Raw genomic sequence first — 288358 nt, 5'->3', positions numbered from 1 at the left:
CTATGCGAAAATAAAGAATGTAAACTTTTCTCTCGAGGGAAGGGTTGAACCAAGGACCTCTCGTTCCGCAGCTACTCACGCTAACCACGGGACCACGGCGCTCCTGTGCTCACATTATCCTTGATGTTGCCTATCTTCCGGATGGACTACTCAGTTTGTATATTTTGCTTATTTTTTCATAGTTCCGCACAACTTCTTCCTGTTTTGTCGATTGATCTGTGTTCAGTTTTTCAAGGCCTATCCACCGTGCCAACTTATAACTAAATCTGAGGGGGGTGCGATGGGGAGGTTCCCTTGTAAGTACACCAACCTGCAGGTACAACACTCTACCCTTCTGGTGGTGCTCATATCTAAATCCCTCAATTGTGAGACTATGAATCGGTCAAACGTTGATACTGTAGAATTATCACGCGCGAATATAGTTTTATGTGCGGAATTTAACATTTTTGTTTGAGATTTGGCGGCTTTAATTTTGGCGGAATGACTTGCATTGCCGATATCGATCTGATCTATGTCGGCGGCTAGGATCTTTGGTCGAGGCGTGTGGTGTTGGTCTGGCGAATCCTGAGACGGGCAGTTAGCCGGAGGGCAGGTGGCTTTTGGCGGACTCCGGCTGTTGGTATGGGCCTCGAGAAGTCGCGAGTGGTTACGTCGGTAGGAAGCAAGCCTTGCCGGCTCGCTACGAGTTGGTAGCGGCGTTTTGCGGAAAGAGCAGCGGACGTCGCGCGCAACCTGGTCGGTAGGTTCACGGCCTACACTGTAAGCTTAAATTTTACAGCACCTCGAAGACCGCCTGTACGAATTGGAGGCAACAGCAACTCGGCTGGAATCCTGCAAATCACCTGGGTGGAAGTGTTGTTTCCTTATATTTGGGTACTTGATATTGCAAGGCTATGTCTATGTTATGTAGTACTGGATTGGTTGTATTAACTCTCCAAGTGATTTTGTGCATGATCATCAGTCAGTGTTACTGATCGCAGTTTTTGTTCCATGCCATATTCCATGAAAGCGTACAAGTATTCTCCGTTATAAGTTCAATGGACGGAATTAAATTTGAAACATAGTCTGTGTCGGAGGCAAAGCACCCTTTTTCGCTGAGTATGCTTGCGTCATTGCATCAGCAGGCGCTGATATTTCCGCTTCTAAATAATAAGTAATTTTAAGGAGTGTTAAGTTTGTAACTTGTGTCGGTAGTCGGTAGCGCGATTAGTCCAGATTTTCTACATCTTAGGCATACTCGCCTGTAGCCTTAATTTGTGGAGATTACAGTTCCCTTTTGATATGTGTTGGCAGGGTAGCTTTGGCAGCAGACGACGCGTTCCTTTTCCCTCGTCCCGGAGCAGAGAAGTGTTTACTTTCTGCCGTGGCGGCAGTTCCGCCGTCGCATGGCGTCTGGGTTGGCCGGCCACATGGTGCTCCTACCAGCAGCGTCGTGGTGGCTCAAAAAATGGTTCAAATGGCTCTGAGCACTATGGGACTCAACTGCTGAGGTCATTACTCCCCTAGAACTTAGAACTAGTTAAACCTAACTAACCTAAGGACATCACAAACATCCATGCCCGAGGCAGGATTCGAACCTGCGACCGTAGCGGTCTTGCGGTTCCAGACTGCAGCGCCTTTAACTGCACGGCCACTTCGGCCGGCGACGTGGCTCAAGTTGAGTTGATCGCCTGATGCGTGCAACGGCGGGGTCTCGCCGATTAATCGGGATCCAGTAGTCCGCTCTGTCTGGTAAATTTAATAATCTCATGAGATTTAAAGCCTGTTTTGCAAGACCGAAGTTACTTGTTATACCTCCTCTTTCACTACTCGTTTAAACCTTGCTCCCTTATTGCCACTTCTGAGCAGGTTAAGTTTAAGGCCTTCTACTTATCAATATAAACTGTTGAACCGATACTTTGATGCGCAGTCATTAGCTGACTCTACTCATTGTGAATCTTAGCTGCTTGTTCCTTTTCGGCTGTGATAGCCATCTGCTGCATCCTCAGCTTACCTTGAACTTTGGGCAATTGTATTTTTTTTATTAACGGTCATTGTCAACTTTTTTGCTGCTGTGTGCCAGTTGGGAGTCACATTTAAATTGCATGTCCTCCCAACTCTTTTTGTAGTTTGGGCAATTGTATTTCTTATTAATGTCGTTGTCAAAGTTTCTGGTGGTGTGTACCAGTTGGGAGTCACATTTAAATTACATGTCCTCTCAGCTTATCTTGTATTTTGGCCAATTATATATTTATTTAAGGGTCATTATCAATGTTTTGTTGGGGTGTATCAGTTGGGATTTACATTTAAATTGTACACCTTCCCAGTTTTGTCTGTTGTGGAGGAATGTGTATTTTGTTATTTAACAAATTTTTATTAAGGCTTATGGCCACAAACAGTGGCGTGACTTGTGATCCTTTCTGTAGTTTGGATGGGCATTATCTACTTGGGTGACGTGTTACCCAAGTTTGGAAATTATTGGTACTTTTAGGGTTGACACAGAACTTCATTTCGCTGATAATATATTTTGTTGAAACTGCTTGCAGCCACGCCTAGTTCATGTGGCTTCTTTCTCGTTTTAGGGAATTGTATACGTTGGTTTTCAAGCCCTGCTCTTAGCGATACAACTTGTTAAAATTTGTTTTTAATGAATTGAGCCTGTTTGATTTTTTTTAAGATTGTGAGGGTTGTGACTCTTTCAACAAACTTTTTAAGTTATAATTATATTGTTGTTAATCAGTAAAGTGTATTCTATGAAACAACAAATGACGAAATATTTGGGTCCAACTTTCCATGTCTTTTCCTTAAACTTATCCAATCCTAGCTGTGAGGTATCAGTTTTCCGTCTGCAGTCTTTATATTCATATTTTTATATCCCTTTTTGAACATTGTTTTCCAAAGAAAATTATTAAATGTAACACCACCAACTTTTCAAAGAAACCTTGGATTACTACAGGTATTAAAGTGTCTTCAGAAAGAAAAAGAAAACTGTATGAGACAGCAAGAACTAGTAAAGATCCAGAAGTAGTTTTTCACTATAGAAATTATTGTAACATACTGAGAAAAGTTGTAAGGAAATCAAGAAATATGTATGTAAGAGAAGAAATTAACAACTCCAGCAATAAAATCAAATCAATATGGAATGTTGTTGGAAGGGAGACAGGAAAAGTAACCACTGGGGTAGGTAGTATTACTATTAAAGAGAATGAGATCACCTTAATCAACAGTACACAGGTAGCCAATGTATTTAACAATCACTTCTTAAGTGTAGGAGAAAAAATTGGTGAGAATAGTTCAAAAGAAAAAGCCAGGCAGTACATGGAAGAGTCAGTTTTGAAAAATTTTACTCAGATTTTCATCTAACAACCTCTTGTGAAATACGGAAAATTATTAAATCTTTGAAAATGAAATGTTCTGTTGGAGTAGATGACATCTCTAACAAGTTATTAAAACAATGTGGAGCAATTACAGCTGATGTTTTGCGTCACATATGTAATGCATCACTGACTCAGGGTATTTTTCCAGACAGGTTAAAATATGCCATTGTCAGGCCTCTCTACAAAAGAGGGGAAACCACAGATGTAAATAATTACCGGCCAGTATCCTTACAGCATTTTCAAAAATCTTTGAGAAAGTAATGTACTCAAGAGTGGTTAGCCATCTCAGCAGTAATGGGATACTTAGCAAATCACAGTTCGGATTTCAGAAATGCTGTTCCACTGAGATAGCAATATACAATTTCACTGTCCACATAATAGTCTTTAAATAGTAAAATGTCACCAGTAGGAATATTCTCTGACTTATCCAAAGCATCTAATTGTGTGAACCATTACATTGTTAGAGAAATTACAATTGTATGGTGTAAATGGAACAGCATATGAGTGGTTTAAGTCATATCTACAGAACAGGAAGCAAAAGTCTCTTTATATGCTTCAAGTGATTCAAAGGAGTTTGCCACTTCATCTAACTGGGATGAAATTACATTAGGTGTTCCACCAAGTACGATCATGGGTCCCATCCTGTTCTTGATATATGTGAATGACCTCCCTTCTTATGTGAAACAAGATGCTGAACTGACACTGTTTGCTGATGGTACAAGCATAATTATTAATCCAGTAAAAGAAAATCCGATAGAAAGGTCTTTGGAAAAGTTATTAATTGGGTTTCTGCGAATGGGCTTGCTCTAAACTTTGAAAAAACACAGTGCATCCAATTTTCTGCTGCAAAAAGTAAAATTCCTTCAATAAACGTAACACATCGAAAGAAGTCAGTAACACATCGAAAGAAGTCAGTAGCTAGGGTAGAGGATACTAAGTTTTTGGGTACACATATAGATGAGGATCTTATTTGGAAAATTCATATTTTGGATCTCTTAAAGCGACTACGTTCATCAACTTTTGCAATCAGAATAATTGCCAATTTTGAGGATCTAGAAATTAGTAAGCTAACATACTTTGCATACTTCCACTCTCTGATGTCACATGGAATAATATTCTGGGACAACTCAACACTTAGGCAAAAGGTATTCACTGTTCAAAAGAAAGTAGATAGAATAATGTGTGGGGTTCATAGTCGCACATCTTGTAGGCATCTGTTTAAAAGGTTAGGAATTCTTACAACTTCTTCACAGTACATTTACTCAGTAATGAAATTTTTTCTCAACAACATGGACCAGTTTAAAATCAACAGCGACATTCATGATTACAATACCAGAAAAAAGAAAGACCTACACTATCCTTTACTCAACCTATCTTTGGCACAGAAAAGGGTAAAATATGCTGCTATAAACCTTTTTGATAAATTACTAGATGAAATAAAATGTCTGACAGACAGAAGTAATAGTTTCAAAAACAAATTGAAATCATACCTCCTTGACAATTCATTCTATAACATAGATGAGTTCTTGAATATGAGTTAATAAAACTGGAGATATGATATATGCATTTTGTGTCATTTAAGGGACTGGTATAGATAATAGAAATATTTAGGTATAACACTATAATGTAAAAAAATAAAAAAACTTGCTTCGTGTGCGCATTTCTTGTGCATTTGACACGTTCCACATCATAACGATTTTTCCGTGCTATTGATCAATGGAACACGTAACTAACTATCACCAGTGGTATCTGGGGCGCTTACCCTGGGGTCCGTTTCTGTGGGTGCGCAGTTTTATAATGGGTGACAAAGTGACCAAGAGCAAATGAAAAGGGGAAAGACGGAAGAAGAAGAAGAAGATAGTGAAAGAAAAAATAAATAAGAAGAGAAAGGACTGGCAGGCACTAAAATGAGAGGCGGAGATATATAACAGGACGACACGAGTAGCTTAGGACTCCAATGTTTTGAGCAACAGCTCCATAAGACCTACCTACTTTTCTTGATACAGAGACGCTTGATCCTTTTGACCGCCTACTAGCTGCAGCCACTTTCGTTATGCCAAGTGAGCCAGTTTAACAGAAATGTGAAGAGTATATTTTGCGTTTGTTGTTTTATCATGGCTTTACATTGCTTGGCAATTAATCAATTGAAAGGGAATCAAGGTTTGTTCCAAGCAATGATACTTTGGTCTGTATGTTGTTCCATGTTCTGAACTGTAAAATCAAAAAAGAGTAATTGAAATGGGTATCTTTTCCTTCATTATTTCCAATTATTTAAGTGGCAGCTGTTGCTTTTTCCTAACTACTTACAAGTTTAGACGGTTTGGTTGATTTGGAGCCCAGAATTGGAAGTTTGGTGACATCTGATTGAAACACGCAACCAGACAATTCCAGACTTAATTACTCTTGACTAAAATACCCAAGCCGGCCGGTATGGCCGTGCGGTTCTAGGCACTTGAGTCTGGAACCGCGTGACCGTTACGGTCGCAGGTTCGAATCCTGCCTCGGGCTTGGATGTGTGTGATGTCCTTAGGTTAGTTCGGTTTAAGTAGTTCTCAGTTCTAGAGGACTGATGACCACAGATGTTAAGTCCCATAGTGCTCAGAGCCATTTTTTAAAATACCCATCAACTAGTAAAAAACACGTAAATTGCGATACCGTTTTTTGATGCAGTCAGCTATAGAGAAATATCAAAGGCATGGGGAGGGATGGATGAAGTGAGACTTAACGAAGAAGCGGGATACTCCACTGTCCTTCTCAAACTCTATTATAGAGCAATAGACGTAATCTATCGGCTTGCTCTCTGAAAGTGGAGTCCCTAAATTTAATTTTATCATTTTCCTTGTTCAAAACTTTTCTGATTGTTTTGATACGGGTCACCACGTTTTCTTGTCGTGAACCAATCTCTTTGTCACACGGTAGCATTTACAACAAATGTCTTCAGTTATTTGTTGTAAACATTCCAATCTCTGTCTGCAACTACGAATTTTATCTTCTGCTGTTCTCTCTATGTCCACGGAGCCATTCCCTGGTATCTTCACACATGTTTTATCATTCAATTCGCTAATGAGTTTTATCCACATATTGTATTCCTCACTCATTCCGGGGGAAGCATCCTTATTCCTTATCAGTCCACTCAATTTTCTATATACTTTGGTAACACCACAGCTCAAATGTCTTTATCCTTCTTTCCCTCTTTTCCTACGGTCTGTCATTCACACAATTCTGTGCTCCAGACGAAAATTATTAGAAATTTCTTTCTCATGTTAAGGCATTTGGTTGATATCAGTAAATTTGTTTTGGTGATGAATTCTCTCTTCTCGTGAGCTAATATGCTTCTTATATTCACCGTGATTCACCAATCTTGCGTTATTTTGCTTCCAACGTACTAAAATAATTTCAAACCGTCGAATATAGAGTCTCCATTTTTGATGTTACGTTTGATGCTAATCTTATTTTCCACTCCTCCTCGACGTATTCGTCTACCTTTGGTTTACACTCAACAAATATTCTGTGCTCAGTAGTCTGTTGAATCAATTGAACAGGTCTGGCAATACATCTTTGCCTTCACAGAGAATAACATCAGTGAAACACTGATATCCTTTCACCAAGGAGTTTCTATTTTTTCTTTTCCAGAACGGACAGCAGAGAACCAAGATTTTTTCTTCCAGCCTTATGTCCTTTTAAAATCAGAGTACTTTTCTCGTGATCAGATTAGAAAAGATTAGATTAGATTTACTTTTCGTTCTAATATATCCATAACGAGGAAATCCTCCTGGATGTAGAACGTTTCATATTTACAAAGAAAAACAAACATGCTAACGTTCCTTCCACAGATTCCAAGCGAAATGGTCGTCATAGACGTGGAAAAAGAAAAAATCTTAAACATATTTTTATTTAAAAGATAGTAAAAATCTAGTCACAAAACATGTGAATTTTCAGTACTCTCATGGGTATATGATAATTCTTAGGCTATTGTAGCGATGCATCATCAAATAAGAAATCTTTTTATATCACTTATTTGCAATGATCGCAATGAATTTGTACTGAGATTAGATTGTACTAATACTCGGATTGTTTGGTATTACTAGTAACAAATACACGTCAGTTGGTTCTACTAGGAAACTCATAAGTGGATTAGAAAGAAGGGAGTTGGCCATCAATAAATGTTTTAAGCTCGTTTTAAATTGGATTTGGGCTTCATTCTTTTATTCCCGTTTGGTTCTTGTATGTAAGTACATGAAAGTGGTGCTATCAGACAATGAATGATATCCTGATTGGTATGCATGGTATGCATACAGCATTAACACATTTTTGACATGACTTGGTCTTGACTATGAACAAGCTCCCTTGTTTAATAGCTGTCACCCATACCACATATTAATATTTTGGCTGTGAATTTTAAGGACATAGTAACTGAACATTCCATAGTGCACATTCTCACATTTTGCGATTTTTGAACTTCCAAGTAGAATGAATATGCTGGCTATTGTACAACTAATGTGATTATAAATTTAGGACGGTTTTGAATTTTCCATCAGTTTTCAGTATGGATGAAACCATAATGCGCTTCTTCATTTTCTAAATTTCTCAGTCATTTTTAACTTAGATCACATGAGCTGTGATGTCCTAGGGTTTGTGGGAATGACTCCAGTGCTACCAGAAACAACATGCTAATGGTATAAATTTTCTACAATTTTTAACTTAGCGCAGGTGTGCTTTGCGGTGTTGTGGGCGACTGGCCATCGTCATTTGCATCACACAATGTGCTGAGCTTTCAGTGTGTGTGACGTCTTGGTGTGGTGCAGCAGTGGCAGCTGATGGCACAGGACCCAGCACTTCAGAGGCAGCACAGCAGCCTGCACAGATTTTTGCAGCACAAACAAACAAACAAACGCTGTTCAAACTGGCTGTGAAGGCCCAACGGTACCGACCAGCCGCCATGTCATCCTCAGCCTTTTGGCGTCACCGGATGCGGATATGGAGGGGCATGTCGCTAGCACACCTCCCCCCCGTCCCCCGTTTCAAATTTCGTGACCAGTGCCGCAACTTCTCAACAAGTAGCTCGTCAACTGGTCTCACAAGGGTTGAGGGCACCTTGCTTGCCAACAACTGACAGTCCCGGACGGTGACACATCGAATTGCTTTGCTAACCAAGCCTGGCAGTACTTAATTTCGGTGATCTGACGGAAACCGGTATTACCACTGCAGCAAGGCCATTGGCTTTGTACAGCATGACACTCACAGACGTTTCGAGAGTGGATAGGGCCTCCTCACTTTCTTTTAAATAAAGTTATAAATGCTAGCATCTTAGTCTTCTACACACACAGCTGTAATTTCTAACGTTCTGCGTGGTGTCTGTTTGTTCTATATCGTGTCTCCCTATCACTTTCGCGCAACGACGCTCTGAGCATGTTTTTTAGGGAATTGACTAGTTTGAACCTGGGACCTCTTGCTGGTAAGGAGACGCCATACCACACATGACATGTAGAATTCAGAAGAGTTCAGTGAGACTAGCGTTGATATAACCAAATACTTAATGATTTCAGCGTCAGTTCCACTGCACTCCCTGTAAGAGAATCTTAATACTAACTAAATTTAGTGGAAGGGGTTCAAGGCTTTCCTATTTTTAGTTAGCTGGTAAAATAACGTCGAAAAAGCAGTTAAGTTTGCCATTGGAATTTTTGTTCTACTCACAAAAAATTGTTTATAAATTGCACTATTGATAAAAGGAAATATTTTAATACAGGATGATAAAAACCAACTGCGTTCAACAAAAATGTGAACGAATATTCCCTGAATGGGTTTCCAAGTTCTACAATGGATTGAAGGATGACCTATGCCATATCACATCTATAATCTAGGTTTAAATTAAGTTTCACGAGAGAGAAAACTATCAAAATGGTCTACAGCGACCATCAATTATCTTTAATTACTTATTTAATTTGTCGTAAATTACAGTGGCTGATGTGGCTTCTCAATAACTATATAACAGAAAAATCATCGCGTTTCAGATTTTTACTTCAAGTGACAAATGTGAACACCATGAGCTTTAATTGACGAGCGACACTAGTATTACGCAAAAAGGGGGTGTAACAGATGAGACTTCTGCAGTTCTGAGTGAAGCTTTATGCGCTGTTATGCGGCATCGTGTCTGTTAATTACCTTGTCGGTGTTCGTCAGGGGGCGGCGGGCAGCACAGCTCCGCTCAACTCGCCGTCTCGGAAGCAACTCTCTCCTAACTTCTCCTTACTACAATTTACCGACGTTGGTTTAAAAAAACTATCTGGTTGTGTTTTCATCTGACCAATTAGGGTCTCAATGTTAACCTTAAGCTCCAACTACAAAAATTCTGTCTATCCAATGAGGAACGTTATACTTTTCGTGGTGGGGCAATGTTTTTAAAGTTTGCAACGTAACAGAGACGCGAAAAAGTCTCACGCTAAAACTTGCCACTGGGGTGGTCGTAGCGGTTAGCTGGCGACGTGGGTGTCCGTCCCTTATCGTAGGGCCTTCTCGCTTAACACGGTTCTGCTCTCGGCTTCTGTTCTCGTTTCTCCCCTCGGAACTGCGTCTGTCTCACGGTGGGAAGGTATGACATGCATTTAGGCATTCTTGTGTTAGTCTGTGGTATTCCATTTGCTCACTTGTTACTCTTATTACTTTGGTTAATTTAATGTCACGATTTTTCGGAGCTATGTGACATACTACTGGATTTGCTTATCATGTCAGGGTTTTCATGGAAGGTGTTGGATTTGCCTGACACCTTACAAATTGTCTGTACATTACATATGACCATGCAACATGGATTCAAATTTCGGACATGTAGGTTTTTGTATTTCCCATCATTGTAAGGATTCTAGTCTTAGAATGTAAGGTATCTGCCAACTGCACAGCCCAGGAAATCTGACAATCAGGGAGGCTGCGCCTATATCTTCAGGGTTTCCATCTCGGATCGCCACCTTAGACTCTGACATCATATTGTAAGGGGTTCACTATCCTGCTAGAGCAAATGTAATCTCGATATATTGCTCACTTGCTAGAACGACAATTCACAGGCTCTGTCTGAGACATAAAATATCTTTGTCCCTGTTAAAAGAGAGCTGCAATAGGGTCGCAGGTCAGAGCAGTCACTGCCACAGTTGCAGTCGTTCGCTGCTACAGTGTCGCTGGTACAGCGCAGTTTATAGTTAGTAGTGTGTGTGTGTGTGTGTGTGTGTGTGTGTGTGTGTGTGTGTGAAATATTATGGGACTTAACTGCTAAGGTCATCAGTCCTTAAGCTTACACACTACTTAACCTAAATTATCCTAAGGACAAACACACACACCCATGCCCGAGGGAGGACTCGAACCTCCGCCGGGATCAGCCGCACAGTTCAAGACTGCAGCGCCGAAGACCGCTCGGCTAATGCCACGCGGCTATAGTTAGTAGTTGTTAGTCACAGTGCAGAACAAATTATAAAATTTTATTATATGGAACTGAATAATAATTGTGAGCAGCCGCAGAGCTAAATGATACCATGGTTTTGAGATGATGATGAACAAATGAATAATTGTTAATATAGTGAAAAATCAACAGTGTAATTAAGTCAACCATCTATTGTAAGGTAAATTTTATTCTTTTTATTGGCATGCGCGTAGTTAAGTCACTTGTCTGAGATGTTAGTATGAATGTGTTTCACTGTTTTCTTTTGTGATTCATCAGCACCAGTTGACCCAGATTTGTAATATATTCAATTTTCCATTGTAATGGATTATAGATCTTTATCAGTAATGTAAAAAATTTTCAGAATATAATTCTTTTTACCAGTCAACTATAAATTTATAATATCTCCTTATGTCATTGCCAGTCCCAGTCCACTCATTTTTCTAAATTAAAATATTCCAGAAATTTTGTCAGATCATAGTCATGAGCTCTGTACACGACCAGCTGTGCAACTGTGTCACTAACTAAAGTCTGTTTTTCTAGTAATTCAGATCTCAGAAAAATGTTATCCAGTATTAATAGACAGGCCAGCATTGCACTGAGCTGTGCCATTTACGAGCACATATAAAGACAGCGTTATCCGTGACACCATCACGAGGTAAGAATTTTTCTGTTTATTTCTCACGGACAGATTCATGTTGATTTCACAGGACCATGGCGTAGCGCTGCTTTCGTAAAAATTTATCAGTTTTTCATAAGTTAAGATTTATCAGTTTTCATACGACAGAATTTAATTATTCAGTTTAGTTATACACTCCTGAAAATTGAAATAAGAACACCGTGAATTCATTGTCCCAGGAAGGGGAAACTTTATTGACACATTCCTGGGGTCAGATACATCACATGATCACACTGACAGAACCACAGGCACATAGACACAGGCAACAGAGCATGCACAATGTCGGCACTAGTACAGTGTATATCCACCTTTCGCAGCAATGCAGGCTGCTATTCTCCCATGGAGACGATCGTAGAGATGCTGGATGTAGTACTGTGGAACGGCTTGCCATGCCATTTCCACCTGGCGCCTCAGTTGGACCAGCGTTCGTGCTGGACGTGCAGACCGCGTGAGACGACGCTTCATCCAGTCCCAAACATGCTCAATGGGGGACAGATCCGGAGATCTTGCTGGCCAGGGTAGTTAACTTACACCTTCTAGAGCACGTTGGGTGGCACGGGATACATGCGGACGTGCATTGTCCTGTTGGAACAGCAAGTTCCCTTGAGAGTCTAAGAATGGTGGAACGATGGGTTCGATGACGGTTTGGATGTACCGTGCACTATTCAGTGTCCCCTCGACGATCACCAGTGGTGTACGGCCAGTGTAGGAGATCGCTCCCCACACCATGATGCCGGGTGTTGGCCCTGTGTGCCTCGGTCGTATGCAGTCCTGATTGTGGCGCTCACCTGCACGGCGCCAAACACGCATACGACCATCATTGGCACCAAGGCAGAAGCGACTCTCATCGCTGAAGACGACACGTCTCCATTCGTCCCTCCATTCACGCCTGTCGCGACACCACTGGAGGCGGGCTGCACGATGTTGGGGCGTGAGCGGAAGACGGCCTAACGGTGTGCGGGACCGTAGCCCAGCTTCATGGAGACGGTTGCGAATGGTCCTCGCCGATACCCCAGGAGCAACAGTGTCCCTAATTTGCTGGGAAGTGGCGGTGCGGTCCCCTACGGCACTGCGTAGGATCCTACGGTCTTGGCGTGCATCCGTGCGTCGCTGCGGTCCGGTCCCAGGTCGACGGGCACGTGCACCTTCCGCCGACCACTGGCGACAACATCGATGTACTGTGGAGACGTCACGCCCCACGTGTTGAGCAATTCGGCGGTACGTCCACCCGGCCTCCCGCATGCCCACTATACGCCCTCGCTCAAAGTCCGTCAACTGCACATACGGTTCACGTCCACGCTGTCGCGGCATGCTACCAGTGTTAAAGACTGAGATGGAGCTCCGTATGCCACGGCAAACTGGCTGACACTGACGGCGGCGGTGCACAAATGCTGCGCAGCTAGCGCCATTCGACGGCCAACACCGCGGTTCCTGGTGTGTCCACTGTGCCGTGCGTGTGATCATTGCTTGTACAGCCCTCTAGCAGTGTCCGGAGCAAGTATGGTGGGTCTGACACACCGGTGTCAATGTGTTCTTTTTTCCATTTCCAGGAGTGTATTTATATTTATTTTCTGTTCGGGAAGGTTACACATCATTATGTATTTTTTATTTATACGGGAAGGTTACACTATGGCTGTGCTTGTACTACCGCCATCTTGCATCGACATCTCGGAAACCTGACAGCATAGAGCTGTGTCTGAATTCCGAGTTATGCCATCCGTCATCACCATCTTGGAATTTGAAGTCACACAGCTACACCCATGTTGACAGGTCCGCCATGTTGGATTTTTTAAATTCCAAATGGCTCTGAGCACTACGGGACTTAACTGCTGAGGTCATCAGTCCCCTGGAACTTAGAACTACTTAAACCTAACTAACCTAAGGACATCGCACACATCCAAGCCCGAGGCAGGATTCGAATCTGCGACGGTAGCGGTCGCGCGGTTCCAGACTGTAGCGCCTAGAACCACCTCGGCCGGCTTTAAATTCCATTCCAATGGGCCAACAACCATCTTGAGTTTTTAAAATCGCAGTGAGTTTATACTTAGATCAAATGGCCCACTTCTTGTGTCCCATGGGAGGGGTGGGGAAAGCCCTTTAGCACAGTTGGAATATTCTGAATTTCCAACGAGTGTGTTCAATTTCCTGCTACTGTATACATGGGGAATACGGACTATGTTGTCGAGGGGTAGAGAAGTGAGTTATGACGATGTTTCCAGAATGAGGTTTTCACTCTGCAGCGGAGTGTGCGCTGATATGAAACTTCCTGGCAGATTAAACTGTGCGCCCGACCGAGACTCGAACTCGGGACCTTTGCCTTTCGCGGGCAAGTGCTCTACCAACTGAGCTACCGAAGCACGACTCACGCCCGGTACTCACAGCTTTACTTCTGCCAGTACCTCGTCTCCTACCTTCCAGACTTTACAGAAGCTCTCCTGCGAACCTTGCAGAACTAGCACTCCTGAAAGAAAGGATATTGCGGAGACATGGCTTAGCCACAGCCTGGGGGATGTTTCCAGAATGAAGTTTTCACTCTGCAGCGGAGTTTGCGCTGATATGAAACTTCCTGGCAGATTAAAACTGTGTGCCCGACCGAGACTCGAACTCGGGACCTTTGCCTTTCGCGGGCAAGTGCTCTACCAACCTTTTTACTTATTTATTTATTTATGTATTTATTTTCAATAGAGATCACTCTTTTAAAAGGAACATATAGACCATTTCATCGTATAGTATGTGCATCACATAGTGAGTGGTGAGAGAAGCGTGAGGTTCATCATCAGCTGTCAAATGTGCACACCGACTGGACCCGGCACATCCCAACTGCGTGGGGGGTCGAGGAAGACTGCCTGAAGATAATTGGCAAAGGTTTTCCGATAGTGTGACCATCTATGAACCTCATTGTGGGCTTGCTGCAAGAAATACCAAAAGTCAAGTCGCGACGTGGCAGTATCCCCATAGAGGTACGCGATCGTCCAACCTTTGATCCAGATGATCGACTGTGATTTAGTCGCCGGAAAGTAGTCACTCTCCGGATGTAAGAAGGAAGCAGGTGTAATATGTTGCGGGGTCACACGGAGGTAGCAAGCCACCATCTGCCTTCCTAGGAGCCAGACGTCCTCCACCGCGATACAAGTCAAGCGGTGATGGTCGTCATCCACTTGGTGGCATTTCGGGCATAGTGGAGTGTCCACTAGTCCAATTGCATGGAGCCGTTGGTTGGTGTTGAACTTGCCACAGGCGACAGAGAACCACAGTGCCCGAACGAAGGTAGGAAAGAATTTTTGGTGCACATGTCTCCAAATCTTCGGCCAATGCAACCTGGGGTGTTTCAGTTCAATGACATTACAACTTATCCGCCGTAGCAGCCAAACATAAAAATCCTTCGCGCATGGCGGTCTCGTGCGCGGAAGCTCGTCTCTAATATAACTAAGTTCCACGATAAATGTTGATACATGCGCAAAATGTGGCGTAATGTTGCCCACCGCCACCGGAGGTGTGAGGGACGCTGGAACCAGGAGATCTAGTAGGCGGGATGTAAGGGAATCACGCCCGCTACGCCATTGCTTATACATTGTGGCTAGAAGGAGCGCCGTCGCACGGCAGTGAACATTCGGAAGTCCGAGTCCCCCCTTGTCCGTAGGGAGAGTGAGCGTTTCGTATCGCAACTTGAGGGGCGATCCAAACATCACGAAATAGCCTAGTGCTGATTGAAGTCGACGTCCGAGCGTGAGTGGTAGGGGCAGGATCTGCGAAATATGCACCATTCGAGAAACCACATAAGTGTTCAGGTACTCGACTCGCTTAAAAGGATCAAGGCGCCGTAGGAGATGTTGTCGGACCATGGTACGTGTTGTCTGTAAAATACGTCGGTAGTTAACTGCTGCAGTATGTTTTACAGATGAGGTAAAGTCTATGCCGAGATAGCGGAATCGTTGCACATAAGGAAACGGACTGATTTCTTCCGGCGTAAGGCCCCTTCCCACCGGCATTGCCGCCGATTTGTTCATGTTCACTGCACTACCCGCCGTCACACTGTGGTCCAACAACAGTTCAAGGACCGTCTTCACCTCTTCCTCAGAACGAACGAGCAGCAGGAGGTCGTCCGCATAGGCACGACATTTGAAGGTGTAGCCCCGTAGTTCCATCCCAGAAAGAGAATTGGTGAGCCTCCCAATTAATGGTTCCAACGCTATCGCGAACAGCAGCATCGAAAGAGGGCAGCCCTGGCGAATGGATCGGCGAATTTGAATGGGCCCTGCTATACGCGCATTAACCTGTACCAAGGATTGTGCGCCCCCGTAAATCCTTCTAATGAGACCAGTAAAACGGTCTGGAAAACCCATTCGTTCCAGTACAGCATACAGATAGTTGTGGCGCACCTTATCAAAAGCACTGTCAAAATCAACCGCCATCATCGCCGCTTTAAGCCGGCACTCCTCCGCCAGCGCTATCACGTCACGGCATTTGCCAGTAGCTGTTTGCACATTCACCGATCCACCCGGTGTCGTCTGTTCCGGAGAGAGAACGCTACGAATTAACATACGACATCGGTACGCTAGCAACCGTGCAAAGATCTTATAGTCGGCATTAAGCAGGGTGATGGGGCGATAATGTGTGACCGTAATTCCTGGCTTCGGTTTATGTACTGGCACCAGGAGGCCTTCCATAAAAGCCGGTGGAATAGGCGCATCGGAATTTAACATCTCGTTGTACATTTCCGTCCATCGAGGTGCCATTTCGTTGCGAAATACGCGATAGAATTCAGCAGGAAGCCCATCAATGCCTGGGGAGCGATTCAACGCACCTTGTGCGATCGCATCATGTACTTCCTCACACCTAATGGCTTCCAGTAAGGTTCCCGCGGCTTCCACCGTCAGTGTACGGGAGACGGACGTGGCTATACGGTCGAGGTCATCGAAAGAGGCTGCTTCTTCCCGATAGATGTGTTGGTAATGGTCGACAAATGCAGAGACAATGTCCGCTTGACGCGTCACTCTTCGGTATTCGCGGGTGATTAACTCCCGTACCAAAACGCGTCGTCGGTGCTTTCGTTCATTCACGACGTGGTGCATGGAAGGAATCTCGTGCCTTATCGTATCGTGACATCTGGCGCGCACATGGTTCCCTGAAGATGTTTCCGAGCTAAAGCCACTAGTTTAGCTTTTATCCTTTTGCGTTCGATCCAGATGTCCTGTCCCGGCGGGCCATCATCCAGGTCGCGCAGTGCTGCAAAATAAAAGTCGGTGGTACGGCGGCGCCATTCTGCCATTTCCCTGCTATATGAGATGAACGTACGGCGAAGCGCCGGTGTAGCACAAGTCAGCCACCAATCAAGCATCGTCGCATACCTTCCAAACCTTCGCTCGCACATCGTCCATGTCTCAAGGATCCGTTGACGGCATTCAGGATCATGTAGATGTTGAATGTTCAGTTTCCACGGGGCCTTACTGTTCCACACCTCTCTACGGGGAAGAAGCACCGTACAGATGTAAGCGCTGTGATCGGAAAATGCCAATGGCCAGCGTTCCGCGTTCTGGACATCATTTGCATGAGCCCGTGAGATATAAATGCGATCTAACGTGCTCGCCGAATGACTTGTCGCATAGGTGTATCTCGGTGCAGCTCCATGTCGTAGTTCCCACGTGTCACTGAGTACAAGGTCGTTGACAACGATTCGCAACTCCTGGCTGATGTTTGCTTGCGGCCATTGGTCTTTCTGGCTGAGAACACAGTTGAAATCTCCACCAATTATTACACATTCAGAACGTCCATGGAATAGTGGAGCAATGTCTTCTGCATAAAATCGCGCCCTTTCCCGCCGCCGATTGTTTCCCGACGGTGCATAAAGATTGATGATGCGTGTCCCAAACGTCGTGAAAGCCATTCCCCTGGCCGACGGAAGAAAACACACGTTTTCCACTGGGAAGCCATCTCGCACGTAAACTGCCACCCCACTCCCATTGTGATCTCCATGCGACGAATAGGATTGGTAGCCTGCGATGTATGGGAGTGCAGCTATGTGGACTTCCTGCAGCAAAGCAATATCCACATCAGATGCCCAAACCGTTTCCTTCAATAGGTGTATTTTGGATGGTGAACGCACGTCATTGATATTTAATGTCGCAATACGGTTCGCATGGCGTTGAATCCCACTCTGTCGAGGCGCAACAACATCTCCCTGCATCGGCGCCGGGGGCTGAGTTAGAAGGCGTTCTCTCGCCCCTCTCCCTTCACCTTCAGCAATTATTAGGCCGTCTTCGTGAGTGCCGGCTGCCTCTGTATGACGTCCGGCGCTTCCTCAATATCCTCATACCACATCTTTTCAGGCTGTGATATATTCGTGTCCATAGCCACAGCATCTGCGTCTGGAGAGCCAAGTGGCTGTGATTTCTCTTCAGCATCACCACGTCCCGGTACCGTCAATGTGACAGACCGCTGTGGGTCGGATCGAACAGTTCCCAGTGCCTCATCCTGTTTCGTAGAGGCTGTTGTGTCGTCTTGGTCCACAGGCACATCGTCGTCGGGGCAAGGGGAGTCATCCCGAGGAGATGTCGTGCGACGCCGCTGTTTCCTCCTTTTCGGGGAACGCTGTTTGCGTGATCTTCCGTCCGTGTCCTCAGATTGCAGGGAATCACAGCTGCCCGACAGAAAAGCATCCGTAGGAACTGGAAGTGTTTCGAGTCCCATCGTTGAACTTGGCGGGAGTTCGGTCGAAACTAATGATGTCGTCTCAGAGTGCGTTTCAGACGGAACAGCATCCGTAGTGGCTGGAACTGCTTCTTGTACTATCGGTGTGCTTGGTGGAAGTTCGGTCTCATCTGATGTTGTCGCTGTAGATTGTATGCTCGACGGAGCAGCATGCTCTGTCATCCCGACGTCTGCTACAAGGTTTCGGAGAGTGCCATCTTGATCTTCCACCGGGGCTGTGTCCTTTCGGTCATCAGCGGACGCAGTGAGGGCTTCGGCATAGGTGATCGGTAGTACTGTCATCGCCGGCGACGGCTCCCGCACATCTGAAGGCAGTTGCGTAATCCGCCGCTGCATACAGTTCGACCTGAGGTGTCCCTCCTGGCCACATCCAGAACATGTACGTGGTTGACCATCGTAAATCACGACCGCCCGACAACCACCAATTGTCAGATAGGACGGTACATGCTTCTGAAGATCAATAGTGATCTGCCGCACTCCGTTAAGAACGGGGTATGTGGCGAATTGTGTCCAGCGGTCTGCTGTGTGACCATGTACTGTGCCGTATGGCTTAAAAGCCTCGATAACTTCGTCAGCCGGGAGCTCAAATGGCAGCTCAAAAACACGTATTGTCCGTATACCCAGACCAGCATGTTCTACAGTTACCGTGCCGACATTCCTGTCACTATGGCAAAATCGGAGACCTGCTTTTGTCGCCTGTAGAATTCTCTCACACGCCGCCTCATTTACCATCTTAACATACACCGTGGGACTAACGATGGATAGGTGAATACCGATAATATCGTTTGGCGGTATCTTGACGTCCTCTCGAATGAATGGTTCCACTGCTAAAGCCTTTGGTCGTTCGTAGTCTTTGCAGAAATTGAATCGTAATGTAGTTTTCCTGTACTTGTTCGCCATGATCGTTGTTACTAGCCCGCTGCAGACGAAGTCCACAAGTAAACAAACACTCGCACACGCCGCACAGGCGGAAGTATCGGACCTCCGCTTCGCACGGCCGCTCGTGCCGAACTGTGTCCAACTGAGCTACCGAAGCACGACTCACGCCCGGTACTCACAGCTTTACTTCTGCCAGTACCTCGTCTCCTACCTTCCAAACTTTACAGAAGCTCTCCTGCGAACCTTGCAGAACTAGCACTCCTGAAAGAAAGGATATTGCGGAGACATGGCTTAGCCACAGCCTGGGGGATGTTTCCAGAATGAAGTTTTCACTCTGCAGCGGAGTGTGCGCTGATATGAAACTTCCTGGCAGATTAAAACTGTGTGCCCGACCGAGACTCGAACTCGGGACCTTTGCCTTTCGCGGGCAAGTGCTCTACCAACTGAGCTACCGAAGCACGACTCACGCCCGGTACTCACAGCTTTACTTCTGCCAGTACCTCGTCTCCTACCTTCCAAACATTACAGAAGCTCTCCTGCGAACCTTGCAGAACCTGCACTCCTGAAAGAAAGGATATTCTGGAAACATCCCCCAGGCTATGGCTAAGCCATGTCTCCGCAATATCCTTTCTTTCAGGAGTGCTAGTTCTGCAAGGTTCGCAGGATAGCTTCTGTAAAGTTTGGAAGGTAGGAGACGAGGTATTGGCAGAAGTAAAGCTGTGAGTACCGGGCGTGAGTCGTGCTTCGGTAGCTCAGTTGGTAGAGCATTTGCCCGCGAATGGCAAAGGTCCCGAGTTCGAGTCTCGGTCGGGCACACAGTTTTAATCTGCCAGGAAGTTTCATGTCAGCGCACACATTTTCACCTGTCCCCTTTGATATATATCAACTCCCGTTAGCAGCTGAAGGTATTAATATCATTCTAATTTCGTCCAACATAAATGTCTTGTATAGACAAAAAGACTGATAAATGAGAAGTACAGTCAGGGAACGAAACTTTGAAGGAAACAGGAACAACATGGACTCAATAAAGAAGAAGAGAATTCACGAAAAAAATAGAGTGTTGCGGAGAAACACAGAAAATTAAAGCACAAAACCTTAGAAGATTCAACAGGATTAAAACGCACCTAATAAATACAAATAACGTGTGAGTAGGCATCAAAGATTTTCAACTCCAAAAAGTTTCGCTCATTTAAAATACCTGTGATCCCTTCTCACCAACTCAAATGCTGGTCAGGGGGCCAGGAAACAATTTTTTTGTTCTTTTTCGTGGGTTTTGCAGCGACAAGAAGATCTATTAAGCTTTTCTAGCATTAAGACTCTTGTGTTCTATTCTTCATGTACATCGAAACAAAAACAAAAAAAAAAAAAAAAAAAAAAAAAAAAAAAGTTGGTAGAGCACTTGCCTGCGAAAGGCAAAGGTCCCGAGTTCGAGTCCCGGTCGGGCGCAGAGTTTTAATCTGCCAGGAAGTTTCATATGAGCGCACACTCCGCTGTAGAGTGAAAACCTCATTCTGGAAACATCCCCCAGGCTGTGGCTAAGCCATGTCTCCGCAATATCCTTTCTTTCAGGAGTGCTAGTTCTGCAAGGTTCGCAGGAGAGCTTCTGTAAAGTTTGGAAGGTAGGAGACGAGGTACTGGCAGAAGTAAAGCTGTGAGTACCGGGCGTGAGTCGTGCTTCGGTAGCTCAGTTGGTAGAGCACTTGCCCGCGAAAGGCAAAGGTCCCGAGTTCGAGTCTCGGTCGGGCACACAGTTTTAATCTGCCAGGAAGTTTCATATGACGATGTTGCATGGTGTCATCAATGATTTGATAGGGAAAGGGGAAAAAGCAGGGGGGGGGGGACCTTGCAACCATGCAGACTACACGCAAACACCCACAGTCCCACTAGCTTTTCTGTTTCACATCTGATAATTCATTCATTTCTCTCATTTCACTTCGGAATAATTCTTGTATATAACGTCCATTCGTCTTTCTTCTTGAATAAATTTGGTGATTTTTGTAGACTGTTGTGGTATATGTGACCAGGTCGAATAATGCTAGCGGTCATTTTCAATATAGTAAAGAGTTTTGTGAACAATCTGACGGTGTTGCTAAAGGCTTGTCTTATCACCTAAGCCTGGTAACACATTTATCGAACATTTAGAACAAAAGCCACTAAGTAATGCAAAACTAAAACCATCTTGCCGGCTCTGCTTTGTGGAAGACATGTTTGTTGCATAGCATACGACAAGAAACAGCTATATAAATTCCACAATTGTGTGAACAACATTCATCCTAAAACCAGCTTCGCCATGGAGCTGGAAAATGAGATCGGTCTCTCGTTTTTAGATGTATTGATCTACAGAAGAACTGACAATGCTCTGCGATACAGAGCTTGCAGGAATTCTTCCTACACATACTGGCGTCTAGATGCCGTCTCACACCACTATCCAGTCCTGAAGCAAGGTGCTATGAACATATTGTCTTTGCATGCATGCAGCGTCAGTGATAGAGCTTTCGATCAGAATTAGATTTCCTTAGGGAAACGATAATGGTCAACGATTATGACATTTGCATATTTAGGGCCATCAAGCGAATTGGTAACAATCCTAATGCAAACAAGAATCGAAGAACTTCCTGTACATTCTGCGAGGCTACAGTTTGTGTCCAACGTAGTCGACCGCATAGGCGGAACCCTCGGGAAGAATGGTTTAAGCACTAAATTTTTTATTCATCACAAGGTAGAGGGATTCCTTCCTATCTACATCGGACGTACCTGACCGTCTCTGCGCAGCGAGAGTGTATGAAGTGACATGTTGTTGAGTCGAGCATTCCGTTCTATCCAGAGGTCAGGAAACTTTTTATTCAGTATTTGCGTTGCAACACGGGAAGAACCACCTGGGCGCTCCTCATGTTGGAACCACATACTCTGTTGCTTATCTAGTGATATCTCTTCTAGAGGAACTGATAGAATGTTCGTAAGAAAGTATGCGTACATATTTCCATTTAATATCCATGGGATGGAGAAAGATCCCCCAGTGGAATTTCCTGTGATGCTGCACCATAGGTTTTCGCTTCACGGTCATTGTTGTTGTATCTGACGAAGAGAGCGCGGATATTCAGCTGGCCGGTAGCGCATGCTAGGCAAATTTACATTACCATGGTTCGTAAACTTTGCTTCGTCTGAACAAACGTAGTGTCGTCTCCAGAACAACGCAGAGCAAAGCAACAGAATTCTATACGGCTTTCGAAATCACGTCCTCAGAGTACCTGATATAGTCGTAGATAAGGGCGGATTTTATGTCGATCCTAGATGCGAATTACACTCCTCTGACTGATCCCACAGGCCTAGGCTATACGTCTTGTGCCACCATTCGTCGTTTCAAGGCAGCATGTTAAACTTCACATCATTGGTGTACAGGTCTGCATACAAGGAATTTTGAAGCAGAAATTACCTGCAGTGCAGACAGGTAAAGAGTCGAAAGGCTTTTTCTTCTGCTTATTGGCTGTCGGTTCGTGCCCTCTGTCATATCAATGGAAAGACGATACGACAGAGTAATGGAGTCGTTTTTCTTGCCAGTTACGATACGAACGCAAGGACAACACAACACCCAGTGCCCGAGCGGAGAAAATCTTCGACTCCTCTGGGAATCGAACCCGCGCCCCTTTGGTCAGCAAACTGCCGTGATCCCGCAGCTATCGAGGCGGACAGTCCAGAGACTTGATACAACGATATAGGTTGGTTGAGCATGTTTACAACGCAGTAGCCGATTCTGGCCGACTGCCTTTCAATTGTAGAATATTTCTCGGATTCTTTTGCGAAGAATTTCAGTCTCAACGTTGACAAGCATTATATCACCGTACTCGACTTTTCAAATTCTCCCGGAAGCTTTTAAAAGAGGCTTGATATTCTAATTAAAAAATAATACTTGCTTAAATATCTGGATCGATGTAAGAGTTAAGACTCTTTGTCACATAACCAAATAAATGCCCCTCAGCCTACAATCGTTAGACGAGAACCTTCTTTTGATATCTGGAACAGTTCACGGAATAAAAGGGGTGTTACGTCTTATGTAACTGACCATGTATATCGATGAGACGCGTTAGAACACGAACTCCGCAAGCATGCAAAAGCGAAAGATAAGATCAGTGGTAGTGAAGCACCAAGAAGAAAGTGACCTGGTTACGGATATTAAAAACATGTACGTGTCCGCCAGAGTAATGTTTATAAAAATAAAATTCTTGAAGCAGTCGAAATAACGAATAAGGAGTACAGCCAAACAGAGATGACAGCCGCAGGGCTCCGCTTCCGTGGCTACCAGTCATTATGGAAGTAAACACCTAGCCACGGCGGATGAGAAATATAAACAGTTACCAGAGAATAACAGAGGCGACACAACAACAGTAGTAATTTGGATCCCCCTTTCAGCATTTATCCAATGGCGACAATCCGCCAATAACGCCGGACGATTTTACGCAGCCTTTTATAAGTGAAGGCGAACCGACTTCCGACAATGTTCAGACATCCAGGGACACCAGTGGTGGAATCCTGAAGGATATACCACCAGAAGGATCGAAACACTGAGCAATGAAGAAGTTTAAAGGGGAATGGGACGCGGATTGACGACTCAAAAAAAAAGTTCAAATGGCTCTGAGCACTATGGGATTTAACATCTGACGTCATCAGTCCCCTAGAACTTGTTGTTGTTGTTGTGGTCTTCAGTCCTGAGACTGGTTTGATGCAGCTCTCCATGCTACTCCATTCTGTGCAAGCTTCATCTCCCAGTACCTACTGCAATCTACATCCTTCTGAATCTGCTTAGTGTATTCATCTCTTGGTCTCCCCCTACGATTTTTACCCTCCACGCTGCCCTCCAATACTAAATTGGTGATCCCTTGATGCCTCAGAACATGTCCTACCAACCGATCCCTTCTTCTGGTCAAGTTGTGCCACAAACTTCTCTTCCCCCAAGTCCTATTCAATACTTCCTCATTAGTTATGTGATCTACCCATCTAATCTTAAGCATTCTTCGGTAGCACTACATTTCGAAAGCTTCTATTCTCTTCTTGTCCAAACTATTTATCGTCCATGTTTCACTTCCATACATGGCTACACTCCATACAAATACTTTCAGAAATGACTTCCTGACACTTAAATCTATACTCGATGTTAACAAATTTCTCTTCTTCAGAAACGCTTTCCTTGCCATTGCCAGTCTACATTTTATATCCTCTCTACTTCGACCATCATCAGTTATTTTGCTCCCCAAATAGCAAAACTCCTTTACTACTTTAAGTGTCTCATTTCCTAATCTAATACCCTCAACATCACCCTAGAACTTAGAACTACTTAAACCTAACTAACCTAAGGACACATCCATGCCCGAGACAGGATTCGCGGTTCCAGACTGAAGCGCCTAGAACCGCTCGGCCACAGCGGCCGGCATTTACGACTCAGGTTTGACCATGAATGACAACGCCCACGGAAGCCTAAAAACATACATAAAGGTGTACCTTTTTCGCCTGTCAGTCCTGCCTCTACAGCACTGTTAGCTTTACATGAATTTCTTACGTTCTCCAAAGATATCGCTGGAAACGTTATGGGTTAGTCTATCGACGAAACTGAAATATAGAAGTGCTTTCGTATACTTCCATTGTTATTTAATATTTGTCATAAAGTACTATTGTGAGATAGTCTTGCACACTAGTTATTGTTTATTAAATAATGTAGCTATCTATGAGCCAATCACAAAACGTTATTTTTCCACCCATGCACGACTTCTTAATGAGTGAAGTTTCTTTTGTTGAGAGTGATGCTCTCCCAAGAAATATAGCTTACTATCAAACCTGATAAACAATCTTGTTCGGTTGAAAGTTGTTCGTTACACTGCCAATCTCCAGATTATTCATTCTCCCGCGAGTTCTGAATGGCAAGCATGTTGCAATGACGTTCTATACCAGGTGACTGATTACTTGGGTATTAGTCTTTGATTATCTTTGACTAGGCGAGTGAAGGTATGTCTGCTAGGATGTGCTCTGAAGGTAGTAAATGGTGTTTTTGACCATTTCTTCCACCTTTTCGCTACGGACGACTGCTAAGGTAACATACTTTGAGATTACGTTTTGGTTGTCATTTTCATGCAAGAAGAATGGTGATGTAGCGGCAGGCATTTTGCAGTTAGCATAAATTTGTCCGCGATGTTTCCAGGTCCTGTTTAAATTTGTCTTTACTCGTGTTCAAACTTAAACTCAGAGAGTTAGATAACTGCCTATGCAGGTGGGACGTACTGGCGTACTGACCACATCACACTCTCGTTAATTTAAATGTGTTTTGAATTCTTCTGTTGTATCTACAATCTTTCTTTGCTCAGTTTTTTGATGTATGATGGCCCTAGCACGCCACGTGGTCCAAGACGGGAAAAGTGTAAAGTCTGATGTATTACAGCTTTTGTAACGAGTCCTAATAATCATTAATTAAAGCGCCTACGATTTTATTATCACTCCCGTGTCACTTAGGGAAATTCATGTCCAAAATGCTGTCGCGGACGTCCCTTGGTATTGGTTTTCCAATCTGCTCTTAATTTCGACCACGAACTTTACTATGAATTCTGCCTTCAGCAGGAACGTTGAATAATGCAAAGCAAAACTACAATCAGCAGAACTGTGTTCAAAACACTGATATCAACAGAAACCTATTCATATTATTTGCATACTTCACTCCTTAGAAGGCAAGTGGTACTGCGGTGATTCCGAGACTGCTTGCTGCTTATCAGATCATGTCTGACGCGGTCGTTACATACATTTGTATTTCAGGTTTTATGTGGACATGTTAGGCTATCAGACTGAGCTACGCATGCTCACGCACTTTATCTATCTACAAGGAAACTCAGTCGCACGATGACAAACAGATCCTGCAATTTCTAGAAGTAATAGTGACCTTAAATTTCACTCAAATTTTTATTTGTGCACCATTTCTTTCCTTTCAGCAACGTAAGCATTCTCTGCTCTTTATTATGTTTATGAAATCTTGTGAGATTTCATTATAAGTTATGGTGACAAACTTCGATGCCCTCACATCATTAGAAAAAGAAACCGTACACAACAGTACTACTTTTGTGACAAGAGGAATTTTCACTCAGCAAACAGAATAACTTTCTTTACAAGCGAAAGTTTAAGTTAAGATTGCAACGTAAGCTCCTCACTGATCTGTCCACTCCGCTAACACGTTAAGTACAGTTCCAGAATGGCTGAAAAGTTCAGCTGTACTTTTCTGCTCTAAAACAGGCTGCTGACATGTCAGAGAAGCTACGAGGGCAGTTCAATAAGTAATGCAACACATTTTTTTTCTGAAACAGGGGTTGTTTTATTCATCATTGAAATACACCAGGTTATTCCCCAATCTTTTATCTACACAACACTATTTTTCAACGTAATCTCCATTCAATGCTACGGCCTTACGCCACCTTGAAATGAGGGTCTGTATGCCTGCACGGTACCATTCCACTGGTCGATGTCGGAGCCAACGTCGTACTGCATCAATAACTTCTTCATCATCCGCATAGTGCCTCTCACGGATTGCGTCCTTCATTGGGCCAAACATATGGAAATCCGACGGTGCGAGATCGGGGCTGTAGGGCGCATGAGGAAGAACAGTCCACTGAAGTTTTGTGAGCTCCTCTCGGGTGCGAAGACTTGTGTGAGGTCTTGAGTTGTCATGAAGAAGGAGAAGTTCGTTCAGATTTTTGTGCCTACGAACACGCTGAAGTCGTTTCTTTAGTTTCTGAAGAGTTGCACAATACACTTCAGAGTTGATCGTTTGACCATGGGGAAGGACATCGAACAGAATAACCCCTTCAGCGTCCCAGAAGACTGTAACCATGGCTTTACCGGCTGAGGGGATGGCTTTAAACTTTTTCTTGGTAGGGGAGTGGGTGTGGCGCCACTCCATTGATTACCGTTTTGTTTCAGGTTCGAAGTGATGAACCCATGTTTCATCGCCTGTAACAATCTTTGACAATAAATTGTCACCCTCAGCCACATGACGAGCAAGCAATTCCGCACAGATGGTTCTCCTTTGCTCTTTATGGTGTTCGGTTAGACAACGAGGGACCCAGCGGGAACAAACCTTTGAATATCCCAACTGGTGAACAATTGTGACAGCACTACCAACAGAGATGTCAAGTTGAGCACTGAGTTGTTTCATGGTGATCCGTCGATCATCTCGAACGAGTGTGTTCGCACGCTCCGAAATTGCAGGAGTCACAGCTGTGCACGGCCGGCCCGCACGCGGGAGATCAGACAGTCTTTCTTGACCTTGCGGCGATGATGACACACGCTTTGCCCAACGACTCACCGTGCTTTTGTCCACTGCCAGATCACCGTAGACATTCTGCAAGCGCCTATGAATATCTGAGATGCCCTGGTTTTCCGCCAAAAGAAACTCGATCACTGCCTGTTGTTTGCAACGCACATCCGTTACAGACGCCATTTTAACAGCTCCGTACAGCGCTGCCACCTGTCGGAAGTCAATGAAACTATACGAGACGAAGCGGGAATGCTTGAAAATATTCCACAAGAAATTTCCGGTTTTTTCAACCAAAATTGGCCGAGAAAAAAAATGTGTTGCATTAGTTATTGAACTGCCCTCGTAAATCATCGACAAACGAAAAGTCAGTCACCTATGGCTAGGCGCTTCTTAACCACACATAATTTAACCCTCATCATGCTGAAACAAAATTCTCTTCGAATTCCACCATCAAACTGTTCACGTCAAACTCTACCCACAGATTGTTTTGTGATGCGTGCCAAGAAAGCTCTTCTGACTCCTATTTACTGTACAGAACTGACTAGTTAAGTAGGCCATTCACAGGCCTGTCCACTTGTGAACGATTTCTGTTCGGCAATATTTAAATGTTATCGGCTTCCTGAAGGAAACACTTAATGGCTTCCACTTTTAGGAATGTAGCAAGCCGTAATATTTTTCATGTAGACAGATATTAAAGGTATCTGTCAACAGTCGAAATTCCATGCCTTCGAAAATGAAGTCACAGAAGACTCAATTTGTAGCGATTTTGACTATTTTTCGACCGTGACTGTCTCAAGAAATATGTGGACTTTTTTTTTAAATTACCGCTACCAGTCACAAACTTTCTCAACTAGTGTGTTACTTATTTATTTAGCGACTTGTTTCGAGGGTTAAACCTCATCTTCAGGCTAAATGGCATTACAAAACAAAGACTCTGTAACATCAGTATGACCTTATTGTAAAGTTGCTTTTGTAATGCCATTTAGCCTGAAGATAAGGTTTAACCCTCGAAACAAGTCGCTAAATAAATAAGTAATACAATAGTTGACAAAGTTTGTGACTGGTAGCGGTAATTAAAACAAAAAAGGCTACACAGGAGACTCAGTTTTTTTGATCGTGACTCATACTTTTCCGGTCTGCTTCTGCTGACACGAAAAATTCCTACATCTATAGTTTCTTAATTAACGCCGCTAATGTCACATATTCCCGAGTAATGCAGTGTCTCCACTGCCCTCTTTGAAATTACCGTGGTTTCCTTGAAAATGATACATGAGCTTCGCAGAAGGTACCCTCCATCGAAGCAAACGTCTATAATCCCTGCCGATACAAAGACTCAAGAAGCCAACGTATAACTCAGGTGAAAACAGCAAGTAGGCAGTGTCAGCTATCGGGAGGTGGAAGACAGCTTACAGAGAGAAGATGAGAGGGAAGAACCGATTCACGTCGGATGTCAGCCTTTAATAGAGATCCTGGTGGAAAACATCGATAATAACTGCGGGGAGAGCACGAGGCAGCGTGAAGTAGTGCTTGTTGATATGGCCGCCAGAGGAGAACGGCTGTTTGGCTGCGAGCAACGCAGTAAGCGTACGAAGACAAGCGACTCATGAAAACAAAAGCAGTCAACATTAACAGAGGTCGGCTGAGAGCTGTCAAAGGGACGGGCACTGAAGAGCGAAAATAAATTTGAGAGCTGGAGAGTTGTTGTTTGGATGAGAGTAAACTAAAGTTGTTAATATAAATTTCAGTTGAGTTCTTGTTCTTCTAAGCTTTATCCCTTATGTTTTCGGAATTTTTCAGAATTTGTGAGTTGTTTGATTATTAACGAAGTCGGAGGCAGCCAGAATTTTCACGTCGTGATTATTTATGTATTTTCTTTCTTTTTATTTAATTGATATCATCTATATTACATAAAATATTTAAATTTGCGTGTGTAAATGTTATACTTGAACATGAATATTTTCTGTTTTATGAGTGCTATGCCCAGAGAGATTAATATCTGACAACAATCAGAGGATAGAGAAGCGCTTAGAGGGAGGGAGAGGGAGAGAGAGAGAGAGAGAGAGAGAGAGAGAGAGAGAGAGAGAGAGAGTGTAATTGCTTGAGTTTTTTTTGGACACTTACGCGAAAAAATGAGGATTTGAAGGATTTAAGTACTAACAGTTAGCGGAAGAGGTATATAAAGATGGATTAAAGAACGTGTAATTTCAAGTGATTAAAGTTGTTGAGATCTGCAAGCGATTTATAAACTGACGTGTGAGCTATAAATGACGAAAGAATGTTGTGGCCATTTACTGAATTACAGTGAAATATGATTGATTACTTAAGAACGCTTTCGTGAAGGCTTTGCACTTCTAATTGCTTCATGTGTTTTTTCTGTTTCAAATGGTTCAAATGGCTCTGATCACTATGGGACTTAACATCTATGGTCATTAGTCCCCTAGAACTTAGAACTACTTAAACCTAACTAACCTAAGGACATCACACAACACCCAGTCATCACGAGGCAGAGAAAATCCCTAACCCCGTCGGGAATCGAACCCGGGAACCCGGGCGTGGGAAGCGAGAACGCTGCCGCACGACCACGAGCTGCGGACCTTTTCTGTTTCATAAAAGTTAGCGCCTTTACGCTTATATATCGGTCTTACGATGAAACATGAGTGAAATTCGGCGACTGTGAGTAGACTGAAAATATCAGTCCCACCTGGACATTCCTTCGTACACTGCGCCGAGTTTATTCGTACTCTTAGGAAAATCCGTTTGATTCAAGCCAGTTTGTCACCCAATAGTGTCAGTAACTATTTTGGTATACATTAGTGTTAAATTAAGAAAATTGCCATGTCATCTCAATGAAATCAGCGAACGCAGAGATTGGAGCGTCGCTAGTCGTCTTCATCCGTGACGATGTAACAGAAACTTTTTGGCTTGCGTCTTCTGGCATCGAAAAACATTGACAACGGAAGTAAGCAGAGTGAAGTCACGTGTAGTCTACGCAACAGGGGCTGAAACGCAGATTAAAAACTTCCTTCTTCTCTTGTGTAGGAAAATAAAATTATTTATTTAGAAGCAAACACTCAATAGATATATTTATTGGGCTATGCTGGAGTGTTGGTATTTAAAAACTAACAAATATGTTTCGTAGCATGTGTGAAACTTAGTAGCTAGCGGTATGTAAAAACTTTTGGAGCCACTACTAAACTGCCGGCCGAAGTGGCCGTGCGGTTCTGGGCGCTGCAGTCTGGAACCGCGAGACCGCTACGGTCGCAGGTTCGAATCCTGCCTCGGGCATGGATGTGTGTGATGTCCTCAGGTTGGTTAGGTTTAACTAGTTCTAAGTTCTAGGGTACTAATGACCTCAGAAGTTGAGTCCCATAGTGCTCAGAGCCATTTCAACCATTTGAACCACTACTAAACTAATTAAAAGTAAGCACTATTACAGTTTCAGTTAGTAGAACATATCAAATTTTGGAAAGTATAAAGGCGACAAAATTGTGTGTGCGCATGAGCTTTATGTGTGCAATTGCCATTTTGACAGCGAAGTAAAGAAGAGGGGCGGGAGAACATTAGTAAAGACTTGGAAAAATAACGAAGTACTGATACAGTTATGCATCGATCATTGTATTTTAATTCATGTTTATTTAGCTGGGTCATTCTATGCTAGGTGATCGGGGGTTTCTAATCGCTCATCTGAGGTTTTGTTCAAATTTGATATTCAGATCTGCTACACGACCACAGGGAAATTTACAGATTTGTAATTCCAAGATTTTAACACAATGTGAGCTGGGACCTCGTAAGTGAAGGGCATGGAAATGTCACGACGACCTTTAAATAGTCTTAGCTCTGTTAGAAGTGGTGTAATTCAATGCATAATTGCAATAAAGTTCTAACACTCGATAAGATAGTTGAACATTTTTCACTGTGCACATTCTGTAGTTTTGTCATTTGGCTTGCTAATTTTGCTCCTAGTGCACTCAAAGCTCTCTACAAATTTTCTCGCGACAAAATTTTTCCTAAATTGAAATAGCTTGATCTTTACACGCAGCTGGATAAAAAGAAACGCTTTCATTATGTGACCTTATTACGGAGTAACTTATTGTAAATCTTGTAAGATTTTCATTTTTGGGTCCACTGTTTCTGAGGCAGACTGGAGTGAAGTTGTGCGAAAAGAAATTTGCACCAAAGGACATGATTTTTGAATGCTTGTATCTCACAAAAAAATGAAATGGTTGTATGGCATTATCGACCGGCCGCCTGGTGCAGGTCATTGTATTTGACGCCACTTCGGCGACCTTTGCGTCGATGAAGATGGAAAGAAATGATTAAGAGAACAACACAAAGAACCAGTTCATCATAAGGGACATCTGATCTACAACTGCGTTAACTGCCCTTAAAAAAAGAAACTTCCACCAACGCTTTTTGCATTGAAGGTCTATAGTAAACCAGTTAAGTTTTTCATGCAAAGGACTAATATTGAGTCATTTCAGAGAAACATAAACATAAAGATTAAAAATTATTTTTTACCAAATTCGGTCCTCTCTCACATCAAACAGCCACTCACGTTCTACATTTTGTTATTTTGTTATTTTGTTATTTTGTTATCAGTTCACACAGAAACAGAAATTTTTGTGAAAATATATTGTAAACATACTCTACAGAATTCACCAAAAATCATAGGATTATCTCCAACATGCCATGCTCTTGAGGAGGAAGCTGGTGCAATACTCATTAACTACAAAATGGTTCAAATGGCTCTGAGCACTATGGGACTTAACATCTATGGTCATCAGTCCCCTAGAACTTAGAACTACTTAAACCTAACTAACCTAAGGACATCACACACATCCATGCCCGAGACAGGATTCGAACCTGCGACCGTATCGGTCACGCGGTTCCAGACTGAAGCGCCTCATTAACTACAAGTTGTTGCATAATATCTACGCGTTACTTGTTTTCTCAGGTGTATAATTATGTTTATTTTTGGATCATTCTGTTTCCCAGAGACGATGTCCCTCGTGTAAAATAAAAATTACTAAGTTTATGAAACATTAGGCTTATTTTATAAGTTTTGAAATTCTTGGAACGATATTACAAAAATTTAGTCCAACTTTGATTTTGTTGGTTTCAGTACTGTTGATTCGAATATTTGATGGATTCAGCAAGCGAAGAAGATCTACAACAGTGGTATTTTGCTAAATTGCTTGTTTAAAGGTGTCTGCTGATGTATAATTCCAGCAAAAGGCTGATAAATATGAGGATGTTTCTCCGAAACAAAAGGAAACGTTGTTGAGTCGTTTTGTCCTGAGTTTCGATGCTGAATGCGCAATTTTTCATCATAAAACCATTTATTGGAATTTTGAATCAGTTCATGCTTAATCATTTTCAAAGAATTAACACAATAAGAAAAAAAGCTGAGATGAGTTGATGCACCTCTGGAAAATCAGCTGAACATTTTCAAGTATCGTTCTATTGGGCAAAAGTTGTGTTTAAACTGTTATACTGACCTTTTAAAGAAACTGGCTTCTGTTACAGCTTTGACTTCATTTTGTGAAGATGTGCAGATTGAAGCAAGTGAGTTCCAGCAGCCAGAAGGTCCAGGTAAACAGGAGTGCATGATCATACTCAGCTGTTGTCAGGCTGTAGAGAAAAAAATTAACATTTCTATTTATGTTAAGAAAATTCATATTCTGGCATTCGCACCAAGGACTTGGTCCATTAAATCTCTCAGCAGAATTTTGTCTCTCTGAGAGAGTAGTTATAATAGCTATAAAGCTGAAAAGTAAAGACGGTCTAATGGCAGTACCAGGGGAAAGCAGGGCAAAGTTCGTTCTGAAATAGCATGAACTCCAGTTATTGAATTTTTTAAGAGTGATGAGTTCAGTAGGCACTGCCTTGGCGTGACAGATTGTTTTCCCTTCAGAATAAATGGAACAAAAGTTCAGAAAAAATATCTATTCCCAAGAAACTTGAAAGAAATATTCACTTGTTATCTAAACAAGCATGACCAAGAAATTAGCTTTTCTAAATTCTGTGAACTCAAGCCGAAATGGTGTGTCACTGTTGGTTCCTCAGGATCATACTCAGTGAATGTGTGCACCATTCACCAGAATGTCAAACTGATGCTTGCCAGAAGCATCACTGACTAGGACTATAAACTTTTGACGGGCTTGACTGTTTGCAGTACTGCATCAGTGTGAGAGTTGACCTGGAAGAACTGCTCTAGACTAACATATTACATTTATCTTGAAAGAACTGTGCAGCTCAAACAATGGGTGCAAACAGATCGTGCATCACTTGAAACGAAACACCAGCGAGTAAATGTTTTTGTTACGGAGGGGGCATCAAAAATATATATCTTCAAACAGTGGAGCAACTTTGAAGCCTGATAAAGTGACCACTCTGCTTCGTTTCCAAGGGAATTACTTCTTTGTTGAAAAGGATTTCATTGGGAAAACTGTCAAGCTATTGTGCATAACGTTTATTTCGTTTAAAGTGGGCAAATATAATTCGAAAGATTTTCGCATAGCCTAAGTCAGGGCTTCACAACATACGTGCTTGCGGAGCAAGCTGTGAGCAGCGCGAGCACGCTACCCCCACTACCGGACCAGAGCTGAGAGTGGGGAGAGTCACGTGAGGCACACAACAGCTGCCGCCAGTCAATGTAAATCCGCAGCCACCTGCAGGGATATCACTCACGAAGTATTACTGTTTACTGCGACAATTGAAACAAATAAAGGAGAATGTAAACATGCCACATAATTTTATTAGCTTAGTGTATGCCTCTACATTCGTATTAATTTGTGAACTATTACACAATAAAAGGTGTCACTGAAGTGTGAGATTCTCGGTTATCTTGTACTTTTTGCCCTTTATAATTGCGTCTATGTTCGGAGTAATTGTTCTTGTACATCGTAGGCGCAGCGTGCAGTTTAAATTTTGATCAGACAATGCGTTTCTCAGGCGCGTCTTGTTACATTTCATTGCAGAGAACAGTTGTTTACAAACATACGTGGAACCGAACATTGATATTATTGTAGCCGCCAGTTTGTGCAAACGAGGAAATCTATCCTGAGGAAAGTGCCTGTATAATTCCAAAATGTTTTTCTTGTTCTGAAATTTGTCTCTGTATTCTCTGTCACACTGCAGGTCAATAATTTCTAGTTGCAGCTCAGGACGAATCTCTTCAATATTCGCTGAATATGGAGAGGAGAACAGATCAAAATCACTGTCTAGTGCTGTCAGATCTTGAAAGCGTTGATCAAATTCTTCCTTAAGGGCAACTAAACTATGGGAACAACGTTCACAGTCTTTGTGAACATCTTGCATGGATGATAATTTAGCTGTTTCCAGCTGACTCACCCAAAGTGTCAATTTCATTTTAAAAGCTCGTATTCGATCTATGAAATGAGTAATTAGCGGATCTTTACCTTGTTGTGGAATGTTCAAAGCGTTCAGATGGCTAGTTAAATCTGTTAAGAATGCGAGATCACATTTCCATGAAGGCTCTTTCAATTCAGGAACACACATGTTATTTATTTCCATGAACATATTTATCTTATCTAAAAGGCAAAAAAATCGATGTAATAATTCGCCACGACTAAGCGGATCTCGCTGTAATAAGGCAGGCTGCCACACTGGCTTTCTACATCCTCAAGAAAGCTTTTAAATTGCCTGTGTCGTAGCCCATGCTTCCTTATATAATTGGTTGTACAAACAACAACACTCATTACATTTTTTAGAGTGATACTCTTTGCACATACGTTTTCCTGGCGGATCACACAGTAAATCACACATTCGGCACGGTCAGTTTTTGCATTTTCTCCTTCACCAGCGCAACGAAACCTGATTATTTCCCTGTCATCGCTGGTGCACCGTCTGTAGACACCGAAACTAAAGAATTCCACTACAATCCTATTTTTTCAACACTTACTTCAATACTACTTAAAATATCACCTCCGGTTGTAGTGTTCTTCATGGCTACTACATCGAGGAGCTCCTCCCTCACCTGAAGATCTCTTTTAACACCTCTAATAAATATGGCAAGCTGCGCTGTTCCAGTGATATCAACACTTTCGTCCAGAGCTATAGAATAAGCCATAAAATCTTTACAGATATTTGCAAGCTTGCTCTGGACGTCGTCTGCCATGTTCTGTATGCGACGCACAATGGTCATGTTAGATAATGGCACAATCCGAAACTGTTCAACTTGAGATGGACACAAATGTTCCGCTGCAATTACCAAACATTCTTTTATTAAATCGCCATCAGTGAAGGGGCGCAGGGATTTTGCTAAAAGCAAAGCAATTTTGTAACTCACTCTGAGAGCTGCCTCAGTTTTTCTTCGTCGCCCAGATCTTCTTCGGATAGCTTTCTTTTAAGTTTAATAACTTCCTGTGCACGATCTGGTCCATCACATTTTCCACTTCCGTAGTCTTTCGCGTGGTACGACATATAATGTCGCTGCAAATAAAATTTCCTAAAAGAATTCAGCGTTTTGTGACATACTAAACATTTTGCAACACCATCTTTTTCTGTAAACAGATAAAATTCCTCCCAACTGCGAAAGCATGGTTGGGGCTACACAACGGCGACTTGACATGATTCTTAACCAGTGAAGTGACTGTTAGAGCTGATCGTAGTACTTTAAACGTTACACAGTCGTCGCGATTTCAATAGGCAAGCTGCGGCCCTATTCAAACGTACGCGCGCATTTCCCCTCCCTCCCCTCCCTCCCTACTCCACGACCTTGCACCTGCTCGCAAGCACGTGCCTGACTAGACGCGAGTACTCGCGCTCAAAACCGGCCAGTTGTTAAGCCCTGGCCTAAGTCAATATAGCATTGCCCTTCATGTCTTTTTGACTTTTTTAGTAAATCAAAATGTTATCAATAAATCTGCAGAAACTTATTTACTTCCGTTGAGAGTCTGCAGCCCAGCAACAAAATTTCAGGAATTTCATGAATCTGTGCAACAAACTCAACGATCTGATTGTAAACACCGAGTGCTACTACAGTCTCTGTCACGAAAAATTAAATTCACCTTTGTTGAGAAGGTCCAAATTAAATCAACCGGAGCTTCTCAGGGAGAAAGGTTCTCTGTGGCTTCAAGGGGTGCTGGAACAAAATAAAATAATATGTTTATTCCAATGCTGTCTTGCTTCTAACAAACCCATTTCCAGACACAAGGTAGGGGACGTGGATATGCAATCCTTCTCAACCAAGGGAACAACACGGCAGTCCTCTCACGTGCTATTCGTGCGGGGTGACTGAGATCCAGTTTGTTGTTGAGTATAGCCCTCTTGAACAGATCGATTCCATACTTGCATTACAGTTGTGGAAACCCCCTACCAGTCCAAACAGCTATATCGCTGAATGATAAACTTGCTGCTGTCAAACTCGGACACGTGCTGCAGTTCGTTTCTCCATCTTACGTGAGACATAATACAATCTTTCCTCAAACGATCAATATTCAAATGCGTTTTCTGAATGGGAAACCCACGGCTTATCTTTCCTTATACACAGAATGTAGATGGCGTTACTGCTGCCTACTTTGTAGGGGTGTGCTGAAAGCCAATCATTTGCATATCCAAGCATGTGGCAGACTCGAGACCAATTAGACGTTTTTACATGCTGTCTGCATGGCCCTCGAATTTTAGTGGCCGGCAGTACTGTAGACGCTGTTTGTTACTTTTGAGGGGAAACTGAAAGAAGTGGGGAAGACGCGCCATGAGATCAGGTTGCTACCCGGTCAGTGCGCGGTGTCTGAGTGTGCAGACCGGTGCAGCTGGGGCGGTCGGAGGGCAGCTGCAGATGGCGGCCGATATGCGGCGATCAATCAGCCGGGACGCCTAATAGGGCGGCCGGCCGCGATAACGCTAATTCCTCCCTAGGGTGGCCCGCCTCCGCTCTGGCCTAGACCGCAGCGCGACAGGCCGCCCGGGGATTCCCAGAGAGAGGGCTGCACTAGCCCAGGGCTCCACGTGCGTATACTGCTGGCTATTGATACTGCAGGACTGCGAATACGACATGCAAGAAACGTCTAACCCCCGTGAAGTGTCCTGCGTGCTTTTACAGGTAAATAATTAGCATAGCAGCGCAACTACACACTGAGAGTGGGAACATCGCCATCTTCGATCTGTATGTAAAAACACGTTAAGCAACAGGTTTCTCGTTCAGATATTGCATTTTATGGTTCGTCGACTCTGAGAATACTATGCTATGCTTCGTGTAAGAGGCAGAAACGTCTACTCATAAGCGTTGAAATTGGTCAAAGGCAGAAATGTGGTTTATCGAGATTGTGGGTTATTGTTCCGTGATATTATTGATCGTGTTGCTCGGGATCGTACGACAATCATGCACATATGAAAGCGACGTATTTAGGAATGTCATACTCAACGCTGTGCAGGATTTCAATGACACTATGTGGCCGAGAGGACAGTCATATCGTTAGCTTGGTCACGCAGCACCTTGCTGCCACGTCATGTACCATACTTTGAATCAAGAAACAGGTTTTTTATTGCAAGAGAAGTAGCCACTTTGCCAGTTAATTGTTCAGTGGTACGCAGACAACGAAGCTGCGACATTGACCTCACAACTTCGTTTACACACAGAGACCTTTCGTAGATCATTTTTCATAGATCATTCCTTCCTTGTGGAAGGTAATGCAGTGGAGGGTCACGTAAGAATCCTTGCCTGTTATTCAGGATTTTCAGCGGCAGCCCCCTATTACGGGCGTCTAATGGGCAGCCAGTTGAATATATTAGACAGCCATCCCTGTTACGGACGGGCTGCGCAACCTGGGAATCCACTCGGTGAGCCTCCCCGGGCCCCAACTCATAGGTTGCTTCGGAGTCTAGGGTTCTAGTCACAAAGCAAGCCACGTAGGGCAAGACCTACACAGAAGGTGCGAAGACGCAGGATATATTGAATAGGTAGTTCTAAACTGGTTCTTTGCCAAGGACTCCTAATAGGACAGCTGCATGGATAAACTAAATAAGCAAATTGGTGAGGACCATCTTCAGAAGAGCGGCTCATATTTTTTAACACAGGAATCACTACTGCTGAGTGCCTACTGCCTACTGCCTGAGGACTGACCATATTTGTGCTACCAAAGACACCCGTTACCCTATGTTACTAGGGACTGGGTAGTAGATGACAATCATGTAGTTACTGGCGGAGCAGTCTGCCAAGGTTACATCATGGCTGCTACTCAGCTGTGAACTTACAAATCTTTAGTGGTTATCATCTTGGTTTGACTCATTAGAGCACTGCGAGGGGCAATCTTCAACTATCCAGCTCCACCATCGGTTATAGGTCAGGGCTCCGGTAAACTCCCCCTACAGAGGGCTGGGAGGGATGGGGGAGGAGACCTTCGAAGGAAAAGCACACACTGTCACTGATTGAAGTTGTGCCCAGTGTCCATGGGGTCCCTCGTAGCGGTTGTGCTCCTCATCCGAATCATTTAGCTCCATCGTCTGTGCAGTGGGCAACGATACTGCGATCCCATAGACAGCTGCAATGTATTAGGTAGCCACCGCTATTACGGAAGGGCCTCCCCTATCTGTGCAAGGTGGAGTCCGCACAGTGGCACACTGCGCCTCTGCTGTCGAACCCAGGTACTTTCAGGCGCACCAGAGTTTGCCCATCTACACCTGAGTTAACCACGTGGTTCTTAGCCACTTACTAAGTCCTAGATGGTCTATACTTCAAATGCGTACTACTTGTCAGTGTGTTTGGAGTCACCATGTTTGAAGACTGACCATCTAGGATGCTTAGCCGCAACCTCTGACACTCATCTCACACTATCTGAGAACACGTGTTACCCTAAACACTAGTGATGGGGAAGTTTCAGGCTCTTTTATGGGTAATCACCATGTAGTCTACCAAGCTGCTGCATCTCATCCCTCAAAGAGAACTCAAATAATAGTTACTTCCAAGCTTGGTGCAACACCTCGGACGACTTTGGCAGCAGCTGTACCATATTTACCTTCCAAGGAGGAGGGTTTCGCGTTGGCAAGATTCGTTTCTTCACCTTTACTGGTCACTGTCAGGGATACTTCCACATGCCTTTACCACACCTCTTGCTATGTATCGGGGAATGCCTTTCCTCCAAACCTCTGAGATTGGGTAGTTTTCGACAGTTTTATGGGTAAACAACATGAAACCTACCGAGGGATTCGTCATGACGACCAAAACGGTCATAGATATTAATGATTCTAAGCCATCGTAAGATCTAGAGCCTCAGAAGACTGTCCCAATATCACCTCCTTTTCGTATTGTGTCGCGTCATAATACAACTCGTGTTTGCTAGATTTTTAGCAGTGCTTTACGGTTAACCACCAATGATTCTTTCGCAACCATCCTCAGACCCTCATACGATGATGGTAGGCGGTGGATGTGAATGGAGCGAGTGTTGCGCCTCGACGAACGTCACCTGCTTAAGTGGAGTCACAGCAGCATCTCCATTTTGCGCCACCGCCTGTCACCATGGTACGAGGGTCTAAAGATGGTAAAATATCGACCGAAACCGGTTACCGTCGAAATTTAGAGAAGTGTTCTTGCGATCGAGACTGTTTGTTATTCACTTTTAAAGCACTTTTAACCATGCCGCTGTTTCTCCACTAGAAATGTTCTCCAAAATTACTAAACTGATCATCATCGAGCAGACCCCCCGTTTTCTTTTCCATTCTTCTATATAGAGTCTTGTCCACAGGTTGAATGCATGATCTGTTCTGCTGATTGTACGATAATTTTGGCACTTATCTGCCTTGCTATCTTCGTAAATGTTTGGACGATATTTTTGCAAAAGTCTGATGGCACATCACAAGTCTCTTAGTTTTGACACATCAACTTGAAAACTCGCTTGGTTGCAACTTCCCCCAAAGATTTTAGAAATTCCAATGGAATGGTGTCTATCCCTTCTGCCCTGTTTGATCTCAAATCTTCAAGACCTTCTCCAAATTCTGACTCTAATGCTGGATCCCCTATATCATTCCTACTGACTCTAATTTCTTCCTCAATCAGATCCCAAACAAGTCGCCTCCCTCATAGAGGCCTTCGATGTACTGTTTCCAACTACCCGCTCTCTCTTCTGCGTTGAACAGTGGCATTCCCAGCGCACTCTTAATGGTACCAACCTTGCTCTAGCAACGCATTTTCTGTCCTTGCCGATTCATCTGTGACCAACCTGCAGTTCATCAGAGTGCGCATGATACACTAAGACGTCGGAGAGAAACTTCTCTCGTTGTGAATGGACATCATATTGTGCATCTTCTTTAGCAGTAGCTCACAAGTGCAGGTCGCATGTAATAACAAGCGGATTATATTAGACGCTCTGCTGTTCATAATAACAGAACAATATCTTCTTATTTGTTCAGTCATTTATTTACTGCAATCTGTAAGTAGTTCGTTACAGCAAAGAGCTTGCAGTAAAAGAGATATATTTCACAGTAGCTTTCAAAATATGGAATACTTTTTTAACACCAAATATACATAGCGGGTGTCTCTCTTAAGAGTCGTCATGTGTATTACTTTATCTGTGGTTGTCATCAGTTTCGTTTTGGTAATGTTTGGCTGGAGTCAGCCAAAAGCTTATCAGGTCTTTCATACGAACCCCAGTACCAACGGAAAGCGTCGGTTTGTGTCCCGTTAGATTTCCTAAGCGAAATCTGTGTCCACTCTATAGAGTGGTTCCGGGATAGTCTAGTGCAATTTGCTGTCCGTGGTAGTACAATCTGTGAAAGGAATACCGCACTAGACTAAACTGGGACCGCTCTGTCGAATGCGAACGTAAAATTCCGCTTCGTTTGCAATGGAAAACAAACCGAAGCTTTCCGTTGACAATGTGTGTCGCATGAAACATGTGAGGAGCAATATTTGTTTCTGATGACTCCATCTAAACACTGCGAAAACGAAATTGTAAATATCTGCCAGATACGCAAGTGGAAATGTGGCTGAGTGGTCTTCGGAGGGACACAAAGATGCTTATTACCGTGCGCATTTTATTTGTTGTTGGATTAGTATAGGGAGCACAAGCCCGTCATCAGCGACAAATATAATTATTTCTTAGCACATGCCAAAGACGTTTGCTGAAAAGATTCACATAATAATCTAATCACACGACAGTGATGTTTTGTGGATCAGTTCTATTAGGTATCCTTCTTGTAAATGGATGTGTAATGTGCTCCCATTATCACTTGTAACAGTCTTTGTCTCAGTGATTTTATGTATATTGTGGTTCCAAAGGGGGGGGGGGGGGGGGGGAGCGAAATCAGATGCAAAATCTGTGAAACATCTGACTTGACTGAATCTCGAAATTTTTTTGAGGGAGTTGTTAACAGCCCAAAATGCATAACAGAAAGGTATATTTCTTTTATTGTACTACCGTGTTCGGTTGCAAACCATCATCTGTTACGAAACTCGGACAAAAAACCCTACGTATTACGAAAATGGCCGGCAGCGGTGGCCGAGCAGATCTAGGCTCTACAGTCTGGAACCGCGCGACGGCTACGGTCGCAGGTTCGAATCCTGCCTCGGGCATGGATGTGTGTGATGTCCTTAGGTTAGTTAGGTTTAAGTAGTTCTAAGTTCTAGGGGACTGATGGCCTCAGAAGTTAAGTCCCAAAGTGCTCAGAGCCATTTGAACCATTTTACGAAAATGAAAACATAGGAATGCAGCTATTGACACATTCATTGACAAAAATACGTCAGTCAAGTGTAAGTAGGAAGATAGCATCACGGGGTATTACAAACTGTCAAGAAGAGCTGCATACTTAAAGGTGAAAATAAACAGGTCAACTGCACAGCAGTGTGATTGTGTTTGTCAATACAACATGTGACGTTACTAGCAAACCATTATGAAAATGAAACAAAACCTATACCAGACGCGTAAGTGTGACGTGTAAAGAAAGTACAGAACTGAGTTTATTTCTGTCGATAAAAACCATAGCTAATGACAGATAATTACAAACCCTACAACTAGTTAATAAGAAATTTTTGTGTTAAAAGTGTTAATAAAATATGTATTTTAGTATCAAAAAATAACTATACAATGTAAAAACATTCCTTGTAACCATGGAAATCCAATCTCATTAACGTTAAAAACACTTGTTTCAAAGATCTAATACTAATTTTGTCTCTGCATTTTAATAATTATGTCGCTTACCTGTTCTTAAGCACTAAGTATTTGATGTATGTATTTTATTTTACAACATATGGTAAAAAGTGAATTTCTCCTCCTCTTATTCAAAATCTCTGCTTCCCTGTGAAAATATTTAGGTGAAAATAAATATTTAAAGTGAGTTTTATAGAGGACTGCCCACCTGGGTTTCTTTTGTCGTTATGGCGCACAGGTGGCAATTACGTGGAGGTTAATTATAATGTTAAATACTGTGCTTCACCGTCAAGTTAACGTAATAAATATATATTGAATGTTGATAATAATTTTCAAGCATTGATATTTGCAAAATTAATTTTATCAGGATTTTTGCGGAATTGAAGTAGGCAGTAGGCAATGAGGCTTAGGTTTGCTTTGCAATATCTTTGAGTTTGCAATTAAATTTATTTCTGTCAAGTAAATCTTAATCAAACTGAAGCCAGTGATATAAATGAAATTATTTATCGTGAATACAAAACCTTTAGTTAGTTATATCGCCTCGCTCTTCGCAACGTAACAATTAATTTACCGCCGGCCGGGGTGGCCGAGCGGTTCTAGGCGCTCCAGTCTGGAACCGCGCGACCGCTACGGTCGCAGGTTCGAATCCTGCCTCGGGCATGGGTGTGTGTGATATCCTTAGGTTGGTTACGTTTAAGTAGTTCAAAGTTCTAGGGGACTGATGACCTCAGAAGTTAAGTCCCATAGTACTCAGAGCCATTTTGTCAATTAATTTACCAGGCAATAACAATAATAGTTTCGTGCTAGTTCTGATTATCTTTGAGCTAGCCGCGAATTCTGATAACGTCATTAACACATTGCAAGCAAACCTGTACCCATTTTTACTAATATTTTTGCATGCGTAGCAACTTTAGTTATTGCCAGCTTAAATGTAAGCCGCATTTACGAGCATGCAGGATATACGCGACGCCAACAGTATACTAAAAAACCTTAACTTTTTTCCAAACAATCACGACTACATTTTACACTAAAATCAAAACACTGTAATATCAAAGAATAGATAGAGATAATGAGAGAGAGGGAGAGAGAGAGAGAGAGAGAGAGAGAGAGAGAGAGAGAGAGAGAGAGAGACAGATGATGTAAGTGGCGCCCAGTGTGGGCTCGACTCTAAGCAAAATACGAAGTTTAATAGAAACCTTTATTTTATTGAATTGTATTGTATTTTTCTTGTATGTGTAATTACCTGATGAATGTTTCTTTCCGCATGTTCACCACTTGTGCTTCATTGAATAATTAAAACCACAAAACCTTCCTTGCACTGAGAGGAAATTATAACGACAAGGAAATATACACCTGAACTAGGATACATAACATACAACCTGGATCTATCGCTGAATGTAACTAATGTAAGGACTCTAATGTATGTATTCTTTTTTTTTCCTGTGCTGATAGGTCAGGAAAGCGCTTTGATACCCCATGGTACATTTGGTACATTTTCTTAATGTGTGTGCAAACGGTTCAAATGGCTCTGAGCACTATGGGACATAACATCTGCGGTCATCAGTCCTCTAGAACTTAGAACTACTTAAACCTAACTAACCTAAGGACATCACACACATCCATGCCCTAGACAGGATTCGAACCTGAGACCGTAGCAATCGCGCGGTTCTGGACTGAAGCGCCTACAACCGGTCGGCCACCACTGCCGGCTACGAAAAGGACTGCAGTTATTTATACTATGCATCGTGCCACAACTAAGTAGACATCAATCGAGAAAGGAATCACATTCCAATTCTCTTGATTAATATAAAGAACCACATGGTGCAAGTAATCAGTTAACTGAACCCCTGTCACAAGAAACTATGACAGGATCAGAATAGGACCAACTGATACCCACTGAATCCGATATGAATATTTTGGCTGACGATAATAAATGAGCAGTATCGACCTCTGCAGAGGCAAGGTCAAACTTAACAGTAATGAATCATTCACCGACAGGAAATCCCGGTAATCATTTCTTTTTAATGTTCTTTCAGCAGTTATAAGAAAAAGAGAGAGAATGAGATAAAGCTATGTTCGAACAGTTTAATGAACTACTTGAGACCTAAGAAAAAGAGCACGAAAAACAGTTAGCCCGTAAAGAAAAGGAACGCGAACAGTTAGGTCTCAAAGAGAAGACAATGGGTGGAGTGACTACCTCCAAAGAAAAAGAACATGAAGAGAATTAAGAGGCCTGAGAGAAAGAACGGGATGAGAACATCACACATCAATTAAATGAAATTCTAACAAAGCGCGACGAAGTTCTGTTAACAAACCTAGACGAGCATCTATAAACTATCTACATCTACATCTATGTGATTACTCTGCTATTCGCAATAAAGCGTCTGGCAGAGGGTTCAATGAACCACCTTCAAGCTGTCTCTCTACCGTTCCACTCTCGAACGGCGCTCGGGAAAAACGAGTACTTAATTTTTTCTGTGCGAGCTCTGATTTGTCTTATTTTATCGTGATGATCATTTCTCCTATGTACACTCCTGGAAATTGAGATAAGAACACCGTGAATTCATTGTCCCAGGAAGGGGAAACTTTATTGACACATTCCTGGGGTCAGATACATCACATGATCATACTGACAGAACCACAGGCACATAGACACAGGCAACAGAGCATGCACAATGTCGGCACTAGTACAGTGTATATCCACCTTTCGCAGCAATGCAAGCTGCTATTCTCCCATGGAGACGATCGTAGAGATGCTGGATGTAGTACTGTGGAACGGCTTGCCATGCCATTTCCACCTGGCGCCTCAGTTGGACCAGCGTTCGTGCTGGACGTGCAGACCGCGTGAGACGACGCTTCATCCAGTCCCAAACATGCTCAATGGGGGACAGATCCGGAGATCTTGCTGGCCAGGGTAGTTGACTTACACCTTCTAGAGCACGTTGGGTGGCACGGGATACATGCGGACGTGCATTGTCCTGTTGGAACAGCAAGTTCCCTTGCCGGTCTAGGAATGGTAGAACGATGGGTTCGATGACGGTTTGGATGTACCGTGCACTATTCAGTGTCCCCTCGACGATCACCAGTGGTGTACGGCCAGTGTAGGAGATCGCTCCCCACACCATGATGCCGGGTGTTGGCCCTGTGTGCCTCGGTCGTATGCAGTCCTGATTGTGGCGCTCACCTGCACGGCGCCAAACACGCATACGACCATCATTGGCACCAAGGCAGAAGCGACTTTCATCGCTGAAGACGACACGTCTCCATTCGTCCCTCCATTCACGCCTGTCGCGACACCACTGGAGGCGGGCTGCACGATGTTGGGGCGTGAGCGGAAGACGACCTAACGGTGTGCGGGACCGTAGCCCAGCTTCATGGAGACGGTTGCGAATGGTCCTCGCCGATACCCCAGGAGCAACAGTGTCCCTAATTTGCTGGGAAGTGGCAGTGCGGTCCCCTACGGCACTGCGTAGGATCCTACGGTCTTGGCGTGCATCCGTGCGTCGCTGCGGTCCGGTCCCAGGTCGACGGGCACGTGCATCTTCCGCCGACCACTGGCGACAACATCGATGTACTGTGGAGACCTCACGCCCCACGTGTTGAGCAATTCTGCGGTACGTCCACCCGGCCTCCCGCATGCCCACTATACGCCCTCGCTCAAAGTCCGTCAACTGCACATACGGTTCACGTCCACGCTGTCGCGGCATGCTACCAGTGTTAAAGACTGCGATGGAGCTCCGTATACCACGGCAAACTGGCTGACACTGACGGCGGCGGTGCACAAATGCTGCGCAGCTAGCGCCATTCGACGGCCAACACCGCGGTTCCTGGTGTGTCCGCTGTGCCGTGTGTTTGATCATTGCGTGTACAGCCCTCTCGCAGTGTCCGGAGCAAGTATGGTGGGTCTGACACACCGGTGTCAATGTGTTCTTTTTTCCATTTCCAGGAGTGTAGGTGGTTGCCAACAGAATGTTTTCGCGACCGGAGGAGAAAACTGGTGATTGAAATTTCATGAGGAGATCCCATGGCAACGAAAAGAAGCCTTTGTTTTAATGACTGCCACTACATTTCAAGTATCATGTCTGTGGCGCTATCTCCCCTATTTAGCGATAATACAAAACGAGCTGCCCTTCTTTGAACTTTTTCGGTGTCATCCGTCAGTCCCACCTGACGCGGATCCCACACCGCACAGCAATACTCCAGAACAGGGCGGACAAGCATGGTGTAGGCAGTCTCTTTAGTAGACATGTTGCACCTTCTAGGTGTTCTGCCAACGAACCATAATCTTTGATTTGCTGTACCCCCAACATTGTCTATGTGATCGTTCCAATTTAGGTTATTTGTAATTGTAATCCCTAAGTATGTAATTGGATTTGCAACCTTCAGATTTGCGTAATCGAAATTTAGTTGATTTCGTTTTGTACTTATGTGAATAACTTCACACTTTTCGTTATTCAGGGTCAATTGCCATTTCTCGCACCATACAAATATCTTATCCAAATCGTTTTGCAATTCGTTTTGTTCATCTGATGACTTTACAAGACGGTAAATGACAGCATCATCTGCAAAAAGTCTAAGACGGCTACTCAGATTGTCTCCAACGTCGTTCAAACAGGTCAGTAACAATAGAGGACCTATAACATTTACTTGGGGAACGCCGGATATTACTTCTGTTTTACGCGACGATTTTCCGTCTATTACTACGAACTGTGACCTTTCTGACAGGAAATCACGAATCCAGTCGCACAACTGAGGCGACATTCCATAGGCACGCAGTTTGGTTAGAAGACGCTTGTGAGCAACAGTGTCGAAAGCCTTCTGGAAACCTAAATATATGGAATCAATTTGACACCCCCTACCGATGGCACTCATTACTTCATGAGTATAAAGAGCTAGTTGTGTTTCACAAGAACGATATTTTCTGAATCCATGCTGACTGTGTGTCAATAAATCGTTTTCTGCGAGGTAATTCATAATGTTCAAACACAGTATATGTTCCAAAACCCTGCGGAAAATCGACGTTAGTGATATGAGCCTATAATTCAGCGGATTACACCTACTTCCCTTTTTGGGTATTGGTGTGACTTGAGCAATTTTCCAGTCTTTAGGAACGCATCTTTCTGTGAGCGAGCGGTTACATATAATTGCAAAATATGGGGCTATTGTATCAATATACTCTGAAAAGAACCTGACTGGTATATAATCTGGACCGGAAGCCTTGCCTTTATTAAGTCATTTAAGCTGCTTAGTTACACCGAGGATATCTACTTCTATGTTTCTCATCTTGGCAGTTCTTGATTGGAATTAAGGAATATTTACCTCGTCTTCTTTGGTGAAGGAGTCTCGGAAAACCGTGTTTAATAACTCTTCTTTAGTGGCACTGTCATCAGTGACTTCGCCGTTGTTACCGCGCAGTGAAGATACTGATTGCGTCCTGCCACTGGTCTGCTTGCTGTATGACCAGAATTTCTTTGGGTTTTCTGCCAGATTCCGAGACAGAGTTTCGTTGTCGAAATTATTAAAAGCATCTCGCACTGAAGTATGCGTTATATTTCGAACTTCTGCAAAATTTTGCCAGTCTTGGGGATTTTGGGTTCTTTTAAATTTGGCATGCTTTTTTCGTTGCTTCTGCAACAACGATCTGACCCATGCTGTGTACCATGGGGGATCAGTGCGATCACATATTAATATATGTGGTATATATGTCTCAGTTGCCGTCGATACTATCTCTTTGAAATCATTCCACATCTTTTCTACGCCTACATGATCGGTTCGGAAGAAGTGAACACTGTCTCTTAAGAACGCGTTAAGAACGTTTTTATCGGCTTTTTTTAAATAGATTTACTTTGCGTTTCTTTTTGATGGTTGTAGGTGTTACGGTATTCAGCCCAGCAGCAACTGCCTTATGGTGGCTAATCCCTGTTTTGGTCACGATACTCGCTATTTGTCCTGCATCATTTGTTGCTAAGAGGTCAAGTACGCTTTCGCAACCATTTACGCTTCGAGTGGTCTCATAAACTAATTGTTCAAGATAATTTTCTGAGAAATCATTCAGTACAATTTCGGATGACGTTTTAGCCTGCCGCCGGTTTTAAACGTATAATTTTTCCAGCATATCGAGGGCAGATTGAAGTCACCACCAACTGTAATTGTATGAATGAGGTACCTATATGAAATGAGACGTAAGTTTTCTTTGAACTGTTCAGCAACTATATCTTCTGTTTGGGGGGTCGGTAAAACGATCCAGTTAATAATTTAGTCCGATTGCCAAGTATAACCTCCCCCATACTATTTCGAAGGAACTATCTACTTCGATTTCACTACAAGGTAAACTACTTATGAAAGCACTAAATACTCCACCACCAACTGTATTTGATCCATCCTTTCTGAACACTGTTAGATCGTTTGAAAACATTTCGGATGAACTTATTTCCGTCTTCTGTACCTATAACTATTTGAGGTTCAGTGCTTTCTGTTAATTCCGGAATCCCTGTTATGAAGGAAATGTGTAGTGACCTACCTGAAGCAGTATCTAAGATTATAAACGTTTTAAGAAGTGCCAGAATACATAAAACGCCCTGGACACCAAAGCAACAGAAATGACAAAAATAACAGACCTGCTTTCATTAGAATTAAATGAGGTCGAAGAGCACTTGAAGACGCAATCGGAACATACTGAAACCGAAATAAATCAGTGGGTGGAGCAAAAGGATGTAGAGATTAAGAAACATGTGACCACTGAGCTACAAAATCTGGTACAAAATGTCACAAACGAAGCCGCATTCGGCAGTGGCGATCCCGCAAATGAATTGCGAAACGAACTAAGCCAGATTAAACAAACCTTGGCGGAGGAACTTCCGCAGTGGCAAAGAGTAATGCACGATATAATTGCACTGCTAGAACTTAGTGAGTCTAGTGTGCAAGATACCGAGTGGAATATGATTCAAGATCATAAGCGTCACGGAAATGAAAGTTGTTATCGCTCAACAACTTTCCCTGAAGGAAATGTTTACAGTCTTGCTCCAGAGAGGATAGCAGCGGTGGCTGACGTACTAAAGCCGAGCTACGCTGAGATTAAACTGCAAGAAAGCCTCATGAAACACAGGCACTTCCAAAAATTTTCTGCAGAGAAGAAGACCATGCATCTCGTCATTTTCATTAAAAGTTCTGCCCAAGGTTAGGACGTAGCAACAAAAAATTTAGTTTGTGACTTCACATATTACAGGTGACACCACACTATGAGCAATAGAGCCAGCGGATAGGTGTCAAACGCTCGAAGAATTCGAGACAACTTTCTTAGCAAAATACTGGAGCACTTGTATCCAAGAACGTCAGAGACAAGAGGTGTACAATTCTACCACTTACCTCCTGAAGTTAGGCACAATGAGAAAATACATAGTCATTACTGGTACGAACCCATGACAACGAGAGAGCGGTTAACAATATTAAAACCGAAATAACTATTCCAGTCAGAGAGCAGTTAGTTAACGACTCTGAAGATAACTTGGAAATATTTCTAGCCATCGTGGATTCCCATCGTGGATTCACTACATTTGATCCACGAAGATAGAAGAAAGGTTAGCTCGAGTAACGATACCTCCTCTCCGCAGAACGGCGGAAATAACAGTACTAAAAATGGCAATGGTAACGGAAACAGAAAAAGGAGCTATAACAGAAAGCGGCGGACACGAACTTAAATTGGAGCGGGTACGTCAATAATCCGCAAGGAAATAATAGTAAGAGTGGTTATGGGACACATTAGTCCCAACAGCCTAAAACTAGTCGATCTAATTCCGACAGGTGGACTGACAAATCGGCGGCTCAACCGATGCAGAATTGAGGGCCACTTGACGGAATCATTCAGTACAGAAGTAATTCCGAACACAGTAATGTGCAGGAACAAAACAGCCGTATGATGCAGCAGCATCGAGTTATGACAGGAGAGGTTGTGGACGAAAGCCCACCAGGATCGTCCAAGCCTTGGAACTAAAGTCGAACACTCCATGCCTTCCGGCAATGGTCAAGGACAAACGTGAAGGCGCCTCTACAAACTCTGTAAACATGTTACGCTACAACGACGGTAGGATATGCCCAGTGAACTACAACATTGACCATCTGGCTTTCTTTTGTCGTAATATCGCACAGGTGGCCAATACGTGGAATTTAATTAAAATATTAATTACTGGATCTCACCCTCAAGTTAACGTAATAAATACTTTGAATACTGATAATAATTTTCAAGCATTTACATCTGCTGAGTTCATTTTATCAGAATTTTTACGGAATTGCAGTAGGCAGTAGGCAACAAGGCAATGAGGCTTGCTTCGCTATGTCTTTGAGTTTGCAATTAAATTTATTTCTGTTACGTAAACCTTAACAAAACTGAAGTCAGTAATATAAAATAAATTATTTATCGTGAGTAAAAATCCTTACCCTGCGTCGGTAATTATCTCGCCTCTCTCTTCGCAACGCAACAATCAATTTACTGGGCAATAACAATAATAGTTCCATGGCATTCTGATTATCTTTGAGCTAGCCGCCAGTTTGGATAACGCCATTAATTCACTGCAAACAAAACTGTACCCATTTTTACTAATATTTTTGCCTGCGTAGCAACTTATATGGAAGCCGTATTTATGAGCTGGCGGATATACGCGATGCAAAGAGTATACTAAATAGCCTTAACTTTTTCCAAACAATCCCGACTACATCTTAGATTAAAATCAAAACACTTAAATATCAAAGAAGAGAGAGAGACGATGTAAACACTGATATCTGCTTCACGTAGTGATGCGTGTATTGAGTTGGTTTAGAACTTCTGCATCGTCCTTTGTAGAAGCATACGTCAAAACGTAGATAAGAATTTGTGCTTTTTTCATTCGTAACATCTGATGAAAGTTTACTTGGGTTTAGTGAGGCCACTATTGGGAAGGCGACTATTGGGAAGGTGTAGGTAGAGTTGGTTCTGTGTCAGGAGGCACTCTCCACGTTTGCTCCTTGCCATTTTTCCTCGGAAGGATGGCAGTGACCTGTGCCCACCGGTACGCCCAGTGAAACACGATTCAGAATTAGTTCTTTATTTCCATAAAAAAAAAGGTAGCGTCTTGACTCGTGGATGGCATCGTCTGTCAATGCTAAGGAATCGCGTCGTAAGTGACCTTCAGCCCGCTCGAGGAAGGTGACACCGCACAGGTCGTTCCGGCCTCCCGCTGCACTGGCCGTTCGCCGCTTGCGGTGGCCCGGCCCTGGTTGTACCGCGACGCTGCGGCAGTGAGTGACGACGGTGCACGTGATGAACTTAACACACTTCGACTTGTCAGGTTCTCTGCCCCCTCTTCCCTCCCGCTCACCACCGTTCTTCGTCATCCGTCGTACTGCGATGACGGTTGCCGTGTAGCCGTGCAGTGCGACGATATTTGCCTGCCGTCCAGGTAGCCCCTATTCGGTCCGCCGGAATGCCAGAAACTTTGGTGTCCTGATCATGGTGGGAAGGAATGACCTCCATATCCTCCCATCAGCGACAGAGATAGACTGGTGTTGAACTCTGCTACTGGCAAGTATGGCGAGGTAGCCATCCCTCCCAGTAGCGGCCGTTGTTGTCCGTTGCGGGCAGGTGATCTACAACAGCGACACGTTACTTCGCTGCAATCAGAGAATAGAGTGCGAACTTCATGTACAGCATCGGTCCGTCTGACCGACTGCCTTACTAGCAAAACTGCTAGGGTTTTTATGGAGCGAAGTAGTGGTTAATGTTTACGTCATTCATCATGAATGCATAGGGCTTGCTACTATGAAGGTGTCAGTGGTTTCTCGCCCGTTTCGCTTGCTTAACGAAGCATAGAACTGGTTCGTAAGAGCTCTTGGTACAGTTTATTGCATTCGCCTTAGCCTTTTTTTCGTCACATAACGGAGGTGACGTGACCCTATTTAGCTAATCTGACCTACTACATTCTGCTGAAGTCTGCTGCCTGGTTCGCCAGAAGCGCCAAAGTTGTTTTTTGCCCTGACCCAGTCTCGGTGGCGAAATGTTTGCATTGCGGCCGCCTAGCGTCGACATTGTCGTAAGGTAGAGAGTTAGCTTCACTCTGGCACTTTGAAAATTTTACCCGTTTTACTGACCTATACAAGGTTGGCATGCAACAACAATACGCAGAGTATGCTGCAGGTTTGCCAGCGTTCACCATAAAAGTCTGATCGCAAGTCGGCAAAAGAACTACGAATCCCTCGTACAACAGCACCGGGTACTGAGAGTCTTCGTCTGTTTCTCTGAACTTGACTGTATGAATTGGTTTTAATAAACCAAGCCATACACTGTGCCTTTTCCTGGGCAGACTACATTTTACGATTCATTTATAGTACTCAGGGCAACGTGCAACAACGAAGAAAAAAAATTTTCAGTTACATTGCTTTTGTCACCTGGAAACGCAAAACATTTACTCACTATCTTACACAAAAAATTTGAGTTGATGTATCGGACAAACTTTGCATTTTTCTCTAAGTTGATTACAAGTTGTTTTTGTTACACTGAAGTTGTAGCGTCCATTTTGAGGCATCCTGTACATTGCTTGAAGTGCAGTGGAATGAAAACGTTTTATCTGGAAGAAAAGTATGGATTGTTAGGATTACAGAGGAGATATATTAAAGAGGCGGGAAGAAATTTGTTGTCCTACATGACGATATATAAATAGGTCACGGAAATGCCATTAAAATACGCAACGTCCGCATCGACACGGCAACACATTAGCTAAGTGCGACATTATTTTGTAAAATGCAGCTTCTCGATGACTTTTTTTCTTCGTGTTTCGGAACTTTAAAACTAAATTCAGCGAAAAGGACTTGGATCCGTTATTGACTACGTTACAACACACCATCACTGGTCGTCAGTTGAAACTTTTTAAAAAAAATGGCTCTGAGCACTATGCGACTTAACTTCTGTGGTCATCAGTCGCCTAGAACTTAGAACTAATTAAACCTAACTAACCTAAGGACATCACACACATTCATGCCCGAGGCAGGATTCGAACCTGCGACCGTAGCGGTCGCTCGGCTCCAGACTGCAGCGCCCAGAACCGCACGGCCACTCCGGCCCGCGAAACTTTTTATTCTCGCTTTCCACGCCCGGGTTCGATTCCCGGCGGGGTCAGGGATTTTCTCTGCCTCGTGATGACTGGGTGTTGTGTGCTGTCCTTAGGTTAGTTAGGTTTAAGTAGTTCTAAGTTATAGGGGACTGATGACCATAGATGTTAAGTCCCATAGTGCTCAGAGCCATTTGAACCATTTTTGAAACTTTTTATGAAAATGTAAAATCGCTTCAGAAACATCCACAGTATCACTTGGATTAATTTCAGTGCTGTTTAATGTAGGATTAGTAGTGTAGTTACATGATGGGTATGAGTGATTTTTTCATTGTTACTACTACTATTATTATCATTATGTCATAATATTATATGACTTAGTGCTGCAGTGTATTACATCATTAGACCTACGTCAAGCTCCCAACTATAGTCAATGTTTTCTTTCTTTCTAATTTCAAGTTGTCAGTAAGTTTGACGTAAAAGTCATATTTTATTACCGCGCCAACTTAAATTTTTGTTATAACGCAGCGTTAGATAGTCCTATGCATTCACGGTCACTTTTCTTAAGAAAGCAGAATAATTAAATAGTTAATCCTGACGGTCGCGTTATAAGAGAAGGAGATTATGCATCCTAACAAAGAAAGACTTCGTGGGTGCATTTCAAAAGCGGTAGAATGGTCAGGACAGATGTATTCGCTCCCAACTGGACTACTTTGATGGTTATGGTGCAGAACAATACCTGTGTAAGACGCAATAATTTTAATTAATACATTTCGGGAACTTCTGGGTAGCCGAAACAGGTTTTGTAGATTCGACCCTACAGGCGACCATTCGCCGATTTAGCAGACTTTAAAAAGGACGCCGCTTTTTAATAAGTAGAGGCACCTGCCGAATAGTCGGGCAGACACAATAGCTTTAATACCGCGCTCGTCTGTCTGAAAGCGGCTCCATAAGAGGCCTGCGTCCCTGAAAACAATTAATCGGGTGCACAAAGAGAGGCAATTGTCTTAGGAGCTTCCTGTCGGCCAGTTCTGCAAGCCATTCAGCGCTCGCCGCGGCGGCTGTTGACTTCTGGGAAGCACGGTACTCGGAGGAGCTCGCGCATGATGGCTCCGGCGAGTGTCTCTGCTGATATGGGTTTAGCGACCTCTGCAGAGGTCGGCCTCTCCCTGCACCCTTTGTGTTGCCCCGCTGCAATACTTGCGCGCTCTCCTCCTATCTCCTAGATACTGCGACTAGGTACGCGCACGTTCCTCAACGCTTGCGGAAGCTTTTTATTAGTCTGCCGTCAAGGTTCCGTTTACGAGACTAGATTAAGTGGAATAGCGGTGAGTGTTTCTCGATAACTTTACGAATCGGGGTCGGCCGCAGAATAATCTCTCAGAGTGTCATATCTGTGTGGGATGCTTCGAGCGCACCAGCAGCTTCATAGTTGCGCAGACGGTGTCGCAATGCACCATCTAAATTTTGTTAGCTTGGCTCACTTTTTGTCAGAGGGGTCGGTCCTGTATTGTCACTTTTGAGCCTAGAATATTACAGAAATATTTCTCAACAACTTAAATAGTAGATACAAAAATTAATGAAAACTGAATATATATATATATATATATATATATATATATATATATATATATATATATACTCCTGGAAATGGAAAAAAGAACACATTGACACCGGTGTGTCAGACCCACCATACTTGCTCCGAACACTGCGAGAGGGCTGTACAAGCAATGATCACACGCACGGCACAGCGGACACACCTGGAACCGCGGTGTTGGCCGTCGAATGGCGCTAGCTGCGCAGCATTTGTGCACCGCCGCCGTCAGTGTCAGCCAGTTTGCCGTGGCATACGAAGCTCCATCGCAGTCTTTAACACTGGTAGCATGCCGCGACAGCGTGGACGTGAACCGTATGTGCAGTTGACCGACTTTGAGCGAGGGCGTATAGTGGGCATGCGGGAGGCCGGGTGGACGTACCGCCGATTTGCTGAACACGTGGGGCGTGAGGTCTCCACAGTACATCGATGTTGTCGCCAGTGGTCGGCGGAAGGTGCACGTGCCCGTCGACCTGGAACCGGACCGCAGCGACGTACGGATGCACGCCAAGACCGTAGGATCCCACGCAGTGCCGTAGGGGACCGCACCGCCACTTACCAGCAAATTAGGGACACTGTTGCTCCTGGGGTATCGGCGAGGACCATTCGCAACCGTCTCCATGAAGCTGGGCTACAGTCCCGCACACCGTTAGGCCGCCTTCCGCTCACGCCCCAACATCGTGCAGCCCGCCTCCAGTGGTGTCGCGACAGGCGTGAATGGAGGGACGAATGGAGACGTGTCGTCCTCAGTGATGAGAGTCGCTTCTGCCTTGGTGCCAATGATGGTCGTATGCGTGTTTGGCGCCGTGCAGGTGAGCGCCACAATCAGGACTGCATACGACCGAGGCACACAGGGCCAACACCCGGCATCATGGTGTGGGGAGCGATCTCCTACACTGGCCGTACACCACTGGTGAACGTCGAGGGGACACTGAATAGTGCACGGTACATCCAAACCGTCATCGAACCCATCGTTCTACCATTCCTAGACCGGCAAGGGAACTTGCTGTTCCAACAGGACAATGCACGTCCGCATATATCCCGTGCCACCCAACGTGCTCTAGAAGGTGTAAGTCAACTACCCTGGCCAGCAAGATCTCCGGATCTGTCCCCCATTGAGCATGTTTGGGACTGGATGAAGCGTCGTCTCACGTGGTCTGCACGTCCAGCACGAACGCTGGTCCAACTGAGGCGCCAGGTGGAAATGGCATGGCAAGCCGTTCCACAGGACTACATCCAGCATCTCTACGATCGTCTCCATGGGAGAATAGCAGCCTGCATTGCTGCGAAAGGTGGATATACACTGTACTAGTGCCGACATTGTGCATGCTCTGTTGCCTGTGTCTATGTGCCTGTGGTTCTGTCAGTGTGATCATGTGACGTATCTGACCCCAGGAATGTGTCAATAAAGTTTCCCCTTCCTGGGACAATGAATTCACGGTGTTCTTATTTCAATTTCCAGGAGTGTATATATATATATGGTGCCTGACGGAGAAAAAGTCACAACACTAAAAAATAATTAGTACAGAGAAATGAAATTTCGGAAATACATTTGCTTAGGTAACATATTTAAGTGAGTAACATTGCAAGATGACAGGTTAATGTACGTGCGAGATAAGCCATTGCAAATGTGAAATGCTGTTACATTAATAATCGGTGTAAACGCCAGAATGTTAGATGCAAGTATGGAGACGTGGATGCACTGTGTTGTATAGGTGCCGGATGTCAGTTCGTGGGATGGAGTTCCGTGCCTGTTGCACTTGGTCCGTCAATACAGGGACGGTTAGTTCTGTTCGTGGATGACGCTGGAGTTGTCGTCCAATGATATCCCGTATGAGGTCGACTGAAGACTGATCTGGTGATCGAGCAGGCCAAGGCAGCATATCGACACTCTGTAGAGCATGTTGGCTTACAGTACTGGTACGTGGGCGAGCGTTATCCTGTTGGAAAACACACCCTGGAACGCTGTTCAAAAATGACAGTACAACTGGTCGAATCACTAGATTGACGTATAAATTTGCAAACAGGGTGTGTGGGAGAACCACGAGGGTGCTCCTGCTGTCATACGAAATCACACCCCAGACCATAACTCCACGTATAGGTCCAGTGCGTCTAGCACACTGGTGGGCTGGTTGCAGGCCCTCAACTGGCTTCCTTCTAACCAACACACGGCCATCAATGACGCCGACGTAGATCCAACGTTCATCAGAAAACACAACACATCTCCACCCTGCTCTCCAATGAGCTCCCGTTTGACACCACTGCAGTCGCAAATGGCGGTGGTCTGGGGTCAGTGGAATGCACGCTATAGTGCGTCTGGCTCGAGGTTGAAAGATTACCGTCAAACCTCCTTGCCTAGAGACGCCATATGAAAGTTGATATCGTCAAGCTCTGAATGAAAATTGCGCAACGGATACCTTGGGAGGGGAGCTTGAGAGCGCTACCTAGAGAGCGTGCCCTTTCTGTATGATACTAGGCAAGGGGCTGGAGGGCTCACACGCTGATGTGTGGGTCCCTGCATTCTATATCTTTCATTTTAAATGAATTCCTTTAACTTGACTTCTTTGTGATTTTTAAGGTATGTTAAAGAGTAGTGACAATTGATTACCTAATTATTTTAAACATTATCACTCGACTTTACAGAATCTGCATGCACATTTCTACGGGCAAGACGGAATTGCGTTGGCCAGATGTATACCACCAAAGTCTTCCAATATTTTACATGGGACATCCACTATGTGAGGAGGATAACGGGCAAACTGGGGACCAGATACATTAACACAGGGGGTAAAATTTCCGAAATTCAACGAGAACATTCATTTCCTTACACATTCCAAAGCTGGAAATAAGAGAATTAGTACAAATATTCAAAATATGGTGGGCACCCAGAGATCTTCCTGGGCCCCGGTGGAGGGGATGGTCGAACCACTTTGCCGTGACCAACCTCTCCACCCCAAATCTTGTGACACTGGAACGTCTTTGACTTTTACCTGCCTGTGCTGTCTCTCTGATCCTCTACCCAGGAGTGAGGTTGGCACTACTATACTACAGAACTACTTCCCAACTAAGATTTGGCCACGCTTTATGGAAAGGTGTGAGGAGGATTAGGAAAGTTCATGTGCAGATTCACATTCACGTACAAGAAACGCGTAATACACGACACATATAAATATGTATTATGAAGCCTGACACATTTCTTCCAACCTGTCCACATGGGTTCTGTTGCACCCGGTGCCGGCCGTGTCGTGCAATAAAATTGGCGGCGGAGCCGCCTCTGTTTGTATTTCCCAGTGCGAGCGAGCAGCGAAACCTGCTGCTTATAGAGCGGAAACTACTGTACCGTTTCAAAGTAATCCATTTTTAACAGTTTGTTGTGCCACTACGGTGCCAACTGCTGCTCAGATTGCTGTTCCAGATGCAGTCATACGCCAAACGCTATGGTCTTTCTTCTCGGTAATCCCAAAGTGGCTGTCCAGAGCCCGCTCTTCTCGCGAGCGTACGTTCTCGTGATCACCGCTGCCAGCAATCACGTACAGTGGCTTCAGTCCTCCCAAGTATTTCTGCGGTATCACAGAAGGAACATCCAGCTTCTCGTAGCCCTATTACACGACCTCGTTCAAACTCAGGGATGTGTTGATAATGGCGGCTTTGTCGCCTTAAAAGTATTCTTGATCAACATCATCTCACCACGTCCGATCTCAAAGGTAACCAACACTGACGCCCGTTACAGCGTGTATTCAAAGCAAACCTGATTTTCATCCTTAGAGTGGCTTGACCAGAGATCATCTTTGAGATGTAGAAACACACGTACCAATTTTCGTTTATATCGCACAGCTCCTTCTTGGTGGTACGTTTTTTTTTTTTTTTCTTTTTTTTTTGCGGGGGTAAAATCCCTTAGAGTAAACTAGACAACTGTAGCTCAAAACAAGGAATGTTTATTGAATAGAGTTTGAACAAATATGGGTTGGTGTCCTACGGTTGATTTGCTATTTCAAATGAAAATAAAACATTTAAACAATAATAAATTACGCAGTGTAAATTATGTAGTTAAGCAGTGCGACCAGAGTGTTGAACACCGTAACAGGCGCAAATAAAGTTCATATAATAGCAAATTAGATCTCGAAATAATACTGTTACCATCTTACAGTCGCTATCTAAAGTGCGTTAATATCAGTAGCTACAACAAAAATATCCAACAGGTTCTTCACACACGAATTTAAACGAAACTGCAGGGAAGTATCACGGTTTACAGCTGCCTCAAATCCCGTAAACCAACTTACAGTTCAAGTCGCCACGCAAAAAAATCTCTGAAACACACACAAAAAATTATAAGTTCCATAAGAAAGTCTGGAACCACCGCACAGTAAATTATTCCAAGTTCCGTGAAATTTTAAAATTTTCAGCTTGCACACTCGTGAAACTCCAACGAACGTTAATCTAAGCCAAGACGCAACTTGGCCGCACAGTCCACCCACCTATCAAAGTTCAGTGTTTAAACAATTTTCACCATTGGCTATTACAGTTAAGTACACATACACACAATACACTGGAACGTAAAGAAAAATTTTATGGGCAGTATGCGGCCTCTTATTAAAATGTTAACTCACAAGGGGACAACCCGGCGATCCGACTGCTGTAACTTTTTATGTTTATGGTATGAGAAGTTCATAACTCAAATACACCTCTCCCAAAGCACTTAGATGCAGCTTCCAAAAATACTCGAGAAAACTGACTTTGAAGTTTTCCGACCATTTTTAATATGCTAAACTAAGGCGTTGTTTTACGACACGTAGCGTGGCCATGTGATAGAGTGTACAGTCGGGGAGCCTGGGTTCGAATTCTGAAGGAATCAAAGTTTTAAACAAGAGGCATGTCTTACAAGCATTTACGTGAAGCGCAAAACACGAAAGATAGAAAAAAATTATTTTGTAAATTTTTAGAACTAGGCAATCTTGATTAACAATATTATGTGAAAGATCGATTGTTAACAATTTCATTACACAATGAAAAACGAACTTTTTATGTAATGCATAATTATAAGTTAGAAGACGCACATTTTTCATAAAAATGATTATTAGATGTGTTAACTCCTTATATTTGATGTAATTTATATTTAAATGACCTAAATATTCGAAATAGACGGAAAATGAAAAAATAATCGAATTAGACTCAATCCAGCGATTAGCACTTTATCTGTTCTACGCCAGACGGAAATGCTTGTGGAACATGCATCTTAGTTTAAAAATTTGATTCCTAATGCAATGGGACCAACGCGCTCCACACTGCAAGCGAGCACTGTACCACAGAGCCACACTGCTCGTCGAGAAATATGAAGTTTACTTTAGCATACTAAACATGTTGAGCTTAAAGGTCGATTTTCTCAAGAATTTTTGAGAGTTGCATCAACCTCTTTATGAGAGATGTATTTGAGTTCTGAACGTCACGTACCATAAATATAAACAATCACAAAAATTCTATTGCCATGTGGTCCCCTTGTTAGTATTAAATACATTATGAATAAAGTTCATTAATACATGACTACATCATACACTGAAACGTCTTCTGCAAAGTCAACTTAAAAATACAACTACGTCACGAATAACAAGATTATGACTGCTCAGCCGCACTGAATATTAGATGATGATCTGAGACACTCATGCTGCTTTCATGTTACGTATGTAAGTGAAGAACTTGTAGTTCCTGTATAGTTTGCATATTAATTTAGCAAAATTATTAATCAATGTCTGATTCTAAGAGTATGGCGTTGGTTTGATTACTGACGTCGTCAGCTTTCACACGATGCATCATACGCGCATGCTTCATTGTATCATTTGTTTTAAATTTTAATAACTACTATAATTCAAACAATTATAATTTTCAAAACATTTTATCTCTCATCGCAGCGATTTCTCTGCTGTATTTAGTTTTTTTCTTGGCATGTTTGCATGGTATGTTACTCACTTGTGTCCTGGAGGAGAGAAGAGACTCTTTCCTGCCGTCTGGGAAACTTCTACGAATCCGCCGCTTATGACCACTGACCTCCCTCATCTTCGCGCTTTGATCAATTCCCGCACTTGTCATCGAATTATTAGCTGTAAGAAAATGGTCCATACGGAGCAGTAAATATTCATTTATGATAATTCTACGTAAAATACAGTGCGATTATAATTAGCATTTCGCTACGTGAGGTGGTGAAGATGGAAAACTATTTACCGTATGAGTACCCAACTTTATAGAAATTATGTTCCGACTGTGTGCTGCTGCATTTACGTTGTCAGTAATATGAGTATCATGACTTGCCGTTAGGCAACGGTACTGGTACGGCGTCGCACGAGGAACGATGACCTCAAAGAGCAAGGACACGCAGTGTGAACGACACACGTTTCTGTAATCTGCTTCGCCAACATGTGATTCTTGCTCTACAGGAGAGAGGTGCTTTGGACTCAGTTGTTTTAATGCACGATGGAGCTCCACCACACGCTGCTCGTGAGATCACGTGGTTATTCTGTAAAACATTTGGTGAAAACTGAGTCACGGCCAGATCGTCCCAAACTGCGTAGGTATCAAGATCCCCAGATTTGAAGCCTTGTGATTTCTGGCCGTGTTGTTACCTGTATGAGAGGGTTTATCAACGGGACACGTAACACATGTCGGAAGTTGAATATGAGCATAGCAAAGGAGATAGCCAATATCCCACATGAGGTGCTTTGGACAGCAGTAAAGAAATCTCCAGTGCGCTTCGGGATTATCGTGGATGCATACGTGCAACGATTGTAACCGGGAACGTAAACATGGTATGCCATTAACAAATGTTACTCTCTAATGTAGAAATTAAAACGTGTTTATTTTAATAGTTTATGCGTTATTTTTCTGCGTGTCCTTACAAATCTTTTCACAAAGTTTCTTTATCCTGCGAATCTCTTTGGAGTACGAACTGTCTCTGACACACCATCAGCAGACCGTAATAGGGCTCCCTGTCGCTTAGAGTGAGGAAGGACACAAGTGTGAGAGGATCCTGGCGCAGCGAATTTGTGTGCAGCAGTCTCTTGGGGTTGCGAGAGGCCTTGTAATCTCCAAGGCCTACAGTGTATTAGTGACTGAAAGTGATATTTCAACAGTAAAAATAGGAAGAGTACTGTTTAGCCACTGCAAGTATATGGAATATTATTTTGTGTCTGGAGATTAGACATAATCGTTGCCGCCGAGCTTCTACTTTTCCCCTGACCGAATCAGTTCAGACTTTCAGCTTTGTAAAAGTCTTTCTAGTATTGTCAGTGATTTAGACACTATATTTTTGTGTGAATTTAATTGTAGTCCAATGGTCGTCAATATTCCAGTTGATTGTTATCTGGAACTGGATCTACGTCCTCTTATTCTATGTTCTAAGCGTCACATTGTGAACGATAGTTTGTTTAATGTTGGGGACAATAACATACTAGTATGTAAAACTAAATTTTTCTTGAGTTGAATGTTCATATCGTTGTTAATTAATGAAATTCGTTATGTAACATTTCCAACAATAAGGACTGACTTTTGAAGTTAATAGAGCATTTTAAAGTAATGTTGAAACCATTGAATCCGGAAGCCAACTATAAATTTCAATTCTTACCTAGCTATAATAATTAATTTCATATGCTTTTGGTAATGTTATGTATCCATTTCTTGGATGTCGTATTCTGACTTTAACTTCGTATTTTACTACCGCTTTGAAATAACTAACGTTCAAATGAAATAATGTTGAGTGAATTTTAAGTATGTCTAAAAATTTGTCTACCAAAATTCGTAAAGTAAGGATACACCTCATCATTGTTATCACATTGCTTACTTCTGTAATCCATTGGAAGGCGTCTACAGCTGTTTTCTGGTTTAAATAACGGTAGCCATAGCAAAACATGTATGTTTTACTGCCATCTGAACATTTATTTGCAAACATTTTGCTGGATGCGGACCAGTTTTCATTTTAACTATCATTACTTTAAATAATTTGTAATTTCTAAGTACGAATTTTGAGTTACCTGTATATTTTTAACTTATTTATATATTTTTTGATCTCCTGAATTTGAGAATTTACTTCCATGCAAGTAATGACCAAAGTTATCCTTACATCTGTTAGTGATCGTTACGTGAACTAAAGTTTGATAATAACCGTTTGTTTTCAGAAATAAAATGTACGCTTTAGTACTGGAAACTAAAATATCCTGTTGCATGATTAAAATTTCACAGAAAATACAAGTTTTTATTAATGACAGATGCGTTACGAATGTAAACTGAACAGTGGAAATAAATTGCTCCATATATTGATGATAGCATTTCTCCGTAGCTGAATAATTTTTTCTGCCTTACTGAGTGAGCTGCCTGAGTGGATATGCTGTCGGATGTTCTTGCCTGTTTACTCCTTGGCTTCAGGTGCACCACAAGTTAAAATTACTAGCATCACATGATAGTATATATTGCTTTCAGTAATCCAGGAAAGTGAGAACTTGACTAGAGGTCAACAAGTTTTCGAGTTTTGCAAGTTTCACAGTCTGGCAATTATTGTCACTTGACTACTTTTTTCAATAACTGTGCGAGGATATTGCATTTTTACCGAATTGGGGATAAATTTTCCGTAAAAATTAGCTGTGCCTAGATATGGCTACAATTCCTTTTCTGTAGTGGTTGCCAGAAAATTTTTTGTAGCATCAGAAGGTCGCAAATTGGTGCATATACCATTCAAGCAGAGAGTATGATCGAAGTAACCTACTTCTTGCGACAATGAAATTCTCCGTGCTGTGCGTTAATGCATTATACGGTTCTGGATAGTCTTGGAGAACAGACTGATACTGCCTAGATACATCATGCATTGCTCCAGTTTTAATCATCGCAGTGCACCATCTAACAGGCATTAGAAAGTTTCTGGCACGTTTCTAACTCAAAAGGTATGTAATGATACTTTTAATGACCATACAGAATTGAAAATCTTTTTTTATGACCTTAAGACACTCTAATTGGTGGAACCAACTTCATAAGTCTAAACTTGTAAAATAAAAACAACGACCTAGATTATCTAAGGTCTCTCTGTTATATTAGGCATAGGATAGGCGTCTGTAACTGTTTTCTGGGTTAAATAACGGTAGTCACAACAAAACTTATGTGCTTTACAGCCATCTGAGGATTTATTTGGAAAACTGATTATGACTGCCGACCAGGTGCTGTTACTCTGATTTATGAACTGTTCAATGACAGTTTGCAAAGTTTGCAAGAATCATAACAGTTTCTTATGGAAAGGCGACTAATTCCCAGTGGGAATATGATGTTTGGCCAGTGACAGGCAGGCAGTTGTCCAGGAGGGTCAAATAAGGTGGTATATTCTTCCAACAATCTTTCGATGTCCTCCTTATTCTGTCTCTCTAGATGATTTACTTTCTTCTTCAATGCAGGTAAACTGACTGATTATACAGCGTTGCACAGACCAATGTGACATTCTTATCTATGCCATCCTTGTCCAGTACTTGCAAGCTGTCTACCAGAATATCACGTGGTACCTTTACCTCTTTGGATCTGAAGTTATTAGCGCTGACAGGCATAAATCTGCTTCCATCAGCTTTCTGTATGTAGGACAACCTGCGTTGTGTAAGGCATTTTGCTTTATCTAATTCTTCTGTCTCAGACAAAGGGTCAACTGTACACGAAGGCTTAACTGGCAGATCAGCTCCTATGTCAACCCATATTAATTTTCCAGGACCTTTTGATATGATGTTCCATGAGTTGACTTTAAGGGACTTGGGACGCAGTTTCGGTAGCCACCTCAGGCCTAGGGCAATCCTTGCGACAGTAATGGTTTACTGGCCATAAAATTGAGATGAGACGGTGGTGTTCCATAACGTTCTATTGTATTCTGTTCCTAGCCAACTTTTGTATGTTGCGCAACTGGGATATCTAAGCCGAGTTTGACTTTATAGCCACTGCCAAGCATAGAGAGATCTTCCGCACTAACACGTAAACTACTTCCCCCACTCAGAATCCTATCACTGCTGAACCGAATGAATCAACATGAGCCCCACTTACGCCGCTTAATCTACAGCATGGCAGATCCATTTCTAGTTTACACCGTTTATTTCTGTTTGCTATAGATACTTGAGTCTACCATTGATTTCACTTAGAGCTGTCAGATTTCAGCCTTCGCTGTGAGCATTGTACATTGGATATGTTACAATGGAAGTGGAAGATTATGGATGGTAAACCTTCCCTAGTTGATTTACACCATCACTAAAATGAGCAGTGAGAGATTAAATACTATGTTTATGATGAAGAAATGTATGATATTCTGCATGATGCTCATGTAACGACTGGCCACGGTGGACGCCACCGAATGATGAAATGCTTGAAGCCATAGCTCTGTAACATAACATACAGAGATGTCCAGATTTATCTTAGCTTGTGTGAGCCTTGTTTACAAAAGAAAAACGTCAGAAAAAAGGAATAGTAGTGAAGCCAATGCTGTTCAAAGAGGTAAATTCCAGATGTCAAGCTGATCTCATCGACTTCCAATCACAATCAGATGGAGATAGCAAATTCGTAATAGTTTACCAGGACCACCTCAGTAAATTCGTTGTTCTCAGGCCTCTGAAGTTCAAAACCGCTGAAGAGGTATGTGATGGCGTTATTGACGTTTTTACGTTGTTAGGCGCTCCATAAGTATTGCAGTCTGACAATGGTAGAGTGTTCGTTAGCAAAACAATGAGAAGCTTAAGGGGAGTTGGAATGCCCTATCTCGCCAATGTTAAATTTGCTAACTTTGTGTACCTTTTTCTTTGGAACTATTATCTTCAGAACTTTGAAATTCTGGCAGAGGTTTTCAGCATATATTGTGAGCCCACTGAACTAGAACCAATGTTTTCTTTTTGTTGGTATAGTATTTATGAATTTTTTACCATTAAGCCATTTTTTATTGGAAAAAGTATAACATAAACTTCCCTAGTTCAGAGAATAAGCCAGTTCTTGTCATGATTCTAGTTCAGTGGCCTCTTTGAACTGTTTTGCAGCATTTCTGAAAATTTGAATGTTGTTGGTTGAGTGGTTTATGAGATAAAGGTACATGTAACACTAAAAATGTCAAATGCCAGAAAATGCGATTAAAGTAATTTATTATGAAAATTCACAAATACCTTTTATTCTATTATCAAAAGTGTCCAGCAGAGTAATCAGGGTCATCTTCTAGTTCTTCTTCTTCACCTAGAAGCTTTCTTCTCCTTGCTGCCCTTGCTTTTTTTGTATTAAATTCAGCTGCATACTGAGCCTTCCTTACTCGCACGCTGTCCAGAAGCTGAAGACCTCTGATGGTGTTGATACCAGGAGCAATGCCGAGCCTTGCCATGACCTTTAGCCTACCCATATGACCATCATTGAATGAAATAACAGCATCACTGACTCCCCATTTCAATGTTTTTATCCCAACAAATACATTCTTAGGTACACGAGTCCAAATGAGGTTGTTGAACGACTCGTTTTGATTCTGGGTACAACCATGAAGACATTTTCGCAGAAGATCAGGATGCCCCAAGTCTCTATATATTGGTTTAATTACTTCCATAACAGCCAATGGAATATAATTTTTATGGTGATAAGGATCCCCAGTAGCTTGAGATTTTCTATAATTGCACCATGACTGAGGACCATCTGGACAAGCAAAATGTTGAGGATTATCATCAGTTGATGATCGATGTAAATATGTGGCCCATACAGCTTGTCTCATTTCCTGCAAATTATTTGCATTATTTCTTATTGCCATACCATAGTATTGTTGTAATTCATTTATAATTTTATCTGACAGGCGACCTCTAATGGTTTTACCATCTGACAAAATTTTGTCCTTCAGATTCTGTTTCAGTTTCCTTAGACGAGTGCCCATTCGTTTCTGAACATGACCGACACATTCTAGTTTAGTTATTGTCTTATTGACATATGGCATGGATTCTGTAACACTTTTGTATGCCTTGGAGTCCCCATCTCCAAGGAATTTTGTGTAAAATACTCCCCGTTCTTTTTCTGATCTGCTAAACATTTTCACAGCAGCGGCAGCCTCCATGCCTCCACTCGTACCTTCATAATTCTTGCTACATATGTGAGCTGCTTCTATCTTACCAGATGCACAATGGTAACAATGTTTAGTGAGCACTTCATAGTCCAAAACTTTACCGCTGTCCACACTAGTAACAGTAGCAACAGCATTTTTGGATGTGTGACCCCTTTTCTGCCAGGTTCCATCAAAAGCAACAGGGATATCTGGGTTTCCTTCATTTATATATTTTGCTTCACTGGCAGCAGCTTTCATTGATAAATCTGCTACAGACTGAACAGCATCTCCTATCACTTCAGTGTAATTGTCAATTTTAGCAGGTGGAGGTGGAAGATTCATTATGGCACAAAATGTTTGAGCAGCAGTATGTCCTTTACCAATTGCTCTCATTGCATACATTAGCCTGATATTACTCTCAAACAAATTGCTACTGCATGTTTTAGAGCTCCAAAAACAGGTCTCATTTTCACAACTGGCACAAACTATAGCAATTTTGCAGGAAAGTCCTATAGATTTTGTTATGTTCATATCAAAAGAACCTCCACAAAGATTACAACACAAACATTTCTTCATAAACTCAGTAAAAACAGGAAAGTCGACTAAAACATATTGTTCATTAGAAGCTTCATCTGTAATTTCACTTGCACAGTTTGATAACTTCTTTTTTGATGCACTGGTGGGCGTGTCTCCTTCACACATCTCAGCTGTACAAACGTCAGAACTTTCACCAGCATCAACAGGTGCTGAAGCAGAATCACTTGAACAAACGTTATTTGTAAATCTATTACCGCGAAACTTTCGCTTTTTAAATAATGATGCACTCCTAGGCATCGTAGAAACTACGCACTCACCACTGAAAGTCAAAACAAGACAGATAACAAACTCCAAATGAGCGACAAACTAAACTCGAGGCTCAAAACAAACACTCACAGATCAAAAACTGAACAATAAACACAGCTAGTCGTAAAAACAATGGTACCTATGGAAGGATCAAAGATTCTACAACTGAAGAGTGAAATCCACAGCCTTCTATATGTAATGTTTTCGGAAATGCGAAGATTTAAATGTGTACAAATCACAAGATGGGTAACTTTGCTGGGCGCACATGTAATTTTGAAAAATTAAATAAAAATACTTCCAATTGGAATTTCTTAACAAATTTTGCACCATTTTAAGCAGAAAATTTCAAATTAAGTTATAAGGTTAAAAACTGAAAATGTGAATTTTTTCCATTTTCCGGCATTCCAACTCCCCTTAACAGAACTATGGTCTAATTTTAAGATAGTCCACGGTAAAGCTAGACACAGTCAGAGCCAGTCAGCGTAGAGCGAGCAAATCCAGACACAGAATATACGCTAACTACATGGATGCAGGAGCACAACACCGCAGAGTGGAGCCGTGCATTAAGATTTGTTCAGTTAATGAAGAATAGCACTGTACATTTTGGAATTAAATGATCTCCGTACGAAGCGATGTTTGGCTGCCCTCCTAAACATGATTTCTCTTTAACAAGTTTACCTCCTGAAGCATTGATGAACGTTCACTCTGAGGATGACCTTGAAAATATAATTAATCAAGTGAGTGTTAGCAGTGAGACAGGGACTGAAACGTTGCATATAATGATTGCGGTAAATATCCGTTGCTAGTGGATAACATACCAACAGGAATAGAGGTTAAGACCAGAGAGAAAGAAAGTATTCCTGACAATAATGACTACTGCCTGACTGATCTAGACGAGTCAACTCGTGCTTTTAAAAATCACAGAACTGAAGCGTACAAGTGCTTAGAAGAACAAGCGCAAAGAATTCGTCAGAGTTCAGATCGCTGCTTTCCAACAGTGGAAAAGGGCTGTACTGTGAGAGTTCCAGTTCCCCACTTCGATAGAGAAAGAGGAGATGCTAGGTCGATCGTGGGTGTCGTCCACGAGGCAACGGCCGGTGGCTTCTACCGAATCAGGACGAGAGATGGTGTGTTGAGCCAATTATATCCACGGTAATAAATTGTTTGTTTTTAAATAATTATGGAAGGGACGATACGATATGCCACTGCGGCTACAACTGCAACATTTTGTTTCAGGTCCCAGTTCGGTACTTGCCCTCTAAGAAATAATCTCAGAGGAGGAAGTTACAGTCGAAGGAAAGCGGCCAGGGATTCTTCAAACGCAACTGCCAGCAAAAATGTCAGACTCTGAGGCGCTTTTGCAAAAACAAAAATGTGTCGTGTAGCTCGAAGGGGCATGGTGCAAGTGCTTGCTGCAGTAAATGACTTTCATATAATATGACTATGTTTCCAAACTACAGGTGATGAATGCATCTTTTGATGTACGACTGTTTCGTTATTTCAGCCATGGTTCACATTCCTTACCTCTTGGCCATGAACGTATACATTCACTAGTGATGTTTACTATCCTTAGTCAATGTGTATTGTTTGACAGAACTGGAATCGGCAACCCACTATCACTAAATGGGCCAGTGAAGGTGCACTATCACCAGTGATAGTATATTTTCCCTGAAACTTCAACTTCCACTATCACAGGTACACCGGCGACTTTCGAGATCCTTTCTGTGACCACCTTCCCTGCCTGCGAATTTTTGTTCATACAGCTCCGCTCAGAACGTTCTAAGCGTTCACATGCCTGATACTGTTCTTCCCTATAATCACGCTTCATATGACCTATACAGTCCTCTCTAACACATTTAATATCTGTATTAAACAACGATTTCTTTTTCCATGGCTCGGAGACCACACCAATTACATCTAGTGCTGCCTCTATGTCAACTGCTTTATTCAGAGCCTTTATTATGTGTTGTGGGGAATATGTACTAATGTGTGTTAGCTCATTTTTCACATGCTTGTTTTCAGAGATGGTTTTCTGGATGTGAAAGTTTTCTTGCATTTGTGTAAGGTATTTGTCATGGTTGTTTATTGTGTTTCATTCAGTTGTAGTTACATGGTTCAAAAGTAAAAATTATCAATATACCGGAATTTTATACTTCTTTCTTTCGTCGATCACGTGAAGCATTTCTTTTGTTACACAAGGTTTGTTCGCAGTTCCCTGTACCTATGTTTGACTGTCCAGCTTCTGTGACAGCCCTTTTTAGAGATGTCCATTTCTCTTCAACTAAACTGCCTACTGCGGTATTCACTATTGCAATATTTATAGCTTCAAACGCATCTCATTATTCCTCAGTACTTCAGTACCCTCCATAGTTTGCAATTTGATTCTTCGGTATCATTTTCTTAAACTTCAGTCAGCTCTTCGTCATTACTAAATTGTGAACTCCTTCTCCAAGTGTACCTCCTCATCTACTGATTTTCGAACAATATATTCGCTATTAATAGTTGAAATTTATTGCAGAACTCAATGAGTCTTTTTCCTCTCTCATTCCTACAACCATGCCCATATTCTCCCGTAACTCTTTCCTCTTTTCTTTCTCTCGCTATTAGTTTTGAATCCCTCATTGTTATTAGCTTATCGTCTACCTTTGCATACTCAAACCTCCATTTGGTAGTAGACTACTGGAGGTCCACTAATACGTTATCCATTATCCACTTGCTGATGCTATTAACTAGTTCACAGCACCAAAATAACGCATGTATACAATAACACTTGTGCAGTCTGTTAGGAGAAAATTTTTGTAGTCATCTGTAACGTTTACTGGCATACCATTGATAGACATCAGCAAAACCAATAGATCCGAAACAGAACCCTGTTACAAACCCTACTTCATATGACCCCCTCAAAATTCCAATGTTTTCATATTTGTTGACACTGGAGGACAACCCTCTGTTTCCTACTTTCCATAAGTGAAGAGAACCATTGTTGAACATTTCTGTAACCCCTTAATGTTCCTACTTGCGCAAACATGTCGCACAGTATTACTATTGACGTTCAGAGCATAGATCTTGTTCTGCCTAAACGTTTCGGATTGGCTATTGTTGTCAGATGAATTACTGACAGCTATGTAGATACATAAAAGCAACGCTCTAGTCTTCATTTCCATTAAGTGATTTTGAGTCTCATGTATGGGTTAAATTCTCGACTTAAGAACATATTATTGAAAAAGAATATAGAAATTTTATTTTCGAGCTTGCATACATAGGCTTTGTCAGTCTTTCAATGGTTGCCAACGTTATCAGTCTCAGAATAAATTTATTATTTGATGAAAATTGTCATCAGTCCGTTCCAGTTTGTGAATAGTAGTCAATTCTACGAATATAGTACTAGATCAAAATTCAAATTTAATAGACTTTGTATAATGACAATATTATTAATAATATTCGAAATGCTCACTATGTTGAGAAAATTATCCTTCAAAATTGATTGATCTAAATCATCAGTTGCTCATATTATACAATATGCAAGTCAGAAGACTCAAGTTGTTAAGGCTCAAACCAAGAGCTCCTTTACCGAATGACACATAGCTTGCCATGAGTTCTATTTTATTGTCAGTGAAGATATATTCTCAGCTTAAGACAGTTGTTTCCACTTGTAAAAATAACAAAAAGATTATATACCAGCAAGGTCGCTGAGAGTGAACTATTGAAAATCGTCTCATGTAATCATATTTTTCTGGAGACATACTGAGTCTCAATTTTGCCTTAAGTGAAGATAGAGAAGCTGAACCAATGAATTAAAACTTACAGAGGCCAGGACTTGAACCCAGGTCTCCTGCTTACTATGCCTATGGTACAGACAATATTTACCCCTTGTGTATGAAGCTAGGGTGCTACTCCAACATCAGGGAGCGACACTAAAACTGACTATTTAAGATGGAGAAAATAAAGATGCGTTGAGATGTGAACTAAATTTTACGTTAGGGAGGACATTGAAGTAGAGTGTTCCATGCAGCTATGTTAGTCATAGTGCCAGGGTGTTGTAGATGACAGCACATCTGCCTAGTTACCAGGAAACCTGGGTTCAAGTCCAAGCCTTTGCATAAATTTTAATTCATTGCTTCAGCTTCTATGTTGATCAAAGTATTTAAAATGCATTGTAAACATAAAGTAATTGTGTAGTTTGTAAACACATCAAATTATTATGTAGATGGTTGAATATCTTGGTTGTTAGAGGTCATGTAAGAAACAGTAATGTCACTAATAGGAAATATGATCTACACTGTCAGCTAGTGAATGTAAATTTCAGTGAAAAACGTCTCAAGAACACAATGTAACTGAATATGGGTACGAATTAAAATTGTTTTCCGTAGGGAGCTCCATTCCTGAGCAAGAATAGGGAGTCATATCCTTATTCTTAAATTATCATAGTGCATCCATGCAGGTTTCAGTTTAATAGAAATATGTAACTGTAATCTGAAGACAAATTACTCACTGCACAAAATTACTTGCTTCATGTGTTCCATTTATGGCTCAGATAGTCAAGTTACAGGTACTGTACCCAACTCCTCTGGCATATAAATCTACTACTTAGCTCAGGAAGGGCGTACAAGGCTACAACTAAATCATAGTCTGTCACTCATACCTAGAATAGTGTTGCATAAATTCTTATGTTTTCAATAAATAATTTTTTCTTGTTTCACAAGGTTGAGGTGATAAGTGTAAGTAAAAAAGTAGCAATTAATTTTCATTGGAGGCCAGTTACTTTCTGGCTACTTTGTGATAGTACAACATTGTTTGAAATTCAATCTCTAGTTCATTTATTCTTTATTTAAAAATTTACTAAAACAGAGAGAAGTTTAAGTGATTAGTACTCACATTATTTTTTCAGTATCTGACCTATATCCATTTAGTTCTCACCAGTGACACTGATGAGGTATCACAGGGCTTTAATCATGCAACCAATGAAGAATAAATAAACGACTCACAATCACTATCTTAAAACTTTTTATATTTACAAATGAATGAGACACTGAAATTTAAGCTCTCATGTATACATATTGCATGCTCAGTTGGTCTTAATTAGTAGTGAACCGATAGATGCTGTAGCTATAAGAGCAATGTGGTGATAACATACTGCTAATGGTGAAGATATAAATGTGAGGCTTACATGGAACTTAATGATAACACACAAACTGTTCTAAACCAACAAACTGTATTAAAGTACCAAAAATATTAATAACATATAACACATTTATTACTGTATTTTATTTTTCACTTACATTGTGCGAGTAGTTTCAGTCTTTCTAATGTCACTTTGAAAACAACAATCTTATTTTCTTTGATGAGTGTATTCCCACAATGCACATAATCAACAGATCATGGGGCTTTAACAGCACACAATTTGCATGCTACTACTCTGTCCCAGATCATATAAGACAAGTTCTCACTTTGTGAAATATCCATGTTTAGGAGAATACAGTAGTTTCTGATAGACAGCAACAGTAGTCTCCATGGTATACAAAACACAAAAAGCAAACACACACAAAGGCACATGAGGATCCTCAAAAATTCAATGTAGTATGATGTATGCATATGTACATTTAGGAGAGTTAACTCCATGGACGGAAAAGAACTTAATAATGTCATGGTATTCCATCAAACGATTCAGAGGAAGTCTGTGCACAGATTATCCACTGTCCACGTGCAATTTCTTTATCTCAGCTGAGGAGTTGGTGTGGTCTCCTAGAAGTCTTCAGTCAGGGTGGGATAACAGACACAGCATGTGGCTGCAAACACATCCACAAGCAGATGGCTGTGCCCCCAGCTGAACACCCAAATTGAGGAGTCATTCATCACCAAGGCTGGAAGGAGAACTCACGTCCTGATGCTGGCCATGGTGCTGCCAGCAGCCACAGTTGCCGGCTTTGAGTCTTCTGGAAGTCCAGGTGACGTATTGCTCTTTGCTCCACTTGTCGCTGCTCCATTGCAGTCAGAAGCCTGCAACCAGAGAAAACTGACTTTAGTATAATGCAAAATGAACTTTCGGAAAGTTCAGGCCCAGTGGCGAAAAGTAGTTTAATTTGTGCCACAAAGTCGTCTAGGAAACCGTAACGACTCTAACAATACAGAGCTCATCTTCATCGCCACTCTATGGCCACTATAACAACAGTGCACTTGTTATCGAAACTTTATTTGTTTGTGTGTTTTGGGCATAGTGCATCATTAGAATATCAGATAAATGAACTTGATACAGAGTTCAGTATCCAGTAGTTTCAGTTCTAACATCGGTCCTGGAATGAGTAAATAGATTAAGTGTTAACAATAAGTGAACTGTTGTTACTGGCAGCTGAAAAGCTGTGATGTCGAAATTCTGCTTGGCAGATTTCTATCATGAAGTCAGATGATAGTAATCTTCCAAGGACAGTACTTCTACTTATGGCATGTATTGGTCAGAAAAATGCACCAGTGATGACTGATATCAGTCGAAATCGATTTGCAACAAGATAAATAAATCATGTTTCTGTGACTGGTTGCTAAAGTCTTTATAATTTTACATTAAAAATAGCATATCAGTATCTGCACACAAATAAAATACTTTGTTACAATTTTGTTTATTATTCTATCTTTTACATCTACTTTTACATGTACTTATAAATGAAAACCACGATACTGTGTATGTCCTGCAGAATTAATTTAGTTTATTAACCTGTTTTGAATCATTACAAGGAATTAGGCAAATCTTATTTCCACTTGTTTGTCAAAACTATGTCCTCTTCATAATTTATGAGGTCTGGCCTGTTACCTGACTTTTAAAGACTCACAGTAATTTGCATGTGAAAAGATATCATAATCATTAGTCTACTAAATATGGACTGGAATGAATGACTTAATGACAAATCAGCTATCCATTAATAAATTCTAGAGTTTTACTTTTGAATCAATAGGCTTAAATTTTTCTATAGGAGGTGGAAACCCTATTGTTAAATTGACAATAAATCCTATTGTTAAATTAATAGCCCCACAATATGCATGAAAAGTAGTGTTAACTTATTTCATCAGAACATTAGAGGATTCAGTAGTAAGGTAGAAGATCCTCTTGTCTGTTTGGAAAATTTAGAAGCTCTGAAAAGGACATTTTGTTCCATTCTGAGCACCATATTACTATAGGGTTAGATAAGTTAAATATAAAAGATAAAACTGTACCATCTTACTCTCTAGAAGTAGTATGAAAAAAGGAGTTGTTACATATGCTAAGAGAGAAAACAAGTTCAAAAACATTGAGACAATACTAAAGTAGTGATCAGTAAACAGAAGTGCATGCTTGTGAATTAATACTGAAAAATATTTCACTTTTAATATAAATTCCCAATGAGAAATTTTGGTGTGTTTATGAGAAATTTTAGTTCCTTACTATGCCTTACTATGCCAAACAGCAGCAAACAGTTAAACAGTCTGTGGTGATTTCATTGCAGATTTTCTAAATAATTCTGATAGGAAAAATGATCTGGAAACCATATTTGGACCCTTCAATTTAATCTCAGTAATTAACTTTCCAACATGAATGGATAAAGACAGTGTACCCTAATTGTTTTCTTTGATGAAGCTTAAAGAAAGGAAATGACTACATACTCAATAATAAACGAGCTCTCTGATAATGATGCACAGCTAGCTAGGATAAATAAGATAGTGCCTTATAGTACTGATACCCCTCAGTGGAAATCATTTAGAATAATTCGTCATGCCAGAACAAATGTTTTCAAGAATAGTGTATTATCTAGGATAATATTTATAATGAACCAACATTATCTATTCCATGCCAAAATCTTTTCATTGCTTGAAAATATCTTTCTGAATAAGCTAATCAGAAAAGTCATCAATTAGCCATGTAAAAAAAACCCACAGATGTCTAGACTGATTCAAGTATTTTGTGAAAGGAAAAGGGAAATGTATCTGTTGGCAAGAAGAAATAGAGATCCTGCAGTAGCTGCACACCTCAAAAACTACTCAAAATTACTATGATTAGCTATTAAAATATCAAGGGAAATGCTCATTATATCAGAAATCGGTAATCCTAATGGAAGATTTAAGGTTATAAGGAATTTAGTGAAATAAATGACAGGACAGCTGGCCAAAGAACAAGATGACACCACAATTGAATTCAATGGAAGGGATGTAAATGATAAGCCATAGGTAGCAAAGGTGTTTGGCAATCATTATTTAAATATTGAAGGGAAATATGGGGAAAACATTTTAAGATAAAAACACAACAATATGTTCAAAAAGAAACTAATAAAATTGTAGCTTATGAATGTATCACCAACCACTCACTCTGAGATTAAGAAAATGATCTATTCTCTCAAAAATAGAAGCTTATCTGGATTTCATGGTATTTGCAATAGAATATTACAGATTTGTTCTCATGTAACAAGTCTTGTCTTATCTGAAAGATGTAATGTATCTCTAACTCATGGGATTTCTCCAGAGAGACTGATATCCCACTATAATAAAAGTGATAGGAAAGATCTCTATAATAATCCAGCCTGTTTCACTACTGACATTACTTTCGAAAATTTTTGATAAGGTGGTGTATTCTAGAATAGTATCGAATGGTTCTGAGCACTATGGGACTTAACATCTGACATCATCAGTTCCCTAGAATAGGGGCCCTCAGTATCCTAAGAAATCACAGTTTCGATTTCTGACCAGCTGCTCTATTCGGAATGCCAGCTACATGTTCACTCAACAAATTTTTCAAGTATTCAGTAACCACATCACAAGATTCTTCTCGACAAAATGCTGTTTTTATGGAATTGATGTTATAGACAATAATGTATAGTGTCATATCTAACCAAAAGAATGCAGACAGTTGTACTTAGTGAGTCAACCAATGTAATCACTGGAGATTCTTCTGACTGGGGAGAAATGACATATGGGTTCACTGAGGCTCAGTCTTAGGTATGTTTTGTATTCTCATAAACGTAACTATTTTCTGTCTAATGTACAACATGCAGAATTAGTTCCTTTTGTTGGAAACACTAGTACAGTAATTAGTCTAAGCATACATACAGCTACAGAAGAAATGATAACAATGTTCTTGTATCATTGACAGGTTTTCTGTGAATGGCCTCACTTTCAGTTTCAAAAAGATACAACATATCCACTTCTGTACATCTGTATGACCAGTGACAGGTGCAACACATGGTGGGGGTATAACGAATTGGGTGGAAACTTCAAAAATTTTAGGTGACCATATCAATGAGAATCTAAACTGGGAAAATCATGTTTTGGAACTTCCAAACATTTTACTTTAGCCACTTTTGCAGTTAGAATCCCTTCAGATCTTGGGGAATAGTAATTAGTAAGTTGAAATGCTTTGAATATGTTCATTAATGTCATATGGAATAATTTTCTAGCATAAATCATCTTTAAAAATGAAAATCTTCATTGCTCAAAAACATGCTATAAGCATAATATGTGGTGCTCAGTAACAGTTACCCTGTAAACATCTGTTTAAGGAGTTGGGCATTTTGATTACTGCTCCACATATTTATCCGCTCATGAAGTTTGAAGTGAATAATTTATTGAAATTCAAAGGGAACAATGATGTACATGATTACAATGCTGGAAGAAGAAAAGAGATTCATTACTTCACATTAAGGGTGTCTTTAGCATGAAAAGCAGTGCACAATGTTGCAGCTAAAACGTTTGATCCCTTACACAGTGCTATAAGATGTGTGGCAGTCAGCAAAGGTAAATTTGAAATCAAAGTGACAAAGTTACTCCTCGATATCTCCTATTCTGCAGAACAATTTCTATTATTGTACTGTGTAAAAGCTATGAATCAATAAATCACATCCATAGATTAAAAAAGTACATTTGTAATGCTCAGCATGTAGCCATATTTACGTAAGTGATATGAACATAAAAGACTCATTCCACATCAGTACAATTTATCATGCCAATAATCCATGTGACACAAAGCTAACTAAAAGCATGGCTAGAGCTTTAAATTTAATTTTTATATTTTGTTGGTAGTCTTTCTGTACATAAATGATAATGTTTTGTTGGGTGGCATGAATAATACATGAACTCCATTAATGAATGATTAATTTATGTTCATCATGAGCCATAAATTATGATCATAAAAGTATGTTATCCTAAGCATAACAGCTTCAATATTTTTCGGAAATATTGACAAAGCAGACAGTGACCTCGATATTAAATTAAAAAAATGTTGGGCACCAGTGTCCAGTAACTGTTTTCGACTTTTAAATTCTTACATGATCTGAGTTCAGCCTGGAGTGAGCGAAGTCAGTTTCTGTCCTATGTTGTATGCACTGACATCAGTAGGAAAGCATCATTGATAAAATAATTTTTATATTGTTGACTAGAAATAAGTAATTAGTATTCTGACAGAGCAATATTTTGAATTTAGAATTAATTTATGTAGATTTTTATGCAGCTTGTATTGATTCTTTGTCATTACTTACAATTATTTAACATTTTCTTATTTGCATTTTAACTACTGTAACTTTTTAAAATTTGTTAGCATCGAAGCTCATAAGTTAAATTCAAATTGTAAGGCTCCTAATAGCGAAGGTTTTGTTGGCATCCCTCAAACTTTAATGATGCAGTTGAATTAGTTTCTAAGGAGCAACCTATTCCCATTTTATCAAATTATTTGCTTCTCCTGTTTTTAACTCGATAATTTCTTTAGCTGTTTGGATAATTTTTCCTTACTTGACTTGTATGTGTTCTTATGTTATGTTTCTGCTTCCTATGGTTTTCTAAATTTGGTGTTTATACTGTAATAATTTCTGGTTGGTAACTAAATTCAAACTGTTTTTTATTAAGTTCTTTGTGTTCTGTTGCAGAAACTATTTCATATGAAGTTAGAATGGCTTTAAAACCAGTTAACAAAATAAATTAATTCGTTGGAACATACGCAATATTACGCTTTTCATTTATAATTGCAGTTTCCTGCCAATGGGCTATGTTAGAATCAGTTAACAAGCTCTAAATTTGTACACTGCAACCATTGTGAAATGTGTGGCAGAGGGTTTGTAGCATTGTTCAGCATGTTAGGATTCCTTCCTGTTCTGACAGCACAGGTACCATAGAAAGAATGACAGCAAAAATGCATTTGTGTCAGCTGTAACTAATATGATCTTGTCTTTGGGTACCTATGGGAAAGTTTTTATGGAGGTGTCATTTATCCCATTAAGTGGGATAAATACAGGGGGTGCCATTTATCCCATATGGAACCTATCTTGAAATGTCTGCCAGTTCAGGCATTTCCGTGATGCCCTTCTGTGGGTCAAAAAGCCCTGTGACCATTTGTGCTGTCCTCATTGTATACATTCAATGTACTGTTAGCTGCATCTCGTATAGCTCTCATAAACTACAGCAGTATTCTAGGATTAGTAGCATGAGGGTTTCGTAAGCTCTCTCCTTTTTTAAAACTGATTAAATATCACCACTAGCTTGCCAATAAACCGAAATCTGTGACCTTCCTTATCTACAAGTAAGCTTATTTTGTGAAGTGCAAAATTTTACTTTCTCTCCACATGTAAAACAAGGCGTCGGCCTTTGCAACACATTTACATCTTATCTAGATCCGACTGAATATCAGGTTGGGGGGAGGGGGGATGTATGGGTGACTGAATATTACTGCAGTTTTCTTTCAGACAGTTCTTATTTACAGATAAATATATGATCTGCGAAAATCCTTAGGTTACTATATACCTCGAGGTCAGTACTGTAACACGTGAACAGTAAGAATCTCATCACACTTCCCTGAGGCTACTTTTACATCTGTAACTGACTCTCTATCTGAGATAACATGCTGCCTCCTGCCTAGCAACAAATGCTTAATTTAGCCAGAAATTTTTTTTGATATCCCCATACGATGGTACTTTCTGGAAAAAATAAGGCTGTATATTTGGCCGTGAATCAGGTACTTGACGTGAAGAGCTGAATACAAGGACCATATAGAGGAACAGTTATACAGGGTGTTACAAAAAGGTACGGCCGAACTTTCAGGAAACATTCTTCACACACAAAGAAAGAAAATATGTTATGTGGACATGTGTCCGGGAATGCTTACTTTCCATGTTAGAGCTCATTTTATTACTTCTCTTCAAATCACATTAATCATGGAATGGAAACACACAGCAGCAGAACGTACCAGCGTGATTTCAAACACTTTGTTACAGGAAATGTTCTAAATGTCCTCCGTTAGCGAGGATACATGCATCCACCCTCCGTCGCATGGAATCCCTGATGCGCTGATGCAGCCCTGGAGAATGGCGTATTGTATCACAGCCGTCCACAATACGAGCACGAAGAGTCTCTACATTTGTACCGGGGATGCGTAGACAAGAGCTTTCAAATGCCCCCATAAATGAAAGTCAAGAGGGTTGAGGTCAGGAGAGCGTGGAGGCCATGGAATTGGTCCGCCTCTACCAATCCATCGGTCCCCGAATCTGTTGTTGAGAAGCGTACGAACAATTCACTTCATTTGATCACGTTGGAACGAAGCCTCATCCGTAAAGAGAACGTTTGCACTGAAATGAGGATTGACACATTGTTGGATGGACCATTCGCAGAAGTGTACCCGTGGAGGCCAATCAGCTGCTGATAGTGCCTGCACACGCTGTTCATGGTACGGAAACAACTGGTTCTCCCGTAGCAATCTCCATACAGTGACGTGGTCAACGTTACCTTGTAGAGCAGCAACTTCTCTGACGCTGACATTAGGGTTATCGTCAAATGCACGAAGAATTGCCTCGTCCATTGCAGGTATCCTCGTCGTTCTAGTCTTCCCCAGTCGCGAGTCATAGGCTGGAATGTTCCGTGCTCCCTAAGACCCCGATCAATTGCTTCGAACGTCTTCCTGTTGGGACACCTTCGTTCTGGAAATCTGTCTCGATACAAACGTACCGCGCCACGGCTATTGCCCCGTGCTAATCCATACATCAAATGGGCATTTGCCAACTCCGCATTTCTAAACATTGCACTGACTGCAAAACCACGTTCGTGATGAACACTAACCTGTTGATGCTACTTACTGATGTGCTTGATGCTAGTACTGTAGAGCAATGAGTCGCATGTCAACACAAGCACCGAAGTCAACATTACCTTCCTTCAATTGGGCCAACTGGCGGTGAATCGAGGAAGTACAGTACGTACGGACAAAACTAAAATGAGCTCTAACATGGAAATTAAGCGTTTCCGGACACATGTCCACATAACATCTTTTCTTTATTTGTGTGTGAGGTATGTTTCCTGAAAGTTTGGCCGTACCTTTTTGTAACACCCTGTATATGTGCAGGTACTACATGAAAACAGAACATCGAAGCACTGATATATTCGTTACAAGGCAATGTGTGACTCCACTGTAATTTCAGTCCCCTACTTATCAGACAAAGACAGGTAGCGGCAAAGATATTAACACATGAAACCCATACAGTTGACACACTGACTTCCTGAGACGAATTCATGGTAGTAGCCTCTAGAGAACAAAATCTCCAATACAATATAACGACTTGTTGGTAGAGTTGAGGAAATTAGAAAATGAGATTGCTGTTGTGGTCTTCAGCCCGAAGACTGGTTTGGTGCAGCTCTTCACGTGAAATGCCCACACTTCCGTTAGAGTATCATCTGAAAGTACTGGAACGGATCACGTTTATTACATTACTCTTTCCAACACAAATTTCGGAGGATTATACCTCCATCATCAGGTACATTTATGTGAATTAATAAGGCATGGACGTCGTGTACGTATGAGGTTTGGAAAATCTGTGGCGCCTACCAATAGTCGCAGGCTCCTTTGCGAGCATATCTGCGTCACGTACTGTACACTGAACTCAGGGTTTCTATATTTCTAACAAATTTTCGCAGTAACACTCAATAAACCTAAAACGGAAACAAAAATAAAGATACTAATTCAGACGTATTATCATCGTTGTCTTAGGTCAACTTTATCGTCCTTCTCAGTGAAATGTATTTTTTAAGGTACTGAAGTACTCGAAACAGCTAGAAACCTTTCCTATTCATTGTTACATGTGGCATTGTGTTCTGTTTTAGAAGGTATACCGATAGCATTTGTGTTACGTAACTTAGAAAGTGTATTGTAGGCAATAGAAGTCGTCTGTACATTTCGGGGTTTTAACTTGGAAATTTCATTCGAGGTGAAGTGCACAGCGCCATCTGCGAGGAAGGAAGAGACTGCCCACTGATAGAAAGGGCGTGGTATTCTCTAATAGGAGGTAATAGCTTTCGACAACTGCAAAGCAGCAGACAGGGCAACTATCTTATCTCTTGTGGCAAAAGGACGTTTTATCGTTCCTGCAGAGAGTCGAATGACTTGTTTCCTACCTCACATGTCGTGGAAAATATGTTTTTGCGTGGAGACGATACGAACATGTTCGCAGAGCTACGCGTTTGACCAGAGGAAACAGTAAACATTCCACGAATAGTTGAGGCAACTGAAATGCACAATCACTAACACAAACCAGAATATTATGAGCAGATTTTCCTTGTCCTCAGTTCAAGACGTATTAATTTCGATAAATTCTAAATTATCGTGAGGGATGTCTATGTTGGGGATTTACACTATAGTTACCATCGCTGAAACTGGAAGTAATCCAGGGAACTACTTATTTACGACAACTGTAAAGAGCACTATTGGTTACCTCAGAGTAACAGTGTAACTGAAAGTCCTCGAGGGAACTAAATTTTGTTTAAACGGTTGTAAAGAGCAGTCTTGGTTGTCCTAGGGTATACCTTCGTGAATTTGTTTTGAATTATTTCTTCCTCTTGTTGTTCTTGTTTACCACGTTATATAGACAGATCCGGTGTTAGTTACAAGTAATTGCCAAATTCTCGATTTTTCTGATGCCTCAGGGTGTGTCCTGTCATCAAATCACCTTTATTAATCAGCGGGACCCGTCGCTTTCGTTTCTCCTCAGTTCCATCGACTACCTTTTTTTTTAGCTGTCAAATATACTCACCGACGTTTTTCACAGCTTTTTCAATCTGTTGGGTGCTTTATATATGCATTTGTAGGGCTAAGGCAAATAGTGTCAGAATTATATGTGGACTAAAATTGAACATAATATTTTAAATCAGTAGTCGCATGTGAGTTGTCTGTGCAGCACATAAATACATCCATTCATTTTATTTAAAGAGGATACGACTGTCTATCGGTTGTAAAACAAAATGTATTGTGATGCTACTGTAAGAATTTTTTTAGCGTGTTGAAAAATGCATCAGTCTACTTACAATGGTTGACAGGGAAGGCAGTCATGTAACTTGATTTCTGTCGACATATAACAAATGTTGACCCGTGAGTTGCGTGCTCTATCTGTTATGAAGTATAGACTACCATTTGACTGTTTTCGACAATATGTTGCCTAAAGTTGGCAACTTTCTTTCTCAGACACTAAGAGAGGGCATGTATTATGCAATACTGAGCTCCAAGTCCCCACCCCCCACCCCCGCCCCCCCCCCGCCCCCCCCCCCCAAAATTCCCCGCCCACACATACGCACACAGCAATATCAGTATGAGTAATGGCTTACAGTATCTTTTTTAGACGGCACTTCTCACGTGACATATAAGGTAAAACTTTGTGCCAAGCAGGACGAGGAACATCTGGATTTCGGCATAAAACAACTGATCGAACAAATGTCTCTTGAAGCTTGTATTGGAACAAACACCAATGAAGTAAGGGAAGGTGTTAGGGAGATATGAATTAATTACTACTGTGTGGGTAGGATACAAAGCGTCTTGGCCCAAAATAGATGAATGAAAATGTGAAATGTAAAATTATGTTGCTGTGGGATCATTGATGATGATTGTCCAATAAACTAAAACAAAACTTAGAGCCGAAACCCAACAGATGTGCTGTGGTTAATAGAATTTTTTTTTCTTTCGTGTACAGCAGCAAGCACTGTTGCTTGATTCGCGCCGTGCAACTGATTTCCTTCAGTCTGAGCACTCAACGGTACAACAAAGGCCTGGCAACGGAAGACAGCAAAACGAAAGCTGAAATTTTAAATTTAGCGTTTGAGAAATCCTTCACGCAGGAGAATCGTACAAGCATACCGCCGTTTGAGTCTCGTACGGATTCCCGTATGGAGGACATAGTGATAGACATCCCTGTGGTTGTGAAGCAGCCGAATGGGTTGAAAATAAATAAATCCCCAGGTCCTGATGAGATTCCAATTCGGTTTTACAGAAAGTACTCTACTGCATTGGCTCCTTACTTAGCTTGCATTTATCGCGAATCTCTTGCCATACGTGAAGTCCCGAGCTACTGGAAAAAGCGCAGGTGACGCCTGTATATAAGAAGGGTAGAAGGACAGATCCTCAAAATTACAGACCAATATCCTTAACATCGGTTTGTTGCAGGAATCTTGAACACATTCTCAGTTCGAATATAATCAATTTCCTTGAGACAGAGAAGTTGCTGTCCATGCATCAGCACGGCTTTAGAAAGCATCGCTCCTGCGAAACGCAACTCGACCTTTTTTCACATGATATCTCGCAAACCATGGATGAAGGGTATCAGGCGGATGCCATATTCCTTGACTTCCGGAAAGCGTTTGACTCAGTGCCCCACTGCAGACTCCTAACTAAGGTAAGAGCATATGGGATTGGTTCCCAAGTATGTGAGTGGCTCGAAGACTTCTTAAGCAATAGAACCCAGTACGTTGTCCTCGGTGGTGAGTGTTCGTCGGAGGTGAGGGTATCATCTGGAGTGCCCTAGGGAAGTGTGGTAGGTCAGCTGTTGTTTTTTATCTACATAAATGATCTTTTGTATAGGGTGGATAGCAATGTGCGACTGTTTGCTGATGATGCTGTGGTGTACGGGAAGGTGTCGTCGTTGAGTGGCTGTAGGAGAATACAAGATGACTTGGACAGGCTTTTTAATTGGTGTAAAGAATGGCAGCTAACTCTAAATATAGATAAATTTAAATTAATGCAGATGAATAGGAAAAAGAATCCCGTAATGTTTGAATACTCCATTAGTAGTGTAGCGCTTGACACAGTCACGTCGATTAAATATTTGGGCGTAACATTGCAGAGCGATATGAAGTGGGACAAGAATGTAATGGCAGTCGTGGGGAAGGCGGATAGTCGTCTTCGGTTCATTGGTAGAATTTTGGGAAGATGTGGTTCACCTATAAAGGAGACCATTTATAAAACACTAATACGACCTATTCTTGAGTACTGCTCGAGCGTTTGGGATCCCTATCAGGTCGGATTGAAGGAGGACATAGAAGCAATTCAGAGGCGGGCTGCTAGATGGGAATGCTTTGGGAACTCGGGTGGGAGTCTCTAGAGTCTAGAGGAAAGGAGGTGTTCTTTTCGTGAATCGCTACTGAGGAAATTTAGAGAACCAGCATTTGAGGCTGACTGCAGTACAATTTTACTGCTGCCAATTAACATTGCCGGCCGAAGTGGCCGTGCGGTTAAAGGCGCTGCAGTCTGGAACCGCAAGACCGCTACGGTCGCAGGTTCGAATCCTGCCTCGGGCATGGATGTTTGTGATGTCCTTAGGTTAGTTAGGTTTAACTAGTTCTAAGTTCTAGGGGACTAATGACCTCAGCAGTTGAGTCCCATAGTGCTCAGAGCCATTTGAACCAATTAACATTTCGCGGAAAGACCACAAAGATAAGATAAGAGAGATTAGGGCTCGTACAGAGGTATATAGGTAGTCATTTTTCCCTCGTTCTGTTTGGGAGTGGAACAGGGAGAGAAGATGCCAGTTGTGGTACGAGGTACCCTCCACCACGCACCGTATGGTGGATTGCGGAGTATGTATGTAGATGTAGAAAGGGTCAGTTCGCAACGTGTGATTTGGGGATGAGGAGGGGAGCAGCTGACATAATTATGGGATGCTGAGCTTTCAGATTACATCACAAGTGATTCTCAGTGTATTTCCTCTAGTTAGCCCTCATTACGTGTTCTGGCTTTCTTCAAACTGATAATGAATTGATACCGTCTACGTGTTTGGCGTAATTTGAGTTTGAATTGCCAAGGTTATTTTCTTTTCTTTTCCCTGGTGCACGGGGTGGCGGGGGGGGGGGGGGGGGTCGAGCCAAGAGAGGGAGAGGTTATGTATTACGTGCAGTCCTAAAGCATCGACTGTGCACCGCCTCGCGCAGCGCAGCGAAACGACATCAAGAAGGCGCCGACACGTTCGCCAAAGGAAAGAGATGGCGGCGACACACTTCCAGGAAGACAGAGTTCAGCGTCCCCTTTTAACGCTGATTAACCAGCCGCCCATCGCTGGTCGGTCCACTTCGAGAGCATCAGTACTGATTAATAGGAAGACCACACTGCGAGTAGTAACAGTGGATAAATGTACTTGGATGTGGGAAGCACAGGAAGCAAGTAAAGCTATATTCATTTTCTTTTCAGAAATAAAGTGGCCTGTTAATTAGAAAGTTTAATGTAGAGATCATTTTGAGTTCCTGCCACCGGCCATCGCAACTTCCCTTCTTCCTTGTTTGTGTCGGTGCTGACTCCCACAGTAGCCAACACAACATACTACATATCTGTTTCGCTACCAACTATGTGTGAACCCAAACTATTTTAGGGCAGTGTATGCCCATTGCGACCCGTTCTGAAGAATCTGTTTCAAATATCTTTCAGGCGATAAAGTGGTGGTGGAGCGAGCAGACATAGCCGCATAGCGGTAACGATTTAATTCTTTTTATTAGGAGTGAAAGACGATAATTTCGAGGACATAATTTGGATTACCTCTATTAAGCATATTGCGGGCCTATAATCAGCACGGGACACACGAGGTCACTCGTAACTTAATTTCAGTCCTCATAGTGACCGTGAATAACAGTTCTGCAGTAGATTTTGCAGATTGCTGACAGCGGATTCCTCGTATCGTTTGTTGTATCCTACATCCTGGATAATGGTTAATAACCGAAACCGGTACATGAGTAATGGTAGAAATAGACAGCTGACGGTTAAAATGCATTTTATGAAAAGATCGATATTAAGCTGGAAGGATTGCTCACAGGTATCTCTGCCGGGAAAACTGTGACGGTTAGGGGTATTTCAGAGATTTCAGCAGTGCTTCAGACTTTCTAGTGACACTTTCTCATGTACTTGAAACCTAATGGTCAAGGGTGGTGTATCAAACGGATGCAGTAATGAATAGATGAAGGAAGCGGCGTTCGGTTGCACAATTTAGTTGTACATGCTGTGTTATTGATGGAAAAAACAAATAAATGAAAAATATTTATAGATTTCCTAGGTCGCGGCGCCAGAATTTCTCAAGAAATGAATAGACTGTCCGCAGTGAACATCTGGCGCTGGTGAAATGTAATGTCATTTGTATCCATCATTTTGCAAAGGACTCTACCAGGAGTAGATAAACCATTACTGAAAGACGACAGGCCACTAAGTTTATTCAGTTTTGTCAATCATTTATAATATAAGATCAGTCACACAAGCTCATTAAATTTACCAGTGTTTCGCATGTTTTGTAAATAGTTATGTGTTGCAATGTAACAAAAATGTAAATACAAAAAGAAAATGTGTTGCAGGTTATGTTACGGATACTACAATGACATTCTTTCCAGAAAATTCTTGTCTGGGAACTGTTAACGCAATTTTACCTATTAAGTGAAGCGTAGCAATGACTAAACTCGTTTCCTATTTTTGTACGTAGATTGATTTAGTATTTATAGTGATGGATAAAGGAAGCAATTGTTGAAAACTTTTGTCGCCTTATGACATCTCCAGTTCCACCCCATCGCCCATTAAGCTCAGAGAGACATGTGTTTCGATCAAATGTAATTAGCAGCGTCCAAATGCGGTTACGTGAAACTGCTTTATTGCTTGAATGGTCACTAAACATCTGGTGAAATATATAAAAATAAGATCAAATTTCTTCCATTCCATCGCCGCGACTGGTTAAATAAACAGTGTAAAATCTGAGATAAAAATAAGCTCTCACGTCAGCTCTGTGTCGTCACATGGTCTCATCAATCAGTTCGTCAGGTAAATGAAGTGAAAACATAACATCAGTTGTACAGAAATAACATTTTTAAGAAGTTTGATTTCGGCAGATCTTTCGCGGCGATATGTAAATTTCATACGTAAATAGACAGGACATTTGCGACGCGTAGTATCAGTGAGGAGTAATTGCGTTTATACTGCCAAGAAGAAGAATTTGAGAATTTGCCCTGAGTATCGTGATGTCATGCGCCACAGTTGACTTCACTGTGTGCAGTGTGTGTATTTTAGTAAGTGCTACGGAACGCGTTGTTTGTTTGCTACTCATTCATGTAAATACAGAAACTTAAAAAAAAAAAAACTTAAAACCACCTACCAAAGCAGTATGTTGCTTTCCCGTCACACCTCACGGCGGATGGATCAAACATTGCTCCGGGGAATACAAAAGTGGCTCCCATAGGCGAGTAACAGCCGACAGGGGTTGTCGCACCACTGAAGCGTCACATGACAGAGTGTTACAGCCGGCCGGTGTGACCGAGCGGTTCTAGGCGCTTCAGTCTGGAACCGCGCGACCGCTACGGTCGCAGGTTCGAATCTTGCCTCGGCCATGGATGTGTGATGTCCTTAGGTTAGTTAGGTTTAAGTAGTTCTAAGTTCTAGGGGACTGATGACCTCAGATGTTAAATCCCATAGTGCTCAGAGACATATGAACCATTTTTGAACTTAGTTACAAATTTACTTACGAATTACCTTAAGACAGGCCCTATAGCACAGGAATTCATACGAACAACAAATTTTAGTATGGGGAAAATACACATTCTTGGCCATACATACTTAGACAGCACACTGTTATACTGCCTGGTTCATATTCTCGGAAGCTTGAGATTGCATAGGTATGGCAGTGTGAATGAGATCGGGCGCGTTAGCCAATGGGTGTGCAAGGATGTGGGCAGGCAAGCAGGCGAAGGATACAGCGGCTTCCTGGCCTCGAGGTTACGAAACGGGGCATCGGAAAACGAAGCCGAGCTCGCTGCGATAACTGCCCGCTAAGATCTTTAGCCGTCAATTGCGGCCGTGTCGCAAGCACCGGCCTTCCTGCGCAGTTCCTCCTATTACTTCCTCTGCCTTTTGCAAGACGACGAACAATTTGGGTAGTGAATACGAAGCACTGTCCTAGACTCTGAAATTCAAGCTCCACCCAAAAAATTTAAAATCATTTTTAGTATATTTTCAGGTGTTTGGATCTGGTCTCTTTCAAAGTACTTCGACAGTCTATCTGTCCTTTTGTCCTAGCTGTATTTGCACCCCGTCATGCCGCCACGGAAAGCTTAATTTTGAACACCCTTCATTGTTTGTTGTTGTGGTCTTCAATCCTGAGACTGGTTTGATGCAGCTCTCCATGCTAATCTATGCTGTGCAAGCTCCTTCATCTCCCAGTACCTACTGCAACCTACATCCTTCTGAATCTGTTTAGTGTATTCATCTCTTGGTCTCCCTCTACGATTTTTACCCTCCACGCTGCCCTTCAATGCTAAATTTGTGATCCCTTGATACCTCAGGACATGTCCTACCAACCGATCCCTTCTTCTAGTCAAGTTGTGCCACATACTTCTCTTCTCCCCAATCCTATACAACACCTCCTCATTAGTTACGTGATCTACCCACCTAATCTTCAACATTCTTCTGTAGCACCACATTTCGAAAGCTTCTATTCTCTTCTTGTCCAAACTATTTATTGTCCATGTTTCACTTTCATACATGGCTACACTCCATACAAATACTTTCAGAAACGACTTCCAGACACTTAAATCTATACTCGATGGTAACAAATTTCTCTTCTTCAGAAACGCTTTCCTTGCCATTGCCAGTCTACATTTTATATCCTCTCTACTTCGACCATCATCAGTTATTTTGCTCCCCAAATAGCAAAACTCCATTACCACTTTAAGCGTCTCATTTCCGAATCTAATTCCCGCAGAATCACCCGACTTAATTCGACTACATTCCATTATCCTCGTTTTACTTTTGTTGATGTTCATCTTATATCCTCCTTTCAAGACACTGTCCATTCCGTTCAACTGCTCTTCCAAGTCCTTTGCTATCTCTGATAGAATTACAATGTCATCGGCGAATCTCAAAGTTTTTATTTCTTCTCCATGGATTTTAATACCTACTCCAAATTTTTCTTTTGTTTCCTTTACTGCTTGCTCAATATACAGATTGAATAACATCGGAGAGAGGCTACAACCCTGTCTCACTCCCTTCCCAACCACTGCTTCCCTTTCATGCCCCTCGACTCTTATAAGTGCCATCTGGTTTCTGTACAAATTGTAAATAGCCTTTCGCTCCCTGTATTTTACCCCTGCCACCTTTAGAATTTGAAAGAGAGTATTCCAGTCAACATTGTCAATAGCTTTCTCTAAGTCTACAAATGCTAGAAACGTAGGTTTGCCTTTCCTTAATCTTTCTTCTAAGATAAGTCGTAAGGTCAGTATTGCCTCACGTGTTCCAACATTTCTACGGAATCCAAACTGATCTTCCCCGAGGTCGGCTTCTACCAGTTTTTCCATTCGTCTGTAAATAATTCGCGTTAGTATTTTGCAGCTGTGACTTATTAAACTGACAGTTCGGTAATTTTCACATCTGTCAACACCTGATTTCTTTGGGATTGGAATTATTATATTCTTCTTGAAGTCTGAGGGTATTTCACCTGTCTCATACATCTTGCTCACCAGATGGTGGAGTTTTGTCAGAACTGGCTCTCCCAAGGCCGTCAGTAGTTCCAATGGAATGTTGTCTACTCCCGGGGCCTTGTGTCGACTCAGGTCTTTTAGTGCTCTGTCAAACTCTTCACGCAATACCGTATCTCCCAATTGATCTTCATCTACATCCTCTTCCATTTCCATAATATTGTCCTCAAGTACATCGCCCTTGTATAGACCCTCTATATACTCCTTCCACCTTTCCGCTTTCCCCTCTTTGCTTAGATCTGGGTTTCCATCTAAGCTCTTGATATTCATACAAGTGGCTCTCTTTTCTCCAAAGGTAGGCTGTATCTATCTTACCCATAGTGAGATAAGCCTCTACATCCTTACATTTGTCCTCTAGCCATGCCTGCTTAGCCATGTTGCACTTCCTGTCGATCTCATTTTTGAGACGTTTGTATTCCTTTTTGCCTGCATCATTTACTGCATTTTTATATTTTTTCCTTTCATCAATTAAATTCAATATTTCTTCTGTTACCCAAGGATTTCTACTAGCCCTCGTCTTTTTACCTACTTGATCCTCTGCTGCCTTCACTACTTGATCCCTCAGAGCTACCCATTCGTCTTCTACTGTATTTCTTTCCCCAATTGCTGTCAGTTGTTCCCTTATGCTGTCCCTGAAACTCTGTACAACCTTTGGTTTAGTCAGTTTATCCAGGTCCCATCTCCTTAAATTCCCACCTTTTTGCAATTTCTTCAGTTTTAATCTACAGTTCATAACCAATACATCGTGGTCAGAGTCCACATCTGCCCCTGGAAATGTCCTACAATTTAAAACCTGGTTCCTAAATCTCTGTCTTACCCTTATACACTCCTGGAAATGGAAAAAAGAACACATTGACACCGGTGTGTCAGACCCACCATACTTGCTCCGGACACTGCGAGAGGGCTGTACAAGCAATGATCACACGCACGGCACAGCGGACACACCAGGAACCGCGGTGTTGGCCGTCGAATGGCGCTAGCTGCGCAGCATTTGTGCACCGCCGCCGTCAGTGTCAGCCAGTTTGCAGTGGCATACGGAGCTCCATCGCAGTCTTTAACACTGGTAGCATGCCGCGACAGCGTGGACGTGAACCGTATGTGCAGTTGACGGACTTTGAGCGAGGGCGTATAGTGGGCATGCGGGAGGCCGGGTGGACGTACCGCCGAATTGCTCAACACGTGGGGCGTGAGGTCTCCACAGTACATCGATGTTGTCGCCAGTGGTCGGCGGAAGGTGCACGTGCCCGTCGACCTGGTACCGGACCGCAGCGACGCACGGATGCACGCCAAGACCGTAGGATCCTACGCAGTGCCGTAGGGGACCGCACCGCCACTTCCCAGCAAATTAGGGACACTGTTGCTCCTGGGGTATCGGCGAGGACCATTCGCAACCGTCTCCATGAAGCTGGGCTACGGTCCCGCACACCGTTAGGCCGTCTTCCGCTCACGCCCCAACATCGTGCAGCCCGCCTCCAGTGGTGTCGCGACAGGCGTGAATGGAGGGACGAATGGAGACGTGTCGTCTTCAGCGATGAGAGTCGCTTCTGCCTTGGTGCAAATGATGGTCGTATGCGTGTTTGGCGCCGTGCAGGTGAGCGCCACAATCAGGACTGCATACGACCGAGGCACACAGGGCCAATACCCGGCATCATGGTGTGGGGAGCGATCTCCTACACTGGCCGTACACCACTGGTGATCGTCGAGGGGACACTGAATAGTGCACGGTACATCCAAACCGTCATCGAACCCATCGTTCTACCATTCTTAGACCGGCAAGGGAACTTGCTGTTCCAACAGGACAATGCACGTCCGCATGTATCCCGTGCCACCCAACGTGCTCTAGAAGGTGTAAGTCAACTACCCTGGCCAGCAAGATCTCCGGATCTGTCCCCCATTGAGCATGTTTGGGACTGGATGAAGCGTCGTCTCACGCGGTCTGCACGTCCAGCACGAACGCTGGTCCAACTGAGGCGCCAGGTGGAAATGGCATGACAAGCCGTTCCGCAGGACTACATCCAGCATCTCTACGATCGTCTCCATGGGAGAATAGCAGCCTGCATTGCTGCGAAAGGTGGATATACACTGTACTAGTGCCAACATTGTGCATGCTCTGTTGCCTGTGTCTATGTGCCTGTGGTTCTGTCAGTGTGATCATGTGATGTATCTGACCCCAGGAATGTGTCAATAAAGTTTCCCCTTCCTGGGACAATGAATTCACGGTGTTCTTATTTCAATTTCCAGGAGTGTATAATCTATCTGATACCTTTGTGTGTCTCCAGGATTCATTCATGTATACAACCTTCTTTTATGATTCTTGAACCAAGTGTTAGCTATGATTAAGTTATGCTCTGTGCAAAATTCTACCAGACGGCTTCCTATTTCATTTCTTAGCCCCAAGCCATATTCACCTACTATGTTTCCTTCTTTCCCTTTTCCTACTGTCGAATTCCAGTCACCCATGACTATTAAATTTTCGTCTCCCTTCGCCACCTGGGTAATTTCTTTTATCTCATCGTACATTTCTTCAATTTCTTCGTCATCTGCAGAGCTAGTTGGCATATAAACTTTTAATACTGTAGTAGGCATGGGCTTCGTGTCTATCTTGGCCACTATAATGCGTTCACTATGCTGTTTGTAGTAGTTTACCCGCACTCCTACTTTTTTTATTCATTATTGAACCTACTCCTGCATTACCCCTATTTGATTTTGTATTTATAACCCTGTATTCACCTGACCAGAAGTCTTGTTCCTTTTGCCACCGAACTTCACTAATTCCCACTATATCTAACTTTAACCTATCCATTTCCCTTTTTAAATTTTCTAACGTACCTGCCCGATTAAGGGATCTGACATTCCACGCTCCGATCCGTAGAATGCCAGTTTTCTTTCTCCTGATAACGGCGTCCTCTTGAGTAGTCCCCGCCCGGAAATCCTAATGGGGGACTATTTTACCTCCGGAATATTTTACCCAAGAGGACGCCCTCATCATTTAACCATACAGTAAAGCCCTTCATTGACTGTGTCTAATTGTCCATAAAGTCATCAGTAGTGTCGTTAGTGCATCCTGTCGAAGGTTAACCTAATTTTGATAGCAATAAAAAGTCACATGGAAGAAGAAAGTGGCTAGCTGAATTTCTGAGTCAGCCAGTGAGGCGTACTGCAACAGCGTGGCTGATAGCGCAGTATCCGTCGTATCATGGAACGGGATGTGAATTCTGGTCCATTGCGAGGTTTAAACTATTCACAAACGTTTATCGTAGCGTATACTACAATAAAGATTACGAATTTGGCATATTAGTACATTATAAAACTTTTACGAGACGCACACAATAACGGCACATTAAAAATCGCCAACTATTTCCGAAGCGCGACCTGAACCCTCCCATCTTCTCGTTCCTCCCTCTCTCTTCTTAGTGAAACATCGCATTACAGGAAATTGGTGAGAAATGTGGAAAGGAATTCCTAAGACTTAACTAACTATAAACGACGTCTATAACAATAAAACCTTAAAAAAGTCTAACATACGAGCGACAGTCACAAGGATTAAATCGCCACAACAAAAAAATTCAGTTACGTAAATATTTTCTTTTTGTTTGTAGGTACACGTCTGCAGTTCTGGTAGCAGAGGGCCGGGTATAGTGATGATGGTGGGCAAAGTGGTTCCGGAAGCTATCAGGTGCCGGCATTACGAAAGAAATGCCTCAACTTCTCCCTGGAGGGCCCCGGGCTTCTATGAAATGAATGTAAGAAGACACAAACCTAATCGCCTTTACATTCCATTACCTACCATTGCCAGAATTCTGAAAAGCTTGTTTATACATTTGTATACAGATAAACGGCAAATATATGTGCAAATATAGTTTAAAAAACCGGTCGTGTCTTTGACTAAAGATTTCTAAGTCTCAGCGATCCTTTTTATTCAACAAGGAATACTCCAGCGCTTGGAGCCCTAAATACAGGGTGTTTGGTCTTCCTTTTTATCTGGTGAAAATATCATTACGTGGCAGACATTTTTGGACTGACGACGAGGTGGTTTTTGCGGTTGAACATTTCCTGAGCAGACGACTTCTGCAGCTGAGGTAGTCGAAAAATCATCCACCATTGGGAAAATGTGTCGTATTGAAGAATGAAAATGAGGGGAGAGCTAACACCATCACTACAATACAACATTACCGGATGCCAATACGATTTTTTTCGAATTGATAATTAAAACTTCATGAGTACCCTCCGTAAAGATAGACGAAAGAAAACTAAATTACTGTAATCTAATTCTCTTCTAGCAGGTAGTTTCTTAGCTACAAATAATAAGCAGTAGTATTCGTTTATGATTAAGTTGTCGTAAATATAGGTGTGGCCAAGCTTAGGAGGTTATTGTTAATAGTGCGAGCGTATTTGTTTTTAGAGAGCATAAATTAAACTCTTAACGCATAAAAAAGAAGACATGGGTCCTCAGACGCTGTGCTCCATTTGAGTGAAACACTTTATTCGTTACAAATTGCCAATTTTAATCTCATCACCTTTACCAAGTGGTTGAAATTGAGTAATAGTGATGAATAAAATATTTCATTAAAATACGAAGGCCTGCTGAAAAGTAATGCCTCCGAATTTTTATGTAAGGTATCCTTTATCTTTTTAAATAAAACATACGTTATTAACATTCTACATTTTTAATCTCAATGTCTGCATATTTTTTCTCAACTTGCTCACTCTGGTGATGAACACATTTCTCCTAACGAGAGGTCAGTTTGTTCATACCGTCACTGCAGAATGTTTCGCGTTGTTGACGGAGCTGCAACTTACCTGCTTGCACCGAGCGAGGTGGCGCAGTGGTTAGCACACTGGACTCGCATTCGGGAGGACGACGGTTCAATCCCGTCTCCGGCCATCCTGATTTAGGTTTTCCGTGATTTCCCTAAATCGTTTCAGGCGAATGCCGAGTTGGTTCCTTTGAAAGGGCACGGCCGATTTCCTTCCCAATCCTTCCCTAACCCGAGCTTGCGCTCCGTCTCTAATGACCTCGTTGTCGACGGGACGTTAAACACTAACCACCACCATTACCTGCTTGCATCGCTTCATCGTTATCCAAGGGAAGTTCTCGAAGGTATCATTTAAGTTTTCGAAGTAGGTGAAAATCAGATGGGGCCAAATCGGGAATGAAAATCGGATGTATGGAGGTTGATCGATGACAGTGAACTCTTTGAATTCGAAACTCGATATATGCACACTGTTTCTCACGCAGCGACTAGTTCCCTTACACACTGTCATGTTACATACTGCTATTCGGACCCTTCCAGCGGGAAATACATAGAAATACAGAGAAATGAAGAATAAGGATGCAGAATGTTAATAAGGTTTGTTTTATTTTGATACTTTTCACTTTAAAGAATCACAGGCATTACTTTTCAGCACGCCTTCGTGTAACACAGCGTCTGCGGAAGCAAATTTTCTTTTAATCTGTGTTTGGCGGCTGTGGAGTTGAATATAAGAAAAACAGTCTTAGCATGTAGTAGCGAAATGTCATCTCGGAAGAACAGATCGAGCAAATTAACAGATTCAGACATGTGAAGTGCACCGAATGCCAATCAGATGTATTGTCAAACCTAACAATATTCGTTATCGAGCTTATTTCACTTTAAATGTAAATCATCGACCAACCTGAAGTTATTTTGAACACTCTGATACTGGAGACTATAAGCCTACTACAAGGTTTACTTATTGTACAAGGTGGGGTAAATACACTACTGGCCATTAAAATTGCTACACCGAGAAGAAATGCAGATCATAAATGGGTATTCATTGGACAAATGTATTATACTACAACCGACATGTGATTACAATTTCACGCAGTTTGGGTACATAGATCCTGAGAAATCAGTACCCAGAACAACCACCTCTGGCCTTAATAACGGCCTTGATACGCCTGGGCATTGAGTCAAACAGAGCTTGGATGGCGTGTACAGGTACAGCTGCCCATGCAGCCTCAACACGATACCACAGTTCATCAAGAGTAGTGATTGGCGTATTGTGACGAGCCACTTGCTCGGCCACCATTGACCAGACGTTTTCAATTGGTGAGAGATCTGGAGAATGTGCTGGCCAGGGCAGCAGTCGAACATTTTCTGTATCCAGAAAGGCCCGTACAGGACCTGCAACATGCGGTCGTGTATTATCCTGCTGAAATGTAGGGTTTCGCAGGGATCGAATGAAGGGCAGAGCCACGGGTCGTAACACATCTGAAATGTAACGTCCACTGTTCAAAGTGCCGTCAATGCGAACAAGAGGTGACCCAGACGTGTAACCAATGGCACCGCATACCATCACGCCGGGTGATACGCCAGTATGGCGATGACGAATACACGCTTCCAATGTGCGTTCACCGCGATGTCTCCAAACACGGATGCGGCCATCATGATGCTGTAAAGGGAACCTGGATTCATCCGAAAATATGACGTTTTGCCATTTGTGCACCCAGCTTCGTCGTTGAGTACACCATCGTAGGTGCTCGTGTCTGTGATGCTGTGTCAAGGGTAACCGCAGCCATGGTCTCCGAGCTGATAGTCCATGCTGCTGCAAACGTCGTCGAACTGTTCGTGCAGATGGTTGTTGTCTTGCAAACGTCCCCATCTGTTGACTCAGGGATCGAGACGTGGCTGCACGATCCGTTAATCCATGCGGATAAGACGGCTGTCATCTCGACTGCTAGTGATACGAGGCCGCTGGGATCCAGCACGGCGTTCCGTATAACCCCCATGAACCCACCGATTCCATATTCTGCTAACAGTCATTGGATATCGACCAAAGCGAGCAGCAATGTCGTAATACGATAAACCGCAATCGCGACAGGCTACAATCCGACCTTTATCAAAGTCGGAAACGTGATTGTACGCATTTCTCCTCCTTACACGAGCCATCACAACAACGTTTCACCAGGCAACGCCGGTCAACTCCTGTTTGTGTATGCGAAATCGGTTGGAAACTTTCCTCATGTCAGCACGTTGTAGGTGTCGCCACCGGTGCCAACCTTGTGTGAATGCTCTGAAAAGCTAATCATTTGCATGTCACAGCATCGTCTTCCTGTCGGTTAAATTTCTCGTCATCTTCGTGGTGTAGCAATTTTAATGGCCAGTAGTGTAAAAGTAACCCTGAAAACAGAGTTCTGGGATACAAAGAAACAGAAGAGGGAAGGAAATGTAGCTCTAACCAGACTGTAGCAAATGTTGAAAGTGACTACCATTCATCTCTTGGCATTTTTGGGTCCAGTTCAGTGAGTTGCTGAAGGTGGATCGAAGCTGGACTGATGTAATTATATGTAAATTGAAGGTGGAGAGGGGATAACTGCTGGAATTACTGCAGTCTCATCCGAAATGTTCTGCTGCAGGTCTTGCAGACTGTGAGGGTTATTGCGATACACTTTAGACTTGAGGACTGCCCACAGAAAGTAACAGACAGATCAAGTGACCTGGGTGGCCAGCAGGGCCGTGATCAGACTGACTACTAACAATTCTGTCAGACGTGAAGACTTTGCAAATGTGCTGCAATGAACAGGTGTGGATCACAAGGCAGGCGTACACATGGTGTGCGGGTCACGGGGTGTGGTTATATGCATTCATTCACGTCCAATCGTATCCACCTGTCCGGACCACCTTTATTTGACACATCCTGTAGTATCGCAGTATTGGCATTGGACTATTAGATGACAGTTCTTAACTGATTGTATATCAGATAATTATCGTTGTCATACTCGGGATCCTGCCTATTTCTGATGACAGATCAGATTAACAAATGTTTCTCGAAGTGAAAACAGTCTGTACGAATACCGCATTTATTGGATTCACAGTTAAAGTAAATAGCAATACCGTCTCTAATGACCTGAACGTTGATGGGACATTAAATCTTAATCATTTTTCCTATCTGCAACAGCAGTTGTTTATAACACTCTGTTTAATTTTTATCACAGTTCTCCTTTCATTCTGGTATAAGCCACGTCACCATATAGTAATTTCCAAATTATAAGTCAGGTTCTAGTCCCCCTCTCATGACTCTTAACACGTAACTATTTATCGTCTGTAACCTAGGCCAAGAATTAAATGTGCTAGTTCTGCTCACACGTGCGGTTTATCAGGCATACTACTTTCCTTCATTCATAGCTCCTATCATTCACATCTCTGGACACTCAGGCATTAATCTTCATTCCAAAGTATGACTCAATACAATATTTCACAAATATGTCGGTCGATGCATTTCGTTGCTCCCACATACACGATAAACGACGTTCCACGACAGCCTATGGCAAGTAACGCCACGTACGGCCGAAGCGTTATTACGCGTTGCAGAACACGTAACCCACCGAAGATACTCCCAGGAATGCACAACACTAAACAAGCCAACCTACCCAGCATAAAGTAATAATCGTTTGACGGTGTATGTGACTCTTTCAACACTTGCAATGTATTGACAGTGTAGTATATAATATAGATCATTGAGTATCTATGCTTTGTCAGGTGTGTAAGTATGGTCACAGGCGAGCGTCGTATTACTAGTTAGAAAAATACTTAAAACCAATCCGGGATCGAAATTTGTTTAGTTCTAACAATCTGCGTAACTGGATAACTGGGTAACTTGCAGCGTGCTAGCATCCGAGACAGGAAGGTGAACTAGATCTAGATAGAATCAGTGCGGCAAATTCACTACCATTTGCCTCATACAAAGGCCAGCATGAGTGCGATGTTTAGGGGGTTATCCATGTCCGTTTAAGCTGATCCTAAACCTCTATGCAGCTGCAATATTATAGCAAACACAACAAAATTTATACGATTCACAGGCAGATGGAGCACACGATATGCCATACTTGAATGGCTACTGTGATGACAGGATATACATCCGGCAACAGTCAAAATAAAAATAATAAATTCGCCAGATTACCTTAACATTGGGAACACTAGGGAAGACAGAGAGGGACTGAAAAATTCCCTGAGAAAATTTCTTAGGCACTTCTTCAACACATGGGAGTTGTATGAATACCTGGCCGTCGAAAGATTTTCTGACATGACTGCTCTGACTGTATTAATACTAAAGCACAGTGTGAAAGGTGGAAGCTATTGTCTATATGTGTGATTCGTGACCTTGATATTTAGAAATGAGAGAGAGCCTAGAGGAATAACTTAGTACATGTTCCACCTATTCACGGGTTTGCTGTGGAGTAATCCGCTGTTCCCCGAACAAATATTTCTCTCTGCAGCTGAGTGCACGCAGTTTTGCGACTTCCTGTCGGATTAAAACTTCTTGCCAAACCGGGAGATCAACCTCGAGCCGAACGGCAACGTTCCAGGTTCGTATCACGATCGGGCACACCGTTCGCATCTGCCAGGAAGTTTCAGCACGGTATGTGTCAGCTATGAGGGGCATTCACATGAAAATCGAACAGCCGCCACAACGGAGCGATGGAATGGTTCATTCAGTAGTAATCATCAAATTGGTTAGGATATTTATCCCACTGGAAGACGACAGATCAATTCCTGTTTCGCAGAAAGCGCTCGGTCGCTGACGAACAAATTCTTGCATTTCCTCGTCCAGCAGAAAACGATGTCTATGCATATTATTATGCAGGTCGCCAAAGATGTGATAATCACACGGTGAAAGATCCAGGCATTACTACGGATGATGCAATGTTAGTCTGTTCACACAAGTTCCGACAAGGTCATGACCACCTTAAAGTGCAGGGACCCTCTCTCGTCAAGTTCCTAGAGGGTGGAACAACAATCATTGTGTAGTGCTATAACGACAAGTTGCAGAAACTCCATCGCACCATAAAGTCAAAAGATTCAGGAGTGCTGTCGGACAGAATCATCCTGTTGCACGGTAACATCCACCTCCACAGTGCCATCACTGCTTCAGTCATTTGGTTGCGAAACACATCCTCCTTAGAGCCCTGATCTTTCATCATGTGATTTTCACACCTCTGACGACCTGAAGAAAGACATCGCAGACGTTGGTTTCAGTAGGACGAGGAAATGCAAGAGTGGGTCTCAACAGGTATTGATCGTCTCGTCTCACAGTGGGCTGAATGTCGTACAACCTGTGGGGATTATAACCGGAACCGTTTCGTGGTCTTGTTGTGAGTGTCATTTATAAATCAGCAATCTTTCTTCTTCTTATTTTGCTACCACCGTTATCCCGCATTTTGCGCAGGGTGGCCGGATGCCCTTCCTGCCGACACCCCATACTCCCCCGGGACGGAAGGAATGGCCGCGTGGCATTAGCCGAGCGGTCTAAGGTGCTGCAGTCATAGACTGAGCGGCTGGTCCCGGCGGAGGTTCGAGTCCTCCCTCGGGCATGGGTGTGTGTTTGTCCTTAGGATACTTTAGGTTAAGTAGTGTGTAAGCTTAGGGACTGATGACCTTAGCAGTTAAGTCCCATAAGATTTCACACACATTTGAACATTTTTGAACAGAAGGAGTGTACCCTAGCTGTCTGCGTCTAGTGTAAATCGTGAAATAGTGTGAATGCGGTTCAAATGTCTGCGAGTCGTGTAACTGAGTCGGGACGTTGGGACCAGCCCGCTATTCACCTAGTAGGATGTGTAAAACCGCCTAAAAACCACATCCAGGCTGGTCGGTACGCCGGCCGTCGTCGTTAATCCGCCGGGCGGATTCGATCTGGGGCCGGCGCGCCTACCCGAGTCCAGGAAGCAGCGCGTTAGCGCTCTCGGCTATCCTGGCGGGTCCCTTTATAAATCAGCAATAACTCAACGAAAATCAAGAAATTAGGCTAGTATATCCGTTCCAGTGATTTCTAATTTTACGTTGCAGTAAAATGGAATTTTAAATGTTAATACTACTAGGGTATCTTACTTCTCAATTTGTGTAGTTACAAATGTTGGACTAATGACTTTACTTACCTGGCTTGCTCTCCTCCATTTCGCCCTCCTATTCTGGAACCAGGTCTTCACCTGAAACGAAATAACCACAGTTAATCTATGGAATTGATCTTGTCGGACAGAAGTAGTTTATGATTTCCCAAGTATATCAATACGATTTTGCTACGCTCAATGTAGAAATGAATTGTATCCTTTTTCTGTGTGAAACAGAAATATGGCTCCTTATCACTTGTGAAACATTTTAGTCTCCATTCTTTGCTTTCTTCTCCGATTATGATCAATAGTTATGTTCTTTTCCGTGTCGTGGAAAGTTGTGGATAAAGTAGTCTCAGTCGTTGCTGCTTCATTGATCTAGATTTAAACACAGCGGTTGAAAACAGCAAATTGAACAGAGAACCAGGAAATAAAAGATGAAAGACGTGATTGTTAGTGTGACAGTTCTCGTCACTACGCGTCAGGCATTCTACGTTTTTCAGTGCTTTTATTATAAGAAATATTAAATTTAGACGCAAGTTACAAAATCTTTAGGTGTAGGGGATACGAGCAGCCGAGAGGCGCAGCAAGTGGCCGTTCACACGGAAAGACAGATGCTATCGTAGCGGAGTAACGTGGTATGGGGTACGGTGATCCCGCATGAGATGATCACTGGGAGCCAGTAACGGGTTGGTGGAAAGTGTTCTCTGTTTGACTGCCAGAACAGAAAATTGGATAACGATATTAAACCACGGAGACGGCGAAATAGTAGACGAAAATTAGACAAATGGTTCAAATGGCTCTGAGCACTATGCGACTGAGGTCATCAGTCGCCTAGAACTTAGAACTAATTAAACCTAACTAACCTAAGGACATCACACACATCCAAGCCCGAGGCAGGATTCGAACCTGCGACCGTAGCGGTCACGCGGTTCCAGACTGAAGCGCCTTTAACCGCACGGCCACACCGGCCGGCCAAAATTAGACAAACTGAATAGGTACTCTACTATCTTGGAAACAATATAACACTTGGTGGACGAAGCAAGAACGACATAAAAAGAAGACTAGTATGGGCGAAGAGAGAATTTCTGACCAAAAGGATTCTACTGCTATCAAACATTGGCCTTAATCTGAGGTACGAATTTTTGAAAATGTACGTTTGCAGCACATCAATGTATGGAAGTGTACCATGGACTGTAGCAAACATTGAAAGAAGGGAATCGAAGCGTTTGGGATATGGTGCTACAGAGAGTTGCAGAATATGAGGTAAACTGGTGTGGTAAGAAATGAAGAGGTTCTCCGCAGAACTGGTGAGGAGAGGCTCATTTGCATAACATTAATAATAAAACTGGACAGGCTAATACTGTGTGTGTTATCAAGGAATATTTTGCATGATATTCGAAGTATAATTAAAATCGTAGAATGTTTATAGGACATGAGACGAAACAATTTTTATGTAACAAAAATGTCAGAGGAGCACCCTTTCTCCGCTAAGGTTTCAAGAAAATTGTGACGCTAATTATGTTCAGAGGCGGTGTTCAAACAGCCCTCTGACAAATATTGCTTTAGAGATTCTGTGGGAACTGTCTGTTTGGATTAATGTACAACTAGTATCTGCGTGCTAACTATTGTCTAAGACGCTCAGAACAACCAGCTGTTTCACCAACAATGACTGCAACTTCAGCCAGACGGGCAACCTGTTCTTCGGTATCTCGTATACAAACGTTCACCTTCATAAGAAATCAATTGGAGTTGAGCAGCATCTCTAATACAATATCCGTCACATCGTAGATTAAACACCGTCTCTGAACATCGCGTCGAGACCTTCATGGTGCTGAGAGACCGTGCACCTGTCACATATCTGTCACCTTAACAATGTCTCTACTCCTCTTCTGAATACAGTCAAATTTTTATACTTTTTTTTCATCCTATTCATCCAAGATGTAACTGAGAACATTGGGTATAACTGCTGCTCTGAAATGAAGAGCTTTCCACGATGAACCAGTGACAAATGTTGTGGGGAAGGCGAACCAAAGACTGCTTTTTATTGGCAGAACACTTATAAGATACAACAAGTCTACTAAAGAGACTGTCTTCACTAAGCTGGTCCTTCTCCTTTTGGAATACTGCTGCTCCGCATGGGATCCTTACCAGATAGGGTTAGCGGAGTACATCGACAAAGTTCAAAGAATTGCAGCACGTTTTGTACTATCGAGAAATAGGGGAGAGAGTTTCACATACATAGTACAGGAAACGGGGTGGAAATCAATAAAACAAAGGCGTTTTTCGTTGCGGCGGGATCTCCTCACGAAATTTCAATCACCAACTTTCTCCTCCGAATATGAAAATATTTTTCTGTCGTCGATGTGGATAAGCAGATTGGCTTGGCTCTTAGCACTATGGGACTTAATATCTATGGTCATCAGTTCCCGAGAACTTAGAACTACTTAAACCTAACTAACCTAAGGACATCACGCAACACCCAGGGATAAGCGAAACGAACATCATAATAACACGAGGGTAATAAAAGCTCCCATGCGGGTTTCTCGCGCACTGTTCCGAGATTGAAATAACAGAGAATTATTGTGAATGTGGTTTGATGAACCCTCTGCCAAGCACTTAAATGTGATTTGCAGAGTATCCATGTAGGTGTAGATCTAGAAGTAGGCGAAGACAAGAGAATTTGTACGAATTGCATTCAAGATGACAACACGTTTGACTGCCTCGATATACATATATGAGTTAACAGATTCCTTCTTATTGTTCAAAAGTACTGCACTACACCATAATATTCATCTCGTTCCCCACATGCAAATAAAGCTGTTTTCACCCAATAAGCACTACATCTGTGAGAGATAACAAACGAAGTGGTACATACGTTCCCGAGGCCACAGCAACGCCTCCTCAGGATTAAGGACACCTAAGTAACGGGTGGTTACAATTAAAGTTCAGTAATTCATGGAGGTCAAATGTGGGCTGTAAGCATCGTATGACAGCGAAACATGGTAGATATTCTAATGCGTTAATGCGAAACCGATTTACGCTGGAAAAAAATTAGTTTCAATTTCGGCTACGAGGTGCAAATCTGGCGTTGTACACTATACGTATGAAATCATGACATACACGTTGTCATGGGGCAACCCATAAGGTCAATAAACAGTATGGCTGTGAAGAAGGGAGACTATGTGCTGTTAGTGAAACTGTTTTATGTGAACGGCAACAGTTACAGTACTGGATTGAGAGATCATCGCCGACTGGAAGGTCGGACGAGAAGGCCAGTGTCATTAAATGGTTTCAAAAACATGATAACGCAATTAGAAAACACGGGAGAGCTTGGTGTGGCACTTGGAAGGCGTCCTAGCCCGGTAGATGTTATTGACGAGATTGCTGTTGCTGTAACTGGCCATGATGCATCTACTCCAGGCAGTGCTGGTGCTCGCGCAGTGTCACGAGAATGGTCCATCCCATGTCAATAGTACGGAAAATTTTGCAGTCTGTACAAGATAAAGGCGGTGCAGCAACAGAAATAATATGATCCCCAGAAGCGTTCTAAATTTGCTCTTCATATCGAAATTGGTGATCTGTGGCCGGGCAGTACTTTATGGGGGAGTGACGAGGTTAGTTTTCGCTACAGGGTGCACTGAATACACGTAACTACCAAATTTAGGGTACTGTTAAACTGTGTTGTTCACGAAGAGGGTATTCGCCAAGTCTGATTGTGTGATGTGGGTTCACAAGCACCTTTACTGTCGGTCCATTCCTCTTTGAAGAGAGTGCACACAGGCGTGCTGTCAGGTGTACCATGGCGTCTGCGTGCTATCGACACGACCTCCTTGTACACCATGTGATTCCTGCTTTGGATGAGCGCAATAGTGTAGAAGCCATTTTTTAAATGTAAGATGGGCAACACGTCTTGTCACCTGCCCAGTGAAAGATCTGCTTAATGCTACCTTGCAAGAACGTATTATCTCCGTAATTTTTCTAAATGCGTGGACTGCAAGATCACCTAATCAGGATCCACGTGACTTTTGGCTCTTTGGGATATCTTAAATAACGTATCCACCACGGACACGTTCGGTCTCTATCTGATCTGAAGGCCAGTATAGAGGAACGCCTTGCACGGATTCCACCAGAGCTGCACATCCATACATGGATGCAGCATCTCGTCGGCGCCACCGGTGGTGATGCTGAACAACTTGTATGAGCGGCAGTTAATAATAAAATCAACATTAAGCCTTTCTCATTTGTCTGACCTTTTCTGTCCACGTCCCGCTCCTAATCCATTGTACATGGAAACATTTCTAAACGTTCCTCCTTCATTCTCAATGCCAGATTTACACGAGGTGGCCAAAATTGGAACAATTTTTTTTCCAGTGTAAATTGTTCCCACATTAATCCATTAGGGTAACTATCAATTTTCGATGTCATACGATAGTAACACCCCATATTGGACCTCCGTGAGTAGCTGTACTTTTTGTGTGGTGCATTAAGCACAGAAATTCTACGATTTCGTCAATACAGGTAACGTGGTAGATCTGTTACATAACCGACAAATAGAAATAATCCATAGCACAGCTTTTAAGAACATAAACTAAAAGTATGGATCTCCACGCAAGCCGCCCGCAGCTAGGGGTCTAGTGGCTAGCGTTGCTGCCTCTGGATCACGAAGTCCTATGTTCGATTCCCGGTCGGGTCGGAGATTTTCTCTGCTCGGTGACTGGGTGCTTGTTTGTCCTCATCATTTCATCATAATCTGGGACGATGGTAATAGGGGACAGTGAAAAGATTGGGAATCTGTAGGGGCGCCGATAACATCGCAGTTGAGCGCCCCAAAAACCAAATATCATCGTCATACAAGCAAGCCGCTCGAGACTCCTCCCCTACTTCTCCTAAGGGATATGCTTACCTAATACTTGATCGATAGGTTCTTTGTCAGCAATTAGAGGAACAAATGGTTACCTCGGGACATAGGCCACAATTACTTGAATAAATTACATGGTATGAGGAATGTTTTGAAATTGCCAAAATTGTACTGGATGTGTGACCTGTCCTCTTCATTAACTGGCTCTCCCAGATGCATCATGACCCTCAGGGAAGTCCAGAATGTTAAAAAAGCCAGTGCTGGGTTACCTACTTATCAGTACAAAGAGAATATTGTCGAGTCAAATTTTTAAGTATTTCACAAGTGAGCCTGAAGATGACTTGTTCGGCTGTTAAGCTACCGCATTAAACGGGATTACATAAGGTGGCAGTTGTTTAATTCCTGTGAATCAGCTGAGTATGTGAAGGTTGTTTAGGCCCCTGTGCCCCTTCTAAGCGTCTTATCGACGGGCGCTGCTTGGAAGCCGTGCCCAAAAAACCTGATTGCTTCACGCTGGCTGTTTATCTTAATCCGTGGTACGGTCGGAACGAGGGAATAACATCTCTGACAATGACGCCAAGATTTACGGCCGGGCTTCACAAAGGCTGCCGATCAACGTTATCTGCTCGCCCATCGCCGCAATAACACAACGACGAAAGAGCCAGAGAGATCGACTTAATTGCGCTTGTCAACATAATCCCTGGTCTGAAGGGTGTCTCAGCGGCGGCGCCGCCGCAGCGAGTGTTGCGGTCGCGTGATTCGGACTACACAGCTGATTCTCAGAACGCGTAGTAACGGGAAGGATGGCAGTGTCAACGATTGTACGGACAATACTCACGATACGCAACTTTTGTGATCTGACGTGTACGTGATATTGAAATACTTCACCAGGAAACACTGTATGTCAAAGTATGAGGAGGTATGATGCAATATGACTGGGTTATTGCACGTATTCGATACTTCAAGCAATAGTCAATGCTGCACCATACACTGCTGAGTTGATGGTGTGGGTGTAGATGGAACAGCTGGTGATTAGAGGAAGAAAGTAAAAAAATTATATCTCTAACGATGACGGATGGGCCATGCCCGATTAATGTTTTTCTTGATTCTTCGAACACTTGGCACTTACTAGCCTGATTTCTTATTATAGTGACCTAGAACATCTTTGTTACAAAGAATGTAATGCTGTTCTTTACTAGGTCATGGGTGCTTATTTCTGAAGTGAAACCAGTTTTTGTAACACTTTAGCCTCTATTTGAATCCTTGAGAACGCTGCACGCAGCTTACTAGCCGACAAACACGACATAGCCCCGGTATCCATTTTGCCACTTTTCTATTAGAAACGAAAACAAAAACAGAACTGCGTTTGAATATAGTTTAATATCGAAAAAAATTCATTTCCACGTCTTCGTGAAAATACCTCTGAACTTATGAAACAGTCGTACCAAGAAATAGGCGTAATGTGCAGTATCCAAATTAAGAAACACAGCATACAAAATACAAATTCTCTGTAATGATTATTCCTGTATGTAGGGCGCAGCTGCTTCACGTGTCTACAAAACGATTTTGTAAGCATCTCTGTAGCGACTGTAGGAGTGTCTTAGTAGTAAAGAATAAATGTATTAAAACTTCATGCACGACGAGGAATTTTTTCACGCACCTCACTGTTTATGACGTCATATATTTTGAAATGAATGTCGTACAATGATATAAGCACATTCAGATGCATGAAAATCTGTCACATCATGCATAGCAATTATATTTATTACTTGTTTGCTACTAACTCTATTCGTAACATATTTTGAAGACGGTAATAAATTTAAACGCCATACATGATGTGACAGATTTACATGCATCTCAGTATTTATGACGTCATATCCCGATATATGTCATAAAATGGTATAAATTCGTTGATACATTCAGCGGCGTATGTGGATACTGGGTGCAAAATATGTTGCGAACGGAATTAGTAACAGAGAAGTAATAAATTTAAACGTCATGCACAAAGCGAAAGTTTTTCACGGATGTCAGTGTTTATGGCGTCATATCTCCTGAATTATATGTGATGTTGTTGTTGTGGTCTTCGTATTTGCATTTAGCGGCATTTATGGATATTGCCTGAGAAATTTATTTCAAGTAGAGTTAGTAGCAGAAAAGTAATAAATTTAGATGTCATCCATAATGCCCTAGTTCTTCACGCATATCGTTGGTTTTGACCCCATATCTTCTGAAGTATGATAGACAGGTGGTTCTTACCCCTCAGCGATTGTTGTCTGAGAGTGAGATGTGTGCTGCGCTTGGTAGAAATCTTTCCAGTGATTTAGGAGGAGGTGTAGAACATACACACCTACATAAATCCATTTTCACTAATTGTATGGATTCTCATGTGGTTTAACTTAAATATTCTGCAAATTTAATTGTTGAAAATAATCGAATCGTGTGCAGTTTAGAAACCTACCTCGAGGAAATGAAGGTTGTTTGACTGCTCTACCTCGTCTCATTGTTTGAATGCGTAGAATAATGTTGTGGTTGTATCACTTGCATACCAGCGTTAAAAAAAAGAAAAAATAGTTGTAAAAAAGCTCTACGGACTGTTTTGGATGTAAGTTGGCGAACAGGACAAGAATTATCTCCCAAGAGATGTTGTAAGTCACGTGCTACACTCCTAAAAGGACCGGCTAAAAGGATCAAGTCTCATGACCTTCCCCGTTCCCATGATCCCGGACCACTCAATAGACAGTTATTTTCGTCTGAGAAACATAACTGAAATCACGTCGAAAACGAGTAAACCTTACCATCTCCTATAAGCCCTGAGTGTCACAGTGAAGAATTACGCATGGCAGTGCCTCTTGAGATTGTGACAATGTGTGAAAACGAATGGAGTGACGAACACAGAAAAGCAAGTGAAGCAGGTACTCATGCCGTCCTAACATTTCGTTGGCACTCTGAATCAAATGAGCCAGACTTTTGGTCTCTAGTGGATCTCAACCAACTCGGTTCGTGATTCGAATTTCTCGAAACAACAGCCTGAACTTTAGCCTTCGCAGTTAAATGAATGAAACAGTTCTTCTAAGAGACACGAAAGTGACCGTTCATCGTGACCACCATGGTATTTTTTTTCTGAATATTTCTCCAACGCGGGCGACATGTATTTTTGTCCTGAAATCGAGTCTATTATGTAGACTCTTGACCTTTATTTCAGTATTCACAGGTTCGAGCAAAAGTAGTCTGAGGGCAGTACTTCTCTGCAATTGGAAGAAATTTCCTTCTGTTCTGTTTGATAACGTAGTTAATCTGAAGGAAGCCAACAACAATTTCAAATTGCTATTCACACTTACACAATACGAAAAATACAAATGGCGTAGATGTTGAAATCTCAGAGTACTTGCAGCTTTTCTGGTACGCAGCTCGGGTACACGAAACACTCCTACTTTCTGTGAGAGTAAAACAGTGGGGACGGAAGAAAACGCCACAGCCTGGACAGAATATTGTGGGGAACGCCACTTCTACTGAGCACACAAATGTGTATCGATCTCCGCTGCACATCAAACTGGGTTCTCGTCAAAAACTTTGTGAAAGTCATAATTCATGCACTTGCGACAGAAATTTCCAACGATCAGTGAACTAAAAACCGAGGGGTAGTTTTAGCTCCGCAAATTACGGAATTAATGTGTGATGGAAATGATTTGCTGAGCGACGTCGCAAGAACTGTATGACTAACTTTCATTACTGTCTTCAAGAGCATTTTAAGCAACTATCACACTATAGGACAAGAATTACTGACGTCATACCGCCTTACGCGAGACAAAATATCACTTAAACTACATTTCTTGAACGATCACTTCGACTTGTTCCATCATAACCCTGGCACCGTTAGTGACGAACAAAGACAATCGCTCCCTCTGGTTATTTGTGAAATTGAAGAGAGTTATGAAACGAAAGGGTGTACCGCAGTCTTGTCCTACTGTAGTTGGTCCTCACAAAGTGACATTCCTGAGACAAAATATCGCAGGAAATTGCAAAGGAAATGTTTATTTACTCTTATGTTACTCACTTCTTTGATTCTTGTATACCCTGATAGCATTTCTTTTTTTTTTTTTTTTTTTTTTTTTGCCGGTTGTTCCAAGAGCATGTCATTTTGCCAGATACATGTAATTCGTAGGCTGCCGTAAGCATTTACGAAAATCGTCATTCAATGAAACCTACATCAGGTACAGAAATTCTGAAATTATACCTTTATTCGAGAGGGAATTATCTTCCAGAAACAGTTTGTATTCTTCCCGTAACGTAAAAAAATTTTTGTTGAACAAAATTCGCAGAGTTAAGGCACCAGTCGCGTTCCTGCAAACTAGGGCAATTTGCATTTACGTGTCTGTACATCTGCTAACTGTCAAGTGTTGTATTCTCGAAAACGAATCTCATAAACAACTAACCTATGCAGTCCTGTGCATGTTAGAAGTATGTTTTCTGTAATGCTTGTTCGTGGCTTTATATTTTTCTTCAGTTTGCTGCCAGATGTTAGAACCATGTGGACATAATTCATTGCTAGCCTTTAGAACTGCATGAAGTAGGCGTCACATTCGTATGAAGCGTACTACCTGTTTGGACATGCAAATTATTAGCAGTTCAACGCAACAGCACAAAATATGAGGGGCAGCCAAATGAAAGCTGAACACCCGCCACAACGGGACCATGGAACGGTTCTAATAAATGTAATCACCTCGCTCATTGCGGTATTTATCCCACTAGGAGACGAGACAATCAGTTCCTTGGTTCGTAGAACGCTATCGGTTGCTGAGATTCACAACCGCATCCGTGCTTGCACTTCCTAGTCCGATTGAAAAGGTCACCAAAAATGTGAAAATCACACAGAGGAGGACCTGGGCTGTACGGAGGGTGTTCCAATATTTCCCAGCCAAGTCGCTGAAGCGTACCCTTCATCCAGTTGGCCTTGTGCAGGCGGGTATTATCGTGTAAGAGGATGATTCTGTCGGACGGCATTCCTGGGTGTTTTAACTTTTGTGTGTCACAGCTCACTTATTCCATTGTCCCGTTGAAGCGGGTTTTCGGTTTTCATTTGGCCATCCGTTACCTTTAGGACTTGGAGGAACTCCATCTAAATTGTTTTTTGAGGAGATCACAATACGCTGAGAGTAAGAAGGAGAAACGCCTACCCCCATATGTCTGAATTCGACATCGTCGGGTGTAGAGACTGTGATTTATTGTTGCTCGCGTTGGTTGGGTTGCCATGCACATATGGAATCGGCAAGTTCAGGTCGGCCACACTGAACTGAAGGCAGGATTCCAGCGGCCGCACACGGCTAATGCGTCTGGATTACTACGAGCTTTAGGATCGGCGATTACTGGTGTGGATTCCAGTACCGTGGCAGCAAAGAGATACGTCGTTACAATGGAGAGCCCAAACAACAACACTGGATACAAGAGTGGCAATACGTCGTCTTTTGAGACGAGTCGATCATCGCAGTGCGCAGAGGCTTCGAAGAGAACGAACGCTGCCAGACTACAGTCTCCATCGTCACAATGGGCATAGCATCTGGTGTAATAATAAGGAATGGTATCGGACACACAACACAATCATCAACGATTCGTACACCCGTCATTTATGATGGATTAAGGTCGGTTGTTGCACGCTACCTTCAACGTCTCTTCAATGTTATGTTTCAACTAACAATAAGTAATGGAAGGACACGTGTTGCCCTTGTTGCCCTTATGAACCTCGATACTGAGAGTGTTCGACTGCCGAGAGCATTCTCTAGATGTTTCACGTTTTGAAAACATCTGGTCATGGCTTTCCGAGACTTTAGCTGCCACCATTCGCCAACCACCAGAATTAATTAACTCTGGCATAGAAGTGAAGTGTCGGGTGGTTATAATGAAAGTGCAGTTACTCATAGAGGTCCAGGATGGGCTGTAATTATCGTATGGCAGCGAAACTTGGTAGATATTGTAATGCGTTAACGTTGAACTGGTTTACACTGAAACAAGAATTAGTACCAATTTGGCCACCAGGTCCAAATCTGGCGCTGAGCACCCTTTGTATGACGGTGTGACATCCACAGTGTCATCTGGCAAACCGTAGCGTGAGTGAACACTATGGCTATCCAGAAGACAGACCGTGTGCTTATAGTGAAACTGTTTTATGCGAACAGCAGCAATTACAGCTCTGCATTGAGAGAGTATTGCTAACTGAGAGTGTTGCTAACTGGAAAGTCTGTGGCGAGACCTGATATCATTAAATGGCTTAAAGAAGATGGTTATGAAATTGTAAAATACAGGTAAGCGTGTTGTGGCACCTGGAAGAGGAAAGCGTCCTGTCCCAATGAAAGTTATTGACGAGGTTGCTGTTGCTGTAACTGACCACACAGCATGTACCCCGGGGAGTGCTAGTGCTCATCCAGTGTCAACACTAAGGGAAGTTTTGCGGACTATTTTACACTGGTACCTCTATAAGATCCAAAGCTGCAGCAACTGAAACCTCATAATCTGCAACAACGTTCTATATTTGGTCTTTGGTGTCTGCGGTGGATCGATCTTGACGACATGTGTCTGGTCAACATTCTATAGAGTGATGATGCACATTTTACGCTACAGGGTTCACTGAATACACAGAACTGCCGAATTTGGGGTTGTGCTGAATCGCGTGCTGTGCACGAAGAGCCAATGCACTCGCTGTATGTGATTGTGTGGCGTGGATATACAAGCACCTTTATTCTCTGTTCGTTCGTCTTTGAAGAGAATACACCGAGAGGGCCTGACAGGTGACCCGTGACGTCTGCACGTTATCGAGACCTCGCTGTACAGCATGGGATTCCTGCTATTGGAACGTAAGTGTGTGGAAACCACTGTTTTCATCAAAAATGGGGAAATACCTGACGTCTCTCGCCCAATGATAGATCTGCTCAATGCAACCTTCCACTGACGCATTACCTCCAGAGGTTTTCTAGATGCATGGCTTGTGCGAGAGTTGCCCCGAAAGCAATTTTTTCTTTAAAAATTGTTTACTGAACGTAATGATAATTACACACACGAAAGAATGGTATTTTATCTACACCCTCTATTTTTCCACTTAATCGGGCCGGCCGCGGTGGTCTTGAGGTTCTAGGCGCGCAGTCCGGAACCGCGCGACTGCTACGGTCGCAGGTTCGAATCCTGCCTCGGGCATGGATGTGTGTGATGTCCTTAGGTTAGTTAGGTTTAAGTAGTTCTAAGTTCTAGGGGACTGATGACCACTGTAGTTAAGTCCCATAGTGCTCAGAGCCATTTGAACCATTTTTTTCCACTTAATCTCCATCCCGTTCTATGGCCTTCCTGCAGAGTGAAGCCAGGCTGTGTACACTGTGTCTGTACCAACCCTTTCCTGGTGGCCAGTGATTCACTGTGTGAATTTTTTTTGCTGATTGATAGATGCAGCACCCATTGCCAAGTCGTAATGCGTCTGTCCTCAGTTCGCTGCAACATGTAAAGTGTGACAGCCGTGGATAGTCTCCCTGGCCGCTGCAAACCGTGGAGCTCCTCCTTAGACTTTACATAAGCGATTGTGAATATTCTCCACAGTTTCTTTCCCTGCAGTGAGACATTCAATGACGGCACGTTGCTTGTAACGTACATCACTTACAGACGCCATTTTGAAACTGTCCTGCAGCTACGCTATCTGCCGAAAGTGGCGGAAACTTGGCAGGTTCACTCAGGAGACTTCAAATCACACATACGCAACGTTTCGCATTCGTAGCATTGTTTTCGACCGAAAAAAATGCGGTGCATTAATTTCTGGGCAACCCTCGTCCGATCAATTTATTTGAATCGGTTAGTTTTGGTTCTGGGGATATCTAGAAGAACGCGTTTACGAAGAACACAGTCTGTCTCTCTCTACCAGATCTGAAGGCCAGTACACAGGAGTATGTCGCTCAGGCTCCACCAGAGCTGCTGCGAGCAACTGTTGATCACGTCTTTTCACGGATGCAGCATCTAGTCGAGGCCTCCGGTGTTCATATAGAACGAACTGTGTAAGCGGCGGTTTATAATAAAATCAACAATATGCCTTTCGCACTTGTTTGAGCTTTTCTGCTCACGTCCTGTTCCTCTTCCATTACATATGGAAATATTTCTATACGTCTTTCTTGCATTCACAGCGCCAGATTTGTTCGTGGTGACCAAAATTGGAACCAATTATTTTCAAGAGCAGGCAACGGCCTTGCCGCAGTGGCTACACCGGTTCCCGTGAGATCACCGAAGTTAAGCGCTGTCGGGCGTGGTCGGCACTTGGATGGGTGACCATCCAGGCCGCCATGAGCTGTTGCCATTTTTCGGGGTGCACTCAGCCTCGTGATGCCAATCGAGGAGCTACTCAACCGAACAGTAGCGGCTTGGGTCCAGAATACCATCTTAACGACCGGTTAGAGCGGTGTGCTGACCCCATACCCCTCCTATCCGCATCGTCCTCGGAGGATGACACGGCGGTCGGATGGTCCCGATGGCCCACTTGTGGCCTGTAGACGTAGTTGTGGTTTTTCCAGAGGAAATCGGTTCCGCATTAACGCATTAGAGTAACTACCTGTTTTTGACGCCATATAACTACGAGGGCAGTTCAATAAGTAATGCAACACATTTTTTTTCTCAGCCAATTTTGGTTGGAAAAACCGGAAATTTCTTGTGGAATATTTTCAAACATTCCCGCTTCGTCTCGTATAGTTTCATTGACTTCCGAAAGGTGGCAGCGCTGTACGGAGCTGTTAAAATGGCGTCTGTAACGGATGTGTGTTGCAAACAACGGGCAGTGATCGAGTTTCTTTTGGCGGAAAACCAGGGCATCTCAGATATTCATAGGCGCTTGCAGAATGTCTACGGTGATCTGGCAGTGGACAAAAGCACGGTGAGTCGTTGGGCAAAGCGTGTGTCATCATCGCCGCAAGGTCAAGCAAGACTGTCTGATCTCCCGCGTGCGGGCCGGCCGTGCACAGCTGTGACTCCTGCAATGGCGGAGCGTGCGAACACACTCGTTCGAGATGATCGACGGATCACCATCAAACAACTCAGTGATCAACTTGACATCTCTGTTGGTAGTGCTGTCACAATTGTTCACCAGTTGGGATATTCAAAGGTTTGTTCCCGCTGGGTCCCTCGTTGTCTAACCGAACACCATAAAGAGCAAAGGAGAACCATCTGTGCGGAATTGCTTGCTCGTCATGTGGCTGAGGGTGACAATTTCTTATCAAAGATTGTTACAGGCGATGAAACATGGGTTCATCACTTCGAACCTGAAACAAAACGGCAACCAATGGAGTGGCGCCACACCCACTCCCCTACCAAGAAAAAGTTTAAAGCCATACCATCAGCCGGTAAAGTCATGGTTACAGTCTTCTGGGACGCTGAAGGGGTTATTCTGTTCAATTTCCTTCCCCATGGTCAAACGATCAACTCTGAAGTGTATTGTGCTACTCTTCAGAAATTGAAGAAACGACTTCAGCGTGTTTGTAGGCACAAAAATCTGAACGAACTTCTCCTTCTTCATGACAACGCAAGACCTCACACAAGTCTTCGCACCCGAGAGGAGCTCACAAAACTTCAGTGGACTGTTCTTCCTCATGCACCCTACAGCCCCGATCTCGCACCGTCGGATTTCCATATGTTTGGCCCAATGAAGGACGCAATCCGTGGGAGGCACTACGCGGATGATGAAGAAGTTATTGATGCAGTACGACGTTGGCTCCGACATCGACCAGTGGAATGATACCGTGCAGGCATACAAGCCCTCATTTCAAGGTGGCGTAAGGCCGTAGCATTGAATGGAGATTACGTTGAAAAATAGTGTTGTGTAGCTAAAAGATTGGGGAATAACCTGGTGTATTTCAATGCTGAATAAAACAACCCCTGTTTCAGAAAAAAAAGTGTTGCATTACTTATTGAACTGCCCTCGTACATCCCGCATTGGACATCTGCGAGTATCTGCACTTTAATTATAACCACCCAGTAGCATGGAATGGCTTAGCGGTGTCTATCATCCAAGCTCAGTTCGACTCTGCCCTTATATATCTCCAGATAACTTACAAATTTAACTGAGTGTTTCCCACTGTAACGTATCCGCACAGCAAATAAAATTTCTCTGCCACCGTTGCTTGCTGGTGCTGCTAGCTGTGCAGGTGAGCTGACCTGCCTGTCGGAGAGGCTGAGCTGCGCCGCGAGCACCCGCCGCTCCTCGGGGCTGAGGTACTTGTGTCCGCAGAACCTGCGCTCCAGCGCCGCCGTCTGCTCCGTGGTGAAGCGCACCTGGCCGCCCTTGCGCTTGGCGTGCACGTGCTGGTGGTGGTGGTGGTGGTGCCTGGACAGCAGCCCGCCCAGGTGGCAGCTGGCACCCACTGGGCTCCAGAAGCGGCCGCCGGCGTCTGCAACAGGCGTCCACACTCAGGCACTACACTGCATCACTACGTCTACAGTTACGAAGGTGGTTTGGTAAGTCTGATAATTTCCACCAAAGAGTGCAAAATTTTTGTTCCACCTTCATGGCTGGTAGCCTTGTTCCTATAAAGAATTTCAACAATGTACTGCGTGCAGTTCGTTGTTGACAGCCGTTTGAATTTGTGTGTCAACTGCGACTGCAAATTAAGAAAACAGAGTTTCCTACTGTTGTGAAACATTTTTAGTTGTAGAGGTGGCCTGCCACCCAAATCCAAACACAACTGTACAAAGTTCACACGGACTCTGCACTATCACTGAAGACCATTTACTTCCGGATTAAGAAATTTCCTTTACAGAAGCTCGAAATTTAGCGCGGAGTTCAATGCGAGACGTCTATAACAGTTTACACAACGAAACTTTGTCTCGAAACCTGGCAGAAAATCCAAAGAGATTCTAGTCGAATGTGAAGTATGTTAGCGGCAAGAAACAATCAATGCCTTCTCTGCGCAATAACAATGGAGATACTATCGAAGACTGTGATGCCAAGGCAGATTTACGAAACACAGCCTTCCGAAATGCCTTCACAGAAGAAGACGAAATAAATATTCCAGAATTCGAATCGAGAACAGCTGCCAACATGATTAACGTAGAAGTAAATATCCTCGGAGTAGTGAAGCAACTTAAATTACTGAATAAAAGTAAGTCTTCTGCTCCAGACTGTATACCAATTAGGTTCATTTCCGAGTATGCTGATGCATTAGCTCCATACTTAACAATCACATACAACCGTTCGCTCGACGAAAGATCCGTACCCAAAGACTGGAAAGTTGCACAGGTCTCACCAATATTCAAGAAAGGTAGTAGGAGTAATCCACTAAATTACAGGCCCATATAATTAACGTCGACAAGCAGCAGGATTTTAGAACATATATTGTTTTCGAACATTATGAATTACCTCAAAGGAAACGGTATATTGACACACAGTCAACATGGGTTTAGAAAACATCGTTCCTGTAAAACACAACTAGCTCTTTATTCACATGAACTGCTGAGTGCTACTGACAAGGGATTTCAGATCGACTCCGTATTCCTGGATTTCCGGAAGGCTTTTGACAGTGTACCTCACAAGCAGCTTGTATTGAAATTGCGTGCTTATGGAATATCGTCTCAGCTATGTTACTGGATTTGCGACTTCCTGTCAGAGAGGTCACAGTTCGTAGTAATTGACGGAAAGTCATAGAGTAAAACAGAAGTGATTTCAGGCGTTTCCCGAGGTAGTGTTATAGGGCCTTTGCCGTTCCTTATCTATATAAACGATTTGGGAGACAATCTAAGCAGCCGTCTTCGGTTGTTTTCAGATGACGCTGTAGTTTATCGACTAATAAAGTCATCAGAAGATCAAAACAAACTGCAAAACGATTTAGAAAAAACTATATGAATGGTGCGAAAAGTGGCAGTTCACCCTATATAACAAAAAGTGTGAGGTCATCCAAATGAGTGCGAAAAGGAACTCGTTAAACTTCGGTTACACGATAAATCAGTCTAATCTAAAATCCGTAAATTCAACTAAATACTTAGGTATTATAGTTACGAACAACTTAAATTGGAAAGAACACACAGAAAATGTTGTGGGGAAGGCTAACCAAAGGCTGCGTTTTATTGCCAGGGCACTTAGAAAATGTAACAGACCTACAAAGGAGACTGCCTACCCTACGCTTGTCAGTCCTCTTTTAGAATACTGCTGCGCGGTGTGGGATCCTTACCAGATAGTACTGACGGTGTACATCGAAAAAGTTCAAAGAAAGGTAGCACGTTTTGTATTATCACGAAGTATGGGAGAGAGTGTCACAGAAATGATACAGGATTTGGGCTGGAAATCATTAAAAGAAAGGCGTTTTTCGTTGCGGCGGCATGTTCTCACGAAATTCCAATCACCAACTTTCTCCTCCGAATGCGAAAATATTTTGTTGACACCGACCTACATAGGGCGGAACGATCACCACGATAAAATAAGGGAAATCAGAGCTCGTACAGAAAGATATAGGTGTTCATTCTTTCCGCGTGCTATACGAGATTGGAATAATAGACAATTGTGAAGGTGGTGCGATGAACCCTCTGCCAGGGTCTTAAATGTGATTTACAGATTATCCATGTAGATGTAGATTTAGATGGTCGGGCAAGTACCGATGACGAAGCGCGCTCCGGCTGTGCCAGTGAAGTCACCACAAAGAAAACTACTGACTATATCCATGATACGGTAATGCAAGATCGACGAATAAAAATTCGTGGACTGATGAGACTGTAGGCATCTCAGCTGAATGAGTGCATAACATCCTGCATGCAGAGTAGCCCATGAATAAGCTGTGTGCGAGGTGGGTGCCGAGACTGCTTACAGTCGATCAAAAGCACACTCAGCACAACATTTCAATACAATGTCTGCCGTGTTTAATCGCAGCCCATGACTTTCTGCGGCGATTTGTGACTGTTGATGAAAACTGTATCCATCATTACACGTCAGAGTCCAAAGAGCACTCAGAACTATGGGTAAAGGCTGGTGAGATACACCGAGAAGGCAAAGATCATTTTGTCAGCTGACAAGGTGGTGGCCACTGTTTCTTCGGATTGCCCCAGAAATTTCTCATAGATTATCTGGAAAAACGCGGAACCATAACTAGACCCTACTATGCTTCATTGTTGGATCATTTGAAACTTGCGATGGCTGAAAAAACGCCAAAGTTGGCATGAAAAAAGTGCTCTTTCTCCAGGATAATGCACCATGCCGCACATCAGCGACAACAATGGCGGAACTGCATGAATTAAGCTTTGAATTGGTTCCTGGTTCACCCTACTCACCAGACATAGCCCCAAGTGACTTCTTCCTGTTCCCTAGTTTGAAACTTTGGCCTGCTCGGAAGAAATTTACTCCAAATTAGAAAGTGATAGTTGCCAATAACCTTCGGAAAAGAAAAGCAGGATAACAGTTCATCGTAAACAGGAAAATAGTCACACACAAAAACACCACACTCAAATTCCCACTGAAGCAATTCTAGTCCGTCACCAAGTTTACTTGGTTGGTTCAACCTATCTCCAGCTAACTGTTGGATGCATGACCTGATAAAAGGCTTCTATCTGCCTAAGGCCGTCGTGCACACTCACTAAAGCGCCCCACTCGCCCAGAAAATCGGAACAGCCTCGATCAGAATTCCGATTTGGTTGATCAATAACTATGACTGAATACCGACTTCTAAAGCACACTTGGAAACACCGTCTCCACCCGAGATGCAAGAAGACCAGCTTCCTACAACTGACGAGGGCTGTTAACCAACTCATTGCCTCGTGAGTTTCTATTAGCAGCAAGGAAACAAATCCTCACTGCGTAGCAACAATGTGTAATTAGTTATCACTACCCGGAGATGCAAGTGGTGCACAGTACTGGGGCACTGGTTACCGGAGGTGCAGATTGGGGGCAATGCTGAGTAGACGACCTATCATTAAGCTAATGATATCGGCAAGTATGGTAATAAGTGAAGATTTTACAAAATGATTTGTTTTTGCAAACCAAGAAAAAAATGAACATCCCAATGATGTTTTGAAGAGTAGGACTGGTTTGGCTAGTCACCTTAACTTCAACATCAACTGGGGGCAAAAATGTATCGCTCCCACCCAGAGGATGGATAGATGTATATCATATTCTATGTTAACAAATTTCTTAGAGAAATTGTGATTTTCTGCTCTTCACTCTTGTAATAGTTTTAGAGGGGAAGATGACGCAGTGTTTCAGCCACTGGACATGCAATTGGAGGGAGCAGATCTCAAGACCCCGTTGCGCCATCCAGATTTAGGTGAAGTCATCCACATGTTGCCTGCGGATCTTGTTGCGATGAAGAACACCTCCGCAGATCACTGTAACTGCTCGCTGACTGACACACACTGTCTTTTTTCCGTTGCTTCAACCGCATCGAGTCGTGTTGCCAGTCCCATTGTCACTAGTCACGCTGATGTCACGCGGCGTGATGTCCAACTCTCTATGCAGGACTCGGAGACCTCTGGCAACGTGCTCCGGCACTTTCATTATTTCCACTAAGTAGTTAACGTGTTATATTATTTTATCTGGCCCGTCCTATAAGTTTTCCAGAGCAGTGTATATATAGAAGTAGTAAGAGGATTTGATGTCTTTCGAGGTACTCCCTCCTGGACAACATCGGTGGGGGCCTGAAACCGTTCCCACAGTGCGCGCAGAATGCCGTGGCTGCTGGGTGCGCAGTCGGTTGAGGAAGTGTTGGCAGAGCGACAGTGGTTGGGGGATCGCTCAGAGCGCTGTAGGGGAAACGTCGGGCGCTGGAGTGGAAAGTGCCGTTCTAAATTGAAGCATACGCTCATATTTTTTGTAAAGATTAAATGGGACCCCTCCACGCCCATACTTGCATGGTGACCATTAAAAAAGACCTACTGTCACATCTACTTTCGTTAGTATCCAAAAAAGAATTCGAACAAAAAATGCAGTTTTTTATTTTCGCCTGGTCTGTTAACCATTTGTAACTTTCAGAGAAGCATCATGAGTGGCGAATTTTGAGTAAAACCTTCTCATTTCTCTGTTTACCATGTCAAAATTTGCTTTTTTTGTCAAAATACAGCGGAGTTTACACTGTTGCGCTTCACTAATTGTTGTGCAGACACAGCTGCGGGAGAATTCTGAAACAGTAGTTTATTAAGTGAGAAACCGAGGAAATGTGAAGTCAGTAGCTTATGAAACAGCACATACATGGTACCAAAAAACTTGTTTGTTGTTCCAAAACCCATAGCATTTCTCCTTTCCCCAGCTATTGATGGTCCTTAAAAACTACATTCTTTCGCCGAAAAAGTTTGTAGTTATTGGAATAACACGGTAGATAAAGAAGTTTTACATAATAACGATATGGTAAAATACTCTCCTCTTTGCGTGCTATCATTTGCCAAAATCTCATTTCGATATCAGAAACTGTTTATGAAATATGAGGAATGTCGTACGTATTTGACTCTGGCTTTATCGATGGAGCGACGTGATCGCAAATGAATGTACTACATCAGATCAATTTTCTCGAGATTGGTGAAAGATAGGTAACTCTATCCAAGTCTAAAGAAAAATTCAATATGTTAGTTACATTTCATACACAGCAACATACACTACTGGCCATTAAAATTGCTACACCACGAAGAACCGTGCTACAGACGCGAAATTTGACCGACAGGAAGAAATTGCTGTGATACGCAAATGATTAGCTTTTCAGAGCATTCACACAAGGTTGGCGCCGGTGGCGACACCTACAGCGTGCTGACATGAGGAAAGTTTCCAACCGATTTCTCATACACAAACAGCAGTTGACCGGCGTTGCCTGGTGAAACGTTGTTGTGTTGGCTCGTGTAAGGAGGAGAAATGCGTACAATCACGTTTCCGACTTTGATAAAGGTCGGATTTTAGCCTATCGCGATTGTGGTTTATCGTATCGCGACACTGCTGCTCGCTTTGGTCGAGATCCAATGACTGTTAGCAGAATATGGAATCGGTGGGTTCAGGAGGGTAATACGGAACGCCGTGCTGGATCCCAATGGCCTCGTACCACTAGCAGTCGAGATGACAGGCATCTTATCCGCATGGCTGTAACGGGTCGTACACCCACGTTTCGATCCACGAGTCAACAGATGGGGACGTTTGCAAGACAACAACCATCTGCACGAACAGTTCGACGACGTTTGCAGCAGCATGGACTATCACCTCGGAGACCATGGCTGCGGTTACCCTTGACGCTGCATCATAGACAAGAGTGCCAGCGATGGTGTAGTCAACGACGAAGCTGGGTGCACGAATGGCAAAACGTCATTTTTTCGGATGACTCCAGGTACTGTTTACAGCATCATGATGGTCGCATCCATGTTTGGCGACACCGTGCTGAACGCACATTGGATGCATGTATTCGTCATCACCCGGCTTGATGGTATGGGGTGCCATTGGTAACACGTCTCGGTCACCTCTTGTTCGCATTGACGGCACTTTGAACATTGGATGTTACATTTCAGATGTGTTATAACCCGTGGCTGTACCCTTCATTCGAACCCTGTGAAACCCTACATTTCAGCAGGATAATGCACGACTGCATGTTGCAGGTCCTGTACGGGCCTTTCTGGATACTGAAAATGTTCGACTGCTGCCCTGGCCAGCCCATTCTCCAGATTTCTCACCAACTGAAAACGTCTGGTCATTGGTGGCCGAGCAACTGGCTCGTCACAATACGCCAGTCACTACTCTTGATGAACTGGGCAGCTGTACCTATACACGCATCCAAGCTCTGTTTGACTCAATGCCCAGGCGTATCAAGGCCGTTATTATGGCCAGATGTGATTTTCTGGGTCCTGATTTCTCAGGATCTATGCACCCAAATTGCGTGAAAATGTAATCACATGTCAGTTGTAGTGTAATATATTTGTGCAATGAATACCCTTTTATCTTCTGCATTTCTTCTTGGAGTAGCAATTTTAATGGCCGGTAGTGTATTATGTAATATGCACCAAACGCAAAATCATAGCGATCTCTATTTTTCATTGTCTTACTTTGACGTAAATAACTATGACAATTAATGAAATGATGGGCACATCATCATGAACCTGACATATATAGCTGTAAGTAAAGCAAAACTGAAATTTTTTTGCCGAGTAGTTATTGTAAAACCGTTTGAGAAAGATTGCAGAGTGCGCGCCTCAATTCTGTCCTCGCTGTCCGGCCGCAAGGTGGAAAACGCATTTTGGCCTCCCCTTCCGAACAAACGAATGAACTCGCCCAACGCTTTGGACGAAAACTGGTCGTCGCTTTTCGACCACCGCGTCATGCGCAAGCTATACCTCCCTATTTTCTGGTCTTATTAACACATAAATTTTTAATTTTAGCCGTTAGTTAACTATTTTTGAGTTTCTTTGTATTTAAAGCTGTCAACTTGGTTAAAACTTCGTTACAATATTGTGAAACCAAGTAAGATTAATTTCATGGGCTCTAACATTCTGCGTGGTGTCTGTTTGTTCTAAGTCGTGTCTCCCTACCACTTTCGCGCAACGACGCTCTGAGTGTGTTTTTTAGGGAATTGACTAGTTTGAACCTGGGACCTGTTGCTGGTAAGGAGACACCAGACCATACGTGACATGTAGAGTTCAGAAGAGTTCAGTGAGACTAGCGATGAGATAATCAAATACTTAATGATTTCAGCGTCAGCTCCACTGCACTCCGTGTAAAAGAATCTTAATACTAACTAAATTTAGTGGAAGGGGTTCAAGGCTTTCCTATTTTTAGTTAGCTGGTAAAATAACGTCGAAAAAGCAGTTAAGTTTACCATTGGAATTTTTGTTCTACTCACAAAACATTGTTTATAAATTGCACTATCGATGAAAGGAAATATTTTAATACAGGATGATAAAAACCAACTGCGTTTAACAATAATGTGAACAAATATTCCCTGAATGGGTTTCCAAGTTCTACAATGGATCGGAGGATGACCTATGCCATATCACATCTATAATCTAGGTTTAAATTAAGTTTCATAAAAAGAGAAAACTATCTAAATGGTCTACAGTGACCCTCAATTATCTTTAATTACTTATTTAACTTGTCGTAAATTACAGTGGCTGATGTGGCTTCTCAATAATTATATAACAGAAAAATCATCGGGTTTCAGATTTTAACTTCACGTAGCAAATGTGAATACTATGAGCTTTAATCGACGATCGACACTAGTATTACGCAAAACGGCGGTGTAACAGATGAGACTTCTGCAGTTCTGAGTGAAGCTTTATGCGCTGTTATGCGGCATCGCGTGCGTTCATTACCTTGTCGTTGGTTAGGCAGCGTCAGGGCGGCGCTGCTCCTCACATCTCGCTGTCTCAGAAGCCACTCTCCCCTAATTTCTCCTTTATACAATTTACCGAAGTTGGTTTAAAAAAAGCTATCTGGCTGTGATTTCAATTGACCAATCAGGGTCTCAATGTTAACCTTAAGCTCAGCCTACAAAATTCTGTCTATCCAATGAGAAACGTTATACTTTTCGTGGTGGGGCAATGTTTTTAACGTTTGCAAGGAAACAGAGACGCGAAAAAGTCTCACGCTAAAACTTGCAGCTGGTGTGGCCCTTTTAGTGTTGTCGTAAGATCTATACTGTTCTTCTAGAGGGCTCTATCTTTCTGGCGGTCAGCTGGCGACGTGGTTGTCCGTCCCTTATCGTAGGGCCTCCTAGCCTACACAATTCTGCCCTCGGCTTCTGTTCTCGTTTCTCCTCTCGGAATTGCGTCTGTTTCACGGTGGGAAGGTATGGCATGCATTTAGGCGTTCTTGTGTTAGTCTGTGGTATTCCATTTGCTCACTCGTTGATCGTATTACTTTGGTTAATTTAATGTCAGGATTTATTCGGAGCTATGTGACATACTGCCGGATTTGCTATCATGTCAGGATTTTCATGGAAGGTGTTGGACTTGCCTGACACCTTACAGTGCAATTTATTATTGTGAAAGTGAAACCTGTTGTAACGCCGGAAATGCATATCCTCCTATTTCCATCTATTGTACTATAATTTGTTTTCCTTATTTTTGTTACCTGAATATATGGCATTTCTGTGTCTTTACATATTGTAATTGTTTTACTATACGTATATACATATATTTATGCATTTATGTCGATGTATAATTGGTTTGTTTCGTAAATATTATTTGTGTTTTTACGCTGGGTCTTGCCTAGGGAAAACTGCTATCGAACGATTACATCGATAGGTCGTGTGAAGACTCAAAGTGTGTAGGATCTTTGGTAGTGTTAACTCTGCCGCGTGGAGCGCGGGCAGTAGGAGTCTGGCGGGAGTAGCGAGTGGAGCAGGTGTTGTGTGAGGCTCCCGCGAGTTGCCGCGCTTTCGGGGTTTGGCAGCATGTAATTGCGCTCGACTCGCGATGATAGTTTCTGACATGGTGTCGCGGACGGGAAGCATTAGCTGGCGCACATCAAGAGCCCGTTTCGCCTGGTGACCGTGTCGAGAAGAAGGCGCGCCAACATCCAGCTTCTGCAACAGCGACGGCCGACAATGAGTGACTGTCGCCACCTCCTCGATCGACGGCTTCAAACCTTCAATCAACCAACAAGGAAGACTAAAAGCACGTAAAGTTTCAGAACTGTATGGCAGACCTCAGCTTTTCAAATTGTTCCATTTGCCTCGCAAAATTACAGCAACTTAGCATGAACCTTTGTTGCTCATTGTCCCAATTGCATTGCCAAGCAGGGTCCCTTCCTTTTCCGAAATGAACCCGAGTGTCGTTGAAATTCAAACGCCAGCATAATTCCATTTCACTGCTTTAATTTCAAAGTTCAATTTAAGTATTCATAGCTGGCTACAATAGTTAGATTACACAAGCACAAATTAAGAGTGCGAGTTTTGTTACCGTATTTTAGCTTACCTGTGACTGCAGCTCAGCTTGGTACGTACTAAATTTTACTATTGTTAATTGTTCAGAATCGTTTAATTCAAGTTCAAAGTTAAATCTCTTCTTTCTAAATTGCGTAGATTCAAGTAGCTTTAGAAATGATTGTTGAGGTAGTCCAAGACTAACTGTATTTCGATGTGCTTCAGAAAGAAAGCTCACTATTAACTTCAGTCACTAAATTAACTTTCGATTTTCCGGTTTCATTAATTCTTTTGCTAAATTAAGTGTAGCGAAATTTATTACTTCTGACAAACTTTCAGTTTTCACACTACACGTGTCAACCTTCAGTTGCCACGCTTCTAGTGCTAATTATATGTGTAATAACCTTTCTTTTTCAGTTATTATAGTAATTGTCCATAGGACTGGCGACCGTAATTTCCCCCAAATCTCAAATATCTAATTACCGCTAGTTGATTGTTAACGTAACGGCCGCACATTTACTTTCTTTATTAACTTTATCCCTATTTCAAAATTAATTTCCACCAGTTTCACTTGCATTTTTCCTTTAATTTAGATGTAACCCTTTCCTCCCTCTTTACCGACAGGTTAACTTCGGTGACGATTGCTTTTCCAAAATTCCCATTAGGTACACGCGGTTTCATTTTTCACTGTCATTAAGGTCGATAAGTGAGGGGGAGGTTACACTGTCTTAGTCACTAGGTGCGATGTCACATGTAAATGGCTCCCAAAGGCAGTGCGTGCGGTGGTCCCTAGGCTGGTAGCAGCGTACAGGCGAGAGCGTCTCGAGAGAGTATCTGCTTAAACACGGGCGCGCGCAGAGCTGGCCGGCAGGAAACGCGTCCACGGCTTGTGAGCGAGAGCGGCAGGCTCGCGCCGCCGCAATTGCTTCCTGCGTCCGCCGCTCCTGGCCGCCGGCCACCGTTTGCGCAAGTCTGCTGTCGGGCTGGGGATGGGAGGCGAGTGAACGGTGACAGGACTGCGAATGGCACAGTTTGCATCTACATGTGAGCAGTGCGAATCCAAAGTCCACCCATAAAATTTCGGACATTGTTCAGGGATACTTTCCTAATAGTATGATAAAAGGAACCCGTGGTCTTCGGTGCTTCGTTACAATGGAACTGCATTTCGTTTGATTTCTTACCCTCTTTTTCTCACTGTATCTGTACTGCACTGACGGAAGTAGTGCAACATGGCAAATGTCGACGGTATGCGCCGTGCGTCTTATTTGGAAACAGGCTTGTTCCTTTCAACGGATGCTGCTTGCTGCTGAAAACAGTAATGGCGAATTTATTCTTGACCCTTGTTCAGGTATTCAGTTCTCCACGGTTCTGTCTTGATTTGTTTTTCCGGCAGTGTTAGTTATACATTAACAATGATAAACAATGATACACAGAAGTAAGGATATAGCCGCGCGGAGTGGCCGCATGGTTTAAGGCGCCATGTCACGGATTGCGCTGTCCCTCCAGCCGGAGAGTCGAGTCCTCCCTCGGGCATGAGTGTCTGTGTTGTTCTTAGAGTAAGTTAGTTGACGTATTGTGTAAGTCTAGGGGCCGACGACCTCAGCAGCTTGGTCCCTTAGGAATTTACACACATCTGAACATTTTTTTTTAGTTTATTGGTGATGAGTTGGCTGATATTCACCTCAAGTATGGATTCACTAAAATTGACCCTAGAACACTAAAGGGGGGGGGGGGAGTTATGTGACATCTAAACCATTGTAAATTTCACTACTCAAAAGTTTAATCAAAGGAAGTCATAATTTATAGATTGCGCACAAGTAAATTAAAATTATTATTAGAATTTGAGCGGTACGTTACATATAAAATAAGTATAAAATGTCCTGTTTTACTCCCTGTAATGACAATTTTACAGCTTAAAATTTTGTGGGAAAACAACTCATAATTTATGCTATGCAATAGTTACAAATTATTATAATTATTATGACTCCGAGAGTACTTCACGCAAAAAATCAGTGGAGAGTTTTCTGCTTCTCTTCACCATCACCCTCAGATTCTTGATCAGATTCATTTGCTGCAGGCCGGCCAGTGTGGTCGAGTGGTTCTACGCTCTTTAGTCTGGAACCGCGCGACCGCTACGGTCTCAGGTTCGAATCCTGCATGGGGCATGGATGTTGTGATGTCCTTAGGTTAGTTATGTTTAAGTAGTTCTAAGTTCTAGGGGACTGATGACCGCAGATGTTAAGTTCCATAGTGCTCAGAGCCATTTGAACAATTTTTTTCATTTGCTGCTTCAACGTACTCGTTGATATTACTGCTATCTCTGGACGCAACATGAAAATTTTCCTCTTCATTAAATTCTCCATTGCCTGTGTCTATCAGTTTCTTGAAGTAAATCACGCAGTATGTTAGTGTTAAAATCAAACTCAGGACCACCCAATATTACGGTAATATCAGCTGCAAAAGACGAGATTTCTACTGAAGACGGCCAATGAGATACAAGCTGACGCCCTTCCAACTGTTACTGCGTGATATTTCATGTACGATACCACAAACAGATAAATTCTGAGCTATAAAACGGGCATGCCGACTATTAGAAAAAAGACACAGCATTACTAACATTCCTAATATTTACGTAAAACTCTACTTTTCATTACAATTTTCTAGTCTTATCTACAATCGCTTATTTTCTGTTTATTTGCTTTCAGAGTCCAACGATATTTTAGAAATGACAACAGAATCATCCATGAATTGCCCAATAGAGCTTGGGACGTTGTTCACTGGATCATTTGTGTAGAATGCGAACAACAGTGGGTCTACAGGGTGGTCAGAAACAGTCTGAAAATCTTGCAAGTGTGTTACAAGGTAGGCTGTGCTGGGAAATAGTTGTTACGAATAAAAATTCGTTTTTTTCCCATAAAGATAATCATAAATTTACATGGAGTACTAGGGATACTAGATCTATAGCCGATTACTTTATTACAAATGGGAAAGCCATTCCATTAATAGAAGAAACCAGAGTTTACAGAGGAAACCAGAGTCTACATGATAAACAAGAATCCCACTGTATAACAATAAAAAGCAAACATAAGTAGAAGTTTATAGAACAAACCTGCTACAAGATACAAGCGTTAGATGATTATACAGGAAACTTTTAGATGAAATACTGAAAGACGTGCAACTAAAACAGAACATTAATGAAGAGTGGAATGTAATAAAAGAAGAATACAAAAAGCCGCTGATGTACCTTTAAGGAAAATAATGAAATATAAAAATAAAATATAAGAAAAAAGACATATCTGAAACATCTGCAGTCAAGCTGACAATAAGACTACAGCGAGTATAAGCTGCACACAGCAGCGCTCAGAGGAGAGACCAAGCTGAGAAACGTCTGAGCATAATGGATCATGATGTACAAGGGCAACAAACTAAAGCCTACAAGTTGTTGAAACAACTTAATAAAGATGAAAATGATTGGTTAGATTATTTCCGATGTTTATTTGAAGATGATGATTGAAATCTGAAAACTGCAGTTAGTGATGAGAATGTTGGTCTTATATTAATGGAAGATTTAAAAGTTGTGTTGAAGACATTCGAAATAGAATACGCACAGGGAAAGACAGTCTCACAGTGGAATTATTTAAATATGCTTTGGGCGCATTACTCTTAAACCTATTAAACTTTGTGAATACTCCTTAGAAATACAGTACCACGCCAGAAGATTGGCAAACTACAGTTCTTATCCCATTAATTGTTAAAGGGAACCGCAGAATGTGTGACAATTATCAAAATATTAATCCTTTGTAATAACAAACAGACTAAAGATACTTTCAGAAATATTTCTTACAGAAGAACAGAATGGTTTTTGGATGGGAAGATCTTGCTTAGTTTAGTGTTTTTTTCAGTCCATAAAATAATTTAAAAACACAGAATACAATCCTCCCACATACACAGTCTTTATTTGCTATAAGAAAGCTTTTGACAAAGTTAACAGAATTGAATTATGGGAAATTTTAGAAAAGTATGGTATACCTCAGTATCCATGAAGTGTATTTCAAAATATACAGGAACAACAAAATCCTACTACAACAAGAAAGTCAGTATGCGAGAACCACCCCTCATGGAGTGAGGTACAGGTATTTTTAATCACCTGCATTATGTACTATGTGCAAAAACGACGTCGCAAATACTTGGCAGAAAAAGAAGTCCATCATAGCTTAAGAATAAAGTTATAAATACACTCTTGTCTGCAGATGATCAAATAATCTTAGCGAACGCTGAAGATAAATTACAGAGTGCAATTTCGTCCTTGGAAAGGTAGCATATAATTATAATGTGACACTATCTAACGATAGACCTACGAATGGCATTGCATGGGAAGAAGGCTTTAAGAGCAAAGATCATAACTGACGATAAATCGTTGGAAGAATTGAATACTTCTAAATACCTGAGATGTAATACTAGACTGAATGATTAAGAATAAAAATTGCAAAAATTTAACACTTTGTAGGCAGCGTATATTACTTTATCTTCAAAGTTAGGAAAGTGACAGTAACAGTTCTAACGTATGGGTCAGATACTTAGACTCTAACCACTAGTCGACGAAGAAGGATTGAAACAGTAGAGAGGAGACTCACAAGACCATTCGCTGATTACAGCGTCTTAGATCAGATAAAGAACAGTGAAATTATAAATGAACTGGACGTCAATAACATACTTCAGAAACTAGATGACTACAGAAAGAAATGGCATGTACACATTCAAAGGAGGTCAGATGCAAGAATACCTAAATTACCTCGAGGATATACAAGCCAGGGCAAAGAAATGTTGAGCTTCTAAGAAGAGGTGTAAAGATGAGCTGCAGTCTACCTAAAATTGGAACAGGCAAGGATGCTTAAACCAAAATTAGATATGATGATGACTTTACATAATGATGTCTATCTTAGTTGAAAGAACGGTTAATCAGTGGTAGATTACAGATTTACAAGATATGTTTGTAACACTGTTGCGCACATGCGGCAGTAATACCTTTCTTTCCGCTGACTCACAAGTTCTGTTGCTGATGTATTCATTATTACCTCTACAGGGTGGGTCGCTAACTATTGCCACCTAGAATAACTCCGAAAGTATGATAGTAGGTGAAAAGTTTGTGGGACAAATGTTGCATGGGTCAACGGGGGCCGCAACACGATAAGAAGATTGCAGCACTACATTGATACCAGTGATCAGCACTTAGAACATCCTCTGTAAATGGACGTTTATGCCACCTTTTTGACCTTCGTTGACCATCAAAAAGCCTTAAGGGCCATCATGAGATTCGTCTCGATAGCCGCTATCAGAAAATAAGTACCAAACTACAGCATCCCACTAAAAAAAAAACTGACCTTCATATCTCTGACGCTAGCCCACCTAACAACGGAAAACCAACGTCATATTATGGCCCCCGTTGTCCCATGCAACTTTTGTCCCACAAGCTTTTCAGCTTCTATCACACTTTCGGAGTTATTCTAGGTGGCAATAGTTAGTGACTCACCCTGTATATCCTATTCTGCACTGGTGTTATTTGACTGAGCTTTTCATTTTAGCTATTTCGTGAACCCATTGTTTACATTTGAAAATTAACGGTTATTCGGTAGACAATAATATATAAAACATGATAACGTGGTTGACAAAAATGAGAAATATTTAATAATGCAGATCGACTGCTCGACCTACGAACGTGTTTCTCTCTTATCACGCACCAGGATCAGCTATGAAATGGATTATGTCTCTGGTCTGGTTATTAGAAGTAGGTTTATTCTCTCGAGAGAGCTTGTAAGTGGCGTAGTTCCGTAGCTAACGTCTGCTGCGTCAACACAGGTGCTTCCGCCATGGACTTGATTCGACGCAGATACACTATCGAAACGACAAACAAATCAGTCTGGCATCAAGTGCAGGGTTTAAAACCGGATAACCTTTTCTTCGGAAAGTATGCGTCAAACATACTGTGGTGATAAGGCGCATTCCTACCCTCTCGTTGCAAGATTGATGGAGCGGTGTAATCCCGATAAAATGAAGCATCTGCTTGCATTCCGTCAAAATCCGCATGATGGACGAGCTTCGTGCGCGCAGAAGTCACGTACACACAGAGCAAGCACTCGATCTATATTTAGCACGTTGTATTCAGCCTATTTGCGGATAATGAAGGCTGACACAGGACTTCTGGACTCACGTTTATCCTTACTCTTTTCCTCCGGGTATTTCTGATTTTACAAATTAATTTTGAAAGTGTCATTTTATATGCATACTTCTTTTGTTAATTTCACAACAGTTTCCTTCGGGACTTTCATATTTCTGTCGTTAACAGTTCTCAAACAATTTGCCTCTCTGTTTAACCGCATGACCTAGGGCGGGATGCCTTAGTTCACCTCACACCAACCTCCCCATTTGGTGCTATTCTACATCGTATTTTAGTGTGGTTACGACTAATGCAACGGCATTGACTAGTTACCAATATACTGAAATTTATCACTACAGTTATTTGGTCTACATCCGCATGTTTTGACATACACATCTGCTCATTTTTGCTTGGCGTTGATTTGTCTCTTATTTTCAGGCGAATTTTACGATTACTGTACTGATCATATCACTTCATTCTGTACATGAAAGTTACCTTCATAATATTACTGCGGTGGTGTAGCGAAAGACATCTTTTCCCCTTATTTAATTTGACCCTGATTCTAACCAATTTTTCACTCCCAGGTCGTTTAATGTCTGTAAGTAAGTACGGTAATTTGTATTTACAAAATTTAACGTCACTAGTAGAAAACACGTGGATGTAGGACCAGCTTAACCCTGTAACGTATTCCGAGGAACAAGATTATTAAATTGACATTTACCTGAAATGTGCTGTGTTATGTTTTATATTTTCATACTGAAGGCAACAGATGATTATTACAGAAGACAATAGATGATTATTAAGACTCTGGGACACTTTTCCACCCCAAATCTTGGCCAGAACGGAGGCTGCCGTATTCTGGTGAACTACTAAATTGTAAGTGCAGAAATAATTACACAAGCAATGCAATAAAACTGCAGTACTTTGGCCCGTATGCTTGCTGATTGTTTTATTCCGACAACCATATACTTCTTTCTAGCCTTTCTTATTTCGACAACTATTCATCTGTTCATAAGCACATTTTAATTACCGCTAACGTATGGCGCACACGATCACTAAGGGTGTTCGTAGTTGAAATTACGTTTTAGAAACTACAACTGCAAGTGTAAAAATCATAAAGCCACACACCGTCTATCAGTCTGATCTACGGTTGTTTAGGGAGTGAGCAGCAACTCTGAAATGGAGAAATCGCTGAATAATTAAGATTAACGGAAGGAAAAGAAAGAGAAAAAATATTTGAGGTGAGGGTTCTGTCTTTTTGTAGATACAACTGTTTGAGTTCATTCCCTCTGTGACTCTGATGGATAATGAATAACGTAATATTTATGAAAAATCTTTAACTTTGTCCATTGGCCACAAAGACACTCGTGTTTCTTTTTCTTGTAAAACAATAAACTGGTAGCCAAGAGCGCAGAAATTCTTTTTATTCCATAGATGCTCTCGACAGTAGCACGATAACAACAGACGACCTTCGCTGTTTCGGAGATGGTCGTTCGCAGACGCCTACCGTAACAATTTGCCCTTTGTCAAAATTGGTTGCGATAGTGTATGTATTCCTCCATTTCGACCCTTATTATCGCTAGAACTTCCTCATTGGTCTCTCCTCCACTTATACATGGTGTAACAGGTATAGGTGAGGATATTTCTGTTGTTAACGGAGGACGGTGTACTAAACAACATTACATCAGTATTTACCTTATTTCAGACTAATAACTACATCTTTTAGGAGTAGTGCGTTTTTAGGTTCGTAACTGCCTCCAAGAACATGTAACCATAGCAAGTCATTAACGCTTATTTTCCCCTGGGCAGCAAATCAGGTGGTAAAATGTGGACGCAAAACGATTAGTCTACACTGACAGAGGTAGTCCACCTAGTGGTGCAATTACGACCGTGCAGAATTCAGGGGTAAATTACATGACTTGCTCGTAGGAAGACTGTTCGACGCAAAAAAAAACAAAAAAAAACTGAGGTGTGTACATACTGAGATACTACATATAAAAATATCTGCACTTACATCCGTTGCAGCCAGTATTCTTTCTTTATCGTGACACGTTCTCACAACGCCAGCAGGAGACTTTAAGTGCAGTGGTGGAGACTGTTCTTAATGTTTTGGCTCACCAGTTACTAATCAGGGAATTGCGGAGGGACTCGAAGTAGCCATTTTTGTCTCACTGTGTTTGCATACTGGGCGACAGAAAAAAAATGACGATCTCAGTTCGTCCACTAACGACTCCAAACTCACTAAGCGAGGCATACGACGACGACAGGGAAACAATCTCACATTCCCCGAATACCAGTTCATCTATCTAACAATTTTCCGACGAGAACAACGTCTCTTTCCTCCAAAGATTCCCATTCAAGTTTGCGTGGCATTACTGTTATAGTTTCAGAAGGCTCCACCGTGTTGCTACAGTAATCCTAGTGTAAGTAGGCTGTTTAGGTTTTCTTATTGGTAACGCCACGTAGCGCTCTGTATGAAAATCACTGGCTGTGCTGTGTGCAGTCTGTGGCTAGTTTGCATTGTTGTCTGCCATTGTAGTATTGGGCAGTTGGCTTTTAACAGCGCGTAGCGTTGCCCAGTTGGAGGTGAGCCGCCAGCAGTGGTGGATGTGGGAAGAGAGATGGCGGAGTTGTGAGAGCGGATGATCTGGACAGAGACAGTAACTTTGTAAGACTGGAAGTCATGAACTGATATATATATAATATGACTTTTGAACAATATTAAGGTAAATACATTGTTTTTTCTCTATCAAAATCTTTCATTTGCTAACTATGCCTATCAGTAGTTAGTGCCTTCAGTAGTTTGAATCTTTTATTTAGCTGGCAGTAGTGGCGCTCGCTGTATTGCAGTAGCTTGAGTAACGAAGATTTTTGTGAGGTAAGTGATTTGTGAAAGGTATAGTTTAATGTTAGTCAGGACCATTCTTTTGTAGGGATTATTGAAAGTCAGATTCCGATGCGCTAAAAATATTGTGTGTCAGTTTAAGCACAGTCATGTATAATTTTTCTAAGGGGACGTTTCACTAGCGGCACGTCTCTGAATGCTGTCTCTGTTGCCTACTTTAAAAAAATGGTTCAAATGGCTCTGAGCACTATGGGACTTAACATCTGAGGTCATCAGTCCCCTAGAACTTAGAACTACTTAAACCTAACTAACCTAAGGACATCACACACATCCATGCGCGAGGCAGAATTCGAACCTGCGACCGTAGCGGTCGCGTGGTTCCAGACTGTAGCGCCTAGAACCGCTCGGCCATTTCGTGCAGTTTGCTAAAAGTAGCACTTCACCTTCGCAGAAGCTTTCCAAGAAATTTGTCTTCAATGCGCCTTACTCAACACTGATTTGTTATTACTGTCCACTTCCATATGGTCTCTTAGTATTAACCACAAGTAAGGATTTGAAGTATCTGGTAATCGAATGCTTCTGTATTCTTTCTATTTGTTATGTACTTTTTTGGTCTTATCCACATTTAAAGAGAGCTGCCACTCATTGCACAACGTTTCTCCATTTCTCTACTATTGTCCGAAGATGATACAATCTTGTAGGCAACCGCATCGCCAATGAGCTATCTCATGATGCTTCTGACAATATGTATAATAAATAGTTCATGTATATTGACCATACTGAAAATCCTGTTCGCTTCTTTGTGGCAAACCTGATGCTACTTGGTTCCTGTTGAACAAACGCCGTCCAGTATAACGCACTGGGTTCCGACTGAAACTGAGCGAGACAATTTCACACAAAAGAATTACGAAGTGAATCATATATCAAAAATCCATCGAGCCAACCGCATCTTTGAGAAGATAGTCTCGATGAGCATACCTTTGGTTGTTATTTGACTATCGTCTCACATGCATCAAATGTATTTCCATCGTGCAATCTTAAGGAGTGAACTACAGAATCCTTGGCAACCAAACATGCGGTCTGTCTCGACCTATCCAATTGCCCCGAAAGTGACGTCAAGGAGTTTCCGGAGGGAAATTGCAAAGCGATCAGGCACGCCGTCGTGTGCAAAGCGAGGGGACATTACGTGGCATCAGGTGGTCGTATCAAGCTAGCTTTCAGTGTAGACAGCCCGTCATACAGGAAAACTAGGTGAGGTTCATGAGCATTAGCGCGAGAGATAAAGATGTGTCTCGATACGGTTTTCCTTGTAACGAGAAAACGAATCTTTGCTAACGTATAATTATGTGTCAAATTTTATCTTGTAAGACCTACTACAACCGCTATCTGGTTGTCTGTGGTTTTCCTCTCAACGGTATGGATTGGGGCGGGGGAATAATAATGACAGCTGAAATAAGAAATGCAATCAGGAATGTTCCTTAGCATCACCTACCATTCGTTACCACAAAATTTGTTCACTTACCGTATATACTGCCTCGAAGAGATATAACTCCCGTGGGCGAACACCACATATTACTCGTACTATTTGCTTTTGTGCAGCCAGTACTTCCTTTTTAAGTGATGAGTTATCCAGAAAATTATTCCAGAAGATTTTATTGAATGGAAATATGCCACGAAGTTGAGTTCGAAGATCAGCAATTATACGAAGAGCAAAATTATGTGAACGCATTGGCTTGAGAAGCTCAGTGATGTGCTACTTCCTATTCAACTTTTCATCAATATGTACACCTAAAATTTTAGAGCATTCCCATTTACTGAAACGTGCTCATGTGCTACATCAATAGTTAGTATGACTGTTTATTGTATAGAACTGAATATAGTGTGGTTTTTTTCTTCAAAATTTAGGGAGAGTCTATTTCCTGAGAATCATTTTATAATTCTTTGGAAAATATCACTTACCGTCTCATCTAGTACCTTATCTCTAGTGGGATTTATTATGCCACTAGTATCTTCTGCAAAAGTCCACAGATTTTCTGTGTCAAAGCATTAGTCTCGTGTACACCCAGTGTACGTATACAAGGTGTTCCGAAACTATTCGTTCAAGTTAATACAGGAGGTATAGAACATCAAAATAAATATATTTAAACAAGGAACATACGGTCTCTGAAGTCAGTTTATAATGTTAGGGAACATTTTGTTGGTGGTGCTGACGTAAGCTGATGCGTCGGTGTCGCTGACTGGGAATGTGTACCTGATATTCAAAACTACTCTGTGTATGGATTACTGGCTGTACTGGGTGGAGATACCTCGAAATGCCGGACAGAACATGTACTTCCAGATCGATGGGGCCCCAGTCCATTTCAGAATTGATGTGAGGAATCATCTGAGAGCCGCCTTCTGGAATCGATGGATAGGCCGAGGTGGCCCTATGACGTGGCCACCCCGGTCACCTGACCTCTCGTGTCTAGGTTTCTTCCTCTGGGCCCATATGAAACTGGTGTCTGAAGCCGTTGTGGAAACAGAAGAAGACTCTTCGTTATAACTGCCATCTCTGTTGGTTGTACCATTGCGGACATGCAGAAATATTCGAACGGACACAACATTCAATCGACGATGTAGTGCATGCATAAGTTACAGGCCAAAGGTTGCGCATTCGAGCAGTTCCTGTGAATGCTATTGCTGTAATTAGCATGTAAAACTACTTTCTGTGTAAATCGTCCCTAGCAGCAGAAACTGCCGTCAGAGACCATATGTCCCTTAGATAAATGTATTTATTTTGAAGTTCTCTACCGCCTGTATTAATTTGACCGAATAGTTTCGGAACACCCTGTATACACAAGCGCATTGTAGATAATACAGCAAATGTATCACAGTCATTGGTGTTTACGGTTTCTGCAGTTGATATTTATCAGTAGCTAGGAAACTGAGATTTTAGTACATTCAGTTGCCTTCGGAGGTGTTAATGGGACTTACAATAGACTGGACTGTTGAGTTTTTTTAACACTTGGCACGAGAGGTATTGGGGTGGGGTGGGGGTGGGGGGACATTTTGACTGTAGCAGACTCACAACAGGATTCTGGAGGAATTATTGGTGTTCTGTGAAGGTGAGTTTTCGACCCTTAAGTGCTCTCGTGTGCATCGGTGAGGAGTGGGAGAGGTAGAAGGAAGAATTTTTATTACGAATGTAAGTACTTATAATATCGGGTCCCAATAGAAGTAAGAATCCATTCTCGCCTTTATTGAAGAAACTGTGCCTCAGGTGACTGAGTATAGAGGTCAAGAGGAAAGTGGTGTTTCGGCAGGTATTTGCAGTTTACTTTTTAGGGTATGTAGATGTAGTCAGCCCCTATAATTAGGTGAGAGTATTACACCTAGAGGACAGTGTAGCTAGGAACACACGATATCCTCTGGTCGGTAGTTCAGTCTAGTGACTGCTCTTAAGATCACAGGAGGAAATGCACGCTAAAGACCGGCATAATGTCTAATGCCATAATCTATAGTTTTATTGTTGTTAGGCATGAGGTTGTTTCTTACACAGAATGTGTAAATCTTTGGCTTTCTACACATTTAGGTGATGTATAATATAATCAAGCTATTTGTAATATGTTTTAACGCTTGGGGTACAGTACTTTATAGTGAGTAAAATGCTGTACTTTTTTAAACTATTTATGTAAGGTGCGAACAGTTAAGCCATACATCGTCGGTCTTGCGCCACCTTGCGCCTTGCAACAGAAGAACGTCTTTGACCATGGAACATCTAATACTTTCAAATGAACTGAGTTTTTTTAATGGCTTAACAATTTTACCAGTGTCGAAAATAGAAAATTGTGTTAGCTTCCAGAAATGTTTACTTCAAAAAGTACTTAACATATAATTTGTTTATTATAGTATTCCTGTTTAATTTGATTTCACTTCCCGATTATTGTTGTGGAGCAGAGGTATAATGTATCAAATGGAGTGTTGAATAAAATAATGCCAAGATTTTATCGATTGCAGCGTCTTTAGATTTCAGTCGAATATTACTTCCTAGGTTCGTGACCGTTTTGTACCTTGGAACATGTTTTCGTGTTTGCAAAAAATCTGTTTCCCGACGTAATTTTTATAATTCCTGAAAAAGCCTGCACCACACAAAAAGTGAATGCCATCATTTAAAAATCGAATAAGAAAATAAATCAAACTTCTATTACAAGGCTGGCTGCGGGTGTAAGTTTCAAAAGTGTACCAAGATACAACACTGCCTCCTGCTGGTCATCATGAATTGCATGCGACCTATAGTGTCAACAAAAGACGTCGGTTTGTTCCTCGTTAAAAACAAAATGTTTCCTTTTCACAGTCGAATTCCATGTGCCCTTCCGATAGGAGGTGTAGTCGATATTCGATTCAATAATTTGTCCTCCAGCGCTTGTCGTAGCTTTATATGTAGACACATTCAGAGTTGGTAATAAAACAGATGTTTATTCAGTAGGTGACCGGGTTCTGGTTAATACCTATTTTCGAACCAACCAAGGCCAGGAAAGTTAAATGTACGTCCGAGATAAAATTAAATAATCTTGGTACTGGAAATACAGGCAACGGCGTAACCTAATGTTGTTTTGGACGTACTTTTAATTTTACAAGCCTTGGTTGATTTGAAAATGGCTGTTAACCCAAAACCGATCAGCTACTGAATAGACATCTATTTTATTCGCAACTCTGACTGCATTTTTTCATAAAAATTTCAGATTCCTGCCGAAACACGAGACAAAATGTTGCTGATGACTCTTATGAGACACACCTAGAATATTGCGTTGTCTCTATTTCACAGTTGATAATTGAGCTGTATTTTTATTCCTACAGTATTTGTTTATAGTGTGTGATTAACAAAGAGGGACATATTAAAAGTGACATGTATTGATAACTTAATATTTGTAAAAGATAAATAGAAATCGTTTCGCTTTGGGTACGAAGTTGGAAGTTTCCATAATTTGAGATGGCGAAGTGACTCTCATGTGTTACAACGCACTCAGAGTCTCAATTGTACACTGTCTGTGGTCCAATTATCTCACTGTTGTTGTTGTGGTCTTCAGCCCAGAGACTGGGTTGATGCAACTCTCCATGCTACTCTATCCTGTGCAAGCTTCTTCATCTCCCAATACCTACTGCAACCTACATCTTTCTGAATCTGTTTAGTGTATTCATCTCTTGGTCTTCCTCTACGATTTTTACCCTCCGCGCTGCCCTCCAATACTAAATTGGTGATCCCTTGATGCCTCAGAATATGTCCTACCAATCGATCCCTTCTTCTAGTCAAGTTGAGCCACAAATTTCTCTTCTCCCCAATTCTATTCAGTACCTCCTCATTAGTTATGTAATCTACCCATCTAATCTTCAGCATCCTTCTGTAGCACCACATTTCAAAAGCTTCTATTCTCTTTTTGTCTAAACTATTTATCGTCCACGTTTCACTTCCATACATGGCTTCACTCCATACAAATACTTTCAGAAAAGACTTCCCGACACTTAAATCTATATTCGATGTTAACAAATTTCTCTTCTTCAGAAACGTTTTCCTTGCCGTTGCCAGTCTACATTTTATATCCTCTCTACTTCGACCATCATTAGTTATTTTTCTCCCCAAATATCAAAACTAATTTACTACTTTAAGCGTCTCATTTCCTAATCTAATACCCTCAGCATCTCATATCTTCTGGCTAATAGACAGGACAGTGTGGTCTTTCCACATTTCGATATAATTGCTCGCAAACATGTCTTTCCCTATGTTAGCGTAATTTCTGGCAATCGCATCTGACGTGATCACTATAAATTACAAATTTATAGCTGTTGATAGATATGTAGTCCTCCTCCGGCGTGTCTGACAGCTGTGTGGAAGAGCGAGTTCGATTGTTAGTACTGCCAGGGATTTTAACTTCGTGGGAAGACTAGAACGGAGTGCACGCGGCCTCATAACGTCAGCTGAGGAGCTACGCGAGTGAGACGTTGAGGCTGCAGGGTCGGGGAAACTGACATTGCCACGAGAGAGGCACCTTGACAAATTCCAACGACGCCGTTGGCAGAGGACTACAATGCAGGCGGCCAGTGCTAATTGGGCTGTTAGTGGCAGTATGCGGAGCTGGTTGCAGGCGTTCTAGAACTGTTGCGACGAACTTCGAGGGGTGGTAGAGGGTGTCTTGAGGAACAAATCGAGGAAAGGAACCCCTATCCGAAAACGCCATCCAATGACGCTACAGAACGCCGAAGTTATTGGCGTCGGTGCCTGCCACTACGTCACCCCTTCGGCAGTAAAAAAGGCTTTGCCCGCTGATGGACCGTAGGTGTAATCTCTGGCTATGTTGACTGTTATTCAGTGATTGCGACTGAGTGTCACGATCGCTAGTGGAGGTGATGGAGCTAGTTGTTACAAAGAAAGGGTCTGTCCCCTGTGAATGTGATGCTCTGCTGGATGGCGTTTCCGGACACGGATTCTTATTCTCGGTTTGTTTCTCAGGACACCCTCTACAACTCCTCAAAGTTTATAACAACATTTCTGGAACACCCTGTATAACGATCTGGCTAGTGCAGTAAAAAGTACAATCTTTCTGTGGTTCTTTTCAGCAATCTGACGAATCGAGATGTCGCAGTTGGGAGAAAATGGACTCATGTTCCGGAGGACGATCTCGTAAGAGAGTGACTGTACTGTGGTGCCGATGTAGAAAACTCAACTTTATTGAATACAGCCACGTATATTTCGGTTACATCGCTACTGAGCTAAAAGCATTCTTTGTGACTGAACTGAGCCGACCAAGCGAGGCGGCGGAATGGTTAGCACACTGGGCTAGCACTCGGGAAGACGACGATTGAAACACGTTTCCGGCCCTCCGTGATTTCCCTAAATCGCTTACGGCAAATGACACGATGGTCCCTTTGAAAGGGCATGGCTGATTTCCTTCACCATCCTTCCCTAATCCAAGCTTGTTCTCCGTCTCTAAGGACGTCGTTGTCGATGGAATATTAACATTTATCTCTTCCCCTGCTCCCTCCCCCCCTCCCTCCCTCCCTCCCTCCCTTCCTCCCTCCCTCCCTCCCTTCCTCCTCCTTTTCCTCCTAAATCGAGCCGCACAAAATAGTGTCCCATGTGACATAAAGGAAATAAAGTATACCATAAGAAGTGAACAAGTTTCAGGGTATCATTGTTATATACTATGAACAATTTCCTAATCATCAAGGCAATTCCTTAGCTTTTCTGAAGGGTTATGAAATGTATTCACGAATTGCGAATGCGAGTGTACAGCGGCTATACAATTTGCTAGTAACATATGAAAAATCGCATGCGTGTCCGAAGCAACATTGAATCGAACAGTACAGACACTGTATAAGGTAGAGACAGTGTTGAATCCAGACACTAGAAAATACAGGCACTGTTCTACTGTACATCTCAAGGAGTTTGTGAATATGTGCCATCTACGAGAGGTCACTATCTATACTCACCCACAAATGTGATGCGTTCTGTCTTGTGTAACCGCGTGGCCGTTGTGCCAATGTTGAATGTCAATGAGATCGGAATGATCGAGAGTCAGAAAATGGATGTGCTGTCATTCACTGCAATCAAGAATGACTTTATTAGATGTCAATCAAGAGTTGCTTCTCTGCAGGACACATTCTGCTACATTATTATTTCTTGATCTCCGTCTGTGAACGTCCGCCCGCGGTAGCCGAGTGGTCATCACGACAGAATGTCAATCCTAAGTGCGTGGGTTCGATTCCCGGCTGGGTCGGAGATTTTCTCCACTCAGAGACTGGGTGTTGTGTTGTTCTAATCGTCATCATTTCAGCCCCATCGAAGCGCAAGTTGCCCAAGTGGAATCAAATCGAAAGACTTGCACCCGGCGAACGGTCTAGCCTACGGAAGACCCTAGTCGCACGACATTTGCATTTCGTCTGTAAACGTTATATATCCATTACCCGCAAACGAAAGAGATTTAGTTGTATGCTGTAAACGAAGGAAAGTTGTTGATATGTGACGCAAATTTAGATATTCACTGGCTTTGGTTTTGTAAGTAATAAATCTAGTTGACATGTGGTTTCTCGTTGCGCCGCAAGTGACGATGGTGCTGCTGCAGTTGGACTTGGCGAAGAGGTACAAAAGTACGTCATTTCTGATGCTGCTGGATGGCAAATGTGGATAAAATTGGAATATTCTTGTCTTGGCGTTGGCGAGAGTGTGCAAAGAATAAGATGATCATGGAAGATATATTAAATACAGTGCCGTGTTTACCGAAGTTAAAGAGGAAGGGCATAGGAAGACGATATTGTGATTTTACTGGTAAAGGAAACATGTGGGTGTCGGTATTATGGTTAAGGATACAAGCAGAGAAGGAAGGAAGTCAGTAAGATGAATTTAATCTCTCGATACAAAACAAAAGAGGCTGCTCCCATTACTCAGAAACAATTTGTCGAGAATACTGATTGTGTGGCTGTTTTACGACCTTGAATTGGATCCCTCTCTCTTTTTCTTTTCTTTTTAACGTAGACGAATGGAGAATCAACCTAGCGACAATACGGGATACTAATGGGAAAATCCAGTGACATATGTGACGTTGACAAAGGGTAGATTGCTATGGTTTGGTGCCTGCGAACGAACGTCCCCGAAATGCTGAGACTTGGTCTGCTGTCCACCTGTGCTCTCCTCACCATCTTTGAAAAGTGGCGGATGGGCGGTGAAACCACAAGTGGGCGACAATGTGATGCACGCCCACGCTGCCTCACAAAATGTGGTGGTCGGAGGCTTGCCCACTTTGAGGTCTTCCCAAACGTTGATCAGTATTTGTGAAGTAATTGTTGCAACAATATTGTTTCTAAAGTCGGGTAGATCAGCTGGTAACGGAGGTGCATGTACATGGTCCTTTATAAATATCCAAAGTTAACGTGGAGATTATCCAAAACAAGCTTTGTTATTTGGCCCCTTGGGCCAGTACACCGGTCGGAAACATCGTAGTTTAACCTATAGAATCCTGAATTATGCCAGTGAGGTGGCGCATCCGTTTACTGCCAAAAAAAGTTCTGTGGTTCAGCTTCTTCCGATTCAGAACAGAGCCACAGTTCTAGCGCATCGAGATAAGAAACACCAGTTACAGTTGCCTCGCCAAAAAAGGCCCGTAAACTTTCCGGTGGGATATGGCACAAAAACATTCAATTTAGGGGAGTCTCACTGCAGCTGCCCCATGCTGAGGGGATTTGCTGACCCCCAGATACGGAAATTGTGTGTGTTCGGATTTACATTTATGTGAAATGTCGATTCATCACTGAAAACGATACGATCCAGAAAAATCTTCATTGCCATGAAGCAACATTTAGTTTGCATATCTGACACGTAATCAAAGGCTTTACGACTTAGCTGTAAGCGTTTTCGTAAAAGTCTCCACACAGACGTCACAGGAATTGCCAATTCAAAACCAGCCTTCGAGAATAATTTCTTGGGGCTATACGTCCTTCAGTCACTCTTGGTCATTTCATACTCTTCCCTTACTGCACAGATATGTAAACAAAAACTGTTTGAGCTGTTCATTTTATGTATTATTTGTAATTGTAAGTTGAATGTAGTAAACGCTACAAAACGTTAAAATCTGTATATTCATTTTGAAACACCGTTTTGGAATTGCTGATAGACAATTTGCAGCCACAGCGCAGTTCAAAGGAAAGCGACATGAATCAGTCTTCTGCCTGCTACAGGGATGGATGCAGATGTTTGTGGAGACAAACGAGTCTTACTGTGAAGGCCATCGCACTAATTGAATGTCTTTGTTAAGGACACAGATTTGTAGCGTCGATTACTTTCCCACTGCGGCATACCCCTCTCACGACAGCGAAATTACCGTTGCAGTAAACACTAATACGATGGCAAAATAGTGCCATAGTAAAGAGTCAGCATCAACGTTCATTTTGTCGAAGTGTATCTAAGTGACTGTGAGTCAAAATAGAAGGTAGGACTGAGTTGACATCTGTCTAGTGTGAACGTCACGATAAGAAACTGGAGCTTGAAGAAGCGGAAATAACGTCTAATATCTAATATTGCAAAGATTATGCACAGTTTGAATAATTTGCGAGTGACCCCAAGTTGCGAGTCATGCTTTGTATTTAGCGGCCGTCGGCGGTGAGAAACAATGTTATAGATGTTCCATGGACTGTGACGAGCAATGCCAAAAAGGCTCTTCTTGGAGATTCTGTTTGGAGAGGGGCCTGGATAAATGACTTGTATTGTTAAGAGACGTCATTAGAACAATATTCTAATTGTGAAGCTCTTGTGTGAGGTTTGGATAAGATTGAGTATTGATGTTTTACTCAGAGTACAGTAAAGTGTTTCCGATCTATGAGGATAAAACTCAAATACGTTAAAATGTAATTTAGACATAGTATTCTCTATGATTCTGTGTTCAGTCGTATTGTCGGCGGTTTGTGGATCGAAGAAATCAGTGGAAAGTGGGCTCGTGGAACGATCTTGCACTTTGAAGTCAGCCTTGTTTGGGAAAATTTTCAGATTATCTTTAACATACAGTACGACAGCTGCGATCCGTTAGTCACAGAGAGTGCCATTCCTGCACAATGTGTGTTATTCCTTTCGTCTGTAAACTTGTAAACAGCTTCCAAGCGTAACCTGTACATAGCTAAAGAAGTGACGTTTACAACGAGACATTGTTAGAGCTTGGCAGCAATCCACCTTTGTCCGATCCCTTTCAGAGAGAGTACGTAAGATAGTAGTTATAATAGTTAGAACCATTAGTTAAACCCAAGTCGTACTCTCAAAGAGCAATAACCACTATTAAACACTTATCATAACTAAGTCGCCTTGTGCTTTGCTACGTAATCAGTATTGACCTATTTTCTCTGATTTTCCTACTCAGTGACTGTAAAAAGGTTCTGTATTATCCGTAAAACCTAAATTATACTGTTCGCTATTAAAACTACGACATCAGGTAGGTCATCAAATAATGAATTTTGTTGTGTACAAAAGATTAGGACGAAGAGTGCAGGGTTAAATTTTACGTGAGTCTTGAGTACACAAGATACGAAATTTCGTACATGGCGCTGCCACCTCTGACATCAACAATAGCTGTAGCATTGCTGGGATTCGACGACAGATTCGGTTATGTCATTTTTTCCAGCTTCAACTCTGTGGCTAAGTTCATGAGTCGTAGTGGCTGGAAAATGTTGGCGTGCCATTCCCTCGGAAATTCATAACCAGATGTTTTCAGTAGTAGATCTAGATAATGTTTTGGGCATCGGCAGCTGTCGAACATCCTCTGTATTGAAGTAGGTCAGGACGGCAAGGGCAACGTGCGGGTTTGCACGGTGTTGTTGAAAGGTAACGTCACTGAGACCTCAAAGACAGAACAAAGCCACCGACCGTAGCGTGCCAGAGATGTAGCAAATGATGCTCAAAATACTGGCTATGCGAATCGGAGGTGAACGTTTCGTTGTGTTCCCAAAGGCAACCCATATCATCATACTAGGTGCTGATCGGGCTGACGTGGCGTAACGTTCGTTCTTCTCAGACCCTCCACACACGTATTCGAGTACATCCACCGTGATGCTCTACCAGTATGGAGGCTCGTCTGAGAAGACGACGTGGTGCCATTCCTGCATCTAGATTCGACATGCATGATGCGGTAGTTTCTCACTCATCTTACTGTTTATGACGTCATATCTCTGAATTTTTCTCATGCAATGATATATTTTTGTGGGTACTTTCAGCGGCATATATGATATTGTCTACCAAATATGACGCCAATACAGCGAGAAGCAAAGACCTGACAAGTTTAAACGCCAAAAATTAAGCGTCAGTTTTTTACGCAGCTCAGTGTGTATGAAGTCATATCTCCTGAACTTTGCGTCGTATTGTGATATAATTTTGCTGGTACGTTCAGTGGCACTTGACTATACCGTCTTAAAAAGTGCTACGAACTCAGAAGTAAAGAAATAATAAATTAAAACGTCATGCTTTATGCAGTTGTTTTAATGCATGATCAGCGAAAATGTAGAAAGCGATAAACGTTTTCCTTTTATCATTTTGTGGGCGTTGTCAGCGAGATTTTTCGCAAAAGCTTGAAATTACGAGTAAAGTTTATTGCAAGTCACTAAGTGCTCTCATTCTTATATACAGGGTGGATAAGACATGGGTTTTCGATAGGTGATTCTCGCCTCAACAGTGATTCTTACCAGACGGTAGGATATATGTATACCAAGTTTGGTTGAAATTGGTCCTGTGGGTTTGGAGGAGATTGAAAAATAGATGCATACATATAGACATACAGGTACTGATCAGCCAGAACATTATAACCATCGACCTACGATTGATCTGAGCCCGTCCAGGCGATAGCACCGTCACCTGACTGCTGTGGACTGACTGCTAGTCAGACACACGCACGATACGTGTAGGATCAGTGAAGGTGCTGTCCGTGTGTAGAATGAGGAAAGCCGCGGTCTCTCTGAGTTTGACTGAGAGTCGATTGTTATGCCCCAGAGGCTCGGCACGAGCATTTTGAAAACTGCACGGAATGTCGGGTGCTCGAGGAGTGTTGTGGTGAGCGTCTGCAACACGTGGCCAAACCAAGATGAAACCACGTCCATTACAAAATTCGGACATCGTAGCCTGGGTAGATTATTAAGCCAGGACAGGTGGCGAGCTGTGCCTAACTAACATCAGACTTTAATGCTAGGCGGAGTACAAGTATGTCTGAACACACGGTGCACCGAACACTCCTAACGATGGACCTCCGCAGCCGACGAACCAAGCACTCGCCAATGTTAACACCACGACACCGGCAACTAAGACTGAAATGGGCACGTGACCATCGGCACTGGATGTTGGTGTAGTGGTAGAACGTTGCACGGTCTGATGAAATCCGATACCTTAATCATTCCGACTGGAGGTCGCGAATCCGTTTTCTTCCAGGGAAAAAGCTCCCTGGCACCTGTACTGTTGGACGGAGACAATCAGTGGCGGCTTCATTATGCTCTGGGCAACATTCACGTGTGCATTCGGGACAAAGTGGAGCTTTTACAATGCAGCATGACGGCCAAGGAGTATCGTACACGCCTGAGACGATCATGTTTTCCGACGGCAGTGGCATTTTTCAACGAGACAGTGCGCCATGTCACAAAGCCAAGAGTTTGATGGAGTTGTTCGAGGAACACAGTGGCGATTTACAGATGGCCACATCTGAACCCCATCGCACACATCTGAGATGTGATTAAACGTTGCGTCAAAGGTCATCGCCACCCTCTACGGAGTTTTCGGGAATTGGGTGGCTTGTGTGTACAGATGTGGTGCCAACTGCCTCCAGCGACCTACCAAGGCCTCATTGCTTCCATGCCACGACTCATTGCTGCTGTTATCCTGTGCCAAGTGCATTAGGTAAGTGTTCATAGTCTATGGCTGATATGTGTACAAGCATGCGTGAGATGGCTTTGCTCGATTTTGTGTCGTTGAGTTGAACGCTAAGCAGCCGCATATCCAAGTATGTAGTACACCTATTCCATCATCTTTCAGGTGTGCATTCGAGATGGTATTAAATGGTTCTAATGGCTCTGAGCACTATGGGACTTAACATCTGAGGTCATCAGTCCCCTAGAACTTAGAACTACTTAAACCTAACTAACCTAAGGACATCACACACATCCATGCCCGAGGCAGGATTCGAACCTGCGACCGTAGCGGTCGCGCGGCTCCAGAGTGTAGCGCCTAGAACCGCTCGGCCACCCCCGCCGGAGAGATGGTATTACTTATTCAAGAATTACATGAAATACTCTTCATGTCAATTTGGCGTTTGCCGAATCCTGTCTTCACGTTGTTGCTAGTTTAATGGACAGCGGTGTAAAAGGTAACCCTGAATTGACACGTACGTAATTTGAAGTCACGATAAAAGATGAAACGTGTGGAAAAGGAACAGAGGTTTAAAATTATGCAGGTTCTGCGTAATAACCATAAGACCAAAATTACTTCTCGATGACACTTTACTGCTAGGACTGTAGTCATCGTCGTCCAGGACGTCTTGTATGGTCGTTACTAACCCCAGCCATTCCTAATTCACCAAACGACAGGAAAATTATCCAACAGTTGTTAACTCTGAGAGAAATATTGAGTAATGGCTTAACGGAACCCGTGGTCGGAATCTAGTAGATGTGCTAAGTACACAGCTCGGACGCGGGAAGTCGTGATGGGCTATTTTCGCGGACTACTTCCTGCAGGATGCGGCCAACACTGGCGGATGAGGTTCGCCGTTCTGCGGTACTTTGAGGGAAGTGGAAATAGCGCGTACACACGTTTCTGTGCTACCGAAATGTTTAAGACTCTCGTTAACTGAAACATTAAAATTTCAACTGTCCTCCTGAACAAGAAATCGCGGTAAACTGTAAACTGAGTATCAGTAGCTGTAACAGACAGTAAAATTGTTCTTAATCGCGACGCTTTCAGACCAAGAACAAAGAGAACACCTCCTGATTCGTCTGATCCTGTCCTTCTGTTTAGTCTGTTCCCTAGCGTACTGACCCTTTCATCTCTACACCTTTACTGAAACCGACGAACTAATTACTTGCTCTACCCAGAAATTGTTCCCCTATTTACAAATTATCTTTGTTTCCGTTGTCTTAGAACTCATCTCACCAGTCTTTCACTTCTTCTCTTTTTCCCGTACACGTGTTCATCTCATTCTTAATTTGTGTCCCTAATCTTAATACCCATGTAACATTGTACTTCAAATACTGCACTTTGATTCCTCTGCTTTGTCTTTATCCCAGTTTCATTTGTACATATTCCTAGGTTACAAACTATTTCCTTTCTTTTCTTTCCTTTTTGTGTCGTCATCCGTCACAGACCATCTTGCTTTGCTGCTCTGTGCCCATTACCGGCATAACACCTGTTCATAGCCGACTGATAATTCTTCACGTGATACACAGAAGTTCAGTGCTAATAGGCTGACCCTCTAGAAGTGCGTATGAGCTTCGAGGGTCCACCCGAAGCTGACTCATGAGTGTACCCTTTGATTTTAGTAGTCATGGTACACCGAATGCACTCCACGTCCACCCCTGTAGCTGCACGATCGGCGCGACGGTTTACTAATCGGAGGGGTCCGAGTATGATTCCCGCCTAGTCGGAGATTTTCTCCGCTCGAGGACTGGGCGTTTTGCTGTCCTTACATTCGTGACATCGTAATTGATAAGAAACTCGTCTCCAGTGCGTTATGGCATCGTTTTTCCATTACTGAGATGACTGAATATGCACGACCCGAAAAAAAAGAAAAACGCTATACAAGACACTCCTTTTGCCAAAGAAATATTCTCTCTGTGTCCATGCGCTGCTCGTCATATTATTGGAGCAGTAGATAGCTTGTCCAAACGTATTTCTTCCATGCAGCCAGTCACTATCATTATGCGGCATATTGCATTAAAGATTATATCAATTTGTTTCGTGGTCCATATGGCGAGGATGTATTCAGCTGCCAAGAAACGGAAGCCATTATCGGTTTAGAAACTCCGTCCATAACGCTACGGCAATATTTAACACAACAATATCGGTTGAAGAATGCTTCCTTCAAAATGCTGGTGACATTTTTCTCAGTTCACTGATCTTGTGTGATGGTTCCCTAAGCTAAGAAAGCTTTCAACTTGGTACATTACTTGGTGGATGGAGCAGCGTCATCTGCCAGTGACATCACTGTATAAATAAGATTCTTCTTTTCTGCTGTTCATTTGGTAATTCAATCGATATACGAGTTATATGACCTCATTCATAGTCACCCTATTGCGAAATTGTCCTCGACGAAGCCCCATCAAACTATCACTGTTCAATCCATTCGAGACTACCAGGTGAGCCGAAGTTTTAAGGTTAGACTACTGGCTTATTGGTATATGCTTTCGGAGGTGGAAGTCGAGATTTTGCATAGATTGATGAAGTAGTCGTCTGTGACAGATATCTGATGATTGGGTCATTTATCTTCAGTTAGATACATTTACAGCTCTACAGTGAAAAATATGATAAGTTGTACAGCTGAAAGACAATGTTACATACAATAAAGTAAAAAAAATCTTTCACACTTTCTACTTTTACTTTTTCAATTATGATGCGTGTTATTCTGCTTTATGTTAGTTCACTTAATCTTGTGTTCTTTTTAACCTCAAACACAATTCCGTACTAATCAGCAGTTAACAGATCTTCTTTGCCGTTGGTTGGTATGTAATTGTCTTTCATCTTTAGACATATTCTAAACTTTTACTTCTGTTCCTGCATTAATTCTTATATATTTAAGATAAATAGAAAATATTCAAGGCACCCTCCCTTACGAGAAATTTCCCTGCTACGATTCAACTTATATGAAAGCAGATACAGGACGACAATTATTGAACTAGAAGGAAAAACACGTAAATTAGTTACAAGCTACGTCGTGCTCACACTTTATTCAACATTTAAACGCCACTACAGATATTCAGGTTTAGGTTATGTTATGTTCGATATGCCTGCCACCATTGGCGATGATGTGGCGCAGACGAATAGCGAAGTGTCAGAACATCGGAACATCGATGCTGTCAACGACCTCGTGGATGGCTGTTTTCAGCTCAGCAATGGTTTTGAGGTTATTTCTGTACACCCTGTCTTTAATTTAGCCCCACAAAAAGGAGTCGCGTGTGTTCAGATTCTGAGAATATGGCGGCCAATCGAGGTCCATGCCAGTGACCTCTGGGTACCCCAGAGCCAGAATACGGTCCCCAATGTGCTCCTTCAGGACATCAAACACTCTCCTGCTTCGATGGCATCGAACTTCGTCTTGCTTGAGCCACATCTTATCGAAATCAGGGTCACTTTGGGTAATGGGAATCAAATCATCTTCAAAAATCTTCACGTACCGTTCGGTAGTCACCAAACCGTCAAGGAATATCGCACCGATTATTTAGTGACTGGACATTGCACACCACACAGTAACCCGTTGAAGATGAAGAGATTTCTCGAACGCGAAATGCGATTCCTTGTCCCCCAAATGCGCCAATTTTGCTTATTGATGAACCCACGTAAACGAAAATGGGCTTCATCGGTAAATCAAACGATGCATGCGCATACGAATTTCTCACGCCTCGCGGCCAACCATGCAGTTTGAAAGTTCTGACTGAAACCGTCCAGAAGTTATGACGATTTTATTTCATATAGTTAAGTAACTGTCACCTTGTACATGACAAGCTTATTTTCTGCTGGGACAATCGAAGAATCGGTAAACCAGGGAAGTAGTTTGAGCTTCTCTGTTGTGTTGTACATTTCCGTAGTGCGGTCCCTGTGAGACGAAGTATTATGGCTCGGTTTCAAGCACCAAACAGAGTGTACGAATAAGTAAAGAAGTATTAGTATTGTATTGTGCCCTCGCAGTCTTTCGCGGCGGCGTGTCTGAATAAATTTTTTTCGGTTTTGAAGCTCGAGCTTTCGATGGCTATTTCCGCCATCAGGAGTAAGATCACTGACTGCAGGGGATGGCACGGTTCTCTGCTAATATGGCCCAAGAGCTACTGGGGAACTGAAACTTTCACATGTTCCCTGGGATGTAGTAAAATTTGGTAGTACAGTTCAGTGAAACCAGAGTGACTTCGATTCGTACTAACCCAGTCTCACAACAGTCTGACAGAACACTTCGTTTCGTAACTGACTCATTTAACTCTTATACTAGAAACAGCGTTTGACACTGCATAATGCTGTCTGAGGTGGATGTATATGTGACAGCTACTATACGTAGCCTACGTGCGCCTCAATTACAGAAGCGAAGCAGTCGTTCCCATCAACTAACAAAGAGATGTAACCAGCGGTGGGATCGACAGCCGGCCAGAGTGGCCGAGCGGTTCTAGGCGCTACAGTTTGGAACCGCGCGACCGCTATGGTCGCAGGTTCGAATCCTGCCTCGGGCATGGATGTGTGTGATGTCCTTAGGTGAGTTATGTTTAAGTAGTTCTAAGTTCTAGGGGACAGATGACCTCAGCAGTTAAGTCCCATAGTGCTCAGAGCCATTTGAACCATTTTTTGGGATCGACATTTTGAAACCATCTATACGGTGACCAAGTTCCATTTATGTCACCCCGCAGTCATTCACCTTGGTTGACCCTCGATTGCAAGTACTCGAAAAAAAAAGTTTGAAATTTTGCGTGTCGATTAATAGCTTGGAGAAAGAGTATAGAATTGGTCGGTTGCATAGCGTAATGGATGGCGTAAAAGGAAATGCATTACATACAGAAAATTGTGGGTACGATCGTCGACGGGTGCTTTGAATTTTTTAAAATTTTTAGTCTTTGTCGAAAGTACTTTGCTGATTATTGTTGCCCAATTAATTGGTCAAAATGTAAGATTTTATTTATCATTTTTTCGTATCGTTCTTTTTCCACTTGGAAGCTTAGTTCAAGTGATTTTAATTGCTTTTATGTATTACTTTCGATTTAATTTCTTTCGTTTTTCATCATACATTTTCGTCCATGTTGTTGAATTCATTATTTTTATTCCTCGTTCTACGCGAATTGCGTTTTACTTACAATCCTTTCTTTCGTTTAAATTTTCATCAGCATTATTTTGTCCATGGTGGAACAGCAAATTATGATTTAAATGTTTATATGAGGATTACCATTCAAAAAAATGCACATCCTATAACGAAAAATACATTTTTGACGCCATTGAACAGTCAATATAAGTAGATTATTTCGTCTTTTGTTTTTTAACCTTTATCTCGGCATTTTCAAATGTTTTAATTTTATAATAGATAAATAAATATAATTATATTCACATTCAGAGAAATTCCACTTGGAAAAAGAAACACAGGAAGAAACATGAGAGAAAATAAAGAAGTTGACACAATAATTGAAATGATGTGACAAAGGAACAGAAATAAATAATTACAATTCAATTAATTGAATTGAAATGTAATGTATAGGGTGAGATTCGAACCCACAACCTTCTGAATCTATGGTCATTAGCCTAGCTATTACGCTAAGCAAGCAACCTACACTGTAGTTTTCATTTAAGACGATTAAGGGTCAAGTGAAAATCGTAATTTTTTTTTCGTCGATTATCGCGAAAGAGGGCCCACCAGGGTGAACGGCTGCAGGGCGTGATACCTGAACCTTATCGTAGATCACTGTACAGATTGTTCCCACTGTTGGGGACCTCTCCTTGTAAGTCTTTAGAGAGGCGCCTTCTGCCAGCCGGGCCGCGCTGCAACTCAAGTACACCGCACTGTGCTGTGCCGTCGCCGCCAGTAGATCCCGGATTAGAACACGGCTTCCCGCACACAGATCTTATCTATACAACACACGCTATCGGCCGCAATTAAACCGCCCGTAATCTATTTACCTCTCAAAGAGCCGATGCGAGACTTGATTGATCGTTGGCGAGTTAATAACGCGGGCTCAGGCGTTTGATACGTGAGATTCCTTTGAGGTCGCGCGCTGAGACGTGGGACTGGAGACACACCTACGCACGGCGCCCGCCGCTTAGGCAACCCTCGCAGCTCCCCTGCTGCTCGTGGTGCCCAGTAGCCAGTAGTGAAACGTTTCCTCCGGCGTGATGAAGCACAAATAAACTTAAGGGGAGGGGGGGGGGGACTCACCATGAAAAAATTATCCGAATGGGACACAAATTGGTATATGTATTGCACAAGCAAACAAATTATTATAATTTCATAAAAATTGGATGATTTATTCAAGGGAAAGGACTGCACAAATTGAGCAAGTCAATAACGCGTTGGTCCTCCTCTGGCCCTTAGGCAAACAATTATTCGACTTGGCATTGATTGATAGGGTATGAAACATCCCCTTAAAAAAATTTATGAATTACTGTGCTGGAAAACCTCTTACGTTATTTGCTTTTCAAACAGCTGAGCAAAACTGAACGTACTCAGTACTCTTTACTTGTTCTGATCAACACTAAGCTGACACACAATATTTTTAGCGCAACGCAATCTGACTTTCAAAAATCCCTACAAAAGAATGGCCCTGACTGACAATAACCTATAACTTTCATGAATCACCTACCTCACATAAATCTTCGTTACTCGAACTACTGCAATACAGCGAGCGCCGATACTGCCAGCTTAACAATGTTCAAAAGTTATATATATATATATATATATATATATATATATATATATATATATATATATATATATATATATATCAGTTCATGACATCCAGTCTTACAAATTTACTCTCCCTGATGGACACACGTCTAGATCATCCGCTCTCAAAACTCCGCCATCTCACTCCCCACATCCACCACTGCTGGCGGCTCACCTCCAACTGCGCAACGCTACGCGCTGTTAACAGCCAACTGTCCAACACTACAATAGCAGATATTCCAACAATGCAAACCAGCCACATATTGCACACAGCAGTCAGTGATTGTCATACAGAGTGCTACGTGGCGTTACCAACATAAAAACCTAAACATCCTACTTACAAGGGTAGTTGATATCCTCCTGAGGGATGGCGTGCCAAATTATCTTCAACTGGCTAATTACATCGTCGAAATTCCGAGCTGGTTGAAAGGCCATGCCCATAAGCTCCAAACGTTCTCAGTTGGGAAGAGATTTGGGGACCTTTCTGGAGAAGGTGGGGTTTGTCAAGCACGAAGACAAGCAGTAGAAACTCTCGCCACGTGCGTGAGGGAATTATCTTGCTGAAATGTAAGCCCAGGATGGATTGTCACCACGATCAACAAAATGGGACGCAGAATATCGCCGACGTATCACTGTAGTGTAAGGGTGCCACGGATCATAGCCAAAGCTGTCTTGCTATGAAAAGAAATCGTACCTCAGACCATCACTCCTGGCCGTTGGGCCGTGTAGCGGACAACGGTCAAGTTGGTATTCCACTCCTGCACGGGGCACCTCCAGGCTCGTCTTCGGCCTGGAATCCCACTGACTGTAGTAGAACTGTCTTCACTGATGAGTCTCGCTTCGAACTGAGTACTGATGACCAGCGAAGATGTGTCTGGAAAAGCTCTGCCCAGCGGTGGGATACCACTCTGACTGTCGTCCGCCATACGCCCTGACAATTGGGAGTGATGTTATGGCGTCTAATTTCTTTTCACAGCAGGACCCTTCTGGTTATCATCCGCGGCATTCTTACAGCACACCAGAAAAATGAGTTCAGTCTTACTGTAAACATTTTCCTGTCCAGTTTTATTTTGTCCACGTTGTACATGCCGCACCTGCGTCGTTGAGGCACTTACGAAAGAAAGAATTTAGAAAGAATATCTGCAGGTTGTTATCAAACAACACTTGAGTAATGGATGAGACACACTGTGTGAGGTAAAACAGAAGCTACAAAGAAATGTTTAGGAGTATTAGAGGTGACCCACGTTCTAGCTGTTTCTCTTAAACATCTACATCTACATCCATACTCCGCAAGACACCTGACGGTGTGTGGCGGAGGGTACCTTGAGTACCTCTATCGGTTCTCCCTTCTTCTTCACTTTCTCTAAGGACAGCAATGTCATCTGCGAATCTTATCATTGATATCCTTTCACTTTGAATTATAATTCCGCCTCAGAACCTTTCTTTTATTTCCATCACTGCTTCTTCGACGTACAAATTGAACAGTAGGGGCGAAAGACTACATCCTTGTCTTACACTCTTTTTAATCCGAGCACTTCGTTCTTGGTCGTCAACTCTTATTATTCCCTCTTGGCTCTTGTACATGTTATATACTACCCGTCTCTCCCTACAGCTTACCCCTATTTTTCTCAGAATTTAGAACATCTTCCACGATTTTACAGATGGGGAACGCTTTTTCCAGGTCGACAATTCCTATGAATATAGTATTGGTTAAAAAATGTCTTGGTTGCAGTTTTAGTTTTTTATTTTTCAACGACGCGTTTCGCCTTATCTAGGCATCTTCTACATCTACATCCATACTCCGCAAGCCACCTGACGGTGTGTGGTGGAGGGTACCCTGAGTACCTCTACCGGTTCTCCCTTCTATTCCAGTCTCGTATTGTTCGTGGAAAGAAGGATTGTCGGTATGCCTCTGTGTGGGCTCTAATCTCTCTAATTTCATCCTCGTGGTCTCTTCGCGAGATATACGTAGGAGGGAGCAATATACTGCTTGACTCCTCGGTGAAGGTATGTTCTCGAAACTTCAACAAAAGGCTGTACCGATCTACTGAGCGTCTCTCCTGCAGAGTCTTCCACTGGAGTTTATCTATCATCTCCGTAACGCTTTCACGATTACTAAACGATCCTTTAACGGAGCGCGCTGCTCTCCGTTGGATCTTCCCTATCTCTTCTATCAACCCTATCTGGTACGGATCCCACACTGCTGAGCAGTATTCAAGCAGTGGGCGAACAAGCGTACTGTATCCTACTTCCTTTGTTTTCGGATTGCATTTCCTTAGGATTCTTCAAACGAATCTCAGTCTGGCATCTGCTTTACCGACGATCAACTTTATATGATTATTCCATTTTAAATCACTCCTAATGCGTACTCCCAGATGAATTATGGAATTAACTGCTTCCAGTTGCTGACCTGCTACATTGTAGCTAAATGATAAGGGATCTTTCTTTCTGTGTATTCGCAGCACATTACACTTGTCTACATTGAGATTCAATTGCCATTCCCTGCACCATGCGTCAATTCGCTGCAGATCCTCCTGCATTTCAGTACAATTTTCCATTGTTACAACCTCTCGATATACCACAGCATCATCCGCAAAACGCCTCAGTGAACTTCCGATGTCATCCACAAGGTCATTTATGTATATTGTGAATAGCAACGGTCCTACGACACTCCCCTGCGGCACACCTGAAATCACTGTTACTTCGGAAGACTTCTCTCCATTGAGAATGACATGCTGCGTTCTGTTATCTAGGAACTCTTCAATCCAAACATCAGTGTATACCTTTTATTCTGCGAACACGATACATAAATGGTAGGATGTGTTTTCCGTACTTCTCTAGTTCTGAAGAAGATCAGAAGTAGTTAGAAACGGATCGCAAATCAAGAAGTTTGAAGAATTATGTACACACACACACACACACACACACACACACACACACACCTAGAGAAGCACGGAAAACACTATCTTGCTATTTATACTAGGAAGAAAACCATTGGCTAAATTAAAGTGAAGTCGGTTATACTATTCCTATTTTGTAGTTCTTGGTATTCAAGAGATTCTGACCACTAAATCCGCGACAACTGCAAAGAAACGTAAATGTTTCAGGAAGACGTATTTCTCACGATTCCAAACAAGATCTTCCTACCAACAAAAGGGAAACAAATTCTTGTTGCTTTAGTCGACAGGATTTTTTTCCACCATTCTGACGCCTGTGTAAGGGCACCAATAGCTTGAAACTCCTCTTTGACAAATAAATATGAAAATAACTGGTTGAAATTTTGGCTGATCTAGAACTTATACATACCTGAAAGCATAGTCAACTTCCTCATTGCACAAACAATGTAAAACAACTATTACTAGGACGCGCTTACTCATGCCGGCTTTTATGTGAGTTTTGTGGTGTTGATAAAAATCCGCTTTGATTGCATAAAAACTTGACCTTAAATTTATTATTTTATAGAATCATCTGATATTTTCAAAACTAAAATACGAAGTTGTGCCAAGTGATGCAAGGTTTGCGACGTTGACATACATTCGGTAGGAGCATAGTGCAAGACCCTGCCAGGCCATTCAAATCCAGTTTTTTCGTGGCCGTCCGAAGTCGCTCTAAATGAACGCCAGTATTCTTCCTTTGAAAAGGACAACACCCAGTCTTCCCCATTTCCACCCAATCACAGTTCAAGATATATCGCTAATGAGCTTATCGTCGACATGACACTGAGTCTTAAATGATCCTCACTGTCTTTATTTTTAAACACAGAGACTGCGGCACTTCACTATAACATCGTCCTTATTTCATTTATGGTACACTAAATCAAAACAAAGATTTCGGCAAATCACAGTACGCAAAATAAAAAGTACGGTAAAAGTAACGTAATGCAGCAGAGGACAACAATCACAGCGTAACACAACAGCAGCTTAGTCAGACAAACCGACATTACTGGTCTCACTCAAACACGTTCGCTTAGCAGAGAAACTTCCGCTCGATCTTATCGGCTTGGTTGTCGATTTATGATAGTATCTCCATAACGGTGAGCCTCCGACCTGTGGCTGTTCGGAAACTTTTGCTCGATTTGACTTCCCGTACCCAGTACTTGCTCGGTTGTTTTCAGTCAATTATTAGGCGAACTGGTAGTGAAGAAGAGAGCTTCCCGTTGGGGAAGGGAGAAACAGTTTTGGAACTTGACTAATAGCAAGAAAATCCTCTCGAAAACCTTCGTTAGGACTGGTAATGGAACTACTTTTCATTTGTTTCCGGAACGATATTATCATCCCAGATAAAAACAAACGTGCGTGAACATCTTTGTGTGTGTGTGTGTGTGTGTGTGAGAGAGAGAGAGAGATTTTTTTTTTTTTTTTTTTTTTTTTTTTTTTTTTTTTTTTTTTTTTTTTTACACGTGTCAGTGACATACATGACTTAATGATCATACGAGGTGAAGAGATCTCGTTTCAGCTCTTTTTCTGCACCAAGCATTTAATCCTGAACGAACTGTTTACTTTTTGAGAATGATTCATGACAGTAATTCGTCCATGCAATGTGACGAGAGAGACGGGCGGCATCACTTCACCCGACGGCCGAAATCGACGTCACATCACGCGATGGTCGAAACGAGAGTCTCAAGGAAGTAATCGGAGGTTATCCTGCCTCGATTGTCGTCAGTGACACTGTGGAAATCGACGATGCGTAAACAGTCAGCGATAGGAGTACGACATCGATAACGGTGATCTGCCTCAGTTTTAGAATGACAAGTGTCGCTACCCGATACGCCGATCTTATCAGAAGACTTGCCAGGCTTCACCTGTAGACACAAATAAATTCACTGATCATTTGGCGATATCATGTCACGAATCAATTATGGTATCAGAAATGCCACATGTATCACCATTGCTCCTCCTGCTCCTCCCTTCCAGCAGCCTTATTAAATTCAAATGACGAAATAACAACTATAAGAAAAATACGACGCCACTCGTACATTCTCGTCACAGGGAGCCTTTTTCTTGCAGTTTTATTTTATCCTCCCGACAATAAATCTTTTCATATGAAACGATCAAGGTGGCACTGTGGTTAGGACATTAGAAGACTTTCTCTAAGAAAACGCTCAAATTTCAGTGTTGCCGTCTACATTTAGTTATACTGCGAATCTCTAAAATAGTATCTTCCAAATTCCGGGATGCTGGAGGGTGGGAGAAGGGGGGGGGGGAGAAGGGGCGAGGGGGAATGAGGCTTTGTAAAGACCATCCCCGGATTACTTCATTTTGCCCCTCTCTTACTGTCCAGGCTTTTGTGCTCTGCGATGTCTTTCTCCCTTTTCTTTTTCACGTGAATTTCGAGATGTAAGACACAAGACAAGTAGACAGCGCTAAAAGGGCAGAAAAAATAAGCAGCTCCAACAAGATTGCATTATCCTTCGTAGTACTCGGGAAAAGATAGCTTCGTTGTTCAGACATCTGTTAAGTGACAGAGTTGTGATAACAGAGTATGGCTGTTGCAATATAACACAGCCATAAAACACAATAAGATACCGCCATCAGTCACGATTACAGCTTTTTTATTTACCGTGTGTCATTCTGTACAGTTATCTTCTCTTACTCAAACGGAATTTTGTGATATTTGCGCATCAGATGGGAGGGCCCTTAGTAAACCTCAAACTTTTGGTAAGCAAAACTGCGTGCGCTGTGTTACGGATGGGAAACTACGCACAGCGGACAATATTCATCTCCAGGAGATGTCACACCAAAAGCTTCTAATACCGCCTCTATTCTTGATAATCGCCCAAATTCGGCAAAGTCTGGTCCACAAGCATCTTCAGATACGTCATATCCATCTGAAGCCACTTCAGTGGAGCTACCAGATCACAGGAATGTTGATTGCTAAGTTTCATCCGCCACTCCAACCAGTCCTGGACGTTTTACGTAGGATTAACATCCGGTAATTCAGCGGATCAATCGAGCAGCGGTAGGGTGTGGAATTGTTTTTGTCAAACCTGGACCGTATGCGTACGGCGCTGCGCACAGCGCTGTCATCTTGGAAGACGGGAGCGTCCACAGCATACTCATCATGGAAGTGTACAAGAAAGGGCGAAACCTGCTTGCTGAGAATGTTGAAATAAACATCCTGGTTCACGTTCACGTTAACCTGAGTAAGTGGTCCCAGATTCTTGTACAAAACAACCTCAAAACAATACAGTCAACGCCACGCGTGTTAAGGGGGGACGTTTATGAAAGACGCACACTATTTAAAATATGCGCAAATCCACAATTTTGAAGACATGGCAAAGAAAGTTTGTACCATGCTTTACATGGAGTTAACACACTTACTATTAAGATTCCTGTATTATATATATATAACTTCTTTATGCAATTGAAAAATTTTATTAAAAAAAATATATATGTATCTTTTTCTCAGAAACTATTCAAGAGACATTTACAAAAATTTCTGTTCATTCCCTTTGCAGGTAGTAAGCTCCTCTCATGAAGTTCTTTGAATATATCAAATACGAGTATACAACAGTAATGAAAAGTTCCAAGCACTTTGCCCCATATGTCAGCCTGCAATTAGAATTTCAAAATTTATTTTGAGACAATATCTATTGGGATTATAGAAATAAGAGTACACAATTTTATAATTCTAGCCTTCATAGATTCTAAGAAAAAGTTAGATAAACATAAAAAAGGAAAAAATGTAATTATCAGTAAATGCAATTTAAACTTCAACCTAACGTTTTTTCTTAAGCCACCTTTTCAGAAGCCCCCAGATTTATATTCAGGGACCTCTTCCACTTCAAAGATTCTCTTCTAGTTCTTTCTTTTTGCCTTCTTGCCTTTACCAGGTCTTCAGTTGATTTTTCAACTGCAGAGAGACGCTATAAATCTATTTTTCTTAAGATGTCCGAAGTGAAATTTCCTATCTTAAAGTCTGTTTTCTGTAATACCTTCATTCTCCCTACGTTTCCATCATTAAAAGCAAGAACTGCATTATCAGTTGCAATTCTGACAACTGTAGCAGGTGGAAATGTTTTATGACATCGTTTCCATATGAGTGAATTCAGACGCATTTGAATTGTAATGTTTTGCCACGAACACATCATTTTAGACGATCAGGATCGACCACAAACCTGTAAGTGGGCTTGACGACATCCAGGATACAATTTGAAAACTACTTCTTGTGAATTTAGGGGTTGTTATCCCTCAGAACCTGTAGATATTTACACCAGCTACAGACGGTACAGATGATAAAATGGATATTAATTTGTTGATACTACGCAAAAATATGTAGCTCATGCTGCACTTTTCGTTTCACTTACACTGGGTGGTTTCTATCTGACAGTCTTGCCATAATACACTTGAAGAGTATGTGTTACCATCTTTTTGGAGTCTGTCTTGTTAGCCAATGCCCTTTCCATCCTCCAACATTTTGCCCTTTATGTCACTGACAAGTTTCCTCAGCCTAGAGCACATTCTCTTCTGGATGTGTCCAATGCATTCAAGTTTCTCAACTGAAGTTCTCCATGAGGTTTGCTCTCATTGACAGTTTCAATCCCTGGGACTCGCTTTTCTTGACAGACATCTTAAAAATAATTTGCATATCAGCTCACTCCATTCCGCCACTAGAACCAGAAAATGTTTTACTGCAGTTATGGTTTTTTTACCTCTTCTTCACTTTCTCCACTAAGTGCACAGTTACAGTACTAGCTCAATGCAAAACAAGAACGGCTGACTCATAATCAAAATAGCTCCTTTGTTACTGTTTCTAAGATACGGAACATGATTTACAAAACCAAGAAGCTTATGTAACAACCTTCTAGACGTATCACGTTCAAGCTTGCTTGAAAGTATTCCAATGAACCGCCCTTCAGCGAGATAGTACTGAATTGCTTCTTCAAGAAGTGGGCGTGGCAGGGAGGTGGCGTCATACATTTGATTATTTTTCAAGCACTTGCGATGCGATTTAATCATTGAAACTTTGGAAACTTATTGTCCACGAATTCAACTAACAAAATAAACTAAAAATTGAAAGTTTCGGTCAATTTCGTGAAGTCCTCGCTTAAATGCGTCATTGGACCATCGCTGCACCCGATGCCTTGAATCACTTGAAAAGTGGCAAAATCGCGACTCTCTCGCCACAACTACATTGCTCTAGTCATCTAGTCGACTGCTGTCCGATTCCTGTGCTATTTTGCCCTTTAAGACGAGCTGCTTTGTGTTCCGCTGGGAGTAATGGCGTTTTTCGAGGTACATGGCTATAAATGTTCCCACGCATGGTGTACCCTTTGCATTGTTCGCTTGGAAACTGTTTGAGCTTAGCCTACCTTCGTTGACAGCATTAATTCTATATATACATCGTACTCCCCAAGCCACTTAACGGTATATAGCGAACGGTACATCTGCTGGGACTAACTGTTTCCCCTTTCCTGCCTCACCCGTGGGTGGCGCGTGGGAACTTTCATTGAATTACTGTCGGTATAGCTCGGTATAAACTCTAATTTCTCGAATTTTTCTCACCGTGGTCCTTTCGCGAGGTCTATGTGGCAGGAAGTAATACGTTGTAGAGGCTTCCCGGAAAGTGCTTTCTCGAAAGTTCTATAGTAAACCTCTCCGTGATGCACAACGCTTCTCTTATAACGTTTGCCGCTGGAGTTTGTAATGCTCTCTCACCGACTAAATGGTCCTGTGACTAGTCGCGTCGCTCTTCGTTGGATCTTTTCTATCTGTTCTATCAGTCCCACGTGGTAAGGGCCCCAGATTGACGGACAATACTCAAGAAGCGATCAAACAAGCGCATTCTAAGCCACTTCCCTCGTGGATGAGACACATTTTCTTAAGATTCTTTCTATGAATCTGTCTGGCATCTGCTTTTCCTTCTGTTTGGTTTGGCTCTGAGGACTATGGGACTCAACATCTTAGGTAATAAGTCCCCTAGAACTTAGAACTACTTAAACCTAACTAACCTAAGGACATCACACAAACCCATGCCCGAGGCAGGATTCGAACCTGCGACCGTAGCAGTCCCGCGGTTCCGGAATGCAGCCCCAGAACCGCACGGCCACCGCGGCCGGCTTCTGTTTGGTTTACTTGGTCATTCCACCTATGGTCACCCGGGATAGTTACGTCTACATATTTTACGATAGATGCTGTTTCCAGCAATTTGTCATCAGTAGCGCAGTTGTATAGTAGTGGATTTGTTTTGCTACGTATGCGCAGTGTTACATTTATTTACGTTCAGGTTCAACTGCCACAGACTGCACCATTCATGAGTCCTCTGCACGTCGTTCCGTACATCGATACTACTTTCTTTTAGACAACCGCATCGTCTGCGAACAGTGTTAAAGAGTTTCCGACACTTCCTACTGATCATGTGTATTATTGTCAACAGTGACGGTCTATCACAGTCCCTTGGGATACTCCCGAAATTACCTTTACATCTGTCGATTTAATTCCGTTAAAAACGACTTGTTGAGCTCTATCTGCAAAGAAGTCTTGAATCCAGCCGCGAATCTGATTGCGATGCTCGATAAGCTCTCATTTTTCTCACTAAACGGCAGAGCGGGAAGGTGTCAGACTCTTTCCTGACGTCAAGGATCAACTTGAGCGACGTTGTCTGCAGCGCTGTAGATCTCATGGAGGAACAGAAAGGGCTCAGTTTTGCAAGCTCTCTGTTTGCGAATCCATGTTGATTCACATAGAAGAGGTTTTCGTTACTTAAAGACGTATAATTCTTGAGCATAAAACATCTTTCATGATTATACAACAGAGTGATGTCAATGATAAAGGGCTATATAATTATCTGCATCTGTTCAACGACCCTTCTGGAGAACAGGAAGGACCTGTGCTTTTCCCACTCGCCAGGTACACTTCTTCGCTCCAGCGGTCTGCTATAAACTGTTGCTATAAGGGAAGAACGTTCTTTCGCATAATCTTCGTAGAATGTTGTGGGTATTTCATCCGATCCTGATGCCTTTCCACTACTAAGCGACTTGTAGTTGCTTTTCTGTCCGGCGGTCGGTTATCTCAGTATGTCCCGTTTTCAAGTTTGTGCGATGATTGAAACGAGGGACAGTATTATGAGAAACAATTCTTGTCGGATTTAAACAGACTGTCGCCGGCAAGGCGTGAGACTCGTCTTCCGTATCTGTCGGTTATGGTATTTTTCAGACCATTGTTCTTACGCCGTGCTGTATCGCTATGAGTGGTACGCAACGTCCTGTAGAGGCCACGCAGGATACGTTGGCCGATACGCAGTGATCAATTTTCGTGCAAAGTGCTGGGCGAGTTCATTCGTTTGTAGAGAAGAGGTGGCCGACATTGTCTGCTCCCTTTCGACCGGTCGGCGACTCGCTGCGATGACAGAAACGAGGTGCATGCATGGCTTGCAGTATTTCTCAAAGGGTTTTACAGAAATTACTGGGTAAAACTTTTCATTTTGCATTACTCATAGGTTTATATTGCAGCGTCCTGATGAATGACAAGCCTATTATTTCGACAATAGTCGTAGTAATTGCGATAGTGGTATTTACGTAAGGCACTGAGCGAAATTCGAAAAATAGGGTTCGCTATGATTTTGCCTTTGGTGCATATTACATAAGGTTACACTACGTTTAGAATTTGGCTAAGGTAGTGAATTTTTCTTTAGATTTCGGTGGAGTTCTCGATCTGTTGCCCACCTCGAGAAAATTGCTCTGATGTAGCAGACTCATTTGCGACCGCGCTCGTCAGCTATAAAGCCAGAATTAAATACCCACAACATTCCTCATGTTTCATAAACGGTTTGAAATACTGAAATGAGATTTTGGCAAATGACAGCACGAGTATTTTGCAGTATGGTATCCAAACTTTATTATCTACCGTTTATTCTAGTAACTACAGGCTTTTTCGATGAAAGAATACAATTTTTAAGGGCCGTCTATAGGCGATGAAACGAGAAATGCTTGGGTTTTGGAACAGCATAAGTTAAAACATTACACGTTCATTTTTGTACCGAGGACGTGTTTTATTTAAACTATTGACCTTGCCTTTCCTCAGTTCCTCACTTAATAAACTTAATAAAACACCATTTCAAAATCCTCTCACAACTGCGTCTGCACAAAATGTTGGTGAAGTGACGTGTAAACAACGTTGTGTTTTGCCAAAAGAAGCAAATTTTAACATAGCAACAAGGGAAACGTAGGTTTTACTCAAAATTCGCCAATTCTGACACTTCTTTGAAACTTACAAAAATAAATCACATATTTTCTTGCATTTTCATTGGAATTCTTTCTAGTTACTAACCAAAGCAGAGCTGACAGCAGATCATTTTGAATGGTCACCATGGCACTTGGCCTTGGAGGGGCTCCACTTAATATTTACAGAAAATGTGAATGAAGGCTTCAGAACGGTACTTCCGCTCCAGTGCTCGGCATTTCCCCTACAGCACCTGCCTGCAACCCCTACCATTACTGCTCTCCCCACTCGTGTCCTGTTGATTGCGCATCTACCGGCCACGTTATTCTGAGCGCACTCTACAGAAATTGGACAGTCGTGTAGATACACCAAAAATTTTGCATCTTCATTCATGTTGTGGTCATTGGAACACCCAGAAGCGGTATCTCCTTTCTCCCTTTATGATAAGTCTCCACATGGCTGGCCGCTGTGGCCGAACGGTTCCAGGTGCTTCAGTCCGGAACCGCGCTGCTCCTACGGTCGCAGATTCGAATCCTGCCTCGGGCATGGATGTGTGTGATGTCCTTAGGCTAGTCAGGTTTGTTGTTGTTGTGGGCTTCAGTCCGAAGACTGGTTTGATGCAGCTCTCCATGCTACTCTATCCTGTGCAACCTCTTCATCTCCCAGTACCTACTGCAACCTACATCCTGCTGAATGTGTTTAGTGTATTCATCTCTTGGTCTCCCTCTTCGATTTTTACCCCCCGCGCTGCCCTCCAATACTAAATTGGTGATCCCTCGATGCCTCAGAATATGTCCTACCAACCGATCTATTCTTCCAGTCAAGTTGTGCCACAAATTTCTCTTATCCCAGTTCTATTCAATACCTCCTCATTAGTTATGTGATCTACCCATCTAATCTTCAGCATCCTTCTGTAGCACCACATTTTCATAACCAATAGATTGTGGTCAGAGTCCACGTCTGCCCCTGGAAATGTCTTACAATTTAAAACCTGGTTCCTAAATCTCTGTCTTACCATTACATAATCTATCTGAAACCTGTCAGTATCTCCAGGCCTCTTCCACGTATACAACCTTCTTTCATGATTTTTAAACCAAGTGTTAGCTATGATTAAGTTACGTTCTGTGCAAACTTCCACCAGGCGCCTTCCTCTATCATTCCTTGCCCCCATTCAGTATTCACCTACAACTTTTCCTTCTCTTCCTATTCCAGTCCCCTATGACTATGAAATTTTCGTCTCTCTTCACTGTCTGAATAATTTCTTTTATCTCATCATACATTTCTTCAATCTCTTCGTCGTCTGCAGAGCTAGTTGGCATATAAACTTGTACTACTGTGGTAGGCGTGGGCTTCGTGTCTATCTTGGCCACAATAATGCGTTCACTATGCTGTTTGTAGTAGCTTACCCGCATTCCTATTTTTTTATTCATTATTAAACCTACTCCTGCATTAGGTTTAAGTAGTTCTAAAGCTAGGGGACTGATGACCTCAGATGTTAAGTCCATTAGTGCTTAGAGCCATTTGAACCATTTTCTCCACATGGACCCATCTTCTGATTCAGATTTAGTGTAACCAACTGGCACATACACAACCGTGACTTCTGTCGTGTAACCGCCCGACAGCAGTTCCACAGCTTCTGTCGCTCTTAACGGAACAAAATCGACAGATGTAAATGTAAAATGGGAAACACCCCAAGGAAGTGTGGTAGGACCGTTACTGTTTACAGTGCCTATACATAATGATCTGGTAGAAAGTGTCAGAAGCAGTGTAAGGCTGTTTGCAAATGATGCGGTTGTCAATAAGAAAATAGCAATGCCAGAAGACAGTATCGTTTTGCATAATGACCTACAGAGAACTGATGAATGGTGCAGGCTCGGGCATTTGACTCACGCTATTGGTGACAAATTGCCGGAAAACGTAATGAAACGCCTGGTTAAATCCGCAGGACAGAACAGGTAGTTGGAATTGTGGAAAGGGGCCAAAAATGAGCGGCTGTCAGTTACCTTCGAACACATATAACTTTATTTAGTTGCTCAAACATTACAGCGCAAATTTCCGAGCTTAATTATCGACTGAATATGTCACACAATCTTATGGCTTAATGGCACAACCTCTTTAATTTTTAAAACTGCTGAAGGTCTATGATTTAAAACACAACTACAATAAATTTTCAAAAGGCAGAAAGCGCGAGGTTTTATCTTTAAATAATATGTCAAATGAGGCTGAAGGCCCAAACAATCTAAGACTTGACAAGTAAGCAATTTTAATTTCTAAACGGTTGAAGGCCCATAACTTAAAAAAACACAACTACAAGAAATTTTCAATGGTAGAAGGCCCAAAGCTTTATCCTTAAATAATTTTAAAAAGGAGGCTGAAGGTCCAAGTAGTCTAAGACTTAACAATAAGGAATTTTACTTTAAAACAGCTGAAGGTCCATGATTCAAAACTCAACTACAGTAAGTTTTTACAAGGCAGAATGCCCAAGGCTTTATCCTTAAATATATTTATTAAATGAGGCTGAAAGCCCAACAATCTAAAATTTAACAAGTAAGGAATTTAAATTTTTAGACGGCTAAAGGTCCATGATTGAAAAACACAACTACAATAAATTTTCAAAAGCAAACAGTGCAAGACTTGACAAGTACGGAACTTTCAGTTTTAAAGCTGCTGAAGGCCCATTATTTAAAACCCAACTAAAGGCATACAAATTCAAACCATCGGCTATGTGCCATTAAAATACACAATCAAACACCAATAAGAAAAGGCAGTAGAGCCAGCGGCGCTCAGAAGTTTCCGGGGGTCGGTCTGCACTTGAAATATTAACGTTCGCTTAGGGGAGACACGTAGCCGGCCCCACTAATGTCCGATCCGCCGGCAACCCAACCAAGAGACAGTCAACAGACCCACCGATAAGACGACTTGCTTTCCACCCGACCAGTACACAAGGAACTCTAAAGCCAAAACGCAAAAGTCGTAGCCGCCCACAACCAAGTATGCATAAGCTGTCAAAACTACACACGTGTGGGATAGCGACAACATGGTGAGGAAAGGACACTGCCTGAATTTTACGTCAACGGCCAGGGCAGGTAACCGGAGCGCTAACGGCCAGAAGGCAGAAAATTCCGCTGCTGCACTTGGACTTCAAATAACCAAAACACAGTTAAACTTCACCGTATGGTAGCCAAACTTCCGCCAACTCGAACACTCGCTATTGCTTACGGTAATACCCCCAACAGCCAACCATGAAAACCAACGGCACAATGTGAACAGACTGGCTTCGGTAATTAAATCACCACTCAACTTTGATGTTCTGGGTCGGTGAGCCACTGACCTCGTCGAAATCGGAACAGTTCCTACAAACTCCGACAATGCGTAGAGAGCGCCAGCGGACCCAGCCCACTGCGCCGCGCGGAGATTTCCTGGCTGATCGACACCAACCGACCGACTGTCGCACACCGGTTAGCCGGGAACAATAAGCACCACACCAAAGATAGCACAAGGTGCGAATATCGATACACAATGCTGCTGCCACACGTATAAAGAGGAAGAACGACGGCATTACCGCAATAGCCGCGGGAAACTAAACGCAGAGTAACAGTCAAGTTTTAATCCAACGCATAAGCCGAAGCCAGCACGGCTCACGTAACTACCTTTAAATTTCTAGGAGTGCATATCCAGAGCGACCTTAGGTGGACTGACCACATATATGTAGGAAAAGCAGATGAGAGAAAGATTTGTAGGTAAAATCTAACGAAATGGAAGTCATTCACGAAGGAAGTGGCTTACAAGGGACCTGTCAGACCGTTCATGAGTGCTATTCATCAGCTTTGATCCTGATCAATCAGGACTGATAGAAGAGATAGAGAACATCTAACGAAGGGCGGTCACACACACACACGCCCACACACACGCACACACACACACACACACACAAACACACACAAACAAAACACACACCCTCTAGTGGCAGGAGTTTCAAGAGGGTCGTTGTGCATCACGGAGGGCTTTACTGCTGAAATTTCGGGAGAACTTTTCCTGGGGAGAGTCAAAGAACATATTACTTCCTTTCACATACATCTCGCGAAAAGACCAAGACGAGAGAATCAGAGAAATTAGAGCTAACACAGAGGCTAACCGACAGTTATTCTTCCCACGCACTATTCGCGAGTGGGACAGAGGAGGGGCGGGGGGAGAGAATCAGTAATGGTACCATAAAATCGTGCGCCACACACTGTTAGGTGGCTTGTGGAGTATGATGTAGATGTACAGCGCCGCAGGGCAACAACTGTGCTGTTTTAAATGACCTGAATAATATTTCGTTCGTTGAGCTTACCTATCTGTTCTAAACTGCATTGTCCCCGAATCTTATGTCCTGGCTTCTGGGACAGTATTGGGCACAAGCATAAGTAATTTGTCACGAATGCCACTTGCGGGCCAACATAATGACAAAGATTTCTAAGCACAAAGTAAGTAGAACGAGGCTGTTTGGTTAACTCAGTTACGTGTTGGTACTAACTCACTTTGTGCATTTGATGCCTCCTATATCGCACACGGAGTTTCATTTAGTTTCTGCCTGATGGTCGATCTCTGGCATCAGTAAAGTAATTTTTTTACTTTTTATTTTTTTTTATGCTAACACTCCTAAATAACACACTTATAAAGAGATTTCCCGTCTGCTTAGTAGCTTTCTCTAAAACTGTTACAGCTACATGTTACATCATTTCGGCTCAAGACTGCGACAGAAGGGATTTATTGTATATCATTTTTACCTTGTTTCTTTTCTTGCTTGTTTGAGGTGGGTATGCACGTGCATCTTAAGAGATACTTCACGACTTACTAAGTGGGAAGCAAGATTTGTATACAGTTTTGTACAGATTAATACGGTATTTAAAAGGAGACTAATATGTACGTTGCAATCAAGAAATTAAAACAATATTTCGATAAGGGATATCAATGTTTCAATCAAATCATAATGACTTCACTCTGTGTCTTTTGAAGTGGTTTGACAACCGTTAAAGTTCGATATCATTTGTACGTGGAGCAGCAGCCGATATCTAGCGGTGCGACTGATGCAAGCGAGCTATTTCAGGAATAAAGATACAAGGTTCATGAAATGTTTCCGACGAGTTTAATTTGCCAAGTGAGTCACGACATACTTCATTTTCCAACGCATTCGTCTCGAATCTCAACGCCTCTCCTAGCGTAGAGGAATGCAGGATTGTAACTTTTCGTGGCGAAATTCCTCAACAAAATTCTCGCCGTTTTCTTGGCGCGATAGGTTTAAATGGTGTCTCAAGTGTTAGAGAGCTCCTTCCGACGTCGTATTCAGGAGAGGATTGGCGTCGCTGACGCCGTGCTGGTGTTTTGTAAGTAACATCCGGCTAAATTACATGATGGTGTCATGCAAAGAGGAACGAAATTTACGTGTTTACTGAAATTAACGCACCAGTCACCAGTTATGATGCAGTTTTATTAACACAACCGTTTTCGACTCAAATATTTCCAGGTGTCTTAATACAAGCAGTTAACTGTTGAGGAAGACCTCCAGGAATGGCAAACGTTTCCTCATGGAAAAGGCGGAATCCAGGTTTCCCAGCCACGTAAGAGAAGTTTACCACCAATCAAAAGGCACTTGATTCACTTCAGTAGCTCCATAGCAGTTTATGATGGGTTCTCGGAGTAATGCGGAAGAAAGTATTTTGTTATGTAAACGATTACAAACTTCCTTAACCTGAACTTCATTGATGCTGATCATTCATAGTACATGCATGATCGATTTCAGAACACAAATTCGATCATGAGACGTATGTTCGAAGGCAGGTACATCTACGTTCGGTATTCTGCCATTACACTTTGACACATAGGTGAAATCGCGTCAAATTACGCTTAATGTTCTGCTCTATTTTATAACACAAGTCATACCCAAACTGACCTAAGAGCATAATGCCAAAAGAAACACAATCTGCGACATGGTCGCGAATTGAACAGTGGTCCTTTACTTCACTTCTATGGTCACAAATTTTTTGTCATCAGACTACCGGTTTCGGTCTGTAATGACTATCTTCAGATCTGCTTTGTAAAAGCACGTCCTAATGTACTGGAGTCACAGTGGCATCGTCAAATGGTAAACACAAAACCAGCGCTAGTATCGTGAAATGTGTATAAATAATAGTACATATAAAAAGTCATCTTGTCAGTAGCACTCAGTGAGCGTAAAATGCAGTCGTCTAGCTTTAGGTTTGCCTATCTGTCAGAGACCATCCGCAGGAAACGCGAAGGTTAAAGTTGCCAGTTTAGGCTCTATACTACTTTTTAAGACGATTAATTGGCAGCTAATAGTGCAATAATAAGTGGATTATCTTTGAAAACCTATCATCTGAAGAGTTATCCTACCATTATGTTCAAAACCGCACATTTAATATGTGCTTATTTGAACATAAAAAATGAAAAGTTTGATAATTCAGCTGTACCACTGTGAAAAGTCCAAAAAAGAGCGTAAATGACTAAGAAACAGCAAAATTTCGTTAACGTCCGCCAACAGTTTTATGTTGATGGGCAATAAGTTTACAAGATTGCGTAACCTGAAGGGAAGCTTTCCTTAACATATCTTTTGGTATTTAGTATAGAAAGATCTGAGTTTTGCGAGGCACGCGATCAGAAAGATAGTTATTAGCGACTTTCTTGCTGACTTTCATCTGTAGAAAGATTTGAGAACATACCTGCAAAAAGAATACGCAGCTGTCTGTAACCTAGGCTCTGAAGTTATCACATGACCTGCTTAATAGACAAACCAATTTCCAGTTACCATATTCCTTTTGTATGGTACAGGTTCCAAGTGGTTGTAATATACGGATCAATCTGAGAAGAAAGCAATTTTTCGAGCGTTGCATCGTCTGACGATTTCCTTTTGTTCACACCAAGAGAATATTTCGTCATAAAATATTTTGTTATAAAGATATGATCCAAGGATATCATGACAGCTTTTACCCGCCAGACTTCAGTTGCCCGGTACCTGAAGTCTTAACATTTACAAAGGTTTTCTACTAGAGGCACCCAAATCACATGAAAGTGACAGCTGAATAATATCTATTTTCGCACCAGTCAGTATCAAAAATCGTTCAAATGGCTCTAGCACTATGGGACTTAACATCTGAGGTCATCAGTTCCCTAGAACTTAGAACTACTTAAACCTAACTAACCTAAGTACATCACACACATCCATGCCCCAGGCAGGATTCGAACCTGCGACCGTAGCGGTCGCGCGGTTCCGGACTGAACCAGTCGTTATCATAACACTGCAGAAATCTGCTATTTAGAGGATGCAAGGGCAATTGCCTAACGGTCCAAAATAACGGGAAGATTCTATACTCACTATTTCTTTGGCTTTAACATAACGTTCAAATATTAAACAGCAGGTCTATTCGTTAGTCAAATCTGCATTGTTTCCAAAACGTGTTTGACGTGACTGAAATGAAAAGTGGCCAGTTTCGACCTGTGGCAGTGCAATAAGAAATTTTAATGGATAACCCAATCAAAAACTGAGGAATGCTCATCAATCAGTGGAAAAATGTATTCAAGCAATTGCTGGGGGAGACGGGAAAACAAGTAAGTGGTCCAGTCAGCAGACGCGAGTGGAAGACGTAGTTACGACTATAATGAAAATGAAATGGCCATATAACAAGGTAAATGGATGCTACATGGACGAAGTTAGCTCTCTGCTGGTTTTCAAAAGATAAGAAAACACCGACACGATGACCTAATGGAATGTCGGTAGGGGACATTAGTAAACATACAGGAGCAATAAGAATACGCGTAGCGGAAAACTGTAACGACTGGGACTGTCTAGAAAACATCTTCATCCAGTAGTGGACGTCGAGTGGTTGATGATGATGACTATGGATCGATGTTCCGATTCACAGCATTATTCAAGAATCGGACGAACGAGGGTTTTTTTAAGCACTTCTTTCGTGGATGAATTAAATTTTCCTAACATTCTTCGAAAGACTTTCAGCCTTGCAGGTGCTTTTCCTGTAGTTAGTTTTGTGTGGTCATTCAATTACAGACCGATCCGGAAATTACTGTTAAGTATTTTACGACTATTTCCAACAATTTTTTGCCACTGGCATAATTGAACAGTAATGGATCCCTTATCCTGTTTACACGCAGTACCTTACATTTATTTAAGATCAGGGCCAATTTCAAGCGTCTCTATCATATGTCGATCAGCTGTAGGTTTTCGAACGTTTCTTTAAAGCTTTATGGCCTGGCAATCTTCGTATACGTAACAGCATCTTCAACGAACGCATCACTGAGATACCGACATTACGTACTAGACCATTTGTATAAACAGGGTGTACCAGAAATTCACCGGATAGCTTTTAGAGAGTGTAGTGCTGACCAAGGCAAGAAAAAAAATGATGTAAAAACAAATCTGTTATGTTCTTTCATACATTACAAATGCAGGTGTATTATAAAAGATTCATTGCACTGCCGTAATTTGTGCACACAATATATTTGAAAATTTTCTGTTTCCCTTTTTGTTATAACATTGTACCTTCTAATGTACGTACTGGTTCGAGTATGAGTGAACATGTTCAAAATTTAATGCAACTGTGATGCAAGCTTTGATGAATAAATTACAAGGAAAAAATCTAAAAACTATGGGCTCTAAAACGCATACCTTAAGAACTATGAGTACTTGTTCATCTGCAAGCTCTTCACTTTCGGTGCTTTCGTAGGAGGTAACATGGAGCTAAACAAGAAAAAAAATGTGCAGCAAACATGGACTACGAAATGCATACCTTGAGAATCATGAACACTTATACAGTAGGAGATACGTTTCACAGTAGCGAAAATGAACAAGTGCTCCTACCTCTTAAAGTATGCACTCTAGAGCCCATGTTTACTCGATGTTTCTTTCTTGTTTTGGTCCACGCTACCGATTCCGAAAGTTTTTCGGTATTCTGATTCACTTTGTATTACCTTTATATGTGTCGATTTCGTCCCGTAGAGAACAACGTGTTGAGTTCTGCCCCAAGTGACGTCCTGAATCCTGTCATAATAGGGTCCGATTCTGGGTAAGCTGGGATTTTGTCCATTGCTGAGAGGTTCGTGTTTAACCCAGGTTATTTGTGTGTAGAGTGGGGATCAGAAATTCTATGTAGGCATTTCTTCTTTCAGTCATCATTCAAAGATCACCATAAGAATCTTCCTCATCGATGGCCTCTGGGTCACCATGTGACTAAGCGAGTTTGGACACAGAGAAAGCGTTATATCACTTCAGAATCTTAAACCAGTCCTACGTCTCGCTATCGATGTCATTAAAATTATCGGTACAATAAAGTATGTTCATTTCTGTCTGGGGAGTGCGCAGTGAGCGTACGAAGCTGGATGGCCGCAGTGCCTCTATGCAAAGCTCCGTTGATTGCGTCCTTAATTTCAGCGCATCTTGTGGCGCCAGAAGAGAACCGGAATGTTTAACTTCCGTAGTGCGCGGCGGTAATTGTGTTTAGCCTGCGCCTACAGCCGTGTCTGATACTCGCCACGATACGAGGTTTGTACCTGCAGTTCGTTCAACCCGCGCGCTACAGTAATAGCTAGATATAAACGAGATAAACATTTACGATTGTGCGTGAGTGACGGTTTGATGGCACAACACGGGCGCAGTTAGTCGCCGCTGCACACTCGTCCGCCTGCCTTATAATTTTCATTCAAAGAGGATGCTTAGCCATACGCCCGAAATGTATTCTGTTCTCTTTTCAATTAACTGGAACGTTCACAAGTATGACAAGCAGAACTATTCCCTTTGCAAACAGAAATTATTTGTCATCATCGTCATCAGCAATATTTTCACCAAAAACTGTTAACCCATTATTTATTCGACCCAGTCTCAGGAGTCATGGTACATATCGTATAAGGAAAATTTGGAGGACTCCGGGACGAAGATAATTTCAGCTTCAAAGAAGATAAAGAAACAGGAGAAACATTTCGAAGCATGTGTTTACTAATAAATGGAAGGTCCGAAACTAACCGTCAATAACGAAATTTGATGTAACATGTACGAATGCTTGAAATGAGCAGGAATCAGACAGACAGCCGCGTGGGATTAGGCGAGCGGTCTAAGGCGCTGCAGTCATGGACTGTGCGGCTGGTCGCGGCGGAGGTTCGAGTCCTCCCTCGGGCATGGGTGTGTGTGTTTGTCCTTAGGATAATTTAGGTTAAGTAGTGTGTAAGCTTATGGACTGAAGACCTTAGCAGCTAAGTCCCATAAGATGTCACACACATCAGAAAATTTTTTCAGACAGACATGTAGACTAATAGCCCTCAGTATGTAGCACAATTCAGAAGAATTACTGAAGGTAAAAAAGACAAGGAAGACAAGGTCGAGTTAAATTGTAAGAATGATATATTTGTAGTTTATAGCCACTGCTGTTTGATTTTTGCATCGAAAAATCAAGCAGAGAGCTTCTTTAGAGTGTAACTTAAGTATAGTTCTAAGGGGAAAAGACATCAAATCTGTGACCGTAGCATAAATACAGACTCTTTCTGAAGGCAGCCGGCCGCTGTGCCCGAGCGGTTCTAGGCGCTTCAGTCCGGAACCTTGCTGTTGCTACGGTCGCAGGTTCGAATCCTGCCTCGGGCATATATGTGTGTGATGTCTTTAGGTTGGTTAGGTTTAATTAGTTCTAAGTCTAGGGAACTTATGACCTCAGATGTTAAGTCCCATAGTGCTTAGATCCATATTTTTTTTTTTTTTTGTCTGAAGGTAGAGAAGAAATTTGGCTTTGTGGTACACATGAAACAAAAACTCAGACCAAAGCGGCCAGAAGAATGGCAAACATATGTACTGGATACAGGACAGCATAAGAGAAACTAGAGTTCTCGCAAAAGCAGTGGTACTCTAGTCCATTGTCCAACTGTTCGAGGTAATTTCAAGAAAAAACGCTCACCTCTACAGAAGGCCCTGTCCTCTGCACTTGTTACTAAATACAATTTTAGTTTATAGTCGTCGAAGTGAAATTTGGAGCACAACAAGGAAATTTAACAGAAATGTACAACTTTTCTGAAGCATTGCCGCGCGGGATAGCCGCACGGTCTTGTCTTGCCACGGTTCGTGCGGCTCTCCCCGTCGGAGGTTCGAGTCCTCCCTCGGGCATGGGTAGGTGTGTTGTCCTTAGCGTAAGTTAGTTAAAGTTAGATTAAGTAGTTTGTAAGCCTAGGCACCGATGACCTCAGCAGTTTGGTACCATAGGAACTTACCACAAATTTCCAAATTTTCTGAAGCATTCTGTCACCTCAACCCCTGACGCACGTAGTCTATATAAGCGTTCGATTACCGACACACCTTCGACTTTCCATTTCATCCGGACTATTTTTACATTCAGAATCTGTAACATGCTCCCGGGTTCAATACCCGGCCAGGTTGGGGACTTTCTCTGCCTGGGGACTGGATGTTTGTGATGTTCTCATCATTTGATCATCATCAATCGTGACAGAGGGTAGATTGGATTGTGAAAAACTAAAACATCATCATGTAACATGCTCGCTAGGTATTATCGAATTTCCTAGTCTTTCGACATACGTATTACAATCGATATCTAAGATCTCGTCAACATTCGCTTCTGGTTTCAGCCAGAATTCTGTATCTCGTTCTGCGTTAACATGATAAGTCTCAAACAGAACTGTCGGACAGAGGCATATAACGATAAGTCTATATCCCTAACGTCAGCCTGTTTCAGGAAAGGCGTCCAGAACGGTGGACTAACCACATGAAACTAAATGTAGGAACAACGGATGCTAAACTCAGAATAGTTGAGGGGCTATAAATAAATTACGTGAGTTGTAGTCTCTCAGATCTTAGCAGATAGAAAGAAATTCGTGTTGTTGATGTAATCAAGGGATAGAAAATTTTAAAGTAATTGATAATAAATTACATGCATATTCCTGTAGATCCAATATGGACAAATAAGGAGTTGTCACATTCGTAAGAAAGATATATAAATACAGTAACAAAAAAATTCGCAGCACCAAGGAGGAGTTGTGCGACGTAAACGAAAGTTCGTAGGCGTGTTCACGCGTCTAAAAGATGATGTATATTCAAATTTCGCGCCAGTCGCTTATGAGTGGCACTAGTAGCGCCACTGTGAAGGAGGAAATCAGGTTTGCTTTAAATACATCCTGTAACGGTCGTGAGCGTTCGTTACCTTTTGTTGGACGTGGTGACTTGATGTTAGTCAATAATGCCTTTGAAGCGGCAAGGACACCATTATCAATAACTCAGTTTGGACGAGGTCGTGCCGGCCGCGGTGGTCTCGCGGTTAAGGCGCTCAGTCCGGAACCGCGCGACTGCTACGGTCGCAGGTTCGAATCCTGCCTCGGGCATGGATGTGTGTGATGTCCTTAGGTTAGTTAGGTTTAAGTAGTTCTAAGTTCTAGGGGACTGATGACCAAAGATGTTAAGTCCCATAGTGCTCAGAGCCATTTTTTTGACGAGGTCGTCTGGGCGCTGTGGCAGAGCGGTTCTAGGCGCATCAGTCCGGAACCGCGCTGCTGCTACGGTCGCAGGTTCGAATCCTGCCTCGGGCATGGATGTGTGTGATGTCCTTAGGTTAGTTAGGTTCAAGGGGACCCGGAACGTCCTATACCTCCAATGCTAAATGTAAGGAACATTTTCTTATGAACTATTAACACCAGAATGATGAAATTTTCACAGTATAATATTACATATATTTTATACCATGTACCATATTGATTTTAATTTATTGGTGTTTTTTTGGAAGATATTAATTTTTTGTTACTGAAAATAATTGACACATTTTTTGGCATAGTCTCTTTGGAATAAAATCTGTTATCAATTATGTATCACAAAAAGGCTATGATACAAGGTGTATATTGGCACTTTTTACATTCCTTGAAACTTTTAAGTCTTTATCTCTAATATTTTAGCAGAAAATGTTCCTTATATGGCAAAAAAGTGAACTTGTGGAAAACGAGTTTCAGAGTTTCACTAACATTTTAGTGGAGTCCAGCACCATAAGAGGGGTTTTCACTGTCACTAGACATCTCCCCATCTAGCCTTCTTTTTTACACCTTTCATTCTTTGTCTGGCTTGCCTCTCACACTCCTTTTCTTTTCTTTCAGCATCCCGTTTCCTCTCATTGTCTATCGGCATCATTGCACTGACCATGTACTTTCCGGACATCACATCCAACTTCTGCAGCACATTGCACTTTATGCACTTTATAATGTTACCTTTGTTGTATGTAGCAATGGCATCATATACTCCAAAATGAAGAGTATGAATTTCCACAAACACATTTTTTGGGATTCTGGTCCAAATTACATTATTCACACTCTCATTTTGATTTTGTGTACGTCCATGGAGACATTTCTCCAAACGTTCAGTTGCAGAAAGATCTCTGAAAATTGGTTTTATAGCCTTCATGACAGTTTCGGGTAGACTGTGATGATGCTTGTATACAGGTTGAGATCCCTGATATTTGTTGTACTTGCACCAGGAATTGGGTCCCTGTGGGCATAGTCCATGTAGTGGTTCTTCGTCAGTCGATAAGGTGTGGTAGTAAAGTGCCATTACAGCCTTTTCCATTGCATCAACACTGTGAGTATTTTGTCTTATTGCCAGTCCATAATCCCTCTGCAATCTGTTGATTACCTCGTCTGTCAATCTTTTAGCTCCACCCAAAGGTTTTCCATCACTGAGTACTTGGCCTTTCATTGTGGTCTTCAGTCGACTCAGCCTTGTTCACATCCGTTTCTGAACGTGACCTATGCACTCCTGTTTCGTAATGGTAACATCATCTCCATAAGGTTTAAGCTCAGATACAGCAGCAAAAGACTTCGAATCACCATCACCCAGGAACTGTAGGTATCTGACCTTGTACCACAGAAGAGAGTTACTGAAAATGTCTTTCACACCGGAAACTTCCATGGCCCTACTAGACCCACTGTAATTCCTTCGACAGTTTTCTGCATGCTCATCCTTCACTCTTTTAGGACACCTACAGTGCTTGGATTTAATTACAACATCTATAACTTTTGTAGTATCAGCACTTGTTGCCGTTAATACCCCATTATGTGAAGTGTGCCCGCTCTTCTGCCACGTACCATCTAATGCGACAGTCAGGTCCCGAGGATTCTGAAAATCTGGAATTTCTTCATTCACCGCCACAGCCTCCTCCACTGCTTCTTTCATGGATTCTTGGCAATATCTTCAACACAGGATCCAACACCCGAGTTATATTTTGAGGATTTCGTTGGTGGTGGTTGTAGATTCATTACACCACAAAACATTTGACCAGAAGAGTATTCCTTACCGATTGACCTTAGAGCATAAACACCGCTAATATTTACACCATAGTACTTGCTTTTCTCACTATCAGTTTCACCTTGGCCTATTTCTACATATTCTGCGTTCCAAAATGAAACACTGTAATGACAACTAGTACAATGAAGACAGATTCCTGAAGCAAGTCCTATGTGTCACATGATATTTACTGACATACTCAATTTGCAACATTCCTTACGCAGTACTGAACTCTCACTCACCTTTGAGAGCAATGAAATGTTAATTATTTCGTTCACATTATCCTCACTACACTTCTCCAATAAACTGCAGTATTTTTCAGTTGATCCGCCGGCCGCGGTGGTCTAGCGGTTCTAGGCGCTCAGTCCGGAACCGCGCGACTGCTACGGTCGCAGGTTCGAATCCTGCCTCGGGCATGGATGTGTGTGATGTCCTTAGGTTAGTTAGGTTTAAGTAGTTCTAAGTTCTAGGGGACTGATGACCACAAATGTTAAGTCCCATAGTGCTCAGAGCCATTTTTTCAGTTGATCCATGCAACTTCTTGCTTGTGCTAGAGACAGGAGTAGATTTCACTTCATGAATAACCTCACTATTTTCAGAATCATTTTCCAAGGTCGGAGAAATTGTCACAGTTCCATTAGTGTACCTCGGAGGAGGCTTCTTCCTCTTGTAAACTCTGCTACTAAATCGAGGCATAACTGATAAGTTCCAGTTACGCAATAGAAATACAACACAAATCGTGCAATAACCACCAAATGCTCAATGTAAACAACAGTATCCAAAGACTACAATACGCAGACAAAACAATTGCCTATCAAATCGTGTTGCCAACATAATATAAAGTCTTTGGAAAGACCGGAAGTTTTGAGAAACGATGTTTTCAATGAACATGTATCCATGGAAATTCAATGTCGCGACATACCCTCTACAGCACATTATTGATAATAATATTTTCAATACTTGGAGTTGAGCCACAGGTAAGATTAATATGTCATTTTAAAGAGGAAGATCTGCAGTATTTTATTTCACAATAAACTGAAAACCCAAAATTTCATCATTTTTAGGTTCCGGGTTCCCTTAAGTAGTTCTAAGTCTAGGGGACTGATGACCTCAGATGTTAAGTCCCATAGTGCTCAGAGTCATTTGATTTGAACAAGGTCGTGTAACAGGAGTACAATAAGCTGAATGTTCCATGTACGATACTTCGGGAAAGACTTGGCAGGAATATAGTCCCTGTACATGAGGCAGCGTAGGGCACGGGAATGTACGGTCGCAAGAAGACCGGGCTCCGAACAGCCATGCGGAGGCCCCAGGAGGGAAGACCGTCGTGCTCGGGGAATGGCTCAGGCGCATCGTACTGCTCCTGCAACAGTAGCTAGAGCAGCATTTGGGACCACAGTGACTCAACGAACTGTTACAAATCTGTTACTCTGAGGACAGTTCCGAGGCAGACATCGTATAACGTGCATTCTGATGATCTCAAAGCATCGTCATGAGCCAATTCAGTGGTGAAGCGAGAGCTCACTGGAAGTCAAGTGGTGGTCTGTTGCGTTTTCTGATGAAAGCTGGTTGTGCTTCGTGCCAGTGATGGGCGTGTATTGGTTAGAAGTAGGCCAGTTGATTGCAGACTCGATCAGTTTGTGTGCTAGACGCACTGGACGTACGCCTGGAGTTAAGGAGCACTCTCATTCAAGAACAATATAATAATTCCAATCACAAAGAAAGCAGGTGTTGACAGATGTGAAAATTATCGAGCTATCAGTTTAATAAGCCATAGCTGCAAAATACTAACGCGAATTCTATACAGACGAATGGAAAAACTGGTAGAAGCCCACCTCGAGGAAGATCAGTTTAGATTCCGTAGAAATACTGGAACACGTCAGCCAATACTGACCCTACGACTTATCTTAGAAGAAAGATTAAGGAAAGGCAAACCTACTTTTCTAGCATTTGTAGACTTAGAGAAAGCTTTTGACAACGTTGACTGCAATGCCCTCTTTCAAATTCTAAAGGTGGCAGGGGTAAAATACACGGAGCTAAAGGCTATTTACAATTTGTACAGAAACTAGATGGCAGTTATAAGAGTAGAGGGACATGAAAAGGAAGCAGTGTTTGGGAAGGGAGTGAGACAGGGTCGTAGCCTCTCTCCGATGTTATTCAATCTGTATATTGAGCAAGCAGTAAAGGAAACAGAAGAATAATTCAGAGTAGGTATTAAAATCCATGGAGAAGAAATAAAAACTTTGAGTTTCACAGACGACATTGTAATTCTGTCAGAGAAATCCAAGGACTTAGAAGAGCAGTTGAACGGAATGGCCAGTGTCTTGAACGGAGGATATAAGATGAACATCAACAAAAGCAAAACGAGGATAATGGAATGTAGTCGAATTAAGTCGGGTGATGCTGAGGGAATTAGATTAGGAAATGAGACACTTAAAGTAGTAAAGGTGGTTTGCTATTTGGGGAGCAAAATAACAGATGATGGTCGAAGTAGAGAGGATATAAAATGTAGACTGGCAATGGCAAGGAAAGCATTACTGAAGAAGAGAAATTTGTTAACTTCGAGTATAGATATAAGTGTCAGGAAGTCGTTTCTGAAAGTATTTGTATGGAGTGTAGCCGTGTATGGAAGTGAAACATGGACGATAAATAGTTTGGACAAGAAGAGAATCGAAGCTTTCGAAATGTGGTGCTACAGAAGAATGCTGAAGTTTGGATGGGTAGATCACATAACTAATGAGGAGGTACTGAATAGAAATGGTGAGAAGAGAAATTTGAGGCACAACTTGACTAGAAGAAGGGATCGGTTGGTGGCACAAGTTCTGAGACATCAAGGGATCACCAATTTAGTGTTGGAGGGCAGCGTGGAGTGTAAAAATTGTAGAGGGAGACCAAGAGATGAATACACTAAACAGATTCAGAAGGATGTAGATTGCAGCACGTACTGGGAAATGACGAAGCTTGCACAGGATAGAGTAGCATGGAGAGCTGCATCAAACCAGTCTTATGACTGAAGACCACAACAACAACAACTCGTGGTTATTCCACGCACCATGACAACGAAGTAATAAGGCAGTCAGGTGATTCGAGCTGTTGAGCTGATATTCATGAACGGCATTCCAGGGGTGTTTTCCAACTGCGCAACTTTCGCCTACATACCGCTGTTGTAAGCCAACATGCTCTGCAGAGTGTCGGCATTTTGCCTTGGCCTGCTGTATCACCAGATCTGTCTTCAGTCGAGCTCATATGGGACATAATCGGACGACAACTCCAGTTTCTTACACATACGACATTAACAGTCCCTGTATTGACCGACCAAGTGCAACAGGCATGAAACTCCACCCCGCAAACTGATACCTGGCACCTGTGCAACACAATGCATGCACGTTTACATGCTTGCGTTGAACATTTCGACGGTCACACTGGTTTTTAATGTACCCACATTCCACATTTAAAGCCGGTCGGTGTGGCCGAGCGGTTTTAGGCGCTACAGTCTGGAACCGCGCGACCGCTACGGTCGCAGGTTCGAATCCTGCCTCGGGCATGGATGTGTGTGATGTCCTTAGGTTAGTTAGGTTTAAGTAGTTCTAAGTTCTATGGGACAGATGACCTCAGCAGTTAAGTCCCATAGTGCTCAGAGCCATTTTTGAACCACATTTAAAATGGTTTATCTCGCACTTGGATTAACCTGTGATCTTGTAATGTTGGTCAGTTTGTTACTTAGACAAATGTATTCCCGAAATTTCATTACTCTACATTATTTTTTGGTATTGCGTTCTTTTCCTTAGCGTACAAAACTATAGAGGTAAATAAATTCTGTATAGATCAAGATACAAATGATGTGCTTGTAAGTTAGTATTGGGAAATTAATATTTATGATTGTTACAGTGCACAAGTCTCAACAATGTAATTGCGAAATTTTCATGAAAAATTTTGTTTGCTTGTTGTGTTATCAGACAGAGAAATGGGAGACATTATTAATTTGTGGCGATTTCAGTGCAAATTTCTTAGAGGAATTTGACAGAAAAAGTGATCAAAAGGTACTGTTAGCCACGTATAATCTAGTATGTCATAAATTTCCGTTATAGATTATGTATTCATACAAATAGCGGAAGATGGAGAGAAGCATGAACGGTTCATCACATTAATTAATATAGCTCCACTTACCGTTCAGAAACATTCTAAGAAACAGTGAGGCTTGTTAATGACAATACTATTGAAGATTTTAAAGGAAGCTGAAAAGTGATGAGTGGTGTGAAATTTAAAATGAGCCTAATGATTTATGAATTTGTATCCATTTTCGAAAATAATTCTCCAAAAAAGATAATTAAATGGAAAGGAATTAAAGAAATCTAACTACTGGTCTCAGACATTCTTCAGAAAGGAAAATGGCATGTAAAAACTACAGCAAGTAATAATCCACACATATTGCATATTACAAACTTACTCAAACATATTTAAAAAAATGCAAGAATATGCACATCTTCTCTGAAATTTACACCTCAGACAATAAAATAAAATCGAAATGGGACATCGTTAAAACAGAGACAGGGAAAGAAGCCATTTTGTTATAGAGAACGAAGGCATAAAAAGACGGTTCATTTGTAGCAGATATTTTTAATATTTGCGGTTTAAAAAAAGGGAGGAAAATTGGTGCAATTAGTTCAGAAGAGAGAGCGAAACGTTATACCAAAGAAGCATTGCAGAAGGTATTTAGTGAGGTAATAACTAATCTCACATATCTATGTGAAATAACAAACGTTACCGTGACTCTAAAAAGTAAAAGAGCAAATGAAATGGATGATAGCTCCAACAAAATACTAAAAACTTTTGAGCCTGTAACATGCAATACCCTTAGTCACTTACGTAATGCATGACAGAAGCTCCCTAGACAAATAAGAAGAGTGACCCCACAGACGTTGAAATACACCTAGTTTAACTGCACTACATGAATACATGTACAATACGAAATTGGTCTGACTTTCCATGCGACCGTCTATCAAGTGTATATTAACTATTTGTGTATTGATTGTCACCTTATCAAGCAGTATTAGTGCAGCTTTAATAGACCTTGCTTGGAAATGAATTCTGTAGCTCGAAACTAGTCGCCAGCATAATGAAACGCAACTATAACGGAATTACTATAACTTATGTTACCCAAGTTGGTGGTCCAGTACTGACTTCGTATTGGAAATACGTAAATAATGCAATCTATTGCCCCGCAGTACTGCTGTTAGCATTGGTCGGGATTCCACGGCCGCCATGTGAATATGGAATCGATGGGTTCAGGAGGGCCGTATACACTGACTTGCAGGATCTGATTGGCTCCCTACAATTAGCGACCTAGAGGACAGACATTTTATTCCTTCTGCCACGCAGGATCGCATGGCCTCTAATCAGTAAACGAGCTTGTTTGTAGAGAGATAAGTATCCACGCGGACATTGCGACTGTGTCTGGAGCGCCAATTCGCGACTATGCAGTAGAGTCAGGCGCACCGACTGTGGTGCTCTCCACGACGCTGTAAACATAGGCGCGTCGTATTTTAAGAAGATTTCCGGTTCTGCGAACACCATCACAATGGAAGATTCGCCTGTGTAGACGTCGAGGCGGACGAATGTTGTCGTACTGCACTCGTCATCGTCATACGGACTTAGCAACGGGCGTTATCGTATGGGGTGTCATTGGGTACACGACTCTTTACTCTCTGGAGCTCATAGCCGGCAATTTTTACAGCATGCGTTACGTTGCTAACGTGTAAATTTCAGTGGCTGTGTCGTATCTTTGACGTTTCTGTGTCAGCATACTTCAACAAAATAACGCAAGACCGCTTGTTGCCCGTAGCGTCCTGTCCTTCCTCTACAAAGAGCGTGTCCAGCTATGGCTCTGGCTGGAGTGTCCTCCAGATGTCACACACAGTGAAAGCAGCTGGTTATGGCTTACTGAGAGAATAGCACGCTACGACTTGCCAGCTGCTACGAGTCATTAACTCTCTCACAGAATTGAAGCACCATAGAATGATGTACGCGCACCTGTTACTGAAGCTTCATTCGGCTCGATATTCACCCGAGTTAGAGCCAAGTTTTTTGCAGGAAGTGGCAGCTTTGTGTAGTAAGTTTCGCATACTGTACACACCCAAAACACCCACAAATTTAACCATGTTCTCTTCCCATTATACTACAGCTGCACAATAAGTAAGATTACGTTATTTACTATCCTTCCTGGATTTGTAATTATAATGGACATCAGTGTAATATGGACACAAAAGAAGTGAATTGATACTACTGTTAAACTTTAGCTAGTTTACAGTATTGATTAAGAGAGGGACTAGAGAAGATGATCATCGAGTTGATCATCGAACTCTTCTGCCTGGTGTTTCGAGAGAGGCGCTGGATATCACGGAGTGGTTTACTTCTAAAATTCCAAGAATACTCAAGGACCATACATTTTTCCCCACACACATCTCGCGAAATGAGTGTGGTTACAAAATCAGAGAAATTTAAATTCATATGGACGTCTGTTCTCCCCCCTCACCAGTCATGAATGAAAAATTAAAGGAGACATTTGATAGTGGGACTTAAAATAAAATGGTTTGCACAGTATAGATGTAGGTGTAAATTATCTGTTTTACATAGATTTACACCAATTACCAATTCTCTGCTCCAAACGGATCACAGTCAGTGAGCGATTTCATTTTCTCCCACTACTGCGTAGTTATTATACCTACTGTGAGAACTTGATCTGTGCTCGGGAGATTCTAAGTTCTAGGGGACTGATGACCACAGATGTTAAGTCCCATAGTGCTCAGAGCCAGTTTGCTCGGGAGAAAAGTAGTTTTCGACCTGGAATGTGCACTTCCAGTGTGTTCTCAGGGTCAGGCAGTCAGTAAATCTCATCAGGAAAAGCAAGTCTTCCCATGGGCGCAGGCAGTTTTCGTGGAAGTGAAACTGCTGCTTTTTTCGTGCTTGTTATGACGGCACAGGCGCCTGGCTAGCTGAGGGTAGGGGGCGACTAGCCACCACTGCCACCCTTACAGAATAACTGAGTACTTGTCATTTCTGAATAAATATCAAAGCCCGAGGTGCCAGGGCACTATCCGGCCAGCATAAGAAAGACGGTTGCGTTTGAAACTTCTTGGCAGATTAAAACTGTGTGCCGGGCCGAGACTCGAACTCGGGACCTTTGCCTTAGGCGGGCAAGCTCTCTGCCAACTGAGCTAGCCAAGCACTTGCCCGCGAAAGGCAAAGGCCCGGCACACAGTTTTAATCTGCCAGGAAGTTTCATATCAGCGCACACTCCGCTACAGAGTGAAAATCTAATCCTGGAAACGGTTGCGTTTGTTGGAAGACTTCGGTTATTCCATCTAAATAAGCGAACCCACCACTACGCTTGACTCAGAGATCCCAATCACAGGAAGAGACACTGCTCCAGGACGGTGCCAACCTTGCGTTTGGCCGGCCGGGGTGCCCGAGCGGTTCTAGTCACTACAGTCTGGAACCGTACAACCGCTACGGTCGCCGGTTCGAATCCTGCCTCGGGCATGGGTGTGTGTGATGTCCTTAGGTTAGATAGGTTTAAGTAGTTCTAAGTTCTAGGGGAATGATGACCTCAGAAGTTAAGTCCCATACTGCTCAGAGCCATTTGAACCTTGCGTTTGTTAATGCGTGTTTTGTACCCAAGAGTGCGGTGTTTCTGCTGTGTTCCCCTATTTTTTTTCGTGAAATAAGCGATATTATCATTCAGCAGAACAACGAGGACATTGATTCGTCCTATCCATGTATAGTGAATGGTTGAGGGCTGTGTACACAGGTTCAGGGTGATTCATCTCCGAGCAGCTGTCTGGTGCTGATTGGCGCACACTAGATGATTTGGGGAAACGTAAGCGTCGCAAATTGCTGTAGCGCGATCCGTACCTTGAGCAGCTCGTTAGTTCTCCTTGCTTTACCACACAACTTGTGTTGCTTAATCAGTTACGATTGGTGGCCTCTTCTTGAGACGTTTTCTGTGAATTCGCGAGCTGCCCAGGTGAGATCTTGTTGTGTTTTCTCCATGTAGTCTTACGTACAGTTTGGTACCTCTTCACAGTTTTAGCGTCATTTCGTAATTTCATTTGAGGCTTTCGAAAACATCGTCAATTTTGTCAATCTTTAAGTGCAAAAATATCTGTTAGTATCAGTCTTGACTTAGATTTCTAGAGCACTCGCTACCCAACAGCTTTTCCGTGGTTAGGCGACATACAAATAACAAATATAACCTGTTGTACACCCAAGTTATTTTTCTCATTGTGGTAGTTTTTTCGTTGTGTTTACTGGCCGAACTCAACGGTCAGTGATATTAAAAACTCATGGAAAAGATCGAGCATTCCACTCGCTTGTCTTGTGTGATCAAAGATATTTGTTTTATAGCGAGAATTGCACTCACTCGTCTTACCAGATCACACACACACACACACACACACACGCAGGGTGATGATGAAGTCCCATACTCCTTGACAGAGCGTAGGGCAACGATGCGGGAGCCGGCCGGAGTGGCCGTGCAGTTCTAGGCACTACAGTCTGGAACCGCGCGACTGCTACGGTCGCAGGTTCGAATCCTGCCTCGGGCATGGATGTGTGTGATGTCCATAGTTAGGATTAAGTAGTTTAAGTTCTAGGGGACTGATGACCTCAGCAGTTAAGTCCCATAGCGCTCAGAGCCATTTGAACCATTTTTTGAACGATGCGGGAGACATGCACCACTGTACTAGGCAAGGTCCCAGCGGAGATAGTTTGCCATTGCCTTCCACCGTCCGCAATGGGGATGAACGATGGTGATGAAGACGACACAACAACACCCAGTCATCTCGAGGCAAGTGAAAATCCCTGACCCCGCCGGGAATCGAACCCGGGACCCCGTGCTCTGGAAGCGAGAACGCTCCCGCGAGACCACGAGCCGACACACACTCACAGACACACACACACACATACACACACACACACACACACACACACACACACACACAGAGGACTTTCCAGTGAATGCGGAGCGAAGACTGTGGTGGTATCATACAGCCCTGGGTTACCGCTCTGTCTGTTAATGTCACACCCGTGGCACTATACCGCCAAGTATGTCGTGAAGTGCACTTGGAAACGCAGGTGCTGTCGCCGTGCGGCCAGAGAACTGCTCTCCTTAGATACGTGGGGACATGAAGAGCGCAGATCGCGCGCCGCAGTTGGGGCAGGAATTGGCCATGCTGCTCTGTCCCGAGCAACGCTTTACTGCCGCCGTAAAGCCGGCCCAACAGCCGATTGGCGTGCTTGTTCTCAACTTAATGACCGTTATAAAGAGCGATCTCCGTGGCTGGCAGAGGGCGCTCTCCGCTTTGCTTAAGAAAGTGAAGTAGGAGCAGCAGAGCACAGGCGACCCTTGTTACTTGTCTGTTATTTCACGGCCTCCGCTGAAAAGAGCTCGCTCGCCATTCTCTCGTCCGACGTTGAGAAGGTTTATGTGGGTGAACACAAAGCTCTCTATGGCCGGGACGAGTATGAATGTGTCTGTTGCGATCAAGGCTTACGTAGACAACAACCTGGTTCGAAAACTCAGTTTCAGCATGCCGAAAGGTTAATGCGTCACCTCCTGTTACACACGAACCTGTCGTCTACACCTAAACTCGATGTCGAGCTGCACGTGCCAGAGTGTGCCGCCAACTGCAGTTACTCAAGAAAATAAAATGCTGGAGAAAATACTTTCCGCGCCTACATCCACACGACTCTACTACAGCGCATTTAGTGGAAAGAAATGTGACAGTTCTACTGTACCACATGATTAGAACACTGACAGTTCAATCGGGAAATTTATACTGATATGTTGTCACTTAGTGCATTTAATTACACTACTGGCCATTAAAATTGCTACACCATGAAGATGACGTGCTACAGACGCGAAATTTAACCGACAGGAAGAAGATGCTATGATATGCAAATGATTAGCTTTTCAGAGCATTCACACAAGGTTGGCGCCGGTGGCGACACCTACAACGTGCTGACATGAGGAAAGTTTCCAACCGATTTCTCATACACAAACAGCAGTTGACCGGCGTTGCCTGGTGAAACGTTGTTTTGATGCCTCGTGGAAGGAGGAGAAATGCGTACCATCACGTTTCCGACTTTGATAAATGTCAGATTGTAGCCTAATGCGATTGCGATTTATCGTATCGCTACATTGCTGCTCGCGTTGGTCGAGATCCAATGACTGTTAGCAGAATATGGAATCGGTGGGTTCAAGAGGGTAACACGGAACTCCGTGCTGGATCCCAACGGCCTCGTATCACTAGCAGTTGAGATGACAGGCATCTTATCCGCATGGCTGTAACGGATCGTGCAGCCACGTATCGATCCCTGAGTCAACAGATGGGGAAGTTTGCAAGACAACAACCATCTGCACGAACAGTTCGACGACGTTTGCAGCAGCATGGACTATCAGCTCGGAGACCACGGCTGAGGTTACCCTTGACACTGCATCACAGAGAGGAGCGCCTGCACTGGTGTACTCAACGACGAACCTGGGTGCACGAATGGCAAAACGTCATTTTTTCGGGTTAATCCAGGTTCTGTTTACAGCATCATGATGGTCGCATCCGTGTTTGGCGACATCACGGTGAACGCACATTGGAAGCGTGTCTTCGTCATCCCCATACTGGCGTATCACCTGGCGTGATGGTATGGGGTGCCACTGGTTACACGTCTCGGTCACCTCTTGTTCGCATTGACGGCACTTTGTACAGTGGACGTTACATTTCAGATGTGTTACGACCAGTGGCTCTACCCTTCATTCGATCCCTGTGAAACCCTACATTTCAGCAGGATAATGCACGACCGCATGTTGCCCTGGCCAACAAATTCTCCAGATCTCTCATCAATTGAAAACGTCTGGTGAATGGTGGCCGAGCAACTGGCTCGTCACAATACGCCAGTCACTACTCTTGATGAACTGTGGTATCGTGTTGAAGCTGCATAGGCAGCTGTACCTGTACACGTCATCCAAGCTCTGTTTGACTCAATGGCCAGGCATGTCAAGGCCGTTATTACGGCCAGAGGCGGTTGTTCTCGGTACTGACTTCTAAGGATTCATGCACCTAAATTGCGTGAAAATGTAATCACATGTCAGTTCTAGAATAATATATTTGTCCAATGAATACCCGTTTATCATCAGCATTTTTTCTCGGTGTAGCAATTTTAATGGCCAGTAGTGTATATTCATACGTTCTTACATCGCGAAAAACAACAGTATGAGATGCAGCAGGCATCAAATTAGACTTTAACTCAGCTACATCTTCACATACATGGAATTCATATAAATAATTATACCAATTAGATTCCTTTCGGAGTATGCTGAAATACTAGCTCCACACTTAGTAATCTTATACAATCCCGTTCGCTAGACAAAAGATCCGTACCTGAAGACTGGAAAGCTGCACAGGTCACACTAATACTCAAGAAAAGAAATCGGAGTAATCCGCTGAATTAGCCCATGTAACTGAAGCAGACTGGCAGAAGTAGTTTGGAACACGTATTGTCCATTATGAGGTACTTGGGTGAACTCGATCTATTGAACATAGCTCGGATTCAGAAAATATCATTCTTGTTCAGCACAACTGAATCTTCACTCTCATGGAGTAACGAGCGCTATCGACAGTAGATCTCAAACTGATTCCATATTTCTAGATTTCGAGACGGATTTTGATACCACTCATCACAAGCGGCATCTAATAAAATTCCGTGCCTGTGGAGTATCGTCTCAGTTATGCAACTGGATTCGAGATGTCCTGTCAGAAATATTACAGTTCATAATAACTGACGGGAAGTCATTGAGTAGAAGAGATGTCTTATCTGACGTTCCCCCAATAAAATGGCTCTGAGCACTATGGGACTTAACTGCTGAGGTCATCAGTCCCCTAGAACTTAGAACTACTTAAACCTAACTAACCTAAGGACATCACACACATCCATGCTCGAGGCAGGATTCGAACCTGCGACTGTAGCGGTTGCGCGGTTCCAAGCTGTAGCGCCTAGAACCGCTCGGCCACCCCGGCCGGAGACGTTCCCCGACAAAAATGTTATAAGCCCTCTGCTGTTTCTAATCTATGTAAACGATTTGGAGACAAGCTGATCAGCCATTTTAGATGATGAAGATGCTGTCATTTACAATCTAGTAAAGTCATCACAAGATCAAAGGAAATTGCAAAATGATTTAGACAAAATATCTGTAGGGTGTGAAAAGTGGTGATTGACCATAAATTATGAAAAGTTCGAGGTAATCCACGTCAGTACTACAAGGAGTGCGCCAAATTTGGGTTACACAATGAATCACACAAATATAAATGCTTTCAATACAACTAAATACCTTGGGATAACGATTATGAACAACTTGAATTGTAAATATTACACAGGAAATGTTGTGAGGGAAGGCGAACCAAAAACTGAGTTTTATGGCAGGACACGTTGAAAATGCAACATATCCACTAAAGAGACTGCCTAAATTGTGCTTGTCCATCCCCTGGTAAATCAATTGATAAGTTGAAAGTAGTTCGGCTCGTTTCGTGTTATCGCGAAGTAGGGCAGACAGCGTTACGGATAAGTGAACTGGTGTGCGATCGTTAAAACAAAGGCATTTTTTGCCGTGGCGAGATACATTCACTAAATTTCGTTGTACAAATTTCTCCAGAGAAAGTGAAAATATTTTTTTGGGGACCACCTACACAGGGAGAACAGACCATCGTACTAATACAAGAGAAATCAGAGCTCCCATCGGAAGATTTAAGTGTTCATTTTTCCCGCACGCTGTTCGAGAGTGGAACGGTAGAAAAATAGAGTGAAAGTAGGCGGATGAAGCTTCTGCCAGGCGCTTAAGCGTCAATTACCGAGTGCTTATGTACATGTAGAAGCGTTCCATTCAATTCAGACACTTCTTGAGTAACTTTGGCATCGTTTCCTCAAGAATGCCACTGCAGATTATGAAAATTAAGTAATGAAATATACAAGAACTCCTTAAGTGGAAAAAAATCATTGACATGTGCAAGGCCTGTACATCTCGGCGTACAGCAAAATACATTTTACACAGTTGTTATCCAAAAACACGCACTGCCTGTAGAGCATCACTAGTTTTTAAGAAGGTGTAGACCATGTACGGCATGTACAAATAGTGCAGTTGGATATAGCATAGAAGTTGAAAACTATAGCCGGCGGGGTTGACCGAGGGGTTCTAGGTGCTACAGTCTGGAATCGCGCTACCGCTACGGTCGCAGGTTCGAATCCTGCATCGGGCATGGATGTGTGTGATGTCCTTAGGTACGTTAGGTATAAGTAGTTCTAAGTTCTAGGGGACTGGTGACCTCAGAAGTTAAGTCTCATAGTGCTCAGAGACATTTGAACCATTCGAAAACTATAACGCGCTTACGGTAAATAACCGAATTAACAAAAATGGCACTCCGAATAATAAAAGTGTCATCACCTACTACCGTGGAGCTCTGGAGCTGCGATGATCACAGCTATGAAATTATCGTCACCACCATTATCGTCACCATCTACATCGTTCAATGTTCAACCCTTTACGAACTTACCTACAGCCAACCTACTGCTGGTAGCATTAAGAAGAATCAGTGTTCAAACGTTCCTGCAGTCATTCATATTTAATTTTTCCACGGTTTTGCTGAAGCGCTTAAGGAAACAGCTGCCTCATTTCCGCTGAAACTGAGAATAGAAATTTTTTCCCCCGTACTTGTATTGTCTAACTTCTATTTCCGTCTGTAATGACCTAGTCGTCGACGGTGCATTTTGCCTTAACTTTCCTTCCCACTGATGGGATGTCCAACTTCTGTTTGACCGGCAGTCATGCACAGGCCTCTACACAAGGATCTTCGTTTCCACTTACGTCCCCCTTAGTCGTATTTAAAGCTGACCGACGAAACAGTGTTTCCGAGAACTACAGATACATCCTACTTTATTCCTTACGCAAAAGTATCGATGATTCAAACCCACTTATGCCTCATTCTAATGCCACAGTACCTTTTCCACTTACGCAGTCCGCCGCAACTTCCTCTGCGGTGCCAGCCTCTTCATTTCGGAGTAGCACACACAACGTCCTCAGTTACATGTAGGAAGTACTCCCGTTTCTGTCGTGGACGGCTCCCTATAGTAGACTTCTGAGCGTTTCTTATATTTCCCACATGTCGTTTTCGATACACAGGTCGCTCGGTAATGGTGGAAGACTGTCTTACATTCTGTTCGATCCAAGCACCTATCTACTGCTATCCACTCTTAGTGATGTCACTTGACTACTATGCATGTTATATAACATCCATCTTTCCCTACAGCTGATACTAATTTTTACGATAATTTAGAATGTCTTGCACAGTATTACTTTATCAAATTTAGATTACCCAATCCTATGAAGCTGTATTGATTTTTCTTGAGATTTGCCTCTATTATCAAGCACAACTTCAGAAATACGTTTCCTAAAATAAAATTGTCATCTAGTAGATCCTCAGTTATTCTTTTCCATTCTTCTGTCGCATTTTTCTTGTCACCAGCTTGGATGCATGAGCTAATTGTTGGGTAGTCCTTTATGCCTTTCCTGTAATTGGGATTTTGTGAATGGTGTTCTTCCGGTTCCGACAGTGTTGTATGCAGCGTCATAGATCTTAAACATTTACCTGTATCATCTTTAGTTTGATATTTTCCTCAGTGATGTTAGAACTTCCGAAGAAATGTTATCTTTCCATTCTGCCACATTTGACTGCAAGTCTTCCAAAGCTCTGTTAAACTCTTAGTAGTGGATGCTCTACGTCTTCCATAAAAACTGTTCATTTTTCTTCTGTCACGTTATTAGACAGTTCCTCCCCCTCGTAGAGGCCTTCAAGTACTTTTTCCACCTACCCATTCTCTCATTTGCATTTAACAAAGGAATTGCTTTCGCTTTTAAGTTCATAGAGAGTAATTTTCGTTTTCTGTGTGCTGAATCTGTTCTTCTGACGACCGTTCACACTTTTCCTGCAGCCATTTCGTTTTGGCTTGCTTGCGCTTCCCACTGATGTCATTACTTTGACTTGTATTGCTGTATTGCTTTCTTTTCCTGAAAAGTTTTGTGTTTTCTTCGTTTCCCGATTATCTGAAATATTTTTACCCATTTTTTTCCCCGCTATCTTCTTTGTACCTATATTTGTCTGTCCAACTTGTATGAACGGATTTTTTTTTAGGGATGTCCACTCGGCTCTTAAACTGAAGAATTTGCTGTTACATTCACTATTGCAGTCTCCACAGCCACAGGTGAGTTAAACGCACAGAATCATTTCTCAGTACTTCGTTATCTCAGTGCTGAAGGTTTGCAAAAGTTCAGAATACTTTACTTTCCTTACATGTTTCTTTGAACTCTACTTACTATACTGTATGTTTTTATAATTTCTTTCTTTGTTTAGATGTTTAATAGTAATTTTATGAGTGCTAGGTGAGCAATCAAGGGGCCAAATATTTTAAGCTGTTTAATATATTAACAGATCACGAGCAACTTTGATCTAATTGGAGACCAGCAGCTGTATTCGATGGATTGCATTTCATTCAGCGAAATCTCGAAATTTTATTAGTCGATTTTCTTGTCTATTTGAGAAAAACCTCGTTACAGGAATGCTCCAGCCGAAAATTGCTGTTATGACTGTAAAACGAACAACATAGGAAAACTGATAATGTAGGACATATTTACCCTATGCCCACGTTAATGCATTCCAAAATAGTTCCTGTTCGTATTTTCTTTTCATTACATGACTGACTGATGTAACAGAGCCTTCAGAATACTAGTTATGAGGATATCCCTGTTGTATTCGTGATCTCTCAGAACTTGGTTGTAAATACTCTATTAACTGTTCTGAGATTGAGCACGAGTGAAATTTTCTGCTGTTAGATTTTCTTATATATTTCCTTTTTGTTGAAAATGTTCGCGTCATAGGAACTTTATCTGTAGAATTAACTCTTCTCTTTGAGTGATCTAAAGCCACAACTCGGCGAGGAACGGCAGGCGGGTAAAATGTATAAAACTCATTATCTGAGATAAGGCACCCTGATTCGTCCTTACTTCCTGGGACTTGCCATTTCTGTTTTTCTGATCTTGTAAACTGTAAGTTTTTGCTTTGCTTTCAGTAGCGGCTGAGAATTCCTTGCAGCCTTCTTCCTTCTTCATGCACGAATTAGTTTGTTTCAAGGGTGTACCCAAGAAATGGTAGAGGATGCGATCTTCCCTAAATCGCTCAAGGTAAATGCTGGGATGATCTGGGATGATTGCTTTGACAAAGACACGCCCGATTTCCTTCGCTATTGTTCCCTAGTCCGAGTTTGGCTTTGTCCATGATGATCTCTTTGTCGACGGAATGTTAAACAGTAATCTTTTTTACATCATTCAGAACTGGGTGATTCCAACGTATCATTAGAAATAATTTATGTGCGGCTCGTAAATATTTTTCATAGGTGGTGGGTGTTGAGGGATAATGTGTGTTTTATAAAGGCGAGAGAGACGTGCCATTTATCTCCATCCACTACTGTAGATGTCGTCAGTGTGACATACTTCTAAGAAACACTTGGCCAATTGTTATTCTCTCATGACTAGCGCTTCTTTGGTCCGAAGACATCGATGAGATCAGGTGATGATAAGACGGCACACGTTTCCACTTCATCTATATTTCTGGAAGCCTCGGGTGGTGTCACTTGTCATAATCTGAATAATTCTGCTGTACGAGGAAATGCCAGTTGTGGGCTTAAGTCAGGCTTTGAATCGATCTCTGTCACCATTCTCCTATTCATTAGAGCTGCCGTTGCATCAACACGTTTTGAGAGGCGAGCCACGGAAACAAAGGATCGGCGGAGCTTTTGATGCACAATACGGTCGTCCGCTTGTGACGAGGTCACTCTTTGGCCCTCGAGCACAAATGGGGTGTAGCGGAACATGCGACGCAGCTCTGCGAGTATCGGAGTGTGTCTAGCTTTCTCTTACCATGTAATCCTCTTCACGAAATTATAGATTTCAAAGGGTAGCATATACACTCATCACCGTATTATTACAAACTTTGTGATCCTATATTCAATCCGGGTATTAACGTAGAGAATTATCCCTATTTACATTGTGTTTTCTGTAATCGGTCCAATAAATTTTTTTTCACTTATCTTTGCTTCAGATTTGCCATGCATATTTGACATTCGATGTTGAGTGGATTACAGCTTATAATAATGAAGATCAGAGAATTCTCCCGAATTTCACAACGAATATTGTGTACACGAATAATAACAGTCCACACCGAGCCACGGGAGAAACAGTGAATTGTATGTAGTGTAAGTTGTTGTGTAAACGTTCCACAAAGAAGTACGCATGGATTTTCATTGTCACTCGAAAATACTTGAGGCAATGACATGGATGGTTTCTTCAGTGAATTCACAGTCCGGTCTCCCTACTTGCAGGTATACAGGAAAGGAACACTGTATTTTCGTCGATGGAAGGGCCTGCCTTTAGAAGCGGATATAATTCAACGGATCCTTGCAAGTCTCGAAGGAACGCTCAGAACGGAGCAATGAGTATGAATTATCACTAGGTTGAAACTATTTTGTATTAACATTTTAGATATATATCAGATATGTCTGTCGTTCTAAACCAGTATATGAAACATAAAAAATCTTATAACGAAGATAGGCTCACTCAATAGGTGTAATGACGTAATGTAACTATAGCAAATATAATCGATCCGTAGTGTAAGGTCACCTTGACAGTACGCCGATGGTCGATTATGTTAATTTATTACAATTGTATTATATCATTACATCTGCTGAGGGTGCCTATCTTTTCTGTATTTTTTATGTTTTATTTATTACCAGATGATGATAGTAAAGACTGAAAAGAACGAGGCTGCAACCAAAGCGAGTTTTGACCACTGTGCCTTCCAGTGTGATGAAAGTAACATTACAGCGAATTACGTTAATGTGCAGAAGAGTATATGAGTTAAAGCTGCAGCTTCCATTGCTCATCAGTAAGTTAGAAACTTAGAATTAAAAGAGGAATCAGGGAGATTTAATGTGAGAAATCTATTCTCAGCATTTCTAGAGGACCTTTGAACTGGAAAATCTCAGAAGAACTACATATTAGTGACACATAACTAAGACGCATCCCGTTTTCTGGTAGAACTGTACTGTTTGCCTCTACTGCAGAGACATTTCAACAACCAGTGGAGGACTTCAGGGATAGACCTAAAGTATGCTTGAAAATCAATTACAGTAAGACTAAAATAACGCACAGTATGACCCAGAAACCTAACAGCAAATTTTGGATGTTCTTCACAGGTCGTATCTGAGTGTTTTGGAATAAGGGACCTGTGGTCTACGGCGGCTCCTTCATTAGTAGTAATATAATTACGATTTATTCGGTTTGTTATCCCGGTCACTTTTGATTCTGCGAAAATACCGCGGAAGGAGTGAGAGAGCCTACGACATAAAACATATAATAATGTAGCAGCCCTAGTATGCAAGAACAATGTGATGTGATGTAGTTGGTGTCGCTGTGGCAGCAACACCACATTGCGTCGTTGTAGCGCACTTTTGGTGTTTTCAGTAAAGCGAGACACGATGTTCATATCGGCCAAATTCTTAATCAGTCATTGTCAACGAACAATCGACAGTGTCGGAAAAACAGGCCCTTGAGAGAAATGAGCAGTACTGAGCGCAGGTTCTGTAATATAATGCAAGATGTTTCTTACAAACAAAACACACAACATACCGGCAACATTTGCACTGATGTTTGAGTATTTTCAGTGCAATACAGGCACAAAAATGAATGGGGGTAAGATATCAAACGAAACGCAATTTCTCTGTAACGAGCCACCGGATGCCAACAGTTCCCTGTCGCTCTCAGTTCTCAAATGTGCAATGCTCAGAAAACTCGACGTCGAACACTTAAAAATTATGAAAACAATGCCACTGGAATGTGAAAATTGCGGGACAGCAGACCAAGTGCTACATCGAAACAAATACGTTGCTTATTGTTTCGATGAAATGAACAATCACTTATCCGATAGCGGAGTGTATTTGAAGTTCACCGGCCACACACTGGATGTTTGGGGTATAAGAACTGATATTTTTATTTGTGACTGAGGGCAGTGCACTGAACAATATTACATCAACATTTACGTCATTTTCAGCTATTACAAATAGTTTTTAGGTTGGAGAGTACCTCCAAGTACGTCGCAAGAGTAAGCCGTTATTACTTCATTTTCTCCTGGGCAGCAGGTCAGATGTTGAAGTAAGGACACATGGACGCAAACGGTTAGTCTATATTGACAGGCGTAGTCCCCTCAGAGGTACAGTTACGACCGTAGAGAAAACATTAGGTCTAAAAATTTGTAACGTGTTTGTGGGAAGACTGTTAGAGGCACGGAGAAAACGGCCAACACACTGATCTGTGTACGTATTAAGGTACCACATATAAAAATATCTGCTCGTATAGCCATTGCACCTTGCATACTACGAGGGTCATTCCATAAGTCATGGAAACTGTGGTATATCTTGCTATAATGCGACAACATGAGAATACCACGATCTGCATTGAACAGCACGGCAGTTTGTATCTGACTGCCAACATAAAGTAGAGGTCCATAATAGGATGTTACGGGAAGGGTTGAAATGAATCACTAGCGTTGCAGCTCCGTGTAAAGTTATTGTGCACGAGTAAACATGGAACAGAAATGAGTCAGACTCAACTACTATGCTTCAGAATAGTCCCCCAGTGCATACACATAGCGTTGCCAACGTTTGGGAAGGCACTACCATCAACATGTGCCACCTGTCATCGAAACGCTGTAAGGACCTTCGCCCTGTTTGCAAAGCGCCACCCACGCAGCGATTTCCTCAGTTGTGGAATGAGGTCGAAGTCACATACACTAGGTCTTGTGAGTACATGGACGGAGAAGGATCCATCTTGTGGCACAGCCAACCTCATACTGAATGTTCCAGGCGCTGTTAAAGAGCCATCAGTGCATGCGGTCACAATCTGTCGGTTGATTTTGGTAATGTTTGGTACGGGCTTTCGAATGTATTTACTGCTATTACGGTTATGCCATACGTTAGCTGCGATGACATATGGAATGACATACTGTATATGGGGACTGAGGAGCTTATACAAAAATTCTTAGCAAACTGTATCAGTGGAGTTCGGTTTCACTCTGTACAGGGAAGACAGCGACAAGAAAATAGTATTAAATTAAAAACGGAGTGACAGAGCTTCTTGATGAGTTTCTGTATTTATTGCAGTTGAAGACAACGACTGGGTTAACAGAAGAAGAGATTAACAAGAGTCCTAATGAGCTACAGTGCTTCCGGTACACTAAATAGCGTTTTGCAAACAAAGCTTCCAATGAGACTGAAAAGGGAAGGTTGTAACCATTATAATCAGTGTTGGTTGGTTGATTTGGGGTAGGGGACCAACCAGCGAGATCATCGGTCCCATCGAATAGGGAAGGAAGAAGAAGGAAGTCGGCCGAGCCCTTTCAAAGGAACCTGAAGCGATTTAGGAAAATCACGGAGACCTAAATCAGGATAACCGGACGCGAGTTTGAACCGTCTAATTCCCCAATGGAAGTCCAGTGTGGCAACCACTGCGCCACCTCGTTCGGTTATGATCAAGTTTGACTTACGGCAGACACAAATTTGAAACGGGAAAATTGTTCATAAATGAGGTTTTGCCAGCGTGTAATGGAGAGATACAAGTTGGGAAGTACGGCGAGAGACAGGGAAACAAACAAATGAATAAAGTACCAGACTGGGTTGGAAGACGTAGCTGCGAATTTAATGGAAAAAATGGAAGTGGCTGAGTCGTGTAGCCAGGCGAATCAATGATAGATGAGCCTCGGATGTTCTTTGCTGGATTCTGAGAGATAAAATTCAGAAGATGACCTAATGGAATGTAGACGTCATTGGAAAACCTTCAGGGGAATTAAGAATCGGATAGCTGAGAAACAAATTCAAAGAAGAGGCTCGATGAGGCCTTTATAGAAGAAAGAATGTCATATGGCACCTGCTACTAATGTTATGATGACATGTGCCGTAGAATTAATGGTTTATCCCCAGAGACGTGGATGTCGACAGGCTTCCTTTAGAAGTAACGGTGTACTTTCTAACTAAATAGCGCTTTACAAACAAAGCTTCCAATGAGGCTGAAAAGGGAAGGTTGTAAGCATTACTATCAGTGTTCGTTGGTTGGTTCGCTTGATCCACGTAGGTACAGATGATTTATTTCTCAAATACATACACTGTCTTACAAAAATGTGAAACACTCAGAAGACATGGATGGATATCAATGTGAGTTCGATTATGTACACGCCATCAATAGATACGTATACGATTAGAGATGCAATTATCTGTGAATGGTAGAATGGCCACCAGAGTTCATTAGTGTTGTTCGCGTTTAATGTTGTGACCAGGCCTGGTAGGGTGTATAAGGGACGTGAAAAGCGTGGGATGTTGAGTGAAAGACATGCCATGTACTCGTGTCAAACAGCGTTATCTGCACGCGACAGTATTGTAAAAGGACCTCATTGTGAGCTCCCATTTGGCCAGCTGATTGACTGGTGCAATATCCAGATTTGTGGGGCATTTGGATATGACTGTGGTCCAATTCTAGACTGCTGAGGAACTTGAACCACGAAGGTTCTGGGTGAACACGTCTTGCCACCATACGTGATGATCGCCGCAGTACGCATCAAGACCACTGTAGTCCCTTCGTATCGGCAGCTGCCATCCGGGAACAGGTAACTGACTCCCTGGAACATTCTGTGCTGTCCCACACCATTGGTCGCAGACTAACAGAAGACGGACTAGGGGGCCCCATGAGTAGGCTGCCGTCAACACCGCAACACAGACGGCTGCATTTGAAGTGGTGCCGTGACCAGGATGCACGGACTGTTGACGAATGACGTCACACTGAGTTCAGTGATGCATCACGGCTCTACACTATCCTGGATTACCATCGTCGGCGAGTAGGGCTGCGACCTGGGGAGAGGTCCCACTCTTCCGATGTTTTACAGAGGCTTGGCGCTGTTACTTCTAGTATCATGGTGTGGGGAACCAATGGGTATGACTTCAGGCCAGACTTTGTACTGACTCAAAGAAATCTAAAGCCACACTGGTACGTCACAGATGTTTCGCCTCCTCGTGCATTACCTCTCTTGCGACAGCATCGTGGTGCAGTTTTACAACAGGCCAATGATTATGTCTCTACGAACTGGCTGTGTGATGAGGTATTCCCGTGGCCAAAGGGATCCACGTATATGACCCAGGCAGAACAAGGCTGCGGCCAGCTCAGACGTGAACTAGTGTCAGTGTCCAGGATATCAAGGACCAGTCTGATGAGCTGTGGAACAGGGATCAAAGGTCTTTATGACACCCTTCCCAACCAAATCAGTGCAGCCATCCAGGCCAGAGGTGCATACTGCCAAGATGTTTGTAAATTTTACTCGATTTTGTAATGACTGAAATAACATTACATATCCTCTCAGCCAGTAAAATTTCATTTGGTTCTCTCTGCACCTTCTGGGTGATTCACATTTCTTATCATATAGTGTATTTTACAAGTACAGTATTCTTCGTAAATTGATTCAACAGGGGAGCTACGAAAACAGAAACACTATGAGGTGCGATAATAAACTACGGATGCTTAAAATTGCATTGTGCTCGTCGTTTGGCCGGCATTCGCCAGCCGACAGTTTATTCATTCCTCTCTAAGCTCCTTTACACAGTGTTAATTTTGTTGGATATCAGATGACTGTTTCCTGTTTTTCTTTCCTTTTTCCTGTCTGCTCGCAGCAATACTGGAATAGGCTAGTTAATATTGCGCAAGTGCCAGAGGGACGGTCGCGGAATTGAATTTCAGACAGACAATGAGTCTAGTGGAGCTTTCGGTAAACAAAGTTAACGGCAGCTTTGTTTTGATGCGATGTTTTGATTAATTTCTGCGCTGCAGTGGGTTCTGCATGTGAATGTTTCGAGAAACGGACCACAACCATCTCTCTGCATTGTTTGGCAGCGGTAATTCGCATACTACTATAATCGTTGTGGAACAAACCGTTGAAACCGAGACGATGATATTATCTTCGCTTTACTATTTCTTTTTCCTTTTTAAAATTTCTCCCCCTTTTCGTCGGAAGTGGCTGCCAGTCCAGTCAATATTTCCATACTTCAACATTACGTAACACTGTCATCACAGTACGGTATGCGATGTCTGGCACATTTTCGGGAGGAATGTGGTTCAAACCCTCGTCCGGAAATCCAGATTTAAGTTTTATATCTTTAGCCTCAATCGATTATGTGGAATGCTAGGATGATTCCTTCGGAGCATTACGTCTGATTTCTTTTCCCGTTCTTCTCCCATACTTTTCTGCTCCAATCGTCGATGACGGTATACCTCGTTCTTCCCTCCTTATTAATTTGTGATTTTAACTAACAACGACAAACTGACAGAAGTTCGTACGTATTCAACTGCTGATATGAACTGTCCGATGATCACTGGCGGTATCGACGGGAATAGAACGCTGCACTGTCGCGAAAACTCGTCCATCTGCGAGCACCTCCTCGGGAGAAAATTAAACACCTATAAGACTGATAGGTACTTTGAGCTGATGTATGGGTAAATCCATTAGGTTAATCTACAGAAAAGTTGGCTGTTGTCGCAAACAGCTTCTGTAGTTAATATCTGGCGAAATTCCTCAAGCAGGAATGGCATCATGATAGGAGCGTCACCTCACCAATGAGATTTCCGAGGGGACTGTAAAACACGAAAATTTAGAATCCTCCACCAAAACTCATCTATTGGAGAGCAGATTGTCATTTTTTATCTCCCAGGACACTTTGTCGCCATTTTAATGAAAAATAATGAGGGTTGTTCGGTACAGGAAATTCTACGCAGCTGAGGTTTGTATTTCACATTGTACGAAGAACACCTACATGGTCCAGTCTCGTTAACGTCACCACCGCCTATGTTCTACGTCGACGAGCAGTAACCACTCAGAGACGGCAGGTGGAAGCAGTACTGGCAGAAGGTACGTACACAGCGTCGGGGGATGCGGAAAACAGTTCAGTAGTTGTTGTAATATGGAAACGGAGCGATTTATCTGATTTTTATTAAAAATGAAACTCCTCCAGCTGTATTTAAGATTTCATATTTATTTGGCTACTAGTTTTAATAAAAATTATACCAGCTGATGTCCAACCATCATCCAATTTAAATATGACTGTACGACGATTTATCTGACGTCGAAAAGGACATCGTCATCAGCTTTCGGGCCGTGGGTGGAAGCATTTTCGAAACGGCTAAGTTTGTAAACTGCTCGCGTGCCGCAGAGTTTAAAGTACAAGGTGTATGGTAAAATGGCGCTATCGATAACCAACGCCGATGCAACTGTGCTACACCACGCCGTTACCGTAACTGGACGTCCACAGTGGCTAAGGTAACCTTTCCAGATGAATCATGTTTTATGCTCCAACAGAGAGATGCCTTTGGCGTGTTCAGTCCTGCAACAACCGTCTGAAGAGTCCATACCGAAATAGGGAGCGTAATGGTGTGGGAAATGTTTCCTTGGCATCTCCTGGGTGATCTCATCCTCAGTGACACAATTGATCAAGACAAGCATGCATCTATTTTCGCGCAGTCTGTCCCCCCTGTATGCAGTTTGTTTTCCTGGGCGCTGTGGCATCTACCAGCAGGAAAATGCAACGCAGTTTCCTTGCGTGGTTCGAAGAGCAGGAGGATGCGTTTAGCGTACTCCCCTGGCCACCAGTCCCTCTGAAACTAAAAGCAATCGAGAATCTGTGGGACCACTTCGATCGAGGTATCCCGCGTCATGGATCCCCAACCGAGAAACCTAGCGCACCTGGCCATGACGCTGAGTCAGCATGGCTCGAAATCCCTGTCGATACCTTCGAGAACATCACTGATTCTCTTCCTGAGCGTCCACCGCTTCAAAAGGATATGCAGGCTTTTGACAGTGACAGTGACTGTAGGTGTGATGCGTTTTGTCTTTGAGAAACGAAACGGAAAGTGGATGATGGGCAACGTTTTATGTACTGAATCTTCAAAAAGGACAATCAAGTCTAAATCTTACATAAAATCATTTACTTTATTTGAAATAATCTGTGCAACAATTTGTAAACCGTACAGAAGCAAAGAAAGCAGATGTGGGGTGAAATTCTGAATTCTATCGCTGAATATAGGAGAATTCACAACTGTTAATTTTGTTACAGAAACGATAATAATAAACAGGGTGGATAGTGTATGAAGAGTTTAAATTCCTTTCAAGTCATTCGACAACGGCAAATCCAACAATCCTCACGGTGCATCTATCAGCTCTTATATTCATTAAACTGTCTTACAAGTTAGCGTAGTACAAAAGCTCTCTGTAGTATGGGAGGATACCATGTAACTGTGAAGAGAAGCAGTTCATTGCAGTTAACAAGAAGTGATTGAACAGAACTACAGAAAATACGTCGCTGGCGTCGATGTCATTTTTGATGGTTTCTCTCTCGCTCCTTTTAATTTGGTTATTTCACAATCAGGAAAATGTTAATGTTATTGTCTGGCTAGAAGAGAAGAATTTAAAAGAAATTTATGCATTGTGCTTTCATTACATATTCAAAAAACATCGAAAGATTGGAGGATGAAATGGTAGTTTTATAGAAGCCGTTTCCCGAGCTGTTTGCAGGAAAAGATAGAAGTAATCTGTAGTTTTATCACTGTCCCATTAATTCTACGTGCTTCCAATTAATACTCGCGATAACAGGGAATGGCATTCAAGAATTGTGTCTTCTACGATTATACAGTACCTTTCCACGTCGGAGGTAGCTTTCCTAATCCTCGGTTGGCTATCGCTGAGCTGTTGATCTGTGCGGTATTGTAATAGGTCGGCAAGGATCGGGTGATTAATGTTCAACGTAGTATCGACTGGATGAAAAAGCAAGTTTGATAAGATTTAGAAACCTTTCAGCGCGATGAAAATTATTTAAAAAGTTGTAGAACTGTCGTTTAATCTATAATGAATGTATTTGTCCCTTGCAAACTCGTCTTACTGTGCAAACGAATTTTTAATAAGGAAGTTGTAGGATATATGCAGTAATGGATAAAAATGTTATTAGGTCTTCATACAGATTCATTGGTGTATGTAGACAACTTGCAACGGCAGTAAGTTAGAGACGAATGCAGAAAGAGCTGTACACGATGGACGCTTCTTCACTCGGTTGCAGTTGACTCTCAATATAAAGAAGAGTATCATTTTACGAATAAATTTGCGGAGATACCCATTACTGTTCAACTACACAATTCCAATCAGTTACTGGAAACATAAGCAACCGCAGGCTTTCTAGGAATGTGCATATGAAGGTACCTAAAAATGGGATTATCAATTAAAACTAGTTACATGTGGAGTAAATGCCAAACTGGAATTCATTGGAAGTAGGAGCAGCTTAGAAAGCCCTCGTTTGACCGATTCTTGAGTATTGCTTGTCAGTCTGGGACCCTTACAGGAAACTAACAATAGATTAAATACATCAGTTGCAAAGAAGAGCGGCACGCGAGCAAGAGTTTAATTTCTTTTTATATAAAAAATTATGCCGAAAAGATACACACTCAGCCAACAGAGATAGCCATCTGATGTTGACACATGTGCGTACCTGATATCTTCAAACTTTAACATTTCCTAAAGCATGATATTTTCGTTGTGTTCTTCTTGGAAGTGGCTAAAGCCCGAAATTGCGGTATTGAATTTTAAAAATATGTAATTTCTTACTTCAGGTGCGGCTACGACGTCTATTCGACAGCGAACCTCACCTAAAAAAATATTGCAAATTATCTGTGGATATTTAACTAAGTTTACTAATTCATTTAACCTCTTTTGAGTACTGGATTGAATATACAAAGACCGGAGCACGTCCATTTATGTTTAACCTCTTGTTGAAGTGCGCAATAAATTACTTTGCCAGGTTTTTCTCTGGCATATGTTCGTTTGATTTAACAAGACCAGTTCTATCTCATCACTAGTTACTAACAACCAGTGTGATTCAATAGTCATAGAACACAACTATCTCGTAAGTCAGATTTAGAGCTCCTTGCGATACTGCGCTGTGTGATCCACAGAGTTTTTCACAGAATCTTTGTCACTGCTGCAGAAAAAAAATGATTTTTAAACAAAGAGAGTGGCTGTCAGTGGCTTCGTACCTTTATCGATTTGTGTACAGCGTTAACTTTATTTTCTGGGCTGCGTGATGAAATAAGTCATGAGCGACCAACTAGTTTTATTTGCGAACAATGATAAATCAATCAATTAAAAGACTGACATTTCAGATCAATACAAAGTTTTGATAAAAACTGATAATTTCACGAAACCCGTGTTTTCAGTGATGGGCCATTGTAGTCCAGGCCCAATCAACTTATGTGCTTCGTGTCCTGAAAGTTGACTAAAAATATGACAAGAGGAAGTATTTCATTATTTCATATACATCCAGACTACTAAATGTCTTGCAAACAAGCGACCGTAAAAGAGGTAATCTTTTGCAAGTGCAAGCTTCTGCTGGCGTGCTCAGAACCAATAAAACTTTCAGTATACGTGATCGCGTCGTCATGTTTTTATACAGGTTGAGGCGCCCAAGAAAGACCACCCCAAATATATCCAGCATGAATAAGCATATCGAGGTGCGGTTTTCGCCTAGTTACAGCGGACAATGTGGCGTATTTCCTGTCTTTCCCAGGTAACTTTTATCCTTTATAGTCGGCGAGTTACGACACCGACTTCATTTTTTTTGTAGAGGAATTATATATTTTTTCTGTGGGATTTGATAAAAGCTTCTAAGGGAACTTCAGTGACATAACAGGCACGGGACTTGATCAAATAGTATGAAAATAACAGCTCTGCAAACCACTGTCCCGCCGTCAGGAGAAGAGGATACACAAACGTCCGTCCTATTATACCAAACGCAAGAAGACATGAAACTCAGGTGCGGTTTGTGTGTTTATTATCACGGCTGTCGTACAACGCGCCCAAAATGTTGACCCTGAGCATTGCTACACGCTATAAAGTGATTCTGGAGATGCAATACCTCATGTCGAATTTCATATTGAGCTAACGGCAACACAGACTCGTCTTAAAAGACATTTAATGCCTTCGGGAGTCGTCAGTGTTTCCTATCAGCCTTCTTGTTTTAATTTTCAACACAGGCAAAAGGACAGAAGTCTCAAGTTTAGCGAATCGGCAGACCATTTTGCATTTTCTATACGACCGTTCCGACACTCTTCAAATATTCTCTTAAGAAGATCTGGCATTATTTATGCGGATTGGCAGGAGTATCCTTCTTGTTGGTACCACACTGACTGCCTTATATCCAGTGAGGTCTTCCAATAACTGCGGCAGCGTCTTGGGAACTCGAGATATTTGAGTGTATTCAGGTTCTCATCAATAAAACAGAGACCAATGATCCGGGTCTTCAAAAACACGCACCAAACGTTGATAGTCCAAGAGCGTTGTTTTTATGCACTTCTTTGAGTCAGCGCGGATTTTTAGTTGGCGATTAGTGCATATCGCGAAGGTTGACTTCCCCATGGTTTATATAAACGATGCTTCTTCCTTAAAATTTTTTTGCAGAGGTACGCCGAGTCACTTTGCACTTTTCGTAGACAACATTCGGAGAACTGTAACCAATTTGGAAGTCATTGCCGTGAAGCTATAGATGCAGCGAAACGTGAAGAGGTTGAAATGCGATAGATTGTAGTGTTCGCAGAACACTTGTTTGGTTGATCGCTGTAATACTTCCGAGATAAATCTTACAGTTAATGACACCTACATTGTATGTTACTGCTCCTAAGATGTTAGTTTCACTTCTTTCATCAGTTTTTCTCGTTTGTCCTTGGCGTATTTTATTCTCTACACTTCCAGGGTGTAGAACTTTTTTTTTATTTTGGTGTTTGCAAAGACAGATTGTGAGTGCTTGGCGCGATATGTATACTCTTCAGCATACAACTACACCGCTGCTCTAACAGTTTGGAGACGTTCGCCATACACGATATTCACTTTTTCGACTGTCGTATACATGGTGAAAGTCTAAATAGCTTCACGAGCAAGTAATGTGATTACAAAAGCAGAACACTGACTGATAGGCGATAAGTGCTCAGGTAAACACAAGTACCACACCCGAGTAACGTGTTTGCTTACATGTGGCTAACGGTGGGCCTGTGTTTTGCGGCGCTGTTATCTTGACACTATTTGATCAAGTCTCATACATATTACATCGTTAAAGTTCTCTTAAGAATTTATTTCAGATGCCATAGGAAAAAGTATATAGTTCTAGCAGGAAAAAACAAAGTCGGTGACGTCATTCAGAGACTAGAAACGATAAAAATTACTTGAAAACGTCATAATATTCTTTACGTTGTCCGCTGAATTTCGCGAGAATCGCATCACAGTATTTTTACATTATCGATACATACGAGGTGGCCTGTCTTAAGTGACTCATCCTGTACAGGGGGGGGGGGGGGTTGTTCAGTTAGGTTTGGGGAAGACCAGACAGCGAGCGAGGTCATCGGTCTCATCGGATTAGGGAAGGACGGGGAAGGAAATCAGCCGTGCCCTTTCAAAGGAACCATCCCGGCATGTGCCTGGAGCGATTTAGGGAAATCACGGAAAACCTAAATCAGGATGGCCGGACGCGGGATTGAACCTTCGTCCTCCCGAATGCGAGTCCAGTGTGCTAGCCACTGCGCCACCTCGCTCGGTTTCCTGTACAGGCCAACGGTTATCTATTTACAAGTGACATCCATCAGGTTAGCAGTGACACTTCAGCGGTGATATTTCATACAGTCCCTACATTAGATATCATGAACGTTATAGAAGTCGAATTTGGATTGATTGACAGGATTGTGAAGGAGGAGAATGACATCCTTTATTGATAGTGCTTTTATTAGTCAAGGTCTATCTATGGGATAATGTACATATTCGCTTTTTTGTGTAACTGAGAACTTATTTTGTTGGGAAGAACAGTTTTCTGACTGGTTTACGCGGCCCACCTTGATTTCCCCTCCCTTCAGCTCAGAATAGTAGTTAGGCCAAACGTCCTTAATGGTTTCTTGGAGACATTCGAATCTCTGTGTTCCCCTACGGTTTGTAGCTTCTACAGCTCCCTCCAGTACCATGGAAGCTATTTCATGATTTCTTAATACGCCTCTCACCCCAGCCCTTCTTCTTGGAGTGTTTTCCACATAGTCCTTTCGTAACGGACTCTCGTGCACACGTGGTGTAGGGGTAGTACCTTTGATTAGTAATCAAAACGTCCTCGGTTCCGGGTTCGAACAGCGCCACCCCTTAAATTTCCAATAAAAATCATCAGTAAAGCCGACCGAAGACATCCGGCATAAGAAGTCACCATCATTTTGTCAACGCCATTGTCAAAGAGGACGGAGGAGCAGACAGAAGTTCATGATTCTCTCTTGTCCTTGGGGTGGGAAACTGCCCCCTAAGGACGGAATAATCAGCAATGATCAACAGGACGAGGATGCAGAAGGCAATGGAAACCACTGCATTAAGGACACAGAACGTGTATTTACAAGACACGTGGCCTGTAACTGAAAAAGTGTCATGATGATTTCTCCATTGGCAAAAGATTCCGGAATAGTCCCCCATTCGGATCTCCGGGAAGGAACTTCCAAGGGGGAGGTGAACGTGAGAAAAAGATTGAATAATCACCAAGAGCATAATGTTCTACGAGTCGGGGCGTGGAAATTCAGAAGCTTGAATGTGGTAGGAAGCTAGAAACTCTGAAAAGGGAAATACAGAGACTCAATCTAGAAATAGTAGGTGTCAGTGATGTTAAATGGAAAGACAAGGGCCGGCCGAAGTGGCCGAGCGGTTCTAGGTGCTACAGTCTGGAACCGCGCGACCGCTGCGGTCGCAGGTTCGAATCCTTCCTCTGACATGGATGTGTGATATGTCTTTAGGTTAGTTAGGTTTAAGTGGTTCTAAGTTCTAGGGGACTGATGACCTCAGAAGTTAAGTCCCATAGTGCTCAGAGCCATTTGAATCATTTTGAAAGACAAGGATTTGTGGTCAGATGAGTATAGGGTAACATCAACAACAGCAGAAAATGGTATAACGAGTGTAGGATTTATTATGAATGGGAAGGTAGGCAGAGAATGTGTTACAGTGAACAGTTCAGTGATAAGGTTGTTCTTGTCAGAATCGACAGCAAGATGAAGACATAGAGAAAATATGTGAAGATATTGAATGGGTAACTCAGTAAATAAGGGAAGATGAAAATCTAATAATCATGGCAGACTGGAACTGCGGCTCTATGGGAAGCAGTAGATGAAATGGTAACGGGACAATAAGGGCTGGGTAATATAAATGAAAAAGGAGAAAGAGTAATTGAGTTTTACAATAAATTTAAGCAAGTAATAGCGAATACGCTGTTCATGAATCACAGGAGGTCAAGGTATATTGGAGACGGCTGAGAGATATCGGAAGATTGAGTTATGTTACATCGTAGTCAGGCAGAGATTCCGGAATCAGATTCTGGATTGTAAGGCGTACCCAGGAGCAGATATAAACTCAGGTCGCAATTTAACGATGATAAGGAGTAGGTTGAAGTTTAACAGACTCGTCAGAAAGAATCAATGTCCAAAGAAATGATATATGGAAGAGTTAAGGAATGAAGAGATGTGCTTGAAGTTCTCTGAAGCTATAGATACTACGACAAGGAATAGCAGTTCAATTGAAGAGTTATGGACATTTCTGAAAAGGGCAGTCGCAGAAGTTGGAAAGAAAAACATAGTTACAAAGAAGGTAACTGCGGAGAAACTGCGGGTAAGAGAAGAAATACTTCAGTTGATCGATGAAAGAAGGAAGTACAAAAATATTCAGGGAAATTCACGGAATACAGAAATACAAGTCACTTAAGCATGAAATAAGTAGGAAGTACTGGGAAGCTAAGGCGAAATGGTTGCATGAACAATGTGAAGGAATCGAAAAAGAAATAATTGTCGGAAGGACTGACTCAGCAAATAGGAAAGTCAAAACAGCCTTCGGTAAAATTAAAAGAAGGTAACATTAAGAGTGCAATAGGAATTCCACAGTTTAATGCAGAGGAAAGAGCCGATAACTGGAAAGAGTACATTGAAGGCCTCTATGAGGGGGAAGATTTGACTGATGTCATAGAAGAAGAAAGAGGACTCGATTTAGAAGAGATTGGAGATCCGGTATTAGAATCAGAACTCAAGAAAGCTTTGGGGTGTTTAAGATCACATAAGGCAGAAGGTATAAATAACACTCCACATTTTCTAAAATCATTGGGGGAAGTGGCAAAGAAAAAAAAGAAAAAAAAAACCAAGACTATTTAGGTTTGTCTGTAGAATATATGAGTCCGGCGATGTACCATTTTCCTACCGGAAAAACGTTATCGACACAGTTCCGAAAACTGCATGAGCCGACAAGTGCTAGAAGTGCACGATCAGCTTAACAGCTCCGTATTCTAAGTTCTGACAAGAATAATATGCAGATTAATTGAAAAGAAAATTGAGAGTGTGTCGGATGACGTTCAGTATGGCTTTAGGAAAGGCTAAAGCACCAGAGAGACAGTTCTGACATTGCGGTTGATAATGGAAACAAGACTAAAGAAAAATTAAGGCACCTTCACAGGATTTTTCGATCTGGAAAATGCGTTCGACCCTGTCATATGGTGCAAGATATCCGAAATTCCGAGAAAAGTGGACGCAAGCAAACATAACCAAAGCTAACCTAACCTAACGTAAAAAGACTAGTAATATACAATACGTACAAGAGCCAAGAAGGAACGATAAGAGAGGAAGACTAAGAATGAAGTATTTGGATTAACAGGGTGTAAGACAAGAATGTTGTCCTTTGCCCCTTAGTTCAGTTTATACATCGAGAAAACCAACGGCTGATATAAAAGGAAGGGATCATTAGTGGAATTAAAATTCAGCGTGAAAGGATATCAGTGATAATTTTCAGTGAAAACATTGCTATCCTCAGTGAAAGTGAAGAAGAATTACAGGATCTGCTGAATGGAATGAACAGTCTATTGAGCACATGGTATGGATTGAGAGTAAACTGAAGAAAGAGCAAAGTAATGAGAAATAGCAGAAATGAGAAAAATGAGAAATTTAACATTAGGATTGGTGATCACGAAGTAGATGTAGTTGGGGGATTCTGCTAGCTACGGAGCAAAATAACCAATGACGGACGGTGTAAGGAGGACATGAAAAGCAGGCTAGCACTGGCAAAGAGGGAATTCCTGACCAACAGAAGTCTACTGGTATCAAATATAAACTTAGTTAGATGAAGTAATTTCTGTGAATATTCGTTTGGAGTACAGCATTCTATGGTAGTGGTACATGGACTGTGAGCAAAGTGGGACAGAAGAGAATCGAAGCATTTGAGATGTGGCGCTGGAGAAGAACGTTGAAAATTAGGTGGACTGGTAAGATAAGGAATGAGCAGGTTCTTCAGAGAATCGGCGAGGAAAATAATATATGGAAAACACTGATAAGAAGAACTGACAAGACGATAAGACATCTGTTAAGACATGAGGGAATGACTTCCATGGTACCCAAGGGAGCTGTAGCGGGTACAACCTATAGAGGAAGACAGAGACTGGAATACATCCAGCAAACAACTGAAGACGTGGGTTGCAAGTGGTGCTCTGAGATGAAGAGGTTGGCACAGGTGTGGAATTCGTGGCAGGCCGCATCAAATCAGTCAGAAGAGTGAGGACTCAAATGAAAAAGAAAAACCTATGTCTGTTGTATACATTTTGAAACGCACAAGGAACAAGCCTTAATTCCAGAGTTCTCTTCCTCCATCGTCTCATAATTTACGTAAATCCAAATGTAGCTCTTCTACACCTGTCTGGATGTCTGTGAGCGAAGTTTCCACTTTTGTGCCAAATGGTGCGCGCACTTCCAGATTACCCCCATATTCAGCTTTATCTTCTCTCCCGACACCTTGTTAGAAAGCTCTTTCTTTCGGCTTGAGCCGTATTGATAGTAGTAGTCGAATACCATCTGTGGTAATTACCCAGCAACGGGATCGGTCGCTTCCCATGAGAGGGAGCCAACTGTGCGCCTGCAAGTGTCCTTCAGACCTCATCGCGCAGGCTAGGATTCATTTTCTTTTGGCGTTCGGACTGGAGTGGACGGGCAAGAGAGCGCCAGCGCTGTGCAGAGTTCCGAGGAAATGGGCGTGCCGGCTGGACTGTATTCTACGAAAATATGTGGTACTCCGAGGGCACCGATTAGTAACCTGCAGAGCCTGAAGGGAATGAGGAACCTTCTGCTGCCTACTCCAACTCAAGCGTCGATCGCCGACACCAGGGCAGGTAAAATTGGTGAGCACGTTTCTGAACATTTACTTCCGACGTTGCTGCTTTTTTCAAACTGTGCCTGTTTACATCCTCGCCAGTCTGGTTTAGGATGTCAAGCTTCGTCAATAGCCGCAATGACTGTTTATGATATTGTATTAGGTGCCTGGCACTGTCGTGCTTGTGGTTATAGCACAAGCCTGTGAATTTGGGTTAATTGAGATATATTCTATGATTTGAAGCTTGAGAAACGAATTAACTTTATCTTGTGTTTTCCTAGGGTTTAAAATTAGTACTTCATTAATTGTGCTGCGTGTTTTTCAGCTTCTCAAACCGATCGATCATAATTTGTGTTTTCCTAAAACAGAAACTGTAATCTCATTTGTTTTGCCGGGTATTTCCTGTGGGTTAATCACTCTATAGATTACATTAATTAAGATAAAGCACTTTCATTCATGGTTATTGATGTTTAATTAATTTTTAAATACTTCATTGTCTTTAGAGTTCATGAAGGAGGTCGCACTATTCGTTTTTTGTTAAACTATTAGGTCTAGGTTTTAAGGTTTTTCATTATTCTGATGTCACAGTACGTCCATCGTCTGTGGGGACTTAGCCAGGGAGTTGGGCAGAGTGGACATCCAGTACCTGACGAATGGAGTCGGCTCGTCTTGTGTGGATTATTCAAACTGTTGTAAGACAGGCCCGTCTCTGTAGTTGAGTGGTCAGCGGGGCTGACTACCATGCAGGAGGCCTTAGTTCGTTTCCCTCGGAAGGACATCCATCAACTCTGTCTATCACTGCTAAGCTAATAACGGCTTGCATAAGGGCCAGAGGCGGACCAACTCGTTATTGACTTACTCACCTTGTGAAGCTCTCTTTCTCTTGAATAAATCTTCCAATTTTTATGAAATTGTAATCGTTTGCTGGTCTGTACATTTTCATCACATCTACTGATTTCCGTCCCAGTCGGATAATTCCTTCGTGGTACGTCGCTTTTTTTGTGTTTTATATCAACTTACAGTCTCCTCTGAAATATAGAGGAGGAATGTTGAGAAAGATTGCCGAATGAAAAGAAGTTTCATCAATTCGTTTCAAATAAAATCTTTGCCACCATTAGAAACTGGTTTTGACAATTAAATGGAATTTGATCGATTGTATTCGTACTTCTAACATTTTTCTTTTCTTTAAGGAAAAAAAACAAAGAAAGCATAGCTGAGTAGTCACAATCGCAAATGACACCATCATGATTGATCGATTGATTGATCGAGGGAGTGTGGGACTAAACGGCGAGGTCATCAGTCTCGCGATTGCAGAGTTACACACGGTAGAGAGAGGGTCTGCTAAAAGTGGAGAGCAGTCAAATTATAAAACGAGGAATTTAAAACACACACCGTAAAAGGTATAAAAGGGTAGTCTAAATCTAAAAATTGTGTAAACAGAGGCATAATAGAATGGTCTTTGAAAGGGGGAGTGGTCATCGGTCCCAGACCGAGAAAACATGAAGACAGGCCACAACCACAACCACCCTGCCGCGGCTACAGGAGTAAAGCAAAACCTTATGTCTGAAAATAAAACCACTTTCACGGAGGAAACTGAGGACCAGTTCAACCATCCATGCATCATCTGTCAATATTAAATTTAAGGGATCTGGAAGACGATACTTAGGACGAAGGACCAAAACAAGAGAATACCATCGGCGTGGTTCCACAACCACATTCTGGGGATGGTTCGTTACTCAAGAGGAAACAATGAGTGAGCCTGGTATGACTAATGCAGAGACAGCATAAGACGTGAGTAGACTCCTTGATTGTGCGGAGTTTATTACTGCAAGCAGCAGTGCACCATACGTCATTCTATATTTGGGCAAAGAGAGATTTTGCGTGTATCCGCATATCTGCAGCTGGAATCATGAAAGTGAATGGGAGTAAATATCTGTTTCTCTAGCCACATGGTCACATGGTCAGCCAGTACATTCCCTGGGATGCCCACATTATTGGGATCTACAGAAAGATAACTGAGCAGGCGGCACTTTCAAGGGCAGAGTAGAGATCGTGTGTAGCAAAGACCAAATGGCGACGTGAGTAGCATTGGTCTATAGCCTGCAGGCTGCTCATTGAGTCGGTACAAATTAAAACACTGTGGAAGGAGGCCTCTGAAACAAAATAGAGAACTCTGTGAATGGCCAGGAGCTCTGCTGTGAACACACTACATGAACCTGGGAATAAATGGTTTTCTGAGCCAGTAGGAGACATGAAAGCATATTGCGGCTTATCTGTCGTCTTAGAACCATCAGTGTAGAAGATGGCGGTACCCTGGAACTGTGCGAGGATGGCACGTACAAGACACCGAAAAACCATAGGAGCGACCGACAGAGACCTTAAGACTATGGAATAGGTCGGTTCTAATCAGTGGCCTAGGCTCCATCCAATTTGGGGGGGGGGGGGGGGGGGGGGAATACACGGGGCGCATTCCAGTGAGTGTGAGTGGAAGTGGAAATCCTGACAGGAGGAAGTGAGATGCATTCCAACTGGCATACCCACCCGTGGGCGGTTATTAAGATGAAGACATCCCTCATTTCACACAGGACAGGGTACAAGGGACGATCAGGGAATTGGCGAATGGCGATTGCGTAAGAAACCAGGAGTTTGCTCCGCCGTATTTGTAGAGGGCGAATGGGACAGGCACCAACAGCCATATTCACCCCAGAACGGTGAACAGGGAGCCACTGAGCCATATGCCTGACTACCATCATCTAGACTGGACAAGACCAGAGCATGGCAAAGATGGAGAAGATTGGCATGGTGTGCACCCCAAGATGTGCGGGCCATGAGGCGGACAGTATTAAGCTTCTGTATGCATGTAGTCTTTATGTGGTGGATATGGGGTAGCCACATCAGCTTTTTACAAAAAGTAAGTCCCAAGGAATGGGATTGCTCTACAACATCGAGGAGCTGGTCGCCTAAATAAAGTTCTGGATCGCGCTGTGCTGTGAGTCGATGACAAAGATGAACAACCCGCGTTTTGGAGGGAGAAAACTAGAAGCCATGGGAGATGACCCACGCAGAGGCCTAATGGATGGCGCCTTGGAGTTGGCGCTCAGCAGATGCTATCGAGTGGGAGCTGCACTGAATGCAAAAATCGTCGACGTACAACGCCAGGGTAACCACAGATCCAACAGAGTTTACAAGCCCATTGATGGCTATGAGAAAGAGTGTGACGCTTAACGCAGAATACCTTGGGATACCGTTCTCCTGATCTGAAGGCGCTGAGTGAAGTGGCAAATACAACCCAAAAGGGCCGGTGAGATAAAAACTCGCAGATAAAAGTCATAAGGGGGCCACTGACGTTCCGGTCACGGTGGGTAACTAAAATTTGATGGCGCCAAGCCGTGATATATGCTTTATATTGGTCAAAGACGACCACGATAAGCTGCTGGCAGGTAGTAAAACCTTGTCAGATTGCTGTCTCCAATCTGAGTTAAGGGTCAATTGGAGGTCGTCCTTCCCAGAAGCCACACCGATATGGGGACAAAAGGCCCCAAGATTCGAGTACCCAACGTAACTCTGGAGCAAACCATCCTCTCGAGCTGTTCACAAATTACATTCGTCAGGCTAATCGGGTGGTAGCTGTGGAGAGACGTTGGAGTCTTCCCAGGCTCAAGGACAGGGATAAGTATACTGTCCCGCCAATGCATCGGGAAAGCACCTGTGAGCCAGATATGGTAAAGATCCTGAGGAGATGTTGCCTCTGGGTAATGTCCAAGTGTTGGATCATATGCTTATGGATAGAATCTGGGCCTGGGGATGTGTCACATGAAAAGAGTCTGCAAGAATACCCATTCAGTGAAGGGTTCATTATAGGATTCAGCGTGGTGTGGGTTGAAACAGAAGGGAGGTCTGTTCAACATAGCTTTTCTGCTGGGGAAAGTTTGCGGGACAGGAAGAGGACTATGATGCCATCGAAAAGTGTGTCACGAGGTGTTCTGCTAGGACCAATGGATCAGTGCACAGAGCATCTTGGATGTTAAGACCCTGAACAATTAACTGTCGCTGGTGGCCCAGAAGGCTACAGAGGCAGGGAGAAACCTGTGATGGAGAGGCATACGTCCCCAGGGAGGAAACATAGCGCTCCCAGCATTCCTTTCTACTCTACCTAATATGGTAACGAGCCTTAACAAGGAGAAGCTTATAAAGTTAGGAGGTTGGTCTGTGAAGGGTGTCGTTTAAATCACTGCAGCGCCTGTTGGTGGTCCTGGATAGCGACTGCTACATCCTTGTTAATGTTAAAAAATATATCGGCTCAACCACTTGTTTGTAATGTAAAACACTAAGATTGACGCGTTTCAGAAGTCAAGCTTCCATCATCAGAATAATAAAAAGTAAAAGGACCTGTTAAAACTCGCTAAAATGGTACATGCACCAGGCACAATAAAATTGATAATAAAATTAAAACATCGTGGCTACTTCCCTTGTTGCGGCCGTGTCTTCCAAGGTGCATCTCCACATAGTCGTCAAAATATAAAAAACTCTAAAATGGTGTCACCAATGGTGTTCAACATCTAACCACATGGCTCTCTCCTCTATCGTCGTAAACCGCCCGTGCGTCTTCGTTGATACCACACACCACATAATCAAACACGACATTTTATCCAGTACGGATAAAATCAAATGCTACATCCTTGATTCACCACAGTACCAGTCAACGGCGAAGGGAACCTGTGGATAGGGGGCACAGCAATGCCAGTAGCGTGAAGAATAGTGGTAGAGTTGCATGGCCGCATTAGTGCAATTGGAGAGGAGGTGTCGAAGTACACAGGAGATGTATATAAAGGCCAATTGTCCTGCAGAATGCTCAACGCGGGGGCCTGTCTGCCTGGCAGCAACAGGGAAGCGATATAATCACCGGTAAGTGCAAAGATCGTCATGGGATGACCAATGTAGGGGAGCCACGAGATCAGGAGAGGGGACAGTGAGACAGATAGCAGTAAAGGTGCCATGAGCGGGACTGAAATGGGTAGGGGAACTGTCATTCATGAGACACAGATAGAAGTCTGTAAGAAGTTGGTCAATTTGAAGAGCACCACCTGCTGAAATGGCATTCCCCTCACAGTTGGTGGTGGGCGTTGAAGGCTCCGAGGAGGGGAAACGGAGGCGGGAGTTGCTGTATTAAGGTAGACAGTTCAACATAAGGAAGTGGCCTACCTGGAGGGACGTAGACATTGCCAGATTCGTTTGGCACTCTAACCACTGTTGCTTCCAGGTTGGAACGCAGGGAGATCCAGCTACAAACGAGACACTGGAGCGAACCAAAGTGCAGACCCCGCCAGATGATACACCATTGCTGGCGCGGTTCTGACAGAAAGCCTGATAACCACAGAACCTTTGAAGAGTGGTCGTCACACAAGCGCGTTTCTTGAAGAGTAAGGCAGAACGCGGAATAGAAAGAAACAGGACATATTTCCGGTAGGTGACGATAGTATCCGTTGCAAGTCCACTGGATGATCCTGTGGCGAGAGTCCAGATTAGACATAAAGGAGTTGGGAGGAGGTCATGTCACTCAGTCAGTGCTTGTCACCGACAAAGATGGGGTGACATCCATAAATAAGATGTCAGGCTCAGGATTGTGAGGGGGGGGGGGGGGGATGACACCTCTGGGGGCACTGCAGGGTCGCCTTTTCTTGGGACTTGAGTTTCTTCTTCTTCTCTTTTGAAGGTGGATGAGGGCAGTGCACAGTTGTAGTACAGGCACCTGCAAGATCTCGAACCGAAAGAGAGAGGGCGACCTCAGGTGCATAGATGATGCATCTCGTGGCCGAGTTGTGGTAGCAGGCTTCCGGTCTGGGAACGCCAGGGAAAGGGGTCCCAGGCGGAGGGGAGGGGAGACCCATCAGGGTGGCAAGTGCCAAAGAAGGGGGGCGGCCCTTGGAGAGGAGGTCATGGGAGTTGAAGGGGAGGGGAGGGGAGGGGGGATGGGGCTGGAGTAAGGAAGAGAGGTACGAGGGGGAAGGATCTAATAGAGGCCAAAGTTGAAGAAAATAACACTAGATGGAGTCTCTCATATTTTTGGGGGGCCTAAGCATAAGACAGGCGATCCAGAGACTTGTACTCTTGGATCTTTTCTCTTGTAAGCTGGGCAATCCGACGAGTGAGGGGAGTGACAGTCATGACAACTGACACAAACAGGTGGCAGAACACAGGTGCTTCCCTCATGAAGTGGGGTCCACAGTCACCACACAGAGGGTCTGCCATACAACGAGAAGACATATGCTCGAAACGCAAGCATCGAAAGCACCTCATGGGTGGTGGGACGTATGGCTTCATGTCACATCTGTAGCACACAACCTTGACCTCTGTGATGATATCCTCCTCAAAAGCCAGAATGTAGGCGCCAGTATTGGTGCGGTTGTCTTTGCGACCCTTCTGCACATGTCGAAAAAATGAATGCTGCGTCGCTCCAGATTAGCCTGGAGTTTCTCATCAGTTTGCAGCATGAGGCCCCTATGAAAGATTACTCCCCAGACCATGTTCATTGGTGAGGGGCAACAGACACTTGGACATTGCCAAGACGATCAAAAGAACAAAGAGCTGCACATTGGGCGGCAGGAGAAACTTTGCTCAACAGGGAGCTTGGCCGCATCTTACTGAGATACTTCACTTCACCAAACTTGTCCTCGATATTCTCCACAAAAACGGATTTGTGGCGGTGAATGTGTCCCCTTCCGTCCTATTACAAACGAGCTAGTGGGAAAAGTGTTTCATCCCAAGTTGGCGAGCCTGGCCCTCCTCCCATCGCTGAGAACGGCCAGATTTCTGCTGTTTGATACGCTTCATGCTCCAAGCATTCGTCCTGATACCACCCAGTCCTATCAGGGGCTCTTCCCATGGTGCCACTAGGCACAGTGAGGGCCACCTGGCACAGCGGCCGTTGCTGGGAGTTCCATTTCTCCAGGAAGACAACCAACCAAGACAACAAACCAAATCCTCCGCATACATAGGGAGCGAACAGTTCAGGTATCAGTAGTGTGATCCCTGTGTTGTCAGGGGCTCAGCCAGATGGACACGTAACAGCCCCACCACAGGGATGGCTACACGTGCTGGTGACCTAGTAGGGTGGAGTGGGGCTACAGTGGGGAAGGAAGACAGGAAGGAAGGGGGGAAGGGGGGACAGGAATCCACGCCTTAGACGCAAGTGAGGGAATTCTTCCGCAAATGGCTCACACTAAAAACAGAAAATTTGGAAGTGGAGGTCAAACCTCAAACAGGGACTTAAACGCCAAAAAGGATGAAAAAGAGTAGGAAGATGGAACAACACTGTAAGCAATATAAATCAGAACACCAAGCGAGGGAAAGGAGAGGGCAACACAGATAGAGCGAGAAGAGGCAAGGAGGGGGGCAGGGTGAAGCAAATGCTGCCAGATAAGAAAGAAAGGGCTGAAATAGATTGGGGCCACGTGTGCGCCACGCACAAACTCATGAAAGAACCATGAGCCCCCTGGGGGGAAGAATAGAAAAGAAACTGAAGTTCGGCCTTGAGATCAAAGTACATTTATTTGCAGAAGATGAAGGGAAAACTATGGTTTCTTAAGTGAATATCTTTGCGAAATTAAAGAGTCTAGGATGTATATTTAATAAATGAAAGGTGTATAAGAAAAGTGTAAGACGTCGAGTTAATCAAGGACGAAGTGCAGCACAACTATTAAAGAGTGTTTGCTAGAGCAAATTACGTAGAGATAACGATAAGCATAGATCACATGATAATTAAGGGAGTTGTGCTGTATGACACTAAAATTTGCGTGGATAACTGGAAAAAAATAGTTTTAGAGAGAGGGGTGGTAAGAAGACTTGGCAGAGTAGCGAAATTAGAACACATACTCAACATGTTTAGAAGAGGAAAAAGATGGGTATTTTTGAAAGTGACACAGAAATAGACAGGGTGACCATTTTGGCAATCTTAAAATTTTGAATGACGAAATACTATCGTTAATACATGGAACTGGTAATACATGGAAAGGCTAAAAGGAAGACATGGAGAACATAGGAACAATCTGTCCAAAGAGCTGTAGAGGACCTGCAAACACTGACAATCATATCCGAAACACAGAGCTCTGAACGAGAAAAATGGCGAAGGACGTAAAACAAGAACAGTCCAAATGAGAAATGAAAATAGTGTCGTATCATATGACTCTAAATAACGCAGATTTTTTGCAGAAGAAGAAATAATTTTAATTCAAAACCATTATAGAGGATCTCATGGTAACACGACTGACTCTGTTTCATTTCTTATTATATGCAAAAATATGTGGAGTTTGTATTAATTCGTGCCTTTTACTTCGACGACTGCTACGGTCGCAGGTTCGAATCCTGCCTCGGGCATGGATGTGTGTGATGTCCTTAGGTTAGTTAGGTTTAAGTAGTTCTAATTTCTAGGGGACTGATGACCACAGATGTTAAGTCACATAGTTCTCAGAGCAATTTGAACCATTTTTTTGCTTCGATTAGACAATTAGTGTTGTTCTAGTAACTTCCTTCTGCTTTTTAAAGGACAGATTTCGAGCTTTACCATTTAGTATGGCATTTGCGATATTATGAATAGTTTTCTCTACGCTGGATTCCACAGGCTCTACGAATTTGTTGAAGGTGTCCCAGAGTGACAATTAACTGTTTGCCAAACTTAAAAAAATTATTAACATCGAGTACAGACCTTTATCGGCTTTTAAGCTATTGTCATGTGGTAGGAGAATATAGATGTGCCTCAACAACATTTCTGCATGACCAGGTTTTCATTCTGGTATCAACAGCCATCTCACGCACACGTACATTGGTGGACATGTGTAACAAAAAGTGTATATGGTCAATCTCTAACATCGTGAGCCGTATATATTCTGAGTTGACAAGTGAACTAAATAAGATTTAAACTGAAGGAGGAACAGCAATTAATTGCAAAATCCAGAATTTACTGCAGATCTATATTTCGGCTGTAGCATAGTCATCATCGGTGCTAAAATACAAAACAGGTAGAAACAAGTACAGGGTACAAAACATGTATATAACACAGTTACTGGAATCTATATAACTGGGAACACAGCAATAACATACCATTACGAAAGAGTCATATAGGTGCCAACGTGTGAAAGCATAACATATGCATAGCCTTTGGATGGCAGACACAAAACTGATGCCGTTCCTTAATTACAGAGCAGACGGCATGAATATACGTTATCTAAGACCTACAGTGTCCTCTGTTGGAGTATACAATAAAAAAATATTTTTAGTAGTACGTTAATCGGTAAAGGGAAGTTATAATACGGTGTATCTGGGATATGGAAATTACGCAGAGACTATGTAGTTTCATAAAAACTAGTAGCAGAATTTATATGTATGTAAGGTCGTAAAGTGGGGCCCGCCCGGTTAGCCGTGCGATCTAACGCACTGCTTTCCCGGCGGGAAGGCGTCCCGGTCCCCGGCACGAATCCGCCCGGAGGATTAGTGTCGAGGTCCGGTGTGCCGACCAGTCTGTGGATGGTTTTTAAGGCGGTTTTCCATCTGCCTCGGCGAATGCGGGCGGCTGCCCCTTATTCCAGCTCAGTTACATTATGTCGGTGATTGCTGCGCAAACACTGTCTCCACGCACGCGTACACCATAATTACTCTACCACGCCAACATTTAGTGTACCATCGTCTGGTGTGAGACGTTCCCGACGGAGGTGGGTGGGGAGGGGGGTCCACTGGGGGCCGAACCTCACAATAACCCTGGGTTCGGTGTGGGGCGGCGGTGGTGTGAGTGGACTGCTGTAGCCTGTTGTGGGGCTACGGCGCGGACGAAGCCACTCCGTCGTTTCTAGGTCCCCAGTTCAATACAATACAAGGTCGTAAAGGACATACAGGGTTATATTGCGACAAAAGCACAGAAAATTTAACAATAAGACCTTTGGATTAAAACCCGTTTACAAAGGCTTCATACAACATGTTTGACTTAATGTATGTCGAAAGGAACAAAACATTGTAAGACATAAAAAACGTAGGGTGAAGTAAAACAGCATTAAAATCGGGTCATAGAGGTCATGAAGTGGCTTCTCTGGGTTAGCACTTAAGCGTGGGGATTATCTGAAGAGCTTCATAATAGAGAACCCAAAATATTGTGACAAATATACATTATAGCCACTCACATTCCTGTCTGTCACAAAAGACACCATTATAAACGTTTTAATAACTTTTTTGTTTCCTTAAGAATATTTGAAGAAGAATGTGCTAGTGTGACAATGTCCTAATCATTCTAGTGTCATTTTATTATGTGTTACGCTCTGACACATTGGGACCTATATGACTCTTTGGTAATGGTACGTTATTGGTATGTTCCCATTCTTATGGATTTCTGTAACTGTGGAACATATATATTTTGTACCTCATTTTGATTCTATCTGTTTTGTATTTTAGCTCCGAACATGATCATGTTCATGTCGAAATCTAGATTGCAATAAATTATGCATTTTGTGACTCACCGCTGTCCTTCCTTCAGTTTTGATGTTTAACGTTCACTGCGTTCACAGGCATCCAATGGATCCCGACTTTGTTAAATAAGGTTTGTCACTTTATGTGGCAGCAAAGAAAAGAAAATACGAGGTAGGTATGCCCAACACCCATGGACTAGTAGCGGCTTCATCGTCATTGCTCTATTTTTCACGCCTCGCGGGATTAGCCGAGCGGTCTAGGCGCTGCAGTCATGGACTTTGCGGCTGGTCCCGGCGGAGGTTCGAATCCTCCCTCGGGCATGGGTGTGTGTGTTTGTCCTTAGGGTAATTTAGGTTAAGTAGTGTGTAAGCTCAGGGACTGATGACCTTAGCAGTTAAGTCCCATAAGATTTCACACACATTTGAACATCTATTTTTCACCCTGATGGCGACCCTACACATTCAACAAGATTGGCCGTTTGTACAGCCGAGCGAGCTCTCGAACTGATTAAGTCAATGGGTTCGCTTTTGGGAGGAGCGTGATACAGATCTCCATCCGGCTGTTCAGTTTTTGGGTTACCTTTCTCAGTAGATCTATTAATGCAAGTATAGGTACAGTTTCCTTAAAAGAACACGGCTGATACCACTCCTATCTTCGTTGTCTCTGAGGTTGTGCAAGATCTCCAATGACGTCATCGTTCACTGAACACAACTCACAAATCTTCATTCATTCCGCGTCTACGGTACCCGTTAGCACACCCTGGATAGCAAGGTGATTTCACTGAGATTAACATCTGGCTTCAGCTAGGTTTCCATCGCTAGTAGTACGTGAGCATTGTTATTGATTGTGAGAAATATTATTATTCTTTTTTTTTCACTAGATGATCTGAATACTGCTGATTTGGTGATAGAGTGCGCGAGAGCGGAAAACAGCACAATGTTCCGGTCTGAGGAAACGCCGTTTGCGGAACCGCAGTAGGGGAAAATGTTACAGCTTGACGGATCTTGGTCTCACCGGTAACACCGGATACGGCATTCACGTATCTGATAGGGATAACCTCAAACAAGATGACAAGGTGGAGCCGTGTCACAACTACTCTGGTTCACACCTATGTCTTTCGTGCTATCACTACCGTTATGAGATATGACGTTGCACTTACACATAAAGAGGAGCTGCTTTTGATGATTGTACCGTGTTTGCTTTTTGATGCAGTTTTATGCTGTTCAGATGAATTGTTTGCAAATTGTACTCTTTTGGCCATTAAAACCCCAGCACCCAGTTTTTGAACATGACGTCAGCAATGAAACACGTCATTAATTATTGATATCACTCTTATCACCTTTGTTACACAGTGCTTTCATTTAATCTCTCAGGAAAAAGTCTCGGGATACACTACATTTTTCAGATAGGAATATACTTCCTACGTGACAACAGCTCTTTAGAATTTTGCTCAAAGTACTACTGAGTCCGCATCAGCTTATACTTTTGAGAGAGATTATGACTTTCCTCATTTTATTCGGGGAAGTGGATGGGATTACCATTTCACTAAATTTACCTGGTACGCCATCGAGTGACGCCTGCGCGTCTTGGACTCAGGAGAGTCTCTGTGAATTGTGCCTGTTAAGTGGCTCTACGATGTTTCAGGTGTCTCCTGGAATCCATGTGACGCGTCGTCAACGTTGTTATCTGAACGACAGGGTGTGGTTCACGATAATCAATACTCGTGTCTAATTTTATTGCTTGTCACTGTAAGTAAAACAGAAAGTGAGGACTGCTTACAAATGAGAAGTAATTGTGATAAAAAATAACCAAAGTGTTTTCGATAACAATGTTTGTTCTCAATGAGAACTAATCTTATATGCGGTGTGCTACAGACTTTCTGACAACCGTTGTGTAATGGATAACCAGCAGAAACAAATTCGCTCGCTGCAGAAAAAGGCGTCACTGCGTTCAGAATTTAATGCGATTAATCGGCTCCTCGTATGTTCGTGGAAGCAGAAAGCTGTGCTGTGAGTCAGAGCGACTGCTCGCTGGGATGACGCACGCTTCATTGGGCGTTCGCCGTAAAACGTGGATAGCGGGTGGCCTTACCGCTCTCTGCTTACACCGCAGCTGTGGTTCACTGCTCGCGGCGCAGACCCCACCTTGCGTCTCAGCGACACAACTCTATTTCAATATTTTTACAGCACCCTTCTTAGATTAATTAAGCGGGAGCACTGACAACCGCACTGTTGAACGTCTAAAACCCATCACCAGCACTCATCTTCGTCATCATCATCAACATCATTATCGTCGTCATCACCTTCATCATTGTCATTTTCATCATAATCCAGACGAAGTTCGCTAGACACAATAAATTTCGTTAGAATCGCTTTGTCCGTCTAGAAGTCTGAATCTTGGGAACACGAAAGCTATTAAGTTTTGGTAGAACCTTTTTATCCTTCATAGTAAAGTAGTAATTGTCAACTAGTAACAGATTTGTACATATCGTCAACGAAAAGCTGATTGAGGACACTTTACTTCTACATAATTAGTGATAAATATTCCAATCCTATTTATTTCATAATTATCAAGTCTTGTAAGTTAGGTCACCATATTGACCAAGATAAGCTGCCAATTGAGTGCAAAAAAGTACTAACAGTGTCGATCACACAGAAAATCGTAAGGTGTAAGATGTCAGTCGATAGAAAACCATCCCCATACTGCCACAGAAGAGACTAAAGTGGAGAGCTACATCAAACCAGTCTTAGAACTGAAGATTGTAACAACAAAAATACCGAGTTCAAATTTTAAAATATTAGATGTACGATTTTATTACAGTGGTAACAAAAAAAGTCAATGGGCCAGGTCATATGTTATGCACGCTGGAACTCTTTCACAGTTTGTGACAGATGAAACTGGTAGCAGTATTAGTTGTTGTTCAATGAGTAGCTTATATTGGTGAACGTGACAGTCTACAAGCTTTTTCAAATGTGCAAATGTGTGTGAAATCTTATGGGATTTAACTGCTAGGGTCATCAGTCCCTACGCTTACACACTACTTAACCTAAATTATCCTAAGGACAAACACACACACTCATGTCCAAGGGGGGATTCGAACCTGCGCCGACAGTCTACAAGCATGTACAATCACGGACTTAAGTGAGCGCGTCCCATTTCTTCCTCCGTCGGTACTGACGCTCTGCTTTCCTTTTCTCCGTCGCTAAATTCAGTGACTTTAAAAGGGGGCCATCAGTCGTGTTCACTAAGACGGTTCGCCGGGGATTGCTTTCCTGCTTGCACTGCGAGATACGTGACGCACGTCTTCGAACTCAAAAGTATCTGCGTTAAATCTTTTAATCACGTTAGTTACAGCTACTGCCAAAACATCTGTCGAGATTAGACATAATTTGTTTCATCATCATCAGATGGAATGTACTGTTCTAAAACGTGTTGTATGGGCACTGGATAATCATTGTATATTTCTTAAGCTCTTTCCCATTTTAGCATACCTCAGCACAAAAACAAAATGCATTCGTGAGTCTACTCTGATATAAACACTTCGTTTTACAGGTACTTATGGTGGTAAGTCCGTTTTCATCAGCGACTTTTTTTCTTAATCTTGTAAGTACATAAAATATGGGTATGCGCTGTTGTGATTAATTGTATGCTGATGTTTCAGTAGATACCTTTCGCTGTTCCTTCATCTTACATGTCATAATACTGAGTGAATTTACGATGTTATGCTACGACTACCTCTTGAACTCGCTGTTTCATAACACAAATTTTATTTTAGGTTAAAAATAAAATAACGCCTACAATAAGGGCTCGTGTTGCACACGACATACTGCACGAGGAGAAAAAGCAGGCTAATAACGATCCGAAACGTAAGGAAGGGAAACAGAAAAGGTATCTAACTGGAACATGAGGATACAACTAATCGCAATAACATTTAAAATTACGGAATTGCGCTGTGTAATAAACTACGTCTCGTCTTTTCTCTGGAATCAAGAGAAATCCACTGATGATGGCGAAATTATAACTGAAACTATCTTGGGGATAAAACAGCAGAAAAACAAAATGCGATTTGTGAGTCTACCCTGATATAAACACTTTGCTATTACCAGTTATTTAGGGCGATAAGTTCACTTTCATCACAAATCACATATCAGGCTCTACACTCCGTACGGTGAAAACGAGGCCCAACAGGTGGCAGAGCAAAACGTTACTGGCGGTACCGAAACGGCTTGATTTAAAACAACTGAAAAGTGATAATGCCAAACGTATTAAATGCCATTTTTTCACAAAACGAGTTTTCAGTGCTGTTGTGTATTCGGCAGTCTGTTGTAACTCCCTACGCCTGTTACATGTGCTGTATCACGCAAAAAATGTTTCACGCCGTCATTGTTAGATGGAGCGTGGTGTTTGTGCTAAGCAACTTTTCCCATTGGAGTTCCAAGCGCCATGCGTCAAGGTCCCCTCAATTTAAATGGTGAGCAGTTTATGTAGTGAGCAGAGTGCATGTAAACTTTTGTTTGTGTAAATAAAACATCTTTGTAATGGAAGGACTTAATTTGGGCATCAAAAGCAGAAAAAAGTAAAAAACGATATGATCAAAATGTCTCATAATCATCTATCTCAAATAGCTATTAAAGATTCAGGACAATGGAAAAAGATAAATATTGTAAAAAGAAGAAACATCATAGCTGACATATGCAACGGCTAACTTAATCTGAAGAGCTGTCATGTTTATCAGTTTCAAAACAGAAAGACTCCTTGATGATGCTGTCATTTTTGCCTCAACGTTACAGCGAATTTTACAATTTTGCTACTTCTTATCTCAAGTATGGAGTTGTGGGAGGAACAGAAGTCAATATTGAAAGATTTTCCCCTTGAATTTAATTCTGTTATTTTCTCTTAAAAGTTTAAAAATATATGAGTAATGGCTTTTGTTGACTGGAGTTCTGGTGCTTCAAATGTTACTGCTGTATTAGGATAATTGCATTACCAAAAATAAAACGTAGTGCTTCAGTGTTAATGACTCTTGAAAGACAAACTTGCTAATTGGTGCTTAGAAACAGTCAGTTTCCTGGAGTGGCACTGGAACATTCTTAGTAAATTATTTATTTTCTAATTTGTGTTACATTTCTGCAGCAATGGGATGAGTAACACAATACTGTGGTATCAGAACACCTTCTAAATATGTGGATAGAAATAAGTTACGTGCAAAGAGAGGTTGATTCTCCTAACACAGGTAAGATTTGGCACTTACAAGGGGACCGTACGAGATTCCCGCCACCGATCGGATTCGTATTGACAGGGTGCGTTGGGCACTACTAGGACTTCGACAGGTTTGTAAGTAGGAAGACACAACTCTCAAACGTTTTACACGTGTTTAGTATACTTCGTATTTCGCTTTAATCAAGGATTCCGCAGCCAACCGAGTAAGTGCTTAGTTTCAGAAGCGCAAGGTCTGTGGCTCGAAACACGCTTCCAATACCATTTTTTTTAACTTCATTCCCACGTATTTCTAACAACAGATGTGCGTGGTACGCTGCGAAATCTTGTGATAACCGAGTGTCACTTATGAATGTAATCCAAGTTTGTTGTGTAACAGACACACTGAAAAATTCATGCACCTGCATAGGTTCGGCGTTTATTACAAGTGTTGTGTGTCGCAGTAATTATTGCTTCCCATATTTCTATGATCAATATCATCGTTCATCGTACAATTTTACATAGGTTACGCATTATACTTGCCACATACGTAGACAAAATGATATAAATAAAATAACTATTCTGATTTGATTGAAGGTACGTGTGTAATAATTTTTTTGCAGTCTCATTACGAAAAGTGTTTTCTCTTTTTTCAGGATAAAGCCTATGAAAATAATAAATAAATCATTCTGTAATGACAGCTTTTAAGGCAAGGATATTAGATCCGTAAAAGTTGCGCTCCCTTAGCCAACCGTTAACAAGCTGGACTGTGATGATGTCTGGTTTGTGGCGCGCTCAACTGCGCGGCCATCAGCGCCCGTACAAAGTCCTAATTTTTACACAGTCCAATTTGTACTCAGTCTAGTCCATCCACTGTAACGAATGATGATGAAATGATGAGGACAACACCAACACCGAGTCCCTGGGCAGAGAAAATCCCCACCCCGGCCGGGAATCGAATGTGGGGCCCCGTGATCCATATATACAGGGTGAGTCACCTAACGTTACCGCTGGATATATTTCGTAAACCACATCAAATACTGACGAACCGATTCCACATACCGAACGTGAGGAGAGGGGCTAGTGTAATTGTTCAGTACAACCATACAAAAATGCACGGAAGTATGTTTTTTAACACAAACCTACGTTTTCTTTAATGGAACCCCGTTAGTTTTGTTAGCACATCTGAACATATATACAAATACGTAATCAGTGCCGTTTGTTGCTTTGTAAAATGTTAATTACATCCGGAGATATTGTAACCTAAAGCTGACTCTTGAGTACCACTCCTCCGCTGTTCGATCGTGTGTATCGGAGAGCACCGAATTACGTAGGGATCCAAAGGGAACGGTGATGGACCTTAGGTACAGAAGAGACTGGAACAGCACATTACGTCCACATGCTAACACCTTTTTATTGGTCTTTTTCACTGACGCACATGTACATCACCATAGGACGTGGAGGACGCATAAATTGGCCAGCCCGTTCTCCTGATCTTACACCTCTGGACTTCTTTCTGTGGGGTACATTAAAGGGGAATGTGTACCGTGATGTGCCTACAACCCCAGAGGATATGAAACAACGTATTGTGGCAGCCTGCGGCGACATTATACCAGATTTACTGCGGCGTGTACGACATTCATTACGCCAGAGATTGCAATTGTGTGCAGCAAATGATGGCCACCACATTGAACAACTATTGGCCTGACATGTCGGGACACACTCTATTCCACTACGTAATTGAAAACGGAAACCACGTGTGTACGTGTACCTCACCCCTAATGGTAATGTACATGTGCGTGAGTGAAAAAGACCAATAAAAAGGTGTTAGCATGTGGACGTAATGTGCTGTTCCAGTCTCTTCTGTACCTAAGGTCCATCACCGTTCCCTTTGGATCCCTACATAATTCGGTGCTCTCCGATACACACGATCGAACAGCGGAGGAGTGGTATTCAAGCGTCAACTTTAGGTTACAATATCTCCGGATGTAATTAACTTTTTACAATGCAACAAACGGCACTGATTACGTATTTGTTTATATGTTCAGATGTGCTAACAAAACTATCGGGGTTCCATTTAAAAAAACGTAGGTTTGTGTTAAAAAACATACTTCAGTGAATTTTTTTATGGTTTGTATTAACCAATTACACTAGCCCCTCTCCTCACATTCGGTCTGTGGAATCGATTCGCCAATATTTGATGTGGTCTACAAAATACATCCAGCGGTAATGTTAGGTGACTCACCCTGTATATATTTCGAACTGTATTTCCCCGGAAACGCTCGAGCGTTGTGTCTTCCAGTAGAAGTTGCAGTCGTGCCCTGCAGATCCAGTCAATATGAATCAAATCCGAGGGGGAGGGGGGTTGTACGGTCTCCTCGTTAGAACATTTGACATTTCCACTCTTCAGTTGTAGACAGAGCTGGAAACAGTGAAGTGTTGCCATAGAGAAGTATACTAAATTGGGTTCCCTGACTACTACGTTAGACGCCCGAAGCAGACGCTCATGTCCATTTTAGCTGTCGCCACTCCTCCTCCCCGTACAGACTAGAGATGCTGGTAAGGGCAATCTTTACCTTTGAGTGTAGATCGTGTTTTCGAGATAGGGTGTGAAATAGTTGTCGATGCGGTACTGGTGAAGAGTGGCCGCACAGCAGTTGAACATACCTTTATAGACAGCAGCGGCCGCTGCAGCAGCTGCGGCAGCGGCAGCCGTTGGGTCCAACAGGTGGGCGGTGGCGGCGGCGGCGTACGGGAGGCAGTAGCTGTGCGCAGGGGCGTACACGTGCGGGGGCGGCGCCCCGGCGGCCGGCGGCGGCTGGGGATGGTGGTAGAGCGGCAGCGGCCTTTCCGGCCAGCAGCTGCCGTACCTCTGCAGCGTGGAGGCGGGGACGGGAGGGGGCGGCGCCTGCCGCAGGTCGCACGGCGACGGGGACGGCGACGCCGACGCCGACGCGGACGCCGCCGAGTCGACGGAGACGACGTCGAGGCGCTCGCCGTCGGCGTCCGCGGAGTCGTCGTCGCCGCAGGAGTCGGCGGCGGGCGAGCGCGTCTGCAGGATGTCGTCGATGAGGAAGGAGGCCTTGGCCCGCGGGCCGCTGCACACGCCGCCCGCCATCGTCGCACTGCGAGATGAGGACGCGGCGTGGCGTGGTGCGGCGTTTCCCCGCCGCGGCGCAGACCGGCCGGCTGGCCGATAAGATACGCCAAAACATCATCGCCGCCTTTTGATAGCGCATTCCTCGCGGAGATGCGGACCGCCTCCCCGCCGCCGTGGTGGGGGAAGTCCCGCGGCTGCGAGCTGCTGCCGCCCGGCCGGTAACGCAGCCGCAGCTGCCGCTACTCGCTCCTCCCGCCGCCGTGCTGCCGGAACGCGGACGCAACAGGTGTTCGTCAGCGATCTAACCAGCTAGTGACAGGTGGAATACGCCTTTTATAAACCAAAAGAAATCCCATAACGTACAGGGGTACAATATTACATGTTAATATACGTGTCAACTGTGCTCTCTCGTAGCAGTTATCAGTTACGAGGGGTAGTCATAAGGAATTAACTGTCACACACGGTTGGAGAAGTCAAAACAGTAGAGTAGCCTGCCTACAGTCGACCAATGGGCCATTTTACTGTGGCTCCGGTAGCGGTGTGCTAGGGTCTTCCGATGTGCAAAATGTATTTATAAACAAACAAAAAATTCCAGAATGAGATTTTCACTCTGCAGCGGAGTGTGCGCTGATATGAAACTTCCTGGCAGATTAAAACTGTGTGTGCCGGGCCGAAACTCGAACTCGGGTCCTTTGCCTATATCAGCGCACACTCCGATGCAGAGTGAAAATCTCATTCTGGAAACATCCCCTAGGCTGTAGCTAACCCATGTCTCCGCAATATCCTTTCTTTCAGGAGTGCTAATTCTGCAAGGTTCGCAGGAGAGCTTCTGTTAAGTTTGGAAGGTAGGAGACGTGGTACTGGCAGAAGTAAGGCTGTGAGGACGAGGCGTGAGTCGTGCTTGAGTAGCTCAGCTGGTAGAGCACTTGCCCCGCGGAAGGCAAAGGACCCGAGTTCGAGTCTCGGTCCGGCACACAGTTTTAATGTGCCAGGAAGTTTCAAACAAAAAATTAATCACGCAACTTTTTTTCGAGAGTTATAAATATAATTTTTTGACTGCGCCTCGATAAGGTGACGACCTTCAATTATCATTAAGTGCAGTTCCAAAAAACTGATGAATTATCCATCCAGTATGTAATCACTGATTTACTTGCCCCATAGTAACGGTCACGAAATATACGTAGCATGGAACTTAATCAGTCTAAAATGCAAGTAATTTTAAGCGTCCACATATGATTTATTACCTCTCAGACTATCTCTGAGTGTTATCCACTCTTAGAATGTCATTGTGAAGCACCAGTTCTTATATTTTATCCTGGTAGCTTCCGATGACTTGAATAATACTTAATACAGTTCCATAACGTATTTCGAGAGACAATGCTCACACCGTAAGGCTATGAGCGGTCAACATATGTGGTTAAAGCACTAAATACGGTAACATTTGTGTTGAAGGTTCACAACCTGGTGATGAGAGCAGTCTGTCGAAACGTGTTTTTTATTTGTGTTAAGTACGATTAAAATCGTTGAAGGGACGTGTGTCTTAACGCGCACTGCGCAACCATCCATGACAGTTAGCAGAACCAGAACCGGGTGGAATCCGAGCGGTGCATCAACGACCGTTGGTAGCCTGAGCGTGCTTTGTAGTCGGTTTTCCACGGTCGTTTAGTCATACACAGTCCATCCAATTAAATCTTCATATCTACACTGAAGCGCCAAAGACACTGGTACAGGCATGCGTATTCAAATACAGAGATATGTAAACTGGCCGAATACGGCGCTGTGGTCGGCAACGCCTATATAAGACAACAAGTGTCTGGCGCATTTGCTAGATCGGTTACTGTTGCTACAATGGCAGGTTATCAAGATTTATGTGAGTTTGAACGTGGTGTTATAGTCGGTGCACGAGCGATGAGGCACAGCATCTCCAAGGCAGTGATGAGGCAGGGATTTTCCCGTACGACGATTTCACGAGTGTACCGTGATTATCAGGAATCCGGTAAAACACCTGAGGTGTAAAGCTCGCGTTGGCACACCACTCTTCGGACGACACCAGACGTGCAAACATTTTTAATCCTGAAGTATAAGTGCCATCACTGCAGTAACTAATGTGACAGCTTCAACTAACATGTGTAAACAACAGATGCGTATTCGACTAATCAGCTGTGAACAGCCAGTTTTAAGAAGTGGGCGTGCGGCTGTTCTTGTGTAACAAATAGCAACGAAGCAACATCTCTAGATCAGGTGTCCAAGACATTCTCTATAATGTTTCCAAGAAGAAGGAATTGTGTGCAAAATCTGTCCCGCAAACCTTGACATCCGACAAAAACAACGGCATGCAGCACCCTGCCGCCACTTCATTGAAATAAAAACGCGGACAATTATTTTCTGGAAAATTTGATCACAAAACGGCAAAATGGAGAACTGATTTATGATGGTCCACCAGAACCTAAGATAGTGCGAATACGAACTTTCGTCTGTTTTTTGTTAACTCAGTTTCTCAAAATTTTCGTCTGACTCAGAAAATATGATACAAAAACACCATTACGCCAGAGGAACATTTACAGGATTCGCAATCAAATGGTGCACACGAATTCGCTTGCTGAAGTTTACTGACAACTGTGGTGAAAGAAAGGACTACGTGGCACAAAGCTAAAAGAAAATAAATTTGCCAAATCATAAAAATAGCGGACCAGCTTTGACGAGTTACATGCTACGGAAGGGAGCTTTCTGAAAGTTTCTTCCACCGCTAATCCTGAACGGTAGAGAAATAACTATTCCCTCCTCCTCACGTATCTTTGGGATGACGCTGTACCATGATTCCACTGAAACACAACTGTAAACATACTGTAATAGGACGTTAGCGTCTTCCCATGTACTAAAGAAAGACAAGCAAAGTATTTTTTCTTGAGCTTAAAAAGAAACGCCTAGAATCACTTGTACTCCCAATTCCAGGTTATGGTAAGAGTATCCTACAAGGACTTTCATATGAGAGTTCATTCCGAATAGAGCTGTTATATAGCCTGAGAAACCTAAACCAAATACTGATATTATTACTACTGTGAATACTGTTCCATTGAGTATTGTTAATCACTTTCTTTATTTTCGTTGGCACTTAAAATTGTCCTCAATAGTAGCTCAGGAATGTACATAACTAAACCACAGTTGAGAAATGTGGTAAAACAAGTTTAACTTTTGGTTTGTACTTAAAACAGTCGATGTATGCATACACTGTGGACAGCGATGTACGCCGAGGAAACCTATCATTCTTTAAAAAGTCATCTAAATGCTTTTAACAAAAAGATAATGCGCAGATCCAGAGGTAAGACATTGGACATCGCTAATCAACGTGGCGCATATAAACTGGTTTCTATGTAGAAATAACTACCTGCAAGACGTCCTACCCGAAGTTTATTCAGTTTCAAACTTCTCTGCCGTCTCTGACAGAATTACCATGTTACCGATTGTCATTGACAAATTTTAAAGCTTTTGTTTGTTTCTCTCTGAACTTTAACCTCTTTCCACTGCTTTCGTTAGTTTTATTTGCCGATTATGCAATCTAGGGCCTATAAACTGAATAGCATGGGAGATGAGTTACAGCCCTGTAATTCACGCTTAGCACAGTATTTGTTTTTGCATTTTTCTATGTTATTCCTTGGTCATAAATTTATGTGGTCAATGTTTTCTTGTAAGGGCCGATTAACTGAAATAATGTGAAATGATATTATAGCAATCTACCAGAAAGCAGTTTAGTAAATGTTACAAAGTAGCAACGCTGGTAATTTCATGGACTTTGAACTATATAGCTTCCAAAGATATAATCTGAATGGTACTAACATCTGATGGTACGCAAGGGAGCTATTTGATAGTCGACAGTGAACAGAGGAGGCCATACACGATGTGAGTGCGAAGTCGAACGCAGATAAGGGTACGCAAAGTGCTTGGTTCAAATGGTTCAAATGGCTCTGAGCACTATGGGACTTAACATCTATGGTCATCAGTCCCCTAGAACTTAGAACTACTTAAATCTAACCAACCTAAGGACAGCACACAACACTCAGCCATCACGAGGCAGAGAAAATCCCTGACCCCGCCGGGAATCGAACCCGGGAACCCGGGCGTGGGAAGCGAGAACGCTACCGCACGACCACGAGATGCGGGCCACAAAGTGCTTGGTGCGGTTACGGTGTACCTAGATTTTACGAATGAGTTATGAAGTTGACAATTTCTTTCGTTTCTATTTCCCTTGCTAGGAGCCAATCGGATGATAATATATGGTAACCAATGAGAATTCGAGATTTTAATGATTTCATTTCATTTCTACCACAGACATAAATATACGACGTCAAAAGTTTGAAGCCAACGTGTTGAAACGTCCCCTTAGAAAAATTTATACACGACTGTGCTTAAACTGATACATAATATTTTTTTTTTTTTTTAGCGCAACGCAATCTGACTTTCAAAAATCCCTACAAAAGAATGGCCCTAACTAACATTAACCTATACGTTTCACAAATCACTTACCTCACAAAAATCTTGGTTACTCGAGCTACTGCAATAAAGCTAGCGCCACTACTGCCAGCTAAATAAAAGATTCAAACTACGGAAGGCACTAGCTACTGATAGGCATACATAGCAAATGAAAGATTTTGATAGAGAACAAACAATGTATTTACCTTACTAGTGTTCAAAGGTCATAATATATATATACACTCCTGGAAATGGAAAAAAGAACACATTGAAACCGGTGTGTCAGACCCACCATACTTGCTCCGGACACTGCGAGAGGGCTGTACAAGCAATGATCACACGCACGGCACAGCGGACACACCAGGAACCGCGGTGTTGGCCGTCGAATGGCGCTAGCTGCGCAGCATTTGTGCACCGCCGCCGTCAGTGTCAGCCAGTTTGCCGTGGCATACGGAGCTCCATCGCAGTCTTTAACACTGGTAGCATGCCGCGACAGCGTGGACGTGAACCGTATGTGCAGTTGACGGACTTTGAGCGAGGGCGTATAGTGGGCATGCGGGAGGCCGGGTGGACGTACCGCCGAATTGCTCAACACGTGGGGCGTGAGGTCTCCACAGTACATCGATGTTGTCGCCAGTGGTCGGCGGAAGGTGCACGTGCCCGTCGACCTGGGACCGGACCGCAGCGACACACGGATGCACGCCAAGACCGTAGGATCCTACGCAGTGCCGTAGGGGACCGCACCGCCACTTCCCAGCAAATTAGGGACACTGTTGCTCCTGGGGTATCGGCGAGGACCATTCGCAACCGTCTCCATGAAGCTGGGCTACGGTCCCGCACACCGTTAGGCCGTCTTCCGCTCACGCCCCAACATCGTGCAGCCCGCCTCCAGTGGTGTCGCGACAGGCGTGAATGGAGGGACGAATGGAGACGTGTCGTCTTCAGCGATGAGAGTCGCTTCTGCCTTGGTGCCAATGATGGTCGTATGCGTGTTTGGCGCCGTGCAGGTGAGCGCCACAATCAGGACTGCATACGACCGAGGCACACAGGGCCAACACCCGGCATCATGGTGTGGGGAGCGATCTCCTACACTGGCCGTACACCACTTGTGATCGTCGAGGGGACACTGAATAGTGCACGGTACATCCAAACCGTCATCGAACCCATCGTTCTACCATTCCTAGACCGGCAAGGGAACTTGCTGTTCCAACAGGACAATGCACGTCCGCATGTATCCCGTGCCACCCAACGTGCTCTAGAAGGTGTAAGTCAACTACCCTGGCCAGCAAGATCTCCGGATCTGTCCCCCATTGAACATGTTTGGGACTGGATGAAGCGTCGTCTCACGTGGTCTGCACGTCCAGCACGAACGCTGGTCCAACTGAGGCGCCAGGTGGAAATGGCATGGCAAGCTGTTCCACAGGACTACATCCAGCATCTCTACGATCGTCTCCATGGGAGAATAGCAGCCTGCATTGCTGCGAAAGGTGGATATACACTGTACTAGTGCCGACATTGTGCATGCTCTGTTGCCTGTGTCTATGTGCCTGTGGTTCTGTCGGTGTGATCATGTGATGTGTCTGACCCCAGGAATGTGTCAATAAAGTTTCCCCTTCCTGGGACAATGAATTCACGGTGTTCTTATTTCAATTTCCAGGAGTGTATATATAGCAGTTCATGACAAATTTCAAAACTCCACCATATCTCTCCGCACATCCATCACTGCCGGCGGCTCACCTCCAACTGCGCACCGCTACGCTCTGTTCACATCCAGCTGCCGCTGCCCAACACTACAATGGCAGACAACAATGCAAACTAGACACAGACTGCACACAGCACAGCCAGTGATTTTTATACAGAGGTGGCGTTACCAATAAAAAAACCTAAACAGCCTACTTACATAGCCCCCATGCTCCCCACAAAAAATTTTACAAATTCTTTTGGGCGGTGGCCAATAATGATTTCATAAAATTTTTCATAATTACAATAACAAAGAAATCAAATGAACACACTTATTGATACAATGTTGATCAAAAGCTGAAATTTTCTCACAGTCCATAAAGACAGGCCTGATCATTCATCACAATAACATTGCAGTGTTTTCTCAAAGTCTGAGCAGTAAAAGAAAATGCACAAGGAAGTAGTGGATTTCCATGCAGTCTTGAAGAAGTATGTGTTGTCCTTCCAATGGAAAGACAGTGCTGTCTCTTGACATGCAGACAAGTAATGGGTCACAACAGAGCAAACCCACAGCAGAGTCATTCGAAGTTTTGAAGAATATTGGTAGGTAGGTCATCACAGAGCAGACCCACTATAGTCTTGGTAGAGAGTATGGTATAGGTGGGCCATCAGAGGTGCAGACTCACTGCAGTCCTTGTAGAAATAATGGTATTGGTGGGCCATCAAAGATGCAGCCCCAATGTAGTCCTTGTAGAGATGGCCAGCAGCCATCTGCTGCGACTGTAACACTATGCCTGGCAAACAGCAGCAGAATATGAAATACCTAAACGTGACATAGCTCAAGCAGAAAAAATAGTACACTAAAGATAACAATGCAGATAAGGGAAATGTATAATCACATCTTAATGTCTAAGTAATTAAAGTGGTGCACCACAACTATTTCTACAATAGAAATTACCAAGTACTTGAAAAGAAAATTATGAATGCAGTTCCTGTGAAGGTAAATGTCTTTTTGTGCTCCCTCATTTTTTTTGAAAAAAATTATTATTTACTCCATCTGTAGAGAGAAAATATTTATATTAGTACATCTACAAAATTTTATGTTAACCATTGCTGCAGTGCAGCTAGAAACTAGATATTAAACAAAATGAGTAAATACATAAAGCAAGCCATATGGCATTTCTCTCAACAAGCAAGACAATAGCCGTGAAATGTTTCTCATCGTTTCATTAGGCATTTTAGTAAATATCATAAATTAAGAACTCCACAGTGTAATCATATGTTTTCAAGTTCGAGCATGTCATATATGCGATGCTTTCTACAAAGGAATGTCAATAGCGAGGATAATGGCCTCCCTTTTTTTTTTGCACCTAATGGCTTTCTTTTATCAGACGTCTACCTCTCAGCTGGGCGCCCAAAACGCATTACGCCAAGGTCACTTACCTTTCTTGCTGAAATATTTACGACGGCAGTTTCCGCCACAGTGACAGTCTCATATAAAAATATTTCACAGGTCAAGAATTTGGGTTTCAAATCTGTAGAAACAAAATCCTATAAATATAACAGCGTCCAAAAAATTTTCGCCAGCATTGTGATACATTCACGCATATACACACATTTCATAGCTCTTAAAGTACGATTCTTGGTTTCCAACAACCTTTTCCACAAACCAGAGTCCCTAACCACTACTCATTATTCCTTACCTTATTCGTCGACACTTCTTCAATATTTCATCATTACAGATATGTCGCATAATCAAATAACTCATATAGCATCAGCTTACTGATCATAAACATACCGCAACAGCATAATACACATAGTCATCGTAATAATATCATCATAACACCTCAGTCAACTCTCAAAATCGTCGTAGCTTCCTCCAATAATTTCAAAACCTAAAAAAATTCTCTGCTCATGTCAAAAGTGTCATCTGCCTCAAATGCACTTCAAAAATCATGATCCCATACCAAGTACATCATTCAAAGCTCTCATAGTATCACAATGGGTCTGAAAAAATATGAAGAGTTCACAAAGTACTGACAAAATACAATTTCATAAGTGTGAAGTTATCCAATTGTGTAATTACGTAAACATCTGTCACTGATGTAGTAAAAAAAGGTATCTTTCTCTGTTAAATCGTCAGATAGCTGTGTAATTCTGTGTTAGAGAAATATGGTACCGATGTGTAAAGTTGTATAAGCAAATACCATATTAGCTAGGGCTCCTTCTGCTTGCCAAACACATGGTACACAAAGTAGGCGTGTACCCCCCTGAGGATTAATGTAATTATACCCTCAGGTGTTACAGATTACAGCAATGGAATGAAATATATCACGGAAAATCCTTGTATCACTGTACTTCAAATATCTTTAAAAATAAATGATTTAAGTACAAAATTAATCACTCAGATACATGTCCTGTATCGCTAAATGTGCATCTTGCTGTATGATAATCTCTGTGGAAGTGTCGTAGTTATTGTCCTCCGAAAGCTAAGTTCTGCAGAAGCCAGTGTACTTACCTCATGATAAACAAAAGTGAAATGCTTTGCGTATAGATATCTTAGTTATTACGCTTATTGCCGTGATGAAGAAAGTACTGTGCTGTAACGTATTGTTGTGCTACGGAAAAGGCTGTCTCATTGTAGCTATACCACAAAAGTTACTACTAAAACATGTTTTACTTTCCAGAATAGTTCAGGAAAACTGTGCAGATATAAAACAGAAACACCGCAAAAGCAACATTGTAAATTGTCACTCATTAGTAGCGTCGTGATAAAATCGTGTAGCTGTCACATAAACTAACCACTGTGTCATCTGGTATCTCACTGAAAGTACTTTAAATCCAGAATGTATTTTCAAGTAAACCAAAATGTTGCACTAAAATCTCATTAGCAGTACCAGTATATGTTCTAGGTATGTAAGCCTGATAGTCGTTACGTAATCGTGCAACTAACATGCAAGAATGTACACACACAATAACACTGTGTCGTCTGTTCGCAATAACAATGCATTCGTAATTTCTGTTTAAATAAGTTCTCTTGGTTCTTGACTGGATATTTAACGTCAAACATTGTTGCATGGTAACAGATTCTAAGTCTAACAAAGCATATTAGCAATGTAAAGTGAAAAGTTATATGGCAAAGACAAAGTTAAAAAGCAGATTATCTTTCAATAAACGGTTTTACATGTGAAATGTCGTGAAAACCTTTACTCTTCCTAGTACGCAGAGTTTCAACTTCAACGCAATTATCATGTGGTATACGTCGGATTCTGTAAGGTCCATTGCAAACTAGAAAGAATTTGTGACTCAAGTGTTTCTTCTTATGTGACAATGAATGAGCTTTAATGAGAACTTTCTGACCAATATACAGTTTCTTTGCATTTGCTTTACCGTGTAGTTTTCTCCTTTTGTCTGCTGCAGATTTTATATTTTTAAGAGCCAAATCAATTATGTCTTTCTGTCGAAGTTTACATGTATTCGGGAAAAGTACAAGCTCTCTGATTCTGTTCGGTGGTTCTTCATTCTTCAGTACAAGAGTAGGTGGTAAAGCAGTGGAGTCATGAGGCATTTCATTCAGCACGTTTTGAAATAAGTGTAAATATCTGTCCCAATGCTGATGATTTCTGTGACAATAAAGTCTGCAAAGCTTATTGATTTCTTTCATAATCTGTTCAGACAGGTTACAATGTGGTGAGTACAATGAAATAAAAACAGGTTTGATTTTATGATTCCGAAGCATGAGTGACCAAACAGCAGATCTGAATTGAGGTCCGTTATCTGAAATGACTTTGCTAACGTGTCGAACTTCACGTAAGAAATTTTTAACAAAGGCGTTGGATACAGACCGTCCAGTGGGTTTACGTAACGGTGTGAAAGAAACAAATTTTGAAGTAAGTTCAACAGCGACTAGAACGTACGAAAATCCATTAGATGTTCTGACAGGCGGTCCCAAGAGATCAACAGCAGCAAATTCTTTTAATTTAGAAGGAATGATAGGAAACAACGGAGCACGATGGGAGATAGTAGATGGTTTCGCCTTTTGACAAAGCTTACAAATAGACAAGACTCTTCGAATTCTCTTTTCCATATTGTTAAAATAACAAGTCGTTCGAAGAATATGATAACATTTTCGTGGGCCAAAATGTGCGTAGCTGAAATGAATGTCCCAAATGAGCTTATTAACAAAATCGTCTGGAATGCAAAGTACCCATAGCTTGTCATCAACAGTGCAGCATTTGAAGAGTATGTTGTTTCTAACCAGGTAATATTGCCGAATCTGAGTGTGTGTTTTTTCATGCCATTTACTTTTGATGTCTTTCCAAATCGGATCTTTATCTTGTTCATGAGCAATGTCCTTTAAAGATGAGGTGATGAAGTTTTCAAAGGCGACTTTCTGAATGTAAAGAATACTGAAATTTTTCTCGAGGTTGCCTTCTGTGTTACTTTTCTCAAGCCCAGCGGGTGCGCGTGACAGCGCGTCCGCAACAATGTTCTCCTTGCCGGGAATGTAGACTATTGTGAAGCGGAATTCTTGCAGAAACAATGCCCAACGTTTTAACCTGTCATGATTTAATTTTGAAGACATAAGAAATTGTAATGCACGATGATCACTGTATACTTTTACGTGCTTACCACAAAGAAAGAAACGGAATTTATTAAATGCCCAAACGATAGCTAAAGCTTCTAATTCAGTAACGGAATAATTTTTTTCAGATTTTGTTAGCACTCGGCTAGCAAAAGCAATGGTTTTCTGAACAGTAATGTCATTTTCTATGGCTTCTTGAAATAAATGGGCACCAAGACCGACTTTAGAAGAATCCGTGCTAAGGCGGAAATCTTGTGACAGATCTGGATGAGCTAATATTGGCGCATGAAGTAATGCTTCTTTCAAAGAATTGAATTCCAACTGTGCTTGTTCGTCCCAGTTCCAAATAGTATTTTTTCCAGTGAGAGAACAAAGTTTTGGTGTAACAAGAATTTGCATATTCAGAAAACGACGGTAAAAATTTACGAGACCTAGAAAACTGCAGACTTGTCTTTTTGTGGATGGAACTGGAATGGCTCTGATTGCTTCTAACTTTTCAGGATCCGGCTGAATACCTTCAGAAGAAATAATATGTCCCAAAAACCTCACCTTTGTCCTACCGAATTCAGACTTTTCCAAGTTAACTGTAATTCCAGATTCTGCAAAAATATGTAACACGCTGTTGAGTATGCGATTGTGTTGTTCCCATGAGGCTTCTGCTATCAGAATATCGTCTACATATAAGGTGATGTGACGTTTTAAGAACTCAGGTAATATGGAATTTAGCCCGCGAATGAATGCTGCCGAAGAAATGTTCAAACCAAAAGGAAGTTTCCGAAACTGATAACAAACGCCGAAACAAAGGAAAGCTGTGTATTTTCTACATTCTGGATGAAGTTCGATCTGATAAAAGCTGGATCTGAGATCAATGGAAGACAACACTTTTACACCATTAAAATTTTGAAGAAGTTCTTCCATCGTTTGCGGCCTGTCTGTTTCAGGAATGATGATAGTATTGATTTGTCTCGAATCTAAGACAAGTCTGATCGATCCATTTTTCTTCTCAACAACATGTAATGGATTGTTGTATGAGCTTACTGCAGGCTCAGTAATGCCCTCGTCAAGCATAGATTGTATTTCTGTTCTAACACGGTCCCTATAATGTGCTGGAATTATGTATGGTCTAACACAAAATTTAATATGCTCACGAACACGAAATTGGTATTGAAATCCCTTGATTGTTCCTGTTTTGTGAGTAAAAACTGTGGAATGTTCTTGTAAAATCTCAAAAAGGTCCTGTCTATCAGTGTCATTACAATTCTCAATTGTTTGAATTTTATTCTGAATTAACTCATTAATTTCAAATATGACATCGATATCATTCCTGTCAGTACTTGCAGAGTGATTGTTAGTGTCTAGTTCCGTAGAAAATTCCGAACTGTTGTCTAACAGAAGGTAAAGCCGATTAATTTCCTCGTCATGGTTTGAGAGCCAATCTTCAAATTTCAAAGCTATTGACTTACCTTCCTTCTCTAAACTTATTTCCGCATCGTGAAAGTTTAAGATTGCTTTGTATTCATTCAAAAAGTCTACTCCCAATATAATTTCCGTCGACAATAATGGAACAATAAGAAAGTTCATAGAGAAGCTGTGGCTTTGACAAAAGAATTCTAAGTTGGTTTGTTGGCATACATCTACACTTTTTCCAAAGATTGCACCTTGTAATTTAATCTTACATAACGGAAGTGTGGGACAATCGTTCGATTTGTTGCATTTGCTAAAGGCTGTTTCACTAATTACTGAAATGGGGCTGCCAGAGTCAAGTACTGCCGTAAATTTTATGTCATTTACTGTAATGTGAATCACAGGATATGCAATGTTGTTATGTTTTATGTCGTGTTCCTGGAGTAAGATGTCCCTAATGTCTTCCATTTTTACGTAATTACTAGCTACGGCAGCTGCGTCGTCAGTTTCATAAGTACGTTTTGTGGCTGCCAGCGGTATGAGTCATTGCCTATTGTGTCTTCGATGGCGCGCGTCGTTATTGGGGTTTGGAGACCTAACTTCTACAAATTCACCGTGACGAGAGGGCCCTGCCCTGTTTAAATCCCGCCAGTTCTGATGCAATTCAGGTCTGTCGTTACGATCACACCATCTGTCGTCATGTCGGTAGTTCCTGTAGTTTCTTTCTTGTAGGTTAAGTGGTGGAGAATTTCTCCCTGAATCGTAACTGCGCGCTGGACCGTTGCGTCTAAAGTTGTTCTGTCTCCCTTGATAATAATTTTTATGGTTCGCAAATTGTCTGTTTCTCTGATTGTCTCTGTGATAGTCACTACCGCGGAGAGGTGATTTTTCCCTGTAATTATTACTACTCTGCCAACGGTTGTCATACGGGTGGTGTCTGTTTTGGTCACGATGTACGTTGTAAGAATAGCCTTGTCGTGTCCATTTATTATTTCTGTCATCGCGGAATTGTGACAGATGTGACCTGTAATTGTTGTACTCTTGTTTTCGGGTTCCGCGATTGTCAGTGTCACTTTCCAGTTCTTGTAACAGTCCCTGAAATGCTTCGATGTCGTCTTTGCAACGTCCTGCTAAAATAATATGTCGTAAATGTTCAGGCAGTTTGATTAAGCAAATGCGGATGAGTTCTGAGGGGCTATATGGGTTTGAAAGATACTGATTCTTATGCAACATGTCTTCAAAATATTTCATAAGACTGGAAAATTCAGATTGTTCGAAATGTTTCATCATTATGATGCTATGTTTTACTCGGTCTTGTGTGACTTGAGACCAATATGCTGAGAGGAAGGCATGGTAAAACTCTCCTTCACTGTGGCAATCGTGAATGACCGATCGCATTCTTACAGCTGGTTCATTCTCTAAGTAGCCACACATAAATTCTAATCTGTGCTCTAATGACCAGTTGGGAGGAAAACAATGAGAGAATTGATGGAGCCACGCTTGTGGATGAATGTCTTTGCCAGAATTCTTAAATATTTTGAATTTATGTGTAGTAATGAACAGCTTATAGTCAAAGTCATCATGTCGGCGAGTCGCATATCGGTCATTGTTACGTTGTTTCGGTGGTTCCATCTCAAAATTCGGTGTGCCTTGCCAATTTCTTTCATAATTTCCGAAGTGCCCTGAGTTATTATTTTGTGGCTGTTCCGTACTTCTATGTCCCTCTTCCCGTGTTGGAGCGCGAGTGTCCTCTGAAACATGAAATTTTTGTATTAATTGTGCCAACTGATCTTGTACTTCCCGGATTTCTCTGCTCCGAAAGTTCGGCTACTTTCTCCGATAGTGAACACATTTCCTCAGTGTGTTTTTCTGAACCAAGTTTCAGAGTGTCCATTTGTGTTGAAATCGAATCTACTGTGTCCTTCAAGTTTTCCTGAGTTTTTGCAAGTTGCGTAACCGAATCGGTAGATGCAACTGAGTCAATTTTAGCCCACAAGGTCTCATGATTTTCATGAACAATGGTTTGCAGTTCTTTTATGGCTGCTTCGTGATTCTGTAATGCATTTTCATGCCGCGAAAAAATAGGTTGAAAATGCTCACAAATTTGTGTTTTTACGTCATTACAGACTTTTTGACATTTCGATTTAATGTTATGTAACTCAGTAGTTAAATCTTCACGTGTTTGTTCAAGTGTGGTGTCTAACTTTTGAAGATTTTGTTCCATTGTGTCTAACTTTTTAAGATTTTGTTCCATTGTGTCTAACTTTTTAAGATTTTGTTCCGTTGTGTCTAACTTTTTAAGATTTTGTTCCATTCTGTCTAATTTTTGTAGCCTTTGTCCCATTTGTTGCATTAACTGTAATAACAATGCACTGGTGTCTGAAACATGTTCCTCAGTGCTTTTCGGCAGTGAAGTTGCACCGGCAACATTCACATTTTAACAAGCAGAAAATGTTTCTTGACTCATTTGAGAAAACGGTGAGAACCCAAAACCTGAGTCTACAGTATTTGCAATATTGTGTTCTGTCATTCCTGATTCCTGAGGCGAGCTGTTGCCGACCGATCGATTGATAATGCTTCCCTGTTCACTACCTGTTTCACTGTCTACACCAGTATTTGACGCCCGCTCCATTTCCCTATGCACAGTTACCAAATTACTACTTTGAATGTCTGTTAATTCATTACACAGCGGTGCTGGAAAGCTACACTCATCGTCACTATTATTTCTCAGTTTACTTTGGAGCCTAGTGTTACGTTTTTCACACGCCATTATTGTCACAATATTTCACACGATAACACAGAAAAGCACAATTTGAAGAGCAAAAATAAGAGAACACATTAACATAGCACTGAAAATAATATCTAGTTAATTGCAGCTGCGAAATACTTGGTGCAAATCTAGATGCATGCCACAACTGTTTTACTGTACAACAATGAAAAACTGCAAGTACAAAGGAAATTCTCTCTATGATTACGCGCTAGCAATAAACAATAGCTACACTAATTACACAAACTACAAGAAAAAAAATCAGAAGATTCCAGTGAGGTATCCTCGGCTAAGGGTCGACATATGAAACGTCCCCTTAGAAAAATTTATACACGACTGTGCTTAAACTGATACACAATATTTTTTTTTTTAGCGCAAAGCAATCTGACTTTCAAAAATCCCTACAAAAGAATGGCCCTAACTAACATTAACCTATACGTTTCACAAATCACTTACCTCACAAAAATCTTGGTTACTCGAGCTACTGCAATAAAGCTAGCGCCACTACTGCCAGCTAAATAAAAGATTCAAACTACGGAAGGCACTAGCTACTGATAGGCATAGATAGCAAATGAAAGATTTTGATAGAGAACAAACAATGTATTTACCTTACTAGTGTTCAAAGGTCATAATATATATGTATAGCAGTTAATGACAAATTTTAAAACTCCGCCATATCTCTCCCCACATCCATCACTGCCGGCGGCTCACCTCCAACTGCGCAACGCTACGCGCTGTTCACATCCAGCTGCCGCTGCCCAACACTACAATGGCAGACAACAATGCAAACTAGACACAGACTGCACACAGCACAGCCAGTGATTTTTATACAGAGGTGGCGTTACCAATAAAAAAACCTAAACAGCCTACTTACAGTGTGGCATCTTAATTGCCCCAAAACATTACATTCAGTTGTTTTGACTGTTTCGAATCATCAAAGCTGTTTGATTAAAAATGCCAGCTTGCGTAGTTCACGGGTGTAGTGCTCGTTCTGATCGTAGTCTAAAGTGTTTCGTCGTATGTGTAAAATACAAATGTCGTAGGAGAAAGCTAACGAATATTGGATAATAAAATGATGGCTCGGCAATGTACTTAGTTGGTGAAATATAAGGAAGCGGAAGATTCTTCTGGTAGCCCATACAGAATGCTTTGTCGGGTAAAACTTGTCTGCTTTCCTCTTATGTAGTCCCTTGGATGTTGTTTTTGCTTGTTCAGAGTTTGTAACTGAGTTGAATTTATCTCGTCGTTTGTCTGTACATCAAATTTAGACCAGTCTAAATTGGTCACACACTCAACATGTGTCAGTTCTGGAGTACCCAGAACTTAATGTTGTAGTTAATCACAATAATCAATCGATATTGCTCTTATGATACAGAAATGGAGGATTTTTCTCTGATTATAATAAGTACAACTTTCAAATATTAAGTTCTTCTGGTAAACATAACCGTCTGCTGTCATGAATGCTATAACGTGTTTTACGGCCTCTCAGCGACCGTTTAAGTTGATGCACTTTGGATATGGTTTCTCCTGTAAGTTCGTTTGGTCTGGTATTATATTTTCCTCTGATCTTGACATGTGCTTTCCCTGTAGTAGGTAATGCATTTTTTAAGAGTAATAAGACGTCTGCTGGTGATGTCATGCAAATCAAAAGTGTTGGTTGTCATGTGATATCCGAACATGCTGTATTTGTTTGTCTCTATTAAGACGCACATCATATGAATAGGAAAAATCGTGATTTGCACTTCATCTCGAGTTGTCCTTTGCTCTTCTTCGTATCACAGATTTTAGTCTGGTAATTCCAGTCAGGTGAGTTCTATATATCGTAGGAAACCACCTGATTGAATTCCTTCATTAATCTATTCCTTTCTATACATGGAACATTCTGAAAACATCTCAGTCGTAAGGACTTAGTACAGTCGTCACTTGCAACGTGACTCATGGTCTGTAATCTTTCTGAAGAACCAGAAATACGTCCCGAAACTTTTCTGTTCCTTGTACTTCTGTTTTGGACAGGACTGCAACGTTCATCTGCACTGACATCTGTGATGCCCTCGTTTCACTTAAGTAATAACTTTCCGTACAATCTCGCTAACAATAACACAAGAGTTTTCTGCTCAGATTACAGAGAAAAACTTCTTTTACAGCTTAGCTTGGGTGCACAATGTGACGCATTTTTATATCGGTCTTTCCTTTATTACTAAACAATTTAACAGTTGCAACTTTGTTTATAATTTGTGAGTAACAGGCCAGTAAATGAAGCTACAGCATAAAAGGAGAAGAAGAAAGCTCTAAAATAAAAAAGACACTTGATCACCCTTTCTCAGCATCGAGTGGACTTTGATCGTTTGTCTCTAGTACATCAGAATTCAGCACAGATTTTCGAGCTTCTTGGTTGTTTTTACAAAAACCTAATCTTGCCGCATCATAGTTCCTCCATTTCTCTTGCAAGATGGCATTTTGAACGAAATGTTAAATTTTTATGGATTTTGATCGTTACTCACATGTATGCTTGATATATACGTACTATTTCTTATTATTCACACATGTTCATGATTGTACCTGACAAGTACATTGTAGATAATGTGAGCTCCTATATGATACATGAATTAAGAAAGAAAAGCAGTAGTTACATGGCATTTTAGTGTCATTATTGGTTTATCACAAAGCCTGATGCAGGCTTAAGGCCTATGTATTTTGAAACTATCAAGGCGATATTCAGAAGTATAATCAGGCAGGTTGTTCCTGAAAAACTGGCAAAGAGAGGTCTTCACAAGAAATATTCTGGGAAATGATGCAGATAGGCTACTGTTAAAACGAGGCAATAATTTAGTGTGAAAACCAAGAGTGAAACTACATGCTATGAATGAAATGTTAATTAAAATATATATGAAACACCTACTTAAGAAGCATTTACTTGTTACAGAGGTTGTTTTAGCATTACTAGAATATGAGTTACATATTTGTTGAGGCGAAGTATTCATTCACAGGGTCCAGCCTACTGAGACTATCCCTTCATTGACAATGTAGACGTTTTCACTAACTAATTTACAGGAAGTAATAGTTTGAATGCTCATTAATATCATCTGAACTGTCTACTGATGACTTTTATGAATTGCAAATTGCTGCAACATGCATTCAAAAATTAATCTATACTTTTTTCTTTTACTTGGCCGCACATTGAATGATACTTCACAAGTATGATTTTAAAGCGAAAGGGTGTGTAAACCACAATGACACTGATGCGTTGAGAGTCTAAGAACACAAGAACTCAGTTCTGCATGGAGGTATACCTTCTTGCTGTTCTATTCCTTCGATATTTCGAGAATTTATCACTTTGATGGCATCCACAAGTCATGATGGCATAACTTACTCAATTCTTTCGTCATTGTACGCATTTATGGGCTAACACGGAAAATGTAGATATGTTTCTATGCAAACGTGAGCATTAAACTTATGCATACGATTTGAAAACTGAGAATTTAACGGAAACGAATCAGTGCCATAAGCAAACAAGCATTTTTTTGGGGTTTTAGCATCATATCCATGGACGCAAATACAGTAAAAGAGGATTTAAATGTACTACGAAAGCATCCTTTTCACATCACATGCTTCTCTCCTTGAAATACATAAACAAAATGCAAGTTAGCACATTTACGAGGGAAAGTGCTTTATATTATTGCATCAAATACACATATAACACCAGAAAAAAACATTTGGAAATTCCTTCCTGACACTAACTAATCAGCGAAACACTGTAATATTTACTATTTAACATAACTGTCACAGGCACACGACAGAAATTACGAACAAAAAGCAACCGTAGATCATCTCCATGTAAACAGTAGTCTGCTAATGTTTTGTAGCGTCTGTCATGGCGGTGACGGCTTCAAAATAACGTACAGCGTAAGTATGTAACACCATCTCCCCTTATTTTTATTTCCGCGGTTTCTCTGCAAGAAGCAGTTTGGTTACCGGTGTCAGTGTGTGGATGTTATGTTCACGAGTTGCGCCACGGATTGGTCTGACAAGTACCCTTTGGCTCCTGCAAGAAGCAATTTCCACCCCACACTGCTACAGAAGTCAGACAGACGCTCCTAACGTACCAAAACCAAATGCCTGAAAAACTTTCAGCAATAAATATCTTCTGGAGTTGTCCGCTGTAAGGTTCAAAATGGTTCCAATGGCTCTGAGCACTATGGGCCTTAACATCTTAGGTCATCAGTGCTCTAGAACGTAGAACTACTTAAACCTAACTAACATAAGGACATCACACACATCCATGCCTGAGGCAGGATTCGAACCTGGGACCATAGCAGTCCTGCGGTTCCATACTGCAGCGCCTAGAACCGCACGGCCACCGCGGCCAGCCCCACGGTAAGGAAAAGACACAAAAATATTCTACTTTCTTACGTAACTAGTGGGATACTTGGGTACTGTAGTATTGCTAGTTAGTATAAGAAAAACAGTAAACGAACGGAAAATATTATTTATTCCAAAATATAATAGAAATCAAATGAAACTCTTACTTATAAACTGATACACAAATTTCTGGGTTCTTTTCAGAATAGGAGGTCACCTCTTACGGTTAGGAATCCTGTTAATAACATTTATATACAAAGTGTGGGAAAGTTCTTTTATCCCTTTTCTTTAAGAACGTTATTTACTCGGCAGATTGACTGAGAGCTGCACCTACTCAACTTGAATAACTATCCGATTGAATTTTTCTAAGTACGGTCGAGGCTGTCGCGTGAGAAATGTAATGGAGTGACGTAAATGAAGTATGTTATTTCTAATGGAGGAAAGATGGGGCTCGCCTACGCTGTAGCGCACGATACCATCACCTACGACGACTACTGCCTGCGTCGTTCGCTGCTGAAAAATAACAAAACTCTCTCTTTCTATTTGGATTGACCTTCGCCAGTCGAACTCTCAATATGCACTAATGAAGTCAAGGACTCCTACCTGCCCCTAGTCTAACTATTGGCGTGGTACACTGGTCAGATAACCAGTCCACTGTGATGACATTCAATGTTCTCTCAAAGGCGCTAACTAATACTCTGTCTGTGTTCACACCACACATTAAGTGTGATGGCTAACACAGTGTACAAACGCTTAATAACGAGCAATTCAGTATAGAGAATCACTCCGATTTGCTAGCGACAGAGTTGCTTTCTCAGTGCAGTGTTTTGTCTGATCTCTGTCGGACTCTTTCTCGTCCTGTGTCGTCTGACGTCTCTCCTGCTGTTCGTTTTTATTCTCTTTGGGCGGTTTTAATTTTTTGGAAAAAGGGACCGATGACCATCGCAGTCTGGTCCCTTTAATCCCACAAACCAACCAACCAACCTCAGTGCAGTACTGTGTAGAGACTTTGTTCCTCGCTCTCTATGTACACGTACAAGCGCACTCGCTCCTGTTACTTGTTCCTGCTACAAGACCGTCACCGGAACGTCTTCCCTCCACGCAAAAAGTGAAAGGGTATATCATCCGCTGCCTTTTCCTTACTCCTCTGGCTCACCGCGTCAGAAATAGTCCACCTGTCAGCATAATGGGGGAAATGGCTAAGTCGACCAATCCGGAAATATATAGCATCTGCATTAGAAATTAACTGTCCAGTTGTGAGTACTCTGAAACTGTGCACTAGGTCCATCAAAAAAGTGCGTGTGTTGGGGCTCTCCCAAACAATACAGCCGGTTTTGCTTTTAAGTAAAACATGCAGGCCATTATCCCTTTTCTCTGGCAAAAACTGTTTTGGTTCATGGGCGGTTGGCCGGCTGGCACCGCTGCGTGCTAACCCACGCTCCTACGGACACTCCAGTGGGCTGGCTGCCTCTGTCGAACAAAAACTCCTGTGGCTGTCGTGTCTTGAATGTTTGTGTAAGCCAGCCTTGACTTTTTAATCTCGGTGCACACTTGCGATTTATTTATTACATTTGCATATTGGTTAAATGGAAATATGTAAAATTGACTCTATCCTATCGAGGTTGGGCTCGATCGAAACGTCTTGATATGCAGAATACGATGGTGAGGTCGGAATAGGTAAAAAATGAAGGTCAGGAGATCATGCCACCTTAATATCCCTCCCCCCGCTTGTGACAAAAGTTCTGTCTGGAGTTTGTCAATGCCGAGGAAAACATTGACAAAATCAGGTTTTTCCAATTAACTTTCTCAGCCATTCTTAACAATTTTTATAATTATTTCTTTATAGCTATTGTTTCTAGTTTCTAATTATACATTTTGTGTTTTGTAGCTAGGGAGAAATGGACTTTACAAAAATTTGTTTTCTGTGCTGTTGTCATTATGTCTCTCTGATTTTCTTTTTCATTTTCAAAAGTTGTTTTACAATCCTCTCTTTATCTAAACTCGTTAGTGTACAGTGTATTACGTCTTGGTGTTGTTATCTCTTTTCTTTAGTTAGGCTTTGCGTAAATGTTCACAAAAGCTCTGTTGTGTTACTTTGTTTTATTCATTGAGGCTCTATCTTTTCTTTTATGTGTTATTGTTTTTTTTGTGTAAGATTGAAGAAGCATTTCCTCTCAATTCTATCTTCGTTATTATTGTTATTACACAAAAAAGGCGGTTTTGAATGTTACTTGAAGACGAAAAATCCTGCATAAATCCTTTTCTAATCTTACATATAAAAGAAATAAACAGACTTTCCATGATTTCTTGAGATTATATAACTATACTAACTAAGTTTCTTTACAAAAGGTTGTAAGGTATCTATAAATTATGGACTATACATATATATAAAAAATTACTTTTACAAAGGAAGGGGAGAAAGATATTGTATTTCAAATGTATATAATTTTCATTAATCTACGCTTGTTTTAGTGTAGAGAGAATTTATTTATTTCTTCATTTATTTTTCAAAATAGTCTTTTCGTTTTGTGTTGGTCTGTAAATTTCTGTGCTCGACGATCCCCAAAGAAGTACTGGAAGGCGTCGACTCATTTATATGGGCATCACAAATAATGTGAGAAGCACTATAGCATGCGATGCCACGTCATATTTGTTTATGTTGTCATCATGAAGTGGTACTTCTAACCAATGGTTGTTGATGACTGTGGTTTACTGAACATACAGTGATCTCCTTGTACTCCTTTACTGTCACACTTGGTGCAGTATGGCAGTTCGATGATTGTAGTAAGTTTATGATTGCCGAAGAGTGTCGCCCATTATATGTGCAGTGACGTCTTGGTACTCCACACCTGGTTCGGTATGGCAGTTCGGTGATGTGGTATGGAGAATGATATTCATTTAGCTTAACCCGTTTCTTGATAATGTTCGTTGATACAAGATTAATATGCTGTTTGACGTTCGTTCGCATTCTTTTGACTATGCAAGATTTATATTTTGAGAGATGGCTGTATTGGTTACCATGCCTCAAAATTCATGGAAGGACATTTGTAATAATTTTTAGGATAGGAGAGAAAGGTATTTTGCTCTCTTCTACCCTTATTTGTCTTGCGTCTTCTGATCTTCTCTTCTTTCTTGCATTCTTCTGTTCTTCTTGGGCTAGGAATATGTGAATTTTAATGCAGAAGAGATATTGGATTTGAAGGATCTGTCTGCCTTTCCCAAATATTATTTGATGAGTTTGTTATCTTAGTATTTCTTGTACCTTCATTGTAATCTCGTTGTATCATAATTCTCCTCATGCTCGTTCATTGAGTATCAGTTTCATGACATATGGAATGTCCAGGCTGCGCATTGTCCTCCTGAAGTCCAACCTGGTTGCCTGCATTTCCAGTATTGCGTTGATCTTCATGTTGTTATCGTTGCCCTAAGTGCTTTCTCAACATGTCTGTACCCTTTCCGTCGCTATCTCGAAGCATCTGGTGTTGAGGGAGCTGGCACTTGATGTTGGTGGCAATCTCCCTCTGATGCATATATATTTTCCTTGGTCTTACAGGCGTTTATTATTGATATTTGCAACATATTATGACTCTACATAATGAAAAAATCTTTTGACACCTGCAAAAAGATAATCTAATTAAAGCATATATATATATATATATATATATATATATATATATATATATATATATATATATGTGTGTGTGTGTGTGTCTGTGTGTGTGTGTGTGTGTGTGTGTGTGTGTATTTTTTATAGCCTACCACTCCTTCATTCTTTTATTAGTTGTGTATCATTTATAGTTTGTGTGTATGTTGCAGTGTACTCCAATGATATAAGAAAATTGTTTGTCTGTTTCTATCTCTCTTTCTTTTTGTGTTAATTTGTTGATTATTTAATTACGTTTTATTTAGTGATTAGTATAAGATATGAGGTATCTTTTGCCCCTTGCTGTCTTTTCTTTTCTTTTACTGTTCTTTTCATTCACATGCTTTTTAATGACTCACGTGGTAGATGCTAATACACTTACCAGTTTTTGGGATCGTTAGCTCTACGGCATTTCTGTGAGCGATTCTGGAAATTGTCATTGGCCTTTCATAGACTGCAAAAAATTATAGCATTTGTTTTGGCTCTTGTGCCAAAGGTAATACGTCTTTACGAATACTTTCTGGCCCAAGATGAAGCGTTTCTTTGAGGGAGATTTGTCTTGGGTGATCTTACATCTCATTGCTGCTGAGCGAATGTTCCGAAGCGACGATTTGTCTGTGTTGCTTTTGCTTTTGGGGAATTATTGGAAATTTAATGATTTCTTTTATTTTTTCTGGTGGATCTATATTTTTTAATACTGTAATTGGTGGATATGTTTGGGTACTATGTGGTGTCTCATAAATTACATCTTGAAAGTCTCCCAAGTGCAATTGTTCTTTCTACAAAATAGTCTACAAAGTTTTCCCAAATCTTTCATTGTACGTGCAGCAGGAATCCCACTTCGTTTGTATTTGGAAATAAAGGTAGATTTGATTTTTAATCTGTCTAATGTGTTTTTCTGATACACTGATCTATATTGAGGTCCATTATCTGAAATGATTCTTTTCACTCTCGCAACCTGTTATATGAAATACTTTTCAAATGCTTTACTAATTGTAAATCCAGTTGCTTTCTTTAAGGTTGTAACTGTAGTGTACTTTGATGCTAGTTCAATTATAACAAATATATAGGTGAAGCCTTTCCTTGTATGTGGAAATGGACCATAGATATCGGTTCCTGCAATCTGTCTTAATTTATCAGGAATAATTGGATACATTGCTGATCTGGTCTGATATGTTACATGTTTTGACTGTATGCATTTTTTACAACTTTTAAGAACGTGTCGAATACGTAGCCCCATGTCTGGGAAGTGTAGTGTTTGTTTCACTTGGTACCAAAATGTACATTGCTGAAGTGGGTATACCAAATGTATTTATTAACAAGTTCTTCTGGGATGCATGCTATCCACTGTGCAGTATCACCATTACATTTAAAAATAGAATATTGTCTTTTACTACATAATTTTTTCTAATTTCTGTGTTTGTTCTGTCAGTAAATTTGTGTTTAATCTTGAGGAGGACCAGATCATTGTTTTGCTCGACAGAGAAATTTTTTAAGCCATTTGCGATATAATTTTCAAATGGTGGATTTTTTAGATAATGGATAGTTCGTTCTTCTTCTTCAGTGTTGATTTTCTGGTCGTCTGAGTTTCCCTGAGGTAAACGAGACAATGCATCGGCCAGAATATTTTCAGGTCCTGGTATGTGTGTGATTGAAAAGTCATACTCCTGGTATGTATGTTATTGAAAAGTCGTACTCCTGCAGAACTTCCATCCATCTTGCCAAATGTCTGTGCATTAATTTAGAAGAGATTAAAGACTCTAATGCTTTATGGTCTGTGTATACTCGTGTTTTTCTACCAAATAGAAAATGTCGGAATTTTTGAAATGCCCATACTATGGCTAGGGCTTCTAACTGTGTTATAGAATATTTCTTTTTTGCTTTCGATAATACTCTGCTTGCAAAGACTCCAATTTGTTGAAATAGTACTGCACCTAGTCCGGTCTTTGCACTATCTGTAACTAGACAGAACTTCTGACTTAAATCTGGATGTGACAAAATCCTGGATGCCTCCTTCAACTTATGAAATTCCTCATCTGCCTGTTTATCCCATATCGAAGGTGTGTTTTTTCCTGTCAGCGCACATAGTCTAGGTGCTGCAAGAGTGTCTATCCATATAAACCTTTTGTAAAAATTTATTAACCCCAAAAATCCCCTTAAATTTTTCTTGTTGTAGGGAGTAGAAATATTGCAAATAGCGTCCATCTTTTTCTCGTCTGGCGTAATACCTTCACCAGATATGTTATGTCCTAAAAATTTAATTTTTGACTTTCCAAAATGCCATGTGATAATGTTAACAGTGACCCCATGTTTTTTCTTAATTTGTAGAAAATTATCCAGTACATAATTATGTTCTGCCCAAGTTGTTTCCGCTATAAAAACACCGTCCACATAGGAAGTAATTTTTTGAGGTAAGTCGAGATTCAGTATAGAGTTCAGATTGCGAATAAAGGCAGATGACGAAATTTTCAAACCAAATGGTAAACGTTTGAATTGGTAGCAATGACCAAAGACAATAAAGGTTGTGTATTTTCAATATGAGGGCTTCAATTCTATTTGCCAAAAACTTGAACCCAAATCTATGGATGAAACGATCTGTACTCCACGAAACTTCTGAATCAGCTCCTCCAATTTCTCTGGTCTATCTGTTTCTGAAATTATAAATGTATTTATTTGTCTCAAATCGAGTACCAAACGTATGCTCCCATCTTTCTTACTCACAATGTGTAAGGCTGAATTATATTTTGCCTTGGCTGGTTCAATTATGTCATCATCCAACTTCTTTCTGATCTCAAGAAAAACTTGCCCTCGATAACTATATGGTACGGAACAAAGTGGAAAACAAAAGGGTTTATGGTCCTTGAACTCAAATTTGTATTGAAAATCTTTAATGCTACCCATCTTTGATGCAAATGTCTCAACATGTGATCACAATATACCTTCCAATTTTTTCCTCTCCTGGAGCGAAAAATCATCTACTACCTCTATCTTATTACTGATCTCTTGATCAATTTCATCCATCATTTCTGGTGGGAGTGGGTCAGAGTTTTCCTCGAAATTATATTTAGGGTGTCTCTCCTCTTTTACTTCACCCCCTTCCTGACTTAAATGCAGTTGTGTTACTTTTCCCTGTTTGTCTTCGTCACTCAAAGTGTTACAAAGCCTTGGGGTACGCAAATGTGAACCTTACGCTCATTAATGAAATCTACACCGATTATCATATCAGCTGTAAGTTCTGGGACGATTCCAAAATTGTTTTCTAACTCGTAACCTTGGCAATTGAATGAAAGACGTGCTTCGTACTTCACCTCATTGCATTTTTTCTAAGGCTCCAAAAACTCTTATCTTTTTTGTCCTTAAAATCGTTAATTCTTTCTCTGTATTGCACCTCTCAAATAGGCTTTCTGAAATGGCAGTCACTTGGCTCCCACCATCTATAATTGGTTGTGTCGTAATTTCAGCAATATTTACCTTTAATATAGGTTGTTTAATCGTGGGCGCTACGACTTCCTTTTCTTGCAACAAGTACTCTGCTATAGATTCGTAGCTTAACCTGTGAATACGTGTACCTTCCTTCTGTGTTTGTATTTGCTTTTGTGTTAACTCAGTAAGCAAAACCGTTTATGACCTATTTGCCTCTTTACGTCTGTTTACGAGCCCCCGTCTCTCTTTTTCCTTAATTTCCAAACATTCCCGGGTGTATTCTCTCTCTATCTCCTCATAGTCACCCATGTTGTACACATTACGCGTCTTTTGTATTCGTGGTGTCTGCGTTCCGTTTTCATTTGGGATACTCTGCTCTGTTCCATCACGTTCATTTACTTGATTCTCATCAAATATATCGCTAAGTCCCGTAAACAATTCTTCATCGCGTAATTCTTTATCACAAGGAAGGGGTGGCAGTTCATCCTCACTTTCAGAATTTTCCCATTCTATGCTGTTTTCCCAGGCTATGTAGTGTAATTCAAGTGTATCTGGTGGTGACTCTTTATCGGAAATTTTCGTAAGTCCCTGTTTATCTGAATTGTGGCTAATGTCAGTTTTTTCTAATTTTGATTTATCTACTTCGAAGAAACGAATGTTTTGTTTTGATTGTGTTAATGGGTGGACGTCAGTTTGCCTAACCTCTTCCGTATTTTCCCGTCAGTCTTTACGCTTTTCAGGATTCGGTGGCCTAACTTCTACTTCTGGTTTCCCTTTGCTGTGTTGTTCTTGTCTCTGTGGACCATGATTTCCTCTGTAATTATTCGCGCCCTGGTCTAGCCAGTTGCTGTTTCTGGCATCGTGACCTCTTTCAAAGTACCCTTTCCCGTTGGAATTTTAATCCCTAAACCCATACCCACCACTGTATAAGTGTCCATTACCATTGGTATTTCGGTACCAATTATTCTGGTTCCCGTTTCTATGCCAATTACTTCCATTATGCCACTGTCCTCAGCTGCTAAATTGCCTGAAATTATTATTATTAGGATTACGATTATTATTATTAGAATATTCGTTCCTAGTCCTCTTCTTTTGCTGTGCCCTTTCCTTTCTTTTTCCTTTCACCTCGTTATCTTTAAACATGAATTCGAGCTTCGTTAAGACACCTTTGAATTACTCGGTATTTTCATTTTTTCTTACGGTCGCCTGTTGACACTTTACCGGTAACTTCATTCTACATAAACGTATCAGCTCTCCGTTACTGTATGGTTTATCTAAGCATTGATTCTTTTTGTCCATTGTGTCAAAGAATTTTACAACGCTTTTATCCCCTTAGTTTTCATATGGTGTCATCTGAAGTAACTCGTATTTAGTTTTGTTTTGCTCCTCCTTAGACCAATATCTTTCGGGAAATGCTGTTCTGAACTTTAGGTAAGACGTACAGGTAGCAGCGATCTTTTGCATCACATCCGCTAGTGTCCGTGACATGTGTGCACAAATAATGTCAAGTTTGTTAGCCACGCTCCAATGATTTGGCAAGCCTACCTGGAACTGATCTATGAATGTGCGTGCATGCAAGCTACCACCCTCTTCCTTGAAATTTTGGAATTTTTTTATTGTCAAAAAGTGATCTGTATCGTATCTACTCATAAATCCGGGTTGTGGCTGATTCATAGACTCAAATAATCTGCCACTGCTTGTATTGTCTTGCCTATTCTCTGGCAATCCACTGCCTATCTGCATATTCTCTATATTCTGACCCATATTCGCATCATATCGTAACATTGGTGAACAAAAGTGTTGACATTTATCCCTACTCTCGTCGTTCGCGGTACTGTACCTGTGCTACTGTTATATTGTGTCATCGGGTTTACTGGTTCAGTCGCCTGTCTTTCTATTGGTATCGGCTGACTGTATGTGTCCCGTTTTTCTAGACACTGTGCCTGATTCTGTGGCGTGTCATGTATCTCTTTAGTCGAGGCCTTCTGTTTCGACTACTGCACGTTACTTCTGGTCTTTGTTCTACTTGAACTTTCTTAGACGGCGCGTGTTCATGTACTGAATTAATACCTGACGTATCATTTGTTTCGCTACAGGTGTAATCGGTTTCGATCTTTTCTTCAATAGTTTGTATCAGCTCCGTTCGAAGCTTTTCAAACTCATCTTTGTTTTTAAGGTCTATTTTATTGATCCGCTGATCATATTTTTTCTGTGTAACTTTGGCGACCTTGCTTTGAATCGCTTGTTTTTCCGAAAATTGTACTGCTGTTCGAGTGGCCTTTTTCGCAAAACGTTCCACTTTTTTGTCAACGTTTACGATGTCCAATTGGACCTTCTCCACGTCAGTGCGTAATTGCAGCTGACCTTGCGTTAGTACCTGGATTCTTTCCCTAGATTCTTTCACGTCTTTATTTATCTGAGTGATCCGACTATCAATTCTGGCGATCCCTTCTTCCATCTGGATTTTAACCTGTTGAATCTGTGTCTTAATCTCTTGTGTATATTCCTGCTCCCCTGTTTCAACTCTTGATACCGTTTCGTCATCTGTGTATTCTGTTTCGTTATCTGTGTATTAATATCCTAATCCTGTATCGCGATTTGTTTCTTTCTGTCGTTCATTTTTTGTAACATTCCATGATCGCGTCCTGTCCTGTAACACTACCTCTCTGTTGTGTACGTCTTATTTTTGCAGGTACAGTTGCTTCTGTTACGATTACCTTTTCGCGGCGCTCGTAACTCCACAGACTCCACAGAATTCTGTGCCTGTTGCTGAGGCATATTCAGAATGTGTACAAGAGGTTCGACGTATTCTACATGTTTCCCCTCTTCCTCACTGTCTACTTCTCTTTGAACGTTAACTAACTGCCGGTTCAAAAATGGTTCAAATGGCTCTGAGCACTATGCGACTTAACTTCTGTGGTCATCAGTCCCCTAGAACTTAGAACTAATTAAATCTAACTAACTTAAGGACATCACACACATCCATGCCCGAGGCAGGATTCGAACTTGCGACCGTAGCCGTCGCTCGGTTCCAGACTGTAGCGCCTAGAACCGCACGGCCACTCCAAATGCCGGTTCAGTGGATGTATTGACGCGTATTGTGTCTCTGAATATGCGGCAAACAAACGAGTTTCCTGAGCTGGTTTCGCTGCTAACTTTTACCATTTCCTGCGTGGGATGTCTATTTACGGCTCAGAATGTGCCGTACACAGAATTTCGTATTCTGAAAATTCGCTGTTTTCGTTCCTTCGAATCCGATCAGTCTGATCTGTCTCAATTCTATCCAAATCTACCTGAGCCTGCTGATTCTGCAGATCACCGACTGTCCTATTCTCTGGTTCACCGTCTGTTCTATTCTCAATGAGCTCGTTTACTTGCTGTTTATCTTTCCAAATAACTCTTTAAGACATGAAAGAAAATTTCTTAAAATGATAATGCACCCTAACATTTAGATTGTTTCCTCCAATTAACTAAAATTTTTTTTTTTCAAAAAAAATTACAATTAATTTCTTCTCGCTTAACTTAACACTGCATAAAAACAACAAACTTTCTGTAACACCACAAAAACATTTTTTTGTGCTAAGATTGAGACCTGGCGTACCTAACTACCAAGTATTCTGACACTGTCCTATCTTGGTAACCTACCTATCTTACCTATCTTGGCTGGGTCGCCTTTTCCTGTCAGAGTGTGGGTGTTATGTTGATGAGTTGCACAACTGATTGATCTGACAAGTACCCTTTGGCTCCTGCAAGTAACAATTTCCACCCCACACTACTACAGAAGTCAGACAGGCGCTCCTAACGTGCCAAAAACAAATGTCTGAAAAACTTTCAGCAATAAATATCTTCCGGAGTCGTCCGCTGTAAGGAAAAGACACAAAAATATTCTACTTTCTTACGTAACTAGTGGGATACTTGGGTACTGGAGTATTGCTAGTTAGTGTAAGAAAAACATTAAACGAACGGAAAATATTATTTACTGCAAAATTTAAGAAAAATCAAATGAAACTTTTACTTATAAACTGATACACAAATTTCCGGGTTCTATTCAGAATAGGATGTTACCTCTTATGGATAGGAATCCTGTTAATAATATTTATATACAAAGTGTGGGAAAGCTCTTTTATCCTTTTTCTTTAAGAATGTTATTTACTCGGCAGAATGGCTGAGAGCCACGCCTATTCAACTTGAATAATTATCCGGTTGAATTTTTCTAGGTACGGACGAGGCTGTCGCATGAGAAATGTAATGGAGTGACGTAAATGAAGTTCGTTTTTTCTAATGGAGGAGAGATAGGGCTCGCCTACACTGTAGCGCACGATACCGTGGGCTGCGACGACTGCTGCCTGCATCGTTCGCCGCTGAAAAATAACAAAACTCTCTCTTTCTATCTGGATTGACCTTCGCCAATCGAACTCTCACTACGAATTGATGAAGTCAAGGACTCCTATCTGCCCCTAGTCTAACTATTGATGTGGTACACCAGTCAGATAACCAATCCACCGCGATGCCACTCAGTGTTCGCTCGCAGGCACTAACTAATACTCTGTCTGTGTTCACACTGCACGTTAAGTGTCACAGCCAACACAGTGTACAAATGCTTACTCATAAGCAACTCAATACAGATTATCACTCCGATTCGCTAGCGGCAGAGGTGTTCTCTCAGTGCAGTACTGAGTAGAGACTTTGTTCCTCACTCCCTGCGTACACGCAGGAGTGCACTCGCTCCCACTACGTGTTCCTGCTACAAGAGCATCACTGGTAAGACTTCCCTCCACGCAAAAACCGAAGGGTATATCATCCACTGTCTCTCCCTCACTCCTCCGGCTCATCGCGTCAGAAATAGTTCACCAATCAGCGTTACTCTTACAAATGGGAGAATGGCTAAGCCAACCAATCCAGAAATATATAGCATCTGCTTTAGGTGTTTACTGTCTGCCTGTGAGAACTCTGAAACTGCACACTATGTCCATAAAAAAAATGTGTACACTGGGGCTCTCACAAACAATACAGCGAGTTTTGCTTTTAAGGTGGCAAAAACTGCTGCCGCCGCTGTGTGTTAACCCACCCTCCTAAGGAATTTTCAGTGGGCTGGTTGCCTCCGCTGAACAAAAATTCCTGTGTCCTTAGTGCCTTGAATGTTTGTGTACGCCAGCCTCAACTTTTGAATCTCAGTGCGCACTTGAGACCTATTTATTACATTTGCATATCGATTAAATGAAAATATGTAAAATTGACTCTACCCTATCGAGTTTGGGCTCGAATGAAACGTCTTGATACGCAAAATACGATGGTGAGGTCGGAATATGTAAGAAATTAAGGTCAGGAGACCATGCCACCTTACACCATTTTTTTTCTGTTTTTGCACAAGAAGTAATTTGATAATTTTTGGTTTTATAAGAAGAGTTTCGTAATAATTTTAGAGTTTGTATATATTTATTGGAGTACTGTGAGATTACTTGATACATTGTTTCGTATTTCAATGTTGCTGTTATAGGGTGATATAGTGAGATGGTGCACGGAATGCGGACTCATTGCTAAAGAAAAACTCTGCACTAAATGTCTCGGCCAATGACGACTGCAGCTCAAATAGATAGAAGTGATGGACTGCAGTGGTTACACAAGCAGACTTCACACATTTTTCAAGTTATTGAATGGACAGAAAAGTTGGTTTGTGAGAAGTAGAGTAAGCATGGGAAAGAAATTGAAAGTGACGTACTTGAATCTTCCTGTCAGACGAATACTGTGTGCCAGACCGAGACTCGAACTACAGAATTTTGCCTTTCGTAGGGAGGTGCTCTACCAACTGACCTACCCAAGCACGACTCACGACCCTCCTCACAGCTTTAATCCTGCCAATAGCTCGTCTCCTACCTTCCCAACTTCACAGAAGCTCTCCTGCCAACCTTGCAGAACTAGCACTCGGAAGAAAGGATATTGCGGAGATACGGCTTAGCCACAGAATGTTTCCAGAATGAAATTTTCACTCCGCAGCGGAGTGTGCACTGATATGAATCATCCTGGCAGACTAAAGCTGTGTGCCAGACCGAGACTCGAACTCGGGACCTTTACCTTTCGCGATAAGCAGGAGAGTTTCTGTGAGATTTGAAAAGTAGGAGACGAGGTACTGCCAGAACTGAAGCTGTGGGGACAAGTCGTGAGTTGTGCTTGGGTAGCTAAGTTGGTAGAGCACCACCTCGCAGAAGGCAAAGTCCTCGAGTTCGAGTCTCGGAATGGCATACAGTTTTAGTGGTATGGCATACAGTGATGTGGTTTCTAAAATTTACAATCCTGAATAAAGCAATCGTGTTTAGTCTCGTTTATAACAATACCATTTCTGAGTATGTAGCTAGGCACCATCCTAACAATACAATTTCAATTACTATGAGTGAAACGAGCAGCAATCATGTTCACAGTATTCTTTCTTAAAATTATTTTCCTCTTGATTCTTTCTTGCGAATCTAACGGCTTTGAGTATGTGGTTTGGCAAAAAATCTAACGTTGCAGTTTAAATTATTGCGAGTGAAACAAGCCTCAATTTAAAATACTCTTTCTTAAAATTTTTGGGTGTTCATGAAGACTGTCACGATTTTCGACTATAGAATCATATTTACAGTACAGTTTGTCAAAATTATTTTCTTGTATTTTGCAAATACATTATGCCACTGTTACGGTGAACATGGTTAGGAAGGAATATTACAGTAGCGGAACGATTAAATCTTTCACACAAAAAAAAGGAAACAGTCATATTTACAATCCCGGTTCCTAAAATTTGTAAGTCACGACATTGGAATTTCGGTTAGGCAGAAACTTAATAAAACAGCTAATATCGGTGCAAAACAGTTCGCTTGCGATATTTCACATCATGACGCCATACCAATTGCGTTCTCAATACAACTGTCTCTTACGACTGCTCTCATTTAGATCTTCTCGTTTATTGTAGGTTACTGCGGTGTTACAGACGTAAATATATTCTGTACTCTTCTTACCGCAAACATTTTCGTAAATCAACTACATTCATTTATGTTACATATGACATTACAAATGAACAGTATCATTGTCTACGGACGTCCAACTCGTGATTGGCCGTCTTCATTTCCCTTCATTCATCTCGCAGTTACCAACTTAACAACGCATCGCAAGAGCTAGGTACACTGTAACTGCGTTTTTGCCAAAGAATAAATATTAGTATAAAACAATGCATTAATGCACGAGGATACTGTCTTACAAAAGTCTGACGGCCGAAGAGATTGAAAAATGGGAGACAGATACGTTAATATAACCAGTATTGAAAAACAAGTAACAGTACTTAAAGTGAACAAAGCACCAGGCCCTGACGGAATTGTAGTTAGATTTTACATCGTAGCTCACATGTATCGAAAATTCCCTGCCCAGCGAATAGTCCCACGTTACTAGAACAGAGTGCAAATTTTAACGGCTCTTTATGAGCCTTTAACATGTACTAGTTCTTACTTTTAAGTTCTTGAACTGCATTAAGCTTTCCTATAGCGTAATGCTAACCTGTTTTAGTTTATTTTTACAGTCACTGAAATGGGTGACATTTCACTGTCTTTAGCTGACTTTTTACGAAAAGCTTATGTTCTATTTCAGGTAGTGGATACTCAGGAAATCTGATAAGTGTTAACATAAACGTGAGTTGTTAACATACGTTACAGGTAGTTCCCCTTCTTGTGGTACAAATCCATGATCAGATACATCCAGAACAGTAGACTAATCCGTGAGAGATCACCAAATATAGAATTCTTCCAATATCTTTCGCATAGTTATCGAACTTGATACACTTTAACAGTTATATCTTGAAAAAGGCCCCGAAGGGTCGACGATTCGTGTCGGACGAGGATGTGCAGTGGGCAGCTTCGGGCAGCTACGGACTCCTCCACGCAGCAGCACACTGTGTTTTACCTAACGGGTGTCTTTAATCTGATACGTCAGTGGGATGATTGTCTCAACGCTCACGACGATTTTGCCTGAATGGCATACCGATACTCGACTGTACGGTTTTCGAACGGAAACTTGTTGATCGCTCTCGCATAAGGTGGCCAACTATACGATGATTTCCCCAGTAGTTTAGAAACTTTCATGAGTTCAGTTCGCTCTAGGTGATTAAATCGTCACTCACTGCGTGACATAAGAATACAGTATGATTTCTATATAAGCTGTGTAGCTGTGTTGCCTAGTCTTTGAAGTAAGGATTGTGATTACTCTACTCATCACGCGATATTACAATTCAGAATCTGTTACATTTGTTTTGTCGTAGAATGATCGTAAAGATCCTGTGTCGAGGACTGCTTGGCAAACACTGTCTCCAGTAGTATTCTTCTGGATGACCTCGCTCCTCCACTCAGAGTTGAAGAAAAAACAACCTTATGTCATTTGATAATTTCGTACTTATGATACTTCGAGAAGAATTCACCTGCTCTATTTCGCCTCAGCGGTGTCCTGTGCGCGTAATACTATAAGCACGGTGGCATCTCGTGAGACAGGTTGGTGAGCCACAGTCGAGTCGGCGTCACATTCTGCGTCAGTGAGCACCGGTCTGGCGCACGGGTCAGCCAGGATGTGGCTTTTGGCCGGTTTTCCACATCCGTTGAAGCTAGTGCCGAACGAGTTCCTCATATTCCTGTCAAACACGCAACACAAGAACGATTAAAATTTGATAGCATACGGCATACTAGATTCCCTGGCGCAAATCTAAACGATTCTCGCTATCGTCATGTATCAAGAACACACAAATGTGAGGAATGTAACACACAGATACGCGTTTCGGAATCATGTTGCCGTCTTGTGGCTGTCTGCATTCAACCCTTCGAACACATGCACTTAAAATGTAAAAAGTAGCAGTAAAATTAAAACATAATAAAATATTCAGGCACAAATTGCACGACTTACTTCAAAAGTCGAGAACAAATGAGTCTCTGTTTCACCTCTCCATTGTATCGCCGATTCACCGGAGCGTTCCTTTCCTGTACTGCGAATATATGCCACATCTGCTTCACGTGGACTGGCTGTTTCTGTAATCAAGTACACGGCTCCAACTGACTGCATTGAGCCACCAACTGTTCCATATTAATTCTAAGACGTTACAGAGGACACGAAGAAACAACACACCAGTAGTTACATTTGCTAACTGCTCATATATATCGTACTACTGCTAACCTCAAAAAAGATCCATAAACCCGCTGAAGAAAGCGTTACCACTCTCTCCCGTTTCTAAGTATGTTATGCATCTCATCGATTCTGTCTCTGTGAACTGCTACTTCGAATTCTTCAAGTAGGTCAAGTTTTCTTCCTTTCACCGCTACGTGCATCTCCTCCAAATATCCTTCTACCACCTTTAGCGGCTGACCTGTCTCATATGTTTGGCTACCACAGTTTCACAGTAATTTTCCAGTCTAAAAGCGTCTGTGTGCTCTTTATACCTTGTCGAAAATTCTCTTCCCGTCTGTTCTACATATTTCACTTCACGTGATCCACATTGTATCTTACATACACCACTTGTTACAGTTTATTTATCCTGTTCCTAACATCAAGCCTTAAGCTGTATCTGCTAAAGGTATTTGCCTCGAATGCCAACCGGACTTTATATGACTTAAACATGTTCTACATGAAATGTATTCACAGTTGCAAATACGAACAGCCATCAACTGCGAAAGGAAATAACGACAATGAAAATTTGTGCCGGAATGGGACTCGAGCTCGAATTTTCCATTTTACGCGATCGATCACCTTAACCGCTTTGGATATCCGTGCAGAACTCACGGCCACATCCAAACTTCCATATGTTGTCGTTCCTGCGTTATAGTCTGAACTCGTAGCCGCATAATATAATTTCCGTACATGGGAGAACGTTTGTAATTGAAAGTCGCTGCCTGGTATGGGTGGATAAATACGGTATTTCATTGCATTTGTTGTTCAAAAGAACGATGCACTGTTCCTTCGGAAATGCGCGCATGCATGTCCAAAGCAACATTTCCTCGTTCTTCCTAACAATACAGGGACTGCAATATTATATAAAATATTTATGCCAGTTTCTCTGATATTTTCTCAAATACGGCACAGTAACGTTCTTTTTAACGTTAGCAAGTTCTTCTTTTCTTTTCCTCTCACTCCTGTGCATTAATTTTTATGTTTACTTCGAGCATTTGAAGTGCTTTTATGTGAAGGGTTGAACGCAGATAACCATACTATGGGAGCTTGACTTCAGAAACACGCAGCTTTGGATTACACCCCCCAAATTTCTATGTTTTATGCTAAAAAGATATAACGATTATCTTCACATCCGCTCCTCCAATCTTTAAAACTGATAGTGTCATAATTCACTTAAGCGTTGGTGAGAGTAAATCTTTTCTTTAGCTTCTGCTTTCCCTAGCCATTCTTTTAACGATACCATGTTGGATGTCCTACACTATATTTCTTTCTTTTAAGGTATTTTATGCTCACTATGTGACTAGAGTTTTGAGGCTTACTTTTCCAAAAAGTTTTTTTCAGTTCTGAAACACGTCTTTCCCATGCTCTTCAAACTAGTTTATTAGCTCTAGCTATCAAATGTTGCAGTACAAATCGCTGCTTTTTTTAACTAGTATTGTTATTATGGTCTGTCTTCATCGTGTGTTGAGGTTTTTGTTATTGTACCGTAACAGCTTTGTCGTGTGTGCCTGTGGGGAAGCCCGTGCGGGGATACTAGGGAATGGGTCTTTACAAAGGGCTGACATGAATGATAGGGGTGTGTGGTGGAGACGAGGAAAAACACAGTACCTAATCCTGCTTTCGCATGTGTTTTGCTCTTTATGGCAGATAGAGACCTGGGTATTTATTTAATACATCATGTTAGCCTTCTCGTAGTTCTCACTTACTGCAGAATTTAACGGTTATAGACTGTTAATCAGTTGTGGTTGTGTAGCATATTGCCTCGTAATCTTATTCCTGGATAGTGTAGCCACAATTAAATGTCTACACCTTTAGTCTTCAAACCATTGCGAAGTGATTGGTAAAGGAGTCTTCATACTGTACAGCTTATTAGAGCTTCTTCTCGTTCCGAACGATTGTTTAAACGTATCGGTGGGCGCTGTAATTAGCCTAATCTTGTTCTCGCTATCCCTATGGGAGAAATACATAAGGTGTTCTAGTGTATTCCTAAGTTCCTCACTTAAAGCTGGTTCCTGAAATTCTGTAAGTATTGTTCCGCGGGAGACTTTGCGTATATCTACAGGCGTCTTTCTGTTCTGGTTTTTCAGAATCTGCGTGATGGTTTCCACAAACTTGTGACCATTAGTGATGCCCATCATTAGATGCGTTCAGTACCCCGTGTTAAATCTATTTAGTGCGGCTCCTCAGCTACTGAGAAATATTGTAGAATGGGATTCATGAGTGTTTTGTAAGGAATACCATTTGCGGACTCACTGCATTTTCCCAGTATCCTACCAATGAACTGAGTTCTGCCAAGTGCTTTACCTACAACTGTGCCTTTCTGATCGTTTCATTTCGTATCTCTACAAACTGCTCCACTGAGGCATTAGTATTACTTGATAGATTCCAGTTGTGAGATATTGATGTTGTAGTACTACGATACTATGGATGACAATTTAATGACGTGCGTATTATTACGTTTATAAATACAGGATCTTCAAAAAAGGTGTCGAATACTTTGAGAGATGGTAGTACTCATCTAAACAAGAAAAATAAGCCCAATAAACACGGATCCGGAAAAGCATACTTTCCAAGATAAGCAGGTGTTTATAGGAAGAGCTGCACGACGCTTGGTTGCAGATATTAGTACAGTCGCTGCATTTGTTCAAAAATGTGTGTGAAATCTTATGGGACTTAACTGCTAAGGTCATCAGTCCCTAAGCTTACACCCTACTTAACCTAAATCATCCTAAGGACAAACACACACACCCATACCCGAGGGAGGACTCGAACCTCCGCCGGGAGCTGCATTGGTGCTCCGTTAAATGTATCGGCAGGATATTATGATACCTTACTCACAGTACTCCACCTACCATTAGGAGGTCTGCAATCAGTTGTATTGTTCGAGTCATATTGTACACTACGTTAGTTTTCGTCGTGTTTGTGTGCCTTTAGTACTGTCAACCATGGATACGTATCATGGTGTTCTATCTTCTCCCATACGCGGATTCAGTTACGTGTTTAATGCTATTGCACTGTTTGTACTTACAAATGGTGTAGTAGATTTACATTTTCTTTCTTCCACCACTTGTTAGGAATGGAAGCTACAAGTGAAATGGCGGATGTAATATGACGTAGCCTGCGAGCTCGTGCCCTCTGCGCTGAAAAATATCCACAGAGCAGAGTGCCCTTTGGTAAACTGCTCGGCAGACTTTTCCAGCGTCTCAGGGACACAGGTACCCTTGCACGCCTGACAGCCTGACATGTGTGGCGGAGCGTGAGCGTGTGCTAGCTACGTTCGGTGGAAGAAACCCCTGCGACCAGTGTGCAACGACTAGCAGCAGCAGAAGGCGTATATCACTCTCTTATCTGGTGTGCGAGGGGGGGGGGGGGGGGGGGGAGCGGTACTTCATGCACTGTTGCTGTATCCATGTTATCTGCTACACGTTAAGGCCCTAACGCCACAGGATCATCGTGGCAGCTGGCCGGAGTGGCAGAGCGGTTCTAGGCGCTACAGTCTGGAACTGCGCGACCGCTACGGTCGCAGGTTCAAATCCTGCCTCGGGCATGGATGTGTGAGATGTCCTTAGGTTACTTAGGTTTGAGTAGTTCTTAGTTCTAGGGGACTGATGACCTCAGAAGTGAAGTCCCATAGCGCTCAGAGCAATCATCGTGGCAGACGGCAGTTCTGCTCTGTCATTGGCTCTTGCGGAAGTGTGCCGCAGATCCACTGTCCACATCCAAGATTTTATTTACCGATGAGGCAAGGTTCACAAGAGACTGTCTTGTGAATTCCCATAAGCAGCATATGCGGGCAGATGTAAATCCCCAAGCAGTTCAAAAAGAGGGCATCAACAGCGATTCTCAGTCAGCTTATGGGCAGGTGTACATGGCAATAGATTAATATGGCCATACGTGCTACCACTGGGTGTCATTATCTCGACTTTCTCATTAATGTAATGCTTATCTTGCTGGAGGCTGTGCCCCTGCAGCAACGAATACAAATGTGGTTCATGCGTAATGGCGCAGAACATCTGACGCTGACATTTCACGGCCGCTCGATTACTTGCCGGGGGGGGGGCACACCTGGCCTGCTCGTTTACCATACCCCAATCCCCTTCACTTTTGGTTATGGGGAACTTGAAGGAATTGGTCTTCACCACGCCAATCAATGACGTGCGGACAATACGGGGCCGCTTCTTCAGTGCGTGCCAACAGGTACAACAATAAACAGATGTACTTCAAAGGGACGTCATTCCTTACGCCGGAGGACAGAGCTGTGCATTGTCATAAATGGACGCCACGTTGAACACTTTCTGTAAACACTTGTCTAGCTCAAAAAGTGTGCATTTCCGGACCCATGTTTACTGGACTTACTTTTCTTGTTTCGATGAGTACTACCACCTCTCATAGTATTTTTTGAACTTAGTATATTTAATGCAAATTACATATCTTTGTGCAACAGTGATTACTCATCCAGGTCAACTTAATATTTGTGAAAGTTTGATTCCAGGTGGAAAACCGTGAAACTTATTTCAGACAGTATTTTGTTGAATAATTGCGGCATAGCCCCTTATGTATCCTATGTTACGTGCTGGTTTGATCTGTCTACAGAGTAGCTTGTGTGGGAAGCAGTTGTATGGGTTCTCCAATACTACAGCGAACGTTGTCAACAATGTATGTTGTTGTTGTTGTGGTCTTCAGCCCTGAGACTGGTTTGATGCAGCTCTCCATGCTACCCTATCCCGTGCAAGCTTCTTCATCACCCAGTACTTACTACAACCCACATCCTTCCGAATCTGCTTAGTGTATTCATCCCTTGGTCTCCCTCTATGAATTTTACCCTCCACGCTGCCCTCCAATGCTAAATTTGTGATCCCTTGATGCCTCAGAACATGTCCTACTAACCGGTCCCTTCTTTTTTGTCAAGTTGTGCCACATACTCGTCTTCTCCCCAATTCTATTCAATAGTTCATCATTAGTTATGTGGTCAACCCATCTAATCTTTAGCATTCTTCTGTAGCACCACATTTCGAAAGCGTCTATTCTCTTCTTGTCCAAACTATCTATCGTCCATGTTTCACTTCCATACATGGCTACACTCCATACAAATACTTTCAGGAACGACTTCCTGACACTTAAATCTATACTCGATGTTAACAAATTTCTCTCCTTCAGAAACGCCTTCCTTGCCATTGCCAGTCTACATTTTATATCTTCTCTACTTCGACCATCATCAGTTATTTTGCTCCCCAAATAGCAAAACTCCTTTACTACTTTAAGTGCCTCATTTTCTAATCTAATTCCCTCAGCATCACCCGACTTAATTCGACTACATTCCATTATCCTCGTTTTGCTTTTGTTGATGTTCATCTTATATCCTCCTTTCAAGACACTGTCCATTCCGTTCAACTGCTCTTCCAAGTCCGTTACTGTGTGTGATAGAGTTACAATGTCATCGGCGAACCTGAAAGTTTTTATTTCTTCTCCATGGATTTTAATACCTACTCCGAATTTTTCTTTTGTTTCCTTTACTGCTTGCTCAATATACGGATTGAATAACATCGGGGAGAAGCTACAACCCTTTCTCACTCCCTTTCCAACCACTGCTTCCCTTTCATGCCCCTCGATTCTTATAACTGCCATCTGGTTTCTGTACAAATTGTAAATAGCCTTTCGCTCCCTGTATTTTACCCCTGCCACCTTTAGAATTTGAAAGAGAGTATTCTAGTCAACATTGTCAAAAGCCTTCTCCAAGTCTACAAATGCTAGAAACGTAGGTTTGCCCTTCCTTAATCTTTCTTCTAAGATAAGTCGTAAGGTCAGTATTGCCTCACGTGTTCCAATATTTCTACGGAATCCAAACTGATCTTCCCCGAGATCGGCTTCTACTAGTTTTTCCATTCGGCTGTAAAGAATTCGCGTTAGTATTTTGCAGCTGTGACTTATTAAACTGATAGTTCGGTAATTTTCACATCTGTCAACACCTGCTTTCTTTGGGATTGGAATTATTATATTCTTCTTGAAGTCTGAGGGTATTTGGCCTGTCTCATACATCTTGCTCACCAGATGGTAGAGTTTTGTCAGGACTGGCTCTCCCAAGGCCATCAGTAGTTCTAATGGAATGTTGTCTGCTCCCGGGGGCCTTGTTTCGACTCAGGTCTTTCAGTGCTCTGTCAAACTCTTAACGCAGTATCGTATCTCCCATTTCATCTTCCTCTACATCCTCTTCCATTTCCATAATATTGTCCTCAAGTACATCGCCCTTGTATAGACCCTCTATATACTCCTTCCACCTTTATGCTTTCCCTTCTTTGCTCAGAACTGGGTTTCCATCTGAGCTCTTGATATTCATGCAAGTGCTTCTCTTTTCTCCAAAGGTCTCTTTAATTTTCCTGTAGGCAGTATCTATCTTACCCCTAGTGAGATAAGCCTCTACATCCTTACATTTGTCCTCTAGCCATCCCTGCTTAGCCATTTTGCACTTCCTGTCGATCTCATTTTTGAGACGTCTGTATTCCTTTTTGCCTGCTTCATTTACTGCATTTTTATATTTTCTCCTTTCGTCAATTAAATTCAATATTTCTTCTGTCGCCCAAGGATTTCTACTAGCCTTCGTCTTCTTACCTACTTGATCCTCTGCTGCCTTCACTACTTCATTCCTCAAAGCTACCCATTCTTCTTCTACTGTATTTCTTTCCCCCGTTCTTGTCAATTGTTCCCTTATGCTCTCCCTGAAACTCTGTACAACCTCTGGTTTAGTCAGTTTATCCAGGTCCCATCTCCTTAAATTCCCTCCTTTTTGCAGTTTATTCAGTTTTAATCTACAGTTCATAACCAATAGATTGTGGTCAGAGTCCACATCTGCCCCTGGAAAAGTCTTACAATTTAAAACCTGGTTCCCAAATCTCTGTCTTACCATTATATAATCTAACTGATACCTTCTAGTATCTCCAGGATTCTTGCATGTATACAACCTTCTTTCATGATTCTTAAACCAAGTGTTAGCTATGATTAAGTTATGCTCTGTGCAAAACTCTACCAAGCGGTTCCTCTTTCATTTCTTAGCCCCAAGCCATATTCACCTACTATGTTCCCTTCTCTCCGTTTTCGTACTCTCCAATTCCAGTCACCCATGACTATTAAATTTTCATCTCCCTTCACTACCTGAATAATTTCTTCTATCTCATCATACAGTTCTTCAATTTCTTCGTCATCTGCAGAGCTAGTTGGCACATAAACTTGTACCACTGTAGTAGGCGTGGGCTTCGTGTCTATCTTGGTCACAATAATGCGTTCACTGTGCTGTTTGTAGTAGTTTGTAGTTTGTAGTAGTACTCTTATTTTTTTATTCATTATTAAACCTACTCCTGCATTACCCCTACTTGATTTTGTGTTTATAACCCTGTATTCACCTGACAAAGAGTCTTGTTCCTCCTGCCACCGAATTTCACTAATTCCCACTATATCTAACTTTAACCTATCCATTTCCCTTTTTAAATGTTCTAATCTGCCTGCCCGGTTAAGGGATCTGACATTCGACGTTCCGATCCGTAGAACGCCAGTTTTCTTTCTCCTGATAATGACGTCCTCTTGAATAGTCCCCGCCCGGAGATCCGAATGGGGGACTATTTTACCTCCGGAATATTTTACCCAAGAGGTCGCCATCATCATTGATCCATACAGTAAAGCTGCATGCCCTCGGGAAAAATTACGGCCGTCGTTTCCCCTTGCTTTCAGCCGTTCGCAGTACCAGCACAGCAAGGCCGTTTTGGTTAATATTGCAAGGCCAGGTCAGTCAATCATCCAGACTGTTGCCCCTGCAACTACTGAAAAGGCTGCTGCCCCTCTTCAGGAACCACGCGTTTGTATGGCCTCTCAACAGATACCCCTCCGTTGTGGTTGCGCCTACGGTACGGCCATCTGTATCGCTGAGGCACGCAAGCCTCCCCACCAACGGCAAGGTCCATGGTTCATGGGGAAGCAACAATGTATACTTAACAGGAATATTCGTTATTGCTCTATGGGTCATTACATGTGTGCTCACCATGACCATTTCAGATCTCGTTGAAATTTTATTTGAACATTTGCACATGTCCACAATGAACGTTGGTCAAGGTTAATGTTCATCGAAGCAAAACTGGCTGAAATATAGTCACTTGCTTGTGTCGATGAGCGACTTTGTGTAGAGCGAGCGTTAATTTCTAGCGACTTTGAACTGTTGTACGTAGGACACTATGTTTTTGAAAGAAATGAACTTTGCTAGTCTTGCACAACTCTATAATTGCTGTAAAGAAATGTAATGAAAAGAGTTTCACTAGCGATATTCAGCCGAAAACGTAATACAAAATCGCTCGAGAAAATAGGCGACCGAAAAACTTTAATAGATTGACTTCTTATATGTCAGGGACTAAAGGTATGACTAACATGAAACTTAGAGCATACTAACCGATTCTCAAATATAAAGTTTCATTTCCGTACCACTATCCAATTCTGAATTATTTAAGTACAAAGCTAAAGAGTCTGTAAAAAGGTAAAAAATGCGGTATTTTCGACCTGATTTTGCAAATTAACTATGTTCTATAAAATCGTCCAAACTGGGCTCATTAGAAAGACCACGGTATTAAAGGCAAAACAAAGTGTATTTGATTACCCAACGCGGGCTAGCAATTCTAAATAATTTGAGTCGAAATTGGGGGCGAAAATCGCGGCATGAAAAAGATATAAGCTTCGCACTCTTAGATCTTTCAGAGTAAACACACGAAACCTAATATCCAATAGCTCGGTAGCATAATGGTGTGGAACATAAAATTCTATTCGCCTACTGTTTTCTAATAACCTACAAATTCGTAGAAAAAATGATGATTTTTGTGAAAAGGCAAAAATAGGGCATGTTCACACTTCGTTTATAAATACCGTTTTCTATTAAAGCTTCAAAACCTGTCTCATTCGAAGCAACATGCTTTAAGCTGCCCACGAAATAGTGGGTTTAATTTCCAACAAGGGCTAACAAGGATGCACAAACTGACGCAAAGTATCAGAAAAAATCGTGAGTGAATAAAGTTTTAAGTTTTGTTTCACGTATCTAGTGATTAAAAGCATGACAAACATGCAACTTAGGGCACAACTACTTAGCAACGCAAGGTTTTCCAATATAGCACATCATTCACAACTGCTTTCCGAGTGTCTAAGAATACGTTCAGAACTAATTTTCGCAAAAATTTCAACAAAGAGTGACAACTAATTTGCTTTGAGAAAATTTTTGCCATAGTTGATTTTGAACTTATCTCAATTGGAAATAGCATGATTCCACACATCAAGAAAATCACGTTTGATTTTCAAATGCGCACTACCAATGACGGACAAATCTGAGGGCGTGTACCACGGCAACAGGCTACTATGCAGCAACCTGTAGTCCGTGTATCGTTGCATGTGGTTTTTATTTTTAAACTGACAAGTGATAACTGACTATATTGCCTTGTGTATGATGACATTGTCACTACCTTCATCCCCATCGCCAAAGGGGTTACGCAATACCAGGCACGGTGGGGTTCTTCATCCAGGTTTTCAACCCTTTTGATTGGTTTGTTAATTTAGGTTCCAAAGCCTAGTGGTGGTATTTGTGTGCTTACAAAGCCATTTGCGAAGTGCCTCATTTGAGAGTCTCAAATCTGTTTGAATATGTTACATGGGTGGCAAGCAAAAAGTAATATCAATCAACTTCTCAACATTGCAATTTATCGAAATTGTTCAGCCACTTTCTACAGCCCATTTTCTATAAACTGATACTGTCGACCAGATAATGATATTGAAGGAATGGAGAGCGTGGTAATGAGGTGATTTTCTGGTACCCGTCAGGAATCCTGTCTATCGGGCCAATAAAATAACTGGACATGGCCTTGAAGATGCATAAATTTTATCAGAGTATCATTATTTTGCGTGGACATATCAGTAATGTTGACGACCCACTATTCATTATCATAATTACAGGCAATGTAACGACCGAGTAACAGCTCCATCATTTCAGGCTTAGCATGGCCGCTCTAGATACTATGTCAGCAAAATTTATTGTGTCATTAGAAACTTTGCTGACGAACCTAACTCGAGTGGAATGGTACAAATTGGTGATGTTGTTTCATTCCGGCAACCGGGATTTTTGCTTTCTTAGATTTATTGTTTTGTATTATACACTCATATTTGATCCCACGGATGTTCAGGTCGCAGAAACTGAATAGATCTTTCAGTGTCAATATTTAATTTGTTGATGCCTTTTCAGGCTTGCGCGAGCAGCCAGTCGCTTGGTTGTGCTACCGACGCATCATACGGAGACTCTCCGCTGTCGTTGCCAAAGAAGTTCATTCCGTGTCGATGTTGAAATCATTTATGTAGCTACACAGATTCATAAAATCATTATAGTTTTTATATCGCGCAACTAAGACGTCACTGAAATAACATATTTTGGAGATGGTATGTCGATCAATTTTGGAAATAAAAACTTGTGCGGCATCATGCTGCAAGTGATCTGGAATAATGCAACACTAACAGATTGCAACATGGCCTCGTTGACAGTATAGCCTATAAAAGGATGTAAAGTAAACACATAAAAAAAAGTTTTGCATCACCCCGGCTCCCAGAACTCCTGAAGACAGACGTTGACTGTGAATATTGTATCTCAGACACAGTCTCTTTGACCAGAGATGTCACTAAACCCGCCCAAAGATGTAAACAACCATGCATGAGCAGGGACGAAGGGGGTCCGACAGCCGATCAGTTCCAGTCATTCCACCAGGAAGGAGGTACACGGCTCGTGTTGTCTGTAGTTCAACTGTGCCTAGACGGTCAATAGCTCGGTTCGATCGCGTCCGCATTGCTACTTGTACCAGGATGGACTCTCGACAAGCGAAGTGTTCAGGTATCTCGGAGTGAACCAAAGCGATGTTGTTCGGACATGGAGGAGACAGTGAGACAGGAACTGTCGATGACTTGCCTCGCTCAGGCCGCCCAAGGACTACTACTGCAGTGAGTGACCGGTACCTACGGATTACGGCTCGGAGGAACACTGACAGCAACACCACCATGTTGAATAATGCTTTTCGTGCAGCCACAGGACGTGGTGTTACGACTCAAACTGTGTACAATAGGCTGCATGATGTGCAACTTCACTCCCGACGTCCATGTCAAGGTCCATCTTTGCAACAACGACACCATGCAGCGCGATACGGATGGGCCCAACAACATGCCGAATGGACCGCTCAGAATTTGCGTCACGTTCACTTCACCGATGAGAGTCGCATATTCCTTCAACCAGACAATCGTCGGAGACCTGTCTGCAGGCAACCCGGTCAGGCTGAACCCCGTAAAATGGTTCAAATAGCTCTCAGCACTATGGGACTTAGCTTCTAAGGTCATCAGTCCCGTAGAACTTAGAACTACTTAAACCTAACTAACCTAAGAACATCACACACATCCATGCCCGAGGCAGGATTCGAACCTGCGACCGTAGCGGTCGCTCGGTTCCAGACTGTAGCGCCTATAACCGCTCGGCCAGCCTGGCCGGCTGAATGCCGTAGGCGCACGGTCCGGCGAGTGCAGCAATGTGGAGGTTCCCTGCTGTTTTGGAGTGGCATTATGTGGGGCCGACGTACACCGCTGGTGGTCATGGAAGGCGCCGTAACGGCTGTACGATACGTGAATGCCACCCTCCGACCGATAGTGCAACCACACCGGCAGCATATTTGTGAAGCATTCGTCTTCATGGACGACAATTCGCGCCCTAATCGTGCACATCTTGTTAATGACTTCCTTCAGGATAACGACATAGCTCGACTAGACCGGCCAGCATGTTCTCCAAACATGAACACTATCGAACATGCCTGGGATAGATTGGAAAGGGCAGTTTATAGACGACGTGACCCACCAATCACTCTGAGGGATCTACGCCGAATCGCCGTTGAGGGGTGGGACAATCTGGACCAACACTGCCTTTATGAACTTGTGGATAGTATAACACTACGAACACAGGCATAGATCAATGCAAGAGGACGTCCCACTGGGCATTAGAGGTGTACAGCAATCGAGCACCAACTCCGAAGGTCTCGCTGTGTGGTGGTACAACATACAATGTGTGGGTTTCATGAGCAATAAAAAGGGCGGAAACGATGTTTATGACGATCTCTATTCCAATTTTCTGTACAGGTTCCGGAACTCTCTGAACTGTGGTGATGCAGAACTTTTTTTCATGTGTGTAGTTGCGAATTTCCCCAATGAAACCCCTGAGCTGCAACTTGAACGATAAACTAAAAATTTTCAGCAAAGTCTTTAGAACCTAAATTAAGAAACCAAATTACAGGCTTCGGAACCTGGATTAAGAAACCCACCAGTTCTTGGTATTGCGTGAGCTACTCGCGCAACCCTACAAAGGCCATTAACAGACCATATATTGATGCCGAAATATCTGTTAGATTTCTGCGACCAAAGTATGCACGGCATCAAATGCGAGTATTGCTAAACAATAAATCTAAGAAAGCAAAAAAAAAAAAAAAATCAAGAAATAAAATGGCGAGAACGAAACACGGTTGCTGGAATGAAACAACACCATTGCTTGTACCACTAGATTCGAGCTCGGTTCAAATTAGCAATGTTCCTAATGAGCCAATAATCTTTGCTGCCATAGTATCTAGTGCGCCCAAGCTAAGTCTGAAATGATGGAGTGGTTACCTGGCCGTTACACTACCTACATGTATGATAATGAGTAGCGGATCGTCAACATTACTGACATGTCAACGGAAAATAATGATGATCTGACAAAATTTATGCATCTTCAAGGCGCGGTTCAACCATTTTATTGGCTCGAAATGCAGGAAGCTTAAACATGTAAATTACAACATTGAGAAGTTTAAAATAAAAATTAATTCTCCTTTTTGCTAGCTACCTGTCCATCTATGTAAGACACTCATACAGATTTGAGACTCTCAGATAAGGCACTTATCAAATGCTTAGTAAGCAGACAAGTACCATCACAACGCTGTGGAACCTAAGTTAAGGAACCAAATTATAGGCTGGATGAAGAACCCCGCCGTGGCTGGTATTGTATGACCCCTATGGTGATGGGAATTCGGGTTCATGTTCTTGAACCGGTAGCGGCAATGTCACCACGGACTAATGCAATTCTGGATGCGTGAAAACGTGCTCATTCTAATTGTGATTAGTTCGAAGTAAATTAAGGAAACAAACTTCCTAAAAGCAAATTGAAAGTGAGCTTTCTCTGTAAATTTTACGATAGTGAAGTCTGAATTGAATTTGTAGAAATTTGGAAAGCAGTACGTAAATGATATGCTGTATTGGAAAACTAAGTTTTGTATCCTTACTTTCCGTCAATTTATGCAACACTGTTAGCCCATGTTCGAAACGAAACCTACAGTTCTGAGGGGTTAAAATATTTTGTTTCGAATGAGACTGGTTTTGAAGCTTTAATAGAAATCGGTATTTATAAACGAAGTGTCGAAAATACACTATTTTCACCTTGTCACAAAAATTATCTTTCCGACGAAATTGTGGGTTATTGAAAAATAGTAGGTGAATGATATTTTGTGTTCCGTATCCTTGTACTAGCGGGCAGTTGCATATTACGTTTCATGTTCAGTATGTATGTACTCTGCAGTATATAGGAATGAGAAATTTATATTTCTATCGTGCCGCAATTTTTGCACCCAATTTCACCTCAGATTATCTAGGATTGTTATTTAGCGTTAGATAATCAAATAAAGGTTGTTCTGCGTTTCATACCATTGTCTTTCTAATGAGCCCAGTTTGGAGTGGTTTGTAATACACAGTTTTTAAAAAAAATCAGGTCTAATATACTGGACTTCTTTCCTGTTTACAAAATCTTCAACTTTGTACTTAATCCATTCAGTATTGGAAAGGGGTATGTAAATCAAACTTTAAATTTGAGAAACTCGTGTTGTTTGGTTACTACATGCTAAGTTTCACATTCGTCATACCTTTAGTCTCTATGATATCAGAAGGCAAACTTTGAAAGCTTTTCGGGTACCTATTTTTTCTGGCGATTTTGCCTAACGTTTTCTGACTGTATATCGCTGGTAAAACTCTTTTCATTGTTATTCTTTAGAAAAAGCATAAAATTGTACAAGACTGGCAAACTTCGTTTCCTTCAGCAAAATATTTCCCCGATGTAACAGCTCTAAGACTCAGAAATGGAAACAAAACAAGTGACTATCTCATCTAGTATTGCTTCATTGAGTACATGTGCGAATATTCCCATAAAATGTTATCTAGATTCGTGACAGTCGGGCAGGAAAATGGTGCGAAATTAGGTTATTTGACTTGTAATGACACCTTCACTTCAGTGCCAACAGTTCAGAAGAGGGCTATAGCTTGTAGGCAGCTCGTAACTATCCCAGTGGTAAACAGAGGCAGCGCGGCTGGCAGGGACAGTGACCTCGCCAGTTCTTCCTCGCATTTTGGTGCTGTAAGGCAGGCCAAATGGCAGTGTTCTCGGTGGGAAGCACGGAGGCTCCCTGTCGAACACAGGACCCTTGGAAACTGCAGTGCTAGGAGATGGCATCCACGAGACTGCTTCGCCTCGGCGGATCCACTTTGAAGCTGGAAACCGCCAGGGGCTGTGGTTCAGCGGCGTTGCCTACTTCTTGACACTGCTGCTTGAGGGTGTAGCTGCTTAGCTGTGCAGTTGACCGGTGACTGGCACAGAGACTGAACCAGTCGAATGCATGACGCTGAACAAATCTGCGACCTGTATTCGCTGGGAGCATTTACATTGAGATGACAAAAGTCATCGGATACCTCATGATGTCGTGTCGGACCTACTTTTGCCCAGCTTTGTGCAAGACTCGACATGGCACGGACTCAACAAGTCGTTGGAAGTCCCCTGCAGAAATATTGACCTATGCTGCTTCTGCAGCATTGCGGAAGTGTTACCGGTACAGGGTTTTGTGAACGAACTGAGCTCTAGAATATGTCCCGTAAATTTCCGATAGGATTGATGTCGGACGATCTGGGTGACCAGGTCATCCGCTCGAATTGTCCTGAATGTTCTTCAAACCAATCCCAAGTACTTGTGGCCCAATGACATGTCGCTTTGTCATCCATAAAATTTCCATCGTTTTTTAGGTTTCCAAGTAGGTAAATGTAATCATTTCACGTCAATTATTGATTCAGTTTGACCAGAGGACCAAGCCCGTTCCATATAAACACAGCCCACACCATTCTGTTCGCCCTCTAGAGCATGATGCGTTCGTCTGTCATCCACCTGTTCATACATGTGGCTTGAACCACCGGCCAACAAAATCTCAGAGCCCTTACAACTGCAGACATCAAACTTTAATGTAAGAATCCTGATAGCCACATCACATTTCATCCTGTCTTACGGGGCCTAGTGAGTACCCAGCTCATGGCTTGAATATTTGTTTCCAGGAAAATTTTCTGGTGTTCCAGGTATTATTTAAATTTCTCCATCCCAAACGGAACACCAAGGACTTCTAGCTCGTATGTGGAATACTTCCTCTCCAAGTCATTTAACTCCCTTGAGACACAAGAAATAGCCCTCCGCTCCTCTTCTTTTTCTTGTAATAGAACCCCACCAAGTCCTTTTCCCGAGACATCAGTTTGTAAAATAAATTCTTCGTTAAAATCCAGTAGAGCTAACACTGTAATGCCTGTATAAGCGCCAAGGATGCAGTTTCCTGAAAAGGACCTCAAGCAAATTCACACCCCTTCCGGTGCAATTCATTCATCTCAGCAAACCTCTCAATGAAGAAATTCGCCATCCGCACGAACCTAGCAATCTGTTTTACATTACGTGGTCAGGATCGATGCGGACCCACCCTCCGCGCTCAATATTCCCCACGAATTTCATCTAAGACGGGTCAAAAACCACTTTCTCAGAAATTACCATGAGGCCAGCCTTTCGTTATCCCTCAAACACTTCCCCAAACGTACCTGGTGCTCTCGAATCGAGTTATTGTACACCACTAAGTCGTCTAAATATTTGTACACAAACTTGAACTTCGCATCAGAAAATACAACCTCCACCAATTTGCCAAACCAAAAGGAACTCCATTAAATTCAAATAAATTCCAATCCGTGGCACACGTAGTGACTGGCTTTGATTGTTAGTTTAAAGATATCTGGTTGTCAGCTTGGTTAAGAGTTAATGTGGTAAAAACCCGGACCTTTCGAAACCACCCAAAGCATGAGTGAAGGTCCGATAAAGGTACGGCCTTACCACCACTTTTTTATTTAATTACAGATAAACCACTAACGGCCGATATTCCCCACTTGATTTAGGCATCAGAAATATTGGTGTCGCGTAAGGTGACGTAGATGCACGAATGACACCTTGATCCAACATTTTCATAATTTTGTGTCTTAATACCTTCATCGTAGGCGGAGATAACCTCCACAGTAAAACCTTAACGGGCACCTGGCCCACTAGCTTCATGCCATACTCGAGCATGTGGGTGATCCCCAGTTCCTCAGTTCACACATCCGGAAACTGGGAACAAATAGCTTCGATTTTGTTCTTAAGAAGCGCAGTAAAATGGTTTATTACATGTACCCGACTACCATGCAAGCGTCCTGCTTTCCTAGGATTGCTCCTTCCCGACTACACGGACAACTTGAACAGAGTTTCCGATTTAATTTTGAAGTAAAAGCTCCTTGCAGCCCAATCCAGAATGAAGCCCACCTTCCAAATAAAGTCAGCTCCAAGTAAGCCCACCTTCCGAACGAAGTCAGCTCCAAGTATGCAATATGTGAACAGATTTTTAATATTTTCATATTAATTTTCCACGAAAAATCTTCCAACGCCCTCTTAACCAGAAAGCTATTTTTAACCGTTAAACTTGTCTAGCCGCCATCATAAACAGCTGTTTTTCCAACAACAATCCTTCTCACTTACATTCACCTCGATGTTGAGTGAGCCAGTCATTAACAGTTACCGAGATGGTACTCCCTACATCCAAGAACGCACAAACTGGCTCGTTATTCACGCAGGACATATAAACAGCAGTAGTTTATTCGACATATCCCTAATCGCACATATTAGTTTATCCTGTCCGTGATACAATAATTCCCATAACTCAGGTTGCAAACGTTAGATCCATCCTAGTCGTCAAATATGGGGTGTCTAGGAAACCTGCTTTTTCGGATCCCTAGACGACATTCGAACATATCGTATTAATGAGTTTTATTACAAAAGGAAAAGATTACAATGCTTAACTTTGACGATAACGCAGAAGTGTCGAAAGCAAAGGGCGACCTGCAAAATAAGCAATGTTCTTCAGTATAAATAATCCTAAGTCCATGTTACATAAACAGTACATGCAAAATAACGAGCGTTGACGCTTGTATCCAACTCGCTAGTCTTGAAGCTACTCTTCAACTCGGCCGCGGCCAGTAGGACGCGGTGCTTACGTCGTCTTTGCGTAGGGGCCGCTGCTGTCACGTTTGAGTCCTGGAGAGGGGTCGGCAAGCGTGCAATCGGCTGACGTCTTCTCACAGCCATCTCTTCTCTATAGCTCCCGACTGGCGTGCCGGCGGTTGACTTTACGCCGTAACAGCAACGTCTTCCCCATACAATCCTTCTTCATATAACCGGGGCTATTACAGTTCCAAATCAATTTCGAGTTTTTCCTCTCACGGAATTTCGTTCCTCAGTATCTGCTGACTGTATCTCGATCCTGACGGTATTGCCCTCCGCATTCACTTTCTTGCTCACAAAGTGTTTCCCTACCCGTTTCTCCCTGTTGTAGTCAAGGTACTCCCTCGCTTGCATCTGAATGATCAGATCTTCTAATTGTAGAAAATCCTAGAAACCTGACGGAATACGGCCCTCTGCTTACTTTCAGGGTTCAACTCTTCTAACAAGTGTGTTAGGACCTATTCTTCCATGTGATCCAGATCCAGTGCCAATATGCTTTCAATAACTCTGGAAACATATTCGTCTGGAACCGCGCGACCGCTACGGTCGCAGGTTAGAATTCTGCCTCGGGCATGGATGCGTGTGGTGTCCTTAGGTTAGTTAGGTTTGAGTAGTTCTAAGTTCTAGGGCACTGATGACCTCAGAAGTTAAGTCCCATAGTGCTCAGAGCCATTTGAACCATTTTTTTAAACATATTCCACCAATGGTTCATTAGAACTCTTCTCATTTTCATACTGTCAGTTAACAATTTCTCTCAAAGCTCTTAAATCAATCAGTTAATTAAATTAATTAATGATTCGGCGCATACACTCTTGCCAAGTATCCTTGTGCTGTATAGCTTGCGAAATCTCCTCGCATAACCTATCTTTCACAGTTACGGCAATTAATATTAAGGCCTCATTATCAATTTCCATGGCCAAAGCCTTCTGCTGAAATTATAATGACAATTACAAAAACATCGCATTTGAATCCACCGACTCAAGTGACGTGTTAGCGCAGTGCTTTAAAATATCTTGCAACGGATTTTGCAACTAGGTAAACATAATTTTCAGGACCGTCCCCACCATGTCCCCACTATGGGTCCCTAAACTACTGACAGAGTATGCATCCTGCACATCAGTGCCCGTATCACTCCCGCACAATCACACCCGAATATTTTCACTATAATTCTGTAGCTCCTTGGCCTGTCCCGGATCAACACCGATCAAGCCTTTCATTCTATCGGGATAATGATCGAATCGGGCCTGTAACCTGCGAACCGTACTTACCACACAATCCTCCGACTCCTTGGTAATTTCTACGCTCTCTGGCTACACGTCACAAATAGCAGCAGCGGCCAAGCTTATTTCGTTGGGTAGTGTCACTTTACATACCATCGGCAGATAATTGTGCTGACATACTTGCTCAGTCAATTCCTGTATTGTACCCTTGGATTC

The 288358-nt window shown here is 42.2% G+C and overlaps 1 protein-coding gene, 1 non-coding gene and 1 pseudogene across 2 annotated transcripts; 1 reads left to right on the top strand and 2 right to left on the bottom strand.

Moving 5' to 3' along the window:
• Positions 1-13740: 13740 nt before the first annotated feature.
• Trnas-cga (transfer RNA serine (anticodon CGA)) lies at positions 13741-13815 on the bottom strand. Its single transcript has one exon. It is a non-coding gene; the product is annotated as a tRNA-Ser (tRNA).
• A 59237-nt stretch (positions 13816-73052) lies between these two features.
• LOC126481848 (hematopoietically-expressed homeobox protein HHEX) lies at positions 73053-234007 on the bottom strand. The gene is made up of 4 exons (XM_050105808.1): positions 233557-234007; positions 116615-116847; positions 101635-101685; positions 73053-73997 (listed from the first exon to the last, which is right to left on the bottom strand). The coding sequence occupies exons 1-4, from the start codon at positions 234005-234007 to the stop codon at positions 73875-73877; spliced, it is 858 nt and encodes a 285-aa protein (XP_049961765.1). The 3' UTR covers positions 73053-73874.
• On the top strand, positions 114650-114767 carry LOC126482725 (5S ribosomal RNA; annotated as a pseudogene).
• Positions 234008-288358: the final 54351 nt, after the last annotated feature.

This window comes from Schistocerca serialis, chromosome 5 (genome assembly GCF_023864345.2).
Source record: "Schistocerca serialis cubense isolate TAMUIC-IGC-003099 chromosome 5, iqSchSeri2.2, whole genome shotgun sequence".
Taxonomy (NCBI): Eukaryota; Metazoa; Arthropoda; class Insecta; order Orthoptera; family Acrididae; genus Schistocerca; species Schistocerca serialis.
The sequence above is the reverse complement of the archived record's forward strand: the minus strand, read 5'-3'. Positions and strand labels throughout refer to the sequence as shown.

Coding starts and splice junctions, on each gene's coding strand:
- LOC126481848 (XM_050105808.1), bottom strand. CDS start 234,007: ATGGCGGGCGGCGTGTGCAGCGGCCCGCGGGCCAAGGCCTCCTTCCTC. Junction 116,848..233,556: donor GGCCGCTGCTGTCTATAAAG/GTATGTTCAACT, acceptor CGCCTGTTGCAG/ACGCCGGCGGCCGCTTCTGG. Junction 73,998..101,634: donor AATGGAGGAGAGCAAGCCAG/GTAAGTAAAGTC, acceptor CTCTGGTTGCAG/GCTTCTGACTGCAATGGAGC.